This window comes from Adiantum capillus-veneris, chromosome 4, assembly GCF_014529385.1.
Source record: "Adiantum capillus-veneris isolate H3 chromosome 4, ASM1452938v2, whole genome shotgun sequence".
Lineage (NCBI taxonomy): Eukaryota > Viridiplantae > Streptophyta > Polypodiopsida > Polypodiales > Pteridaceae > Adiantum > Adiantum capillus-veneris.
Genome location: NC_140934.1, coordinates 101,740,837 through 102,029,194, shown reverse-complemented (window position 1 = coordinate 102,029,194; position 288,358 = coordinate 101,740,837). Strand labels below are relative to the sequence as shown.

Sequence of the window (288,358 nt, the reverse complement as noted above, 5' to 3'; positions counted from 1 at the left end):
ACACACAAAGAGGCCATAATATACTTTTATTTTTTTATTTATTTTTATTTTTTTTTGGCTCACCTAGCCCAGTGACTAGCTAGCTGAGGGTTTTTAAGAAGATATGGGAAAAGTCCCGTGACTCACGCACGCCTATGTACAGTGAAATGGTAGGGATAGCCCCAGTGTTTGGGTGATTTTGGTAGGGTGAGGTAACTCACTGTGGCAATTACAAGGAGCCGAAAAAACGGCTATCATTAGCCCTCCCCCTGGATGATGGTATATTCATGTACCATCATAGAGCATCTTTTCCAAAGAGAGTGCTTCAGAGTCCTTGACGAGATCTTCATTGTTCAGCCCCTCAGAATTTTGACTGGAGTTACACTCATGCTTCATGTAACAATACTTACATAAGACAGCGGCCTTTGGACAGATCTTTGGTAGATCCTTTGGTAGAAGGCGACTCAAATAGGGCTTCAAGCGATACCCGTTTACTTTCCTGGAGTGCTCTTTACCATTCAAGTCCATAAGCTGATAGTAACTTGAATTGAAAGCTTTCTTGACTATGTATGGCCCTTGCCATCTTGTTTCAAACTTGGCATCAAAACGATTGTCAAGTCGATTGTCATACCTTAGCACAAGCTCTCCTTCCTTGATGCCTTTGTCCTTCAGTTTCTTGTCGTGCGTTTCTTTCGCTTGTGTGGCTTTCCTCTTGTAGCACTCATATGCTGCTTCTCTTTTCCACTCAAGCTCCACTAACGTAAGAAGTCGATCCATCCATACCTCTTGATCATCTTGTGCTCCTTTGCCATGAAGTCGCATTGTTGGAATGTTGAGCTCGATAGGCTGCAAAGCCTCTTGACCATAGACCGAGTGAAATGGTGTGAACTCCGTGGCTTCCCTATATGTGGTTCGATATGCCCACAAGGCACCATCCAAGAAGTCATCCCATAATTTTGTCTTGTTTTGCACCATCTTTCTAATGATTCCTGCAATGACACCATTAGCCTTCTCCACCAAACCATTTGACTGTGGGTAGTATGGTGTGCTATGACGATGTAGAATGTGAAGCTCTTCACAAACTTCTGTGAGCAATCCTTTTCTAAACCCTGGACCATTATCAGAAACAATCTCCAAAGGTGTGCCAAATCTACAACAAATGTGAGTGTAGACGAATTTGCTCACTGTCTTCTCATTTACCTTTGCCACACTTTGTGCTTCCACCCACCTAGTCATATAGTCTACAGCCACTAGAATGTAGAGTTTACCATTTTTTGTCCTACGCAGAGGACCCATAGCATCAATGCCCCACTTTTCAAAGGGTCCATTTGCAAGCACTATTTGCCTCGGGCCATGCACCAACCTTCTATTTCCATTTATCTGACAAGTGTGACAGCTTTTACACCAATGTTGAACATCCACATGCAAACTTGGCCAAACATACCCCGAAAACAAAATCTTCTTTACAGTTAATTCTTGGGCAAAATGACCACCACATGCCTCTTCATGCAAACCTTTTAGAATGGCTGGAATTTCCTTGATAGTTGGTACTCGTCTGCACACTTGATCCTTTCCTCTTTGATAGAGGGAGCCTTCTAGGAAGAGATATACGCTTGCCTTCTTCATGAGTCTCCTCTTCTGAGCTTTTGTGAAGTCTGGTGGAAACTCACCCTCCAAAATGTAGCCAATGATGGGAGCCAATGACTCCAATCCCTGGTACCTCGATTGCTTCACAGCAGCCGCCACCATGATGACCTGCACTTCTTTCTTTACACATGCAACGGCTTGTTGTGCAAGTAAATCAGCATCTTCATTCTGTTTCCTAGGAATATGATATAGTTGCACTTCTTCAAATTGATTAAACAATCTACGAATGGCATGAACTTTTGTCCGTAAGCTCTCATTCTTGCATGCCCAAATGCCTAAAATCTGTTTAACAATGAGAAGTGCATCTCCCTTTACCATGAGGCGTTGTATCCCTTGGCCAATGCACATCTTCAAACCATGAAGTAGAGTGTCATATTCTGCTTCATTGTTGCTAGCTGAACTTGGTAGATTGAACTTCTCTTTCATGACCACCTCTCCACTTGGGTTGAGCAACACTAGCCCTCCCCCTGCTTTTCCTGTGGCTCGACGAAAAGCTCCATCAAAGAACAAAGTAAAAGCATTAGGAATACTTTTTGGTGGTGGCAATGGTAGGGTCTTTACTTCAGGCACCTTAATCTCCTTTTCGTGCACCCTATAAGTGAGAATCCCTGCCAATTGTGCACGCACACTATCTTCTACCTTGAAAGAGTATTGAAACTCTTGCAACTCCATAATCCACTTTGAGATCCTAGTACTAAGATTCATTTGAGATGACACCCAAGGGAACAAATTTTCTGCAGTGAGAATTACAAAAGGTTTTGGTAGCAGGTAGGATCTAAACTTTCTCACCGCAAACATGAGAGAAAGCATCATGAGTTCTGCTTCTGTGTAGTCTCTCTCCAAAGCATTCATGACCCTACTAGCAAAGTAGATGGGTCGCATCCTTGTACTGTGGGGATCTTGTTGTAGCAACACAGCACCAATTGTTTCTTTCCCAGCACTAGAGCTAACAAAGAATGTGTACTCCCAACAAGGAGGCATGAGTGTTGGTAGCTCTGACAAAATGACTTTAATGTTACAAAAGTACTCTTCAAGCTCATCAGACCATGCAAATTCTACTTGTTGTGTCAACTTTTGCAAAGGGTGAAGTAACTCCGAGGCTAAGTGAATGAAGCGTGACATATACTTCACCTTTTGAATGAATGAGATGACCTCCTTAAGACTCTTGGGTGATGGTAGCTCAATAAGAGCCTTTGCCTTCGAAGGATCCACTTCAATGCCTTTGTAAGAAACTTTATAACCAAGCAAGATTACTTCATCCTCACCTATATGGCACTTGTCGGGGTTGAGTTGACCTCCCATGTCGTAGAGCTTCTTTAAACCTTCTTCTACCCTTTGTAGATGCAATGATTTTGAGCTATAAATACAGAAATCATCAATGAACACCCTAATTGATTTTCCAAAGAATGCTTGAAACACCATATTCATGAAACGTTGGAATGTTGCAGGAGCATTTGTCAGACCAAATGGCATGACTCTAAAAGCATAACAACCCCAAGGAGTGATAAAGGTTGTTTTCAATTGATCCTCCAGTGCAATCCCTATTTGAAAGTAACCTGAGTAACCATCGCACACAGTGTACTTCTCATGACCAGCTACCTCATTTAGTATCTCATCCTGGAATGGGAGGGGAAAGTGATCTCTCTTTGTTGCCTCATTGAGGGGACGGTAATCCACACACACCCTCCACTTTTCGTTCTTCTTAGGAGTGACAACAACAGGAGAGACCCACTCTGAATTCTCCACTGGATAAATGAACCCTGCTGCTAGAAGCTTTCTTACCTCCTTGAGTAAAGCCTGCTCCTTGATGACTCCTAGCCTTCGTAGCTTCTGAGCCTTAGGTGTGGCCTCTGGCTTCAACTCAATTTTGTGTTGAACAGCATCTACTCCACGCACATCGGTGTAGTCTTTAGCAAAAAGCCTAGGAAACTTCCTTAGCACACATTTGAACTCCTCTCTTTCATCCTTTGTAAGTGTTGTTGATAGCATACCTTCCAGCATCCCTTCATCTTGATATTCACCTTCGTTCTCTTGAGGACCTACCTCCTCCAAGCCTTGACAAGAGGTCTCTTGGTTGCTTGGCTTAAACCTTACCCCCATGACTTCAATGGAAGACTCCTCTTCAGTAATGCTGCCGCTACTTTCTTCTTCTGAAGTGCTATCGGTCCAACCTTCTTCCGTCTCACTTTGAGATGATTCTTCATGGAGCTCCTCTTGGCGTTGCTCCTTCATGTCAAAGACAACCTTCTTGTGATTGTCATTCCTGCAAATTAGCTTTCCACTCTCCCAATCCTGCAAAGCTAGCATTTTCATTAGCCATGGTCTTCCTAGGATAAATGGGTAACCATTTCCCTTGGTAGACATGACATAGAAATCCACTGCCTTCTTAATGCCAAAGGCCTCCACAAAAACATTTTTACAAATGCCTACGCACCTAGCCTTGCTATTGCTTGCCATTTTCACTTTGATTTCAGGTGTCTCATGGATGTGCATGCCTAGTCTTTGCATGAGCCCTTCTGTCATGATGCAAATTTGTGCACCCCCATCCACTAGACCTTTCCTAACCAATCTTCCTTTTATGTAACAATCTAGCACAGGTGTAATATCCTCGTTCATTTCAGCATGTGCAATTTTTACAACAGGAAAACTCTCTTTTACCTTTCTCCTAGTGCTAACTGCCTTTGTTAAATCCCTCCTAACTTGTGGGCATAATGCAAGAAACTGAGGCCATGAGATATCAGGACCCTTACCTCGCATGTCTTCCAACAGGTTGTATGGAGCCATACCATGTCCAAGAGGGAAGTCTTGGAGATTGATACGACGTCGAGTTCTCTTAGCTTCCTTGGTCTCCTTTGCCTTCTTGCCTTGTCCATGGTCACTCTGTGATGTGACTCCTTCTTTCTCTTTACCTTTTCCTCGGCCACGCTTAATTCCATTGGCTTCCATGTCAACCTCATTTGAATTTGTCACCTCTACCACATGCACATTTGGATCTGGCAAAGGTGGAACTCCTTCTACCCCTTGTGGAGGTGGTCTTGGTCCATTTGGCCTTTGTAGAAGCCTTGGTTGTTGACCAGTTCCTTCACCTGCATTCATCACTGGGTAATTCAAGTTAGGCCTCCCTGGCTCCCCACGGGGCCAAGGACAATTATACATCCCATGTCCAGACTCTCCGCAATTCCAACATTGCAAGACTCTCCTAGGTCGTGGATCTCGCTCTTCAGACTTCTTTGCTTGTCCCTTTGGACCTACAGCTTGTGTAAGGTGAATTGACAGGCTGCTTAAAGATTCGTTTAACTTCTCAATTACTTCCGCCGTTACCTCAGGAATCTCCCTCGATGTTGATGCTTGTGACTTACCTTTGGGTCTAAGACCTTCTATTGGAACCTCTCCCCTTAAGCACTTGAGTTTCCTATACTTCTCAGCAGCCCTAGTTTCTGCTGCATCAAAAGTAGCAGGTGCACCCGCCTCAACTTTTACCTTAAGGTCAGGAAAGAGTCCGGCTATGAACCTCTCCTTCTTTAAAAATTCTGCACCATCACCAGGGTTAGCAACATTTCGTATCCATAGAGCCCAAAGACGTAGAAACTCTTGCTTGTACAAGTAGTAGTCATCTAAGTCTTTTTGCTTATGAGAAACAATGTCTTGCCATAGTTTCTGAGTGTTTTGGGGATCAAAGAAGTATCTCTTAAAACGATTTAAAACTTCTGTGTAATTCCCCTTAACTTCCTCAGGCAAAGAGTCAAACCAAGTACTAGCATCTTTCCTAAGGACCACCTCAAACATTTCTACACGTTCTTGATCGGTTACTATCCTCTTGATACGGCAAGACATCTTGAAATTTGCTAAAAATAATTCTGCATCCTCTCCAGGCTCTCCAAAGAAAAGAGGATATCCAGACATTTGGCGTTGGCTCTCCATTATTATGAAAGATTACAACACGAGTTACAATAAGGGATACAATAGAGATCTAGAACCACTCGCCTGCAAATGAAGAAGTGAAAAAATACCACTCTAGGTTTTCTTCTTCAGCTATCCAAGCTTCAATAAGGTCTCGATTTGTTTGATCAAAACAAAAGGGTAGACTATTGATGAGCTCTAAGAAGGGTTGAAATTCTTCAAAGCTAAGGCGATAAACAGAAATCTCTAGAACTTCATTTTCTGGATCCAAAAGAGCAACCACGTCCCAAGTGATAAATTGCACTTGCTCTACAATTCCCAATGCACAAGCGGTTTGTATAAAAACTAGATCTTCATGCTCGTCAAAGGCCGTGAGAAAGTAGCAATTGACTAGGAGCTCCTTTCCTTCGAGTTCCACACAGTCGGAGTGAGGCAACCTTCTCACAATTTCATAAAGAACATCCTCATCAAGTCCAATCAAGTTTGCAAGATTTAAAGACTCCACTTGTGCTACAAAATTCCTGGACAAAAACTCCTTAGGATTATGGTTAAATCATTCAAAAGCATAAAGAGATTTACAATGTCTCTATGAACAAAGTGTCATAGAAAGTAGAGAAGGATGAGAATTTATACAAATTTGCAATCTTCTCTATGCTCTCTTTATTAAGACAAGCTCTGAATAGCTCCCTATCTCCTTTGTTGAAAGCGAAAGGAAGACTATTAATAAGACGCAAATGAGGGAAAAATTCACCAAATGTGAGTCTATGAAGCATGAACTCTGGCCGCAAGTTTCCTGAAGAGTCTTCCTCAATGGTGAAATGCACTCGCCAAACGCCAAATTTCACTCTATTTACCAATCTTAGGGCACACACTAGTTGGATGAATGCGCGGTCTTCCTTAGTGCCCAACAACAAGAGGAAAATGGAATCCACGCGTAGGACCTTCCGTCTTAACTTCACCACCCTCTTGTTATGAGGGAGACGCCTTACTACTTGCTCCTGCAACTCAATTGGTAATAGAGCTAGATCTCTAAGGATTGAACTTTCACTGCACACACATTCCCAGTTAGAATAAATGATCGTTTTTTTGTTTCTTGTAACAACTTGGACAAAGAAAAAACAAACATACACACTACTTTGCCGGGCTGCACTTCATTTTAAAATAAAATGAACACATGTACATCAAAAGAAGTGTGGTAGTTGATGAGAGGTAGAATGACAGGGTTTGGTGATGCAAGAATTTCTCCTGCTCTTTGGGCACCAAACATGAACACCATTCGTTGTTGAAAATGGATCTTTCTACTAATTGCAACGTTTATTCTAATGTGTGGAGTAAAATGAAAGGGAAAAACCTCTATTCCTGGGCCATTATCCATGGCCTATGCATGTCCTAATGCTTAAAACAAAACAAAAATATAGACGTCCAAACTAAGGTCGTACCTAATGAGAGGCAAAATAAAAGGATTTACTGAAGCGTTTATCTCGGCCAACCTAAGAGGACCTAAAATTCTACGAATGACACGTTGAAATTGCAACTTAGTACTAACAATTATGTGTACCTTTTGCCTTGCAATGGGAATGAAGGGATTATACAAATCTTCGTGATTCATGCAAACTACTTGACTATGCTAAAGGTTGATTCTACACAAAAATACACAAGCCGTCCTCAGTGGGGGCACCAATTTGAGGCGGTCCGGGGCGGGCAACAAGAAGAGTGGCCTCTAGACACCCTTCAAGGCTCCCGTGCTGCTCAATGGGGCTGGGGCACAACACAACACAAACCAAAACAACAAACCCACCGCCAAATCCCAACTACACAAGGGGCACCACCTAGTTTAAGAGCGAACTAGGACGCAAAAGAGGAGAATCGTTAGAGCAACCCACAAACAAGCAAGGAATTACACTAACCCTAACACCAATGGAATACTCTCACACACTAAAACACGAGAGAGAAAGAGAGAGAGAGAGAGAGAGAGAGAGAGAGAGAGAGAGAGAGAGAGAGAGAGAGAGAGAGAGAGAGAGAGAGAGAGAGAGAGAGTGCTCGGGCTGCTTTGAAACGTATCGGCGATGATCAAGCAAACACAACTATATATTTAAGAAAGAGAGAGAAAGGGGGAGGGGGTGCTTGTTGCATTAATACCTTCTTACAAATCTGTCATGACAAATCAAAGTGAGATTAGTACTTGTTCAACATAGCTTGTGTAAATTTCACCACAACACATCACTAGAAAAGCCACCCCAATCACTGTTTTAAGGCCAGGGGAGTCCTCTCCACCCTGTCGCCCTCTTACAGTATGTGGGATTTATGGCTAGATTGATGACAACACCAGAGACAAGCTATCAAGAACTTAAAAAAAAACCAAGACACTTACGCATCATTGTTGTCCATTACTTCACGTTGGAAAGGGAGACAAAATATCCAAGATTAGTCCAAATCCACCCTCCTTGATTCAGCGAATGTTGGGCTTACACTAGTAGGAGAAATGATAGATTTCCTACTCTCAATTGAATGATCACTCTCTCTCTTACAATGGCATAGATTTCCCTTGCTAATCCCCTATTACAACACATGCACATGCATAAGACAATGAGCTTCCACTCAAGAGCTCCTTCTAGAGAGGTTGAGCTTGGCTTCTCAAGCTATAGCATAGTGCTCTTGCTTATGGCTTCCCCCCTTTTATGCTAGCTACACCCTCCTTTTATAGCAATTTTGAAGGCTAGGGTTACTCCTCTAACCATGGTTGGGTTAGATTTTCAGCAATTTATCTAATTTCTTTTGCTTGGAATTATCAAGAAGTTGGTGGGGAAAGAGAGAGGAGAGAAATGGAGGGGATAGGACTTTTCATAGTGGGTTAGTGTTAGTAGAGTTAGTATTAATTTACAAATGGAATTGAATATTTACAATGGGAGTATCCATGTAGGATACAAACAAGGAAGAAAAACTCTTAAGAGGTAAGAAAAGGTGGATTTCTTACAAGGTTGATGCTCCAAGTGTCTTGAGTAGGGCCAATTTTGACGCTTGTTGACGGTCCACTAGCTTTGACGGTACATTTTTTCTCCACTCTTGACCTTCCTTGAGAGACAAGGTAATTGAAGCTGAGTAATCAACCACCATGATGCTGTCTTTTAAGAGAAGAGGCTGAATTTTGTGGTTTTTTGATAGATATGGGTAATTTGGAGGAGGAAAAATGAGACTAGGTGGTCAATTTTGGAATGGAATTGTGTGTGGGAGGTATGAGTTCACCATGGTTTCTCTTATTCTTCAAGGTTGAGGAGAAGGTGAGTAGTGTGCAGAGAGGAGTGGTGAGAGAGATGGGGATGATGAGTGGAGAAGTGTGTGTGAAAGAGGAAAATGATAAAGTGGAAGAGAGAGTGTGGCTGCATAGCATGGGAAAACTGGGGTCCACTAAAAAAATCATAGCTCACAGCTGGTAGCTCCAAAAATCATGAAAAAATTTGGGGTGATTATTCAGAGCGTGGGCTACATTTTCTCTTTTGACCACCGCTCCAAATTCGGAGTGGAGATAGGTGCCAAAATTCTCACCAAAAAGCCTGTTTTTTATGCCTGCAAAAGTCTTTTAGTGGTCCCCTCCTTTGTTGAATTTGTACAATGCATCCAAGAGTGAGCCCCTCCTTTGTCATATTATAATACAAAGCATTCAAGTTGCCCTTGACCCATGCATGGAGGAGGATTATTGGTGAAATATGAAATATATACATGGTGGGACTAGTGTATGGACTATTCATGGACTTTAGCTCAATGAGCACATGGTGTTAGAATAATGAGTAAAAATAATAATAAAAATATGGAGGAGTTATGGATATGGAAAGATATTGGAATCATATGATATGGTCCCTCCTTGAATTATTTTGGGTGAAAGAGGAAAAGGTATGCAAGTAAATAATATAATAAAAGTAACCAATGAGTAGAAATCAATTTTTTGTTTTCACGAGGGTGAGGGTGAAAATGTAGGAGTGATTTGTATAAAGGAAAAATATGAGGTTAGAGTATGTACATATTGGCAAAAAATAAAATAAAATATAATTATGGTGTAAGAGGATGAAAGAAGGTGTACATAGGTTTAATAAAACACACACCTAAGTAGAAATATTTAAATAAAATACCAAAATAATTATAAAAAATCCCTATATTTAGGCCATATATACAATGAAATATTTACACACAAAGAGGCCATAATATACTTTTATTTTTTTATTTTTTTTATTTTTTTTGGCTCACCTAGCCCAGTGACTAGCTAGCTGAGGGTTTTTAAGAAGATATGGGAAAAGTCCCGTGACTCACGCACGCCTATGTACAGTGAAATGGTAGGGATAGCCACAGTGTTTGGGTGATTTTGGTAGGGTGAGGTAACTCACTGTGGCAATTACAAGGAGCCGAAAAAACGGCTATCAACGTTAATGGACGAGCAAGAGTCTTGTCATTTCCGAGGATTAGGGTGTCATTTTTGCACTATATGTTTCTAGTGCGACGCTCAAGTTGCGTTTTTGATACTCTTGCACTTACATCAACTGAGCTATACCATGGAGTCTAGAGGCAGCAAACAGTTGAGACAGCATGGTTGTTGATATGAGCTAGGCATCTCACTTATGTGGATTTCTTGCTCTCTCTATAGCACTACGAGTGTCTATGGCATCACAGTTTTGGGGTACGACCCAGCGGGTGCTTACTAAATCACCCCATACGCATTGAGGATCACAATTTGATCTTTTACACTTTCAAGGAAAGAATTCCGTAATCTACTAGGCGGTAGCGGGAAAATTCAACTTCTTAAGTTGCTTCTAATCATTCGATACACGGTTAACTAAGTTGGTTACCGTTACCTGCTCGTTGCGCAGTTCTACAAAGGGTCTTACCAAGGTGTTTGACTACGTAGCTTCTACCCAACGGGTTTGGATTGTGAAGGCAACCCCCAGGGTTTCTAGTGCAATGTTGCTTGTTTTTTTAACACATGGACGACGTGTTCTTCTGTATTTGAATACGGGTAAGAGAACATTCAATTCAATCTCCAGGTACACATCTATTGATTTGGTGTTATTCCAATTTTTAGTATGCATTGCTTGGTTCTTTCAAGTCGTTTAAATACACTTGAATATTTCAGGGCCATGCCAAGGGCATGTCAAAACAAGTATTTTGGGTCGTAGTGTCCAATGTACATAATGCTGTTATGAATCCACTTGTAGGATTCGATTTGGCACATGTTGTCACATGGGATACAACATGGTCTAGGGACTCAAGGAGTTCGGTTTAGCCAGTGTGGAGCAAGGATAATGAGGGTCCCTCTCACTCCCGTTGTAGAGTGTTTGCAATTACCTCCACGCACAAGTACATCTTGTACTTGAAGAATGTTCTTTTTAAGACATTCTTACATGAGACATATTAAAAAAGTGGAGGATATGAGTCTCTAGGAATGACACTGGTGCCCACTATTTCAAATATGTGTCATGACAAAGTCCCTAAGTGCTAGTCCAATCAGTTTTCTAGACCATTTTTAGTACAATGTATCAGGAGCAATTTCGGTGGCCAGAAATTGTCGGATACTTAGAATGACTCTTTAAGGTACAAGTACTGCTAAACAACATTACAGATGGTTGTTTATACATATAGCAAATGAAAAAGTTTCATTGTTTGTACTTAGAAGTGATCACTATATCACCTTCTATTATGGTTCAGACGTATCAGCAAAGCTTGCAAATGAAAGTATTTAGTTTCTTTTCAGAACTATTTACATTCCTGTTAATGTGTGCTAGGCGCATCACATTTGCCATAAGTATTGGCAAGAATTACCATGGATATACAGGTTCGGATCTGTTTTTTGCTAAATGCATGCACACTAGGTGTTATGAGCCCTAGTGTTTAGCAAAGACTGATTTGGAACGGCATGCATATTCCTCAAGTTGTTGCTTATGAAGATTTTGCACTCTAAGTGTAGTATCTCTATGAGATTACTTTTTAGGTATATCAATCACCAATAGATGTCATGGCTCGGTTTGGATGCTTGTAGATTTTTCAAGTTAACTACGAGGGTTATCCATTCCATTGTTGATTCTTTAGCAATGTGGTACGATATTGTTATCCCGTTTACCAGCCATCTGGAAAGTCTGGCTGTAAACCGTGGGAAAAACACACTTTAGTACTGTCAGTTATCCAAGGGGATAGGCAGATTACAAAGAGTAATCTTGTGCTGAAGGATATGCAAAGTGCGTACGTTAGCACCAAGCGATCCAATCAGTAAGCATTTATTGCTCTACTTGGAGTTTACTTACCATAAGTTAAAGCATGTTTACGACTAGGTATAGTCTCTCCATGTAAAATCAAGTTCTCAACCTTGAACACTAGTGATGGTGGGGTTGTTTACTAACTGAAATTGGAAAACAAGTCAAGGACTTAAACTTAGCTGATGAGTATGTTAGCAAGTTACTTTCATGGAAAGTGAAAAGAGGTACTCATTAGGGTACATCTTTGTGTGATAACTCGTTTTGAATACTCATGCGTGTTTTATACACAATGATCGGATAGGAATCAGTAACACAAGGTGGGTGCTAATGGACAACAGTGTCGTAAACCAAGCTGTTACTCTTGGTTTCATTGAACCTCCTGCGGAACCGTGTTTCGGTCAACCAAACAGCTGGATCCATGAAGGATGCCACTTGAGAAAACATTAGTGTTCTTAAGAAGAAGTCTCCCACTTTTGTTTTCGAGGACGAAAACTCTTCTTAAGGGGGGAGTAATGTCAGGACACCGGCAAGGCCGGACTAAACAAGGGCATGGCCGGGCTAGGCAGTGTGGAACGGGGAGTCCAACTAGGGCAAAGGGCCAGGGGCTTGCCTATTAAAAGGGTGGTTGGGTGGTGGATTCTCGAACCCTAGTTTCCCCTGCTCTTACACCTCTCATTTGATTCCCTATATGTTCATATATATCTTTTTCTCAATTTATATTTTTATACAACTGACACTATTCTAGATTCCATGAATTGTTTATATACTAACATTTTCCCCCCCATCATATCCATATATCATATTTGTGAATAATCCTAATCTATGCATATTTTCAAACCCTCAAGAACCTATTAGGTCATGCTCTCATGCAAGGAGGAGATCACTCTTGGAGGATTATGAAAATTCAACAAAATGGGAGCCACTGAAGAATTTTGTAGGAGGAAAACATGCATTTTGACGGGATTTTTGGCGTCCATATCCACTCCTAATTTGAGAAGGTAATCATAATGAAAAATTTATCTTATATGCTAAATAATCACCTCAAAATTTTTCATAATTTTTGCAGCTACCATCGATGAGATATGATTTTTTTGGTGGACCCCAATCTACCCACTTTTTCTCACAAGTCACCCTAGTCTTCTCCCACCTTCCTTCACAATTTCTCACACACACACACACACACACACACACACACACACACACACACACACACACACACACACATTTCACTCTATCCCTCCCTCAAACCTACACCTTCCATAGTTTCTCTCACCCTCTTTACCATTAACTTTCCCTCTCATATCCATAGCTTTCATATGAACTCTACATGTACATACACCATCTCTATGCCTCTCTCTGTTACCTCTAAATTACAATTCCTTCTTACCTCTTTTCTACATACATAGAATTCATCATGTAAAACCATGCTTAATCTCTCTTAATTAGGGATTCTCATCAACCAACATCGGCATTTTCATCGTGGAGATTCAACCTTGGCGATGATAATGTAAGAAGAGAAGAAGAAGAAGAGGATTGATAGTCATTTTTGAGAACCTCCATAAGTAAGTCCAATTTTTTTTCAAATTTTCACCATCAGAAGGATTCCCTCGCTTCATTTACCCATCTTCCTTCAACCATCCACCTCATTCTACCCATTGCAAATATATTATTAACATTTTAGTGATTGCTAACACTAACCACTAACCTACTAACACAAAATATCCATTGACCTAGCCTTAAAAGACACCTCACCTCAAGACATGTACATAGTAAAAACTCTCTTTCTCTCTCTCTCTCTCTCTCTCTCTCTCTCTCTCTCTCTCCTTCATTAACTCTCTAATTTTACCCTATCTACCATCAATAATTCCTTTATCTTGAGCCCACATCCACGACTCAAGCTGACAAAGAAGGGTCTCCAACCTATAAATAGGCCCCTCTCCTTCTTGTGAATCATCCCCTAGCTCTCACATATCACCCCAACACTATAGGCTTGAGAAGAGACTTAGGTATAGCAACCACTTTGTGAGCCTCACACTTGGCGTTGTCAGGCATTTTTTGGATAAGCATGAAGTCACTAAGTCATGTCAAAAATCTTGCTCACTAGCCTCGAGTACATAGATGTACATAATGCTTTGAGTTTTCAGAGTGCTCTTGTAAAAATTATGTATAAAGACTTGGTTCTGCTTAGTCATTTGCAAGATTTTTGGGTTGGTCAAACTCTTAAAAGGTGGTTTTCAATGAGTACTCTCAATCATGCTTGATAGCCGGTGAATCAGACTCGTACATCATAAGTTGCATGCATTGAAAGTGGGCGGTTCCTTAATTAGAAAGTGGATGTGGATGCATGCGAAGAAAGGCAAGTGGGCTGATTTGATGGATTTAATTAGAAAAGGTGTGGTCAAGCATTTCTGAAAATAGCCGAAGTGATCAGCTCTGAGCCAAGGCTTTACAACATCGCATTCGGTGCTCGCAGTCACCTGCCACGCCTCCATCAAGATTGCTCGATGTGGGGGACAAAACAGAAAATTCATTAGCTTAAGTGGGGAGGTGGGATGATGGTGCAAAGTGGAAATGGAGTAATCCCACATGGGGGGGAGCAAGTGGAAACTGGTGGGTATAAGGAGGGGAGTGGGTACCCCCTAAGGGTGTATCAAAGGAGCTAATGGGGCTTCCTTGCCTTGCTTGTGAGGGCTCGTGGGTGTTGGGGGAGAGAGGAGGCACCATTTTTAATCCACACCAGTTGCCTAGGTGCCTGGCCACCGTTTTGGTCCACTGGACATCCCCTTTCCCCACTTGCCTTGGTCAAAAAGTGGGCGACAACGCATTTTTCAACCAAAAAGGCCTAAATGGACCAATTAAAAGGTGATCAAAGGGGGAAATGATGTCAACTAAGAAGAGAGAGAACATACCTTTGGATAAGAGCCAAAAAACCCCTTTTAATAGTTGCAATTCCCTGCACACCCTTTTTCTTAATAGAGACTAGCTTTTTTGGAGTTTTTTAGAGATACCCCAACTTTGAAAGCTTCTAACTCTCTCGTCTAGTGTCGGAATCAAGCATATGGATACTCTATGGTGGTCTACATGACACGAGCTTCATTTTTATGGTCTTGGTTTTCATCACTTTTAATCATGGTTTGGGTTAGGGCTGTTTTCTGCTTGACTGTACAGGTGTTCGACATAGGTGTTTTCCGCAGCTTGGTGCTGTTTCTTTCCGACGGTGTGGTGTGTGCAAGGCTATAGGGGTTCTCATTTTCCTTCTTGTTTGCATGCTAACAGTGTGAGGGAATATTTTGTGATACACATAGCAATTGAGAGAGTGTGAGTTCTAAAATCTCAAAACAATATTGTATATGCTCTTTTGTTTTTAACAATTTGAGGTTTTTGTGCTTCTAAGGGATGTCTTGGTTCTAAAATCATTGTCGTCTCATTCGTGCCACATGGTTTGGTGAATGCAAGGCGACTCATATCTTTTAAGTTCCATCATTTGAGCTTTTTTGAGAAAGTGTTTAGTGTGTTTTCATTGCCAAGTTTCTTGTTCGTTGTAAGAGGGTTTTCTGATGAGAGGTTTTCCACACCCTAAGACAATGCATGTGTGCTAGCAATGTTTACCATTCACTAATTTTTGGTTTAGTTTATGCAAGGTCCGTGATAGTGTGATACCAAACCACCTTACATTGCAGGTTGTCAATCAGGTATTTGCACAACTTCCATTCCTCTCTCTCTCTCTCTCTCTCTCTTCCCTTTGCTCTGGCTCTCTCTTGCGCCATTTGGTGTGTCTTGGTGTGAGATTGTTTGTGTGTGTTGTCGCACCTCCTCTTGGTCATTAACAAAATCTCTCTTGCATCCTAGTTCGCATCTCATAACTAGATGGTGCCCCTTCACTTGTTGTCTGTGGGTTTGTTGTTGCTTTCTTTTGCTTGTGGTTGCCCCCAACCCCAATTGAGCAGGTCGGGAATCTTGAGGGGTGTTTAGAGGTCGCCTCTCTTGTTGCCTGCCTCAAACCGCCTCACTATCATGTGACACTAAGTATTCAAAGAATAGTTTGAAATGTTGCCAAAGGTAGACACAAAGTATTGAACACCATGGAGTTCAGATGCAAGCTAATTCTTAGTCATGGGAGGTGCTAGCTACCATGTGAACTTAAGGGTAAGTTCATGTGGTATACAATCAAGTTTCCCAGATTCTACCCATGTGAGTGTTAGTGTTATCCAGACAATGATGTTGCTCCTTTGTGTTGGGGTATAAAGCCCAATGTGGTCGCCCAGGTAAGTGGGCGGGCCGCCAGGTATGTACACATATTCTTTTGTAAAAACCTAATAAGAACTCACTATGCTCTACACATTACAGTAGAGCGAGTTCACCATATCGTCATGCTCTTCTTCTCGCACTCTCTCTCGCGTCGCACTTCCGCTCGTACTCCTTCAACTGGTATCAGAGCTCAGATCGAGGCTCGGGGCAGCACTGCAAGAGGCTAGAGTCACCAACTCAGATTGCAGTGAAATTCGACAGGCGAAGACACGGCCCCAAATCTCGTGGGGGCACCCGAAGGACTTGGTGTTGTCAGAATTTCATTCCGAGGTCTTCTCGGCCACCGTTCGGCTTCGACAAAGGTCTGCGCAGGCCATTTTTGACTACGTGGTCTCAGCGGGTGCAGATCTGACTCTGCAAATTTGGGGTTTTCGGCCTACGACTGCAGGTGCTGAGGATATCGACACTCCAAGAGTGTTGATTTGTGGCTGTCTACACATCAAAGGACGGCTCACAGTTCTTGGAGGCGTGACACATACGACACGGGCGCATCTACACACAGACTGTAGGCGACATCCACTAGTTCATCAGGTAGCTTGTGTTTGCTGCTTGATATTCCAGATTTCATCCTGACATTGCAAGTACTTCCACATGGGATGTATTGTCAGAGATGATGTATGTCTGTTGAGGGTTTGCTGGCTGTGAGTCACGCAGCAAACAACCGCCGCAGCGGTTACAACATACAGTGGGAAATTTGTGGATGTATGACTTTGTGGGAAGTCTATGTACTGTCAGATTTACTGCAGCCTTTGTTGAGGGTCGATTGAGGTTTTATTGAGCTGGGGGATTCTCGAATGTTGAGATCCTTTCGGTGATACAGGTCTTGGAGCGATCCCTCGAGCACCCTTAGATAGGCAGCTAGGATGTATTGACTGTGAGTTAGACAGTTGGGATTGCATCTTTGCTTTACTGCCATTGAGGCATTGTCGCAGTCTATGCTTACAGGACAGTGACAGGACAGTCAGAGACAGTACAGGTGCAGGACAGGTTTACCCACAGCTTACAGTGTCAGAGAGACAGTGTTTTTTGAGCTGTTTTTTGGTCTGTTTTTGAGTACACCAGAGCCATTTTACAAAGGAGACTCTGTCGAAATTTTTGCAGAATCTGAAGCTTTCTTGGTTCATTTGACAGGTTGATATTGGTTCAGAGGTCAGTTTACAGGGGAAACTCTGCCGAATTTTTCCCAGGAAAGTAAACCACTGTGAAGCGTAGCTATGGCTGGATCACAGGACACTGCTCTTTACAATGTCAAGAAGCTGGATGGAACCAATTTCCCATTGTGGAAGAAGCAGATTTGGCACGTGTTGGTACAAAAAGAAGCAGATAAAACCTATAAATCTCAAGGGGATAAAACCAGAAGATATGGACGAAGATGAATGGAGCGAAATGGATGAATTGGCACTTTCTACCATTATGCTGACTTTGGCAGAAAGCGTTTACTTCAATGTAGCAGACGAGATGTTGGCTGATCAAGCATGGATAAAGCTGAGTGATCTTTATGAGAAGCAGAGTGCAGCTTCACAGGTATACTGGCTTAAGAAGCTTGTTGACTTGAAGATGAAAGAAGGGACACCTATGTCCAATCATATGAATGAATTCAACACCATCTACAGTCAGTTGTCAGCTGAAGGTGTCAAGTTTGATGAACCTGTTAGAGCTATGTTCCTGTTGATCACATTGCCGGAAAGTTGGGACACTTTTCGCACAGCTTTGAGTAATTCTGCACCTCCAGATGGTTTGAACATAGCAGGTGTAGAAGGAAGTCTGCTTACTGAAGAAACCAATAGAAAGACAATGGACAAAGGCAAAGGAACAGCCTTAGTTGTCAGGTGAAGGACCAAAGAAAAGTACAAAGGTGGAAAGAGGAATCAGTCTCGTAGCAAGTCCCGCAGTGCTAAAGGCAAGAGTGACATAGAATGCTACCATTGTGGCAAGAAGGGTCACATGAAAAGAGACTGCAGAGAATGGAAAGCAGAAAAAGGCAAAGAGAAAGCTGAAGACCATGGTGAGAAGAACAAGTCCTCAGTGAAGATTCAAGAAATAAATGTGACAAACACTGTTGTAGAGGATGACAGTCTAGTATCAGGATACATCTACTTCTTGAAGAATACAATGGACTCAGCTCTTCTTACAGCATATGATGGAAATGCACTGAGTGACTGGATTATAGACTCAGGGGCATCACTTCATGTGTCTCCAAACAAAGAGTGGTTTACTTCTTATGTGACCACTAAAGATCATGTTCGGCTAGGCAATGGACAGACATGTGAGATCTTAGGTGTTGGAGATGTTCAATTGAAGTTTCAGAATGGCTCTTCTTTCACGCTGAAGAATGTGAGACATGTTCCCGCAATTACAAAGAGATTCATCAACACAGGTTTACTTGATGATGCTGGCTACGTCACCACTTTTGGACAGAACATGTGGAAGATATCCAAGGGTTCTGTGACAGTAGCACATGGAGTAAAGTCTGGAGGACTTTACATGATTTATGTATCAAATGTCTCTAAAAATGTAATCAATGTAACCGAGTAGCCGAACGTTTCTTTGTGGCATAGCCGGTTAGGACATATGTCCAAGAAGGGAATGGAAATCTTGTCTCGTTCTGGTTATTTTCCTGGCTTTTCATTTAATGATTTTGAATTCTGTGAACATTGTCTGTATGGTAAGCAAACACAGCAGCCACATAAGCATAGAAGCAGTAGAAGAGATACATAGTTGGCACTTGTTCATAATGATTTGTGTGGACCTATGCCTAACCTATCTCTAGGGGGAGCTTCTTACTTTATGACATTTATAGACGATTACTTGAGGAAAGTATGGGTTTACTTTCTCAAGCACAAGGATGAAGCGTTTAGTGTTTTCAAAACGTTTGTGACACTTGTGGAGAATCAGAGTGGCAAGAAGCTTAAATGCTTACGCACTGACAATGGTGGAGAGTATGTTTCAAAGGCCTTTCAGGACTTTTGTGAGTCAAAAGGTATAAAATGTGAACTTACTGCTCCTTACAATCCTCCTCAAAATGGTGTTGCTGAGAGGATAAATAGGACCATACAAGAGAAGGTCAGAAGTATGTTGTCTAATGCACAACTGCCAAATGGGTTTTGGGCTGAAGCTGTATCAACAGCTGTTCATCTTGTAAAGAGATCTCCTAGAAAGGTCTTGCAGAAGGATTCAATGCCAGAGATGGTATGGTCAGGCAAAATGCCCTCATACAAGCATCTCAGAGTCTTTGGCTGTGAGGCATATACTCACGTTCCAAAGGAATTTAGGAACAAACTTGGGCCAAAGAGTAGAAAGTGCATCTTTCTAGGCTATGGTAATTCTGGTGAGATGGGGTATAGACTTTGGGATCCCGAATCCAGAAAGGTTGTCCGCAGCAATGATGTTCACTTTAATGAATCCAAATATCATTCTAAACCAGAGAGGGTTGAGGAGATTAGAAGAGTTGTCTTCCAAGAAGATGGACCTGCACGTGCAAGACAAAATGTCAGGGCTCAAGAGGAGCAAGGACAGGATAGAGTGGAACCACAGGTTGTGACTGAGCCTGAGCCACCTATTGTGCATAGATCTGGACGTGTCACGCGACCTCCTGATAGGTTTGTTTCATCTATGAACTATGTCATGTTGACTGATTGCAATGAGCCTTCATGTTACAAGGAAGCAGTGCAAATGAAGGACTCCGGGAATTGGCAATTGGCCATGCAGTCAGAGATGACAACTCTGCATAAAAACCAGACATGGAAGCTAGTTAAATTACCACGGGGCAAAAAGGCTCTACCCTGTAAATGGGTTTACAGGTATAAGATCACCGCTCATGATAGTCAGCCAAAGTACAAAGCAAGGCTTGTTGCCAAGGGCTTTAGGCAAGAACAAGGCATTGACTTTGAGGAATTCTTCTCTCCGGTGGTCAAGATGACTACATTGAGATGCTTTCTTGCATTGGTTGCCATATTAGATTTGGTGTTGCACCAAATGGATGTCAAGACAACGTTCTTGCATGGTGATTTAGATGTGGAAATTTACATGCAGCAGCCAGAAGGGTTTGTTGAGAAAGGCAAGGAAGATTGGGTATGCCAGTTGTTAAAGAGTCTTTATGGCTTAAAACAATCACCGAGGGCATGGTACCATAAAGTCCACAAGTTTATGCTTTCTCAAGGCTCCAAACGTAGTGAGTTCAATCACTGTCTATATACAAAGAAGGCTAAGGATGGTAGTTGGCTAATCCTTATTTTGTATGTGGCTGACATGTTGATTGCTGGCAAGCACTTGGAAGAAATTTCATCTTTGAAGTCAAAGATGGCAAAATCGTTTGACATGAAAGACATGGGTGAGGCAAGTCATATACTTGGTATGCGCATTGAGAGAGACAGATCAAAGAAGTTGATTTGGTTATCTCAAACAGAGTATATTGACAAGGTTTTGCAACGTTTCAATATGGAGAAGGGAAAGGCACTGCGTGTTCCATTGCCACCATATGTGAAACTTAGCAAACAAGATTTTCCTATGTCTGAGGAAGAACAGGCTGAAATGGATAAGATTCCATATGCGTCTGCAGTGGGTAGTTTGATGTATGCAATGATTGCTACTCGCCCAGACATTGCATTTGTAGTCGGAGTAGTAAGTCGATACATGTCAAACCCAGACAAGAAACATTGGGAGGCAGTGAAAGGAATATTGAGATACCTGAAAGCTACAAAGAGTATGCGTATATGCTATGGGAGTCAGGAGCTAAGTGTAAAGGGTTTTATAGACTCAGATTATGCAAGTGACTTAGACAACCGAAGGTCTACGTCAGGGTATGTCTTTACATTGGCTGGTGGAGCAGTATCATGGCGTTCTAGATTACAAGATTGTGTTACTCAGTCTACTACAGAGGCTGAATATGTTGCAGCATCAGAGGCCTGCAAATAATCAATTTGGCTTAATCGACTAGTAACAGATTTGGGAATCAAAGAAGAGATGCCTGTGTTATATTGTGATAGTCAAAGTGCTATACAATTGGCTCGCAATCCAGTTTATCACTCAAAGACAAAGCATGTGGATGTGAAGTATCATTTCATCAGGGAAACGCTCGAGGATAAGAAACTTGAGCTTGTCAAAGTTCACACCACAGAAAATCCTGCTGATCTACTTACAAAAGGACTTCCCTCAGAGAGCTTTGCGCACTTTCGCAAGCAGTTAGGTGTAGGGTAGTACATCACTTCTCTACATCTCTTGTATATTAGCTTGTATAGTAGCTTCTCTCACACTTAAAGTACCACATTGGACTTTAAGTGGAAGGTTGTTGGGGTATAAAGCCCAATGTGGTCGCCCAGGTAAGTGGGCGGGCCGCCAGGTATGTACACATATTCTTTTGTAAAAACCTAATAAGAACTCACTATGCTCTACACATTACAATAGAGCGAGTTCACCATATCGTCATGCTCTTCTTCTCGCACTCTCTCTCGCGTCGCACTTCCGCTCGTACTCGTTCACTTTGTACTTAGGTAATCTATCCTATCATAGAGGGATAATAGTAAAAAAATTTAACAACTCCGTTATACTGATATGTCAAGTCCCTTATTTATATAGCAAAAGGTTTTTTTATGTCTTTGGATGGATAAAATTCTCATAATTATTTTTCTATTTTGGAACATGAACAAAAATATATCACATTTGAAACCATAAAAGAGTAATGTATAGGCAAATATCCATATTATTTGACAATTGGCCAAGCCAAAGGGCTAGACAACTTCAAAACTAGTAGGTATCTACATCCTTCATAAAACAAGTTCGTGAGTTGCATCATTGGTAGAGTCCTCAACAACCAAGGCTTTGGACCATTATAAACTCCCCAAAGGTATGATATTGTTGGTGGACTTGGCATTCCAAGCTATGAGACTATTCTATATGATGCAACATGTGTTATAGAACAATATGTGGGGTATGTATGTGGGTTTGTTTCATATCCATAATGTATAGAGTTGGCAGTCCAACAATTGTATGTTGGTGGTATATAGAGTTAATCCTCCTATGTCAATGGGGGTCCAACTAATGTAGAATGTGTGTGTGTGTGTGTGTGAGAGAGAGAGAGAGAGAGAGAGAGAGAGAGAGAGAGAGAGAGAGAGAGAGCAATGTACAAATTAAATCTTATGAAGATGGCATGAGGTGGAGCAAGTTAGGGAGAAGGCATGTAGGTGTGTCTCAGGTGTGTGCAGAAAGGGCATAGGTAGGCGAGGGAAATCATTTTGGAATAAGTAGTTGTATCTAATTTATTTAAAAATTATCTAAATCCCTACACATGCACATCCATGTGCTAACAAATTTGGCAAAGATAGTCAATTATCTCATGGGAGGGAGAGAGAAAGAAATAAAGAGATCAAATCAATAGAGGAAATAGGTTGAGGATGCTTTAGAGAACAATCCTAGTTGTGGGGTTGACCATGCCCATGGGGTGAATATATGTCTATATTAGTTTATACTCAGGGGGTGTGTGTCAAATAAGGTAGGGGAGAAATGATGCATCAAGGTATCATTGCTTACCATGAGTGAAGGATACTAAAGCTATGTGTATAGTAAAAGGCTAATGCTATTTTTTGTAATATCAATTGTAAAGTGTCCATCACACTCCCAAAGTCTCTAAGTGAGGTTAACAACAATGTGTTTGTGCATATATGTGTATGTACATAATACATCAATAGATAGTACAAGGTTTGCGTTGGTATTTGGTAGCCTAAAGTGCCTGGATGTGCAAGGGTGGGGTAGAGAGTTATAGTTGACTGAAGGTAGGAATCGACGGTCTCTTGTTTATATAAGTGTCAGATAGCGGACGTTGAGCAGAGTTCAAGGCACACTATAGCTAGAAGGCTACCAAATTCTATGATAATATGGCTACTATTTGTAATTCAGATAATTTGTGTGTGTGTGTGTGTGTAGGGGGATCCAGTGGAATGCATGTAGAGAGTATTCTCCGTGATACATCTGATCCAACTATGAGTGAATACCAACATTATGTGGTGGTGCAACAGTGTGTGTTTGTGCCAGTTCCCACCCATGTGGGATGGTGCTTAACTATTTTCTATGAATAAAAGAAATTGCACCTAAGGATATGTGCCATGTGTCAAACAAGCATTAAAATTTCCAACCTACCCGCATGTGGGTATGCATAAAGAAAGCCCATTAGCTAATAGTTATTGCAATTGAAGGTGACGAGAGAAAACAAGCCAAGATTAGACACACAAGCTTTGCTTGATTTGCTTTCAACAAGTTTTTTGAGATGTTTACCCCAAGTTGCTACCTTAGTAATATATATATATATATGTGTATGTATGTATGTATATGTATGCATGTATGTATATGTAAATATGTATATGTATATATATATGTGTGTGTGTGTGTATGTATATATATATATGTGTGTGTGTGTGTGTGTACATAATGTTTTTCCCAAGTTATACCAAAGTAATTAATATATAGTTTCTAGTACATAAACCCCCAATTGGTCATTTTTGCTTTGCAAGAGTAGTGGACAATATTCTAAGTTTGTTCCACTTCTAGTCATAAACAATGTTTCAAATAAATGCGTTCTCGATAGAAAAACCCTTCACATTCTCATTTTTGCACAGCTACCACCAAAGTACACTTTGGAGGGTCTTGTGTGTGCCCATATGTGAGTACAAAGTGTGAGCTTGCGCTTTGTGTGTGGGGGATATGTAATATAATTATTAATGGTGCAAGATCTTGACATGTTTGAGAGATTACTTATGCATGTGTATAGATATAAATAATATTAATCGATCCAACACATGATAAGTGAATCTACTTATTCGTATGAAAATCCTTCAAACAACCAAATAAGGCATATTTAGATTTAATCATGTGATAGTCTATATATTGTCAAGTGATAAATTTGGATGCAAAGATGATGCAACAGCTTATATAGAAAAAGTACAGTTTGTAGACCACTAAGCTAAAGGATGCGGGGTTTTTCCCAATGCCATATTTTGAAGGCTAACTTCAAGGTCCATTTACATATACTCGTGTGTGTGTGTGTGTGTGTGTGTGTGTGAGTGAGAGACACTTTCCCAACTCTAGGAGACTGTCTTTGTGGTGGGAGGTAGGGCCCACCATGTGGAACCCTACCCCCAACCAACTTTGAACAAATGAGAAACAAAAACTTTTGAGGAAATAATATGTACGTGTTCAAAGAGGTATTTTTAATATTAAAAAAGGTAACATTTGGTGAAGTGGTTCCCATAGGGCCCATATACAGGTATCATAACTCCATATAAGGAAGAGGATGAGGTCTAGGGGGGACCTCTTTATGTGCCATGAGATTATGGAGGTGATTAACATTTTGGCAAATAGGTGCATGCCATGTCACACCTACAGAATTAGCTTATAGCCTATCCTATGGACTATCATTTATTGTAGGTGTCAATAATATATCACATGTATGTATTACAGGTGTCAAAACTGGGTCCAATTGTTATCCATGTCACTCATGCAGAATTAACTTATAGCCTACCCTACGGACTATCATTTATTTTCACCATATACCAAAGTAAACATACATCTAATGTATCATCAAAATTAAGTAGTCTTCTTTGCAATCATTGGATAGCATCTTGTTTGTATTTTGGAGAAATTGTCAAAAAAACCACATTACTTGCCATCTCTTTGGAGACCCTCACGGAATCATCAAGGCTTTTAAACTAAATCGGAAAATTTTATAATCGTGTAGTCATTATTTTTCATATGATATAATGCCAATCATCATGTTAAAATCCTAATAGAACCCAAGGAGTAACTACTATCCCTTACCTTGGATAGTATCTATTAAAATTATGATGTAAGAACATCCTCAAGGCTTTCTTTTAAGAATAACACTTCGTCTAAACTATTCATACTCAAAGGAAGTAGCCATTTGTCCAAAACTTAATGTGACAAATGAGTTTTTCAAAAGTATCAACATGAGTTAAATAAAATATGTGGCCATAATTTTGAGTATCAAGGATCAAGCCTACAAAAATTGGAGAAATTCGAAGTCAGATTGACATTTTCCTCACAAAAAATGCATGTTAGGGATAACGATTGGCCAAAAATGCCCCTAAAAAGGTCAAAAAGTGGATCCAAATGGTGTGAAAAGGATCATCTTTGCCACATCACTCATGGTGCCATAAGAATTCAAAATGGGAGTGTGCTTGCTTAATCAAATATCAGCACTTTCACCTTTGTGTGTAAGAGAAAGCAGGGTTTGTACAGGTGGTCCTACAAATTGCCGACTTGTTCGTATCTTTTCTCAAGTGCATGGAGGAGTGAATGAGGGTTTCTTCTCTTCAATTATGCACATGGTAAATTATATGGAAGTTCTAAGGCTTCCATGATGTGTGGTGCCAAGAGTAGAGGGAAGAAGGTGCAACTTTCTACAAGCCTGATCGATGCCATTGGGGCTGAGGCTGCACCAAAGAGTCCAATTAAGTGGATTTTGGTGAAGATTTGCTATGGCTTGAGAAAGGCCTTTTGTGGCTGGAGTTTTGTGTTTATGATGGGGTTTCTTGTATCTTTTGGTTGCCATTGATGGTGATTCCAAGCCTGAAACAACTTGACTCATTTGTAGTGTCTGCGGGTATGCAGGGTTTGTAGTTCGAGACGTTTGGAGCTTGATTTGAGTGACGGGAGGGTTTGCATTGAGATCTTGAGTGGTTTTGTGTTAAGGGAGTTACTGGTGTTTTGTTAAGGTGCACGGGTGTGTGAGTGTGTGCACAATGTCTTTCACTTCATCATCTTTTGGGACCTTAATGGGGACCATGGTTTTGCCTGTTGTGCTCAGGAAATAAAGTTCAAGCTGTGACGTTTTCCAATTTTGCATGTTAAAGGGAAATCCATGATGGTGATTCCATTCAAACCATCTATTTTCATTGGTTGCAAGGATGCAGAGATGGATTGCGTCTTATGAGTTTGACTTAACATGTTTATGCTGGGCGGTTCCCATTGAGGTGCAAAAGCTTGCAAGGATCAATTTGGTGGTCAAAGGGAATGCAAGAGATTGGTTTGATGGCTTGTCCTCACAAGATGAGAGATGAAATTGGGAAAGGTTTAAGAGATGCTTTCTAAAGCGTTTCAAGAAGGTGATCCCTGACTAAGATGCATGGAAACAAGTCACTAGTATTTTTATGCAAGAACATGAGTATGTTTTATGGTTTTGGTCAAGATTTGATGATGCTTGGAGAGTGTAGAAAGATGTTATGTTACATGTAGAAGCCATGTCTAAAGAGGACTTTTATTCTACGTTCACAAATATCCAAAAAATATAGGTATTTGTAGATTCAAGTTTGTTGTGGCCGGTCCTTAAAGTGAAAGTGCAAAAGAAAGAGCCCAATTCGATGTGTGAAGTATTGAAGATAGCATTGCCAAAATAAAGAAAGCAATGTATTGCTACATGCATGGAGTACCATTTGTCTATACCCGGCATGGATAATGTGGATAACCTTAAAATGCATAAAAGAGGGTTGAAAATGCTCATGTTGGCAAGGATAATAGTTTGGAGACATTGCAAATGACCATATGCTTCAAGAAAGCGTGAATGAAGTATGTATAGCTTGCATTCTGAGTCTCTAGTCATATAGCTCCATGGTCTTCTACATTACACTACATTACCTTGTCTTAGATATTGTATGGAGACCGCTTCCAATTACATTCCCTTGCTCATGACACTATATTTGCTATAATTTTTCATTTGGGATGAAAAGAGATAACACACTCTTTCAATGATTTGTCTCATAGACCAAGTTAGGCCTCCAAAAAGATAAAGAAAATCAATACATCTCTCCTTTTTAAGCCCCATAAAATAGATCCTTTTCAAGCCCCATAAAATAGATCTGTGAGGTCTCTGGGGAGTGTTTTGATGACATTATAAACTGCTCTAATTTTTCTTCTTCTTCTCCTCTCTCTCTCTCTCTCTCTCTCTCTCTCTCACACACACACACACACACACACACACACACACACACACACACACACACAAAAAAAGAGTGATTATAATCGTGCCTTTATATTTGCGGGGGGGGGGCAACACTATCTAACACGGGGTCTTAATGACCCTAGGGCGGTGGGATCAACGATCGCGGACGGGTTGCGAAGATCTTGAGGAGAATGGAAGGAGGAAAAAAAGTTAGCGCATTGATCCACAACCCCCTGTGTTAGAGACTCAAACCCAAGACCTCCTCATTGGTAGCCCGATGCGCGAACCACGTGCCCTCGTGGGTTTTCCTATACCCAAGGTGAAGCCACTCTCTCATAAAGTGAACTCGAACAGGGGCAAAAGTAAACATGGACGACCACAAAAGTAAACATGGATGACCACAAAAGTAAACATGGCAAAAAAAAGTAAACAAGGAAAAATCACGGCATGTGTGCTTCATGGGAAATGTGCTTCACTTCAGCGCCCTAGATCCCATCGCTTATACTTCATTCAATACCCCGTGTTAGATAGTACTGAGAGGGGGGGGGGGGGGGGTAGTTTTGGTTTTCTTTGATACATATTGATTATATTATAATTGCCCTTGGTATCTTGTTTTTGTTGTAAGTGCATTTTCTTACATTTCGTGACAATGATTATAATCATTGTCCCACTGCATCTGTGCTTCATGGGAAATGTGCTTCACTTCAGCGCCCTAGATCCCATCGCTTATACTTCATTCAATACCCCGTGTTAGATAGTACTGAGAGGGGGGGGGGGGGGGGGGGGGGGGGGGGTAATTTTGGTTTGCTTTGATACATATTGATTATATTATAATTGCCCTTGGTATCTTGTTTTTGTTGTAAGTGCATTTTCTTACATTTCGTGACAATGATTATAATCATTGTCCCACTCATTTTGTGACTTGAGACCGACCCGCGTGTTGATCCACGATAGAGAAGGTGACCAAACCATTGTATGTTAAGGTGGTTCTAGGAGCCACGGGGATGCCCAAGGGCCTTTAGTCTGGTCAGACTGGAGAAGTTCCAAAAGCCGGTGATTCATAACAGAGCAAAACAATCGATAATGGGTGCGGTCATTACGACTTAGCTGGGATGAATAAAGATGAATTAAGAGGGTGTTGTCAAGAAGTGCGCAATGTAGCTAGAAAAGCGTCGGGCCTCTGACTATGAGAGTTTGCAGCAAAATCAAGTGTCATATATGAAGCAAAAGACACACATGAATAAGAAAAAATTCAACCTTGAAAGGTTCTTTGAAAAAGAACCAAGATCAACTCAAAACTCTTGTGTGTGTGAAGATTAGGTGTGGCCTTGCTCCCAATTGCACAAATGCAATGCTCTTTCGCCCTGATAAAAATCCTAATTAACGCTTCAATTCTTTGTAGACCATTTTATGGAAACTTTAGAACTTCATTAGAGAAGCCTAAGTGGTTATTTGAGGGGAACCCCTAATTGGTAGCATGACAACCTGGAACATGTAGTGGAAGCAACAGGGGATTGCACTAGGACCTTGGTTTGGAACGGTTGTATCTCTTTTGTTATATGTCCAAAAGAGCTCATTCTTGGCTCTATAAACTCCCATTAAGCTTGAAAATTGCGGCATTGTCATTGATGTGGCATTTTAAGCCCTTTTTTTGTGATACATTTGAGCTATTTTTGATCAGTTTTAGCCCTTTTTAGCCCAAAAACGCCCTTTTTGTCCGTAAAATGCTCAAACAAGCTAGGAAAATTTCCTAAATTGTGGAAAAATCTTGTTAGGCTCAAATTTCATGTTGAATATATATCTCTCTTTTCCACTTGGCAAGTAATTTGGACAGATCATTTATAGCCGCACACAAAACCTGCTATTTTTGGCTAAGATGACTCGCATATTGAACATTTTAGGCAAAACGAGCATTGAAACACTTGACATTTTTAAATTTCTAAAGCAAAATAGGCATGTTTTAATGTGATAAAACATGCAATAGTACCACGTCCGAAGCCTCCACTCCTGACAAGGTATGTATTGAGACTGTAACCGTGGCATCCGTTTTTCGCATATATCACACTATGTACACTGTAATATTTCGTCCTACACATCAAAAGCATTAATAGCGAGGTAGATATTTTTAGTTTCACATTATGCACATGCCACATAACGGCAATGTGAAGTGCTGATAGAGAAGGATATGGCTAAGATTCTAAGTGCACTTGCTTTGAACAAAGATTTGCTGGAGGAATTAGAGGCGTCTACCAACATGATGCTCCCAAGGGGGATATGACCTATCAAGATCTTAGAAAAATGCTCTTGCAAAGAGTGGAAGTTAAGGATGCACTCACAAGTGTCAGGGGATATGTGTTCGAAAGGTGAGCCGGGAAGGTGGGGCCTCTGGCTGTGAGAGGTGTGTGAGAGAGAATAGAGCAGGCGCAAACAACTTTGACAATCAATATAATCATCAGTAAACCTTCAATAAAGCCTTGAGTATAGCTTAATCAATAGCCAAGGTGGGCCATTATAACAACACCATCACTTGCATTAACTAAAAACTAAGGAGTTTAAACTCCTTGTACAAAGATTAAGCGGGTCGTTAAAGGCTCTATGAATTATAAACATGATAAAAAAAGCTTAAGTTGATGACAATGATGATTGACATTAAGTTATCTCAAAAAAAGAGCGCCAACGATGGTAGTGAGTGTGATCGCACACTCTGTTCTCCTCTGCTTCCCTTCTGTGTAGCTGGCTTTCTCATCTTCAATTGCCCTCATGAGCTCTGGAAAGCTCCTTCTCTGATTGCCAAAAAGATGCCTCCTTCAATTTCCTTCAAGAGCTCTCAAAAGCTCTCTCCTATGTTTGCTCTTGAAAGCTCTATGGTTTGCACCCCTTCTCTTCATGCCTTGCCATCTTGGACTTACTTCCTTCCTTCCTTATTAGTTGAGAGAGATCTCCCCACCATGTCTTCTTCTTTCCTACTCTCCCCACCACGAGCTCTCCTTTTCATGCCTATGGTTTGCACCCCTTCTCTTCATGCCTTGCCATCTTGGACTTACTTCCTTCCTTGCTTATTAGTTGAGAGAGATCCATGTCTGCTTATTTCCTACTCTCCCCACCACGAGCTCTCCTCTTCATGCCTTGCAAAACCACGGGCTTTCTCTTTTTCCTTGATTAGTCGAGAGATAGAGAGATAGTTCAAGCTTGCTTGCTTCCTAGATTGAGACAGAGAGAGAGAGAGAATAAGCTCTTGTTGCCTTCCTTAGTTGATAGAGAATAGTCTTGAAGCCCCCAAGATAGATAGAGAGAGAGATCTCTCTCCCTTCATGCTGAGAGAGAGTTCGTCAAGCTTCTCCCCTTTCCTCCCTCGTTGCTTCCTTCAATCCTCCTTCATACTTCATGCCTTACATCAAGAGAGATAACTCAGCTGAGTGAGATCTTGGTCAAGAGAAGGACAAGATCCTTTGCCTTGTGCTTCATCCTCCCTTTGTCCTACTTCAACCCTTCTCTCCTAATTCATCTTTTGTTTATGCCATCTGTTAAGAGAGAGAACTTAGTCAAGAGAGGCACAGAGATCTTGGTCAAGAGAGGCAAAGATATCTCCTTGGCTTGCCTTCTCCTGCTCAAACCCTCTCCTTCCGTTTCTCTCCTTAGTTCCTCCGTTCATTCAAAATAAATCCCCTTTTCCCCCGTTCATTCTACTCTTTTCTCCCCTTTATGCCCCCAAAAAACAACTTTTTTTAAAACTTTGTTTGCTTGTCACGGTAGTGTGATAAGGCTTCTGCTGATGTGGCAGGCCGGATTTGTGAGTTGCACCAAATCGCACGGCAATGGAACCAAATTAGGGCGCCATCCTCGTCCATAAAGGACATGGGGTCAAGTCGAGGGATCGACGGTGCAGCTTAAATTCACCGTTGATTAAAGATCAACGAGAATAAAAAATTAGGGTTCCCAACCGAGCGGCGTCGGGCTTTGAACCCCGGACCTCCCCCGCCACACTCCTCAGCTCTATCCAACCTGCCTATCGTGCACCACTACAAGTAAAGCAACAGCTGTAGTACATAAATCCTGCCCCCCCTGCTGCGGAGATCCGACGGCCCAAATCGCACGCCCGACCGTGAACTCACCCCTGCCGTAGATCCCGCGAGTTGGACCCTGTGTCACTTATAAACGAGGGGACGCCATGGTGAGCTGAGGGTTTTCCACTTCTTTCTCGCACTCGTTTAAAGACCTCCATAGTCCAACGAGCCTCTCTTCATCTTCTTGCACCTCTGGTTTGCTACCAGCACCATTCCTTCTGCCTTTTTCTTCTTCTTTTCCCCCTTCTGTCCACCTTGAAACCCCTTCTTTATTTTCTATGGGCAGCCTTATTGCCTACATAATACACCACATTTGGCATGCACGTCGGCCACGGCATTGCCTAGAACAATAAGTGGCTCCATTAGCATCCCAAGCCAAACCATGTCGGATTTATTCCGCATTCAGTGTAGTCCCAAACCTAATTGCATGTGAGCATCACACTAGCCATATACTTTGACTAAAGCATTGCTAAGCACAACTAATTTCTTTGATACCCTCATTAACCAAGGCATTTCCGAGCACAACCTTGTGTCAACCCAAACATTAATATCCAATGAACATATCGATCAAAGCATTATTCAACATAATTCCATTCTCCAAACTTATCACCTATGGAAATACCCAGAATAAGCTAATGCTACTTTTGTAAGAGCACCACTTTTCCCATTGCCAAGTACGACTATGCTTTTGATGCATCGTATTTGGCATGTATATCGATTAAGGCATTGCTAATCATAGTATTTGGATTGCATATTAATCAAAGCATTGCCAATCATTAGCTTCAAAACATAGTTTCTAGCCCTTTAAAGATGAATCTGACATACATTCAACATTAACACTAGAATGGTAACAGGACACTTTTGTGTCGTGTTAAGTGACCATTTTGCTTGAATTATTTGAAGAGTATGAAAATGAATTTCTAGGTGCTATATATCCACAAAGTTGCCTTACGAGCTGAAAAAAACTCAGCATTTTTTTGGAGTATCGATCTCACCATTAACCTTAGTCTTGCACAACATTTTTGAACCTAAACTGTGTGGAAAAACGGGTCCTGTTTTTGGCTTTTTTTTTTCAATTTCTGGCAACTATACCACTCTAAACTTCATTTTTGTGAGGTTTAGATAGCTAGAGGTTAGGCCTTCATAGTTCTCAACATGTTTTGATGCTTGTAGGGAGAGCTAAGTGCTAAAATTGAAAGTTATGACCAATTTACAAGAATTGCATAATCCTAATTTTTTGGCCAAAATTAGCACTTTTGTGATTTTTTTGGTGGCTTTCTTGATATCCAAATTCAATTTTGATTGTGTAAGTGTAATGTATAACATAAATCTAATCTTCCTTGAGTTTTGGGGGACCTAGTATGCTATATAGCATAGTATATGATGATGGTTGAGTTTTTTGATTGCTGAAGAATACGATACATTTTAGAGTAGCAAGTATAGCTTTCTCAATATTTCTAGTTTCTTAGGCCAATTGTGTGTATTTTGTAGGTAGTAACCATATCTAATCATAGACTAAAAACTTGGCTAGATATTGAGTAGTTTCTATGGGTTCCTAGAGGTCATAATGCTAAACCCAGTTTTTTCATGTTTGCTGTATTTAGCACTTTATCATTGCCCCCAAGGTTCCAATTGTAAGAGATCCATTATCCTTTTGACATGCTCCATGGCTCCTTATGAATCGAAAGGCCCAAAGGAAACTAAGAAAACATGTATATAGTATCTCTATAGAGCGTGACTATAGAAACTTTGATGATAGGCCCGCAGAATGACAAAAATGCAACTTTTTTGTACCTATTTTTTTTTGCCCAAAACAAAATCAGTGAGGTAAAAGCAACCATATGTTTTGGTCACCAACCCATTGAAGTTAACGGGTCATTTTATCTCATATCCTACAAAAATCCCCACTCTTATTTATATGCAATCAACCGTAAGAAATTGCTGTTTTGGGCAAAATGCACTGGTCCATCAACTTTGGAGGCTTGTACTGACCAAGGGATAGTAAAAATTACAAGTTTCTAATTTCTTCCATGTGTAGTAGTTATTGAACTATAAGCTCATGAAAGGATTTTTCAAAATGAGTGGATCTACTATGGGTTTGGAAATTTTTCCCAAAACCCTGAAAGGACACTTTTATGTCCTGTTAGGTTACCATTCTAGTGTTAAACCTGCCTGTTATCAAGCCCCGATCATTGCTCAATAAATGTATAGGCTTTAAAGAATATTAACTTCCATCCCTTTGCTCTTTTTCCCATCATGGAAGCAGAGCATCATGACATCCACCCCCTATGAACTTGCATAGACTCCGGTCTGTGCCAGCCAATCTTCAATTTTCATCTGCTATAAGCACCTTAAGCTCTTTTCCATCAAGCTTACATAGCTAGTAAGTACGTGCAAAATAGTATAAGGTTTAAACCCTATCATAAATGGTATAGCTTATTCATTTGGTATCTACCCATCACAAAAATTTGAACCATCTCCATTGTATCTCCAACACACTCAATTATAAACCCTGCCAAACTCAGGTATGCTCCATTAGCCGTGCACACGTCTTGACCATCAAGCTCAGTTCAAGGAACTCTATCAAGATCAAGTATACCTTAGCTTGTCTGTGCATGAAATGGCCACCAAGTCCTTTACTTCAAGTTTCAGCAATGGAACCAACCCAAAAGATGTGAAGATACTTCATCAATTGTCCAGAGAAGTCAAATGGAAGCTGACCATATAAGCTTATTGATCACAAAACCAAAATTTTCTCTCCACTTAGCATAAATCCAAAGACAAAACCTAGTGCCAAGTAACCTGCTACAAGAAATAACCAATTTCCTTTGATCTGCAACTTGCACTTCACTAGCCTCCCCCAAGATCAAATGGGATAAGAAGGAATTGCCCAAACATTGGAGCAACATAATATCCACATGAGCATACATTTCCTGTATCAATCAACATCAAGCATTTTTTGTGCATGTATGCTATTAAAGAGCACTGACTCACTTTTACTAGCATCCAGAACATCACCGACATAAGCATCATTAGAAATAACATCCAAGCCCAACCATAATTGGCATATTGTCCAAGGAAATGATGAACCCTGTGCACCTTTTTCAATACCCATGGTGATTTAGCATCATCATCCCCTCTAGCATCATCATACCCATGGTGATTTAGTCTCTGAACAATCTGTAGTTATAGTATTGGAGACATTTATGCTTGGGATTTTTGATTGGTTATGGAAAATGACTTTAGCCTGTAAATATTTATTTGAAAAACCCTTAGGAAAATCACCCTTCAAAGCGTCAACATGTTGCCTCCTCATGCAACCCATGCGTAAGTATAAAAATCAAAATCTCCCTGGATAAGCTGTTCATAATTAGCATGATCTAGACAATCTTCATACTCGTCAATGTCATCCTTTGCTTCCTCATCTGCATCCATGCTACTTAAAAATCCATCGTAACATTGCAAAGGTTCATCTGGCACCCCCTCTGAATAGGTACTCTCATAAAAAACGTCATCCAAACTATTCAATTCATAGGCTTCACAACCGGATAAAAAAGCATCAATAACTTCATCTTCATCTTGCCTAGAATCATCAACACCCATCAACATGTCTTCAACAACAATCAATGGCTCCTGAAACTCTTCAAACACATCATATGAAACTTGTGGACTAACTTGCACTTCGTCAAGCACGACAGATTTATATGGCATACATATGTTTTTATCTAGGCAATCATCTTCAACCAACTCGTTGCTCATAGATCCATACATACAATGCAAAGGTTGTACCAAAATCCCCTCTAATTATGCACTCCCCTCATGAGAAGCGTCAAGTTTAGGCATCTCGCATGCATCACCACACCAGAGAGAAAACTATCAAAAATGTCATCTTGCTCAAGTATTTCAACTATTGTATCTGTATCCGAGCGCTTTGGAACAAGTGCATGATCCATCATAGGCATACATACATCATGGATCATGGAGGTAGTGAAGCCCTCATCTCCAAACGCCGCATTGAATTGTTGGATGAAAGCCAAGACTTTGTCCATAGCACCAAATGTGCCATCATAGGTAAGGAAAGAGATTTTCTTTCCTCCCTCTTTGAAATTCTTGAGCTTGGACGACCTCTTCCATGCGGCATAGGATTTTCTATGGCCTCTTATTTTTGGTGGTTCAAAAGTTGCACCATCACTTTCTTTAGAGGAGGAAGAATTTGAGGAGGATGGAGAAGAGGGTGACCTCTTTCTCGCCTTTTTCTTCCCTTGGTTCTCCTTGTCTGCACCATCACTTTCTTCATAAGAGGAAGAAGATGAAGAAGATGGAGAAGAGGGTGACCTCTTTCTTCTCTTGTTTTCTGTCATCCCTCTTTGAATTATGTGTGGATAAGTGTGCAATGGTCTTCTCCATTTAGGGGGTGATGGAGAGCATTTTGCCCGCCGTCTTTGTGGGACCATCTCCGCCAAAGTGGCAGGAGACTCACTTATTTCTTGTTATTTTTGTGGGGGACTCTTGAGTTCTCCTTTGGGAAGGAGATGCGTCGTCAAGTAGTAGAATTTTGAGCCCTTCGTATGGATTCTCTTCTTCTTCCCAAATCGGAGAGAGGTCTCTTTTGGAAGTCTCACAAGGAGGCTTCCTAGGTACTCTCTATTCTTGGTGGGGAGTTTGGAGAATCCCATGAGCAGGTAGCTGCCATTGCACTTCACTTTGGAGGGATGGATTGCCCATGGCTTGTTGAAGCCTAGAAACAAGGTAGTTAACAAGCATAGGGGCATCATTAGTAGCGTGCTCATTAGCAAAATCAAAGCTATCAACATTAATTTCACTCTCTTTACTATTGTCAGCCAGTCTAACAACTTTTAGGTGTTATATTTTTAGGTGTACTTTGGCACTTTAAGCCCTAGTTGCCACTCCTCTTAACCCCTTTAGAAAAGCACTCAAGCTCCTGTACCCGTGGCTCGAATATCATTAATTGCAAGGAATAGAAGAGAGGGTCTTTCAACACCAAAATAGTACTGGCTGTTGTCAAGCTTCTAATAGCTCAATAGTGGTTAAGCTGTAGGCATGTAGGCAAGCCCTGTAGGACTCCACTATTAAGACCATAGCTCTCGATGGTGATGCCCCGTTATCTGCACAAAGCAGGCGCACTGCAAAGGCTGAAAAATCCCTATTCTACTTACTCAACTGGAATTAATAATACCAACTATTTATAGTTAGCTTGAGGACCTCCCTTCTTGAGCAAGAAAAGGGAAACCTTGTGCTCTGATACCAATGTAACATTTAATGGCCTAGTAACTTGTGTGTAGCAAAAAAGAGCATAAACATAGTGAGCATTTCATTAGAATAAATTCCTAATAAGCATAGTAAAAGTGCTTGGATGTAGAGAGCAACAAAAGCATAACACCTAGTTAGATAGGCATGAACAATACTTAAAAAAGAGAGAGAAATTAAGCTATTGACAACAGTTGAGAATTGGATTTACATGGAGCCAGCTCCCCTCCAAAAGGCTTTGTATTATAGGTTTCCCTCATCAAGGGAGACATTCTACAATACAATACTTTGTGTTCCTTCAATATCTTGCTCGTGCAATGAAGATGGAAGTTTCAAGCACCAAGCTCACACTTATTAAACACAACATCAATTCCCTCACGGTCTTAGACCGAAGACCTCACACACCTTCCAAGATGGTGAGAGCTAGCAAGGTATGAGAGTAGATTGAGAGGAAGAAGGAGCATTCTTACGAGAAAGAAGTATATCTCCTCACACAATCACTCATAAAAGCTTAGCAGAGATTATTAATTAGCATGATAGAGGAGATGAGCATGCATTGGAGCTTGGCTCTTGGTTGGATTTGCGTCACAAAGCCAAGAGTTGTTGGTGTAGGCCTCCCTTCTCACAAGCTTGGAGTAGGTGATGAGATTTCCATTAAAGCTTGAGGAGGAGAGAGAGTCTTCTTTGCTTCACACGTGAGATTGTGTGAGTGTGTGTGTTAATGCCTTGCAAAAATCAACCCCCTCTCTCTCTCTTGGTCGACCCCTCTTGCTAATTGCACCTACTGGCATCCCATTGGCCCCTGTAAAGGTTAGCCAATGACAATTAAGAAGCATAAGTGATATCCTTGTGACATGTGTCCCCCTTTCCCCTTTTGTGAGAGCTTTAGGTATTTAAATAATGCAATTAAACTCTCATTGGACCCCTTAGTCTTTTGGCCAATAGGAATCAGGAAAGCCGTTGGGTTGCTGAATGCTCATTGGACCCCTTGGGAGACTGTCCAATAGTCTTCTAGAGAGCTTAATTTCTATTGGTTCTTTTATCAAGTGTTTTTAAATGAATTGAACTAAGTTTACTCTAGCCTAATTCTCATTGGTTCTCCTCTATGGCCATCCAATAGGATTTGAATGCACCTTGGGGGCAACTGGCCTAAGGAGCTGACATGTGTCCCTTATTCCCTTTGTGTGAAGGGAGCTTGCTAGAGTGTGTGTGTGTTTCTCTCTGATCCCCTACTAAAAGGGCTCGCCCCCTCCAAGATAGGGATGTGGGAAGACTTTTGAGTCTTCCCACAAGCATCCAATTTACCTAGAGTTTGACCATTAAACATAGCCTTTGAAATTTGGAACCTTAGCATTTTGGAAGTCTTAATGGGCTGAACCTTAGGGTCTTTGAAGCCCATCGTTGCACATTTCTCTTTTTGCAGATGACCCCCCCTTTGGATCCCTATTTTCACTCCTTTGGATCCCTACTATGGCTGGTTTACCAGCTTAACCAATATTCTAGCTTTTTCTCCCTTGGTACTTCCCCATATTGAATGATTAGTTTAACATGAGAAAATAATTTAGGAGAATTAGATATTATTAGTTATTATGACATACATCAACAGCCGTACCATCGATAATGCAATGGAAACTAAAGAAAAAATTCTATCAACCAAAGTTTCCATCTCAACAAAGCTTCCAAAAGAAGCCAAAGAAATTCAACCAAGTGTTAGTATCCAAAGAGTACATCAAAATCAACAACCCTGTTTGGATACATGTAGTACAAATTCAATCTCAACAATCAAAGGTAATAGAGCGGGTAGCATCAAATGAGTCAATAATTGCTCAAGGTTACTTCCAGGGAAACACCAATGTTTGGGCCAAAAAGCCTAAAGTACTAGCTTGGACCTACTCACCTCAAGCACAGAGTTATACAAAGAGCAAGGCAAGCTATCAATGAAAGACACCCACCTCAACCATGAGAAAGAACAATCACAAGAGGCAATAGAAAAGATCATAGAAGCGAGAAATGCAACAAGTATGGGATCAAAGTCAGATTTCTAACAGCTACCCAACAAAGATAGGTGAAGCAATGGTGGATGATTCCAATCAAGCTACTTGAAGCACAAAGGATTTTATGAAGGTAACACTCAAATATGGTTGCCAGAAATAATAGCTACACCTGGAGCAATGAAGGTTAGTCATGTAGCACAAGGCTTAACCCTAAGAAAAGATATCACAACCAAGAGCCAACAGAAGCCCACAACCAAGGGTGCTATAAGCTCTAGATGGATACCTCGTCTTCAACTACAAAAGCAAGGCTTCTACAATGGAAATACCTAGGTATAGATATTGAATTCTAGTGTCCATCAATTCTCAAAGCAAATGGAGCAAATGCAAAGGAAGGTCACACAAGCAACAAGGTTGGTTGCAAAATCACTATTGGAAACTCAAACATGGAACACCCACAAACAACAACAACCGCTTCTCATGGGAGATAAAGAAAAGGATCTATCAATCCCTACTAGAACTGTAGGGCCAGTTTCTTAAAGCAGTGTTGACATATGACAAGCAAGTCAAGAAGAGTCAAAATATACCAACCTACTAGACAAAATGGTGGCATCCATCAAGCAATACAGTGAAGTAGGCTTAAATCTCTAGAACTCAGATGGAATATGGCCTTGAACAGGTACCTCTTAGTCACCATTAAAAATACATGGCATAAAAGTTAGAGTCGGGTAGCTAAGCCACTAAATGAGCGAGGCATTAGTCCCAAAGCTTCAAGTAATATTCTATGTGGTCTAAGAGTCTTAGGTATTCTAGGTACTCCTCAACTTAGAAGAGATGAGCATATTTATGTTATGTCGCTCATGCTAGTATAGGTGAGCATAAGAGTCAAAGTTGATGTATATTAAATCTGGTGAAGTGAAGGTGGAAGTCCAAAAGACACTCACACATTGAGCATAGTGAGGTATGAGTGGAGATGCTTTTGCATAGAAAACCCTTCTTGGAAATGTGGAAGCTACTGCGACGTCCTTTGATGTCACATGTGCTACATTTGTTCCTTGAAGCACCCATGAAATCCCTCTTTTGCATTGCATGCTTTTTCTCGACAAATTTCTCATATATATGCAGAGTGTCCCATAATTGGTACTTGCATTAGACACTCTTCCTTTGTTTCTCCCAAGCACTCACTTTGCATAAATATGTACTTCAAGTTCAAATGCTCAACTTCAATAAGAGTGTATACCAAAGGCACTTTTTTCCCACCAAGGTTTTTCCTTTGGTCGTCAAGGTTTTAGACCCTAATCTAGAAAGCTTCATCATCATTCTCTTGTATATATTCCTTCTATATTAGTAAGAAGGAAATGGCTACCCAAATCATTCATTAAAGAATCAGAGTAATAGCTGCAGGTCTCCACATGCTTCTCAAGAGCATCTCTTATCTTCAAGGGAAACAACAAATCTCCATCAAACAATGGCCAATTGGCAAATGAACTACAATGACAAGAAACAAGAGCTCTCAACAAAAATCATATGGAGCTCACATAATGCTTCAAAGTTGGTGACATGTTGTAGAGAACTCGCATTGCAGTGGAACTTGAGAGCAAATCCTTCATTAAGTCCACGACACACAGAACTTAGTTCCCAAAAAGGCAAGCAACACAAATTCATTTCCCAGAGTGGCAACAAAGAGAAGCAACAAGATACAAAGTTGCCTCGACAATTGAAATCCAACACATGCATCAAACAAAACACAGGAGATATGAACCCCTCAAGGAAGGGGGGAGCGTCATCAAAAAGCACTTTCAAGATAAAGACCAACTTTAAAGCCAAAGCTGAAGATAATCCTAACAACAAGCTTGCACATGGTCGTGTCAAGGGACAACATGAGCTTGGAAGGGGGGAATATTGGTCGATTGACTGAACGGGCGCTCACCTGATTGGACACCTAGCAAGACACCACATTTGTACTTTTTTTTTGAGGTAGTGTAGCTACATTATGTGTAAATACTGAGTCCAAAGTAGGAGATGAATTCCCTGAGTTGTAATTCTGCTACAATATGTGTAAAAGCCCATGTGAGCTGGCCATTGGCCATTTAGAAAGCCCTAGGTATAAAAGTCACTAATCTTAATGTGAAAGGAGGCCTATCTTTTGAAGAGAAGAAAGCTCTGCTGTACGTACGCCCAAGCAACTTCTTAGCTACAACTTGTAATCATCACAACTAAGGGTAATCCATTTTCAATTTTGAAACTTGCATTGTGTTGCTCTTTCCTTGCTCTTTCATTCAAGTGTGAGCATTGCCAATTTTATTGTATTTCTTGACTACGCGTTAGTGAGCCTAATATTTAGATCTGAATGCCTAAATCATAGTTTTTTGATGTCTCGACCATAGGAGAGTGTTCCTAGACCATAGGGTGACCTTCTACATAGTTTTGTTGCAATTTTTAGGACCTTAATCATAATGGATTGTGATTTTGGTACCTTACCAAATTGTCACCAGACTTGGTAGGATAGTGTCCCTAGATGTCTTAGACCTTCTCCTAAAGTTCCGTTGCATTCTGACTTTGTTTGAGTGTCAAAACGGCGTGGTGACCTAGAGCAACGAGAAAGGACATAGAAAGATTTTTCAATAATTGAGTGGTGGTTTGCTTGTTGAGTTGGCGTGTTTGCTTGTTAGGTTCACTTCTTGTGATTGACAACCTCAAAGAGTCTCTAAGCCCCTCCGAGTCGCTTCCCTGAGTATTGACATATTATGTTAGTGCCAGACAACTATACTATAGGCGTCCGATCGTGCCAACCTGCTACCACACAATATGCGTACATACACCTATTTCATAGTACTAGATAGTATTTGTGAACACTACAACCAAACTAAAGCTTTTTGCACCACCAAAATATAGATATGCAAAATTTTGAATCTTAGCGTTTCGGCATGCAAACACACTCTAACTCCAAACGAGGGTAAAAATGCGCATGAAATGGAAATTTCCCTGCACAATTTCAGTCCAAATGACCCCATAGAACCTTGAGATGAACAATCTGCAAAAGGAAGCACCTCAATTAGAGATCGTTTGACAATGGCTCTCAAGAATCCTGAGACTCCTTTCTCTGTTGCTCTTGGTTGCTGCTCCAAGCTCCTCGGACACAACTACTGACCCATGTGAACAAGTTCACATGTTGTTGAAGGGAGGTTGGGAGAATGCCAAAACCCACGATCGTTTATGGAAAATCGCCAAGGGAAATCAGAGGCACATACAGACAGATATGCGGCCAAGGAAATCCCTAGTGAAGCGTGTTACCATACACATGTGGTAGTGATGTGTGTGAACACACTTAGGACTCCCAAGGCATTTTTTTCCTCACTAGGAGGTTTTTCCCCCGTGCATTGTATATACACCCATCACTCTAGGGCTATCTGATCTTCCCAATGCACACTAAGTAATACACTCTCTGTTGTGTGCCTTAAGCTTCCTTCATCTTCTCCAAGTTGTGTGTTTTCCTGCAACCCTAATTCCAACAATTGGTATCAGAGAAGGTTGCATCCTCTAGGGCTTAGTCGCCAACAGCTCCAACACAAGCCTGCTAACTTTCTCCAATTTCTGCGAGCTTTAGCAAGCGTCCATGACCTTAGATTTTTGATTCGAGCTCATTTCGGTCTTCGTTTCCACTACATGCAGTATTGCGCATGCTACTCTTTCATTTTGTGCAAAAATTTTGTCAGTGCAACTTTTTGCATAATAGGTCCCTTACAATCTACTACGGCTTGTGCTATATAGCACGTATTGTTATAGTTTCCTTTCTCCTTTTTTTGGGCAGTTTTTGTATCAAGTGCAACGTTTGCCATGCTTGACAACAACACAGATGTGTTCAAGATGTTTGCTGTTGAGGATATATTGGATGGGGAAAATTACCCTATGTGGGCTTATATGATGCAACATGTCCTTGTGTCCAAGGACGTTTGGAATATTGTGCAGGACATTGATGCACTCTTGGTTTTGAGGATGTAGGCACTATGAAGATGTTGTAGGTTTTGTTGACAGGATTACTGCTGCCAGATCTGTTTTACCTACGGTTGAGCAAGCTCGTTGGGATGTAAAAGATGCGCATGCTCATGCTTTGATTGCATTGTCTCTGGAAGCGCACTATTACTCCTCATATTTTTTCAGCAAAATCTGCAAAACAGGCTTGGGATATTTTGGCTGGTCTTTATGCAAGTCGCAATGAGGCCAAAATTGCATTGCTACGTACAGAGCTGGAGTCGAAGATTATGCATGAGGAAGACGATATGGACACTTTCCTTGCTAGTGTCAAGGATATTAATGAGCAACTTATTTTTGTAGGTGAAGTCATTTTTGACAGTTCCCTTGTGCAGACTATTCTTGATGCTTTGCCAGATTCTTACTAGACTTTTGCTAGTACTTTGGATACTTAAGACCCAAGGAAATCCGTAAGTTGTCAGGTTTGATGCATTATGCACATTGCTGTTACAAGAGTCACTTTCCAAAAAAGAACAGAACTAGATAGTGTGCAATTGAACATGCCTTTATTGTTGCTCAAAGAAAAGGTGTAACAACGATGTAGCTACTTCTCATGGTTCTTCTATGAGTGGTAAATCACCGACAACAATTTGTCTAGGAATTCTGGTGATAAGGGTAAAAAGAAGATGCATTGCCATTATTATAAAGCTAATGATCACTTGATCAAGCAGTGTTCAAAATTGAAGGAAAAAGGTGTTAAGAAGAAAGAGACTGGCTCCACTACAAATGCAGCTATTGTTGAGTCTTCTGTGAAAGGAGATTGTGATGTTGATGTTGATGCAAAATGGGCTTTTAGTGCAGAGGCACTAATGATCCTTCTGACCATGATGCACATTTGTCAGTTGCTATAGATTCTCATGTGTGGTACTTTGACAGTGGTGCTACAAAGCACATTACCTCACATCGTGATTTGTTTACCTCTCTTGAGTTTGTCCCTCATGGGAATTCAATCACTTTTGACAACAAGGCCCCTCTTATTCGGTTCAGGGAGTTGGAAAGATTGTTCTTACTACTGCAAATTGCAGTTCTTTCACACTTGTTGATGCATTGTATGTACATGGGATCAATAAGAATCTTTTGTCTGTATTTGCACTTGCTAGACTTGGACTTGTAGTCAAATTTGTGGTTGATAGATGTACAATACATGATCTCAGTTTTGGTGATGAAATTGTTGCATCTGGCATTTTATGTTGTGGGTTGTATAAGGTCACTTTGTATGGTAAGTGTGAGCAAAATGTTGCAAATGCTGTTGTGAATTCAAAGGCTATTACAGATGCAAAACTTTCGCATGCACTTTGGGCATTTGATTTTTTCTAGTTTGCTGTATTTGTAGAAATCTGATATGATTGCTTCTTTGCCGTCTCTTGAAGCACCTATCAAATATGTTTGTGAAGGCTTTATTTTGGGTAAGATACAACGTTCGAAGTTTCCAAAGAATGGTTCAATTAGGGATACATGCAGGTTGCAGCTTGTACATAATGATGTTTGTGGGTCCATGCAAACTCCATCCTTGGGAAATTACCTATACTTTGTGACTTTCATTGACGATTACTCCATGCATGCATGGGTATATACTCTTAAAGCTAAGTCCGAAGTGTTTATGTGCTTCAAACAATTTTTGGCTATGGCTGAAAATGTCTCAAAATGTACTATGGGCACCCTCCGTTCTAATCAAGGGGGGAAGTATATGTCTCATGAATTTAATGCATTTTTGGCTAGTCATGAGAGGAAAAATAGGTCTCTTACGAAAATGGCACGATGTATGGTTAGAAGTCAAGCTTTACCACATTTGTTTTGGCTTGAGGCCATCATGTGTGCCACTTATGTACTTAACAGGTGTCCTACAAAAGCTTTGCAGTCTTTGACTCTTTATAAAGCATGGCACAATAGAAAGCCTTCTATTGAGTGCATGCGTCTTTTTGGCTATTTGGCATATGCTTTGGTGCCACAAACACAGTGCATAAAATTCGATGATAAGGCTATCAAATGTATTTTTGTTGGTTATAGTGCTAAAAGCAAAGGTTATAGGTTGTATCATGCGCAAACAAAGCATATTCAGGTTTCAAGAGATGTTGTGTTTGTGAAAGATTCTGCTCAACCCTTGTCGTCATGTACTAGAGATAGTAATGTAAACTCACATGACATTTATGAAACTTTGTTGCCTCTTTTTAGTGGTGGAAGTTTGAATGTAAATTCCAATGAGGCAAATGTTCAGCATATGGGAGTTTCTGAAAATGATACAGATTAGTATATTACTGATGCAGATGTACATGATATACTTGATGAGGAAAGGGCTGAGAATGAGCAGGCTAGAGGTATGCCAAAATGAGTGGTGCATACTTTGCATGACAGTAAATTGGATGTACCTTTGTCTATTTGTACTCGTTCAGGTTTTTGCCATGCATCTTATGCATCATATTGTTATGATTTGGAAGTGTCTAGTTTATGTGATGTTGAGGAACCTTTGTCTTTTGATGAAGCATAGGATTCAAAAAATTGGACGGCTGCTATGCAATCTAAATATGATGCACTTATAAAAGTTGACACATGGACTTTATGTGATTTGCCTCCTGACAAAAAGGCCATTGGTACGATATGTGTTTACAAGTTGAAATGCAAGCCGGATGGTGAGATTAAACGCTATAAGGCTCGACTTGTTGCAAAGGGTTATGCACAACAAAAAGACATAGATTATGAAGAGACCTTTTATCCCACTTGTCGTATGACTATTGTGCATTTTCTATGCGCATTGGCAACTCATTTTGGTTGGGATGTACATCAGTCAGGCATTGCTACTACTTTCTTGAATGGGGACATATTTGAGGAAGTTTATGTAACGCTGTCGTGTCGCTGCGCTTCCACGGTGGGAAATAGGGCAAAAGGATGCACAAAATTCTTATTTGCGAGATAAGCTTTGGAGTGCATTGACAACGGCCTATACTAACAGATTACACTTTGCAATGCTTTGGTGGATATGTGCTTTTTTGTTTGTCAATTGGATATTCAGGCTAGGAGATATAACTTCAATAATTGTGGTGATCGTGATGGTCGTCACCTCCTCCGGCGGAGATCTCATCGACCAAGAATCACCATTGCAGGGCTTATGTTCGATGTTGGTAGTGGAGCCTTGGTACTCGTAAGAAAAGCAAAAAAGAAAAAACCTTTGGGTTATGCTATGGCGTGTGAAGCCTCCCTCGAAGGGGCCGATCATTGGTTGCTTCTCAATGGAAAGGTACTCAAGTCCCAAGATGAAGGAGGAGTTAACATGGTGTTCAGCATGCAGAGGAGACCATCAAAACTGAAGAGGACAGAGTAGGCTAGTTTGCATGGAAAAAGGTGAACCCGTGAATGGGTTGTGTGGCCAAGAGTGGAAGGGCGAGATCTACAGGGGCTGCCAAGGGGGGGAAAGGGGTGCCAAGGGTTGGGGCCCTCCAAGAAAAAGAGAGGTGGAGATCGGTAGCAAGCTGGATAAGGGCAGTATAGAAATCTCCAAGTGTTTATCGCGCTGTTTTACTGCATTTTGTAGAGAGAAGGTGCAAATTCAAGTAGAGAAAGAAGAGAGAGGAGGGCGGGGTTTTTTTTTGCTTTTAAAATATTACCACGATAGTTTTTGTGCTTATTACCACGTTTATTACCGCTTTTATTTTCGACAAAAAAATTTAACGCTTAGACTTTCAAATTTTGGCTTAAAATATTCATCCCCCCCCCCCCCCTCCCCTCCCTTCAAATTTTTGTGTTTCCCTCCTCTTAATAAAAATTAAAGAATATTTTATAAAAAATTTAAATTTAAAAAAGAAGAGAGAGAGAGAGAGAGAGAGAGAGAGAGAGAGAGAGAGAGAGAGAGAGAGAGAGAGAGAGAGAGAGAGAGAGGAGGGGGGATAATAAGATTACACTTGGTTACAACTAAAATAATCACTTTCAATTGATTAACATAATTGAGCATATTCCCAAGTTTAGAGAGAGGAAGAGGGGGGAGAGAGAGATGAATGGATTACATGACCAAAAAACTTCATAATTACAAAATGTTTATGAATCATCTTCCAAAAGATCTCTACATGAAGCATCATCCAATTCTAAGCCCATGGCTCCTAAATCAATAAAGAGAGAAACGGAATTGTCATTTGTGGATGCATTGGCTTCATCATCTTTGAGTTCGTCATTCTCATCATCTTCATCATCATGACAATCATCCTCGCTAAAATTTGTTGCCGCCGGACTTGATTCATCGAACTTCCTCTCCTCTGTTTCCACCTCATCCAAAGTCGGAGGTGGAAGAGGGTCGAAGATGGTCTCCACTTCATTAGTGGAAAAAATGGTTCTCCCCCAAGGTGTTACGAGAATTACGAACCAATGTTTTAGTTGGTGGATTGCTGGGATATAGATGACCTATAAAATAGAAACTCAAAGTGACTAGCATTGGTATAATTAAAGCTACAAGCAAATAAGAATAAAAGGGTACATGAAACTCACCTGCTCACAAGTGCACGGTAAAACTAAATTGTAATATCTCCCTGTGTGATGCACACTAGACTCCACCATGTAGAGGCCATTTTCATGTCGTCTAGACACATTTGCAAACCACTTGCACTCAAAGATGAAGGTATGGAAGGTTCTAAAATTAAACTTTATTATCCTTTCAATAGTTCTGCAGGACCTGGCTTCATCACCGTTTGTGTCAAAGTTGCCCATGATGGCACAATCCATGGTGGTTCTACGCTCGTCAATGTGGCGTGTACAAAAGTGACGACCCTTTGACCACATAGAGTTAAAGAAAATGCACTACAAAATAGAAATTTATCAAGTACATATTAAAGATAATTTCAAGAAAAAAATTTACAATATGGTTTAGGTATATGAGTACTCTACTTTTGGTACGCAGCCTCGTGCATACTCCCATTCTTTACTAGTCATGTCTTCTTTGCACGCTTTTGCCTTGGTCATTCTCTCATGAATCCACTCTGCACTAATGAGATTTGGGAAACATGCAAGGTATCTAGGCACTGGGGTGCCCTCCTTCCTCAATGTGCTTGTTTCCATGCTTCCCTCTCTTGCAAACGCCTTGGGTTTTCCACTGTCCACAAGTCCACCCACCTGGTCATAATATTTGCATTGAGAATACAAAGTTATTGACCACTTGCGATAAATTCATATCTATGTTAAGTAGTTTCCCCTTTCCACTTGACAAGTGTGAAGTCATCCTTGCATCTTCCTCGTCTGACCACATGCGAGGCATTGAAGGATCAACTTGTGCCAAATACTCTGATATGTAAACAAATGCCTCTTGAATGATCCACCCTTCGGCCATACATGCCTCTGGTTGAGACTGTAGCCACACAAACTCTTTGAGAGTCTTTAAATACCTCTCTAAGAAGAACATCCATCGTGCGTGCACTACTCCACATATAGCAATCTCCTCCACCATGTGAACCAAGAGGTGAATTTGACTAAGAAGGATCAATCGAGGAAATACATCTTCAATGGCACACATAGTTTCTGTTGCAAGTGTTTGAGCAGCAGGGATACCATCTATTTCAATATCCTTGAAGCTCATAAATCTGCAAAAACACACACAAGGATACACGTACTAAGTGCTAGTTGAAATTATTGTGTACATAAAAAAGGTGTAGTTGAGTGGAGTCTTGTGGTGTACCTTACTAGCTCTCCTAGTCTGAAAATAGTGTCCCTGACTTTCTTGTCCCGACATATACACATACTCGTGACCGGTTGAATGAACTACAATGTAAATTAGGGAAGGGAAAGTGAGTGATAGTCATACACACAAACTATAGATAGAATAGGGAGTATGAAGATTACCTTAAGCATCTTGTGTGCCAATCATGGGACTTCAACTCATACAATTGAACGCTTCTACCCTTCTTCGCTTTTGTGAAAGCTTCCTCTAGCGACCTCATGTATCCTGTTGGTGTGCGAATAGAGGCAATGATACCCTTCACCTTGTCTAATTCTTCTTTGGATAGCATCCATGGTGTTTTAGGAAAGCTCCCTCTAGCGACCTCATGTATCCTGTTGGTGTGCGAATAGAGGCAATGATACCCTTCACCTTGTCTAATTCTTCTTTCCATTTGGGGTACGATGACATGCAGTAGTAGAGGCGGGGAGATGTTTTAAAAGACTTAAATCCTCCCTCGCACCCAAAGAGTCCTTCTTGCCAATAATGTGGTCCCATAGTGTTTGGGCTACATTCTTGAATATGTGCATGGGATCCAAGAGGTGTTTTATTTTTAAGTCCTTCCAATATGGAAGCCTTAAAAATATGGAATACCTTGACATACCTTTTGGTGGAGGACACGGAGACGGACTGTTGTTGTGGTGTTCTTCCCAAATGGCTGCCCAATTTGCCATTGTGAGCTTTAGAGGGGTCTTCCCATTTGTTGGAGCCTTGTGCTTGTTATGCCCTTGGGGTAAGAAACGATGCTTGTTTGGATAGATTACCTTGCTCAAGGAATCGGACCTCTCCGTCACTAACGATGGCCCGCAAGTAGGACATGCATTGTGCCCCGATGTGGACAACCTTACATACATATCATATGTTAGAGAGATGAGTGGACTAAAGTGAACTAAACGGAGAGAGGGAAAGATAGAGAGAGATAGAGGAAAGGGGGTTACCAAAAATCTCTCAAAGCTCAGGATAGTCGTGAATAGTCCACATAAGGATTCCCCTCACAATGGCCTCTCTCCCCCCCTTTGCAAGTGAGACATCAACAATAGGAATGCCTCTCCATAACTCCTCCAACTCCTTGATGAGGGGCTCGAGGTAGACATCAATATTTGACACTTTGTACTTCCTTGGCACAAGCAAGGAAAGAAGTATATTGCCCTTGTTGGTTGTCTCCTATGGTGGAATATTGTAGTTGAAGGTCACCACAGGCCAAGTGCTCCATGAAGTAGACTTAGTGCCGAAGGGGTTGACACAATCACTTGCTAACCCAAGCCTCAAGTGTCGGGCTCCAACCCAAACTCTAGCCATTGAGTTTCGATGTGCCTCCATGCAAGTGAATCGGCAGGAGGGACACACATCATTCCATCATTTGAGCGATGGTTGGTGTGCCACACGAGAAGCTCCACGATAGACTTGCTTTTAAACATGTGTTGGATGCGAGGAATTAATGGAAAATGTCTCAATATTTTGTAGGGTAGGTGCGTCCCGCTTACTTTGGTCTTGTATCCTGCCTCCTTGCACACGGTACATGAGGTAGCATGTGCGTACTCATTGCGGTATAGCATGCAATCGTTGACGCACGCACGGATGCGCTCATACTCCATGCCAAGTGCAGTGACATACGATCTAGGTCGTCGATGATCTGGAGGCATGTGGTGATCTTCTGGCAATATTTTGCCCATCAAATTACAACAAACATGCGTATTAGTATAATTGCTAGAAGACGGCACCATAAAGCGAGTGGAGAGTATATAAAAGCCACATTCCATACTTACAGAAGTAGTGCATCGACACTTGCATTACTCCAACCAAATTTTGCTTGCAAGTTGAGGACTTTCAACAATGCTCGGTGCACCGAGTATCATGCATTGTTGTAAAGAGGTGTTCGGGCACTCGCCATCAATCTATCCTCTGTTTCGGCAACCTGTTTAGTACAGGGCTGACAATCTTTCTTACACACGTGGCGCTCATGAGCTAGTAACTCATCACACATGTCGAACATGTGCTCATCCTCTACCTCATCCTAAAAAATAAATAATTAGAAAAGCCCTAAATTCCATTAAAAAAATTAAATGAGGTTAAGTTCAAAGAGAATAAATGACAATGAGTGCTAAATTTATTTTTAACTAAAAGAGAACTTTAAAAATGCAATTAATAAACATTTGAAAGTACTAAAAAATAAAGTATCCATGAAAAATTAAAAACCTTTATAAAAAAACTCAAAAGGTTAAAAAATGGAATAATGGATAGCTAAGGCTAGAGGGGGTGGTTTGTACCCCCCTCCCTGCAACCTTGGATTTGCATGTATCGGTTTGAAATGACCGGACACTGTAATAGACGCGGTAATGGGCGCGAGGCTCGCGCCAGACAAACTCCCACGCACTATGGCTCAGGAGGCAAGGGAGTTTGGAAGGACAAATATGTAAGATAGATTAAATTATAATGTCGATCGGTGATTATAAAGATTGTAGTTTTTGGTATTGTTATTGCTAACTTAGGAAAATATCACTCTCTCTCGACCAACCAAAGAGATGGTCAAGTATAGGCAGCAACATACAGAATTCGATACTTGGTGATGGTTGTTCAAAAACAACCACACCTCTTGCGAGAAATTTGACGCGACGGTTGGATCACTACAAGCGGTAAGTTTAAACAAGTAGTTTTGTATCAATTGTTTTGAGATGTTAATAATTGTTTAATTTGGTTTGGGTTTATATAGAGTCAAAGTGATCAAAAGTATGTGCCTCTAAACGATGACGAGATAGAGGATGATTAGATAGAAAAATATTTTGTCCAAACTTTCGTAAAGTCCCAATGTGGCACAATGTATATACAACTGTTTACTTTTTATTGCAACTTTTTAAAATAGTTGTTCTTTTGCATATTAAATTGTCAAAGTAAAGTAGATTCAATTTCAATTCTTTGGTATTTTTTATACTCTTCCAAAAAACAATTGATGTTTCATTGTTTTACGCAGGTCAAAAATAAAGGTGCTCATTTGGGCCACCCAATTTTGGGTGGCCCAAATGAGCACCTTTATTTTTGAATTGGCGTGTAGCGACAATAAGCGCGGTAATAGATGCGGCAACTATCGCGGTAATAGAAGTGGGTATATTACCGCGACTATTACCGCGCTTATTGTCGAGAAACCAAAACTGCGTCCATAGCCGCGGTTATTGCCGCTCCCATAAATTTTTCTCTCTCCTTTTTTCTTTGTTTTTTTGCGGCAATGCTGGCGGTTATAGACAACTCCTCTTATAGTGGGTGAGCAACTAGAGTGCGCAGTTGGGAGGGAGTACCGAGAGTTGCATGAGGGAGCGGTGCCATGGCCGCTACACAGGGGACCAACGAGGTAAATAGGAGGGGCTGTGAGCTTGGGACCTGCAGAGTGGGCCATGAGCATGTATTGAAGGGAAGCGCTGACCACAAAAGGAGGGCCGAGAGCTACAGATCTTTCAAGCAAGGTATTGCTGATTGTTTATAGCTGGAGAAGGGTCGAGAGGAGCTAGTGTGCCAGGACCGTAGGCTGGAGCAGGAAGGTGTTGGTTATATTTTAGCCTTCTTACCATCGTGGCAAGCAAGCACAAACCGGTCAGCCACTAGAATGAACCGGCTATTGTGAGTTTGACAAAAATGGTCAACACGTTTCACACACGGTGGTTTTGAACCTTGGACCTTCAGCTTATGGGAGATGAGTTTGTCATGGTTAATTGCAGAGCTTGCATGGCTAGTGCCTATAACAGATAAAGAGAAGGCTGGTAAAATGATCGATCATGAGCTACTATAATAAGCACTAAGTTGGTGGTGCCATCTGATGTGATCAGTCATAGAGAAGAAGGGCAACCAATATCATGGGGAGAAAGACCGTTCTATAGAAGGTGAAAGGACTTGGAGTGCTAGAGAGAAAATTGTATATCAAGTGACAAGCTGCAAGCAAAAAGAGTGGGGGCCGCATTAAGCAAAAGGGTAGTAAGACACTATCAACGGAGATGATTGCAGTTATAGCCCAGTCTATAAGGGACCAACAGGTGATTAGAGGGGGGTTTTGTGCCTTAACTGATAGGGTTTTTTTTAATAAAACACTACATTAAGGGAAGGAGTGTTGCTTCTGCTGTGCATAAGGGGAGGCAAAGGTGCCTTCAAAGGGCCGACAACCATACTGGCTTGAAGTCCAAGTGGAGAAGAAAGGAGTGTTGGGCTCCAATCCAAAGGTGTCATATGAGAGAAGAAGCTTGGCGTAACATATGGATATAGAAGACGGATATGGGATGCTAGTAGTTTGGGCAACACATGTGTAGCCGTGTCAGAAGCCACATCATTATTTGTAAACGCTTTATTAAGATTCAAGCTCATCATAGTGCAATTATCTCTCAATTAAGTCATTAAATCTAAGTATTTTCAATTAAGCCATAGTTATTACTCTATCTCTAGACTCTCTCCTCTACACGTGTGAAAATCGCATATTGGCTACTCGCTTCTTTGATTACGCCATCTCTGCCAGACACACTCTCACAGCCAAGCACCCTGTGTGTTCCCGGCTGTACGAAAAACAATGCGACATTTTTGGTGAACCCGACGTGAAGTAGTCGTAGTGAGAGATTGCAGGGATGGTAAACGTAGTGCAACGAATATATGTAGATAAGAAAGACAAAGAACTTTTGTATCTTTTGGATGATGCACTCGAGGGATTTCGAGCCCCGTATTTCTCGAGAAGTCAACAAACTGATCCAAAATATGATGCATGAAGAAGAGTTGATGCATATGCTTGATGAGTCTTTGGAGGATTTTGTGCCTATTTCGGATGGCATCCAAGATCAAAACAAGGCTATAAATGTCAGAGCACCAAATGTTCTACCTTCATATCCTTAGACCTCTTCAACTAGAGGGGGTGATGCTAAACTGTTGATATGTACATCATTGATAGAGATGCTTAGCTCTATCGTGCGCCCTTTGACCTAAGTGCGAAGAGTATTACCTACAAATGTATGCAATTATGTGTCTATCTGATAGCGATGTTATGTGGGTGGTTGGTACCATTTGATCCAGGAGGCTATCATGGTCCACCTGCCTTAAGTCGGCGGTTGCTGTATATGCCATGCAACCTTGGAGGATATTGAAATGCAGATCGAGATTGAAGGATATATAGTCATTGTTCGAGGTTGCGTGACAGTGGTATTTTATTTTTATGCTATGCGGGGAAGTTCTTCTTTTGGGTTTTGTGGTTTCTATGGTCAACATGTAGCTTACAAGACTAGCTTTCATTCCATCGCTTTGGGCAATTGAGATATCTAAACTTTTTTTGGATTGATATCACAAGAGAGGACTTGACGGCCATTCCATGTGCAAGAGAGGCTAGAGCATACTTGAGCTTGACAGAGCTTCCAGAATAAAGCTTGATGGTCAAGATGTGTGCACGATTAGCTGGAGCATACTTGAGTTTGCGGAGTTCAAGATACGGGGTTTCAATCCATTGGACATGTTGGATATGCGATAATATGGAATAAAGATTTGTGAACTGCAGCTACCAGGTGATCATGGAGCAAAGAAAAGAGCTTGGCACAGATCGGAGGCTGTGCAGGTTCAAAGGGGGAGGATGTCGTGTTGCTGCGCTTCCACGGTGGAAAATAGGGTAAAAGGATGCACAACAGGCTTATTTGTGACTATACTAATAGATGACGCTTTGCAATGCTTTCGTAAAAACTGCTAAGCTAAGCAATGCTTTGGTGGATATGTGCTTTTCTGTTTGTCAATTGGATCTTCAAGCTAGGAGATATAGCTTAAATAATTGCAGTGATCGTGGTGGTCATCACCTCCTTCGGCGGAGATCTCATCGACCAAGGGTCACCATTACAGGGCTTATGTTCGATGTTGTTAGTGGAGCCTTGGTACTTGTAAGAAAAGGAAAAAAAAAAACCTTTGGGTTATGGTATGGCATAAGCTACTCAAGTCCCAAGATGAAGGAGAAGTTAACGTGGTAATCAGTATGCAGGGGAAACCATCAGAGCCGAAGAGGAGAGAGCACACCAGTTTGCATGGAAAAAGGTGAACCCATGAGCGGGTTTGGTGGCCAGGAGTGGAAGGCCGAGATCTACGGGGCCCACCAAGGGGGAGAAAGGGGTGCCAACTTGTAGTGCTCGAAAAGAACTTTTTTCCAAAAACTTGGCAAACCTACATATGTGAAACAATATAGGTAAATTGACAATATTTGAAGGTTTTTACACCAAATTACACTAATGTTTTCAAAATTTTGATGGTTTTCTCACCTTCAAAAATAAAATTTAGAGGCAAATTTCAACATTTGTAGGTGGGATTACACTAAACCTACGTTTTTTTCGAGCATTGGTGCCAAGGATTGGGGCCCTCCAAGAAAAAGAGAGGTGGAGATCCATGAGCAGCTAGAGGGGAATGAAGGGCCGCCAGCGCCATATGAACAGGGGGACAAGCCAGGTACTGCAGCTTGGTAGTGGGCTGGATCATGTGAGCAACTAGAGTGTGCAGTTGGGAGGGAGCATCGAGAGCTGCATGAGGGAGCACCGAGACCAACGGCGTAAACAGGAGGGACACTAGGGGCTGAGGATAAATTTTGATCACTACCTCAGCGTGGCGGAGGTAGTGCCCTGTCAGCATGGCAACCAACCCACCGTGGCACGTAGCATATACTCCTCGTTGCAAAAAGGCTGCAACCAGTCTTGCATTTGCGCAGTACACAGTACACACACACACACACACACCGAGTCACGAGTGACTCACGCCTTGCCTCCGAAAAGCTGCAGCCTGCTCTTGCGCTCGTATAGCCTTACTGCCACGCTATAGCCATTTTATATTGAGCGTTCATATTGCCAAAATGCCCCCCCACAAAAAAAAAAAAAACTGGGGCCATCACGACTATCATGATGAGTTTGTCGTGGTTAATTGCAGAGCTTGCATGGCTAGTGCCTATAAGAGATAAAGAGAAGGCTGGTAAAACGATCGATCATGAGCAAATGTAAGCACTAAGTTGGTGGTGCCATCTGATAGGATCAATTGCAGAGAAGAAGGGAGGCCAGTATCATGGGAGAAAGGCCATTCTATAGAAGGTGAAGGTGAAGGGCCTTAGGGTGCTAGAGAAAATTGTATATCAAGTGACAAGCTGCAAGCAGAAAGAGCAGGGCCGCATTAAGCAAAACGGTGGTAAGACACTATCAAGGGACACAGTTGCAGCTACAGTGCAGTCTATAAGGGGCCAACAGGTGATTAGAGGAGGGTTTTGTCCCTTACATGACAGGGTTTTTATATATAAAAACACTACATTAAGGGAACGAGTGTTGCTTCTGCTGTGCATAAGGGGAGGCAAAGGTGCCATACGAGAGAAGAAGCTTGGCGTAACATACGGATGTCGAAGACGGATATGGATTGCTAGTAGTTCGGGCAACGCATGTGTAGCCGTGTCAGAAGCCGCATCATTATTTGTAAACGCTTTATTAAGATTCAAGCTCATCATAGTGCAATTATTTCTCAATTAAGCCATTAAATCGAAGCATCTTTCAATTAAGCCATAGTTATTACTCTATCTCTAGACTCTCTCCTCTTCACGTGTGAAAATCTCAGATTGGCTACTCGCTTCTCCGATTACGCCATCTTTGCCAGACACACTCTCACAACCAGGCATCCCGTGTGTTCTCGGCTACACGAAAAACAATGCAACATTTTTGGTGAACTTGACATGAAGCAGCCGAGATGAGAGATTGTACTAGGGATGGTAAACGTAGTGCAACGGCCCTATGCAGATAAGGAAGGCAAGGAACTTTTGGATCTTTTGGATGATGCACTCGAGGGATTTCAAGCCCCGTATTTCTAGAGAAGTCAACAAACTGATCCAAAACATGATGTAGATGAAGAAGAGTTGATGCATATGCTTGATGAGGCTTTGGAGGATTTTGTTCCTATTTCAGATGGCATCCAAGATCAAAACAGGGCTATAAATGTTAGAGCATCAGTCCGAGCACCAGATGTTCTACCTTCATATCCTCAGACCTCTTCAACTAGAGGGGGTGATGCTAAACTGTTGATATGTACATCATTGATAGAGATGCTTAGCTCTATCGTGCGGTCCTTTGACCTAAGTGCGATGCGTATTACCTACAAATGTATGCAATTATGTGTATACCTAATAGTGATGTTATGTGGGTGGTTGGTACCATTTGATCCAGGAGGCTATCATGGTGCACCTGCCTTAAGTTGTGTATACCTGATAGTGATGTTATGTGGGTGGTTGGTACCATTTGATCCAGGAAGCTATCATAGTGATGTTATGTGGGTGGTTGGTACCATTTGATCCAGGAGGCTATCATGGTGCACCTGCCTTAAGTTGGTTGGTGTATATTCCATGGGACCTTGGAGGATATTGAAATGCACATCAAGATTCAAGAGAATGCAGTCATTGTTTTTTTTTGTAGCAGGTTGCGTGGCACTGGTATTTTGTTTTTATGCTATGCGGAGAAGTTCTTCTCTTGGGTTTTGTGGTTTCTATGGTCAACAAGTAGCTTACAAGGCTAGATTTTATTCCATTGCTTTGGGCAATTGAGATATCTTAACTTCTTTTGGATTTATATCACAAGAGAGGACTTAACGGCCATTCCATGTGCAAGAGAGGCTAGAGCATACTTGAGCTTGACAAAGCTTCCAGAATAAAGCTTGACGGCCAAGAGTGTGCACGATTAGCTAGAGCATACTTGAGTTTGGCGGAGTTCAAGATACGCCAGTTCATGCAAGGGAAGCACCTACAGGAGCTCATGTGGGGTTAGTAAGCAACGACAACAGAGGGTCATCTTCATCGTCAGCAGCATTGGGGTGTGAAGGAGGCCACCACACAGCTGGTCGTGAGCAGGACCAGGTTTGGGAGTACTAGGATCCAAGGGCTAAGACTTGCAAGCTAAAGGTGGGGCTTCCAGAATCTGTGAAGGCCACATGTTGCATGGACCTGAGACGCAAGGAAAATAAGGGCGACAAGAGGAGGAGGTGGTCAGTATGCAGAAGGTGTTGAGATGCCGGATATAGAGAGGAGCAATGCTAGAAGAGGGTTGCAGGCTATTGCAACCAGGTTCGAGAGCGTGAGGAGGAGTGGGCAAGTGCCGTGATTGAACAATATAAGGACGCTGACTACCAAAGAAGCAGGGATTTTAATTACGCGATGACGCATTTTGTTAAATGTTAATTATTGTTGTTATTATCACTATTTTTTTCATGTTAATAACATATCTAATGTCATGACTTACGAAAACTGGTAGAAAACGTAGAACCGGCGGGGCAACCACAAACCCCGGCAGGCCCGGCGGGCAAAGCAAGAATCCCGCCGGCCTCGTCATGTACCCCCTCCATATTTGGCGGCTCTATATAACCCTGTAGTAGACATCACATCACATCACCGCTTCCTCTAAATTTGGTCATCCTTTAAAATTTAGAAGAAAAACTAAAGGTAAAAGAATGAATAGTCTTTAAAAAAAAATAAAACTTAATGAAACTCTGATCATGGATCATTAGTTCTTTTTTGGACTGAACTGATTCTTGAAAGGAGGTAGAAAGGTGAATCTTTGGGTCGGTATCTCTACATTTGGGATGGACTAATCTCATGTTTGGTTCACCGTTATATTTGCTAAATTGATTGCTATATTGATTAGAACTTCTATCATGGGTCATTAGTTCTTTTTTGGACTGAACTAATTCTTGAAAAGAGATAGAAAGGTGAATCTTTGGGTCGATATCTCTACTTTTGGGATGGAATGATCACATGTTTGATTCACCGTTGTATTTGCTTGCTATTCCGATTAGAGCTCCAATCATGGGTCATTAGTTCTTTTTTGGAATGGACTGATTCATGAAAGGAGGTAGGAAGGTGAATCTTTGGGTCGATATCTCTACTTTTGGGATGGACTGATCACATGTTTGATTCACCGCTGTATTTGCTTGCTATTTCGATTAGAGCTCCAATCATGGGTCATTAGTTCTTTTTTGGACTGGACTGATTCATGAAAGGGGTAGGAAGGTGAATCTTTGGGTCGATATCTCTACTTTTGGGATGGACTGATCACATATTTGATTCACCGTTGTATTTTCTTGCTCATGTTTGAGTAGATTGAGGTTATTCCCTTCAGGCTTCACTACTACGCTTGTGTGTGATATTGATTATAACACTAATGTTTGGTTTGAATAATACTTGAAAGAAGAGATAGCATACTGAGCTATGTTTATTGGTATTGCAGGCATCCAATAAGTATGTCTTCCACCGGGAATGTCAGCGGTGGTGTTGGTGTCCCAAGCCTGGCTTCCTTGAGGAGACCTCCTACCTCGATGCCAGGTCCTGCTTCGCAGGGCATCACTTCGTAGGGCAAGCAAAAGGCAGGTGGAAAAAGTCCAGGACTCAAGTGAAATTTTGCCACAAATTTAAATAAGTATCAAGATTGGAAATGTAACTTTTGTGGCGAAGAGAAATCTGGAGGAGCACCAAGAATAAGGGATCATTTGCTAGGTGGCAATACCAGAATTCAAGGAGGAAAGTGCAAGGGCTTAGGTGCAGAAGAAGCAGCTATGCGCTTAAAAGCTTTAATTGGTAAGCTAATTTCCACGAGCAAAAGATCAAAACTCTCTACTTTCGACCATCACACCCCCGTATCGATAAGATCAAACCAGTATGAGGGATCATTGGGTGTAACGCCCACCAATGGAAGCACTCAAAGTAGGGAACCAACTTCTCATATCGATGGAAGTATTCCTCCAAACCATGGATCTCCTAACTTTCAGGTAGGTTCATCAAAAAGTAGACAGGTTAGCTTACAGACGAGCTTCAAAACACTTGCCTTAGAAGAAGCACAACTTGCACTAGCTAAAGCCATCTATTTCATTGGGGGATCATTGGCCATTGTCACCCTTGATGCATGGAAGTCATCTTGGAAACGCATTGGGGAGTATGGTGCTGGATTTACCCCTCCAACATATCACCATATGAGAAACCAACTGTTGGATAAATGTTACACAAGCACACAACAGGATATTCAAAGGGTAATATGAAATGCAACAAAACAATATGGATCCACCATAGTTAGTGATGGTTGGTCCAACGTTCAAAGGCGGCCATTGATCAACATCATGCTTGTATGTCCTCGTGGTGAATGTTTTATCAAAGCTGTGGATAGCTCTGGTCAAATAAAGTCTGACAGTTTTATAGCTGACATCATTGGCGACGCAGTTGAGGAACTTGGAAAAGAAAATATTGTCCAAGTAATCATGGACAATGCCAAAAATTGCAGGGCTGCAGGTAGAATACTTGAACGTCGCTTCTCTCACCTATATAGTGCTGGTTGCAGTACACACAGCTTGAACTTGGTATTGCAAGATTGGTACAAGAGGGAGGACACAGAGTGGTTCAAATGGATAGTAGACAATGCTCGCTTAATAGTCAAGTTTGTTTTGAAGCGTCAGAGGGTTCTTGACATGTACCGTCAGAGGATGTCTACTATGTTAAAACTGCCGTGCGAAACTAGATTTTGCACCAACTACTATACAGTAGAATCACTAATAAAAAATAAGAATGTTGTGATGGAGACATTTGTTTGTGCCACTTTTTCAGAATGGGAGGCTGGTCAAAGGGAGAAGATAAAAAGCAAAATAGGGGTGATCAGAGATCTACTAGCTGATCGCCACTTCTGGGATGATGTGGTGGATGTGCACAATGTCATGATGCCCATTATGCTCGCATTACGCCAACTGGATTCTGCCTTGCGTAACATAGGTAAGGTGTGGATGGCTTGGTGGACTATTCAAGAAAGCCTTGCAAATCCAGAGGAGCCCCAGGAGCCAATTGTGAAGCCTTGGAAGACACCATTCACTCAAAAGAGGAGAGAAATTTTGAGAAAGTATGTGCATGGTCGATGGGTTGGAGCACATAGTCCACTACACAGCGTAGCTTTCTTATTGGATCCAGAGTATTGGGCAATGGAAATAGACAAACTTGATGAGGAGGTGCTGGAAGTCTTTTATGATGTGATAGGCAGGTTTTATGATGATCTTGATGAGCATGCATCAGTTGTTACTGATCTTACGAAGTTTAAACTCAGAGAGGGTAAGTCCGCATGGCAAGCTGAAGTGACCACACCACTCATGAAAGAATGATCTACATATGGGGCAAGGACCACCGTGCTCACCAGAAGCTAGAGGGGCCTCAATAGATGTTGGGTGCTCAATCAATGTGGCAGCATTTTGTTTTTTTATAGTCGCCTCTAACTCTTTTACGTGGCGAGATAGCACCTTCACCTCCCTTTGCAAGTCTCTATTTAGGGTTTCTTCTGCATGAGAGCCTTGTGTAGCTTGTGATGCTTGCCTGAGTTGAGTTTGAAGCTCCTCCTTAACTTGATGCACCTTCTAGTGCCAATGACATCTCTTGCTGTGTGATGGTGATTGCAGTACTGCGAATGTCCTCAACCGTCATGTGAGGTGTCCTTGAGCTAAAGTCCACTGCTTCACCCAAGACATAATGCATGTATAACATCTTGGCAAACCACAATGGACAATCCATATGATGCATAGGATGACCCATAACATCGAGATATATGTTCTCTCCATTGTCTCATATGTCTGCATTGATGCATTGTGATAGCTTGAGTCGGCCTTTCTTGATGTTGTCATCTGCAACACCTGGCCATATGGATTTCACCATTTCTCGGTCAATCCTAGTGTTCACCTCTTTTCATTGTGTACCCACCGGGTTGGCCCACTGGGAGCAAAGAGCAGCAATTCGAGCGGTGTCGTTCACTCCACCGCCTTGACACATGGATCTGAGACGCTCAAAAGCGCGCTTAGCCCTTTGATTATCATTATCCATATCCTGATTAAACACTATACTTCAGTTACGACATACAAACTTAATGATAATCAATTTCTATAAGAGTAACCACCATTTTACGACAATCAATTGCTATAATTTTAACCACCATTTTACGTCAATTAATTGATATTAGAATAACCACCATCTTACGACAATCAATTGATATAAGAGTAACCACCATTTTTTAAATCAATGAATGACAATCAGTGACTCCACGTGGCTTATTGCTTGAAACTTAAGAGAAAAAACAAAACTCATAGAAAATTTGTTGTCTATTGAGATATAACAAAGTGTTTTTATTACTCATACATCATCCATTGCGCATAAAACCCAATTTTTAAAAGTTCTTTTATAAGTCACAAGTCTCAGAAAACCCTGCTTAATAAAGTACATCATATATCCATCAAAAAAAGGCTACACTCATTTCAGAGGGAGGGCGTAAGCATCGTTCTGGCTGGGCTTCAAATCTTTCTAATTCTTCGTCCAAAAGTGCCAAGGTCTTTCTGTCTGTGGATTTCTTCCTCACCCAACCTTCCACAACAATCCTAGATATGGCTTGTACCTCCACTGAAACCTTATGTTTGAACCAATATGTGCTGTAGTAGTTAGAGAACTCTCCACAAAACTTACAAAATTGCCATATCACCCATCCTATGGCGTACACATCTGTGGCCTTGGTCCATGGGCATAAATTCTTGCCATCTAGTAACTCAGGAGCTCGCCAAGGATGAAGCTTTTGCTAGTTTTCATCGGTATTGTTGGTCTTTTGTGTCTCTAAGCCAACACGCAGAGCCAATCCCCAATCAATTATTCCAATACGGGGAGTGAGATCCTTGGTAAAGTCCAACATGATGTTCCATGGATGGAGATCATTGTGGATCACTCCCTCGTCATGTGCGAATCGCAATGCCTTCACCAAGGCATGGATCAACGAGGGAGCATGATTGCACAGGCTCTTGATACGTTTTTTCTTGTCTTCAGAGGGTTGCTCCCATTTAAAGTCTTCAGGGATCATTCCTTTCCCCTCTTGATGCGCTACAAGCGTCGTGAAAGAGCCATGTGGAAGGGGCACTGTCTCCATAAGATCACCTAAAGTCTCCCCATTGAAGTAGGGGAATATCAGAAACCATGGCAACGTTACAGAGTGGGAAATACTCCTCACAATCCCTCTATGGTTGAGATCTACTCCACTTTCTGATGCAAAGCTTTTCCAGTGATGCTTGGCCTATCCTTTGAACTCCTTGGCACAATAAGTATTCATTGCAGGAAGGAAACTGATCCCTTTGATTTGAACTTGCCACCCTGTGCCATAAGCCCCTGACCCAAGTTTCTTGATCTTTTTAATGGACTTATTTGGAATGCCCAAAGTCATACTACATTCAGAATTGTATATACTGCTCTCCAGGTGACTGGCAGAAGCAATAGCACCCGATGTTCCCTCAATGGCAGCCTCCTCAATAAACGGTTCTCCAACTTGGCTACTCCCCATAACTCTTGTGATAGCCATTCTCATTTTCTTGCTTAGTCCAAACTGTGTGTCTATGTGGGATGCTCGCCTTGACCTCTCCTTTTCAGCTCTCCATCTCGCGTTCCAATGCTCTAGCTTACCCTTGTCTACTTCTTGAGGGTTTTCCTCTTTCAAATCAGAGGCCACCTTGGGCAAATTTCCCACCCAACTGCTCAGTAATAAGATTATTGATTCGGTTGTTTTGTCTTGATATAACAACCAAATTTTGCGTGAAATCTCACTGTATAATGATTGCAATCTAGACTCATCTGCAACAATCTGCGCTATATCGTCGGGATCTAGTGCACTGACGATTGTAATCAACAATTGTCTAATTTTCTTTTTGAACTCTATCACTGAAGTAGCAGAAGGATCCATTTTGCCTGCAATGGTATTATTGCAAACAACACATTGTGAAATATAACTATGTGCCACTCCATTTGGATCTTTTCTACGTGAAAAAAAAAGTGCAGTATGCCTCACCGTACAACAACTTACAAATAGATGCTCCTGTCATTCTAGCAGCAACACACCTAGTCGCAATTGCAACCATGTGCCGAAGCATGAATGACTGGGAGCAACATAAAACATAGTCACCCTACGCTTTCGCAATGACACACCTAGCCGTAATTGCAACCATGTGCCAGTGCATCCACGCACGGTGAGTTCTTTCAAACAGATGCTCCTGTCATTCTAGCAGCAACACACCTAGTCGCAATTGCAACCATGTGCCGAAGCATGAATGATTGGGAGCAACATAAAACATAGTCACCCTACGCTTTTGCAATGACACACCTAGCCGCAATTGCAACCATGTGCCAGTGCATCCATGCACGGTGACTTCTTTCAAACAGAAGCTACCGTCAATCTAGTAGCAACACACCTAATCGCAATTGCAACCATGTGCCGAAGCATGAATGACTAGGAGCAACATAAAACATAGTCATCCTACGCTTTTGCAATGACACACCTAGTCGCAATCGCAACCATGTGCCAGTGCATCGACGCACGATGTCTTCTTTCAAGATTCAAGCATATGAAACATTATGAAATTATTTGAGCACACATTCATGCATTAGATGCTACCGTCATTCTAGCAGCAACACACCTAGTCGCAATTGCAACCATGTGCCGAAGCATGAATGACGGGAAGCAACATAAAACATAGTCATCTTGCATTTTTGCAATGACACACCTAGCCGCAATTGCAACCATGTGCCAGTGCATCCACGCACGGTGAGTTCTTTCTAACAGATGCTCCTGTCATCTAGTAGCAACACACCTAGTCGAATTTGCAACCATGTGCCGAAGCATGAATGACTGGGAGCAACATAAAACATAGTCACCCTACACTTTTGCAATGGCACACATAGCCGCAATTGCAACCATGTGCCAATGCATCCATGCACGGTGACTTCTTTCAAACAGATGCTACCGTCAATCTAGCAGCAACACACCTAGTCGCAATTGCAACCATGTGCCGAAGCATGAATGACTGGGAGCAATATAAAACATAATCATCGTACGTACGCTTTTGCAATGACACACCTAGCCGCAATTGCAACCATATGCCAGTGCATCCACGTACGATGATTTGATAAAAGAAATTTTATACCTTTGAGTTTTAACACAAAAAACTCAAAAAAACATCAATATAATAAGGAAGGGATTAAAAAATTACCGCTACACTGCTTTGAGAATGTGGAAAACTGCCAGAAAGTTTTGTGAAGAAGACTTTTCAATGTACCTCTCTTGTGAAAAAGACAAGCACCGGTGTCGTCTTTATATAGCCACGGCGGGCCCGGCGGGGAAGTGGCTTTACCCGGCGGGTTAACTACTTAGCCTGGCGGGCCTTTAGCTGGTCTCCAAGTCTCCTTGCAGGTCAAAAAAGATGAATGTCAGTTAACATAATATTTGTTATTTTGCATTTCTATTGTTATTAACCTGAAATTATAGTGTGATCACGTCATTTTGAAATCCCTGCAAAGAAGGGAAAGAGGTCATAAGGTGGTGAGCAGCCAAAAGCAAGGAGGGAGTCGACAGTGGAGCATTACCGATTAGAGACTGAATGCAGTGAAGAAGGGCCACCATCTTGTAAAGGGAGGACTAAAAGGACTCAGGACTGTAGCATGAGCATAAGGAGAGAGTCACGAAGGGGGCATCATGACTGTCATGATGAGTTTGTCGTGGTTAATTGCAAAGCTTGCATGGCTAGTGCCTATAACAGATAAAGAGAAGACTGGTAAAACGGTCGATCATGAGCTACTGTAAGCACTAAGTTGGTGGTGCCATCTGATAGGATCAATCGCGCAGAGAAGAAGGGAGTCAGTATCATGGGAGAAAGGCCATTCTATAGAAGGTGAAGGGCCTTGGGGTGCTAGAGAGAAAATTGTATATCAAGTGACAAGCTGCAAGCACAAAGACCAGGGCCACATTAAGCAAAAGGGTGGTAAGACACTATCAAGGGAGACGATTGCAGCTATAGCGCAGTCTATAAGGGGTCGACAGGTGATTAAAGGAGGGTTTTGTGCCTTAACTGAAAGGTTTTTTTTTTTGTAAACAGTACATTAAGGGAAGGAGTGTTGCTTCTGCTATGCATAAGGGGAGGAAAATTAAGGTGCCTTCAAAGGGCCTACAACCATATTGGCTTGAAGTCCGAGTGGGGAAGGTTTGAGTGTTGGGCTCCAAGCCAAAGGTGCCATACGAGAGAAGAAGCTTGGCATAACATATGGATGTCGAAGACGGATATGGGCTGCTAGTAGTTTGGGCAACGCATGTGTAGCCGTGTCAAAAGCCACATCATTATTTGTAAACGCTTTATTAAGATTTAAGCTCATCATAGTGCAATTATCTCTCAATTAAGCCATTAAATCTAAGAATCTTTCAATCAAGCCATATTTATTACTCTATCTCTAGACTCTCTCCTCTTCATGTGTGAAAATCGCATATTGGTTACTCGCTTCCCCGATTACACCATCTTTGATAAGCACACTCTCACAGCCAGGCACCCCGTGTGTTCTCGGCTACACTAAAAACAATGCGACAAAGCAGTTTTGTGGTTTTGTCATTTAAGGGTAGGAAGATAAAGTGTGCAAATGTAAGAAAGCTTTGTATGGGTTGAAGTAATCTCCACATGCTTGGTATGAGGTTGATGCTCATTTGGTCAAACGAGGCTTTCTTAACAGGACAACATAAAGCACATTGTATGTAAAGCGTGAGGGTGATGTACTTCTCATTGTGGTTCTCCATGGGAATGATTTGATGATCATTGGACCCAATGGGAGACATATTGCTGAATTTAAGGCTGATTTGAATGCTACTTTCAAGATGAAAGATTTGGGGATGTTGCATCACTACTTGGGTATACAATTTAAGCAGTGTGATGGTAGTATTGCCTCCGTCAGACAAGTTACATACAGACATTGCTATGTAAGTTTGGACTTGAGGATTTCAAACCTATTGTCACTCCCATGTAAAGTTTGAAATTGAGTCTTTATGATGCTAATGATCTTGTCGATGTCACTCTTTACCAAACTGCTATTGGCTACCATATTTATGTATGAAACACGAGGCCGGATATTAATGTATGCATATCCTAGGGTCTAGGCTGTCAAGAGGATTTTTTGCTACTTGAGTGATGCTTTATATCTTGGCTTGTTTTGTCCCACTGGGGGATCATTGTTGCCAGACTTACACGCTTTTTCAGGCTTAGATTGGGCTGGTTGTTTTGACACGCAAGTGCCCACAAGTGGTTTTTGTTTCATGCTTGATAGTTCATGTATCTCATGGTTGAGCAAGAAGCAGCCGAATGTGGCCACTTTCAGTTGTGAGGCTAAGTATAGTTCAGTCTTCACAGCTACAATTGAGTGTGTATGGCTTAGACGCCTTATGGCTGATTTGGGTGTTGGATCGGACACTGCCAACACTATCTACACTGACATTCAGAGCACATTAACGACTGTGAGGAACTCAATTTTTCATGTTCACACAAAGCACATTGAGGTGCATTACCACTATGTCAAGGAGAGGCTCTCAGCAGGAGAGATCAGCTTGGCTTATGTGAAAACACAAGACAACCTTGCAGATCTTTTCACAAAGGCATTGTCTCATGAGAAGTTTGAAGCTTTCCGCAAAGCTTTGGGCTTACTCCCCTTTGTCTACCGATCATGTCCTCAAGGCATGGCAATTCCCTATACACAATGTGTCACCTCTTGTTCGTGTTGGACTTGGAGTTACATGGAAATACACATAGCTTGGAGAAGACGAAGGAAGCTCAAGGCACACAACAGAATGTATTTTACTTAGTGTGCAATGAAAAGATAAGATAGCCCTAGAGTGATGTGCGTATATACAATGCACGGGGGAAAAAACTTCTAGTGAGGGAAAAAATACCGGCTACCACATGAGTATGGTAAAACAAAAACAACAACAACACACACACATACAATCAACCTTACAAACATCTCTAAAAACAATTGTTTTTGCAACTCTTCATACAAATATTGGTTCTCCTCAATATAAGATGATAGAACTAGGAGTTCACACAATATTGAGGGCTCTTCAGATACACAATTGCCTCTATTTGTGAGCTAAATGGTGAGTATGGAGCATTAGAGAACACTTAGTGTCACAAAGGGATCAGCACCATGACTATCATGATGAGTTTGTCGTGGTTAATTACAGAGCTTGCATAAGTAGTGCCTATAACAGATAAAGATAAGGCTGGTAAAATGATCGATCACGAGCTACTGTAAGCACTAAGTTGGTGGTGCCATCTGATAGGATAAGTCGCAGAGAAGAAGGGAGGCATGTATCATGGGAGAAAGGCCATTCTATAGAAGGTGAAGGGCCTTGGGGTGCTAGAGAGAAAATTGTATATCAAGTGACAAGTTGCAAGAAGAAAGAGCAGGGCCATATTAAGCAAAAGGGTGGTAAGACACTATCAAGGGAGACGGTTGCAGCTATAGCGTAGTCTATAAGGGGCCGACATGTGATTAGAGGAGGGTTTTGTGCCTTAACTGACAGTTTTTTTAAAAAAAACACTACATTAAGGGAAGGAGTGTTGCTTCTGCTGTGCATAAGGGGAGGCAAAGGTGCCTTCAAAGGGCCGACAACCATATTGGCTTGAAGTCCGAGTGGGGAAGGAAGGAGTGTTGGGCTCCAAGCCAAAGGTGCCATATGAGAGAGAAGAAGCTTGGCGTAACATACGGATGTCGAAGATGGATATGGACTGCTAGTAGTTCAGGAAACACATGTGTAGCCGTGTCAGAAGCCACATCATTATTTGTAAACACTTTATTAAGATTCAAGCTCATCATAGTGCAATTATCTCTCAATGAAGCCATTAAATCTAAGTATTTTCAATTACGCCATAGTTATTACTCTATCTCTAGACTCTCTCCTCTTCATGTGTGAAAATTGCATATTGGCTACTCGCTTCTCCAATCATGCCATCTTTGCCCAGACACACTCTCACAGCCAGGCACCCTGTGTGTTCCCGGCTAAACGAAAAACAATGCGACATTTTTGGTGAACCCGACGTGAAGCAACTGGGGAGAGCGATTGTAGGGATGGTAAATGTAGTGCAACGGCCCTATGCAGATAAGAAAGACAAGGAACTTTTGGATCTTTTGGATGATGCACTCGAGGGATTTCGAGCTCTGCATTTCTCGAGAAGTCAACAAACTGATCCAAAACATGATGCAGATGAAGAAGAGTTGATGCATATGCTTGATGAGCCTTTGGAGGATTTTGTGCCTATTTTGGATGGCATCCAAGATCAAAACAAGGCTATGAATGTTAGAGCACCAGTCGGAGTACAAGATGTGCTACCTTCATATCCTTAGACCTCTTCAACTAGAGGGGGTGATGCTAAAATGTTGATATGTACATCATTGATAGAGATGCTTAGCTCTATCGTGCAGTTCTTTGACCTAAGTGCAAAGCGTATTACCTATAAATGTATGTAATTATGTGTGTACCTGATAGTGATGTTATGTGGGCAGTTGATACCATTTGATCCAGGAGGCTATCACGGTGCACCTGCCTTAAGTTGGTTGGTGTATATGCCATGGGACCCTGGAGGATATTGAAATGCACATCAAGATTCAAGGAAATGCTGTCATTGTTTTTTTTTTTTTGTAGCAGGTTGCATGGCAATGGTATCTCTTTTGTATGCTATGCGGAGAAGTTCTTCTTTTGAGTTTTGTGGTTTCTATGGTTAACAGGTAGCTTACAGGGCTAGATTTTATTCCATCGCTTTGGGCAATTGAGATATCTTAACTTCTTTTGGATTGATATCACAAGAGAGGACTTGACAGCCATTCTGTGTGCAAGAGAGGCTAGGATATACTTGAGCTTGACAGAGCTTCCTGAATCAAGCTTGATGGTGAAGACGTGTGCACGATTAGTTGGAGCATACTTGAGTTTGGTGGAGTTCAAGATACGGGGTTTCAATCCATTGGACGTGTTGGATATGCGATAATATGGAATAAAGATTTGTGAAGTGCAGCTACTAGGTGATCATGGAGCAAAGAAAAGAACTTGACACAGACCGGAGGCTGTGCAGGTTCACAGGGTGTGGATGTTGTGTCGCTGTGCTTCCACGGTGGGAAATAGGGCGAAAGGATGCACAAGAGACTTATTTGCGAGATAAGCTTTGCAGCACATTGACAACAACCTATACTAAAAAAATACGCTTTGCAATGCATTCGTCGAAAATGCTAAGCTAAGCAATGCTTTGGTAGATATGTGCTTTTATGTTTGTCAATTGGATCTTCAAGCTAGGAGATAAAGCCCAAATAATTGCGGTGATCGTGGTGGTCATCACCTCCTCTGGCAGAGATCTCATCGACCAAGAATCACCATTGGAGGGCTTATGTTCGATGTTGGTAGTGGAGCCTTGGTACCCCGTAAGAAAAGAAAAGAAAAAAAAAAACCTTTGGGCTATGGTATGGCGTGTGAAGCCTCCTTCGAAGAGGCCGACCATTGGTTGCTTTTCAAGGGAAAGCTACTCAAGTCCAAAGACGGAGGAGGAGTTAACGTGGTGTTCAACATGCAGGGGAAACCATCAGAGCCGAAGAGGAGGAGCTCGCCAGTTTGCATGGAAAAAGGTGAACCCGTGAGCGGTTTGGCGGCCAGGAGTGGAAGGGCGAGATCTTCGGGGGCCGCCAAGGGGGAGAAAGGGGTGCCAAGGGTTGGGGCCCTCCAAGAAAAAGAGAGGTGGAGATCCATGAGCAGCTTGGGTAGAGGAGCCAATATAGAGACGACGAAGTTGAAGCAGGTGCTGAGGGAGCTTTCCTTCACTATTTTCAGCGAGAGAGGGGGCAGCAAGAAGCTCTCGCGTGGGCGCAGCAACAGCAAAAGACGGCACCAGCTACGACGGACTGCCGTGAAAACACGCAGCACATCTTTGAATTCGTGTGTAACAAAAATGGAGCACCAGTAGGAAGACGACCCCGGGGGTACATGGAAATGTTGATGCCAGCAGGGATTGAACCCTCCCATCCGGGTATTGGAAATCAACCTCAGCTGTGATCTAACCACTGCGCGCAGGAGAAGAGCTTGCCTTAGTTGTAGCCTTAGGTGCAACTTTGTCTTTTTTATTTGGGGTAGAGAGGGCTCGCCTTTGGGGCCCGGCCACTTACTGGCTCCTCTACCCTAGAGGGGAATGAAGGGCCGCCAGTGCCATATTAACAGGAGGACAAGCCGTGTACTGTAGCTTCGTAGTGGGCAACTAGAGTGTGCAGTTGGGAGGGAGCAGCATGAGGGAGCGGCGCAATTGCCGCTACAGGGGACCAACGGGGTAAACAGGAGGGGCTGTTAGCTTGGGGCCTGCAAAGTGGGCCGTGAGCATGTGTTGAAGGGGAGCGCTGACCACAGAAGAAGGGCCGAGCTGCAGGTCTTTTAAGCAAGGTATTGCTGACTGTTTAGAGCTGGAGAAGGGTCGACAGGAGCCAGTGTTAGGGCCGTAGGCTGAAGCACGAAAGAGGCCGGTGTTTGCCGGGGGGGGGGGGGGGGGGGGGGGGGGGGGCTGGGCTGCGCCCTTTGGGTGCTTGAAAGCAAGGCCATGGTGGGATCAGGAAGGCCGCCAGTTCATGTTAGGGCAGCACCTACAGGAGCTCATGTGGGGTTAGTAAGCAACGACAACAGAGGGTCATCTTCATCGTCAGCAGCATTGGGGTGTGAAGGAGGCCGCCAGAGAGCTGGTCGTGAGCAGGGCCAGGCTTGGGAATACTGGGATCCAAGGGCCAAGACTTGCAAGCTAAAGGTGGGGCTTCCAGAATCTGTGAAGGCCACATGTTGCATGGACCTGGGCTGCAGGCTATTGCAACCAGGTTCGAGAGCGTGAGGAGGAGTGGGCAAGTGCCGGGATTGAACAATATAAGGACGCTGGCTACAGAAGAAGAGAGAGAGGTCATAAGGTGGTGAGCAGCCGAAAGCAAGGAGGGAGTCGACAGTGAAGCATTACAGATCAGAGACTGAATGTAGTGAAGAAGGGCCGCCATCTTGTAAAGGGAGGAGTAAAAGGACTCAGGACTGTACCATGAGCATAAGTAGAGAGTCACAAAGGGGGCATCACGACTGTCATGATGAGTTTGTCGTGGTTAATTGCAGAGCTTGCATGGCTAGTGCCTATAACAGCTAAAGAGAGGCTGGTAAAACGGTCGATCATGAGCTACTGTAAGCACTAAGTTGGTGGTGGCATTTGATAGGATCAGTCGCAAAGAAGAAGGGCCGCCAGTATCAATGGAGAAAGGCCATTCTATAGAAGGTGAAGGGCCTTGGGGTGCTAGAGAGAAAATTGTCTATCAAGTGACAAGCTGCAAGCAGAAAGAGCAGGGCCACATTAAGCAAAAGGGTGGTAAGACACTATCAACGGAGACGGTTGGAGCTATAGTGCAGTCTATAAGGGGCCGACAGCTGATTAGAGGAGGGTTTTGTGCCTTACCTGACAGGGTCTTTTAATATCAAAACAATACCTCAAGGGAAGGAGTGTTGCTTCTGCTATTGTGCATAAGGGGAGGCAAAGGTGCCTTCAAAGGGCCGACAACCATATTGGCTTGAAGTCCGAGTGGGGAAGATTTGAGTGTTGGGCTCCAAGCCAAAGGTGCCATATGAGAGAAGAAGCTTGGCATAACATACGGATGTCGAAGACGGATATGGGTTGCTAGTAGTTCGGGCAACGCATGTGTAGCCGTGTTAGAAGCCACATCATTATTTGTAAACGCTTTATTAAGATTCAAGCTTATCATTGTGCAATTATCTCTCAATTAAGCCATTAAATTTAAGTATCTTTCAATTAAGCCATAGTTATTACTCTAGCTCTAGACTCTCTCCTCTTCACGTGTGAAAATCGCATATTTATTACTTGCTTCCCCGATTATGCCATCTTACACTCTCACAGCTAGGCACCCCGTGTGTTCCCCGCTAGACTAAAACAATGTGACAACGTAGCCTTTCGGTTTTGTCATTAAAAAGTAAGAAGATAAAGTGTGCAAATGTAAGAAAGCTTTGTATGGGTTGAAGTAATCTCCTCATGCTTGGTATAAAGGTTGATACTCATTTGGTCAAAGGGGGCTCTCGTAACAGTCCAACATAAAGCACATTGTATGTAAAGCGTGAGGATGATGTACTTCTCATTGTGGTTCTCCATGTGGATGATTTGATGATCATTGGACCAAATGAGGGACATATTGCTGAATTTAAAGCTGATTTGAATGCTACTTTCAAGATGAAAGATTTGGGGATGTTGCATCATTACTTGGGTATACAATTTAAGCAGTGTGATGTAGTATTGCCTTGTGCCAGACAAGTTATATAGAGACATTGCAAACCTATTTTCACTCCCATGTAAATTTTGAAATTGAGTCTTTATGATGCTGGTGATCTTGTCGATGTTACTCTTTACCAAGTTGCTATTGGCTACTTTATTTATGTATGCAACACGAGGCCAAATATTTATGTATGCATAGCCCAGGGTCCAGGCTGTCAAGAGGATTATTTGATACTTGAGTGATGCTTTATATCTTGGTTTGTTTTATCCCAATGGGGGATCATTCCCGCTAGATTTACATGCTTTTTTATACTTAAATTATGCTGGTTGTTTTGACATGCAAGTGCCGCCCATAAGTGATTTTTGTTTCATGCTTGACAGTTCATGTATCTCATGGTTGAGCAAGAAGCAGCCTAATGTGGCTACTTCTAGTTGTGAGGTTAAGTACAGTGCACTCTTCACAGCTATGATTGAGTTTGTATGGCTTAGATGTCTTATGGCTGATTTGGGTGTTGGACAGGACACTGCATTAGGAAAAGTTTGGACTAAAAAATGGGCCTTGTAAGAATTGTTGATGTGACATAGCTTTCAAAAAGTGGGGATCGGTATTTTTTTTTGCAAATAAGATCCAAACTTGTCGGAGGTTGGATATTTAGAATCTACTCTTCAAGTGCTATCTATTGATATATAACATGCATGTATCGGACATTGCCTTCATGTAGATTTAGAAAAAGGTGATTTTAGATTACCGTAACGGTAACAAAACCTAGCTGATTGAAAAAAAAAAGGCATAACTTTCATAGAAGTCATCCAAACTTTTCGGACCTTGGCTCTTTAAAATCCATTTTTCAAGAACTTTCCAATGATAGGTCATATCATGGGGTTCTAAGCAATATTTAGAGGGTCTACTGGGTTGCTTTCTTTTGTACAACTTTGATGATGTGGCACTCTTAAAAGGCCCAAAAATGAATTCAAAATTTTTCTAATGCCAACACTATCTACATTGACAGCCAGAGCCCATTGGCGATTATGAGGAACATGCTCACACAAAGCACATTGAGGTGCATTACCACTATGACAGGGAGAGACTCTCAACAGGAGAGATCAGCTTGGCTTATGTGCCAACACAACACAACCTTGCAGATATTTTCACAAATGCATTGTCTCATGAGAAGTTCGAAGCTTTTCGCAAAGATTTGGGCTTACTCCCTTTTGTAGACTATTCATGTCCTCAGGGCATGGCACTTCCCTATACACAATGTATCACCTCTCGTTCATGTTGGAATTAGGGTTGCAAGAAAACACACATAGCTTGGAGAAGATGAAGTAATCTCAAGGCACACAATAGAGAGTATTTTACTTAGTGTGTAATGAAAAGATAAAATAGCCCTAGAATGATGTGCGTATATACAATGCACGGCGAAAAAAACTTCTAGTGAGGAAAAAATACCCCGGCTACCACATGTAATATGGTAACAAATCCTCCCTAGGAGTGATGCGATGAACGAGATCTGGCACATAGAGTATAGGGAAGTGAAATGCCCTGAGGACATGATCACCAATGCACATAAAAAACACGTAGTCATACGACAAGTGGGAGAAAAAGTCTCTTCATAATCTATGCCTTTTTGTTGTGCATAACCCTTTACAACAAGTCGATCCTTATAGCGATCAATCTCACCATCCGTATCGCATTTCAACTCGTAAACCCACTTTGTACCAATGTCCTTTTTTCCAGAGGCAAATCACATAAAGTCTATGTGTCATTTTCTATAAATGCATCATATTCTGATTGCATGGCAGCCATCCAATATCTCAAATCTTGTGCTTCATCAAAAGATAGAGGTTCCTCAACATCACATAAGCTAGACATAGCCGAAACATAACAATTTGATGCATAAGATGCATGGCGAGAACCTGAATAAGTATGACTAGATAAAGGTGCATTTAATTTACTGTCATGCAAACTATGTACCAGCCATTTTGGGATACCTCTAGCCTACTCATTCTCAACCCTTTTCTCATCAGTACATCATGTACATCTACATCAATAATAGATTGATATGTAACATTTTCAGAAACCTCCATAGGATGTACATTTGCCTCGTTGGAATTTAACATAAAAATTTTCACCACTGAAAAGAGGCAACAAAGTGTCATAAATTTTCTATGAGATTGCATTACTGTCACTATGCACAAGCTGTAACCTGCATGTGGCCCTAACTGAACCATCTTTTGAAAACTTAGAACGCTGCATCTTATCCAAAGTACAACCTTCACAAACATGTTTGATAGGCGCCTTAAGAGGTGGCAAAGAAGCAATCATATCAGATTTTTACAAACACAGCAAATTGGCAAAATTTAGATGCCCAAAACATGCATGCCAAAGTTTTGCATCTGAAATCTTAGAATCCACAACTGTATTTGCAAAATTCTACCCACACTTCTCAAACAAAGTGAGCTTATACAACCCATGAAATAAAATGCCAGATGCAACAATTTCATCACCGAAACTGAGATCATGTATTGTACATCTGTCATCCACAAATTTGACTACAAGTCCAAGTCTAGCAAGTGCAAATATAGACAAAAGATTCTTCTTGATCCCATGTACATATAATGCATCAACAAGTGTGAAAGAACTGTAATTTGCAATAGTAAGCGCAATCTTTCTAACTCCCTTAACCTGATAAGAGGTGTTGTTGGTATAAGTGACTGAATTCCCATGAGGGACAGACTCAAGAGAGGGAAACAAATCACGATGTGAGGTAATGTACTTTGTAGCACCACTGTCAAAATACCACACATGTGAATCTGCAGCAACTGACATGCATGCATCATGGATAGATGGATCATAAGTATACTCTGCACTAAAAGCCCATTCTGCATCAACATCAGCATCACTCTCTCCTTTTGCAGAAGACTGAACAATAGCTGCATTTGTAGTGGAACCAACATTTGTAGTGGAACCTGCTTCTTTCTTCTTAGCCTCTTTGGCCTTCAACTTAGGACACTGCTTGATCATGTGATTATTAGCTTTACAATAATGGCAACACATCTTCCTTTTGTCCTTTTCACTAAAATTCCAAGACGAATTGCTGCCAGCTGAAGCATCAGAAACATGTGATTTATCCCTCGTAAAAGAACCATCAGAAGTGGCTACATTGTTGTTACCACCTTTTCTTTGAGCAGCAATAAAGACCTGTTCAACTGCACGTTGTCTAGTCCTTTTTTTTGGAACGTGACTCTTGCAATAGCAATGTGCATAATGCAACAAACTTGACAACTTTTGGATTTTCTTGGGTCATAAGTCTCCAAGTAGTAACAAAAGTCTCGTAAGAATATGGCAAAGCATCAAGAACAGTCTGCACAAGGGAACTGTCAGAAACGACTTTGCATGCTCATTGATATTCTTGATACCAGTAAGGAAAGTGTCCATATCATCTTTTTCATCTTTGACTCCAACTCTTTACGCAGCAATGCAATTCTTACCTCATTGCGTCGTGCATAAAGACCAACCAAAATATCTCAAGCCTGTTTTGTAAATATCGTTAAACAAATGTGAAGAGTAATAGTGCGCTTCATAAACAACACAATCAATGCATAAGCCTGCGCATCTTTTACATCCCAACGAGCTTGCTTAGCCATCGGCAGAACAACTTTGGCAACAGTAATCCTGCCACCAAAACCTGCAACATCCTCAACATCACTTACATCCTCAGAACCAGGACGTACATCAATGCTCTGCACAATATTTCAAACACCCTTTAACACGAGGACATGTTGCATCATATAAGCCCATATAGGGTAATTATCCCCCTCCAATCTGTCCTCACCAGCAAACATCTTGAACACATCTGTATTGTTGTCAGCCATGGCAAATGCCTGCACCTAATGTGAAAACTGCCTGAAAAGAGGAGAAACTAAGCGGGAACAACACATGTTATATATCCCAAACCGTAGAATACTATAAGGGACATGCTATGCAAAAACGGAACTAACAAAAATTTTGCACATAATGACGAAAGTGCTTGTGCAACATTGTCTTTAGTGGAAACGGAGGTCGAAATGAGCCCAAACCGAAATTCTGAGTAGACCAAGCTCTACGAGTATCCCCGAAGTATTTTTCGACATACTGACGCTCGCCAAAGCCCACAAAAATTGGAGAAAGTGAGCAGGCGTATGTTGGAGTTGTTGGTGACTAAGCCCGGGAGGATGTAACGTGCTCTGATACCAATTGTTGGAATTAGGGTTGCAGGAAAACACACACATTTGGAGAAGATGAAGGAAGATCAAGGCACATAGCAAAGAGTATTTTACTTAGTGTGCAATGGAAAGATAATATAGCTCTAGAGTGATTGGCATATATACAATGCACTGGGATAAAAACCGGGCATGCTCCCAAATGAATCTACTGCATCATCCATCGTGCATATGCCTCGTCAAGAAAGGAAGTATGTCTGGAGAGGCGAGCGATCAACAAGAGTAAGAGAATGCCATACTGAGAATACTTTCGAAGCGCAACAAATTACTATCCGTTTGCTGACTGCCATGCCAAGAAAGCTGCTCCATAACGGCTTTCCAAGCAAAGAGAAAATTACAGGTGATTGAGCAACCAGGAATCTAACCGACCATCTTGCCAAACACAATCTCCTAGAGAGAAGTCTGCTAGTGATCAAATGTAGGAGTGGTAGCAAGCTTACACCATAACTGTTTATGGCTGAGACTATTGTGCAAGAGTAGGAATAACATGGCCTTCCTTGCTAAAGCATGGCGGCAAAGGTCCAAAATATTCAGCCCACCAAAACGCTTGAGAGTGCAAAGTTTCTCCATTGATAAGGAACGAAGGTCTTTCTTGTGAGAGCTAGTGCGCCACAAATGAGATACAACATCAGACAAAAGCAAGGAGAGGCATGAAGGAGGCCAATGCATGATGCTTTGGACAATGTGGAGTCGCACATGTAACGGCCATGTAGACAATTTCCAATAATACAATTTGACATTGAGGTGTATGACTCAATCCACCTACTGAGTATTGTTTACCTCCCAGCCAATAGGATACCCCAAGTGTCTGACAACGACATGCGGATCAAGAATTTTGCCGAGCCACAAAAGAGGATGCCAGTCTCATGCACTAAGGGGCATGAGTTTGGATTTCCAAAAATTTACCTTAAGGTCAGCTCTCAAATCGAATGTATCCAATGCCTGCATAATCTCTTGCACATCATCTTGGTTGTTGTGGGCATAAACAACGAGTCATCAACATAAGCTTGCCCAATAAAGTCATTCCCAAAGGGTAGTTTCAACCCATGAAGACGCCCAAGTGAAAAGTGATCCAAATGCAACAACAAGGGGTGAGTGGCAATGGCATTGCAATGCGAGCGCGCACACACAATCTCTCTCTCTCTCTCTCTCTCTCTCTCTCTCTCTCTCTCTCTCTCTCTCTCTCTCTCTCTCTTTGCATCACACACACATTTCATTTCATTTCTCTCTCAACAAAGGGATATCTATTTCAAACTTTGGTCACTCGAGCATTAATGTAATGCAATAGCAGTATGTGCACCAAGCTTACGGTTGGCTAGAAGACTCTGAGCCAGCAAGCCCAAGCCATTATGATACAAAGAAAACCTTCAATTTCACATGATGTCAATAGAGAAGGGTTTTCTATGCCACCTATGTTTATGGAAGCAATGCTTCTCTTTTTGATTCCCAATCAAGGGTCAATGGTCACATCAAGAGTATTTGGGGATTGTTACTTTGGTGGGTTTCCTTGTTGCCAAATGCTCAAATCATTTTTGAGTAACAAGCTCTTCCATGGTTACGTGCTATCATGCACACCTAGCATGTCTTGAATGAGTTTAGCTAGCCCATTGGACACATGTCTCTAAGCAGGACATGCTACCTACTTCTTGTAATTTCTTTTCTTTGATTTGATTTAATCAATCAAACATTGTGACAGAGAGAGAGAGAGAGAGAGAGAGTACAATGAAGGTTGATCGCCGTTTGCAAGTTTAGGGTTTCTTCTTTCAAACCCCTATTGTTGTTTTTGAGCCCTCACTACTGTTTTCGATCCTCTATATGAAAAGAATCACACACACACACACATACACACACACATATTTTTTTAGTAATGTCAGATTGAATTACCAATGGGAAACCTCACCACAAGGAAACCCATAGAAAATATTACAATCAAAGTAGAGCTTGTAATAACCAACGGGAGCTCATCCAAGTCAGAGGCAACTTGAAGAGACTGTCGAAGGGAAGTTTTAAAGAAGGAAACATACTCCACTTGAATGTGCTGAAACATGAGGAAATTACGTGCTCTCCAAACTGTCCATAAGACCCAGAATCTAACCCAGCCGAAAAGTATACATACGACCGAAGTAATGGCGGAAGCACTCCAAAGATCCAAAAAGATCTACTGAAATGCATATCAGAAAAATGCGCGCAAAGAGCTGTAGAGATGCAATCCACAAACTGTTGTATACGAGAACAAGACCACAATAGCAGTGGATTATCCTCAATGCTTGCACCACAACGAACACATCGTGAAGAAGCCAATCTTCTCGAGCACAGAAATTTGCCAATCGAGAGAACCCCAACAACGCGTCTCCACATAAACAATTGTTCTTTCAGAGACAACTTAGCATGCCCCACTTTCATAACTTTACTCCACCACCATTTAACACTCTTAGTCATATTCCATAGCTTATTACAATGATTTTGGATCCAAGATGATGATTGCAAATGATAGTACACTTTCTTTGGATATGGAATGGATCAAAGAACCAGCATAGAGCTAATCACAAATTTCATTCTCGACAACTAGCGGTGGAACGGGAGATATCGAGTCAACCAGATCCTTAATGGTGTCCCACATGCGCCTATAGTGCATCCCAAGCCTAAAGGAAAGAGCAACCTATCCAAACGAGAGCACCTCTCTATCAATGTCTATCACATATGTTACCTTGTCAATACCTTTCCGAGAGAGAAAATAAACCTATCTAAGAGAGTGTTGAACAAGAGTTCGATTAAAAACTCGACTCCAATGCAACCTCTCCAAACGAAGTGAATTTTCACAAGCGTCATCTCTACCATGCCACAACAATTTCCGCGCGACCAATTTCCAATTAGCGACAAGATTGGATGCAATGGGGTATCCAGGTATTGTAGCTTCAAACTTACCAAAAATTGCATCTCGAAATGACGACTGCTAATGGCTAAAAGTTGGTGTAGAAACTGGTTGAGAGCACAGAAATGCGAACATTTGGATCCAAGGCTGCTTTTGCTCAACTAGTATCAACAACAAAGTAGCTTTACGTGCTATAACATGAGAACACTAGTGTAGAATATTCAGACCACCACAACGCTTTGGAATGCACAACTTATCCATTGCAAGTAATCGTAGGCCCTTTTTCTAGGAGGAAGTAGACCATAAGTATCCGAGACATGAATGTCCGAAGACGACAGGGTGGCCAATGCAACAATGGCAAGAGAAATTGCATGTATGCCACCAAGATAGGCTACACTATTCTGAGTCTTACATGTAGCGGCGAGATAGACAATTTCCAATAATGCAATTTAGACCTCAATTTATTCTTAACCCAATCCAATAATTTTGCATGGTTAAATGACCAAGGCAATGGATATCCAAGATGCCTCACAATTTGGTCAAGTCTTACTATCTCACCTGGCCACAATACAAAGTGCCAATCCATTTGATGCAACGGTAACTATTTAGATTTTGGGAAATTTAGATGCAAACTTGTAACCAATTTATAAATATGTAGTGCTTCCATGATACATCGAACATCCTCAAGTCATCTGCGAAAACATGGAGTCATCTGCATACGCTTGCACCACAAAATGATCACAAGATGACAATTCCAATCCATGTAAATGACAAGATGCCATTAAGGAGTCCAAATACAACAACAGAGAATGTGTAACAATAGAATACAACATAGCACTCAAAGGACATCCTTGTCTAGCCGATCTACCAAGATTCCATAACTGAATCAGCTCACAGTCAAGAATTCCAACAGATTGACTATGCTCATAGAGAAAATAGATGACCCGACGGATTCTTGGCCAAAATCCAAAATCCATCATGATTTGAGCAATGAAGTCCCAAAGAAGTGTCAAACGCTTTCTCTATATCAACTTGTATGATAAGTACATCTTGTTCAGAATATTTTGCATACTCAATTCCAATGAAAGCATTAGCAATATTATCCATAATTTGCCGACGAGGGATGAATCCATAGTGAGTTGGATGTATGCCAAAGAACAAATGATCATTAATGTGTAACTATCATTGGCATAAGCGTGATCGGACACCAATGTGAAGTTTTCACACACACACACACACAAGCCTAGATATGATATATGCTTTAAATTTCTTTTGGTATTATCTGCTACTAGCAAATAAATTCACTTTGTGGATAATCAAGCACTGTTATACTTGATAAATAAACCATGCAACCTAGAGAACATTAATATGGTTTCCCATCTTACTTGAATTTGATTTCACAATTGCTGAGGGCACTACACATCCACGTACACATTAAAGAGCTCAGCATTTATCCATATTAATTCATGGTGAAGCTCATGAAGGTATAGACAATGATCTACAAGACACCTATTTATTTAGTATTGAATGGGAACCAAGATACTCCTCTCCCTTGATACCTCTCAGCTTATGGAATGAATAATAATTATGAAAGCCCTTTTGCAAAAGCAAGAGGGTACTTCCTTTCGCTCCATGGTTGCTTGTCCGTTTTTTGCCCTTGTGTAGACAATTCCAAAATTTCAACCAAATTTATTTGATGGATTCATAAACAAACCTAGATGCATGAAAGGATGCTTATCACATGCCAAGGTGGTGAATGGTATTATCAAATTACGAAGTACAAACTTTTTTGAGATGCCCACTCGTACACGTGCACCACAAGGGATCATACTTCAATAGGGCAAGAATCTTCCCAAGCTCTACAATAGAGAGATGACAGACATCAAAGAGAGATTGACTTTCACATTGTCATTGATTTAGACCATTTGACACCCTCACTATGCCACCAAAGGGTGCTACCTAGATTATGCATATCATACTTGTAGACCAGACACATCTACCTCTACTTATAGAGCTCTATCCTCCTGTACATTACACTACATTACCCCATCCCAGCTATTGTATGGACACCCCTTCCAATTACAATCATTAGTTTAAGTTCTAGTTTTATCATAGGTCATTATATTTGTTCCATTGTTTTTGTTTGGGATGACAAGAGGTACCACTCTTTCATTCATTTACAAAGACATTTACAAAGAAGACCTATAGATCTTACCAACTATGCAACCTTGGAAGGACTTTTCCCTTGTTGACAATAACATGACCATCAACCAGATATGAAGTTTGTTACAAACTACAAAAGCGGAGAACCTCCTTGTATATTTTAAAAGCTAAGGTGCCTTTCATGGTTGAAGTGAAGCACAACGGATACATGTGTTCAATACTAATTCCAAGCTCAAGCAATTTATCAAAAATAAGAAATCTACCAACTTGATCCAATTGTGCTCTTTTAACCTCTTTTACATCCAATAAGGAGGTCTGAACATGAAACTCCGGGTGGATGCAACGAATGACTATTGCAAATTTGTGATATTGCCATCTCCATACTCAAAATTCTGAAAATGTTTTCATCCCTTGATTTACAAATCTTCGTTTCTAAGCAAGCATGACAACCTCTGCTATTTACGCTTTTTACATGCAAATTTGCTTGGTGTCTCAAAATCAGAGTCTTCACTAGAACTATCAACAACTTGACAAGTACGACCCCTGGGCCTTTGAAACCTTTTGGATGTCTCAATTTTGATCTCTCTCTTTACAGTTTGCTTACTAGTAGAGTAGTCTGGCTTTCTACACAATGCAGGTGCCACCCTACCATCAAGAAGATCATCAATTTCTTGCAAGCTTTGTGTGACATCAACAGCTTCCTTTGAGACTGTCTTGTGGGAATGCAACTGTCCTTGTCCAGTGATTTTGCTTATCTCAGCACCCTTCACCACAGAATTGGACTGAATTTTATAGCCAGATGAGCCCTCATGACTTGCTCTGAGGGGTGCCTTAGAATCTGAGCTTCTTCCATCTACATCTTTTGTTGATGCATCTCTATCCATACCCTCATTATTGCTGTCATAACAAGTAGTTCGTCGCATCAGTCCTGCCAGGGAACAGAAACTGACAATTAGGTGTTAAAACATTTCATTTTGCTGCTCACAATGAGTCATCTCAAAGAAGATATCTATAAAACCTTTTGGAATATCTGCCAGGAAACGAGATGGTCGCATCACGTGTTGACCTTGAAGCATAACGTATGTGACCTGTTGCAAGGGAGCTCAATGTCAGCCATATGTGCAAATCTTACTATTGCAATCCACAAACCTTCATGACTGCATTGTTCTTTTTGTGTGTGTGGGAAATGAAATGTTATATTAACGTCTTCAAAAGGCCAAAATGACGTTTGAGACCAATCTGTTACAAAATAGCGAATCCGATACCATGTCTGGGTACAAAAGTACTACTACTAGAATCCATCCTCATCTGCACTCTAGATGTCGAGAGAGTATGGCTCGAATCCTTTGCTGTAGTCTCCATTGATGTTGTGTAGCCCCTCTCCTCAATCGTGGCTCCGAAGGGCGGTGGGCGGCAACTCTCGTAGGCTTTTAAGCCACGAGCGGGGAGTTTGATGAGAACTACTCTCTCTCTCTCTCTCTCTCTCTCTCTCTCTCTCTCTCTCTCTCTCTCTCTCTCTCTCTCAGGAAGACGTGCAGATAGGGATTCAGAGAGGGTGGAGAAGGAAGGGTCGGAGCAGGCAATGGTGCAGCGAGGGAGGAGGAGGGATCGACCAGCCTTGTTTAGGTTTGCAAGGGGGGAGCATTGGGATTTCGACATGCATGCCAGGGCAGAGGCAGCTGTCGAATTGGGGGGGGGGGGGGGGGGGGGGCAGAGGCAAGGGGTTCTGTGCACGGGACCTTTCGGAAGGCGAGCCCGCAAGGAGCAAGAGTCGTGACTCACGAGGGTGGATCTCCGTAGGTCTAGTGCCCGGTCGATGAGAGTGCCGGTAGTGGTCGAATGAGTGTGGGCTGAGCTCTGCAGTGATGGCTGCTCCTCTGGCTGGTGAAAAGAAATCTGTCATCTGTCTTTGGGACCGTGTCTCTCTAGCTCTCCCCAATAAAGTGTCTCTATATCTGTGTAACTCAAGTAGATATAGCCCAAGACATCTCTGATCCTCAAAGCTCATGACCCTAGAGAAAGGACCAAAACCCTCTCTGAATAAGCAGTGGAAACAGCCCCAATCTCATAGTACATTGTGCAATGACATATGTAATGTAGCTTTGTCTCTGGCTCTAGCTGGCATATCTTGCTGTTTGCTGGTATCCCTCTGAATCTACCCGTCTCAATCTCCAGCTGATCTGAGAATGTGCGTATCTGGCCAATGGCACACCGCAAAAATGAGACATATGTGTGTCCATGTAGCTGGGTCGAATCACAAACCCATCTCCTGTCAAGTGGAGAAGATGCTCTTTATAGAAAACCATCTTCGTGCCCAACTCCTATGGCGGCTCTATCCATGTCCTCCTGGTATCCAGCTAGATCAGGTCCTGCCGAATGAGTCTAGTAATGTCCACCCGTGTAAGAGACATAGAGGGTGTCTGAAGAGAGTACTGGAAAGGGGGCAGCCTGTCCATGGTGAAGCCATGCATCTGAAAATATGATGTCACTTGTGCATACCAGCATGAAGTGTCCCCCAGAAGAGCTAACTGTCTAGAAGACTCAAGGGCCAGTCTAGCATATCTTTCTCTAGTAGTATCCCACAAGCTGTGCACAAAGGAGACTGATCTGGTAAGCGCCTTAATCTCCATAGGAGGGGCAGCTAGCTCTGCTGAATGATACTGTGGGGTACAAAGGCCTTGGCTCTGATCAGTCGAGAGATCATAGATACCAAGGGCCTCTCCGTACGTCTCCAACCATCGTGGCCTACAGAAGGTCCCCATATTTGCACCCCATACAACATAGCTGAGGCTACTAAAGTATCAAAGAGCCATAACTTTGTCCAAGGTTCTTGGAGCTGAACCTACGAACACATCCTCTCCAAGCATCCCAAGGCCATAAGCTCTATTCAATCTAGTCTTTGCTGCTCTCCCCAAAGAAAACCTCGGCCCAGTGAAGACTACCCGAGGGTAAGTGTATGCATTTGTATACTCTACAATCTCTTGACCATATGTGAAAGTCGGTGCTGATCTCCTGATCCACTGTGGTGTGGTGTTAAACACCATAACCTTGGTTTTACCAAGGTTTACATACAATCCACGATCCTCTGCAAAACTTGTGTAATGCATCCAATTGTTGCTGCATATTCTCTGGTGAGTCAGAGATCAACACAATATCATCAGCATATAACAATGGGATCCACATCCCTACCAACTAGGGACCTCTATCACCCTCTCTGTCAATGTAATCAAACACATCATCAACATGCATACCAAATAGAGTAAGAGACAATGGGAAACCCTGTTTCACCCCAATGGTGGAGTGAACTAAATCAGATATCCCCTCCAAGGTGCGTAGATGTCCCATCACTGATCTGTATAGAGCCATAATCCCCCAAATCAACACTATGGGCACCCCCATCTCCTGCAGTCTGCACATCAATCGAGCTCTTGGTACCATGTCACATGCATTGCGCAAATCCACAAAGCTACAATAAATCCGTCTCCCATGTGACATGCCCTCCTCAATGATGGCTGTGAGTGCCAGAATATGATCAAGAGTGGAGAAACCCCTCCTAAAACCAGCCTGGCCCTTTGCCCGTACACCCTCATCCTCTACCCAATTACTCAACTTCTGCTGAACAATGGATGCATACAACAGTGCCAATGTGTGCCCAACCATAATAGTGCGGTAATTCTGAGGCTCTGTAGGATCACCTGCCTTGAAGATAGGCACAATAGTAGACAACCTCCAAGTCTCAGGTAGCCCCTCACACATGGCACGATTAAACAACACTGCGAACCTCTACCACCGTATCTCTAGCATGTATAAAGTGCTAGATGTCTCTGGAGCTGGGCTCTCGTCTCTCTACACTCCTCATCATACCAACTATAGTCTATTCTTGGGCATGCTCCCAGAATGTCGCCTTCGACCCCCGGCTAAGTGTGTGGGTATGCCTCTGATGCTGCACCATGCAGTGTCTTAGTCAGTAAAGTGGTGCACTCCTCCACTGAGAGGCCAAGACCAGCTGTGCATAGACGGCTATAGCATAGTTACCCGGAACGCGGAATGGGAATGGCGACGAGCCTCCCTACAAAACAGGGGAACGCGGAACAGGAACGGCAAGGGGTCCGGAATGGGAACAACGCAGAACGGGAGGTATTAAAAACACCCAAATAATGCAATTTTTAGCGTTATGTGTGTGAATACAAGTAGCAATGCCCATACACAATAACACATGCAAGTACAAATTAGAGCTCTAGAATAATTGCAAGGAGTAGAAGAAGAGGCCATGGATTATCCGAGGAATAGAGAGAGAGCTTGATCCTTGAGGGTTTGAGAGAGAGGCTTGACTCCTTGAGAGCTTGAGAATCAAGATAGGGAGCTTGAGAGAGAGGCTTCACTTCTTGAGAACAAGGGAGAGAGAGCTTGAGAGCTTGAGAGCAAGGGAGAGAAATGAAATGAAATATTATATTAACGTCTTCAAAAGGCCAAAATGACCTATGAGACCAAACTGTTACAAAATTGTGAATCTAATACCATGTCTAGGTACAAAAAGACTAGAACAAAAATAGTACTACTACTAGAATCCATCGTGATCTGCACTCTGGATGTTGAGAGAGTATGGCTCGAATCCTCTCATGTAGTCTCCGTCGATGTTGTGTAGCCCCTCTCCTTAATCGTGGCCGTCTGGATTTCCGTAGCTCCACTGCTCACTCGATGAGAGTGCCGGTAGTGGTCGAATGAGAGTGGGCCGAGCTCTACAGTGATGGCTGCTCCTCTGGCTCTCCCATATCTAGAGAAAAGAAATATGTAATCCGTCTATGGGACTGTCTCTCTCTAGCTCTCCCGAGTAAAGTGTCTCTATATCTTTGTAACTCAAGTATATATAGCCCAAGACATCTATGATCCTCATAACTCATGACCCTAGAGAAAGGACCAAAACCCTCTCTGAATAAGCAGTGGAAACGGCCCCAAATCTCATAGTACACTGTGCAATGACATATGTAATGTAGCTCTATCTCTGGTTCTAGCTCACATAAGCGGCATATCCTGTTGTCTGCTGGTATCCCTCTAAATCTACCAGTCTCAATCTCCAGCTGATGTGAGGATGTACGTATCTGACCAATGGCACACGCAAACCATGAGACATGTGTATCCATGTAGCTAGGTCGAATCACAAACCCATCTCTTGTGACGTGGAGAAGATGCTCTCTATAGAAAGCCATCTTCGTGCCCAACTCCTGTCGCGGCTCTATCCATGATCCAACTTGATCAGGTCCTGACGAATGAGTCTAGTAATCTCCACCCGTGTAAGAGACATGGAGGGTGTCTGAAGAGAGTATTGGAAAGGGGGCAGCCTGCCCATGGTGAAGCCATGCATCTGAAACCATGATGTCATCTGTGCATACCAACATGAAGTGTCCCCTTGAAGAGCTAACTGTCTGGAAGACTCAAGGGCCAGTCTAGCATACCTGTCTCTAGTAGTATCCCACAAGCTGTGCACAAGTGAGAAAGACCCGGTAAGCGCCTCAATCTCCATAAGAGGGGCAGCTAGCTCTGCTCGAATGATAGCGTGGGGTACAAAGGCCTTCGCTCTGATCAGTTAAGAGATCATAGATACCAAGGGCCTCTCCATACGTCTCCAACCATCTTGGCCTACAGCAGGTCCCCATATCCGCACCGCATACATCATAGTTGAGGCTACTATAGTATCAAAGAGCCATAACTTTGTCCGAGGTTCCTAGAATTGATCCTGCAAACACATCCTCTTCAAGCCTCCCAAGCCCGCATAAGCTCTAGTCAGTCTAGTCTCTGCTGCTCTCCCCAAAGAAAACCGTGGCCCAGTGAAGACAACCCCAAGGTAAGTGTATGCATCTGTATACTCTACAATCTGAGTATACAATCTCCTGACCATATGTGAAAGTTGGTGCTGATCTCCTGATTCACCGTGGTGTGGTGTTAAACACCATAACCTTGGTTTTACCAAGGTTTACAGACAATCCACTATCCTCTGCAAAACTATGTAATGCATCCAATTGTCGCTGCATACCCTCTGGTGAGTCAAAGATCAACACAATATCATCAGCATATAACAACAATGGGATCCACGTCCCTGCCAGCTGGGCACCTCTATCACCCTCTCTGTCAATGTAATCAGAAACCTCATCAACATACATACCAAATAGAGTAGGAAACAATGGGCAACCCTGTTTCAACTTTCACCCCAATGGTGGAGTAAACTAAATTAGATATCCCCTCCAACGTGCGTACATGTCCCATCACTGATCTGTATAGAGCCATAATCCCCCAAATCAACACTATGGGCACCCCCATCTCCTGCAGTCTGCACATCAATCGAGCTCTTGGTACCATGTGACATGCATTGCGCAAATCCACAAAGCTACAATAAATCCGTCTCCCATGTGACATGCCCTCCTCAAGATCTGTATAGAGCCATACCCCAAATCAACACTATGGGCACCCCCATCTCCTGCAGTCTGCACATCAATCGAGCTCTTGGTACCATGTGACATGCATTGCGCAAATCCACAAAGCTACAATAAATCCGTCTCCCATGTGACATGCCCTCCTCAATGATGGCTCTGAGTGTCAGAATATGATCAAGAGTGGAGAAACCCCTCCTAAAACTGGCCTGGCCGTTTGCCCGAACACCCTCATCCTCCGCCCAATTACTCGACTGCTGCTCAAGAATGGATGCGTACAACCGTGCCAATGTGTGCCCAACCATAATAGTGCGGTAATTCAGAGGCTCTATAGGATCACCTGCCTTGAAGATAAGCACAATAGTAGACAACCTCCAAGTCTCAGGTAATCCCTCATTCATGGCACGATTGAACAACACTGCAAGAACCTCTACCAGCATATCTCTAGCATGTATAATGTGCTTTGCTACTAGACCATCATGATCATATGCCCTGCTCGTCCTCATCCTGTCAATGGCTCTCTTTACCATCTCAGTGGTAAAGAAGTGCTGGGAGGTGGGCATGGCTCTCTAGGATTTGGAAGGGGGTCTTGTCCAAGAATTGTATATAACGATGTCGCATACTGGCCCCACACATCAGGAGAAGTAATCATTGGGGGAAGGGAGTGCTCATGAAAGAATCACCATGCCTCTCCTGAGTCTGTACTCAAGAACAGTTGATACAAGTCTCGCTGCATCTGGACGAAAGAAGCTCGTTTCTTCCGTCGCACAAGGCACTGGGAAGCAATCCGAGACTATCTGTAAGGGATGACTCCTAAGAGAAGATCTCTCTGGAGCTGGGCTCTCATCTCTTTGCAGTCTTCATCATACCAACTATTTTTTTTTTCCGAGAAAAAGATCCTTCTATTATTTAATGAAAACTGCCCATAGGGCTACATCCACCTCTGCAGGAGAGGGCTACAACAAGTATGATGGGGAGACTCCTTCAATGAAAAAACAGCATATATACAATGGGACTAAATCAAGAGATGGGAGGAGGGAAGAGCCACACAGGTGACAGTAGTGCCATCTGAGCACCCCCTGGACCATGGTGTAGAAAGGAACAGGGCGCCAGAGTCGAAGGAAAGCCTCGTCGCGCTCCCGCATGCGGTCGGAGCTGCCCTGTAGTCCCTCAAGCTGTCCTCTGAGAGTATGGATCAGCTCAAGCCAAAAGTCACGAACAGTCTCTGCTGGTGGCATAGGGCGAGCCTCAAAGATGCGCAAACAGCGGGCCCGCCAGATGAACCAGAGAGCTAGGCCACTGATGAGCTCCCAACACTCCTCTCTCACTGCACCACTCCGGTGGAGTAAGATCTGTAGCAGGCTGGTGTAGGTCGCCCCCCCTGTATCACTATCATCCTGCTGGTGGAAGATAGCTCAAACTGAAGTGCGGGCCCGTGAGGGTGGACCAAGCCGCTGCCCCCCAAGTGTACTGTCGAGCCGTGGAGAGGGCAGGCATCAGCCGAAGAACTCGTAGCCACACCTGCTGGGCCGAGGGACAGTCCCAAAGACAGTGACGCTGACTCTCCACCAACTGGTCACAGGCTGTACATGCGACCGAGAGACCACTATGCACAAGCCAGCTCCCTACTGCTGTGGCTCTGTGTGCAACCAACCACTGGAACAAAGTGACTCGCCTCGACTGTCTGGAGTCCCACAGCCTCTGCCAAAAAGCTGCCAAGAACTCGACTGTGAAGCCCTCCTCCTGCCAATGACGTGCTGTGGCGGGGCGGGCCTCTCTCTGTGCTGCAAGTATATGACGTCCAAGCCGAACAGTGTACTGAAAGAAAGGGACTCCTGGGCGGTCTGAAGAAGAGAAGGGGTCCCTCCATAGCCACTCACCAGGATCCCACTGTACTCGTGCCAGTGGAAAAGCACTCCCAAGCCCATAGCCTCTAGTGTCCTGCCTCAAGAGCTGCTGGGTCAGGGTCTATGACGCAAGTCCTCCCACAGATGCCCACAACTCGGATCCTCTGGAAACAGCACTCTGCTACCTGCGGGGCCTCTACTGCAACTCACTGTAATCGTCCCCCACCCTGAAGGTCGAAGAACAGGGCTGGAACAGTCTCTGAACAAGCCCTGACTGAAATGAGAACCTCCAGACGTGTGAAGGCTCCCATCCATCGGGGTGCTACTGGCTCGAGAGGCATGAGCCACTCAACTGGAACTGACTCTGAGATGTCCTGACACATGCTCTGCACCCCTCTCATGCCCTGCAGCTGGAAACCGTGTACGTCCTTTGACAAACCTGCGAACTCTAGCCAGTCACCTAGAGAGCGCGTTGGACCTGCTGCCATGGGACCCCAGGAAACATGAGGTCGACTACCAACCAAGTGACCTCTCTGAGTGCTAACCATGGGGTTCCAAACGAGGGGCTGCCGTTCCTGACTGAGGCCACCTGGCACGAAGCCTCTGCAGCAAGAACTCCTTCCAGGGCTCCTCGCCTGGAAAAAGTCCTCTCACGACGAACTTCCCAAGAAGGGCTCTGCTGTGCTGTGCTGGATCAATGATCCCAAGCCCACCCTGAGAACAAGGAAGTGTGATGACCGACCAAGCCACCTTGGCTCGGGCAATCTGAGTGTCACGACTTGACCAAAGGAAGTTCCTGATCAGCCTCTCTACCTGGCTGATACAAGAACTCGAGAAGATCCAGCAAGAAGTGATGTACCACATAGTCGCCAACAACACCTGGTTAGCAACTACTACTCTACCAGCCAGCGAAAGTCATGCTGAGCTCCAATGTAACAGCTTTCTCCTGATGGACAGGAGAAGAGGAGCAATCTGCTGCTCGGGGGACAAATCCAAACCAACCTGACAACCCAAGTATCGAACTACAGTCCCTGGAGGAATCCACCGGAAACCCTCTCCTGGCATCCAATTTGGCACAAGAGCACTGCCAACCGAGAAAGCCACTGTCTTTCTCCAGTTGATCAGTGCGCCCGATGCACAACAGGTCTCCAAAGCCTGCCCACATCTGTGTAAATTGGCCTCCTGGCCCTCTAAGTACAAGGCCGAGTCGTCGGTAAACTCAGCGTCCAGAAGCTCATCTCCCCGAATAGGGAGTGCTAAGCCCCTCAAACCAACCTGCTGTGATACCAAAAATCTGCTCATCGCCTCCGCATAGAACAGAAAGAGAAAGGGGGCAAGAGGACAACCCTGTCTGACCAATCGTGTGAGCATGAAGCGCTCACCTCTACCTCCTGCCAAAAGCACCTGACTGTGAGCCTGTCTGTACAAAGCGGACGCCCCTCTGATCCAAGCATCTCAAAAGCCCATCCTGCGAAGCGTGCCCTCTAGAAAGTCCCAGTCAACTCTGTCGTATGCCTTCTCAAAATCAAGAAGAAGAATCACAAGGTCCTCTCCACGGAGACGTGCCAAGGCAGAAGCGTTCCACAAAGTGAAGATGTTGTCAAGGATACTGCGTTCCTTGACAAAACTTGTCTGAGTCCCATGTATAAGGCTCTCCACGAGTGGCTGAATCCTCAAACTCAGAGCCTTGGCAAGAATTTTGTAGGCTAAGTTGAGGATGGTGATGGGGCGCCACTGTCGAATCTCATCCAAGGAGCCACCCTCCTTTGGAATGAGGTAAATCAAGCCCTCACTCATGCTATCCGGCGTCACTCCTGTGTACAGAATGTACTAAAAGGCACTACAAAGATCTAGGCCAAGCAGGTCCCAGTACTCCAAGAAGAAGCTGGGAGTCAGCCCATCCTCACCTGGACAGCTACCACGAGGGAGGGCCCTAAGACCGGCGTGCAACTCCTCAAGCTGAAGAGGTATCTCTAGCCTCTGGCGCATCTCCTCTGGCGCATCTGCGCCCAAACCTGCTCCCTGCATGCATCCTGTCTCTCTGACTGGGGCTCAGCCGACAGTAGCTCACGGTAAATGTCAGTAGCAACTGCACGCATATCCTCAGGCTCACAAACAAATGACACATCGGGTCTCCTCAGCTGATTGACCTTGGCATGCGAGTGCCGAGGTCCCACTGTCGCAAAAAAAGCACCTGTCACTCTGTCACCCACCTAAGTCCACTGAGATGCCTGTCGGTGAAAGGCAAACTCATGGGTCTCTCCTCTATGCAAGCAAGCTCCTGTCGAGCCTGCTGTAACTGCTCCTCCAACCATGGATTGTCTGGATGCTGCTCCTACATCCTCTGTAGTGAAGCAATGCCTCGTCTGAGACGTTGCTCCTCCTCTCTCGCTGCAGCCCGTCGAGCTAGAGACGCCTGGAGAAAAAAGTGGCTAAGCTGAGCTAGGCCTAAGGCCACTCTGTCTGCAGGAAGAGCCTGGCTGTCCATGCCCTCTGTCCAGAGAGCCTCTACCCTCTCTCTGAGTGCTGAGTCCAACAAGACCCGCTCTGGGATGCGAAGCATCGTGCTCCCACTCCTCTACCTGTCTGCCACTGTGAGGATCACTGGTGCATGGTCCGAGAAGGATGTCCCTGCCAGGATGCCCACTGATCCCCCCAAGTCACTGAAGTGGTCACTAGTGTAGAAGCGATCTATCCGCGATAGATTCACTCCTCCCACTCTGCGGTCCGATCTAGAGAAGGCAAGACTCTCTGGAGGCCTCACAAAGCCAAAATGCTGCCATGTATCCGAGACCCTCAAAGTCATACACAACCTCTCCCAAGCTACTAACTCGACTCCATGCATAGTAGCATGGCTGCCTCCGATCCTGTCAGGGGGGTCCTCCAACATGTTGAAGTCCCCTCCTACACACCAATGGTCAACCTGTGGCAAAGACTCAACAATCTGTGACCAAAACTCTGCACGAGCACTCGCCACATTGGGCGCATAGATGTTCAGGAAGCCCACAAGGCCATCCTGAACCTGCAAAGTAATCCACTGAGCCCTGCCTGGCACAATAATCCCTCTGCCCACAATGGCCTGCTGCAATGAGTCCGCAATAGTCATACATACCCCACCCTGGATGCCTCCAGGTCCAAAAGCAGATGACCAAAAGGTATCATAACGTCCACGCAAAATCTGACCACATCGCCGAATGCGGCTCTCAGACAGATGATGCTCCTGAAGCATAAGGAGATCAGTCTCTCCTCCCACAAGGCAACGCTGAAGCTCCTGACGCAATCGGCCCCGCTGTCGCTGAAACTGGGGCCCACCTAATCCCTGCACGTTCCACGAGACGATCCTCATGGGCAACGAGAGAGAACAGATGTTGTCGCAGCAGCAAGACGGGCTATCTTCGAGGCAGGCTTGGATGGGGAGTAATTCGCATCCGAGCGTCCTCTAGATAGGCGAGCCTGTAGTGACTGCCTGGCCCAAGCCCAAGCAGAGCGAGCTGTGCGTAAAGCAAGCTCCTCTGTCCAGGAGTCCTCATGTATGTATACATAGCAAGGAAAACACTGCGTATCAGCAAAAAAGTACACCACAATGTGCCTACATCCTGCTGAGTCTGGGGGTGTCACCGCAAACTTGGCCAGTGGCCACAAAGTCTGCAGCAAATCTGTAACTCCAAGTTCTCCCATGTGGTGAGAGAACTCGAGAACCTGTGTATGCAACCATCCCACCACTGAGTCGAGGGACCACTCTGTCTCGGTCCTACCACAGAGGGGAAAGGAGAAACCAACTACTGAGTCCAAGGCCTCTGTCTCCCTAGCGGCGAGGAACAGAGCGTGGACCCTGAAGCAGGCTGCCTCGTGGTCTGCTGCGGAATCGCCGAGCAAGCGAGTGAATCCGTAATCGAAGAAATCTCAGCGGCGTCGGAGGTCAATGCTCGTCAGACCACGAGGGATAGCTGCAAGGGAAGATGTCTGAATCTGCAGAGGGGGCCGCAAGAAAGGCTGACCCTCTCTCGCTAGGCGACTCGTGGCAAAAGCGCTGCCAAGAGATCTCCTAGCCGCCGGCGAGGGACCAGTCTCCTGAGTCGACTGTGGTACTGGAGCAGGAGGAGGGGGAAAAGGAGCTGGGGGGGGACGGAGGAGAAGAGAAGCAGGGTGGGGCGACAGAGACAGGGGGGCGAGGTGGGGAGTGGGCAGGAGCAGAGGGCGGGGGAGGGGATGAGGAGGAAGAGGGGAAATCTGAAGGTGGGGTGGCTGGCGAGGGTGAAGCGAAAGTGGAGGCAGGCGTAGGGAGCTCCTCCTGCTCAAGAGGACCAAAGCAGTTCCCCATGGGAAACCACTGCAGCTGAGTAGGCACCTGAGGGCCACTCTGAGAGTGCCAGGTTGTCGCTCTGGCCCCTAGCATCGACGGCCACCCCTCCTCCGCTGGAGCCCCAGGCTCGGAGGGTGGCTCAGAATTTGTGCGTTGTGCCGCTGGCTGTGGCTACGGCCCAGCCTTGGCAGGCTGGGGCTGAGGCTGAGGTGCAGGTCGAGGTCTCCTCCGTGGACAGGCCTTCGCTAGGTGGCCCATCTGTCTGCAAATGAAGCACTGGTTTGGGAGACCCGAGTACTACACACTCTGTCTAAACCAACCCCCACTCACCCGAGGCAGAAGGATGAACTTCGGGAGCGTGTGGGTATCTCTGACCAAAACTCGAACTGAAGGGATGCCGGTCGCCTTGGCAGCTACTGATGCTGTCGTACGAGGTGTCTCCAGAACAGTCCCGATGGCGGAGCCAATCCTGGAGAGAAGTGGAAGGTACTCCCTCCCTAAACCCGGAAAGCAGACTAAGATGGGGATGTCTGCCTCCTCTACTAGCACATCCGAAGTCGGGTCAAAACCATGTCGCCACTGTAGAAAGTGGGCGCGTGATGCTCGGATAGCCAGTGGACTCATAGCTATGACCTTGGAGGCCATCTCGGAAGTCTCGAACTCGATCTGGTAGTACCCACGTCCGAGGATCTGGACATCCAAAATCTTGCCCACCTCTGTGAGAAGGCGGGCTTGGTCTCGCAGCTCTCCTCTGCTAGGACGGGTGCCGAGAACCTTGCAGAAAACAGAAGTCGCCTGCAAGCGCTCTACCTCTGCGGCAAGGCTCGCTTGCTCTGTCGACGAAAGAGCACGTCGAATGGTGGGCTCGGCGGGGTCGGGCGAGGGGGCTTCAGGCGAGTCCCTCTTAGCGGAGCTGGAGCCTCCATCTGTGTCTACTGCTGAGTCGAAGAAGCGGACGGTGAAGATCAAACTGCAACCGAGTGCGTCGAACACTTGTCCGAAGAAAAAGTGTTGCAGAGCCAGGCGCAGAAAACCTTTGGGGACAATGAGGATAGGGGGGGGGGGGGGGGGGGGGGGGGGGGGGGGGGGGGGGGGGGAGGAGGGAAGGATAAAGTGGCGAGCGAGGGTACAAAAGGCTGCGCGGGGGGGGAGGGAGATCAAGCTGTTTCGCCAAAAAACAGCCAAGGAATGGGGGCATGCTCCCAGAATGTCGCCTCCGACCTGACCGCGTGTGTGGGTATGCCTTTGACACTGCACCATGCAGTGTCTCAGTCAATAAAGTGGTGCACTCCTCCACTGATAGACCAGGACTAGCTGTGCATAGACGGCTATAGATCTCCTCTGTATAAACCGAGTCAGTCTCTGTGTAAATGTATAACGGGTATGTGACCTACCTCCTAATGTTTGGGTTGTACTATACTGAAATGAAATGGACAATGTCAAAAGAGCGTGATCCACTACTACACCCACTGGTCTGGCTCCCACTATGAAATCCTGAATACAAGGAATAAAGCTCGGATGTGCCATAACATAGTCCACTGTACTGGCCCCGTGTCTGTGTGGAAAGCATGTGAAACCGGCTGCTCTAGGAATCGTTGTAAGCCATTAAGTATGGCTAACCCATGTGTGGTTGTCATCTCCGTGAGGTATCTTCCATACTCCGTCTGCTCTCTATCATGTGAGCATCTGTCAAGCACCCAAGTCACCTACATCCAAAGACTGTATGAGAGTTGCCCGTTCGGGCATTGAAGTCCCCTAGGAGGATGATATCACCATCCCTCGAAAACTCCCATATATCATCATCTAGTATAAAGAAAGGCGACTGTCTTCTGGGTGCAGCATATAATGACGTACTGGGGGGAAGTAAGATATGGCAATGTATAGAAATCGACCTGTGTCAGCTCTCAGTCTCACCTACATGTATCTAGCATGATCATCTCTCCCTACAATATGTAGTAGTGGCTGTAACTCCTCCCTAACAGCACTGCTGCTACTCCTGAACCTCTACTCCCATGCTCATATCTCGCGATTGTCGTGTGGGCTGTCTCCCATCTGTATCCCACCACATGTGGCATAAGTTGTCCAGGGGCCTGATGAGTCTCTCAGAAGAAAACAATGTCCCTCTCTCTGAAAATGTCCACAAAGGCACCAACGTCCAACCTCATAGGTCCATTACAATTCCAAGTAGCCATCTTTAGTGTGGTCCCATAGGTCTCACACCGTCATGTAGAGTGCCGCTCTACAATCACCACCTGACCATCTCTCTAAAAGGCCGTCTTTCCCTTCTCCCTTGCCGTCGTAATCTCTGGCATTACCTCTCTCATATGCGCAAGCTATGAGAGAATGAGATCATCACCGAGGAAAATACCCGTCCTCTTGAGAGTAGGCCTCTTTTTCAAGAATTTCTTCTTCTCTTCCAAGGAGGGGAAGCGTAGTATGAGAGCTCTCTTTTTTGAAGATTCTCCCGGGCCACACTCTTCTAGCCCACTCTCCATGCCTTTGTGTGTGAAGGCTTGTCCACCCCCATCATGGATGTGAGTATTGTGACCTCTTTTTCCACATTGTTTATGTCCTTGAGGCCGATTACCCTCACATGTAGAGCCCCCCCTCCTCCTTTGTTCCTCTTTGAGGGTCATGTTAATAAGAGTGGGTGTACAAGAAGCTTCCTTACCTTTCCCTTTCTTGGTGATCCCAATCCATTTTTCGGCCTCTTCTTCTTTTGTGTTGCGGAGATGACCGCGGCCCATGACTTCTTCTGATCTTCCTTGATAACCCGTATTTCTTCTCTCATGGTATTCAATTCTTCCATCATGGATGGCCGAATTTCGCCTTCTTCGAGCCACCCACTTTTTGCTGCAAGAAGTACACCTTGGAGAGTTCGGATTGTGGCTTCTTGTGAAGCCACTTGCTCTTCGGCGCGAGAAATCCTTTCGCATAGGTTCTTCTTCTCCTCTTTCCGTTCCTCCATCTCTTTCTTTCACTCCTTCACTTCAACTTCAAGTGTTGATATTCGCTTGTTGGTAATCGAGAACTTCATGTTGAGAGGGAGGCGGGCTATAGCCACTGGAGAGGCCATGTGAAAGGGGGTCAATGGGTAGCCCAATGGAGGGAGACCATGAGAGAGAGAGAGAGAGAGAGAGAGAGAGAGAGACTAAAACAACCAAAAAAATGCAAGAAACTCTAAAAAATAGCAAGAAACGCTTGTGAAACCCTTAAAAACAGAGAAAATCACCTTCGAAACTTTAAAAAACAGCAAAACACATATTTGAAACCCTAAAAATAAAATAAAAAGTTTCAAAACCCTAAAAAACAACAAGATTAAAGTGACAAAACCCTAAAAAACAGTTTTTGAAACCCTAAAAACAACAAAAAAACAATGACGAAACCCTAAAAACAGTGAGAGAGAGAGTCCAAACCCAGGGGGGAGAGAGACATGAAATGTTATATTAACGTCTTCAAAAGGCCAAAATGACCTATGAGACCAGAGCGTTACAATGTGGTGGATCTGATACAGTGTCAGAATAACAGAAGGAAATGACAAAATGATGAGAGAGAGAGAGAGAGAGAGAGAGAGAGAGAGAGAGAGAGAGAGAGAGAGAGAAGGCTGAGAGAGAGAGCCTTGAGACTTGTTGCAATTGTGAAGGAAAGGGGTGAGGGGGGAGCATTTTATAAGGGTTTCCAAGAAACAAAACCCCCCAGAATCTACCCGATTGTGACCATTCGAGCCTCAAAAAATCTGCCCGTTTTTTGCTGTTCCACCCCGTTCCGATCCAAGTGTTCTAGTATAAGCCTGTCATCTGAAATGCCTTGCCATTCCGGGACGTTCCTTGCAACTCTGACCGACCGGAATGCCGTTCCGACCTTCCAAACCTATGTGAACTCGTTCCCTAGTAAATATGGGCTATAGATCTCCTCTGTATAAACCGAATCAGTCTCTGGTGTAAATGTATAATGGGTATGTGACCTGCCTCCTGATGTCTGGCCTGTACTATACTGAAATGAAACGGACAATGTCAAAAGAGCATGATCCATTGCTACGGCCACTGGTATCGCTCCCACTATAAAATCTTGAATACAAGGAATAAAGCTCGGCTATGCCATAACATAGTCCATTGTACAAGCCACGTGTCTGTGTTGAAAGCATGTGAAACCGTCTGCTCCGAGAAATCGTTGTAAGCCATAAGTATGGCTAACCCATGTGTGGTCGTCATCTCTGTGAGGTATCTCCCATACTCCGTCTGCTCTCTGTCATGTGAACATCTGTCAAGCCCCAAGTCACCCACATCCAGCTCTCTACGCATCTCATCTAAAGTGTCGTAGAAGAATGTTTGAGAGTTGCCCATTCGGACATTGAAGTCCCCTAGGAGGATGATATCACCATCCCTCGAAAACTCCCATATATCATCATCTAGTATAGAGAAAGGCGACTGTCCTCTGGGTGCAACATATATTGACGTACTGGGGGGAAGTAACATATGGCAATGTATAGAAATCGGCCTCTGCAGGTCTCAGCCTCACCCACATGTATCAAGCATGATCATCTCTCCGTACAATTTGTAGTAGTGGCTGTAACTCCTCCCCAAATAGCACTGCTACTCCTCCTGAACCTCTACTCCCATGCTCAGATCTCGCGTTTGTCTTGTGCTCTGTATCCCACCACATGTGGCATAAGCAGTCCACGGGCATGATGAGTCTCTGAGAAGAAAACAATGTCCCCGTCTCTAAAAGTGTCCTAAACGGCACCAACGTCCAACCTCATAGATCCATTACAATTCCAAGTAGCCATCGTCAGTGTGGTCCCATCATAGCAACAAAGGACCTAAGGACGAGGACCTTTATGGCGGGGACCAGACGCGGGGACGGGGGACGAGATGCGGGGACGAGACGTGCAAAAGTCCCTCACACGGGTGGACAAGCGGGACACATTCTAGGACGCGCGTCCCCGGTGACAGGTGCGGATGGGACGCGAGCAGGGGCACCTAGGGGGGATTTTTCAACTTTTCGACTTCAAAATTAGGACCGTTTTGTGGCCATTTCAAGGGGGGGGGGGGGGGGGGGGGGGGGGGGGGGGGAAGGGGGGGTGGTTTCTATATAAGAGGCCCAAGGAGGAGCCACTTTCAAGCTAACTTTCTAAGAGCCTAAGGCCTCATACTACATATAACATAGTACATACCCAAGCCTCAAGGGCTTCAAGGCTTCAAACTTGACTCTTGAGACTTGAGGCTTGCCACTTGAGCCTTGAGCATTGCCCTCCCCTCTCGAGTCTCTCCTTCCCCTCTCTCTTTCCCGTCCCCTGTTTTGCCACGTCCCAATCCCCAGGACCCGTCACGTCCCCGTCCCCATGTGACTATGGGTCCCATAGGTCTCACACCATCATGTAGAGTGTCTCTCTACAATCACCACCCGACTATCTCTTAAAAAGGCCGTCTTTTCCTTCTCCCTTGCCGGGTAATCTCTAGCATTACCTCTCTCATATACGTAAGCTGTGAGAGAGTGAGATCATCATCGAGGAAAATACCTGTCTTCTTGAGAGTAGGTCTCTTTTTCAAGAATTTCTTCTTCTCTTCCAAGGAGGGGACGCGTAGTATGAGAGCTCTCTTTTGAAGATTCTCCCGGGCCATCACTCTTCGTGCCCGCTCTCCATGCCTTTGTGTGTGAAGGCTTGTCCACCCCCATCATGGATGTGAAGGTTGTGACCTCTTTTTCCACATTGTTTATGTCCTTGAGCCGGCTACCCTCACATGTAGAGCCCGCATCCTCCTTTGTTCCTCTTCAAGGGTCATGTTAATAAGAGTGGGTATACAAGGAGCTTCCTTACCTTTCCCTTTCTTGGTGATCTCAATCCATTTTTCGGCCTCTTCTACTTTCTTTTGCGTTGCGGAGATGACAGCGGCCCATGACTTCTTCTCCTCATCTTCCTTGGTAACCCGTATTTCTTCTCTCATGGTATTCAATTCTTCCATCATGGATGGATGAATTTCACCTTCTTCGAGCCGCCCACATTTTGCTGAAAGAAATTAACCTTGGAGAGTTCGGATTGTGGCTTCTCGTGAAGCCGCTTGCTCTTCGACGCGAGAAATCCTTTCGCATAGGTTCTTCTTCTCCTCTTTCTATTCCTCCATCTTTTGAAGAAAGGTTGCCTCCATCTCTTTCTTTTACTCCTTCACTTCAACTTCACTTGTTGGTGATCAAGAACTTCATGGTGAGAGGCAGGCGGGCTATAGCCACCTGGGAGGCCATGTGAACGGGGTCAATGGGTAGCCCAATCAAGAGAGACCATGAGACAGAGAGACTAAAACAACCAAAAAATACAAGAAACTCTAAAAACAACAAGAAACGCTTGTGAAACCCTAAAAAACAGAGCAAATCAGCATTGAAACTTTAAAAAACACTAAAGCACATATTTCAAATCCTAAAAAATAGCAAAAAACAGTGGCGAAACCCTAAAGAAAACCCCGACAAAAAATACTTTCAAAACATTAACAAACAGCAAGAAATAGTGACGAGACCCTAGAAGACAGTAAAAAACAGTGGCAAAACCCGAAAAAACAAGAAAAAAACAGTTTGAGACCCTAAAAACAAAAAAAAAGAGTGACAAAACCCTAAAAACAACAAAAAATAGGTGACGGAACCCTAAAACAGGAGAGAGGGTCCAAACCCATGGAGAGAGATATGATATGATATGATATATTAACGTCTTCCAAAGGCCAAAATGACCTATGAGACCAGCTGATACAAAGTGGTGAAACTAGTACAATGTCTGAAGTACAAGTACAAAAAGTATTGAATGTATAATGTGAAAAATGAAAAATGAAGTGTAAAATGTGAAATGTGAAATGTAGAATAGGCCCTCAATGACACTCTGGGTGTCGTGCTAGAATGCCTTTGATCCTCTGCTGGAGTCTCCGTCGATGGAGTGTGCTCCTGTGTCTCGGTCGTGGTCGTCTCGATCTCCCGAGCTAAGTCGCCCTGTCAATGAGGGTGCCTCTGGTATGAATGTGGATACAACTCTGTGATGGTGGTTGGTCTCCTGGCTCCCTCAATCCAAAGAATCTGTGATCCGTCTCTGTGAGGACTATCGTACTCCATGTCTCCTCAGCAAACTATCTCTATGTCGATGTAGCTCAAGTAGATATAAGCCAAGGCATCTCTGATTCTGATACCTCATGACTCTATCTAGGGGTCCAAAACCCTCCCTGAATAAGCAATAGAAGCACCCTCGTATCTCATAATACACAGAGCAGTGGCATATGTAGTGTAGCTCTATCTCTGGCTCTCTATCGCATAGTTGGAATATCCTATACTCCAGTGGTATCCCTCTGAATCTACCCGTCTCAATCTCCAGCTGGTGTGAGGATGTGCGAATCTAACCAATAGCACATCGCAGACCATGAGACAAATGAGTGTCCATGTAGCTTGGACAAATCACAAACCCATCTCCTGAAAGTTGGAGAAGATGCTCTTTGTAGAAAGCCATCTTCGTGTCCAACTCCTGCATCAGCTCTACCCATGTCCTCCTGGTGTCCAACTGTATAAGATCCTGACGAATGAGTCTAGTGATCTCCGTCTGTGTGACTGGCAGTGAGGGTGCATCCAAGGAATACTGAAAAGGAGGCAGTCTATCCATGCTGAAACCATGCCTCTGAAACCATGAGGTCATCTACACATACCAACATGATGCGTCTCCCTGCATCACTAACTGTCTAGAGGACTCAAGAGCCAATCTAGTATATCTGCCTCTATGTGTATCCCATAGACTGTGCATAAAGGACACTGATCTGGTAAGAGTCTCAATCTCTATAGGGGAGAGAGAGAGAGAGAGAGAGAGAGAGAGAGAGAGAGAGAGATATGAAATGTTATATTAAATGTCTTCAAAAGGCCAAAATGACCTCTGAGACCAAACTAATACAATCTCTGGGTACAAAATAAAATTAAGTAAAATAAAAGCTAAAATGAACATCAATGTCAGAGGATGTCCGACATCGGGCACTGTTCGAGGATGTACTCGATCGGTCACTGAAGAGTATCGTCAATGTCTGTGCTGGTAAATAGTTGTACTATACGTCTCCATGCCGTGCTAGAATAGTCCTGATCCTCTGATGGAGCCTCCGTCGATATCGTGGTGGCCCTCGTAGACGTGGGCGTCTAGCTCTCCCAAACTCAATGGCTCTGTCAGTCAATGTATCTCTGGTATAGTGAGCTTTGAAGTTTGGTCATCTGACTATTGAGTCTCTGCTCTAAAGAAGTCAGTGATTTCCCTCTTTGAATGTCTCCCACTGTCTAATCTCCTCAAGAGACTCTCCCTGTGTCTGCGCAGCTCTAGCAAAAACAGCTCGAGGCATCTTTGATCTTGATATCTCATGACTTTATCCAATGGTCCAAAGCCCTCTCTGGATAGACAATAAAAGCAGCCTCCTATCTCATAGTACACTGCACAATGACATATGTGATGTAACTCTCTCTTTGGCTCTATATGAAACAACTAGCAAATCGTGACTTTTGTTGGTACTCTCCCAAATCTGTCAGTCTCAATCTCTAGCTGGTGTGATGATGCGCACATCTGACCAATAATACATCGTATCCCATGGGTAAATGAGTGTCCATATAGGGAGGTCTGATCATATATCCATCCTTTGTGAGCTGGAGAAGATGCTCTTTGTAGAAAGCCATCTTCGTGCCAAGCTCTCGTGTCGGCTCTACCCATGTCCTCCTGGTGTCAAGTTGAATCACATCCTGTCTGATGAGGCGGGTAATCTCGGTCCGTGTAATCTCGGGCAAGCTATCGAGAAGACTCCAAAGCTAGGTGAGCATATCTATCTTTGGGGAGATCCCACATACTGTGTATGAAAGAGACGGTTCTAGTAAGTGCCTCTATGACCAGTAATCACATGCGGTACAAATAATCTCATGTGGTACACACTCCGTGGCCCTAATCATCCGGGAAATCATAGAGACCAGAGGCCTCTCCATACATCTCCATCCATCAATCAATACTGGCAGCTCGGCTATGATGGTCTATTGATGGTCCCCATATCTGCACCCCATAAAGCACAGCTTTAAGTAACCAATGTGTCAAATAGCAAGAGCTTTGCTTGAGGTTCCTGAAAATGAATCTATGAACAAAATCCTCCCCAAAGCTCCATTTGACCTTGTCAGTTTGGTCTTTCTCTCTTGAAAGAGAACACTGGACCACTGAAGACCACTCTCAGGTAAATGTATGCGTTTGTATACTCAACCGTTTGCTGACCATATGTGAAAGTCGGTGCAGAACGCCTGGCCCACTGTGCTATGGTGTTGAACACCATAACTTTGGTCTTGCCAAAGGTCACTGACAAGACGCTATCGCCAACAAATGTGTGCGATGCATCCAAGTGTTGCTGCGTCCCACGGACAAACTCGAGATCGACACAATATCACCTGCATACAATAGTAATGAAATCCATGTCCCTGCTAGCTGTTCTCCTCTGTCGCCTCCCCTTTCAATGTAATCTGAAACCTCGTCTACATACAAACCAAAGAATGTAGGGGAGAGTGGGCATCTCTGTTTCACTCCAACAAAGGATGAATATGCTCAGATAACCCCTCATGAGTACAAACCTGCCGCACGATTGTCCTGTATAAAGCCATGACTCCCCAGATCAGTTCTATGGATACTCCCATCTCCTGTAGTCTTTGCATCAATCGAGCTCTGGGAACCGTGTCAAATGCTTTGCAAAAATCCACAAAGGTATTGTAAATCCTCCTACCATGTGATTCTCTTTCCTCGATGACAGCTCGGAGTGTCAATATATGATCAAGAGTAGAAAAAACCCCTCCTAAAACCTGCTTGGCCTCATGCCTGAATGCCTGCTCTCTTTGCCCATCTACTCTACTAATGCCGCTACAAATGCCAACAGTGTTTCTCTATGTCTTTGTATCTCCACTAGAAAATGGCCAAACTGGCGTTGATCTCTAGACTCCATGATCTGTCATAGGGTGGGCTATCCTGTAAAAAAAGCCACATATCTATCTCTAATACTCTCATGTGCTCTACATCTATAGACAAAGTGCTCCTCATCCTCAGTCACCCTCGCTATGCAAAGCTGGCAAAACCTCTCCCCTAGGGGGGTATGAGCAACTCTTCCGTTTCTATTTCTAGCTGGTGTGATGATACTTGGAGCTGACCAAACGCCACTCGTGAGCTATGCGAAATGTATGTGTCCATGTAGGACGGTCTCTGAATGAACCCTCATCTAGCATGGTCAAGAAGTGCTCACTGTAACACACCATCTTCGTGGGGAAGAGGCTGTCAAGGGGTGCCCCATGTCCCTCTAATGTAGAGCTGCCATAGATCCTGTCTGAGTATTGTGTTCCTCTCACTGTGTGAGAGCTCAATGAAGGGTGAGTCCGGGTCAAACCAGAAGGGTGGTAATCTATCCATTGTCTAGCCCACGTGCTCCAAACCATTCTCTCACCTACCAATATCAAGATTTCGACTTGCCTGACTCTGAAATCTGTCTAAAAGCGTTGAAGGCTCTGTGTGTGAGTCTATCTAATGGCATCTCTCTCATCCTTTGAGGCAAACTGTCTAGAGAATAGCCTCGACTAGCATGGGTGGAGTGGCTAATTTTTCTCTAATAATGTCGTGTGGTAGTGAGGGCTTGCCGACGGAACAAGTGTTGTCGTGCTGTGGCACAATTATAATGTGAAATCAAAATGTTCACCCCAAGTTTTATGCCTTTTGATATGAGGGACCAAATACCACGGATGTAGTCGAGTATATACCTTACAGGGGTGGAGGCCATGGACGTGGCACTATGGCGTATTCTATCACATTAAAACATGCCTAATTTAGTTTAGAAATGTACATATTTCAAGTGCATTCGGAAGGCACACTCCTTTCGCCTAGAAAGTTCAATGTGGGTGATCTCGGCCAAAAATAGTAGGTTTCGTACGCATCAGTAAACAATGCATCTAAAGTGCTTGCCAAGTAGCAAAATGAGGTTCAACATGTAATTTGAGCCCAAGGGGATTTTTCCACAATTTCAGGGATTTTGTTTGGACTTTCTACGAACAAAAAAGGGCATTTTTGGGCTAAAAATGCCAAAAATGGTAAAAAATAACCCAAACATGCGCAAGAATGGCTCAAAACGCCACATCACTAACAATGCCGTGCCTGTTAGAGTTGGGGGAGCTCTATTGAAGAAAAATATCAACACTTAAAATTTCTGTGTGAGGGGATACAAAGGCTGTTTCCATAGTGTGCTAGTGCAGTCCTGCACTGTTCGAACCCCATGTTTGAGCATGTGAGTGTTCCAATTAGGGTTCTCCTCTTTAAAAAGGTGTGTAAGCTTGTCTATAGAAGTCCTCAAGCTTCCATGAAATAGCCTTGACAAAGAATTGAAGGGCGAAGAAAGTGTTTTTGTTGGGGCAAACATGCATTACAACTGTGAAATTGGGATCGAGGATACACCAAATCCTCAAACACACTTTTGTATCATTATGTCGCCAAATATTGCCCGAAACTAGTTGAATACAAGCTCTTGTTACAAAAGTTTAAACCTCAAAGTCTCAATTGTTTCAATAAGTTTCGCAGAAACGTTTCGAGAGTTTCGAGGTTTCGGGGCAATGAAACCTGCGACCCAAAACAAGTTCCACGTTTCGGTCGTTTCGGACTAGTTGGGAAGAGGACTAGTTGGTGAGGGGGACTAGTTGGGGAAGAGGACTAGTTGGGAGGGGCGACGAGTTGGGGAAAAGGAATAGTTGGGAGGGGGGACTAGTTGGGGAGGGGGGAGGACGAGGGTGAGTAAGGGGACGAGGGGGAGAGAGGGAAAAATGGTGGGTAGGGCCGAGGGAGTGTGAGGGGGTGGGTAGGGTGAGGGCAAGAGAGAATTGTATAGGGTGGGGGTGTGGGGAGGTGGATAAGGGATGGGTAGGAAAGAGCAGATCAAAAGCAGATACAGATACAATGCTAACCTAGCAGATACAGCCTGAGTTATACTAGCAGCGGTCCTCCTACTGCGCTCCTTTGCGAGCTTACCTAGTGTGAATGCTTTTAGTAAAGGATCGATTGAGCAATCAACTTCTGTGACTTCTACGCTAGTTGTTGGCTTAAGTGGTTCATTCGGCTCTGCTACGGTAGGAACACAACAAAAGGGTGTGACCTCGGGCAAAAGTTGAATAGATAGTCCATAACAAGGCGTAGACTTGGTAGCTTCCAACCACTCTAGCAGATCTTCGTCTGACCCTTCAGGTGTAGTAGGTTGTTCTTGTTCGGGGTTGGTTTCCATTGACAAAGGAACATGCTGCACCACGGGATCCATACCTCCTTCTAAGAGAAAGGGTTGCATCGGGGAGCCAGAAGTATGTATCCACATGGCATCGTTTCCCCAATCATGAAGTGCTTTAGTGTGTCGCAGCCAAGCTCTTCCAATGAGCAAGGGAAATCCGCCCTCCACACGGGGAAGACGAACCACAACAAAATCCAAGTTAAGAGTAAAGTCTTGTACCTGCAGAGGCACATCGTCCACTATGCCCACTAGGTAGACTGCCCTCTGGTCGACCAATGTAACTGTGAAGGGAGCAGGGCGAGTAGACTGTAGACCTAGAGCTATCATAGTTAACTCGGGCATCAGGTTGATGCCAGATCCACCATCCACTATCGCTCCTGAGAATTGCCGACCCAAAACGGACACTGTTAGGCGAGGGCGTCTATAATCAGTGAGGGGAGCAGCGAGATTGGATATCATATACGACTCTGATGGTCGCACTGGGAGGTGCCCGCCACTAGGACTTGCTCCAGGGTAAAGTGACTGAATAACAACAAGGGTGTCACTGCTAAAACTCGCATCTAGTCACAGCATGTCATAGAGGGACACTTGTTGGAAGGTGTTCTTCAAGATTGTCTCTGCTGTAAGCTTCTCTTTTTCTACCAGTTGTTTCTCTGGTACCTTGATCTTCTGTAGATCGGAAACTACTTCCAACAAAGCTTCATCAAGATCGGAGAGCAAAGATTTGGATTCTTGCTTGCCACTAGGTGATGGCTTGTAAGCAAGGCAGGGTATCCACTGTTGGGGAGAATATGTGGGGCAGTTGAACGTGTTGGAATACTAAGACCGAGAGCAGCTCTTTGGGCCCGAGTGAGGACACCCGATGGCTCCTCTACCAACTGCAGCTTATTTTGAGGGATAACCACGTGGGTAGAAAGGGGCGGCTGAGGAACGGTGCTAACTGCTATCAGATTGAGCTTGGGAAAGGTAAACCCATTCTCCCTTTGACTTGGGTTCGAAGCCGTGGATGCACGAAGTTTAGGGCAATCCTTACTGTAGTGATCCTTCGTTTCAGGGCAATGACGACAGGGAGGGGACCCTTCGGGCAGAGGGCATTTGCTTTGGTAATGACCATATTTCCCACATCTGTAGCACAAAATGGGCCGATTCAATGGGCGAGTCGAAGGGCGAGGTGGTCCTTGCTCCTGGTGCATGGAGTTGGAGGTGGAAGCATAGAAGCTTTGAGGTGATGAGGGAGCATGGATATGATAAAAGCTCTGAGAGGGAAAAGTACTTTGCATACCTTGCATAGGAGGGGCTATCAATAAAGGTGGCATGTGGTGTGGATGGCCACATGGAGAAACCATATTGGATGCCGGTGCTGCCCCTTGTTGAAGAGTATGACCAAGACTTTGCTGTATTTGTCGCAATACCTTGAGGTAGTAGCAATCCTTGTCCTCATGACAAGACTTTTCACAGAAGTGGCAGTAAACCTGAAAGGGAACAACTGTGGAGGGTGTCCTGGAGAGCCGCATGAGCTGCACCATACCATAGCCTTAGTCTCCTATTGAGACCTAAGCTCTTCTAGCTCTCTCTTGATTTGATCCAAAGCCTCGTGATCTGGGGGCTTTTCCTGTTTAAGAGAGATTGATTTCTCCTCTTGAAGAGCGCGTTGTAGTTTTCGGGCTTCAAGTTCCCTACGTAAAGAAGTCAAAAGGGTCAAATGGACTCTCCAAGAGTACAGAGGCAGTCTCTACCTGAGAAGAGTCGGTAAACAGTTTCCTTGCCCCCTCAATCCTAGTAGCAACCGCCACAAACTCCTCCAAGGTGGCATCAGGTCGGAGATTCTCTCTCAATTTTTGCTGAGAAGTCTTTGGAAGAGCTTTCTCTACCCACTTCTTGACCATAAATTCCCCTAGTTGTTGAGGAAGCTTGGCAACCAGAGACTTGGTTTTAATCATGAGTTCTATACAAGTCTCCTCTCGCTAGAGCACCATGTTGGCCAACTCATCCAAAACCTTTTCCTAGAAGTCACTTGGCTTGAATGCTGCAGATAACTGTTGTCTTAAAGCTGCCCAAGTTGCAAAGTGATTCTCTGCAAACTGACTGTACCACTTGTCTACTAAACCATCCAAGGTCGATGGAAAGAGTACCAAGTAAGCATCTTCTCTATTAAGACCACGACCTCTACAGAGAGATACAAACTCCTTGCATGGCCGTCTACATCTTCTGAGGAGAGTCCCTTGAAAGTAGGAAACTTGATGTTTACCTTGGCCAAAAACACTAGCAACCGCCTTCATAGCCTCTTGCTCTGGAGCCTGTTGCTCAATAGCTCGCTGTAACAAAATGGGAGAGAGCTTTACTGGGGAAGGTGACCTGGATGATGTGGAACCGGATGGAGGAATGGATGATGCCATATGTGGTGGTATGGGTGATGAGGTTGGTGGACTTCTACTAGGTACCAAGGGTTGACATCTTCTGTTGTAGTACTTCAGAGGACTCAGTAGTGCGCTTTCACGCTCTAATGACCATCTTGTACGTGTCATGTAGTGACCACAAACCCAACCAAGCTTTGGGCAAGAAGACCTTTAACTGGCTCAACACAGGTCTAGACTCTACTAGACCAGGGCGAGTACTAGACCACGTGATCCACCCAGGGACGAGGAGGGACTAGACCAGGACGAGAGCTGGTTGGACCAGGGCGAGAGAGGACCACACCAGCAGGCTGACTGGGCAAGGTGAAGTAGAGGCTAGGTAAAACCCAACTAGCTCCTCGATTTACACCTCAACAAGAGTGAGACTTTAGTTGAGGTCCCACCGGGCGTGCCAAAAAAATGAGAACACCTGTAGCGCGGATAGTGTGTCGTGCTCCCTATAGTGGGTGCTCCTCAATGCAATGTGCGTGACAATCTCACTCAAAACAGACTGAAAACAAAGGAACAATAGATGACAACTGATCACACAGAGACACAACAGCAGACCAAAACATATGATTGGACTATCTGAAAGAATCGATACAGACTCTGGCGTGGCAGCACACTCAACTCCAGCCCAAAACTCGCAGATACAATGAGGTGTCGAGGCTCAGGTGTGCAGGGATAGTACAGATGTGCTGTGTGTATAGACTCACTCCTCTAGATGACGACTTGGACCATATATGAAGAAGATGACCCCAATGACCCAACAACTACTACTCATGTGTACCACCATAAAGAGCCACCGCCATCTAAGTCTATCCCCAAACTGAGTGGTGGTGGTGACCTCGCCACGATGTCCACTAGACCACCGTCCGTATCCTCCCACGTGTCACAGCCCAGCCCAGAGTGTCCGTCCAGTGTGAACCAAACCAGACCAACTGTACTAACTGTGTGTCTTGTGAAAGTGACACTGTAGCCTGCTACAAGTGGCAAAGGGAAGCTAGCCGGAGTTGCTTGTCAGTAAGAGTGAGAAAAATCGTGAGTAGAGATCAGCCCATATCCTTTTGAGTAAGATTTTCTCTTAATCCTCTTTTCATGTTAATTTTTTCAGGTGTTGTAGAGGCCAACCCCCCAATCCTTCACAATGTCAAAGTTGCCTTGAGCTTACTTTTGTGTTTTTATGGGCTATTGGGAGCTAATTGGCCCTCATGTATGTAGTGGTTTTTGGGAATGATGGATTCGACCGAGATGCCATAGAGCTTCTCAAAGGGGTTGATTTACCTTGACCCCAAGAAGGGATGGGTAGTGGATGACACTAAGTAGCGGAGACCGTTCACAATCCCCAACTAAGCCAACAAAATCTGAGCAAAGAATTTGAGTTCGAGTGTCTAGCCTTTCCTTGCGGATCTAGTTCAAGTCAACCAGACTTCATTTGTCAAGGAATGAGTATCCTTGACAACATCTTCACCAATTGGGAGGTGCTCACCTTTGATCATATATGAAAAGTGGGGTTGATGATTTTGCTTTTGGACTTCAAGAAATCTTATGGTCAAACTCGAAGAGGGGGGGGGGGGGGGGGGGGGGGGGGGGGGGGGGGCGGGTGTCTTAAAACAAGAAACACATTTAAAGAATACAGAGTAAACTTAGAAATTTAGAAGGTGTGTTTTGAAACAGCAAAAACATTTGTAGATAACAAACACAGCATTGAAATTTAGAACATGTGCTAACAAATGCATTGATTAAGAAAGAAGTTGAACATTGCCACATAAGTTGTACTGAACCAATTTGATAAAGGAAGATAATACTAGTTAAAGCATCCAGCAGAATTATTGAAGCGTTCAGTCAAGGATGACAATGACAGAGCCTTACCAGCAAGAATCTCTTGGCTCTTGTTAAAGCGACATACATAAGCCTTCTCTGCAAAATACAAACGAGATCAAAATCATGTGGATAATTCTTTGCTCTATTCTTTGGATAAAAATTATAACCCCAATATTAACCCAATAACTAGTTTCACGGATTTGACACTCCATTCACTAAAGATCTGGCCAGCATGCAGCCTCAGCCACACGACCATCTCGGACAAATGGTTACTAATTGCATGGGCTTTCCAATGTTTTGACCTTCTAATACATCAGCACTGAAAAGGCAGTTTTCATACTGTTGCAATGAGTGGTCCAGTTTCCGGAAAATCCATACAAAATCTCTCCATACCCTTGTGTCATTGTTTTTTGTGCTCCATGCTGTGAAGGGTCATGGGCCCTGAGGTGTGTGTTTGCTGCTGCAAAGAATCAGGGACCTGGCACTGGATTTTGTACAATAAAGAGGCACTAAGACGATTGATCCGTGCGAGCACATGAAACGAGAATATGAAGTTTGATATACATGAGGCTACATTGCCTTTTTTAGAAGAATGAACCCAAAACTGTGGCTTCTGCACATAAGATGTAGATACTTTGTCTGCAAGAGTCCTAGATTGTGCTATTTGAAGTGTCAGGTTAACCTCTTCATGTTTGTACACTAAGATCCAAAAAACAACCTTTTGAAAACCAGTGTTTCTCAACTCAAAAAAGGATAGCTTTTCTTGGAGTTAGGCATGTTTAGAACCGATCATTTCAGTTTTAGAGGGGCATGAGACAATGACGATGAACATTGAGAGACTAGAGCCAGATTACAAAGAGAGGTAGCAACAGGGGATACCACACACCGACATGCATAGGTTACCGTCCGATGCCTTGTAAGGCGAAAGAAGAGAGCATATTTAGCCCCGAATTCAGCGGGAGTTGAACCTACACCCAAATCACTTTTGCAGCCACATGGGGACAATATGCAACTAGTCTAAATACAGTGTTAGCTCAGCTACACAGACTTCAGCTTTCTTCATTGTTAGTAAGATACATGATGCCATTGATAGACTACGCACAGGCAAATTACATGACCATGATATGCTAGTAACTGAGCACACATATCACACCCGAGATACATTGGCACCTTTGTAGGCACACATGTTAATAAATCTATCAAGACATCTGCTATCACTAATGGGAAACAAATGTACTAGTAACACATGATGGTGCATTTCTAGTAGTAGTAGTAGAAGATCTACAATAATTCAAGGCACATGTTAAGGCAGCAATTAACAAGCCACTGCGGAGACTATCCTTAGGAACATGTTTCGACAAATTTCCCTTTATGGCATGATTCGCCTCAATTTTGCATTCAGGAGAGATACTCTTGCATTATTCAGTCTCTCACCGGCGGAGATTGCGGCAGAGGATCCACAGGATTCTAGCACGACACCCAGAATGTCGATCGGGATAGGCTTCATGCTACTGCTATATTGTATCATGGTGACACTTATCCCCACTTTGTACCTTTATAGCATGATACCATTGCTCAGCCTACCAGCCACCCATAGGAGTCGGTAGCACTCCTATCAGTTCTTTGTTTGTAGTTTTCTTGTTTGTACCCAGACTTGGTACTAGACTCATCATTGTAATCAGTTGGTCTCATAGGTCATTTTGGCCTCTTGTAGACGTTAATATATCATTTCATTTCTACCCAAGAGCAGGTCCTAGTAGCAAGCCTCTCCTTGTGCAACCATCTCATTCCTACATGATCTCTTACCCAGCTGTTCCCCTCACAGATTATAGGAGCCCGTGTCTTATAGTATCCATCTTTGAAAGGCAATTCTTTGGTGTCATTGTGGACAGCGGGTCTGGTATCAAGATTGTGCCTGGATTCACCATGCTAGCGTTGGGCCTCTAGCCTACTAGCCCAACTCCTCCCTTCACTGTCACCTTTGCTGACCAAAGGCCTGCTGTCTACCCTCTGGGCATTGTAGACAAGGTGCCTCTACAGGTACAAGATTTCACCTTCCGCCTAGATTTTGTGGTGGTGCGCATTCCACAAGTGGAAGGAGGGTTCCCTCCTTGGCTCAGACATACTAAAGCATTGCATGAGTGCAGAAATGATGCCATGCGGATCCATACCCTCGGATCTCCAATGAGACATAATAAGGCCCTTGTTGCTCACCATCGTTTTTTGTCTGTAGAGTCGGCTACCCAACCTCCACCAGATGCACTTGAGGAAACCTTTTGGAGTGATAGGCTGCTACAGAGTATATGCCTTGCTATGTGGTTTATACTCAGTCTATACCTTGAGATACTCCCAGCCTGCTGATCCTACACTTATTGCCCTAACTCTGGTGCAGGTTTACAGGCAGTAGCAACCATGCCTACTACAGTAGAGGCTCTAGGACTCGGCAAGCCTATGAAGGATCACACCACACGAGAGGAAAGATGTCACATTTGCATCAATTAGCCTCAAATGACACCTTCCCCACAGCTAAACCTTCATCCAAGGCAACATTTGTGTAAGAAAAATTACCCTTTCAGGAACTTCTCACTGACTAGCTGCAAGAACCATATGCCGACTTTCCCTTTGATCAAACACCAGCTCATGATGTTTCTATGCTCCAAACAGCTGATTCCTTTTCGTCTACAGATACCCCTCTGCAGCCACACCTCCAGACCCAATCAAGGAGGTCAACCTGGTGACACAAACAACCCTCAGCTTGTGCTCTAGGCAGCTTGGTTGTGGGACCACCCAAGGTTGTTAGATCAAGTAGCCTCTTTTATGCAATTCTTCAAAGAGGTCGTGCCTACAAGATAAATCCAAAGTTTGTAGTCATAGACTTGTAAAAAAGCAAGAATTAGACAGGATGCGGGATTGTTGTTCATGTGGATCACTCTTGAGTGGTTGTATCCTATGGTGATAGCTACCAAAAAGCAATTCAACAAAATAAACATTTGTGTTGACTTCAGGGCTCTGAACAAGGCCACTATCCAAGATGGGTTTCCAGAAAGTCTTCAAGGATGTGGCTGGGACTGTACAGTTTCATGCATTGGTTCAATGGCTACAATCAGGTGGCCATCCACTTAGACGGCCAAGTCAAGATCACATTTGTGACTCCATGGGATACGTTCATCTAAGATAGGAAGGTACTCATCGTCTGCATAGTGTAAGGCTGATGGACACCATTTTGCATGCAATTCATAAGACCTTTACCCTCTCCTAAAGCCTCTATCTGAAGATTGCGTATTTTGTACAACGGTTCGTCGCGTACATGAGGGCTCGAATAGGATGATCATGGACAGGTGCATGGGATGCCCTAATGGCTTGCTAAGTCGATGGAGAAAGGACGACAAACATTTAGCTGAGTCTCCCTATGACTAATTTTATAGTGGTTTTAAGCAATAAAAAGAATTCATATGATCTCGCATAAAGTCTAGAACGAGAAATTAAAAAAAGAACTTACCTAGTATGTTCAAAAAGTGATCATGCACGTCAATGAAAAGAAGGGAAAAATTTGTCATTGGCTAGCACTTTCGGATGGCCCTTAATACATAAGGATTTCATTGTACACTCTATCCCCTACTACTATACAATATCAACTTAAACTCACAAATCTCACTCATACATAAGAAGACCCGGCTCTTAGTTTTTAAAAGTTCAATTTCAATTAAGAGGGTTTCACATGTAATAATCGCAAATGAGATCTATTGAATCACAAAATGTCATGATTTCATTAAAGTCGGGGGTACCAACTGGCATAAATTCTGAAAAAGATGAGAATCATGCAAGATCCCTTTGGAAGGATAGGTATCAATCATTTCAAGGTTTTGTCGAAGGCTAAAAGTGCTTGTGCTACCAGGTGTGTGTAGTTGTATCGGTTTTGTCAAATATTCATCAGAGTTCATAAGTCACTATGTTTATAGGTTTGTGTAATAAGTGCCCCAGGATTTCCAGAAGTGAAGCATGTGGTCACGATTTGGGTCCTGACTTGTGGCAAGTCCTCAGTGGTTTCTTCTCCATCTGTTCCTTGGGTGCTTAGAGGCAGCACTCCAAGTGATATAGCAATGTATGATGCTATGTATCGAAATCTATTACACTACCAACACCTACTCTTCGACAAGGATGTTATGATACTTCGACAACAGGATTGCATCAGGCAGCTATGGCATCAAGTAACAAGTCTTAAAGACAAGATAGAGGCTCTTGAGCATGAGCTTAGTGATATTGTGCACGACTTTGCCCAGATACACGCAGTTGCTGATGTAGTCACACTTGGTATAGTATCTTCAGCAGCCCCTCTTAGCATTGATACACAGCATGTGGTTTCTGTGCCCATGACTACTGTGGCTGCCACTGATCGTAGGTTGCTTTCCCATCACTAGCTCCATACCCTCAGCAACCGGCTGTTAATGCCTCTCACTTTGACCACTCTCCTGGTTATCCACTTCCAGCTTCACATCCTCCAGAGGGCTGGAGTTCCTATACCGATGTACCCTCTGCCTACGGAATTTGGTGCACCATACCCATGGCCTCAGCATCTATTCCAAGTTCCAACCAGTTTACACACACCAATCTCCTCCTGACAGTCTACACTAGTAGCTATGATGTCATGCTTCATCTCATTGTATATAACATGCTTATGTTTCACATTGTGGTTCAGTTCACTCACTGGGACAGTGAGTGGTGTTGTGGTGGGCAAGGGCTACATTGTCACTTCATTGGACAATGGACAGGCAGTTATAGTTACACTTGGTCTTGGTTCACACTTGGGTGGTCACTTGGCTGATGGACAAAGGTTGTGGGACATGGAGGAGTGGTAGTTGAGTGGACACAGTGGCCAGCCTATCACTTCCCGCCACACTCCACATAGGCATAGCTGTCTCTCAGAGATATTTGTTAGTAGTTCTGGATGAAATGTATCAGTTGTATGTCTAGTCAAGATCTACTAGTCTCTGCTCAAGACCGCTATACAGGGACGTCACAGGTACATCATGCATGGCCTTGTTCATTTCCTACTTCATGGTGACACCAAGCTCAGCTGGAGCCATTGTACTAATTTACCTGCTTTATAATAGACTTAAGTACATCTACTCACTGCTGCTGCTCGCTCTCGCTTTCGATCTCCCCCTGCACACCATCTCCCCTCTCGCCTAGCTGCCTCCTCCTATGCGCACCCCCCTCATCTCTTGGCCCGCGTCTCATATCCCACCACTCGCTCAGGTGCCAGGACACTCTGCAGCTCGATCTCTTGGCAGTGCTTTTGCCACGAGCCGACCAGGTCGATAGGGACATCCCTACCTGAGATGCCACTTTTGGTGCAAGCTTCCCCCTCTGCGTCAGTCACTCAAGGGTTGACAGGTTTAGACATTTGTCGATGATGGGATCTTTTCAACTACGATCTCACACTTCCTTGGCGACCCATCTCCTGACCTAGAGGCAGCTTGCTTCAGAGTGCATGTTCTTTTCCTCGCAGCCAAATGTGTAGATCTGTTGGACATATCAGTTCGTTTCTCTTTCCCGCTGTGTAGCAAGCATCACACAGAGTGGACAATGCTGGATTGGCTCCATGTCCAAGCTCTTGAGTACTCTCACCACACGGTGATACAGCCAAATTGGTCTGCATCTAGGTGTGTCGCCAGCGGGGTGGTGAAAGATTGTAATGCTGGTAAAATGCTACAAAAAGATGCACTTTTTGCCTGTGTAGCAAGTAGGAAGCTGATATGTAGCATGCAAAATGCTAGCCCGCTGTGCTTACGGAGAGAAATCCCAAGCGGTTTCCACTCTACTAGAAATAGGAATGCTACGGCTTGTATATATGAGCTTGCACCTGGATGGTTTCCTGCTAAAGGATTTTTTTGGAATTCGCTACCGAGCATGAGAAATCTAGCCAAAAAGAGGGCCAGACAAAGTGTGTCGTGGGAAATTTCAAACTGATTAGTGAGTTTTGGTAGCAATATGACAATTTAGGCATGGTCGAGCCCGCCGAGGATATCATATGTGTGGTTATTATAATACGTTTCGGAAGCTTCTCTTTCATAGATATGCTAAAGACTCTCTTGATGAGCGAGCCCGGTGTGATTGGCAAGTCTGAGCTTGTGGGGATCCCATATTAGGGGACAGAGAATCACATGCTTAGATACTCTTTCCCGTGGGTACAGAGCATGGGGGTGAGCTGGTGGTTTATATAAGCCAAGGCTCGGAGTTCAATAATTTTTTTTTTAAATGCTTGACAGAAAGCAAGAACGGTGGCCGTTGTTGAAGAAAAAGGGAGAGCGCTGCGAGAAGAAGGATCGAGAGAGAAGAGAAGGCTACATTTTTGGCAAGTGGGAAGCCAAAAGGGGCAAATGTTTTGCTAATTGAGGGTGCACAAGACGGTGGAACGGCTCAGAAAGGGGTTGCAAAAGGGAGAGCTTGTTGGAGGAGCCGGTTGCTGCGAGGAAGACGGAGCCGGATTCGAGTTCATGTGAGAGCTCCGATTGCGGAAAAGAGGTTCGAGCAAGAGAAAGAAGTGGCCTGCATTCTTGCTTAGCTCTCGAAGTGCCTCCTCGCGTGGGCGAGTGGAGAAGGGGGAGAGCAGTTGAACAATCCGCAGGGCACTTGGGGCGTCATGCGATTGCAAGAGAGTGGAGCGAGCCTCTCTAGATTGTGTGCGCATGCTTGTGTAGCCGCGTTGCAGGGTTGTAAAGAGTTTGTGCATGATCTCGTGGAGCTCCCCAAGGTGAAGTTATTCGTTGCTCGCGGCCGGCGTCGCCGGATTTGTGGTTTAATCGAGTGTCCAGATAGAGGAAGACCTCCATAGAAGAGTTCAAAGTGGCGTCAGGTGTGGGTGCCGGAGTATGTGCATCTAGCCGGAGTAGTGGGAGTGACAGACTTGATACAAACCCTTTGGCCACTAGCCAAAGGGCTAGTGGAAGACCTCGAGAGAAGAGTTCAGAGTGGCGTCAGGTGTGGGTGCCGGAGTATGTGCATCTAGCCGGAGTAGTGAGAGTGACATACTTGATACAAACCCTTTGGCCACTAGCCAAGTTCTCTGCGACGCCACCTAATGCAACAACTTGTAGACACATTGTGGTACACTTCTTTGCAGACACTCAAAGTGTGCCTTGCTATGAATATGTACATGAGGATTCTTGGACAGAGAATGTAGTTGAGGATTATTTAAGCTTGGTATTTCAGTTTCTGCTCTTACTCAAGTCTCATATCCTAGATTTTGGTATTTCACATGTCTTGACAAGTGAATTTGTATGTATATTCAATGTATATTTATAGGTATACACATGTAAAACAAAACCTGTGTACTGCTTTCTTTGAGCTCCGAACTCCGAAACACACGAAACCCCAGAACGTTTTATGTCACACTGGTTTTTTTATATATACCTTCATAAGTTCAGAATAGTCTAAACTCACGAATTATAAGAGGGAATAAAGCACTCATAAAACTATAAAAGCAAGGGACACACGAAAAGAAAAGAAAAACAAAAACAAACAAACAAACAAACTAAATCACTTTGTTTGCTACGAAACAAAACTAGATAAAACAAAACATTATTAACTTAAAAATGTTTTTAGAAAAAGCATGTGTAAAAATAAGTTGATGCAACTTACTTGGCTTAAAACAAGTACTCAACTTTAAGCAAAAAAAGGATAAGACATCTTAAACACTGGTTTTTTTAGATGATCGGTCGTTGCCATGCACAAACCAATGTTCGCTAGTTGAGGAGACCAGATGTGATTTTTCCACAGAGCCCGATGATATGTGTGCAGTTGCTACTCAATTTTACCTTGAGTTGCTCTCAATTCAACCACAGTCAGAGTGTCAAGATGCATGCATAGAGCAGGTGTGGGCAAAGATGCCTTGTTCTAAGAAAAAAAGGATAAGACATCTTTGCCCACACCTGCTCTATGCATGCATCTTGAAGTTGAGAACCTCTTAGAGATCTTCTGGCACTCCCTGTCAGGTGAAGCGGAAGTGTTTTAAGGGTTTAGCTCGGATCGAGTACTTCGCACAAACACAAGGTTACTATACTTCACTTGAAAGAGAGAAACTGAACTGAGCACAATGAAGGAGAGAGAGGGCAGAGAGAGAGAGAGAGAGAGAGAGAGAGAGAGAGAGAGAGAGAGAGAGAGAGAAAAGAGAGAGGACACGGCATGTTGGGTCCCAACCACCCTCAAGGGCCCCCTTGCTCTGTTGCCAGAGCAAGTACTTTCTTTATTACTTGCACAAAATGCTGTTACAATGGCTAAATGTTGGAATGTTGACGGGAACTTGATGCAGATGCTTGGTACTGCTAGGATGCTGAGGGGTACTTGCGGTAGGTACTTGATACTGCGATGATGCTAGTTGACTTGGCCGAAATCGATGAAGATGGAATGCTAGAAATTAGAAAACGTTGATGCTAACGCTGGGACTAGAACTGGAATACGCTGGTGATCTGGCTGATTGCTGGAAACATTGGTGATCTGGCTGCTGAAACGCTGATGCTGTGTGCTGTGAGTAATGGGCGATGAGGCTAAAAACGGTGATCTGAATGCTAGTGATGGTGGACTGACTGGCTGTTGAAGATGAAACGCTGGAGGTAGTAGTGTTGCAGGTACTGAGTACTACTGGTACTTATGGGAAGTGACCCCCCCTAGGGCCACTTTTGTAGGCATCGAAACCTGGGTCGAGCAACGCTACAATGAACCCCCGCGACCATGCTAAATAATGCTCATTATTATTAATGACTTAAGATGTGGTTCACATGCTCACATGCCTATATGCAAAAATGTTGTATTGTGCAAGAGAGGGTATGCAACAGTTCATAGTTACCAAGAACGGGAAATCGGAACGGGGAACGGCAACAAGCATGAAATGTCATTCCCTGTTTCGGATACTAACGTTTGAAACATGGAACGGGGATCCGGAACAGGAAATTGGGATGGGAACGGGGACCTAAAAAAGGCCATTCCCTGTAACTATGATGCAACTACGACTTGACTGGGCTGTACTTCTGGTGTTGAATGCTTATGATGCTTGTGGACGCATAAACTGATAAAAACTCCTCCAAACTTGTGGATACTGCGGATGTAGGTACTGATGCGATGTAACCAACAACCATACAAGTTACTAGGTAGCCTTCCTACTGTCGCAGAATACCAACCCGAATGCTGACTCTGCCTTGCGAGAAAGTACTACCACTTGAATAGTCCTATCGTGAAAACATTGCGGGTGAAGATGAAAGGTAAGGGTGCTCGGAGATATTCCCAACGGTTGCTTGTCGACGGAGGTGAATGCACGCTATATGCGAATGCAAATGCAAATGCAGAAGAGAGTTAGGGTTGCTTTCTCCAACTCCTTCCATATTCGCATACAAGGCAAGTACATCTTCGTACTCAAGATCTAGATTTTCGTGTAACCGCCGATGTCGATCTTCATTCAAAGACATAGGGATGAGCAACGGAGTGCGCCAGATGCGCGATAGACTAAGGATGGGAGTTGCTATTAAGTCCGGAGTCGAGACGCAAAGATTCTTTGCAAAAAAAAAATGAGAGAGGTTCTTTGGGTTCTTGTTTCTGCTTGGATTCTTGGTTCTTCCCTCGAGTTCACGAACACGCACAGTGCTCTGGTACCAATGTCAGGTGCAACGGAAGTGTGGGTTTAACTCGGATCTAGTACTCCGCACAAACACAAGGTTACTGTACTTCACTTGAAAGAGAGAAACCGAACTGAACAAAATAAGGGAGAGAGACAGATAGAGAGAGAGAGAGAAAGAAAGAAAGATTTTTTAACGTCTATAAAGAGGCCGAAATCCGCCTATGAGACAAATCAAAGTACATGAGGTGGGTGTCCTCTATGTATCCATAAAGGATAAAAGGGTACAAAAGTAAAAGTAAACTATCGTATGTAATGTCTGGGGAGAGGTGATACAAAGAGGGTGGGGGTGGAGCTCCAAAAATTGGGGGAGAGATGCAATCCTATATGCTGGGGTAAATACAATCATGAGATGCTATCCTATCTCTAACTCCATCCAGTCCCATAATCAGGGTGTAATACATGATGCATGGATGGGTAGGGTGCGGACAATCTGCGTAAGATGGCGGTTGGATCTGCAAAAGCCCGAGTACGTCGCTCCTCCAAGGATCTGTAGTAGTGCTCCTGGATCTCCTGGATCTCTCTGTGTAGGCGGGGTGTCCTACGTCCATGTGTGCGGGGGCGTCTGCGAGCTCGGACCTCCTCAACCTGCTGTAGAGTCACTCCTCTCTGGGTGGTCGAAAGTGATGGTGCTGCTATGGTCCTCTGGAAAAAGTCCGTGAGCTGTGTCTGGCGCTCGTCTCTCATCCCTAGTGCTGCCTGGAGGAGGGAGTCCCGATGCTGCTGTGCCTCTATGAGGAAGCGACCGAGCTGTTGCTGGTCTCTGGACTCAAAGATCTGATGTAGAGTGGGCTGATCTGCAAACAAGGTCAGATATCTGCCTCTAATCTCCTCATATGCTCTACATCTGCATACGTAATGCTCCTCGCTCTCAACCTCTGCTGTGCAAAGTCTGCATATCCTCTCTGCTCTGGGGACATGTGCCGCTCTCCCTGCCTCAATCTCTAGCTGGTGTGATGATACTCTGAGCTGTCCGATGGCGACCCGTGCTCTATGTGGCATATAGACATCCATGTATCTCGGTCTCTGGATGAAACCATCTGCTACAATAGTGAGGAAGTTGTCTCTGTAGTACTGCCTCTTCGTGGGAAGAGGCTCTCTGGGTGTGATCCATGTCTCCCTGATGTATAGCTGCCAGAGATCCTGTCTGAGAACTCGATTCCTCTCGATGTGTGAGAGGCGTATGTGAGGGGAGTCGGGATCATACTGAAAAGGGGGCAGATCCGTGATGTCCAAGCCATGGGATGTAAACCACTCTATGACCTGTGAGTACCATGCCCTCGTGTCCCCCTTCTGATGCAGCTATATCGATGCCTCAAAAGCTCTGCGGGTGAGTCTGTCTAATGGGAGCTCTCGCACGCGCTGTATGAAACAAAATGTCTGAAAGAGAGCCTCTACTAGCATCGGTGGGGTAGCTAGCTCTGCTCTGATGATATCATGTGGTACTGAGGGTTTGCTGTGGAGCAAACGGGAGATCATGATGATATGTGGGCGCTCTATCTGTGTCCATAGGGATGCGGATAGCCCTGCAGCCCATACAGCGACTGCATACATCATGGCAGGTGTGACTAGAGTGTCAAAAAGCCACCCCTTGGTGCGGGGCTCCTGGAAGTGGGCCTGATGGCATCTGCGCTCCAAGATGGCCAGCGCTGCATATCCTCGTGTAAGCCGGTCTCGGGCTGCCTGTGCCATGGAAAATGAAACCGGCCTGTTTGATCCAAAAAGGGCGGTAGACTTTACTTTAAACCTTGATTTAGCTTTCACCCATTATTAGTCGTCTATTTTACCTGTACTTTCAAGACACAACAAAGGGGAGAGGGATACAGGCTGCTAGATTGCACCTGTATGAGTAGACGGACACCAGATTGGCCCCTAACTTAGGCGCCCCTTTCGGTATTTCTTTATTGTTCAAAAGAGGGAATAAACGCTGTGGTTCCCTACAAGCTGCCCCGCACAAACTCGGCTGAATTTCCACTGTTCCAGCCTGATTTCGGCAGCATAACTGTACTAGAACCCTTCACGGTCAGTATTCCCACGCATTGACTAACTTTCCCGACGCATACGGGCACTTTGCAAAACCTGGCGAGAATCTGCAGCACGCTGAATTCTCTGTTTTCAGCCCTGAAAATGCGCCAGATCGCCTGTACAGCGGTCCCCTTGCGTCCCCGAACCTCCTGGGGGTATTAGGGTCCGTTTAGGGCCAAAACCCTAAACCTGCAAAAATACACAGCAGGCTGTAATTCACTGTTTCGGGCTCCGTTTCGCGTGCCGGTCGCATCCCTAGCAAGTCCTCGAGCTCCCGCACCTGTAGGGCTACTTGCCCTTTGAATCGGACGAGATTTCTGGCGTGAAACCTCTCCGAATTCACCTGTACCTGCGGGGGGATTAGCCGCTAGCTAATCCAGTACCTGTGCAAGAGGCTCTTGCCTCGGCAATCGCGCATGAACCCACACAACTGTACATTGGTCAAATGAAGAGCCCACTAGAGGGGCATAACATACTGCCAAAGGGGAGAGAGAGGGCAGTGCGTAGCGTGCAGGGCATCACTCCTGGCACCGCACTGTGCATAAGAGGGAAAGCAAGCACTCCATAGCTCTTAACCTGTGACAGAGACTTGCAAAATGAGCCTCCCAGCTATAAATCACGTTTTTGCCTTCTCTATAAGTAGTAAACTGGCCTCAGAGTGCCAAGTGTCACTCATTTGTGCATTTTCCCGCTTTAGACCCTCGGGTCTAAAAATATCTCACCTGCAGCCTCTGTTGACTTGGCCACAGAGTAACAAAATGATCCCCATGTCAAACTGCACGTAATGACGCGAAGACATTTTCAGGTCCCAAAATAGCAGTTCCCTAAATTTTAGGAGATGCTGCCATTATATCTTTCTAGGTCATCCGACCCTCTTTGTACACTGTGGCCACATCCAGAACTGAAATGTAGCCTCTGTAGCAAAGGATTCCACTTTGGCTAGTCAATGACCCCACTTGGCTAACCATAGTCCTTGTCCAACCTTAGTGCTCTCTTGCCCTCAGGCCTGGACTCCCTCTGGACAGTTCCACACTAGCTATGCAATGCAGGGCAGTTAGATTTCCCGAGGGGTGTTTCCAAAAAGTGAAAGTAAATAGATAATAAGAAAGAAATCAACAAAAAGGATAGATAGTAGTCACACGCTGGTGACATACCCCCCTCTTGAAATCTCAAACGTCCTCGTTTGCATCTATGTCGTCCATGCTTACTGTCAACACTGATGTATTCAACACCTGTCGACACATATACGACACATACATGCTCATTGTCAACCCTGGTGTATTCAACACCTCGTCGACTCATGTATTGCCTGCGTGTGAACCCTGTCCCAATGACATAGTGGTAGCTTCGCACTCTGCCATTGCTTTGAGTCACGAACTTTCCAATGACAAAATGGTAGCTGCACATTTTGCCATTGTCTTATAGTACACGTTGGATCCCGTAACACTTGCGAGCATACCCAAACCGACAGTTTAAGAATGCAGTTACACATGTACTCTTTAATAGAAGCAATCACTGTATCCTTGACAGACTGACAAGAAATACTCACTTCTATAGCACTAACCAAACTTTTGGACATTCCATAAGAGCAATTGCCAAACTGACAATCTGTACAGCTCTAACATTCATGTAACAGGTATTTGATTTGAGCTCACTTTAAATACCATGTACATCATTTGTTTCAAAAGCCATTGTCACACTGACAATCCATTTAGCTTTGAAACTCAAGGGGTCAAGGTAGGTTGCAAATCGAAGGCTTCCAGGTAAAGTGATAACACAGTTGGTGACTCTGCAAGTTCACCTTCTTCCATCCACTTAGCATCCATTGGTGGATAGTTTCTGAACTTTACCAAGTAACGCCTAGCAACCTTGCCTTTCACTTTCCTTTCTTTGTGTGCCAAAATCTGTTCAGGGACCAAGATCTCGTCAAGTTCCTCGACTTCCGGCTGATCTTCAGCTGGAATAGCTTCTGGCACATCACCCACATAGGGTCTGAGAAGACTCACATGAAATGCATTGTGAATCTTCCAACTGTCAGGCAATTTCAGCCTATATGCAACATCACTGATTATGTCGCACACTTGAAAAGGCCCATAGTAACGCATGCTGAGCTTTGGAAACACTCTTTCCTTGCCCTTCATCTTCTTTAACCTTGCCTTTTCAAAGCGTAAAAGCACCCAATCACCAAGTGAATATACCACTTCACGACGGTGACGATCAGCTGCTTTCTTTTGCTTTGCCTGAGTCCTTTCTAAGGCCACTTTGACCTTCTTGTACATTTCATCCATGTCCTGAACATACTTATCTGCTTCAAATATCTTGTCCTTTGTATGCAGTATGGGAGGAACTTTCTTGCCACCTTCAACTATTTCAAAAGGTGCCTTGCTAGTTGATGAATGAACTGTATTATTGTATGCATACTCCACCAATGGCAAATATTGCTCCCATTTTCCTTTATGCTCTGACACATAGCACTTCAGCAGATCTAGGACAGTAGAATTTGCCTCTTCTGACTGCCCATCTGTTTGAGGATGAAATGACGAAGAGAATTTGAGCGTGGTGCCCATATTCTCAAACAAGCCTCTCCAGAACAAACTAGTCATGCGTGGATCACGGTCGCTAATAATCGACTGTGGCATGCCATGATACTTGAAAATATTGCTCATAAACAAGCGTGCCATCTGATCTGGCTTTATCTTCTTCCTGACAGGAATAAAATGAGCCTGTTTGCTGAATCTGCAAATAATGGTCCAAATACCATCATTTCCTGTCTGCGTTCTCGGAAGATCAAAGATAAAATCCATAGCAATACTTTCCCATGGTTTATCTGGAATAGGTAGTGGTTGCAATAACCCTGGTGCCTTTTGCCTGTCAAACTTGACCTTTTGGCATATTAGGCATTCTCGCACAAAGGCATCCACATCCCTTCTCAATGTAGGCCAATAGAAGAATGTCTCAACCGCTTTAACTGTAGCATCGATACCACGATGCCCTGCATACGGTGGGACATGACTCTCTTCCATAACTTTGCGTCGCAATGGCTTTGTGACACACAATCTGCCATGCATCATCATGAACCCATCTTTGAGAAGATAGTGTTCATGACGTTGTCGATCCATTAGCTGCTCGAAGACCCTTGCAAAATCTTCATCATTTGCATACTGTTCTCTCATATCATCAAGTTCATGATGATAAGGAATCGACACAGCTGAAATTTGTGGCTTCCTTGACAAGGCATCAGCCACAACGTTCTTCTTGCCTTCCACATGCACAATCTGAAAATGGAACATGGACAAGATATTTGCCCATCGCATATGCTTTTCAGATAACTTTGTCTGTGTCAAGAAGTATCGCAAGGTCTGATGGTCCGTTTGGACAACGAAATCTGCACCTAGCAGGTAGTGTTTCCAACTTAAGAGCGCATGAATCACAGCCAGTAACTCTTTGAACACAATGGCCAAGTGATGCCTATGCTCCTCTTCATTCTTTGAGTAGACTATCATGTCATCAAAGAATGTACCAACAAACTGGTGGTGTGGACGGAAAATTCTGTCCATCATCCTATTGAACGTAGCAGGAGCATTTGTGAGACCAAAGGGCATCACTAAAAATTCGTAAAGGCCAAACGTTGTTCTAAAAGCAGTCTTGTGCACATCCTCTGATCTAATGCGGATCTGATGATACCCACTCTTTAGATCTATCCTGCTAAACATAGCTGCTCCTTCTAATTTGTCCATAATATCATCAATTCTAGGTATAGAGAACCTATTCTTGATGGTATTCTTGTTCAGTGCACGGTAGTCGATGCACATACGCCATGAGCCATCTTTTTTCTGCACCAACAATACTGGAGAACAGAATGGAGATGAACTGGGCTGAATCAGCCCTTTTTCTAACAGCTCCTGTACTTGGCCCATTATCTCTTTCTGCTGAGCCGCACTAACCCTGTACGGAGGCTTATTTGGTGGGCTACAGCCTGGCACCAAATCTATCGCATGGTCCTCGGGTCTCTCTGGCGGTAATTGAGACGGTAATGAATCGGAAAAACAGTCACTATACTGTTGTAAAAACATTGACCTTTCTTTATCTAGCACAGATAAATTTGATTCATCACAATCTGACACTTCACGTGCAAAAATCAAGTACGCAGAAAGATGCTTTTTCATTACAGAAGTAATAGCAGAAGCTGATACAGTAGGAATAGACTCCCCTTTAAGCTTTACATCCAGAATATGAGTCTTTCCCCTGCTCTGTACAGTGATCTTTTTGTTGTAGGCATCCATGATTCCCTGTACACGAAACAACCAAGGAATACCTAACAACACATCACATCCGTCCAGTGGCATGATGTAAAATTCTTCAGCATCTACATAGGACTGGATATGTAGACGCAACTTTCCAATGATGGGTGTCACAGCCTCTGTATGGCCAGGACATGCCAAACCTGCCTCTGCTGTATACCCCATCTCTTCAGGTCTGATTCCCAACTTTGAAGCCAATTCTGGGGAAATAAAGTTGGCTTTGGCACCTGGATCAAAGAAGATAAGCACTGTTTGATCCCTAACCTTTCCCCATGCTCTGCAAAGCTCACTTGCATCTGAATTTGGCTTGTCGCCCACCATATCTGGCACTAGACCAGCCATGGGCTTCTTTCCTTTCTTGTCTTCCTTGTCTTCAGAATCAGCTGGCCTTTTCTTTGTAGGACAGTTGTAAGCAATGTGGCCAGGCTGCTCACATATAAAGCATTTGTTCTCTGTCCTCAGGACCTTCTTTTGCTCTTCTGACTTGCGAGGAAAACGTCTTTTCCATTTCTTTGCTGGTCCTTTTTCTGATTCAGCCGTAGCTTTGTCTTTCCCTGTGTTGGCCGACTCCTGAGTCCCTTTAGGAGCCTCATTGGGAACGTGCTTCTTGGCTGAATTTTTCTTGCCTGATCCTGCCTTGACGCCAGTGTTAAATTCACAATCTTCTCCCTTGAGCAAACCGTTGCCAGTGTTTGCTACCTCGATGAGCTGCGTCAAGGTAGTGACTTTGGTCTTTGTGCAGTATTTTCTCAATCCTTTGGGTAGGCCACAACAGTATTTTTCAATCTGTTCTGTCAATGGCACAAACCTATAGGAAGTTACTGGAAGTAGAGCTTTCCAAAACTTCCGATTGTAATCATCCAGATTTCTGCAAGTGGCAGCATTAAGCTGGTGCCATTCTGTCATGACATCTGCTTCGAAATCATCAGATAACCATGCTGCTGCAAAAATCTGCTTGAAGTAAATCCATGTGGACGGAGCTTGCCCTTGAAGCAATAAAGTTGTCCACCATTGTCCCGCATTCCCTGTCAAGAAAGTGGCTGCCTTGCGGACCTTTGAAGCCTCTGTAAAGTTTCCCCCTGCATAGGCCTTATCAAACTGCTGGAGGAATGAAAGAGCCTTCTTCCTGTCATCAAACCCTGTAAAGGTCGTGAATGACACACCTTTGCCACCTTCTTTGTACGGAGTTGGCCTCTCCAGCGGCGTTAAATTGTCATATGGAAGTGACTGAAACATGGGAACACTATTAGGGTTCATCTGTGTTCCTTGGCCGCTATTAACTTGACCTGGAAATGCCATATTTGGCTGCTGATTTGTAATTCCAGCCATGCCAAAATTTGCTTGTGGCATCCCAAATTGTCCCTGAGTGCTTTGAAACCCTGGTTGCATACCCATGACACTGTACATGGGGTTAGGCATCATCGTTTGAGCACCCGCAAACACTGTTCCTGGCGTATAAAACTGATTTCCAGGTGCATGACCAGCCATGCTTTGGAATACGAATCCACCTCCAAAATAGCCAGGGTATACTGAAGGTGGTGGGAAGACCTGTTGCATAGCCTGTAAGTTGCTTCCCTGCCCATTAGAACCAGCTATAGGCTGCTGAAAGGTGGCGGGCTGAATTGGTACAGCTTGAAAAACTGGCATCTCAGCCACCTGTTCTTGCACCTTAGGCACAGGTTGTGGAGACTGCATGTTCTCCGTCAAGTGTACAGGTGTTTCCATTGACTGTGCGGTATGAATCACCTGTGCTCGAGCCTTAACAGGCTTTTGAATATGATCCAGTGACCCAACTTGCTGAGACGGAACAGGAGGTTGCAGAAAGGCTAAAAACCTTGGGTTCTGCATTACTTGTGTGAACATAGCCACAGCAGTAGCCAACTGGGTCCTGAATATATCATCATCAGTCTGTGGTGGTCTTGAGGACTCACCCACTTCATGTGTCTGTTGACCCTGTGAAGAGGAAACCTCTTCAGTCACATCATCTGGTCTGTCAGCCATAATTACAATTCCCTGTGTCTCGTCTATGATCCCCTGTGTCTTCAAGCCGAAAACTGCCCAAGGCTCACTTCTATGGGAAAAAGTGATTTAATCCCGTCGATGGAACCATGAAACCGGCCTGTTTGATCCAAAAAGGGCGGTAGACTTTACTTTAAACCTTGATTTAGCTTTCACCCATTATTAGTCGTCTATTTTACCTGTACTTTCAAGACACAACAAAGGGGAGAGGGATACAGGCTGCTAGATTGCACCTGTATGAGTAGACGGACACCAGATTGGCCCCTAACTTAGGCGCCCCTTTCGGTATTTCTTTATTGTTCAAAAGAGGGAATAAACGCTGTGGTTCCCTACAAGCTGCCCCGCACAAACTCGGCTGAATTTCCACTGTTCCAGCCTGATTTCGGCAGCATAACTGTACTAGAACCCTTCACGGTCAGTATTCCCACGCATTGACTAACTTTCCCGACGCATACGGGCACTTTGCAAAACCTGGCGAGAATCTGCAGCACGCTGAATTCTCTGTTTTCAGCCCTGAAAATGCGCCAGATCGCCTGTACAGCGGTCCCCTTGCGTCCCCGAACCTCCTGGGGGTATTAGGGTCCGTTTAGGGCCAAAACCCTAAACCTGCAAAAATACACAGCAGGCTGTAATTCACTGTTTCGGGCTCCGTTTCGCGTGCCGGTCGCATCCCTAGCAAGTCCTCGAGCTCCCGCACCTGTAGGGCTACTTGCCCTTTGAATCGGACGAGATTTCTGGCGTGAAACCTCTCCGAATTCACCTGTACCTGCGGGGGGATTAGCCGCTAGCTAATCCAGTACCTGTGCAAGAGGCTCTTGCCTCGGCAATCGCGCATGAACCCACACAACTGTACATTGGTCAAATGAAGAGCCCACTAGAGGGGCATAACATACTGCCAAAGGGGAGAGAGAGGGCAGTGCGTAGCGTGCAGGGCATCACTCCTGGCACCGCACTGTGCATAAGAGGGAAAGCAAGCACTCCATAGCTCTTAACCTGTGACAGAGACTTGCAAAATGAGCCTCCCAGCTATAAATCACGTTTTTGCCTTCTCTATAAGTAGTAAACTGGCCTCAGAGTGCCAAGTGTCACTCATTTGTGCATTTTCCCGCTTTAGACCCTCGGGTCTAAAAATATCTCACCTGCAGCCTCTGTTGACTTGGCCACAGAGTAACAAAATGATCCCCATGTCAAACTGCACGTAATGACGCGAAGACATTTTCAGGTCCCAAAATAGCAGTTCCCTAAATTTTAGGAGATGCTGCCATTATATCTTTCTAGGTCATCCGACCCTCTTTGTACACTGTGGCCACATCCAGAACTGAAATGTAGCCTCTGTAGCAAAGGATTCCACTTTGGCTAGTCAATGACCCCACTTGGCTAACCATAGTCCTTGTCCAACCTTAGTGCTCTCTTGCCCTCAGGCCTGGACTCCCTCTGGATAGTTCCACACTAGCTATGCAATGCAGGGCAGTTAGATTTCCCGAGGGGTGTTTCCAAAAAGTGAAAGTAAATAGATAATAAGAAAGAAATCAACAAAAAGGATAGATAGTAGTCACACGCTGGTGACAGAAAATCTACCAGTGGTGCCAGTGAAAGTCACCCCCAGGTATACATATGAATCAACCACATCGACCTGCCCGCCTACTGCTGTGAGTACTGCTCCGCTCCACACTGTCCTGGAGGTGTGAAAGATCATGACCTTGGTCTTGCCAAGGTTCACTGTGAGCCCTCGATGTGTGCAGAAATCATCCAAGGCTCGTAGGTGGCTCTGTAGTCCCTCTTGTGTCTCAGAAACTAGGATGATAACATCAGCATAAAGCATAATATGTACTGGTATACCTGCCAAGTCTGATCCTGCCCCTCCTGCGCGTAGAATGTAATCTGATATCTCGTCGATGTAGAGACCAAATAGAGTCGGGGAGAGGGGACATCCTTGCTTCACACCAATAGTGCTAGCAATGGAATCCGATAGTCCACCTGGGCAGCGCACTCTACCAGAGACATGTGCGTATAAAGAATGAATGGCCCATATCATCTCAGATGGTATCTGTAGCTCCTGAAGGCGCTGGAAGAGTCTCTCTCTAGGGATAGTTTCAAAGGCCTTGCGGAAATCCACAAAGCAGCAGTAGAGTCTCCTCTTCCATGCTTTCGCTCCATCGATCAGGCAGCGAAGCACGAAAAGGTGGTCGCTAGTCGAGAAAGTGCGTCGAAAGCCTGCCTGTCTTGACACTCGTATCCCTGATGCCTCTACATGCGTGCTAAGCTCTCCCTCAAGAACAGCCCCATATAGTTTGGCCAGTGTGGCCAATCATGATAGTCCTGTAGTTCCCTGGATCTAGGGTGTCGCCAGACTTGTGGATAGGCACGATGGTGTGCATAGTCCACTCCTCTGGTAGTCCCTCAACCAAGGCACGGTTGAAGAGACGTGCTATCAAGGGGGAAAGAGTGTCTGCTGCATATATCAAGTGCTCACTCTGTAGTCCAGTGTGATCTGCTGATCCGGCATGCTTAAGGCGTCGGATGGCCCTCTCCACCATGCTAGATGTGAAGAAAGTGGAGGTGGTAGGTCGAGGATCAGATGGCTCTGGGATCAGTGGCTGCCCAGGTATCTGGTACAAGCGCTCGGCATAATCATGCCAAATCTGGGGGTCCTCCAAGGGGGTGGTGGGGCGTGGCTCTCTCAGAATCCTCCATGTTGTGGCGCAGTCTGTACTCATAAGAAGGTGGTATAGCTCAAGCTCCTGTGCCTCCTCGACGGCCCGCCGTTTATGGCGTGTGATGGCCTTCATCTGTCGTCTGACCTCGCTCTCAGTAATCTCCTCTAAGGCTCGTCGAGCCCGTAGCTGTCTGTATAGATCTCTGCACTCCCCGTCGTACCAACGATTCTGGGGCATCGTCCCAGAGGGGGGGGGGTCGGCCACTGGGTAGTGTGTGGAAAGCAGCTGAGGGCTGGGGTGTGTAGAACTGCTGAGAGCTGGCTAGTGAGTGTAGAGAGTGGTGTGTCTGGATCGACAGTGTAGATCCCCTCATATACATGTGACGAGTAAACGTGGGCTAGCTCATGTGTGAAGTGTATAGTGGTGTATGGTGTGGATGTAGGTGGTGTATGTGAGATGGGTGAGCCAGTGAGAGAGAGGGCGAGATATGCGTGGTCAGCCCCAATAGGCAATGGTGGGATGGTGAAGGATGTGAGTAGGTGGGCTGTCTCTCTCAAGCCAATGATGTAGTCCACTATACGACCTCCACTGGCTACTGATGGCGGTATACAAGTCAGGCCGTCGGATGATGGCCATTGTGCCATCCCGTTATAGATAACGAGACGGTGTTGTGATCCCAAGCGAAGTAGGTGCCTTCCATATGGTGTGGGTGTGGTGGTATCACTAGAGATCCTCTCTGCCCCTGTGTCCTCCATAGTGGAGAGTAGCTTTGGGTCGTCGAAGTCGTAAATATCACATTGTCTACTCTGTGTCCTGGCATTGAAATCCCCCGTGAGGAAGACTTCACCCAATCTAGAGTACTCCATGATCTCATCCCTAAGACATGCATATGGTGAGTGTGTATCATCCTCCTCCTCTCCTCCGTGTGTGTGTACCTCCTCTGTCTCCCCTCCACCTGTCTGTGCAAACCTGGAGCTGCTAGGTGCAAAGTAGAATACGGCGATGTAGAGGATGTGCTCCTCAGATAGCTCAATCTGTATCCACATGTAGCGTGCCTCTGGATCGCATGCTACTATCTGTATCCTGCTATGAAGTGAGCGGCGGTAGAGGACTGCTACTCCGCCAGATCCTCTAGAAGTGTTGTGCCGTGTACAATTCCTGTGTGTAGACTCCCATTGGTAATCGTGTACTCGGGGTAGGCCTCTCTCTGAACTCTCGTGTGTCTCTGTGAGGAGAATGATGTCTCTACCATGCATCACCTCTTCCAGTCTCCCTGGATGTGTCCACAAAGAGCCATTGCAGTTCCAAACTGCCATGTGTATCTCCTCGTATAGTGTCTCATAGGCCGCGAGTCCCTATGCTACGGCTTTGCCATCGATGATGACGCAACCGTCGCGATAGGAGGCCTGTTTTCCTTCTTTGCACGCTTGTTGTATCCGAGGCATGCATGCTCTTCTATGCTCTACTTGCATCCTTGTGAGGTCATCATCTAGGTAGATGGGGGGGGGCCGTGAGACCTCGTAAAATTACCCTCTTTCGAATGAAAAGGGTCTGTGCTTCCTCCGATGAAAATTGGAGGATAAGAGGCCTCTTCTTGATGGGGTCTTTGCCAGCTCGCCAAGCTTTGGTGAAGGGGGTTGATTCCTCTATTTTGTATCCAAGAGTGGTACATAAAGTCTTGCCATCTTTCTCGGGGGTGGAGTCCTTCACTTCTTCAATGCCGGTGACTCGTATGTTGAGGCGACGGGCATGGCACATTTTTCCCTCTTCAAGGGTGGTGTGTACAAGGAGAGCTTCTTCCTTGTGTGCATCCTCTTTTGCTTCTTTCTTGATGTTCTTCTTGACCACTTCTACCCATCCCTCTTTCGTTGCTTTGAGAGTGTCTTCCAAGCGTTCGGTGAGGGCTTTAGTGAGCTCCTCTTTAATGGCCTCTTTGGTTTCATTATTGATTTCCCCTTCTTCGGGGGTGAGGGAAGCGATGGAGGCCTTCAGGATGGCCATTTGTTCTTGCATTTCCTCCTCCTCCTTTTTCCATTCCTCTTGGGTTCCTTTCCACTTGTCGGTCTCCTTCTTGTGCTCTTGTTCTTTAGTCTCTTTCTCCTTGGTCCATTCTTCTTTTTCCTTATGCAAGGCTTCCACCTCTTTCTCAAGCTTGGAGAGGCGGTTGATGATAGTGTTGATGGTGGAGTCCACCAACTTCTTGTTCTCTTTGATTGCGGTGTGGAGTTTGTCGTCCATCTTGGCCATTTCTTCTTTGGTCACTCCTTTCGCCATGTCGGGCCCGTCTCAGTGTCGGTTTGCACAAAGCAGGTACCTGTTCTGTACTTCTGAAAAGGTTGCAAGAATTGCAAAATCTCTGTGAAAAATTGCAGAAATTGTATTTTGAAAACTTCTTTCTCACACAATTCCTGTGTGTATGGCTGGACCTCCATTCCTGGAAAAGGGCCTGCGTGTAAGGTTGGACCTGTCCAAGCTTGGTGAGAGCAGTCAAAAATGCAGCAGGTACTCAAAAATGAGCCCGCCGCTGACCAGGTAGGGGCCTGGGGAGGGTGGCGCTGGTGCGAGCTGGGGGGGGGGGGGGGGGGGGGGGGGGGGGGGGGGGAACCTGTGGGCATCCAATTGGAGTGCGCGAGCCTGTAGGACAAGGGCGCAAGCCTGTGGGGGCAGTAGTGGCAAGCCCTCACCATAGCAGCAAGTGCCCGCCATCAGAACAGCAAGTGTCCGCCATGAGAGACACACACAGAGAGAGAGAGAGAGAGAGAGAGAGAGAGAGAGAGAGAGAGAGAGAGAGAGATGACACGGCATGTTGGGTCCCAACCACCCTCAAGAGCCCCCTTGCTTTGTTGCTAGAGAAAGTACTTTCTTTATTATTTGCACAAAATGCTGATACAACGGCTAAATGCTGGAATGTTGACGAAAACTTGATGCAGATGCTTGGTACTACTAGGATGCTGATGGGTACTTCATGGAGATACTTGGAACTGCATGTTCTTTGAGGTTCAAAGGGAGGGTGTCACAAACTGCTGACGTATCAAAGCCCTAAAGAATGGAGCCAACTTACAGATGCTGGCCGAGGGGCCTAAACCCTAAGAAGAACAAGTAGCAGAAGAAGAAGAAGTCCTACCAACTTATGGGGACCCCGTCCGATGGGGCCCCAGTGACATAAAGGGATTAAAATAAAGCAGGACTCACACACACACACACACGCAAAACTGATGACGTGGCAGCTGTACAGACGCTCCGCGTTTTGCGCTAACTGATGACGTGGCAGTTGTACGGAAGTTCGCAAATCGTGCTGGCATCCTTTTGGCATTGCTTTTGGATCAGATGCTTTTGAGTTTGAAGGCTTTTCACTGTAAACTGCTTTTATGGGCCTTTAAATATGAGGCCATGGGCCCATTCTCTAGCATGCTTCCTAGAGAAGGTGCAAAGATTGGAGTTCCGGCTTGTACTGTGTTGATGCAATATAAAGAAATACTGAAAGGGGCGCCAAGGTTTGGGGCTAATACTCTCTGGGGTGGAATTCCGTCACTCCATGTCGCGTGTCGTCTCTCTCTTTCAGTTCAGTTGTTATTGAAGTGATAAGAGTCTATTCAGTCTGTTCTTTTCTATTGACACGTGGTGCCCGCCTTGTGATAGAGGGCCACCTCAATGACGTCACTATCAAGGCACCACGGGTGGCCGAGTGTTATTTTCAGCAGATTCGAGTTGTGGCCATCAATGAAAGGACTTGTGTGATAGGACTCGTGTGATAGACTTAGATGATCTGTCAACTCTTGAGTCAACTATTGAGTCAAGACACTCGCGGTTATGGGCTTGGGAGAGTTGCCCCTTGGTGCCAGTGCAGTGGGAACAAGGAGAGTGGTTCTAGCGGGATTCTTTCACTCCAACCGCTCACCCAAGGGACCCCTTTTCTCAATACACAGCACGGCTGGGGGGTCACATATTGGCACCATGGTGTCGTGCCGTGGCACATGCATAATGTGAAAATAAAATAGCTACCTTTCTTAATACTTTTTGATATGTGGGAGCAAGTGATTTAATGTAGATAGTGTGATATATGCGAAAAAGGATGCTATGGTTATTGTCATATACATACCTTACTAGGGCGCCGCAACCCTAAACGTGACATTCATGGCATGCTTTCTTCTCTAAAACATGCTTAACTTGGTTTAGGAATGTACAAAAGTCAAGTGTTTCGCAGTGGCACGCTCGTCTTACTTAGAAAGTCCACTGCGGACAATATCGTCCAAAATAAGCAAGTTTTCTGTGTAGCCATAAAAGATGTATCGAAAGTGCTTGCCAAGTGGTAGAGCCAAAAATGAGCTCATAAATGGCCATCTAATGAAGGACATACAACAACTCTTAAGTGAAGGTGCTTGTGCAGTCCTCAGCTGTTTCTACCCTGTGTTCGAAGCTATGAGACCAACAACTAGGGTTTTCTCTCTTCAAATAAGCATTTGTGTTTGTCTAATGAAGTTATGAGCTATATGGCCATCTAATGAAGGAGATACAAGAATTCTAAGTGAAGGTGCTAGTGCAGTCCTCTGTTGTTTCTACCTTGTGTTGGAAGCTACGAGCCCAACAATTAAGGTTTTCTCTCTTCAAATAAGCATTCATGTTTGTCTAATGACGTTCTTAAGCTTCCATGAGATGGTCTTAAACAAAAAATTGAAGTGTAAAATTAGGGTTTTTAAAAGGGCAAATGAGCACTATATCTACGCCAGCATGAAACCCGACCCGATTGTAACTAATTGCCTGTCTCGTGCCAGTGACACCGTAGCCCAGCTACAGGTTACGCGCCACAAGGCCACTCACCGTCTCGGTGAGAGAAACAACTGAAACTGCTAAAAGACTTTAATATTGCAACATTAAACCGCTACTGCACTGCCATGGTGAAAAGATTGGACTGCAAGCGGATGCAGTCACCCTAGAGAAAGAGTAGTCACCACAGCCACACCTGAAGTGTCAGTCTCTGAAGTTGAAGCCATCAATGCAATGGTGAGGTTCTGTGGCTGGACTAGAGGCTATTGGGTTCTGTTGTCAACAAACTGGCCGCCTGTGTAAGGAGCGGCCACCTGCAACACGGTAGATGGGAGCACCTGGCCGGTAGTGTACTGAGCACGCCAAGTGACACAACCATGGCAGTGTGCACTAGCAATGCCGTCACAACAAGGAACGCTCTGCATGTGTGTCATATGGCCCGACGACTGAGACCCGTGAGGATACGGCTAAGGATAGTATTGGAATGGAGTCTGTGTGTAGGGTCTCATAAATTGTGGAGAAGGACCTCTCGCAGTATACGCGACAGGAGGCTGGACTTGAGACACTGATCGTCCATCCATACCCCGTGCCCACAGGAGCTTGGGTAGACCTATCTCCATGCAAAAGCAGTCCTCAAAATTCTTGTACCTGAGCTTTAAGGTCGTCAATCATTTGGGACTTTATCTTCAAGGCTTGTTGCAATGCGAAAATAGTAGCATCCCGATCTGCAATGGCACTCTTAGCGACTCGCAGAGATCTCTGCATAGTTGTGTATGTGGCGGACTGATACTGGTGCGTAGCAACTACCTGCTCTGTTCCTAGCTCTATGTTGGCGATAGCATTCCTGAAATCCTGAGAAGTAGAGTCGGCCACCCCGGAAGATGCAACAGATGTATGAGGTGCTGGAGGACGTGCAGGTTACATGGGTGGTGAGCTAGTAGTGGGTACAAAGGGTGTAGCGGGTACCTCTGAGATGGTTGGTGTTGATGGGGTGTGAGATATATTCACTGCAGTAGGGGTGAATATGGGAGAAGAAGGGAGAGGATGCTGTGAGGGAGAAGCGGTCGGGTCGTCACGAAGAGTGGAAGTAGACACTGACACAGTAGAACAAGGGATAGCAATAGACAGAGAGCGTCGCGGAAGATGCATTACCCTAGTCTGCTGGCTCTCTGACATTGGCAATGAGCGTAGACACTCTACTGAGTCCTTAACCACCTTTGCTTTGATCTTCTTTTTCTTGGTTACTTTATGATCAATCTGAGTACTTGGAGATTTTCTTTTCTCGTGCGAATACACTGGTTGCGTATCCTCATCCACTTCATCAGGGGTAACCTGGATATTTATGACCCACGCCAAGAGAGGTGCTGCAAAACATTTGAAATTAACTGCACAGACTGCACCTGGGCTTGAAATCGTTTGGCCCAAGACTGTAAGGATGTGAAGAGAATTTGGTGGAATCCACAAGGTAAGGTGTGGATCAAACAGTAAAGGCCGTCCAAGTGGGAGAATGTAGTGGGCAGGTCACATTTTCCCTTATCTGCTTTGGCATCTCTCGTCAGATAGTAGTACCTAAAGATTACCAAGAGCTGTTTGTTCCTTTCGTACTCTAGGTGATCCGTACTGTGAGCATCTCTTGACATGCCTGAATTGTTGCATCCTTGGACAACTGAGAAAAGGTTCGTGTAGCCGGCTTCACAGATGGAAAGATGGTCATACCCATGTCATGGCCAAGCCGTGTAGGAGTGAGTTTGTGGCCCCTTACCTTGGAAAGTTTTTTCAAAGCTCATGGATCATCACAACAAGAACAGTGGTTGGTAGATCGCTAACAGCCAGTGCTGTGAGACCTAGAGTCTGTAGCTGAGCATTGGAAAGGACCTCGCTCAGAGATGGTCAAGGCAGCTATAGATAAAAATCCAAGGAGAATGTTCAGTGACTTTTAGATGTTGAAGGCCTCCTGATCTCATGAGTAATGACTTGATTTTTTCCTTTCCTTTGACCTCCTTTCGGATATTCCTCTCGATTGCTAGAAGAATCCGAGTCATAGTTCGCTTCAGAATCTGACACTAAGTCTGCTGGTGATGCGTTGTAACTTTCGTCGCTGGGATCACTTGAAGCGATGTCGTCGAGGCCGTTGCTACTGTTTTTTGAGTCATCATCACTCAATGACCCTGTAGCTATAGCAAGCTTTTTTTGCAAAGCTGCCCTTCACAATTGCTTGTTGGTACCTACCATATCAACCGAGAGAGAGAGGGAAAGTGCTAGGGTTAAAGGTAAGGCAAGGGGTTGGCAGGGGTGAGGCAGAAGGGCAATGGGAAAAGGGTAGGTCGTAATTGAGGCGAGGGAAAAGGGTAGGGTCGAGAGGATGTAGAGAGTAGGGGCAAATTGATGCTGGGGAGGGCGATTGGAGAGGGGCGAAAGGCGATTGGAGAGAGGCAATTAGTGAGGGTAGGGGCGAGGGGGTTAGGGTAGGGACGAGGGAGATTAGGTAGAGGCAAGGGGTTAGGGTAGGGGTGAAAGGAGATTGGAGAGAGGCGATTAGAGAGGGTAGGGGTGAAAGGAGATTGGAGAGAGGCGATTACTGAGTGTATGGGCGAGGGGGTTAGGGTAGGGGTGAGCAAGATTGGAGAGGGGCGAGGAGGTTGGGGTAGGGACGAAAGGAGAGGGTAGGGGCGAGTGGGTTGGGGTAGGGACGAGGGAGATTGGAGAGGGGCGAGGGGGTTAGGGAGGGGGGCGAGGGGGTTGGGGAAGGGGCGAGTAGGTAGGGTATGGGCGACGAGAGAGATTGAAGAGGGGCTAAGGGGTGGGGTGGGGTAGGGGCGAAATTAGGGGCGAGGGAGTAAGATTAGGGGACCAGGGAGTTAGATAGGGAGGAAGGGAAAGGGCTTTCAGTTACCACCCATACGTCCAAATGGTAGAACAACAGAAAACGAAACAATTGGTGAAGTTGAACAACTAAGTAGACCGGAAGATAGCTCTTTTTTTGGTGATTTCCCTACGATGATATTTCACTATGAGAGAGAGATGGGGTGGTACAACATTTGGCAAATGAATTAGACATTGCTATGTACACAAGGGGAGCAAACATAAACTTAATTCGCAAGTGAAGTGAAGACCACAATCTGGAAAAGAATAGTACAACAACGGCTAGGCATAATTCTTAAAAAAGGGACATCAGGGAAGGGAAGTGGTAAATCACTTTAAGATGAGAAGGCTCTATGCAAAAAAAAAAGAGAAGTACCCAATTAAACAGATAGAGACCTCAGTGCCATTGAATAAAGGTAGAATCCAGTATCAAAAAGGGAGAATGTTGCATGAGAGAACACAATGCGTCTATTAAAGAGAGCGGGAATCAATTGAAAAACTTGCAGGCATAAGACAAATGCAATCATCAGAAGAACGTTGTTGAAACAGTGGGCTTGGAGAAAAATGAGGCAAAGACAGTGATGAAGACAATAAGAGAGGTGAGGTGAATCGTTAGCAGGTTGGTAGGGAGCACACTGCTTCTAATGCTAGACTAAACGAGGAAGAAGACACGCTGCAGGTTAAGTGCTAGTGGGGAGAGAGTGTCGATGTATGGATTATGGTGAGAAATGGTAGCATCTGATCCTGGAGCTATTTACTAGTGGCAAAGAAACACTTTCCAGAGTCGCTAGATGGACCGCACCCTGTGGCAAAATTTGTTGTGCCATGTATGGTCCTTGCCATGCTGGGACTAACTTCTTTGCTTTTTTTCTGATATCTAGCTTGATACGGTAGCACGAGTGATCCTTGCACTATTTTCGGCTTGCGAAGGTGGCGATCATGCCATGCTTTCCGACAAAGCTGCTTTGCTTGCAACGCTTGAGAAGCCAGTCTACGGTTTTCTTCCAACAGGGAGAGCCGAGAGAGGTTGGCCGGGCAATCCCAACTATGACCTGGAGGTTGCCCGCCCTAAAGGATCCAGAGTTGAATTCAAAAGGAGCAATAGCTTCGAAACTAAAAGCCAGTTGAAAAGGAGTGTAGAGCGTTGTTGCTTTGTAGGAAGTGCGATACGCCCAGACAGTGCCAAGGATTGCCTGAGCCTACGAAGCCAGATGCACATGACAAGCTTTACAAAGTAGAGCAATGAGAACTTTGTTGGTGCTCTTTGCTTGGCCATTTACTCTGGGATAGTAACAACAATGGAAGATTTTGTAGGTGCCGAGCAATGTCGTGATCAAATCATTCACAAAATGACTACCAATCTCCAAGGGGCACCCAAACCTGCAAAGTACAAGAACTTTGCTACTGTTGAGCTAGTGCAATCTGTTGTTACCAGTACTTCACTAGGAGATACTTTCGATTACCTGGTTGAGCGGGCGGAGAAATTGGACCCACAAAGTCCAAACCCCATCTTTCAAATGGCAACCATGCCATAGATACCTGGAGGGGACGGTTGGAGTGCTTACTCGGTTTAGGGCACATTGCTGATATACATCACACACTTTTACATGAGCAATGGCATCCCGAAACACACATGGCTACCATAAGCCACTCTATAGAATTTTCTGAGCCGTGATGTGACCAAGATAATGGCCACCACTGGAACCACTGTGGGCGTCCTCTAAGATATGTTCCACTTCATAGGGAGAGAGACACATCTTCTCAAAACACCATCTGGTCTAGCCTTATAGAGCTGACCGCCAATCAGAGTGAAGGGGCGAGATTTGAACTGTAAACTTCTCTTCTGCAATGGACAAGCTTTTTCTGGGAACATGCCAGTGGATAACAAATACAAAACATCGCCATAGCTCGAGTGGTATCCACCTTAAAGAGACTGCTATTTGGAAAGTCGTCCTCAATACTGATAGCTGCCTCACCTGTGTGAACGCGAGAGAGATGGTTGGCCATGACGTGAGGTTTGCCAAGACAAAGTACCACTTCGAAATCAAACTCTTGGAATAGAAGGAGCCACCGCCAAACCCTGCTGCAACTTGTGGCTTATTTGGCAGATAACGCAGAGCATGATGATCAATATGACTGTAATGTGAACCCCTAATAAATAGTGCCGAAATTTTTGAAGAGCATAAACAATGGTCAAACCTTCCCTCTCGATAGTCCTGTAATTGCGCTCAGCTTTAGTGAGCAACCTGCTTGCACAATGAATGGGACGATCCAGATTGATCTCTTTACTAGGCTGAGTGAGGACAACACCCACAGCTGTCTTACTAGCATCAGTATGTACATGGAAAGTTAGACACCAATCTGGGGCTACTAAACTAGGGGATTCAATCAGGTGTTTTTTCAGGTAAGCAAAGGCTCGGGCTTCACCTGCGGACCACTAAAATGGTACAGCAGCATTGCTCAGGCGGAGCATTGCTCAGGCCACATCTGTATACATCCTAATGAATTAGCGATGATAACCTGTTGGCCTACAAAGCTTTGAGCACCTTTAGGATTGATAGGAGGAGATAACCTCGAGATGGTGACTATCTTCTCTGGGTCCGGTGCTAAACCTTTAGCAGACACCACATGGCCCAAAAGTGTACCTTCAGTGACCAAAAAATAACATTTGTTTGGATTGAGCTTCAAACGTGCCTCTCTGCATCTGACGAAGACAACAGAGAGCTGAGCAAGATGCTCCTCGAGATTCTCCACTGGATCCGAACATTAAGCACCCGAGAAGGTTGAAAAATCGTCCATGAATATGCGAAGATGATCCGTTGGCAAGGGACAAAAGATGAGGTATATTGTGCGATTCAAAGAAGGCGGAGCATTTTTGAGCCCAAAAGACATCCTGTTGTAAATGAAAATACCCCACGAAATCACAAACGCCGTTCTAATCTGATCACCCTGATGGACGCCCAATTGATTATAACCACTGAAGCCATCCATGAAACTGTACAGTACATGCCGTGCCACATCTTCAAGCACACGCTCAGTGAATGGTGTGGGGAAACCATCTGGTAGAGATACCTTGTTCAAAGCACGGTAGTCGACGCACACGCAGATTTCATTGGATTGCTTCTTAGGCGCTATAACCATGGGTGATAGCCACTCAGAGTGCTTCACTGGTACAATGATCCCTGCCTCTTGCATCTTTGCTAGCTCTTTCTTGACAGCTTCTGCATACTTAGGGTTGAGCTTGTAAGCTCGGCCTCTGACTGGTTTAGCCCCTTCAATCAGAGGGATAGTATGGACACCCATTTCTGGTGGGATTCCTTCCAAATCCTTGTAAGACCATGCAAAAACATTTTTAAAGGAGTGCATAAATGAAACTACTTGATCAAGTAGCGCTAGATGATCTCATAACCGAGAGGCTAAGAGGATGTGTTGAGGGTCTTCAGGGCCGCCCAGGTTGACTTCTTTGACTAGGTCAAGATGTGTAGTTGGTGAGGGTGCATCAGAAGATGAAGATTGTGCCGCCTCTTGGAGCGCCAAGACATCATGAGCAGGTGGCTGGTCGATGTGGAAATCAGCACTCTTCTTGCAACCATCCAAGTGGAAGCTCCTCGAAGGGTAAATCCTCAGAGACGGATACTTAAGAGTGCATTTGCGTGGTTGGGGAGTTCGACAAGGAGGAAGCTAAGGGAAGAGGGAGGACACTAGTAAACTCATGCAAAGGAGATTTCTTCCCCCTTCTATGATGTGTTATAGGTTCACCAAGGCCGATGGCTTCCATCAAAAGGGCAACAGAAGTATGGTCCTCAGTGACTGTTACATTGCCTTTGAATGATGTTGCTCCCTAGTTTCAGCTGGAAGAGCAGGAGAAGAGGGTGGATCCTCAAGCAAGGGTTGAATAAAGACCGCATAGCATGGCATAGATGTGGTAGCCTCCAACCACTCCAATAGGTCGTCGTCGGACCCATCGGGTGGGGTAGGCTGTTCCAGCTCGAGGTTGGACTCCATTGACAAAGAACTATGATGAACTACTGGATCCATACCACCTTCAGGGCGAAAGGGCTTCATTGGGGCACCTAGAGTATTTATCCACATAGCATCATTCCCCCAATCATGAAGTGCTTTAGTGTGGCGCAGCCATGGTCTACCAATGAGCAAAGGCAACCCACCCTCAACCTGGGGAAGACCAACCACAACAAAGTCCAAGTCAAAGGTGAAGTCTTGTACCTGCACAGGCACCTTGTCCACTATGCCCACTGGGTAGACTATCCTCCGATCGACCAATGTAACTGTGAAGGGAGCTGGACGGGTCAGCTACAGGCCCAAAGCCATCATAGTGAATTCAGGCATAAGATTGATGCCAGATCCCCCATCAACTATAACACCTGAAAATTTTTGCCCCCGAATAGACACAATTAGACAGGCACTCTTGTAATTAGTGAGAGGGGCAAAGGAATATAAAATCATATAAGACTTAGAAGGTTGCACTGGTACGTGCCCGCCACAGAACCCTACACCAAGGTACAAGGATTGAATGACTGTGAGAGTGTCACTTCGAAGATTTGCATCCAGCTTTAGCATATCGTACAGTGAGACTTGTTGAAAGGTGTTCTTCAGTATAGTTTCGGTTGTATGCTTCTCACTTCTAGGCGAGACTTGCTCTGGGACCTTGAGTTGCTGCAAATCAGTTATTGCTTCCAAGAAGGCCCCATCGATCTCAGATAGCATAGAGGTCGGTCGGCTAGCACCAGGGAATGGCTTGTCAGATGTTGTAGATCGACGAGGTTGTTGAGGAGGAGCTGAAAGAGTTGGACCTTTAGAAGGACTGAGGCCTAGTGCTGCTCGTTGTGCCCTAGTGAGCACACCAATGGGCTCCTCCACTTGCTACGCCTTATCCTTAGGGGTAACCACATGTGTAGCAGGTAATGGTTGAGAAATGGTGCTTACCGCAATCAGGTGGATCTCTGGAAATGTGAACTCTTGTTGGTTTAGACTCGGGTTCGACGACATGGATGCTCGTTGCTTTGGATAATCTTTGCTGTAATGATCTTTCACCTCGAGACAATGGCGGCAAGGCGGAGATCCTTCAGGAAGGGGACACTTACTTTGATAATGTCCATACTCCCCACACCTATAGCATAGAATGGGGCGATTCGACGGGCAAGGTGGGGGACGAAGTGGTCTTTGCTCTTGTTGCATAGGGTTGGCAGCTGAGGTGTAGAAGCTCTGAGGACCTGAGAGGGCACTAGCATGATAAAAACTTTGAGATGGAAAGGTGCTTTGCATACCTTGCATCACTGGCATAGGAGGGGTTGTGAGTAAGGGTGGCATTTTGTTTGGTTGACCATAAGGAGAAACCATATGGGATGCATGATCCAAGCTTTGTTGAAGCGTCGGGGCGAGGCTCTGTTGTAGGTGTCGCAGTCCCTTCAAATAGTAGCATTCCTTGTCATCATGGCCGAACTTCTCACAGAAGTGAAAGTAAGTTCCGAGCGGGCATTCTTGCGGAGGATGCCCGGAAGAACGCCAGGAGGAGAGAACGATTTCTCCTCTTGAAGAGCTCGTTGTAACTTCAGAGCTTCTAGTTCTCTGCGTAAAGAAGTAAAAGGATCAGAGGGACTTTCTAAAAAGACTGAGGTGGTCTCTACCCGAGGAGAGTCGGTGAACAGCTTCCTAGATCCTTCTATCCGAGTAGTAGCTACGACAAACTCCTCCAGAGTGGCATCAGGTCGTAGACTCTCTCGGACTTTTTACTAGGACGTTTTGGGAAGAGCTTTCTCTACCCACTTCTTAACCATGAATTCACCTAGCTGCTAGGGAAGCTTGGCGACTAGAGACTTTTCTCTGGTTATGAGCTCTGCAAAAGTAACTTTGGGCTGGAGCACCAAGTTAGCCAACTCATCTAGAACCTTCTCTTGGAAGTCCCCTGGTCTAAAAGCTTCACAAAATTGTTTTCTTATATGGCCCAAGTAGTAAAGTGGTTTTCTGCAAGGTGGATGGAAAGAATACTAAGTAGGCGTCTTCTCGGTTGAGGCCACGACCTCGGCAAAAGGAAACAAACCTCCGGGCATGGTCGTCGGCATCCTCTGTGCAGGGACCCTTGAGATCGGGAACTTAATATTCACCTTAGCTAGAACGCTTGTGAGCTCCTCCATGGCTATCTGTGCAGGAGCTTGTTGCACTAGAGCTTGTTGTAACACAGGGGATGAGAACTTTATTGATGGGGGTGACTGGGGAGGCGTAGAACTGGTTGAGGAAGAAGGTAAGGGTAATGGGCTGGTGGAATTCTGCTTGGCACGAAAGGTTGACGCTTCCTCTGGTAGTATTTCAGAGGACTTAGTAATGGGATTTGTCGCTCTTTTGACTACCTTGTATGTGTCATACAGTAACCGAGAAGCCCACCCAAGCTTGGGCATGAAGACCTGTAACTTTTTGAACACTGGTCCAGACGCCACTAGACCAATGCAAGTGATTGGACCACTGAGTGACTGGACCACTTGGCTAGACCTGGACGAGAGAGGACTAGACCAGGCCGAGAGACTACTAGACCGAGACGAGAGACTAGACCAGCGGGTCTAGAACTAAGTAGGTCAAGGTGAACTAGACTCGACCGAGCTGAAGCAGCCTCCAACCCAATCGAAACCAACAGACCAATACAGAGAGTTTAAACCCAGTAGCTTCTTGACTTGACCGTCCACGGAGTGAGACTTCACATGAGGTCCCCCCGGGTGTGCCAAAAATGACAGCACCTGTAGCGGAGATAATGTGTCGTGCTCTCTATGGTGGATGCCCCTCAGTGCAATGTGCGTGAGATCTCACTCCACAGAAGAAATGAAGAACAGAGCAACAGTAGCAAGACTCAGTAGTGAAACCTGAACAATAGGAACATCGACTAACTCAAAGAAACCAATACAGACTCTAGCATGGCAGCACACTCAGCGCCAGCCCACAACTCATGGATACAATGGGGGTGTCGAGGCTGAGCTGTGCAAGGATCGTGAAGACCTGCTGTGCGTGAACGCACGATAATAGACTCCAGACTATTGACCACACAAAGTAGATACCCTCTGATCCAAACCCACTACAGATATATACAAACATGAAGAGCCACCAAACGGCTGCAAAATATCCACTCCCACTAAGCCTATCTCTGAACTGTGGTGGTGGTGAGCTGGCCATGGTGTCGACTGGACCACCACCTGTATCCCTGCCACGTGTCACCGACCAGGCGAGAGAGTCCGTCCAGTGTGAAACCCGGCCCAACTGTAACTAATTGCATGTCCCGTGCCAGTGACATTGTAGCCCTGCTACACAAAGATAGAGAGGTTTGTTGGGAGTTCATCTGCACCCTGACACTTTGGTTCATGTGGAGAGCCCGATGTTTCCATATGTTCAAGGCTCAGCCCGTCCCACTGGTGGAGGTTGTGCGTGACATCTTGCTGGAGTTGATCCATACACTCAGGGGACAGTTTGAGAGGCTTCAAGGCAGCTCCGACCGCATGCGGGAGCACTGCAAGGCCATCTTGTGACTTTGGCGACTAGGGCCCTTCTTCACCATAGCTCATGGGGCACCTAGATGGCAGTACCGCCCACCAATGTGGTTATTTCCTCCTCCCATACCTTAGTTTAGCCATCATTATACATATCTTGTTTTCGCATTGGGAGAGTCTTCCCACATTTTGATGTAGCCCTCTCCAATAGGGGCAGTTTGTAGCCCACTGGGCACGTTTTGCAACTAATGGAAGGATCTTTTTCTTGCAAAAGAAAAAAAAAAACTGCCTTATAAAGACATCAGTAACTTCCAATATTCCTACACGTGAAACAATATGCTTCATCCCTGCGTATAAGTATAGGCATAGCTATGCTATGCATAAGCCTTTTGGACGGATGGATCTATAACTCTAAATATCCTTTAAGTATATGGTGTTCAGACCTAATACATGCATGAGCCATGTCCAATTCCTACATACTTAGCATGCTCCAATCAGGGGTTGACTTGACATGATGCCCACAATGTGTGGTATGACAAGTCCAAAGTTGGGCTGGTATCCAAATACAGCTCAAATATTGGATGAGATCTCCAGCCCGAGGCACAAAGATTAACTCATGCTTTGACTCAGGGAAGTGAAAATTTTGAGGTTGAGTAGTGTAGGGGGGTAGTTGACCTATGCTTTAGCTGCACCTCAGGTTAAGCTCCGGTGAAGCTCCAAGATCCAAGTAGCTTCACAATAATCACAGATCCCAGTACCTTTTATCCACAAAATGGATGGTTCTAGATAACAAACTGAACAAGAGAAACTGTGAGCTTAGCACGTAGTATGTGTAGACAGCAGTGATAACTTTCAGTAATTACCTCTTCCTCAATTGACTCCCATACGGAATCTCTGCACCGGTCCCCAACATTCCAGTTTGACATATCATTAAGAACAATTATGTCTCCATCAACAGAACTGTCAGTCAAGCTGCTTGTTGTGTGTCCATCCTGAATGTCTGCATTCGATACTGACTTTCCAGCAGTTACACTGATGTTGTTCAAATTGGCATGGAAACCACTGTCAAGAGCTTGAGGAATGACTCTTTCTGAAGGGGACTCAATATCCATTAAGGGCAGAATACCCTCATTTGCTCGAACAAGAATGACAGCGGTCCACTCCAAACCCTTTGCCTGAAATATGGTTCCAAAAATCTGAAAAGCCTAATGAAAATTCTCAAAAAAGCAACACAAAATCGTTTAGGAGCTTTATCATCAATAAGAGAAGTACAATGAGCAAGACAAACCTGATGCACAGTTGAAAGAACAACTGAATCCATTGGCTCAGGTTCGCATGTGTCTCCTGCATCTTTTATCAAGGGTGTGAAACAGCCATCACAATCCCCTAGCTCTCCATCATGCAGCTTCAGAGAAACGTGGTCTATAAAAGATTGCAGCCGCTTCATAGGACCACTGATGGTTTTACCAAATTGTTTCGATTCTAGCTTATAGCTTTCTCGAAGTGAGTGTCGAGCTGTTTTGTCCTGCAGGAGTCTCTTGTAGCCGCTGGATTTTACCACTCCTTCACATATTGTTTTTGTAAGTTGAAGTCCAAAGAGAAAGAGAAATACAAAAGACAAGGGATACAGTAAACGCTTGGTAACTACACCATCTAGGCTCACAAACCAAGCAATGCAACAAAACTTTTCGCATAGAGGAGTTATATCACGTGTTTAAGAAGCCAGAAACAAACTAAATATTAAAGCCATTACTAAACACGTTTCTGTTCCAGTTTCCTATGGGACATGCATTTTGTAAGTTGAAGTCCAAAGAGAAAGAGAAATACAAAAGACAAGGGATACAGTAAACGCTTGGTAACTACACCATCTAGGCTCACAAACCAAGCAATGCAACAAAACTTTTCGCATAGAGGAGTTATATCACGTGTTTAAGAAGCCAGAAACAAACTAAATATTAAAGCCATTACTAAACACGTTTCTGTTCCAGTTTCCTATGGGACATGCATTTTGAGTCGGTGTCACAGATTGCTCACGTGTCAAGCCACTTAAGAACGGAGCCAACCTTGAGATCCCGGCCGAGGGGCCTAAACCCTAAAAAGAAGCAACAGAAGAAGTAAAAGTTCCACCAACTTTTGGGACCCCGTCCGATGGGGCCCAGAGGACACAAAGGCATTAAAATAAAGCTGGACCCACACACACACACACACAAAAAAAAAGAATAGCGTAAAAACTCATGATCTGGCAGCCAATAAGGATCTCCGGATTTCGCGCTGAATGATGGCATGGCAGCTTGTACGGATTTCCGCTTTTGTGCTGGCTTGCTGACGTGGCAACTGGTACGGATTTCCGCTTTTTGCGCTGGCTTGCTGACGTGGCAACCTATACGGATTTCCGTGATTTATGCTGGCAGCTTTTGAGCACCTGCTTTTGGGCCCGTTGCTTTTGAGTTTGAAAGATCTTCATGTAGCTACTTTTTATGGCAAAGGGCCTTTAAATAAGAGCCAAGAGCTCTTTCTCTAGCATGCTTCAGTACGAAGGTGCAGAGGGTGGAGTACTGGCATTGTACTGAGTTCAAGTAATCTAAAGAAATACCGAAAGGGGCGCCAAGGTTTGGGGCCAATACTCTCTGTGGTGGAACTCCGCCACTCCCCATGTCGTCTCTCTCTTTCATTTCAATTGTTATTGAAGTGCTAAAAGTCTGTTCAATTTGTTCTTTTCCGTTGGGACGTGGTGCCCTCCTTGTGACAATGGTATCAGAGCATCAGGCATGTGCTTTTCTGAAAGCATACCGGTCCTACAAAAGAGCAAATAGAGCAAACCGGCGCTTCCAAAGGCTACTAGAATTTTATTGGAAGAATCTTCGTGTTCCGATCCCGGACTTATTAGCCACTCCCACCCTTACTTCATCGCGCATTGGGCGCGCTCCCATCTTTATCGCTATGTCTTACAGGATATAAGCCATAAAGATCATTTGCAAGAGAAGGATCCAAGATTTGTTTCGAGCTGCTGTTTTCTCAGATGCAGTGCCATGCAATGGTGGAAGTCTATAGCTACCAAGCCGCACACTCCAAGGACTTGGCAAGCTTTCAAAAAAATTTTTGCCCGAAGTTATATGGTTTCTGACATCTTCCTTTGGAGTGCAACTTCTGGTAGAGTGGGGTATCCTGAAAAGCTTGCCATGGAAACCCTAGCAGATTACAACTTGTAGTCTTTAGACGTCTCTCAGCAAGTGTCTCTTGTTGATAACCTTGGAGGTCCAGTGTGATTGCTATGTCTTGGGACTGCCATCGCCACCAAAGGAACACTGTCTGTCCAAGAGCTGATGGACCATGCTGTGGTTGGCTACGACTTTATCGAAGGAATCTAACCCTAATATTGGGTGCAAGTTTCAGGATGGAAAGTCAGTCGACTTTTCGAGCTCGGCTGATGTTGAGACTGCTTTCTAAGTTTGAATTTTGTTTGAGAACTTGTTTGGTGATCCTGTTTGGAATTTGTTTGAAATGTATGGTATTTGTTTTGAGCCTGTCTTGGTGCCAATTTGAACTATTTGACTATGGTTTGAATACTAGTTTCAATGCTTGGTGACTTACTCCCGGGTGGAGTAGTGAGAAATGGTGTTTGAGAATGCTTGCACATACTCATGGCCCGGAGCCTTGTGGTTATTTGCGGGAGGAGTATTGAATGCTTGAAAAAAATATTGTTATTGTTACTCCCGACCTAGACCTGGATGGTTATGCGAGAAGAGTATTAAGAAGTCTGAGCAGTGGTTACTCTCAACACCTCCAAATGATGCAAGTTGTGGTCTGGGGGGCGTTTGGTTGTAAAAGGCCTCTATATTTCCTAGCCCGGATCTTTTTAGGTTATGCGGAGAAGTGATGAGGGAGTCGTTGAATATCTCCCGGCCCGGACCTTGTTAGGTTATGCGGGAGGAGTGTTCATTGGCGGCTTTATGTTTTTATGTCTTGTAACATGCATATGTGAGCATTTGTGTTGCATTGTGATGTGCCAACCACTGAATATTCCTTTTTGGATGACATACTTTTGGGCAGTCAACGACCCAAGATGTTAAGAGGTCCGATCTAGAATGAGACTCCTTATTGGATGAGATTCTTCTGGGAAGCCAACGACCCGGGAAATCAGAGCTCTGATTTCGAATGATAAAACTGATTGTCCCTCTGAATATCCCTCGGAATGACCCTTGGAAATGTTTGAGCTAACTTGAGCTGTTTTGCAGATATGCTGTAATCGTGGACGATTACTTTCTTCAAGAAGGGGAGATGTCACAAATTGCTGACATATCAAGCCACTGAAGAACGGAGCCAACCTTCAGATCCCGACCGAGGGACCTAAACCCTAAAAAGAAGCAACAAAAGAAGTAAAAGTTCCACCAACTTTTGGGGCCCAAAGGACATAAAGGCATTAAATAAAGCTGGACCCACACACACACAAAAAAAAAAAGAATAGCGTAAAAACTCATGACGTGGAAGCCACTACGGATCTCCGGATTTCGCACAGATTTTTGTTTTTTGCGCTGGCTTGCTGACGTGGCAGCCGATTCTTCTAGGAAGCCAACGACTCAGGAAATCAAAAGCTTCGATTTTGAACGATAAAAATGATTGTCCCTCGGAATGTCCCTCGGAAACGTTTGAGCTAACTTGAGTTGTTTTGCATATATGCTGTAATCGTGGACGTAATCATGGACGATTACTTTCTACAAGGGGGGATGTCACAAATTGCTGACGTATCAAGTCATTGAAGAACGGAGCCAACCTTCAGATCCCGGCCAAGGGACCTAAACCCTAAAAAGAAGCAACAGAAGAAGTAAAAGTTCCACCAACTTTTGGGGTCCAAAGGACATAACGGCATTAAAATAAAGCTGGACCCACACACACAAAAAAAAAAGGATAGCGTAAAAACTCATGACGTGGAAGCCACTACGGATCTCCCGATTTTGCACTGACTAATGACATGGCAACTTGTACGTATTTCCGCTTTCACTGGCTTGCTGACATGGCAACCTGTACAAATTTTCGTTTTTTTGCGTTGGCGTGCTGACATGGCAACCTGTACAGATTTTTGTGATTTACACTGGCAGCTTTTGAGCACCTGCTTTTGGGCCAGTTGCTTTTGAGTTTGAAAGATTTTCATGTAGCTGCTTCTTATGGCCAAGGGCCTTTAAATACGCCAAGGGCTCATTCTCTGGCATGCTTCAGTATGAAGGTGCAGAGGTTGGAGTACCGGCATTGTACTGAGTTCAAGTAATATAAAGAAATACTGAAAGGGGCACCAAGGTTTGGGGCCAATACTATCTGGGGTGGAACTTCGCCACTCCCCGCGTCGTCTCTCTCTTTCAGTTCAATTGTTATTGAAGAGCTAGAAGTCTGTTTAGTCTGTTCTTTTCCGTTGGCATGTGGTGTCCGCTTTGTGACAGTCAGTATTGAACCACCTTAAGAGTTATTGCGCTGCTAAAAAATTGAACCCTGAAGCGTCATTGCCCTCCATATATAGCTCTACAACTAGCGGATATCAGGATCCGCTATTCATATTTACCTCAATAACTCAAAACTGGAGGATTGCTTGGGTCAATGCTAGAGTTAACCTCTCTCTGGAGAGCTCCTAGTGCCCCAATTTATTCTAGCGACAGACATAAAGGAGTAAGGGCTGTTTTGTGGCTATGCCCTCTTCTCCCTCTTTGCCACCTCCCCCTTCCTCCCAACCACCCACGCCAGCAACGAGAGCACACTCCAACAACGAGTGATATGAGACTTTGTCCCTCCTTGACTCCTTTCAGCCGTGCCTAGAGGACAACTCAGCTTTGATGTGGGCCGTAGGGAAGAGGGCTTAGCTTATGCTTTCATGCAGATATTCTGGCAGGGATGAAGGTGTTGCAGGCAGATTATTTATAGCATAGTAACAAGGAATGGCCGTTTTCAGGTCTCCATTCCCCGTTCCCATTCCAAGTTCTCGTTCTGAATCCCCGTTCCGTGTTTCAAACGTGAGTACCCGTAACAGGGAATGGCATTTTGTTCAGCGTTCCTGTTCCGCGTTCCCGTTCCGGTTTCCCGTTCCTGGTAACTATGATTTATAGGTTCATGTATTTTTGCCCACCAAGGAAGATGAGGCAAGGCATCTCTGAGATTAAATTTAAGCACCCCTCTCGGTCATGAGGGGGTGCATATTTGAGTTGATTCACCTTTGTTGAGCTTGAGTGGGCGAGTGCTGTAAATGCCCATGGCTGAAGGTTAGAGTTGCAAATTGGACACATTTGAGGGGAATTGCGTGCAAGTGATTGGACAGGTAAAATTTGAAATTCCAAACAGGCAAGGAAGCTTATGTATAGAGGTGACCTACTTTCACCTTTCTATGTGAGCATGTCGTGTGAAACCCCTCGGTTTTAGGTACACTTTTCAGAGAACCAGAGTTCTTATAACAGATCCACGACACTGGATCTTAGACCCAGTCCCTGATAAGGTATTTAGAGAGGGTTGGAGTCTATGTGCCTTTGAGACTAGAACCTTGGTGAGCAGCTTTGGAGCAACACACCCCCCCACACCCCCCTCCCCCCAACACACACACACACACACAATTTTTTTTTGTAAATCGTTTTGATTAATTTACTAGTAGGAAACCTCGAGGCGAGGAAGATCCACGGAAAAGATCATATACAAAGGAAAGAATACATAAGTGTCCGCGGCTGTGAAATAGGGCTAAAAGCATTTATAGGAAAGCTGATGTATCTTTGTGGTGATATCACCAACTTCCAAGGCAAAACGTGAAGATTGCCTAAGGAAAAGCTTGAAGAATGGAAAACGATCTGCGTCAAAACGGTGGAACATATAGCCATTATGTTGCTGCCACAGGGTCCAATGAGACCAATATCTGACCCACATGAAGACGACTGCAAATCGCTATAAGGAGGAGAATGCCAAAAGCCCAAAACAGTTTGCGAAAACAATAACTAGAAAGCGAAGCTGCATACAAGCTGATATGCGGTGAAGAAAATATCTAGTAATGTAGCAATCTTAGAGCAGGTGACAAACAGTCTCTTCTGATGTCAAGCAGGGGACACAACAAGAAGAGCAGATATGACATGCACTGAGAAAAGTGCCGACCAGGAGAACTCAAGCAAGCAGCACCAGAGAAACAATTGATCCTCCAAAGGCTTGAAACATTAATGAGTTCCTGTGGTGCAAAATGGCCCGCAGACTGTGGAGATTGGAGCATCCCAAAAAGTCAAAACCGTCTGTGAAAAATGCTGGAAGGAAAATGCAGCCGACACTTGCTGAATGAAGAATCTGGAGTAGCGACAACCCCGCAATAAGTGTGGCACGGTCTCCTCAGCTTCATGGCATCTGAGGCAGCGAGAAGGTGCACTATGCCGTGCATGCAATAAGCTACCAACAGGTAGAGCTCCCACTATGCAGCACCACAAGAAAATACGTTCCTTCACACGTAGATGACTCTGCCAAATGCTAGACAATGTTCGTTGCCACTATAAGGATGACTTGGAGAGTGACCACAATTGATTACCATGATGCACAATCCACACATCAAATTGCAAGACAGCATAAACATTGCCGGCTGAAATGCATTCCAGTCTGGTAGTAGCAAGATTCCATTCAAAGAAGCAGGAGTCCAGGAAAGGGTGAGCGACCACTAAGCATCCTTTGAATCTCCAACCAAAGAGGAGAATAGTGGAGTCCCAACCAACAATGGGACGCCACATCAGCGAATGAAAGGACATGACCCACGTCATCCACCACCTAATGCACCTGACATATTCCTTATTTAGAAAGACAATACGCCTGGCGAGGAGACCATTGGACCAAAGTTGAAGAGAATGCCCCCCTCCAATGAAGATTCACCTAGAGAGGATTGTTGACCATGCCATGCCAAATGCGAAGTGACAACCTTCCAATCAACAATGAGAGAAGAAGTAAAGAGACATCCTCGAATGTGTCCTTCAAGTTTCCCAAAAACGACGTCACAATATGCCGACTGCCAATGACCAAAGGATGGCTGACAATATGTGCACACAAATGTGATACCATGAATGTCTAGGGTTGTTGTTGCTCCACCAAGATTGGCAATAGCATAGCTTTCCGAGCTAGAACATGACTTTGCAAATCCAAAATATTCAGCCCTCCAAGGTGCTTGGGAGAACACAGTTTGTCTATAGATAAAAGCCGAAGACCCTTTCTACTAGCCGAGGTCCACCAAATATGCTCCAAAATACTAGACATAAGGGACTGCAAGTGCAATTAAGACAAGGATAATAGAAGTAAATAAAACTGCAAATAATCCATGAGAATGCACTGGACAATCTTGCGATGCACATGTGGCCAAGTGGACAATTTCCAATAATTTAACTTGGAATGCAGAAATTGGAGTACCAACCCAATTTTTTCCCAGTTGATACATCCCAAGCCAGTGGATAATCCAAATGATGAACTATGATGTGCGAAGAAACAATCTCCCCTCGCCACAATATCTTATGCCAATCACACTCATTCAAAAATAATAGCTTGGATTTACGAAAATTAACTTCGAGGCCTTCCGCCAATCCAAACAAGTGAAGAGTATGCATAATTTGCTCCACATCATCATAGTGATTGTGAGGCATAAATAAAGATTCATCCGCATAAACCTGTCCAATAAAGTGTTGTTCAGATGGTAATGTTAGGCCATGCAACCTACTAGTGGAGGTCAAGGAATCCAAAAGATAATAAGCAGGGGGTGTGTAGTGATTGCATAAAGCAAAGCAAAGCAAAGCCAACAAGGGAAGAAAGTGACGCCAAGTGCGAGGAAAGTCCACCATCTCAACCCAGACAGGACACTTATGACGAATAAGGCTCTGATAAACCTTGGTGAGGGCCTAGTACAAAACACGAGTCATTTGCGTATTGAACGAGAGAGGAGACATTTCAAGCAAAGAATCTCTAGCATCCATGTCTACTACTAAGACCTCATATAATCCTCTCTTGCCAAAGTAAACCCCCCCGACTGCTTGCTGCTTGACCAAGAAATCAACCCATTGGCCTACATCTTGAGCAGTAGGCATTTTGCTCGGAAAGAAGAGAATCACCGCATTCAAGGCATATTCAGCAATCGGATCCATAAGCTCCTACACAAGAATGCACACTTCCATGATAGAAGCAAGCCCTTCCCAGGCTCGACATGCATCTTCAAAATCCTCATGTAAACATTCTTTGATGAGAGTCAAGGCATCCATAGCCGAATTCTCCATGCCTTTCCGGTGCTTGTAAATGCATTGTTCTAGAAATTCATCAAAAGACGTAATCACATACCAAGTCCCATGGCTAATTCGGGAGCACCGCACACACACCACACGCTACACATAGGGGCTTTGTAAACCCTTAAGCACATTGTACACAGTCACACACACTTTTGTTTTCGGAAGTCTATGGGCACACTGCACGCACACGCACACACACACACACACACACACAAACACAACTATGCGAGCACCAAACTGTTGAGAGCAGGTCGCAGGGCCGTGCTGAAATTTGCGCGCAAAGCTGGGCAATGCGCAGAGGCACATTGTACACACGATGTACACACACACACACACACTTTTTTTGTAATGTCAGATTGAATTACAAATGGGAAACCTCAAGGCGAGGAAAACCCATAGAAAGTATTACAAATTGTAACTCAGAAACAGTCAAAGTAGAGCTAGTAACGGGTAACAGGGCGCTCGTCCAAGTCATAGGAAACTTGAAGAGACTCTCTAAGAGATATCTTGAAGAAAGAAACATAGTCCACTTGAATCTGCTGAAACGTGAGGGAATTCAGTGCTCTCCACACTATCCATAGCACCCAGAATCTAACCCAGCCGAAAAGGTGTGCATACGACCGAAGCAAAGGCGGAAGCACTCTAAAGATCCAGAAAAATTTACCAAATTGTGAGCCAGGGAAACGCGAGCGAAGAGCCGAAGAGATGGTATCCACACACTGTCACATACGAGAACAAGACCACAGCAAATGTGGAATATTCTCAATGGCTGCACCACAGCAAACGCATCGCAAAGAGGCCAAGCTCCTAGAGCACAATAATTTGCCAGTGGAGAGAACCCCAACAATACATCTCCACATGAACAAACGCTCCTTAAGAGGTAGCTTAGCATGCCACACTTTCATAACTTTACTCCGCCACCAAGTAACACTCTTATTCATATTCCATACCATGTTACAATGTTCTTGGAGCCAGGAAGATGACTGCAAATGATAGTACACTTTCTTTGCAGATATCAAACCAGTCGAAGAACCAACGTAGAGCCAATCACAAATTCGACTGTCTTCAACAAGTGGCGGGATGGGAGATATAGAGTCGACCAACTCCTTAATGTTGTCCATGCGCCTGTAGTGTAGCCTAAGTCCAAAGGTAAGAGCAACCTGTCTGAACGAGAGCACCCGTCCTTCAGCGTCTATCACATCTATTATCCTGTCAATACCTTTGCGGGAGAGAAATTAAGCCTGTCTAGGAGAGCGTTGAACAAGAACTTTACTCCAATGTAAACTCTCCAATTGAAGTGAACTCCCATCGTCATCATCTCTATCATTCCACAACAATTCCCTCGTGACCAACTTCCAATCTACCACGAAACTGGAAGTAAAGGGACATCCCAGAATTGTAGCCCAAAAACCACATCCCAATGCGACAACTGCCAATGGCCAGGTAGACAATTTCGAGTAATGCAATTTAAATCTCAATTTATTCTCAACCCATTGTAACAACTTCACATTGTTAACCGACCAAGCCAACTGATAACCAAGATGCCTCACAATTTTGATCAAGCTTCACTATTTCACCTAGCCATAACATAGCATGCCAATCCATTTGATGCAACGGCAATACTTTAGATTTTCAAAAATTCACTTGCAAACCTGCAGCCAACCCATAAACACATAGTGCTTCCATAATGCAACGAACATCCTCAGGTTGATTTCTTGGCCAAAACATGGAGTCATCCACATACGCTTGTGCCACAAAATGATCATGAGCTGGCAGTTGCAGTCCATGTAGCCCACCAAAAGCTGTTTAGGAGTCCAGATACAAGAGCAGAGGATGTGTAGCAATAGCATACAACATGGAAATTAAAGGGCATCCTTGCCTGACCAATCAACCAAGATCCCATAACCGAGTCAGCTCAATATCAAGAATTCTAGCAGATTGACTATTTTCATAAAGAAAATAGACTACTCGACACATCCTGGGCCCAAAGCCAAAAGCCGTCATGGCCTGAGCAATGAAGTCCAATGAGTAGTATCAAATGCTTTCTCTATATCAATCTGCATAATGAGCACATCTTGTCCAGTATATTTTTGCATACTCAATTCCAATAAAAGGGTTTGCAATATTATCCGTAATTTGCCGACGAGGATAAATTCATACTGAGCAGGATGTATGCCAGAAAACAAATGGTCAACAACACGTGTAGCTATCATTTCCCACAACAATTTGTAAACGACCGGCATAAGCGTTATTGGATGCCAATGTGAGAAGGATTCACACAATGCTTGCTTAGGCAACAATTTCACAAGTCCTTCTTTCCACGATTACGGCAATGATTGTGTGGTCCATGCATGATTTATCATGAAAAGGAGAGGCTGCTTGAGAGCTTCCCAAAAGCGAAGGAAAAATTCATTTGTAAGCCTGTCCCATCCAGGAGATTTCCAACAGCCAATATGTAACACACTGTCGTGCAACTCATCCTCAGTAAAACTGGCCTCAAGGGTAGCTGCATCATTCATTGTCAATATAGGATGTACATAAGACAACAATAACTGTCTGGCTTGCAAAACCTCAGTGGAGGGAGTGACAAGCTTGGCAAATACTCGTTGAAATGATCCGCCATTGAGTCCTCCAATTGACCTTTCTTGGTCATCCATTGCCCAGCCTCGTCTTTAACCCTTTTAATAGAAGCAAATGTCCTCGAATGATGCAAGTGCTTAAAGAATTGTTTCAACGAACAACCTTTATCCATAAAAGCGTCTTGCCTAGATCTAATTTTCCATTTTTCAAGTTTTCTCTTATCATTATGTATCAACGAGGTTTTAGCTGCGCACAATTCCTCTTTTTCTGAATCAGTAAGCCTTCTAGTATCTGCAAGACTTCCCAAGGCTTGACAGGTCGCCTTATCTTCCTGTACTTTATTTCTCAATTGGTACATGTACCACGAACCATAGTCCTTTGTGACTGCTTGGAAGCGCATGACAAAACGATACCATCTTACATCCACATCAATGAACATATGAGCGACAAGTGGAGGAATTACCGCTTCAATCAAAGTTTGAAATGCTCTATGTGAAAGATATGCATTATTAATATGCAACAAGCGCTACGAAGAAGCGGGAAATCTACATCCAATGCCTCAAAATAAACCCAGAGCCAAAGAGGAAAATGATCAAATAAGGTGAAAGACTGGCCAATCCTCATATCACATGCAAATATATCATATTGCGGAGTGCCCAGTATATACCAACGATCCAATCGTGCTCTATATCCAGAGTGAGCATTATGAGTAAATGTATAACCCTGCTCTGAAGAGTGCGTGTTGGCCCATAGATCCAAGACACCTGTATTACTGACCATGGCATCCCAATGCGAATGACCAGTTGTGTTGTCCGTGTTTGCAGGTGCATTATTAAAATCCCCGCACCAAAAAGCGTGTGAACGCCAGGGGTATTTGACTAACTCTTGCCAAAGATGACTTCTTTGTGCCGAGGAAATATATGCATAAATACGAGCAAATTCCATAATAATCCCTTGGACAAGACATTGAACTACCATCCAACGCCCCGCCGGATCGTTATGGGCTAAAACCGGCTGCAATTCATTACGCACCATCATCAAAACACCCGAGAAAGAATCAGTACCAGCATAAGCAATCTAGAATCCCGCATAATACGAAGATTGACCTACGAAATCATGCTGATTATGCTCCTGTAACACCACTATATCTGCTTTATTTGTATGTACATAATGCCAAATTAACTTCCACTTGTCGTGTTTGCACAGTCCGCGCACATTATACGTAAAGCATTTAAGAGGAAAATGCATATGTACAGTATTCACAAGAGAAGCATGAGGCACGATAATCAAGTAGTATTACCCATGGGCACATCCGCTTCCATACTAGCAATCAATGAAGCGGACTCCATATGTGTTCCTTGGTGAGAATTCTGATACAGCAGCAACGACACAGAGGCAAGAAATGCTTCTAAGTTCGAGGAAATCCAACTATTTCCACCCAAACTGGGCACCTTTGCCGTATCAAGCTCTAAGAATCTTTAGTAAGCACCCATGGCAATACATGTGTCATCTGCATATTGAAAAACAAGGGCGACATTTCCAATAATTGTGAGCGAGCTTCCATGTCTGCCAGTAACACCTCATAAAAACCACAAGCACCAAAACACACTCCTCGAACAGCTTGTCTTTTCAACAGGAAATCAACCCATTGACCTACATCTTGTGCCGAGGGCATCTTGCCAGAGAAGAACAAAATGACCGCATTCAATGCATATTGTGCAACCGGATCCATAAGCTGCTGAACCGGAATAACCACTTCGGCAGCTGACTCCTGGCCTTCCCAAGCATTCCAAGCATGAGCAAAATCCTCCGACAAACACTCTTTGATGATGTTTACAGCATCCATCGAGGAAAGATCCACCTGTCTCCTACGCTTACATACAGCTTCTTCTGCCATAACCAATTAAACTGCACTTTCTAGAGCACACTTTGGACTAGCACCCACTTTATATTTTGTAATTTTCAAGGTTTCTAGGAAAGACTCTGCTGAATACACCGAAAAGAACCTTCTGCTGAAAGTATATATACACAGACAAACCCACAGTCACTGACACCGACAGAAAGGCCGCGTGCAGGTGAAAACTATCTTCAACCACCGGCATGCTGGGAAGGGCTTGTGCAGTGCAGGATTTGTGCAGGGCAAAATCTCGCGACAAACAAGTGGCAGAAGGATTCACTTCACCCGAAACCAACCCTCCACACACGCGTGCGCGCGCGCACACACAGCAAGAGCTGAAAACTGGACGAGCTGTAAAGAACCTGCAGAGGACCGAGGGGCGCGCAGGAGCATAAGTGCACAACGCTGTAGACTCGTGGGTAGGAGCAGGTCCGTGCAGAAGAACACTTGCGCACAGTGGATGGACCTGCCACAAAACAAGAGAGGCGCGCAGGAGCAGCTACTTTTGCAGAGCAAATGTGACTGGGGCAACAGTTGGCGTCGTGAGCAGGCTGGCCACACACGCAGGGTAGCAGGTTGCGAAAGGGCTGCTGAACACGCAAGGCAACAAGCGCGAAGGGCTGCAGAGTCTCTCCCTTGCGCACACACACACCTCTCTCTCACACACACACACCCCACACACACTGACACGCACACACACAAAAGAAGTCCAAGACACTGCATGGCTTGGCCGTTACATATTGGGGTGATTCTGCATGTGGGAGTGCTACCCCCGTGTTGCTTCCGTCATCTCAACCTCCACCACACTTCTCAACGCTACCAAAATCAGCAGAGTTGAGACTTGAGCTTCTCTACTCCGCCCTTTGGACTTGGCAAGTAGGAAGAGACAAGGCTCTCAGCATTTTGCGTTGCAGTCCAAAATAGCTGAGCGGCCTCTTACCCCCACTCAGCTTTTGTGCGAAACTCCTCTTGATCACCACACGGGAGGCCTCATCTTTGCAACAACAACAGCAGCAAAGTGTTCGCGGGAAGCACGGCCTCTCAAAGGGCTTTTTATCAAATTGCTGGACACCTCTTTGGCCAGCCACCATCGTCGCGGTTACTCCTTTCCAAAAGTTGGTGCCTTATGAGGGAGACAATGGTCAACTTTTAGCTTGCTCACAATGGCCATGTGCACGCCAGTTTACGATCTAAGGGAGATTCGCCAAGATTATTGGTGTGATGATATTTATCCTTCCAAATATGACCAACACTCGGAAGCAACAACCTGATCAGGTCTATATTGCCCACCACTTGGTAACAAGACAGCCTAGCAATAGTCTGTGCCCTTATCAGTTCCACGTCAGAATTCTCTTTGACGACATGAACCCAAGAGAGGGTCCACGATGGGAACTGATCAGAAACCTTGCCGTCTAGTTTATCAAGAGGGCTCAATGCAACAAGACTAAACCTAGCAACAATCTGTGCCTTTGTCAGTTCCACATGTCAGATTTCTCTTTGAAGACATGAACCGAAGAGAGGGTCTACGATGGGAACTGAACATCAACCTTGCCATCTAGTTTATTAGGAGGGCTCGACGCTTCCGTATTTTCGAGAGGCCACCCATAGTAACCCTTCTAGCTCGCATAGATCCATACACTTAGACGATAGAATCGTATTAAAGGTTGCCCAGATTGGAGAGGTGGGAGCAGGCGTGACAACTTCATTAGCCTCTTACAAACAAGACCCTTCTTAACAATGGAGCAAGGCCTCCATTGGTAATATAGGACACCTGTTTGGCTCTTCCCCCCTCCCATTTTGTGATGTAGACGTGAGCTACAAACTGCCCTATGAGAGAGAGACTCACAATAAAAAAGACAAGATATGTATAATGAGGGCTAAATCAGGAAATGGAGGGAGGAAATAACCTTACTGGTGGACGGTACTTCCATCTAGGCACGCCATGAACCGTGGTGAAGAATAATGGCTCTGGGCGTCAAAGTTGCAAGAAGGCCTCTCGGCGCTCCCGCATGCCATCGGAACTACCTTGAAGTCTCTCAAACCGGCCCCTGAAGGTATGGATCAGCTCCAGCCAAATATCGTGGACAGTCTCCGCCAGAGGGATGGGTCAAGCCTCGAAGATGCGGAAGCAACAGGCTTGCCAAATGAACCACAGTGTAAGACTACAAATGAGATCCGAGCACAACTCTTTATCTCTGCTCCACTCCTGAGGAACTAGCTCTGTGGCGGCTGAGGTGTAGGCCAGCCACAGTATCACAATCATCCTGTTGTCAAAAGCCATCTCAAAACGAAGTGTTGGGCCCATGAGTGTGAACCAAGCTGCACCACCCCAAGTGTACTGGCTAGCTGTGGAAAGTGCAGGCATCAGCCGAAGAATCAAAACCTGTTGTGCCATGAGGCAGTTCCACAAACAGTAACTAATTCTCAAGCGGGTGGTCACAGGCGGCAGTAGGAGGCTGCTGTAAACCAACCAACTCCCTATTGTAGTAGCTCGATCTGCAACTAGCCACTGGAACATGGTGACATGTCCCGACTGTCTGTTGTCCCATAAGCACTCCCAAAATCCTGCCAAGAGCTAAGACGTGAGACACTCCTCCTGCCAGTGAGACGCTACAGCAAGACGAGTCTCTCTCCGTGCTGTCAGTATATGGCGACCCAGCCGAGAGCTGTGTACTAGAAGAAAGGAGTCCCCGGGGGATTGGCTGGAGTAAACGGATCGCGCCAAAACGACTCCTCAGGATCCCACTGTACTCGCCCCAAAGGGCGGCTTTCCCAAGCCCAAAGACACAAGCCCTCCCACTGATGCCCACAACTCTAATCCGCTCAAAGCAACACTGAGCCACCTCTGGTGCCTCCACAATGACTCTGTGGAGGCAACCCTCTGTCTGAACCTCGAAGAACATGCAACATCATGTGTCTGAGCAAGCCCTAACTCAGATGAGGACCAGCAATCGTGTGAAAGTCCCCATCCAGCACGGAGCTTCTGGCTCCATACGGTTGCGTCACTCTGCAGGTATAGCCTCTACAATATCCTGACACATGCTACGTACTCTTGTCATGCCACACAATTGAGTGTCTTGAATCTCTTCTAAGAGTACTGTAAACTGCATCCACTCCCCAGAAATGCAAGCTAGACCCTCTACCATAGCACCCCAAGAGACATGAGGTCTACTAACAACCATGTGGCCTCACTGCGTGTTGACCATAGGGTTCCAAACAAGTGGCTGCCTCAAACGCTCCTCAATGCATGTGGGTTGGTGCTGCTCAAGGCCACCCTGCAGCTGCTCCCAAGATCAAAGCAGGCTTGCGGCGAAGCGATTCTCCCATCTTTTGCTCAGGTGCATCTCTGTGGAAATCTAGTCGGTGGAAGGGCTCCATGGGTCGCCCGTCTGTGGAACCCTGGCCCAAATCCAATGAAGCAATAGCTCCTAGGGCTCCTTCCCTCGAAGAAGTCCTCTGACCACAAGCTTCCCAAGGGGGGCTCTACTTTGTCGTGCTAGGTCTATGACCCCTAACCCTCCCTGAGAACAAGGTAAAGTGATGACCTACTAGGAGACTTTGGCCCGATCCAGCTTTGTGTCTCACCTTGTCCACAAAAAGTTCCTGACCAGCATCTCCACCTGACTACTGCAAGAGCTCAAGAGAATCCAGCAAGACATGATGTACCACATAGTAGCGAACAGCACCTGGCTGGCCACCACAACCCTGCGGACAAGAGAAAGTCGTGTTGAGCTTCAATTAACCAATTTCCTCCTGATGGAAAGGAGGAGAGGAGGAATCTGCTGCTTTAGTGACAGATCCAAACCAACATGAGAGCCAAAGACAGAAGAAACTCGCTGCTGCTCTCGCCTCACTCGCGTTCCTAGCTCGCCATCGCCAATCCCCCTCTGCCTTGCAGCTCGCGCTGCTTCCGCCTCCTCCCTGCCCTTCGCCTGTGCTGCCCCCCCAACCCTCGCACTGCCGCCCTCAGTCCCAGCCTACCCGCCCGCTCCCCCTCTGCCTTCCCAAGCTGCTCCCGCACTGACTGTCCGCACAGCCAACCAGCCCGCCTGCAGTGCCAGCCCGTCGCCTGCACTGCACTGCCAGCTCGCACAGCCAGCCCGCCCGCCTGCAAAACCAGCCCATCGCCTCTCGCTCCCGCCCGCTGCCCACATGCACTCGCTCTTCCCTTTGCCCGCCTGCCGTTTTTTCCGTCTCTCCCCCTCGTTGCTCGCTGGTGTTTTTCCAGTGGCAGTGGCTCTTGATGCTATATGTCACCTTCGCCTTCCTCCTCGCCCGTCTTAACAGCAGCAGACACTTATGGAGGATTCTGCTCCGCCAAAGAGGGACTCCACAGCAGCCCCCTCGCCCAACCCCACGGAACCCACCATCAGACTTGCTCTTTTGTCGACAGAGCAAGCGAGTTTAGAGGCAGAGGTGGTGCGCCTCTAGGCCACCTTTGTTATTTGCAAGATTCTCGGCACCAGAACAAGCAGAGGGGAAGTGTGCGATCTCCTTCACACCCGCCTTCTTGCAGAGGTGGGCAAGATTCTCGATGTTCAGCTTCTCGGACGCCGCTACTACCAGATAGAGTTTGAGACTCCCGAGATGGCATCCAAGGTCATTGCGATGAGCCCCTTGGCCATCCGTGCAATTCAAGCACATTTTCGACAGTGGCGAGGAGGCAGACCTGCCCATCTCAGTCTACTTCCCCGACCTGAGGAGGGAGTACCTTCTGCTCCTTTCCAGGATAGGCTCAACGATTGGGATTGTCTTGGAGACACCACGGACGGCAGCCTCAGTAGCTGCCAAGGCATCCGGCATCCCCACAATTGAGTTCTCGTTCGGGACACCCACACTCTCCCGAAGGTCATCCTTTTACCTCGGGTGAGTGGTGGTTGGTTTAAACACAGCGTCGAGTATTCAGGTCTCCCGAACCACTGTTTCATTTGTCGGCAAATGGGCCATCTTGCGAAGGCCTGTCCACGGAGGAGACCCCGACCTACTCCACAGGCCCAGCCCCAACCCTTGGAGGACTGGCCAACAGCAGAGCAGGCAGAGTCACCGAATACTCAGGCAGAGCCACCCTCCGAGCCTGGGGCTCAAGCAGAGGGGGGCTAGCAGAAGGTTGGTGGTCGACGTCGGCAGGGGCCACCGCGCCAGCCTGGTACTCAAAGTGGTCCCTAGGTTCCTCCCCAACAACAGTGGGTTCCCACAGGGAACTGTTTCGACCCTCTACAGTAGGACGAGATCCCTACTCCAGCCTCCACCTCAGCCTCACCCTCGACAACCCCTCCTCTCTCCAAGTTCCCCCCATCTTCCGCCCCCCCTCCTCCTCCTCCTCCTCCCTCTGCCTCTCCATCTCGCCCCCCTACCTTTGCCGATCCCCCTCGCCCCCCTTCTCCCTCCCTTGCTACCTCACCTCCTCCCACTCTAGTCCCTCAGCCTGCTAGAAGGTCTCTTGGCAACGCCTTTTGCCAAGAATCGCTTGGTGAGAGAGGGACAACCTTTCTTGCGACCCCCTCTTTTGGTACAGACGTCTCCGTTTGCAGCTGTTCCTCGTGGTCTAACGAGCTTCGACATTCGTCGCCGTTGGGATTTCTTTGCCTACGACTTTACACGGTTTCTCGGCAACCCCCTCACCAGACCTTGAGGCAGTCTGCTTCAGAGTTCATGTATTGTTTCTTGCAGCTAGGGGGATAGAGGCCTTGGACTCAGCGGTTGGCTTCTCTTTTCCCTTTTGCGGCAGGGACCAATCACAGTGGACTATAGACATACATAGTGATGGTGTGGCTGCAGACACAGGCCCTAGAGTTCTCTCATCACATGGGAGACCTAGGGGTTACAGACTTGCTTCAGACTCTTTGGCCGCTGGCCAAGTTTTCAATGACACCTCCAGACGCAGCAGATGTAGACACATTGTGGTTCACTTCTTTGCCGACACGCAGAGCCTGCCATGTTATGTACACATACATGAGGACTCTTGGACAGAGGAGGTTGCTTTGCGCACGGCTCGGTCTACTTGGGCTTGGGCTAGACACTCTTTGCAATCACGCCTCTCTCCAAGACGCTCGCATGCGGATTACTCCCCATCCAAGCCAGCCTCGAAGATAGCACGGTTAGCTGCTGCTGCAGCATCATCTCTCTCGCTCCCCATGAGGATCGTCTCATGGAATGTACAAGGATTAGGTGGGCGCCAGTTTCAGTGTCAGAGGGGCCGACTACGTCAGGAGCTTCAGCGATGCCTTGTGGGAGGAGAGATTGACCTTCTTATCCTACAGGAGCATCATCTATGTGAGAGCCGCATTAGACGTTGTGGTCAGCTTTTGCGTGGACGATATGAGACTTTTTGGTCAACTGCATTTGGACCTGGAGGCATCTAGGGCGGAGTATGTATGACTATTGCGGATTCTTTGCAGCAGGTCATTGTGGGCAGAGGGATTATTGTGCCAGGCAAGGCTCAGTGGATCACTATGCAGGTTCAGGGCTGTCTCGTGGGCTTCCTCAACATCTATGCGCCCAATGTGGCGAGTGCACGTGCAGAGTTTTGGTCTTAGATTGTTGAGTCTCTGCCGCAGGCAGAGCAATGGTGCATAGGGGGTGAATTCAACATGTTGACGGAACCCTTTGACAGGATTGGTGGTAGCCATACTATTGTGCATGGAGTTGAGCTGGCAGCTTGGGAGAGGTTTTGCATGACTTTGCGGGTTTCAGATATGTGGCAACATTCTAGTTTTGTGAGGCCCCCAGACATCCTGGCCTTCTCTCGTTCGGACCGCAGAGTGGGAGGAGTGAATCTATCTCGGATAGATCCCTTCTACACTAGTGACCACTTCTGTGACTTGAAAGGGATAGTTGGCATTCTGGTAGGGACTTCCTTTTCCAGTGATCCTCACAAGGACTAATAGGCAGAGGAGGGGAAGCATGATGCTTCGCATCCCAAAGAGGGTCTTGTTGGACTCAGTGCTTAGAGAGCGCATGGAGGCTCTTTGGATAGAGAGCTTAGACATGCAGGATTCTCCTGCTGACAGAGTGGCCTCAAGACCTGCTCAGCTTAGTCGACTCTTTCTTCAGGAGTCTTCGGCTCGCCTGGCTGCAGCGCGAGAGGAGCAGCAGTGTCTCCGATGGGGCGTTGCTTCCTTGTAGAGGATGCCACAGCAGCACCCAGACAATCCTTGGTTGGAGGAGCAGTTATAACAGGCTCGCCAGGAGCTCGTCAGCACACTGGAGAGGCGCCGTGAATTTGCTTTCCATCGACAGGCATCTCAGTGGACCCAAGTGGGTGACAGAGTGACAGGCGCTTTCTTTGAGGCAGTGGGACCTCGGCATACGCATGCCAAGATCAGTCAGTTGAGGAGGCCCGATAGGTTAGTTGCTACAGAGCCACAAGACATGCGTGTAGTTGCTACTGACTTTTACCGTGATTTACTGTCTGCAGAGCCTCAGTCAGAGCATCAGGATGCATGCAGAGAGCAGGTGTGGGCATAGATGCCTTGTCTTGTGACTGAGGAGATGCGTCAGAGGCTTGAGCAGCCTCAACAGCTAGAGGAGCTACACACGGCTCTTAGTGCACTCCCCCGTGGTAACTGTCCACGTAAGGATGGCTTAACTCCCAACTTTTTCTTGGAGTACTGGGACTTGCTTGGCTCAGATCTCTGTAGTGCTATTCAGTACATCCTGCACACTGGAGAGATGCCTGACAGCATGAGTGAGGGCCTAATTTACCTCATTCGCAAGGAGAGTGGCTCCTTGGATGAGATTCAAACTCAGCCTACAAAATTCTTGCCAAGGCTCTGAGTTTGAGGATTCAGCCACTTCTAGAGAGTATTATATATGGGACTCAGACAGGTTTTGTCAAGGAGCGTAGTATCCTTGACAACATCTTTACTTTTTGGGAGGCTTCTGCCCTCGTGCGGCTCCGTGGTGAGGATTTGGTGATTCTTCTTCTCGATTTTGAGAAGGCCTACGACACAGTTGACTGGGACTTTTTGGAGGGCCCCTACGCAGGATCGGCTTCTCAGATGCATGGATCAGAGGGGTGTCAACTTTGTACAGACGGGCACACAGTCAGGTGCTCTTGTCAAGAGGTAGAGGTGATCGTTTCATGCTCACACGTTCGGTCAGACAGGGCTGCCCTCTTGCCCCCTTCCTCGTTCTGTTCTATGTTGAGGTGATGAGCAGCTTTTTAGTTTCACAGCAGGTTGATTTACGTGGCTTAGTGCTCCCTATTCGGGGAGATGAGCTACTGGACGCTGAGTTTGCAGACGACTCAGCCTTGTACTTGGATGGCCAAGAGGCCAACCTACACAGGTGTGAGCAATCTCTTGAGACTTTCTGTTGTGCATCTGGCGCACTGATCAACTAGAGAAAGACAGTGGCTTTCTCGGTTGGTAGTGCTCCTACGCCCGATTGGATGCCAGGTGAGGGTTTCAGGTGGATTCCCCCAAGGACTGCAGTTCAGTACTTGGGCTGTCAGGTTGGTTTGGACTTGTCTCCCGAGTAGCAGATTGCTCCCCTCCTCTTGTCTATCAGGAGGAAGTTGTTACATTGGAGCTCCGCACGACTTTCTCTGGCAGGCAGAGTTGTAGTGGCCAACCAGGTGTTGTTGGCTACTATGTGGTACATCACTTCTTGTTGGATCTTCTCGAGTTCTTGTATCAGCCAGGTAGAGAGGCTGATCAGGAACTTCCTTTGGTTAGGACGTGACACTCAGATAGCCCGGGCCATAGTGGCATGGCAAGTCATCACTCTTCCATGCTCTCGGGGAGGGTTGGGGATCATAGACACAGCACAGCAGAGCAGAGCCCTTCTTGGAAAGTTCATCGTCAGAGGACTTCTTCCAAGTGAGGAGCCTTGGAAGGAGTTCTTGCTTCAGTGGCTTAGTGCTAGGGTGCCTCAGGCTGGAGGCCCCTGGCGACCTTCAACTCGATGGATTTTCACAGAGATGCGCAGAGTTGGCTTGAGCAGGAGACTGGAGGACCGCTTCGCTGTGAGTCTGCTCCGATCTTGAGAGCAACTACGGCGAGGCCTGGAGCAGCGTCAACCTACTTGCATGGAGGAGCGCCCGAGACAGCCCCTTGTTTGGAACCCCATGGTTAGCACTCAGAGAGGCCACTTGGTTGGTAGTCGGCCTCATGTTTCCTGGGGTCCCATGGCCGAGGGTCCAGCACGCTCTCTTGGTGACTGGTTACAGTTTTCAGGCTTGTCAGAGGAGCTTCAGGTCATCCAGCTACACGGCATGAGAGGGGTGCAGAGCATGTGTCATGTGTCAAGACATCTCAGACGCAGTACCAGCTGAGTGCCTCTCACCTCTTGAGTCAGCACCGCCCAGATGGATGGGAGCCTTCAAAAGACTGGAGGTTCTCATCTCAGTTCAGGCTTGCTCAAAGACTATACCCTCCCTGTTTTTCGAGCTACAGGGTGAGGGACGTTTACACAGTTGCAGTTGGGGCTCCACAGGTGGCAGAGTGTTGTTTTCAGAGGATCCGAGTGATGGGCATCTGTGCGAGGAGTTGTGTCATAGATCCCGACCCAGCAGCTCTTTAGACTGGCCACTGGAGACTATGGGTTTGGGAGAGCTATCCACTGACACGAGTACAGTGGGATCCTGGAGACCCTTTCTCCTTAGCAGACCATCCAGGTGTCCCATTCTTTCAATACACTTCGACTGAGACGTCACATGCTGGCAGCGTAGAGAGAGACTCGTCCTACTGCAGCACCTCATTGGCAGGAGGAGGGTCTCACAACTGAGTTCTTGGCATCTTTTTGGGAGAGGTTGTGGGACTCCAGACAGCCGTGGCGAGCCACTTTGTTCTAGTGGCTGGTAGCACACCGAGCTACAGCAGTTGGGAGTTAGCTTGTACATAGTGGTGTCTCGGCCGCATGTGCAGCTTGTGACCATCCTGTGTAGAGTCAGCGTCACTGTCTTTGGGACTATCCTTTGGCACAGCAGGTGTGGCTTCGGGTTCTTCGGCTCATGCAAGCTCTTTCCACAGCTTAGCAGTACACATGGGGAGCAGCTGCTTGGTCTACTCTTATGCGCCCGACACTTCGGTTTGAGCTATCCTCCACCAGCAGGATGATAGTGTTGGAGGGGGGTCGACCTACACTCCAACCTGCTACAGAGCTCACTCCACAGGAGTGGTGCAGTGAGAGAGAGGAGTGTTGGGAGCTCATTAGCGGCCTGACACTCTTGTTCATCTGGCGGGCCCGCTGCTTCCGCATCTTCGAGGCTCGCCCTGTACCACCAGCAGAGACTATTCGGGATCTTTGGCTAGAGCTGGTCCATACTCTCAGAGGACAGTTCGAGACTCCAGGGCAGCTCTAACCGCATGCGGGAGCACAGAGAGGCGTTCCTTGGACTTTGGCATCCTGGGCCTTTCTTCACCATGGTCCAGGGTGTGCTCAGATGGCACTACCGTCCACCAGTGTGGCTCTTCCCTCCTCCCATCTCTTGATTTAGCCTCATTGTACATATGCTGTTTTTTCATTGGGAGAGTCTCCCCATCATGATTGTTGTAGCCCTCTCTTGCAGAGGTGGTTGTAGCCCTATGGGCAGTTTTCATGAACTAATAGAAGGATCTTTTTCTCAGAAAAAAAAAAAACATGAGAGCCAAAGCAGCATACTAGTGTCCCTGGAGAGATCCACCTAAAGCCCTCTCCAGCCAACCAATCAGGCATGGGAGCACTATCAACCCAGAAAGCCGTTGTCTTCCTCCAGTTGATCAGTGCTCCCGATGCACAACAAAACACCTAAAGAGACTACTCCCACCTATGCAAGTTGGCCTCCCGGCCCTCAAAGAACATGCCTGAGACATCAGAAAACTCAGCATCCAAAAGCTCCTCTCCCCGAATACGCAGCTGCACTCCATGCAAAACATGTTCGTTTCTTCATTGCATGGCAGCATCAATACAAAGATAGAGTTGACAGAACTTGATTATTACGCAAATGCAAAGAAGCTTACGATTGAGCAATGGAAGAAAAAGGTAAGAAAGCAACAGTAGGCAATAAGGAAAAGGAAGGTGCATGCACATGCCTGATAAGAACATGTTACACATGGTCATGAAGTGCAACCCCTTCCACTTAACATGCATGTGGAGAGAGCAGCATGTGGAGATTCCAAGAGGAGTTGAGCCACAAGATGTGCAAAAGTTAATTGAACAAATCAATGATTTGAATCTTGATATGCAGGCTATTCAACAATAGGCTTGAAACGACAAAGAGGAAGGCAGAAACACGCAATCAGATGGAGCATGTGCAGTGTTACAATTGTGGAGAGAGGTCATATATATCCTCAATGCCCTTTTATGCGACTAGAACAAGGTGGAATCTATCGAATTAACCCAAGATAAGGTCCTAATGTACAGAATAACAATGGAGGTCAAGCTCAACCACAAGAACAAGGCTTTTGTAGGAGTCTTGGAAGTTTTGAAGAAGCTGATAAAGATGAAGTAGACATAGTCGCTAACAAGAGGATGAGCTCAAAGATGGGAGGCAGAGGATACTTTACAAGTAGGAAGAGCAAAAGGGGTTAAGAGGGAAGACAAAGGTAAAGCTCCAATGGAAATGGGCGCGAGTAACGCAAGCAAGCAAAGGCAAGAGCACAAAGAAGGAAGATTGGAATGGAGGCTTTTTAGCTTGGTCAAGGGCAAACGGCATACAATCTTCTGGAGGGTTTGAAGAAGCAAAGGGCTGATATAACATATGCTCAGATCTTGCAATTGAACTCTAGGATTCGAAATAATTGGCATAAATCTAGAGAAAACCTTCTCTTGAACATTTCAAGAGGAGACAACTTTCTAACTGTCAACAATCTGCATTAAAAAAATTATTTACAAGTAATATTCTTGTTGGTAGCAACTTGGATGCAGGGATGATACTGGTACAGACGAGTACACGAGCAGATGGAAAACATGTAAACATCAAACGATTGGACAAACTGGAGAAAACTAAACGTCCTACCTTGATTGCACATTTTCTGCTCCTCATTCTCCCACTCCATGTCAAACTTGCTAGCCTCTTTTAGAAGTGCCTTAATCCCTGAAAATTTTAAGTTTCGACCTTCGTACTCTTGACTGACTGATTTATCCACAAAAATACCATCCAGTTTGCTCTTAGACATCTCATTATTTCTTGTTCTAAAGGGTGAAATTTGCTGTAACAAGTTCATTACAATATCTTTCATTCTAATGTTTTTTAGATCCGCTGCTGCTGTCTCCAGAATTTGCCTTAGCAAATGAAGGCCTTCGGCAACAGGCTCATCAGCTCGATGAAGTCTTTCAAAGCCACAAGATGCCAAACCTTCATGTTTCTTGAGGCCAAGAAAGTGCGAGCGAGCTGACATTAAGGCCTTGTATAAAGAAATTCCCTCTTGGCGTTGAAGGAGTTCTGCACATTTGAAAACGTTTGAGGAGGGAAAAGCTGGACATAAAGCCTCCATAACCTGCTTGCAAGAAAAGTCGTCTGACTCTGACAGTACTAGGCGTAAGGTTGCCAATATATCATGAAGCACAGCACCCATTGTATTCATAGACCTTGGACTCCTCCAAAGATTTTCACCATGGCCTCTACTACCACAAGGAATGCCTCTCGCTTGTAACATGTCTTGAAGTTCAAGACCCACGTGTTGTAACCTGTACAGAACCGCTATCTCTTGCAAAAGAATGCCCTGCTCCTTTAGAGACAGGATAAACTTCGCTACAGCAGACGCCTCACACTGTTCATTTCTGCACTCACAAACAGATAATGTTATCCCTGTGGGAGACAATGTTCGTATTGTCTTCGGTGTTCTGTTTACATTCTTGGCTATAACAGATCTTGCAGCAGCAACAATTGCACCAGTGCTTCTGAAATTCTGTTCTAACTTTGTCACTGTTGCTCCATGAAAAAGTTTTTCAAACATCATCAAATTAAGAAAGCCAGCTGCACCACGCCATGTATAAATTTGCTGGTCATCATCCCCAATAATGGTGAGGCGTTTGTGATCTCTACATAATAACCTTAGAAGCTGAAACTGATCCACATCTGTATCCTGAAACTCATCAACTTGCAAATTTGCAGTGTCAGAATAGAAGAGTTGCACAGACCTACAGCCAGTTGAGCAACAACAGAATATACAACTTGCCTCAGCACAAATGCAAATCAATAAAAGTATACTTGTGTGGGATCCATGTGGAATGAGCATCTACTAGTGTTGTTGCTGCTGAGCATGAATGCTCTAGCAGGCTAGGGGGTGGGAAAATTATGTCACGAGTTTTTTGGAGCACGGAATTGCGCATATGTACATACACATGCATGGTGCATCAAATAAAGGATTGCCCATTTTCCAAAGCCGGGAGGTTATGTGGGGCCCACATGTGTACAGGTAGGACAACATGTACATAGTGCATCGATTTTCATCGTTATCGGTAGCAGCGTGTTTTTTCTACAATAATGAGGAGTTGGTAGCGCGTAAAACTTCTCGAGGAAGCTATCCGTGGGCCGACGACATGAGGTAAGCAGGTGCGTCAGATGGCATCTAGTGGCGTCAGGAGGTCGAACGGGGTCAATACTTGCACGTGGATGAATACGGACACAACATGGGTGTTTTCTTGTGAGAGTTATGCAGAAAGGTCATCATGAGGACCACTTTTTGGGGCCACTTCACGTGGTTGCGAGACGCATTATTGAAAAGAAATGAGTGCCAGGTGTGCGCATGGATGCACTGACGAGAGCAAATGCTAATTCTGTAAGCCAGAGTGCTCCCCAAGGCCTCAAATAGCTCCTAGATTTTTGGAGCTTTTACTAAAAACATGAAACAACTTTTGAAAGTTAACTTTGGAAAAAACCGTCCAATTTTTCCTACAAAGGATAACTCTATAACCAATATATAGCAAGGAATGAGACCGTGAGTAAACTAGATCGCACCGTGGTACCCCAATATAATTATGACACTTAACGTACCATCTCGGTGTATTTATGATGAAACTTTGAAGAATAATTCTCGTAAAAGTTGTGTTCAATCTCATTTCTATATTGTATGTCCGTTTTCACCCATACAATGACTGAAAATAACATTTTTGGATTTATATAATTTTAAAAAGAAAATTGTTGTTCAAGAACACTCAAAAGCATGAAAAGCTAAACATAGCATAAAAACAAAAAAAAAACTTTTTAAAAATTGAAACACAACTTTTCCTAGCCTACTTGAACTAGAAAATGAATCCGCTTTTCATTAAAAAGTGTACAAAAGTAAAAACATAGCATGAAAAGCACTTTAAAATTGGATTCCAAATACAAGCAGGTGATAGGAAATTAGCACCAACCATACCAATTTGAGCATGCCTCTTTGGTGCTACACCGAGTGTTTAGACCAAGCAAAGGAAATATCCTAGCTGTGTAGGTCCTTCAACCCCCAATGTAGTAACCATATAGATGAGCCTAACAAAAAACCAAAAAGATCTAAGTAGCACTCCCAATCCATCAATGTCGCTAGTCAGAGATCCTTTCATCTAGCACTTAGCGATGTAGGTGATCCTAATCTTGTGTCTACACTATCATGAGAAACATAACACATGAGTCGAATGAAAATAGTATCTTTCATATGCACAAGCAATCCTTTCCAAAGAATCTAGGTCTCCATCCTTACACCTCTATCATAATCCATCAAAACCACTTCATAATCCAATCCAAAGACCATAAAGCAGAATACAATCCCATCACATGGGTGAGCACTCCACCCTACTCTGGGTGATACACATCCATTTTACAAAATCACTGAAGCATATAACATGGATGCAAAAATTTCAATAGTATTTAGCAGCACAACATACACAAACAAAATAATTGAAGATTCACATCGACTTGCACAACCAAACCATAAGGTGTCTTTAGCCCTTGACCAACGAGAGGTCCCCAACCCAAAGACTCTAAAGTCACGATGGTGTCCTTCACATGTCTCTAGGCCTAATAAAAAAATTTAGAGTCTCTAAGTAAGAAAAAACAAAGGAACAAGCCCTTACCATTGGGAAATGCTTGGGACTATAGCCCTAGAAATGACCTAGTCCTATTTGGCAAGTGGAATAAGGACAAAATCTAAAAACCCTGAAAAAAAATTGGCCCTATAACCTCTCCAAACTACATGAGTGAGAGAATACCCATTTGTGGACTCCCCTTCCACTGAAGAAGTTTACTAAACATTAATTATGGGTGTGAGCATGGAATGTTTTTTATATACTTGGTGTCCATGGACACCAAGTATGATATTATGCATGGCACCATAGCTGAGTCTTAAGTAAAACATTTTTAAAAAGTGTATTTAAAAATGATTTCCTTCACAACATCACTACTTTGAACTTTTGAGAATTAGCAAATGATCTCTCTCTCTCTCTCTCTCTCTCTCTCTCTCTCTCTCTCTCTCTCTCTCTCTCTCTCTCTCTCTCTCTTTGTGTGTGTGTGTGTGCGCGTACGCAAGACCTTTAAGGTCTCTTGGGATAGATTCCTACAACGTTGAAATTATCTTCTTCTCGGGTGTGTGTGTGTGTGTGTGTGTGTGTGTGTGTGTGTGTGTGTGTGTGTGTGTGTGTGTGTGCATGCTAATAAAAAGAGGAAAATGATATAACCTTTCTATCACCCAAGTGTGGGAGATTGATTATGCCTTTTCCCTCTTGAATAACAGGTCTTGAGTTCAACTCTCTCTCTTGGCTAGATATTTAAAGTCTCTTGGGATAGTTTCCTACCACGTTAAAACTCTCTTCTTCTCAGGTGTGTGTGTGGGTGCTAATAAAAAGGGGAAAGTTGTATAACCTTTCTATCACTCAAGTGTGGTAGATTGATTATGCCATTTCCCTCTTGAATAACAGGTCTTGAGTTCAACTCTCCTCATCGGCTAGATCTGTAAGGTCTCTTGAAATAGCTTCCTACGATGTTAAAACTCTCTTCTTCTTGGGTGTGTGTGTGTGTGTGTGTGCAAATAAAAAGAGAAAGATGGTATAACCTTTCTATCGCCCAAGTTTGGTAGATTGGTTATGCCATTTTCCTCTTGAATAACAAGTCTTGAGTTCACTTCTCCTCATCACCTAGATCTTTAACACTAGGTTGGTAACCTAACAGGACATAAAAGTGTCCTTTCAGGGTTTTGAAAAAAACCTCCAAAACCATAGTAGATCCACTCATTTTGTAAAATCCTTTCATGAGGTTATAGTTGAAGGCCTACTAAACCTGGAAAAGATAATAAACTTGTAAAATTTCTCATCTTTTGGTCACACCAAGCCTCCAAAGTTGATGGACCAGTGAATTTTCATCAAAACAGTCATTTCTTATGTTTTGTTGCATAAAAATAAGACTAGGGATTTTTGTAGGACTTGAGATAAATTCCCTAGTTAACTTCAATCGGTTGGTGATCAGAACATATGATTGCTTCTCACTCACTATTTTTTGTTTTGCCAAAATAAATAGGTACAAAAAAGTTGAATTTTTACCATTCCACAAACCTATCATCAGAGTTTCTATAGCCACGCTCAATACAAATAATATATGCATGTTTTCTTAGTTCCCTATTGTCCTTTATGTTCATAAGGAGCCATGGAGCATGTCAAAAGAATAATACATCTCTTACCAAGGGGAATCTTGGGGACAAAGATGAAGTGTTAAATACAGCAAACATGAAAAAACTGGGTTGAACATTATGAGTTGTAGAATCCCATAGAAACTTTTCAATATCTAGCCAAATTTGATTCTTATGACTAGATATGGTTACTACCTACAAAATGCATGTAGTTGTCACAAGAAACTAACAATATTGAAAAAGCTATACTTGATATACGAGAATGTTTCGTTTTCTCCCATAATTGAAAAAATCAACCATGGTTGTGTACCAAAATAGGGTATTAGGTGCCCCAAAACTCAAGGAATGTTAGCTTTATGTTACAATATGCGACATAGAAAATCAAATGAATTTGGATATCATGAAATCCACCAAAAAAATCATAGAAGAGCTAAAATTGGCTAAAAAACATGATTTGACAATTTTTGTAATTTGGTCATAACTTACAACTTTAATATTTATTTCTCCCTAGAAGCATCAGGACATGTTGAGGACTACTAAAGATAGTTCTCTAGCATTATAGACCTCACAAACATGAATTCTAGAGTCGTATAGTTGCAAAAAGTTGAAAAAAGCCAAAAACAGGACCCGTTTTTTCACACAGTTTAGGTTGTGAAATGTTGTGCAAGGACAATGTTAAAGATGGAATTGATATTCCAAAAAAATGTCGAGTTTTTTTCAGCTGATGAGACAACTTTTTAGATAGATAGCACCTCAAAATCCATTTTGAAACTCTTGACATAATTCAAGGAAAATGGTCATTTCACAGGACATAAAAGTGTCCCAAGACATAAAAGTGTCCCATTACCAACCTAGTGTTAAGGTCTCTTGGGATAGTTTCCTATGACGTTGTGAGCGGGATGAAAACACACACTGCGCCTCGATAAAGACCCGACACACACTCTTGGAATGATACACACACACACTATGGGGCACCACTCAGATTACACAACACACCTGGCCGAGACAGGGAACACACCTCTGAAGCGAGAGGAGAGAGACTATCCACTTGCCCACTCCACACAGACACACACACACATACACATCCAAAAAACTCAGCTCAAAAGAGGATAATTTCTGATGTTTAGATACAATTGAGCTTGGGCCAACACCAATGGGGCAAATAGCTCACACAATATGGGTAAAAGATACCAGATACAATCACAAATTGGAGCAGAAGCTTCGCTCATAGGAGAAACTTACACAGCCAAAACAACAGAAAAAGAGTGAATAATTTAGAAAAATGGACAGTGCCATCGCGTCCGGAATGACCCAAAACCCAAGTCTACAATGTCAAAGTGCTCAAATCCGACATCGGATGAGCAGTTAACGACAAAAACAGGCTCCAAAAACCCCAAAAACACACCTGCGGCTGTTCCTCCTCTCTTCTCCACGTTTTTTCTGGTCTTCTCTCAGTTTTTTCAGTTCCCACACTTAGCTTTATTAGTTGGGCACCCTTGGCCTTTTAGATGACCTCAAACGGACCGCGAATAGGCCAAAAATTGACCTCGCAGTGCAGAGTTGTCACCCTGCTGCTGATGGGGGCTTTTCACAAGCCAAGCTTCCATACCCCTCTTCTCTCGTCCCCACCCCATGAAAACCCCCTCTTAGGGAGGGAGTGATAAAAGGCATTGGAAAAAGTAAGAAAAAAATAAAGTATGATTATGTAAATATATAAGAAAGATAAAATAGGCCACCTCATGCCTACGGGGTAGCCCATCCCCACCTTGCCTCCTTTTTCTTCACTGTTGCCCTGCCGTGTGTCCCTTTTCCTCTCCTCCACTCAAAAGGTCAACCCCCTCTCTCTTCCCCTTGTCCTTTCTCCTTTCTCTCTCCCCTCAATCTACCCCACCTCTCACCAATAATGCATTATAACTCACCAATAATGCACCCTAACTCACATGCAACTTACCCTATCTTCCAAAATAGTATACCCCACCCCCTCTTTCTCTCTCCTATCATATCCCATGACCCAAATATCCTCCTCTCTCTCTCTAAAGGGCGCCATATCTCTTGTCTTGTAGCTAAATAACCTCCCCCACACTCACACACACTCAGTTTCACTGAAAAAGGTGCCCACAGACCCATCCCCACCTGGTGGTTACCTGATTTTTCTTGTGTTCACACATATCTGCACACAGATTCACCTCTGAGCACACTCCCCTCTCTCTCCTCTTGTAATTACTTTATTCTCCATCTCAACTCTCACTTTTTTTTCATCAACCCATCTGTCTCTCTTAGTCTCTCTCTTATGAGACTGCTGTTCTGGCACATATACACACAGCCAAGTGGGGCCCACAGTCACATGGCCTATGTAGATAATGATTTCTTCATTTCTAAATTCTATAATTCCTCCCCCTCCTCCCCTATATAATCCTCCCCTATATAAAGAGGTGTCACCATCACACTAAACACACACACACCATCAACAAAGAGTACACTATGCACTGTGTGTGCCTAGTGCACACACACACACCCACAACATCACCATCACCGCAATCACCATGCTCGTCTTAAGCATGACCTCTACACCCTTGGGCTATGGAAGATGAAGGGAAACTAAATGAAGGATGATGGCCGTAACCCTCGTGCGAGTCTTCGCCATCAACTCCCACCTTTCCGCCATGTGCTCTACCACGCTCTCCCTTCTCATTCCCCTACCCTATGCTCCCTATTTCATCGCCTTATTCTCTAAATAAAGCTTGAGGTTTTGTGAGTATGTTTTCTTGCAATTGTTTTCCCATGTGAGGTATGCGGAATCGCCACCTAGTCTTGTGTTTGGAGTGATCTTGTGTATATGTGAAGGGTGTGTGGATTCGCCATCCTTTTGTGGTACCTAAGTACTAAGCCGCTATACCCCCTCTCTCTTTCTCTCTCTCTCTCTCTCTCTCTCTCTCTCTCTCTCTCTCTCTCTCTCTCTCTCTCTCACTTGATCTCATTCCCTTTCCTCTTCATCATTGCTCCCAAGAATCCATCTCTCTTGGATGAAAACTTTGTTATGGTGGTGTACTGTTTGCGTCCTAGCCGTTGAAGCTAGGTGGTGCCCCCTGTTTGCTTTACCATGACAGGCTCGAGGCGCGCCATTCGGTCCCCGGTGTTTTAGAGGCCGTCGGGGTTCGGGGTTCGTTTTGCTCTCGTCATTTGGCGCCCCCACTGAGGATCTTTTCATGAAACCCTTCAATTTATTAGACTGAAACCCCTAAACTATTGTGAATGGATGAATGGCTAGCAGGAGTTGCTAATTGGATGACAAAAGAAGAAGAGCTCCAAGCACAATTAGAGGAACTCCGCATCTCCATCGAAGCTCGAGTGCCAGGCGTAACGGTAATCAATTTGCAGTGGGAGAGTCAACCAACACGCCAAACCCAGTGGATATACATAGGCCAAGTGCCAAGAAGAAGAAGAAGAAGGTCGAAACCATGTCCGCAACCTACAACCAACCCACAACAACAAAATGGAAGGAGCTCTACACAATAGAGAATCAACACTATTCTACTTTGAGAATCGGGTAACTCAAGTCACCGAGGTAATTATCACAGTCAGTTTTCAAGTTGCACCTGATGCTGCAGCACAGATAACGGAATTATTGGCTCACACTCTCACTAGAGAAACTAGGGATCTACTGAGTTTGTTTCAGGAAAGAACACCACCCTCTCCCACAAGCTTAGACAGTGACTAAGCACCTCTAAGCTTCACATGAATCAGTACAACCTACCTCAAGACAGATCACACATACCAACACGTGTACGCTCAATCAAGGTAATACTGGATTTGAAGGCTCACTACCAGCACGTCATTGACACCATGCTGGGTGGGGAGCGATTTTTTGAGGTCCTGGCATCAGATCAACCATTTGTCCTACCTTTGGTACAAGGCAATGTACCGTTTGAAGTTTTAATCTATGTCCTAGTATAAGAGGGTATACACGCCTCCTTGTAAAGAAGAAAAAAACTTTTGCAAGTTAAGCAGTGTGTCTTTCTAGCTCTCTCTCTGTAATCATGGAAAGTGTAGCATTTCCAACATTTAAAGGAAAGAAGGGGGAGGATTTGGTAACAGACTTCCTAGATGACTTTGAAGTAGCATGTGTAGTGAGCAACAAAGATACGGATGAATCCCGGGTTAGAATCTTTAAGCATCTCATGAAGCTAGAAGCTAGATCATGGTACAATGCACTTCCACTAGCAACCAAGGATGAATGGGAACCCTTAAAAACCGCTTTTAACAGGCGCTTTGGGAGAGGTACCACTTCAGAAAAGTTGTGGGACAAGTTGAGAGACTTGAAGCAGGAGGGTCTTTTAGAATATGCCACCTATGAGTCCAAATTTGTGGATTTGTGGGAACGGTGGATTGAGTCACTGGCAAGGGGGGAAGCTGCACCCGATTTCCTAAAAAAAGATCGGTTCACGCATGGCTTATGGCCGCTTCTCAAGGAGAAGGTGAAAGATAGATTCCCGGCTATGTACGAGTTAGCCGTTGAGATTGCTCGCCTAAAGGACAAGAAGCTGCGAATGAAAGCCAAAGAAACCGAGTCAACAGAAATAGCAACATCACGCCGACCAGCAACTACGACAACCACCATTCCACCACCACCACCGGCTCTTGGGATAAGAGATGACCAACAAGATATGTTGGCCCATATTACTGACCAACTGCAGAATTTGTCTGTCTACTTAATACAACAAGGGAAGAGTCAAGAAAGAGTTCAAGACCCTGGAAGAGCACGACGACAAAACAGGGAGTATCATTGCTACAACTGCGGAGAAGACGGTCACGGTATGTACTACTGTCCCAAACCACAACAAAACTATAATAGAGGAGGTAGGAGGAACCAATTGTCACCCCCTAGAGAAAGAACACCCCCACCCCGAGCACCAACCCCGCCAACACAAATTCTACGTCCACCCTAGACACCACTACAAGCATCCATTCCACCTCTTCCACCAGCCCCACCACTGATCGCCCTGTAAACATCATAAGGCTAGAAGAGAAAGGAAAATCCGTAGTAGTGGATCCACCCAGAGAAAAAGAGAGGGACAAGGGTAAGGATAAGGTAACATTTTTAGAACCACTTGAGGCCATGACTTTGAAAAGGGCTAGGAGGAAGAAGGCTACACAATCAGATGATGAGAGAAGCATGAGAGGAGAAACTAGCAAGAGGCCATCCAGGCCACGACGGAAATTAGGCATCACCGACTTCTAGCTAGGGAAAATCTCTAAGCCCTATGATCTAACATTGGATGTGGCAGAGCAAGGACCGAAGATTACATGGCCACAACTGCTACATCTTGCACCAAAAGTAAGGCGACAATGGTCTAAAATGGTAAGTACAAGACGCTCCAAAACAAAGGTAGCCGGAGCAATTTCGGGATGCAACATGGATGACATCCTTCCAATTGTCGACGTAAACATAAAAGGAAAGAGGGTTGGAAACACCTACATTGATGGAGGTGCACAAATCTGTGTAATGAGCGAAGCTATGATGCTTCGATTAGGGCTCAAGGTTGACAGGCCTTCTCCATGCAAGGCAAAGATGGCAAACAAAGCAAAAGTAAAGTGTGTGGGTGTGGTAAGTGCCGTGAAAATCAAAGCTTTCAACACTGAGGTAGAGGTAGATGTTTTTGTAATGCCTACTAAGGGGGAGGGCTATCCACTAATTTTGGGAAGGCCATGGTTGATGGCCATGAAGGCAAAACAGGACTGAGGTACTGGTCTTCTACGCATGACCGGTAAGAAAGGGGAGACAATCTACTATGACATGAGGATTGGCAAGCAGAAGCAAATGAATCTGGAAACATCGGCAGATGAAACCACTAGTGAATCTTCTAGTTCTGAGGAGGAGACCACATCCACCGACGAAAGTGACAATTCCATTGATGTGATGGGTATCATTATGAAGGATCCACAAAGGGTAAGCACAACTGGTGATCCATCACCAAAAGGGCAACCCAATGAAGAGGAGAGCAAATCACCTGGCCTAGGAGGAAGTAAGTTGAAGGTTATGTTGTCTACGGAATTAACACTTGAGGAGAAAGATAGTTTTTTGCAAATGTTGATGGGATTTCCTAACCTGTTCATTGACAACTGTGAAAGAATCACAGGCATTACAGTGGTGGAACATCATATTAAGCTGAAGGAAGGGGTAAAACCAGTTGTGCAAAAGCTACGACGACTGGGGGTCATACAAGAAAAGGCACTCTTGGCCGAGGTAAGGAAACTGCTGGAGGCGGGATTCATCTATCCTGTAGAAAACTCAGAATGGGTGTCACCCGTAGTGGTGACGCCTAAAAAGAATGGTAAGTGGAGGGTCTGTGTTGACTACAAACCACTAAATGCAGCTACAAAGAGAGACCACTTTCCTCTCCCTTTCTTGGATGAAATTCTAGTCAGTATCAAACATGAGTTCCAAGAGTGTGGATGTCTCTTAGTAAGTTTTCTAGTGCCTCAAGGCAAATATGATGACAATGTCATGGATTTTCAAACTCGATGACTCATCCCCCCCCCCCGAAAAAAATCCTTGTATTATTTCATCAAACTACTTAACGGGCTACCAATGAAATATGAGATATGTACAATGACGGCTAAATCAGGAGATGGGAGGAGAAAACCACACAGGTGGCCGGTAGTGCCATCTAGGAGCCCCATGGACCATGGTATAGAAACTTATTAGAAAGGCCCTGGATGCCAAAGTCGTAGGAATTCCTCACGGCGCTCCCGCATACAATCGGAGCTGCCTTGAAGCCTCTCAAACTGTCCTCAAAAATCCTAACATTTTTCCCTTGATGTTCGCAACATATCCTTGTATATCCTACAACTCCTCTATGTTTGTTATAGAGACTTCACTTTACGGAACACTTTTGTGTTCTGCCCTTTGTATCTGATCTTTCTGATGGGTTTTCCTCACTTTGAGGTTTCCCATTTCTGAATTACTCAAGAAAGATTTCCAAAAACATGTGTGTATGTGTGTGTTGTACAGAGCTCATACCAAATAGTTCTCTTTCTAAGCCTGTGTGTTTCCCGTCTGAAGGTGCATGTGTGTATTTGATGGAAAGAGTGCGTTTGTGAGTGGGTGATACATATCCAGAACTTCAGTAAATCCGTGCTTAGTTTTCAAAATTTGTCCCTTCTATGTATGACAGATTCCGCACGCCTACCACCTGCTCTTACAAACGGAGGAAAAAGATGGCCGCAGAGTCCTCAAAAATGGGGAAATCCGAGCTTGCTTATCGAAGGATTTTGAGGAACCCACCACTGAGGTGCTACTGTGGCACCAAGGGATTCTATGAGGTATTGTTGGCAAATGCCCACGCCCGCAATATGTTGCTTGAATTGTCCCCATCGTTTTTTGGTACACACATGACACATCTATTGCCTTGGGATCTTACCAAAGACTACCAAAGCCTCATTCGCCACTAGTGCCCAATATGGGTGGAAATAGTTGGCTTTCTGCTCACCTGACAACACTTCCTTCCTATGCTTGCTTCTCACCTCGGCAAGTGACATGTTCTCCCAAACTTGAAGCCAATAAAAACCCGTTTTGTGTGCTTTGGGACACGGACGGTCCCACCCCTGAAGCCATTATTGTTAACTAGGGCGACCCTTTGATTGGGAAACACCCCTTCAAGCTCAAATGGGGAAATTTGAAAATTCTGCGTTCGCTCTGGAAAATTTGGACACATGCAATGCGAATATCCTAAACCTAATTTGCAACCTCCTCCAGCTACTCCACATCTGCTTGTCTCCAATGAGAAAGAGGTCTCTAACTTCGATCAACCTCCATTGTGACCTCTACCGTGTTTGATATTCCACCTTTGAATAAAGGTAAAGTCAAATCTGCTAGTTCCCCAAACATTGTGAGCAAGGTAACGCTTGCAGTTGCACATGAGACCAAGAATAAAGGAAAGAATGTGATTCGAGGGAAGGATCTCCTAGGGTGACCCCTAAGGAGACGGTTAAAATACGTTAATAACTTTCTTCTCATGATTATGTACCTTCTCTTGTAAAATCTGTGTTGCAAATACCGCTTCCTTGTAATGATAATTGCACACTTGCGGACGTATGGAACAAGGTGGTACATTTTTACTGGGATGTTGTAATTCATGGGGCTTCACCTCCTGTAGGCTTTACACAATGCTGCAATAGCGCCACGGTCTGTTGATGCTAATGTGCCTATGGGCACATCAACTTGGTCCCCTCCTTCCTTTGCTTTTGTACATATCGCTCAAATGCATAGTTTGTTAAATGCATTTCATACAATGTGCGCCGGTTATGTAACCCTCATAAGTGGAGATTAACCTAGCATTATATACATACATGTAAGGCAGACATTGTTATTTTGCAAGAGCACAATCACCATGAATTGGTTGGGCAATGCTCATATTTTGCAAGCTATTGGATAGCATATGCTGGTTTAAGGGATTTTTCAAGTGTCTTGATGAAGGTTAGGCATGAGCTACACCCAATTCTTGCGTTCAATGATCCAACAGGTCAATGGATTATGGTTCACTGTATTATCAATGGGTGCGTATCAGGCAAAAGTTGGAGCTCTTGATAGACCTGTTTGGCATCCTCAACATTCGCGTGTAGCTGAAGCATATAGTGCTTGCCATAATTCTGAATCATACATTGCATGCGCATGATGAAACAATAACAAGCAATATCAAGATCAAGATGGATTCGAGTGACCTGCAGGGGAATGACATCATGGATCATGTCATGAAACGCCTTATGCGAAAGATAGGCATTATTGATGTGTAGCACACGTATTCTAGAGAGAGGCTGATCACAGAACACATGCCCAAAGGGCAATGTCGTTAAAATAGGGGGATGATCAGACAACAACAAGGTGCGGTCTATACTCATCTCACATACAAACTCATCATATTGTTGCATGTTGAGGACATACCACGGATCTAATCGTGCATGATACAAGGAGTGAGCATTATGCTATGCTAAAAAGTGTACTCATGCAAAAGGCTCCACAAATCCAACATCTATGTGCATGCAATAAGATTTGTCCAAGCGTGCAATTCCACCCCCAACATGTGTGAATGCCCTGTGGTGTTATCACATAAAGCAGACGCATTGTTAAAATCACCACAAAGCAAGAAATTGGAGAGCCATGCATATGCGAATTGACAACGCTCGTGTATGTGTGCAACATAATGATAAACGTTGTTGCATGCATTTTTTAACACCCCATTCTTTTGTAAAATTGTACATATGGACATGACACCCGATGTCAAAAATGTATGTGGGCTTTCTTTTTGTGAGCTTTATAGCTTGCTTTAGGAAGCACATGCACATGCAATGCAAGTCGCTAGATTAGTGCAAGATGTCGGGTTACTATAAGTGCCCATAGGTGAGTTTTTTGAGCCACAGCTTGTATATAGCTTTAACTCATGTAAAAACATAAAAAAGTTCAGTCAAATATCACAATTTTGTAGGTCATGGGTCGTTGTGTCTCCTCCATGCTTTTTGATGCAATTCTTGGCCTTTCCTATGTGTAGCCATACCATGGCAGCTTGTTGTTCGCACCAATTTTGCACATAGAGGTGCATAGATTTGAAATGTGTGTTCTTCAGAACTTTTGTTGCAGAAAATGTAGGTAATTTTCTAGGCTTGAAAGCATCCCTTTTGGAGTTGTGGTTTGGGAAATACAGTCTGTTTCCTGCAAGGTACAAGATATGGTAGCCCGTAGGCAGTTTGGCATAGGGTGAGTTGTGGAAGCTCGCTTGTTTTGTGATGTGTAGAAACTTCAAAATTGTGGTTTTGAAGAATCATTTGATGAAGGGGAAAGCTCTTCTCCTCAAATGCATTGGTCAACATGTGTTGTAATTTCATGCCACGACAGGTGCTTCCTAGTTTCCATGGTGGTCTTTTGGATGGGCGTGTGCTTCTAAATTCCCACGGGATCACTTAGTCTTTTAGTTGTGGTTCTTTTGCTGACATGTGGTGTTGATCTTGTGTCTTGAGCGCTATTAAGAGACATTGCTATAGAGGTACCTCTTGCTCTTGTTTTCCCAATAACGTAAACTAGATAAATGGTAGACTAGCGCTCGATATCAAGAGTTTATGGATAAGGGTTGTGCCTCAAAACCGTTATTTAAGCACCTACACCATTCAAGGGCCTCTCAAACCATCAAGAGGGTTATGCTCCGATCGGGCTAATGGCAACCTTCGAAACGTGAGATTGTTGATGCCATGGTTTCACACTTTGGGAATGTTTTTGTTGTTGCTCCTCCGGCTTCTACTGAAATTCATAATGTGCAACAACTTTTTTTATCTACGATGCATACAATTCTCTTGCCTCAAAATATGAACAAGCAATGGAGGTGGATTTTATTAAAAATCAATTGTACTCTAAGGTTGGATCAAAACGTACGTACTGATCCGTTCCGTACCATACGGACGTTATGTACGGATCAGTACCATACGGAACGGTCCGTACGCAGTTTTATTTTTGGGGTGTGGGAAGCCCGTACAGTGCTGATTTAAAATAAAAATCCAAATCTCTTGCAATAGTTACACAGTATATGGTTGTCTTGTAAAACGTGTCTTTGAATGTCTCTATAAGTTGTTGGCTTCTCTCTTGTTTTTTATTGGAAATGTCCTAGAAAATTTAGTACTTTGCGGTTTTTTTACAAGAGTAGGTATTTTGACGTACGTAAAAATTTTTCCTGTACGGAACAATGTACAGTACGTACATATACGCCACGTATAGTACGTTTGGTACCACCTTGTTGTACTCCGAGCCGATTGCGTTCCCCTGGTTGTGATGGCGTCACTGCAAAAAAATTTATCTTCTTCTGGGAGCCCTTAAAAGAGCCTTTACTCTACATGATAATGTTATGTGGACTAAGCAAGACTTGCCATTATCTTCGAAAGAGTGTTTGCTGAAATTATTACCCAAATGTAGCAGGGCTACAATGTCGCAGGCCACTGGACAGACAGTTAGTTGCAGATGGGTTGAGTCCACACTAGACGGACTTTTGCTTGGGCAATGACACTTACAGGTGGTGGTCTAGCGGTCGCGGGGCCAGACACCACGACCACAGTTTTGAGATACTCTTAGCTGGATTAGATATTTGTGAGCCGTTGGTGGATCTTTATGGTTATATATATCCGTAGCTTTTTGGGGCTTTGGGGATCTATCTACTTTTGTGGTCAATCCTCTAGAGTCTATCATCTTCAGTTATACACAGCACGTCTACATCATCGCTGCACAGTTGAGCCTCGACACCCAAGTGTACCTATGAGATCTGGATTGGAGCTCACTGTGCAACCATGCCAGAGTCTGTATTGGTTTCTTTGAGTTGGTCGATGTTCATGTTGTTCATGTTCGGTTCACTGTTGAGTCATACTATTGTTGCTCTGATGTTCATTGTCTTCTGTGTTTACATTCTGTGGAGTGAGATCTCAAGCACACTGCATTGAAGAGCACCCACTATAGAGGGCACGACACATTATCTCCGCTACAGGTGCTCTCAATTTTGGCACGCCCGGTGGGACCTCAACTGAAGTCTCACTTCGTCGAAAGTCGAGTCAAAAGGCTACCTGGTTTCATCTCCCTGCATCACTCAGTTTGTTTGCACAAGTCTGGGCCTGCCTTAGCTTAGCTCCATCTAGTTTTCCCTCGACCTGCTTAGTTTTAACCCTGCTTGTCTAGACCTGCTTGTCTAGTCTCTCATCCCGGTTTAGTAGTCGCTAGGCTGGGTCTAGTCCTCTCTCTAGCCAAGAGTAGGCTGGGTCTAGTCCTCTCTTGTCCAAGTCTAGCCACGAGGTCTAGTCACTCGCCGTGGTCTAGTGGAGTCTGGACCAGTGTGCAGTAAGTAAAGGTCTTCGTGCTCAAAGCTTGGGTGGGCTTTTGGTTACTGCATGAAACATACAAGGCAATCAAAAGAGTGACAAATCCCACTACTAAGTCCCTTTGAAGTACTACCACAGGAAGCGTCAACCCTTCGTGCCAAGCAGAAGTCCACCAGCCCCATTACCCCTACCTCCCTCCTCAACCAATTCTATACCTCCCAAGTCACCCCCACCATCAATAAACTTCTCATCCACTGTGTTACAACAAGCTCCAGTGCAACAAGCTCCTGCAAAGACAGCCATGGAGGAACTCACAAGCGTTCTAGCTAAGGTGAATATTAAGTTTCGACTTTCAAGGGTCTCTCGACAGAGGATGATGACGACCATGCCCAGAGGTTTGTTTCTCTCTGCAGAGGTCGTGGGCTCAACCGAGAAGATGCCTACTTAGTACTCTTCCCATCTACCTTGGATGGATTAGCAGACAAGTGGTACAATCAATTTGCAGAGAACCACTTTACTACGTGGGCTACATTAAGACAACAATTTTGTGAAGCTTTCAGACCAGGCGACTTCCAAGAAAAGGTTTTGGATGAGTTGGCCAACCTACAGCTTCAACCCAAAGAGACTTTTGCAGAACTCGTGACCAGGACAAAGTCGCCAAGCTTCCTCAGCAACCATGTGAGGAAATGGGTAGAGCAGGCTCTTCCTAAGACTTATCATCAAAAACCCAGAGAGAATCAAAAAACAGATACTTGAGTGAGGAGAAACAAAGGATTACGGCTCGCTGCTGCTACTTCGCCCCCCCCCCCCCCTCCTCCCCAGCGCTGCCCCCTGCTCCCTCCCCGCTGCCTCGCTGCCTGCCTTCCTGACACCGCAGCTTGCCCCCGCGCTGCCCTGCCGCCCTGCTGCCCCAGTCACCCCCTCCTGCTGCCGCCAACGCTCCCAGTTGCCTCAGCCCGCTGCTCCCCCCCACCCCCCCCCCCCCCCCCCGTCTGCTCGCCCGCCTGGTTTCCACCCCGACAGTCCTGCAACTCGGCCCATTCAGTTTCATTCTTGGGGCTTTCTGCGCCGGATTGCAACATCCTCCCAGCGTCATCTTCTTACGACACAGCAGTAGACACAGATGGAGGCTCCAGCTTCGCCACAGAGGGACTCGCCAGAAGCCCCCTCGCCCGACCCTGCTGAGCCCACTATTCGACTTGCTCTCTCGCCTACAGAGCAAGCGAGCCTTGCCGCCGAGGTAGAGCGATTGCAGGCGACTTCGGTCATCTTCAAGATTCTCGGCACCCGACCTAGCAGAGGAGAGTTGCGAGACCTTCTACAAGCCCGCCTTCTCACAAAGGTGGGAAAGATTTTGGATGTCCAAATTCTCGGACGGGGCTACTATCAGATCAAGTTTGAGTCCTCCGAGATGGCGTCCAAGGTCATAGCTATGAGTCCACTGGCCATCCGAGCCTCACGTGCCACTTTCGACAGTGGTGACATGGTTTTGACCCAGCTTCGGATGTTCTAGTAGAGGAGGCAGACAACCCCATCTCAGTCTGCTTTCCGGGTTTACGGAGGGAGTACCTACCACTTCTTTCCAGGATCCATTCCGCCATTGGGACTGTCCTGGAGACACCTCGCACGGCAGCATCAATAGCTGCCAAGGCGGCCGGCATTCCCTAAGTTCAAGTTTTGGTTAGAGATACCCACACACTCCCGAAGGTTATCCTTCTACCTCGGGTGAGTGGGGGTTGGTTTCGACAGAGTGGAGTACTCGGGCCTTCCGAACCAGTGCTTCATTTGCCGCCAGATGGGCCATCTAGCGAAGGCCTGTCCACGGAGGAGGCCGCGACCTGCACCACAACCTCAGCCCCAGCCTGCCAGGGCTTGCCCGCAGCCACAGCCAACGGCATAGCGTACACATGCAGAGCCACCCTCCGAGCATGGGGCTCCAGCGGAGGAGGGGTGGCAGCAGGCCAGTGGCCGCCGACGACAGGGGCCACAGCGACAGCCTGGCACTCAGAGTGGCCCTTAGGTGCCGACTCAGCAGCAGTGGGTTCCCACGGGGAACCGTTTTGGTCCTCTTGAGCAAGAGGAGATCCCTACGCCAGCCTCCACCTCCGCTTCTCCCGTGACAGCCGCACCCCCCCCCAAAGTTCCCTCCCGCCTTCTGCTCCCGTCGCCTCTCCACCCCGCCCCTCTACCTCTGTCGCCCCATCCCGCCCCTCTTCTCCTCCTCTCACCCCAGCTCCCTCTCCTCCTACTGCTCCAGTTCCTCAGTCGGCTCAGGCGGCTGGTCCCTCTCCAACGGCTAGGAGATCTCTTGGCAGCGCTTGCCACGAGTCGCCTAGCGCAACAGGGTCGGCCCTTCTTGCGGCCCCCTCTGCAGATTCAGACATCCTCCCTTGCAGCCATCCCTCGTGGGCTGACGAGCATTGACATCAGACGCCGCTGGGACTTCTTCGACTACGGATTCACTCGTTTTCTCGGCGACTCCGCAGCAGACCATGAGGCAGCCTGTTTCAGGGTCCATGTTTTGTTCCTCGCCGCTAGGGGGACAGAGGCCCTGGACTCGGCAGTCGGTTTCTCCTTCCCCCTCTGTGGTAGGACTGAGACAGAGTGGTCCCTTGACTCAGTGGTGGGATGGTTGCACACAGAGGTTTTAGAGTTCTCTCACCACATGGGAGAACTTGGAGTTACAGATATGCTGCAAACTTTGTGGCCATTGGCCAAGTTTGCGGTGACACCCCCAGACTCCGCAGGATGTAGGCACATTGTGGTGTACTTCTTTGCTGATACGCAGTCTTTGCCTTGCTATGTATACATTCATGAGGACTCCTGGACAGAGGAGGTTGCGCTGCGTACGACTCGCTCTGCTTGGGCTTGGGCTAGGCACACACTGCAGTCACGCCTATCTAGAGGCCGCTCGGATGCGGATTCCTCCCCATCCAAGCCTGCCTCGAAGATAGCCCATCTTGTTGCTGCGGCAGCATCTGTTCTCTCTCGCTCCCCATGAGGATCGTCTCATGGAACGTGCAGGGACTAGGTGGGCCCCAGTTTCAACGAAAGCGGGGCTGATTGCGTCAGGAGCTTCAGCCTTGCCTTGTGGGAGGAGAGATTGATCTCCTTATGCTTCAGAAGCACCATCTGTGTGAGAGCCGCATCCGGCGTTGTGGTCAGATTTTGCGTGGACGGTATGATACCTTTTGGTCAGCTGCTTTTGGACCTGGAGGCATCCAGGGAGGGGTATGTATCACTATTGCGGACTCATTGCAGCAGGCCATTGTAGGCAGAGGGATTATTGTGCCAGGCAGGGCTCAGTGGATTACTATGCAGGTTTAGGGTGGCCTTGTGGGCTTCCTGAACATCTATGCGCCCAATGTGGCGAGTGCTCGAGCAGAGTTTTGGTCACAGATTGTTGACTCTTTGCCGCAGGCCGATCGTTGGTGTATAGGAGGGGACTTCAACATGTTGGAGGACCCTTCTGACAGGATTGGTGGCAGCCATGCTACTGTGCATGGAGTCGAGTTGGCTGCTTGGGAGAGGTTTTGTATGACTTTGAGGGTCTCGGATACATGGCAGCACTCAGGTTTTGTGAGGCCCCCAGACAGTCTTGCCTTCTCTAGATCAGACCGCAGAGTGGGAGGAGTGAATCTATCGCGGATAGATCGCTTCTACACTAGTGACCACTTCAGTGACTTGGTGGGTTCAGTGGGCATCCTGGCAGGGACTTCCTTCTCGGACCATGCACCAGTGATCCTCACAGTGTCAGACAGGCAGAGGAGTGGGAGCACGATGCTCCGCATCCCAGAGAGGGTCTTGTTGGACTCAGCACTCAGAGAGAGGGTAGAGGCTCTCTGGACAGAGGGTATGGACAGATAGGATTCACCTACAGACAGAGTGGCCGCAGGCCTAGCTCAGCTTAGCCACTTTTTTCTTCAGGAGTCTCTGGCTCACCGGGCTGCAGCGAGAGAAGCGGAGCAGCGTCTCAAACGGGGCATTGCTTCACTGCAGAGGATGCAGGAGCAGCATCCAGACAGTCTATGGTTGGAGGAGCAGTTACAGCAGGCTCGACAGGAGCTTGCTAGCATAGAGGAGAGGCGTCATGAGTTTGCCTTCCACCGAGAGGCATCTCAGTGGACTCGGGTGGGTGACAGAGTGACTGGCGCTTTTTTTGAGACAGTGGGGCCTCGGCATTCGCATGCCAAGGTCAGTCAGTTGAGGAGGCCCGATGGGTCAGTTGCTTGTGAGCCCGAGGATATGCGTACAGTTGCTACTGACTTCTACCATGAGTTACTATCGGTTGAGCCTCAGTCAGAGCGGCAGGATGCATGCAGGGAGCAGGTTTGGGCAGAGATGCCATGTCTTGTGACAGAGGAAATGCGCCAGAGGCTAGAGATGCCTCTTCAGCTTGAGGAGCTGCACACAGCTCTGAGGGCCCTTCCTCGTGGTAGCTGTCCAGGTGACGATGGGTTGACTCCCAGCTTTTTCTTGGAGTACTGGGACCTGCTTGGCCCAGATCTTTGTAGTGCTTTTCAGTACATTTTGCACACAGGGGTGATGCCTCAGCATGAGTGAGGGCCTGATCTACCTCAATCCCAAGGAGGGTGGCTCCTTGGATGAGATTCGTCAGTGGCACCCCATCACCATCCTCAACTCAACCTACAAAATTCTTGCCAAGGCTCTGAGATTGAGGATTCAGCCACTTCTAGAGAGCCTTATACATGGGTCTCAGACAGGTTTTGTCAAGGAACGCAGTATCCTTGACAACATCTTTACTTTCTGGGAGGCTTCTACCCTCGCACGGCTCCATGGTGAGGACCTTGTGATTCTTCTTCTCGATTTTGAGAAGGCCTACGACCGAGTTGACTGGGACTTTCTAGAGGGCACTCTTCGCAGGATGGGCTTCTCAGATGCTTGGATCAGAGGGGTGTCAGCTTTGTAGAGACAGGCTCACAGTCAGGTGCTTTTGGCAAGGGGGAGAGGTGCGCGCTTCATGCTCACACGCTCGGTCAGACAGGGCTGCCCTCTTGCCCCCTTTCTCTTTCTGTTCTATGCGGAGGCGATGAGCAGATTTTTGGTGTCACAGCAGGTTGGTCTTCGGGGCTTAGCACTCCCTATTCGGGGAGAGGAGTTACTGGACATTGAGTTTGCCGATGACTCAGCCTTGTACTTAGATGGCCAAGAGGCCAATCTTCACAGATGTGAGCAGGCTTTGGAGACCTTCTGTTGTGCATCGAGCGCACTGATCAACTGGAGAAAGACAGTGGCTTTCTCGGTTGGTCGTGCTCCTATGCCAGATTGGATGCCAGGAGAGGGTTTCAGGTGGATTCCCCCAGGGACTGCAGTTCGATACTTGGGTTGTCAGGTTGGTTTGGACTTGTCTCCCGAGCAACAGATTGCTCCTCTTCTCCTGTCCATAAGGAGAAAGCTGTTACATTGGAGCTCAACATGTCTGTCGCTGGCTGGTAGAGTAGTAGTTGCAACCCAGGTGCTGTCGCGACTATGTGGTACATCACCTCCTGTTGGATCTTCTCGAGTTCTTGTATCAGCCAGGTAGAGAGGCTGATCAAGAACTTCCTTTAGTCACATGACCCTCAGATGGCCCGAGCCAAGGTGGCTTGGTTGGTCATCACGCTTCCTTGTTCTCAGGGAGGGCTTGGGATCATTGATCCAGCACAGCAAAGCAGAGCCCTTCTAGGGAAGTTCATAGTCAGAGGACTTCTTCCAGGTGAGGAGCCCTGGAAGGAGTTCTTGTTGCAGAGGCTTCGTGCCAGGGTGCCTCAGTCAGGAGGCCCTTGGCAACCTTCGACCAGATAGATCTTTACAAAGATGCGCCGAGTTGGTTTCAGCAGGAGACTGGAGGACCGTTTCTCTGAGAGTTTGCTTCGTTCTTGGGAGCTCCTACGGCGTGGCCTGGAACAGCGACAGCCGATGTGCACGGAGGAGCGCCTACGGCAGTCCCTCGTTTGGAGCCCCATGGTTAGCACTCAGAGAGACCACTTGGTTGGTAGTCGACCTCATGTTTCCTGGGGTCCCATGGCAGCAGGTCCAACACGCTCTCTAGGTGACTGGCTAGAGTTCACAGGTTTGTCAAAGGACGTACACGGTTTCCAGCTACAGGGCATGAGAGGGGTGCAGAGCATGTGTCAGGACATCTCAGATTCAGTTCCAGCTGAGTGGCTCACGCCTCTCGAGCCAGTAGCACCCCGATGGATGGGAGCCTTCACACGACTGGAGGTTCTCATTTCAGTCAGGACTTGTTCAGAGACTATCCCAGCCCTGTTCTTCGACCTTCAGGGTGGGGGACGATTACAGTGAGTTGCAGTAGAGGCCCCACAGGTAGCAGAGTGTTGTTTTCAGAGGATCCGAGTTGTGGGCATCTGTGGGAGACTTGCGTCATAGACCCTGACCCAGCAGCTCTTGAGACTGGCCACTGGAGGCTTTGGGCTTGGGAGTGTTGTCCACTGGCACGAGTACAGTGGGATCTTGGTGAGTGGCTATGGAGGGACCCCTTCTCTTCTGCAGACCACCCAGGAGTCCCCTTCTTTCAGTACATTGTTCGGCTTGGACGACACATACTAGCAGCACACAGAGAGGCCCTCCCCGCCACAGCACGTCATTGGCAGGAGGAGGGTCTCACCGTCGAGTTGTTGGCAGACTTTTGGGAGAGGTTGTGGGACTCCAGACAGCCGAGGCGAGTCACCTTGTTTCAATGGCTGGTCGCACACAGAGCCACAGCAGTAGGGAGCTGGCTAGTGCATAGTGGTCTCTCGGCCACATGTGCAGCTTGTGACCATTTGGTGGAGAGTCAGCGTCACTGTCTTTGGGACTGTCCCTCGGCCCAGCAGGTGTGGCTACGAGTTCTTCGGTTGATGTCTGCTCTCTCCACGGCTCGACAGTACACTTGGGAGGCAGAGGCTTGGTCCACCCTCATGGGCCCGGCACTTCAGTTTGAGCTATCGTCCACCAGCAGGATGATAGTGATGCAAGGGGGATGTCCTACACTCCAGCCTGCTACAGAGATTACACCACAAGAGTGGTGCAGTGAGAGAGAGGAGTGTTGGGAGCTCATCGGTGGCCTAACACTTTGGTTCATCTGGCGGGCCCGCTGTTTCCGCATCTTTGAGGCTCGCCCTGTGCCACCAGCTGAGACTGTTCGTGACTTTTGGCTAGAGCTGATCCATACTCTCAGAGGACAGCTTGACGGACTACAGGGCAGCTCCGACCGCATGCGGGAGCGCCACGAGGCTTTCCTTCGACTTTGGTGCCCTGGGCCTTTCTACACCATAGTCCAGGGGGTGCTCAGATGGCACTACTGTCCACCTGTGTGGCTCTTCCCTCCTCCCATCTCTTGATTTAGCCTCATTGTATATATGATGTTTTTTCATTGGGAGTCTCCCCATCATGCTTGTTGTAGCCCTCTCTTGCAGAGGAGGTTGTAGCCCTATGGGCAGTTTTCATTAACTAATAGAAGGATCTTTTTCCCGGGAAAAAAAAAAACTCAGAGAGAATATCCGACCTGACACCAACCTGGACGAGTTTGTTGTGATTGCTACTAGGATAGAGGGGCCAAGAAAGCTGTTTACCGACTCTTCTAGCGTAGAGACTGCATCTGTACTCTTGGAAAGTCCATCTGACCCTTTGACTTCTTTACATAGGGAACTTGAAGCCCTAAAACTATAACGCGCTCTTCAAGAGGAAAAATCAATCTCTCTTAGACACGTGAAGCCCCGCATCACAAGGCTTTGAATCACATCAATAGAAAGCTAGCAGAGCTTAGGTCTCAGCAGGAGACTAAGGCTATGGTATGCTGCTCATACCGCTCTCCAGGACACCCTCCACAAGATTGTCTTGTTCGCGCTTATTGCTACTTCTGCGAAAAGTCTGGACATGAAGACAAGGATTGCTACTATATCAAGGGATTGCGGCAAATACAACAAAGTCTCGGTCCTTCTCTCCAACAAGGGCTAGCACCACCATCCAATATGGTTTCCCCCTATGGCTATCCAAATTACATGCCACCTTTGCTCAATACCCCTATTGTCCAAGGTATGTCAAGTATTTTTCCGTCTCAATTTTATTCCCATGCTCTCTCAGCCCCTCAAAGCTTCTAGCCTCCAACTCCATGCACCAAGAGCAGAGACCACCTTGTCCCCCATTTCGTCCATCAAATCAGCCCATCTTATGCTACAGATGTGAAGAATATGGGCATTACCAGATCAAATGTCCTTTACCTGAAGGGTCTCCTCCTTGCCGTGATTGCCCGGAGTCTAAGGACCACTACAGTAAGGATTGTCCCAAGCAAAGGGCATCCTCATCTTCAGGATCAGCTCAGAACCAACAATAATTCACATTCCCGAAGATCAATATAATCGCAGTGAACACCATCCCTCAACCATCACCTGCTACTCATGCGGTTAGGCCACAACAAGTAGGGAAGCCCGGTGGCGCCCTCACTCGGGCACAAAGAGCAGCTCTTGGTCTCAGCTTGCCAACAGGTCCATCTCGTCCATCTCCACTTCCACAACCTGACCTACCTGACGAGCCCTTCATTGGTGCTAAGAGTAGGCCAACCTCTATGCTATCTGACATTGATGGAGCCTTATTGAAAGCAGAGGCTCACTTGCAATAGGTCAAACTTCCAGAGGAAGCCCAAATCGAAGGAGCTAAGCCCACAAAGGAAGCAATCTTGAAGAGCATTTTTCAGCAATTGTCACTTTACGATATGCTCCGGCTCGATGCAAACCTCAGAAGTGACACCCTCTCAGTCATTCAGTCTCTATACCCGGGTGCAGGGCCTAGTGGCAAGCACCTCCCCGTACAGCCCTTTATTAGGGGTCCACTTCACAATTATTACTGATCACCATGCCCTGCGCTATCTACTTAATAAGCCACAAGTTGCAGGTCGAGTATGGCAGTGGCTACTCTTATTTCAAGAGTTTGATTTCGAAGTGGTACTACAACCCGACAAACATCATATCATGGCTGACCACCTATCTCGCATTCAAACTGGTGAACCAGCAGGGGTTGAGGATGACTTTCCCGATAGCAGTCTCTTTAAGGTGCATACCACTCCGGAATGGTACGGCGATGACTTGCATTTGCTATCTACTGGCTTGTACCCAGCGAATGCGTCTCCACTACAGAAGAGAAGATTGTTGTTGAAGTCTAGGCCATTCACTCTGATTGGAGGCGAGCTCTACAAGTCATGACCAGATGGTGTTCTGAGGCGGTGTGTCTCCCCTCATGAAGTTCAGCATAGTCTGGAAGATGCCCACAGTGGTCCCACTGGTGGCCATTACCCTGGTCATATCACCGCCCAAAAGATTCTACAGTGGTCTATGGTGGCCCTATATTTTTCAGGATGCAAGCACCTATGTGAAAGTCTGTGATGTGTGTCAGTGTTGTGGACCTAAACCAAGCAAGCAATCCAACCGTCCTCTGCAGGTCTCTATGGCATGGCTTTCCTTTGAGAGATGGGGCATGGATTTTGTGGGTCCAATTGCTCCCCCGCCCGAACCAGGTAACCGGAAATATCCGTTGGTGGCTACAGATTATGCAACCAAGTACGCAGAGGTACTGGCGACAACTAATTACACTGGCAATATTGTAGCCAAGTTTCTGTATGAAAATATTTTGTGCAGGTTTGGATGTCCCCTGGAGATCACCACTGATAGGGGAAGTCACTTTGTTAATGGAATGATTTCAACCTTGTTCGCCAGCTACAAGATTTTCCATCGTAAGTCTTGTTCCTATTACCCTAGAGAAAATGGGCACGCTGAGAGCACCAATAAGGTTCTGATAGCCCTTCTGCGAAAAGCATGTCATCTACATCCGGCGTCTTGGGCTCAAGCTATCCACGGCACCCTTTGGGCATACCGAACTTCTTTCAAAGCCACAACCAATCACACCCCATTTTCAGTTAGTCTTCGGTTTAGAAGCCATACCCCCGTTCGGTTTCAACTCAAGATCTCCTCGAGTAGGCAATCTACGTGCTAATGGAGGTATGGAGTCTGCCCCTGTCTCTCGTCTCTCCCTATTGGAAGAAACTGGCCGTTTGGCTTCTCATGCTCTTGAAGCAGAGAGCTTCGTCACAACTCGCCGCAAGGCCCATTCATGGTACAGGAAATTTTGCCACAGGAAGCAATCCAGCTAGTAACTTTGGAAGGTGTCCCCTTGCCACTAGTAAATGGCTCCAGAATCAAATGCTATTATCCATCTGAGTAAGCCGTGTGCAACTGTTTTGCCATCTGTAGCTGTTATGCCTATCGTATAGGTTCCTGAATCTCCCTTTTCTCTTCTCACTTATCCTCCCACCAGAGCCGGTGTTATGATAATGTCCCTGCACACTCTCAGTCTCTGCTATGCCTGTAGGTGTCTCCACATTTCCTCCTTCAGTGTACTTTCTCTACCGCTATGTAACTAGGGTGCTTGTTTCGTCTTGAACTTCTTGTAATCAACTCATTCTTTTCATAAGATTGGACTACCTTGTTGTATTGCTTTGTATTGTCCGTCTTGTTTGACACTCTGGTCTCTCTAATGTAACACACTTTGGTCATTAGGAGGCTTTTCTACGCAATAATTATTTTTCCATTCTTCTTTCAAGTAGCACGAAGTTCCTTCTTCTTCTTCTTCCAATGTTTTCTAAGTGTGGATATGGGGTCACTCTATAACCATTGCTCTCTCCGTAAAATTTTTACCCACTCTCTCTGTCTGTGTAGTCTCCGGAGTTGCTCATTGCCCTACAAGTTCCTCCCTACACCTTGAACTAACAACTAACCCCCGCCCTTCCTACCTCCAGAGGCCCTATCCACTAGCCTCGCCCCTCTCTCCCCTCCCTAGCCCCTATCCACTACCCCTCGCCCCTCTCTACTTTCCCTCGCACCTACCTACTGGCACTCGTCTCTACCCAGTACCTACTGGCACTCGCCCCTCTCTACTTTTCCTCGCTCATACCTACTGGCACTCGTCCCTACACAACAAGATTCGCCCCTACCTATTGGCACTCGCCCCTACCTACTCAACTCACCCCTACCCACTAAACCTCGCCCATCTCTACTTTCCCTTGCCCCTCTCTATCTTCCCTCGCCCCTACCCAATAGCCCTAGCCCCTACCTACCTCACTCGCCCCTACACACTACCTCTCACCCTACATCGCCACCACCAACCTGTCTCGCCTTGCGCACCCCATCCTCTTCTCTGCCTGTGCCCCTATCTACCCACTGAACTCCTCACCCTATCTCCCCACTGACCCCTCTCCCTTTCCCTTTTCAATTAAGGCACTACATGAACCCTTGTCGTACTCCCTCTCCTATCAGCTATCGCAAAACCTCTCTCAGCTATCACAAAAGCTCAGCACCAGCAAGTACTGCAACTCCCGACAAATCTACTTCCTTTCAGTCTGCACAGTGGGATATATCATCTGATCTCATAATGATTTGCACGGTTATGTCTGTATGCTTCTGTGGGATTGCGCTTGGAATGTAAGCTCTTCTGGTGGTACAAAACGGTATACAGCAACAAAACAGTATATATATATAGCTTGTTGAGTGTACTTTTTCTGCGTCCATCTCTGAGTGGTTACTGAGATAATATGGCAAGTAGTACTCGGCAAAAATGACGGGAAGTTTTACCTCCACACAGGGAAAAAGAAAGTAGTTCTGCAGAGGAAGCGGAATCTGATCACAGCAGCCATGATGTTACTAAGATGACTTCCAGTGAAGCCAGTGACAAGAACTACAGAGTTCCCTCTCACATGGTGCATCCGGATTCCAGCTCAGAATCACAATCAGGACCTTCTAGCAGTCCAGAGGTGGATCCCAGAAACATAAGAAAGCGGGCACAACATGTGTTACGTCATGCAATTAGCAGACCTCCTAAGTCCAAAAGTCAGGCATCTTTCACATTAAACTTTCACCTGCAGCTACCCCATCCTTCTCTAAAGGATATCTTTTCTACAGACCAATTGCAACAACTAGGTCTGACTGCATTAGCCACTACAAAATTACCCACTAATGTGCCTGGAGATATGGTATACGAGCTTTTGAACCGTTTTCCCAAAGTGCGGGGCCACACCTTACGCTTACCAGGATTGGTCATGCACTGGGCATGACAACCTTCCCATCTTTGAAACCAGCCACACGCACATACTCCAAGCTTTCGAAAGATGCTACAGTTCAGGCGTGTCAGGAGCTCCTACACTCTGATCACCCAGACTATGTGCGGAATAAAGAGTTTTGGAATGTCTTTAAGTATTACTTTTTACTAAGAGATGCCAAAGAAACAAAAAAAAGTTTGCCCACAGTGTTTTCTCACTGTGAAGGACTCTACTGTCTGATCCATACAATACCTTGTGGATTTCACCAGATTCTTTACACATCTTTGCAGTTCTGAGTTAAGAGGTTTCGAGCCCAGGTGCAATCAGTACAGTCTAGCTTTCAGTGCTTTGCAGCTCCTATGCCTCCTCTTCAGGAACACCCCCTTCTAGAGCAGTAGGGATCAAATTGTTGCAACTGGGCTTGAACCACAATTTGCAGAGCAGGATTTGTCATAGCTTCTTAAAACCTGTGAGTTAGATACTCGATAGCCCAAATCCCATCACAAATGGCTTCATCATGAACAAAATCAATACTTCAAAAACCCATCTCTCTATTTTCCTTATCAAGCATCATGATGGTGCTTCCTTGATTTAGGGTCTCCTTTATCCTTTGGTTGTGCAACGCCTAACTATTTTCCTTGGAGAACAAAGGAAAAGCTCGTCATGATTCAACCTCTTCATATTCAATCACACAACCATCCTTTCTTCACTCATCTGGACAATTTGGTAGTCAAGAAATGCCCTAGAAGTGATTTACCACCCAAAAAAAAAATTATGTGTGTAAGTCTCGAGGGTAAGACACTTACAAGCATTTCTCTCCTCATAAGATACACCATTATAACCATTCATGTAAAAAACCTGTAGTCATGTATTGACATGCTTCTCTCACCTAAAATATACTGTGCTTGAAGTCCTGTAGCTGTAAATGCAGGTTCACAATTTTCCAGAACTTTGCAAGCAAGCCTGGATATATCAGCATAAAAAGTACTGTAAATAGCACATCAATGAGATTATGAGCTACAGCAAAAAGTGTCTCTGCAAAATACCTTGGAAACTCGCTAAAATCGATGCCGTTCATGCTTCTTAGAGCTGATTGATATCTCTCATAGACCCATTCAAAAAGATCATGATGCCTATCAAGGTCACCCTTCTTGTTGCCAAGAGAGGAACCTGACTTTTTGGAGCTTTCAAACTTCTGCAGTTGCTGATGCAATTTGATTGCCTCAGTATGAAAGCCGTTTCGCTGCATGCAGAATTTGCAGTATGAGGATGAATTTTTCCTGGTGTATTGTAATAAATTTAGGTGTAAAGCTGTACCTTTAGAGGCTCAGCTAGAGTTTTATAAATGATATGACTATTATCTTTAGAGTTTCTGCCCTCTGTTTCAGTATGCTTTTCCTCATACCAGGCTCTGACTAGATCTTCTAGTATCTGAATCTGTAAAAGAAAAAGAAAGAAAAGCTAGCCAGCTTGATGTAGAAAAGAGTATGAGTTAATTGGCTGTGGGAAAATTTGTGTCAATTGATGCCACACAGAAAAAAAAAATGTTTGTCGCAACTGTGTTGATTAACTTTACATTGAATGTCAAGTTAGACCATGCCACTACCTCCACCAATGGATTGCCTCCCAATAGGGGGATGATCAGCTTTTAAGTAGAAACCATACGCTCAAAAACCATTGATCTCACTTGCAACTTAGCATGCATGCTTCCATATTGGTTCCAGTTACACAATCTATTCTGAATATTAGCTTCAACAAACTATTATGACTCAAACCTTCAAAAGAGTCAAGGAGTATCAACTGGAAGAAGCCTATTGTGTAACATTTAATGCACTAGTAACTTGTGTGTAGCTGAAAATGATAACATAGTGAGCATTTCATTAAGAACAAGTTCCTAATGAGCATAGAGAGAGTATTAGTTTGAGAAAGCAACATAGCAATTTACACCTAGCTACTTTGGCATAGACAATACTTGAAAAGAGAGAGAAATAGAACAATTGACAACAGTTGAGGACCGGATTTGCATGGAGCTGGTCCCCCCTCCAAAAAGGCTTTGTATTATAGCTTCTCCCATCAAAGGAGACTTTTGCACAATACAATCTTTGTGTTCCTTGACAAAACTCGTTGGTGCAATGAAGATGGAAGTTTCATGCACCAAATTATGCTTGAAAAACACACCTAGTGTCCTAGCCTCAGTCCCAAGACCTCACACGCCTTCAAAAATGGTGAGGGCTAGCAAGGAATGAGGAAAGATTGAGAGGAAGAAGTTGTATCTTACGAGAAAGAAGTATTCTCCTCACATAATCACTCTAATAGCATAGCTTAGCTTAGTAATTAGCATGGTAGAGGAGATGAGCATGCCATTGAAGTTTGGCTCTTGGTTGGATTTGCATTCCATAGCCAAGAGTTGTTGGTGTAGGCCTCTACTTCTCAATGCTTGGAGAAGGAGATGGAGTTCTTGCTCAACACATGAGTTGTGTGTGTTTGTAGCAAAGTGAGTTAAACTAAAAATGCCAATTCTCTCTCTACTTGGTCGACCCCTCCCTTTTGCTCTTGCTGGCTTCCCATGGGCTCCTGTAGGGCTTAGCCAATAACAAATAGGAAGCATAATTGATAGCCTTGTGACATGTGTCCCCCTTTCCCCTTTTGTGGAAGCTTTAGGTAATTAAATAATTTATTTAAACTCTCATTGGACCTTTTAGTCTTCTGGCCAATAGGAATCAAGCAAGCCATTGGGCTGTTGGATGCTCATTGGACCCCTTGGTAGACTGTCTAATAGTCTTCTAGGGAGCTTAATTTCTATTTGTTCTTTTATCAAGCATTTTTAAGTTGATTAGACTAATTTTACTCTAGCTTAATTCTCATTGGTCCACCTCTATGGCCATCCAATAGGATTTGAGGGAAAATTGGGGGCAACTGGGCTAGGAGCCTGCCATGTGTCCATTCTTCCCTTTGGGGAGATCTTGGGAGTGTGTGTGAGTGTGTGTGTGTTTCTCTCTCTTCCCCTACCATTAGGACTCGCCCCCTCCTTCCTAAGGATGTGGGAAGACTTTTTAGTCTTCCCATAACCATCCAATTTTCCCACTTTTAGCCATTGGACTTCTTAGTTAATTTTTGGAACCTTAGCCTATGGAAGTGTTAATGGAGCTGAACCTTAGGTCTTTTAAGCTCCATTGATGCACATTGCTCTTTTGCAGACTGCCCCCTCTTTGGATCCCTATTTTTCCTCCTTTGGATCCCTGCTAAGACCTGTTTGGTAGCCTTACCAATATTCTAGCTTTTATTCCCTTGGTACTTCCCCATATTAAATGATCAATTTAACATGAGAAAATCATTTGGGAGAATTAGATATTAGTTTTAAGGAAATATTGGCTCTCTTATACATTACCAGTCTGTTGAGCCCTTGTAAGCACACCACTTGGCTCTTGCACTTCAGAGATTCTTAAGGGATTCCTGTGTAAAAGGTCATGGTTGAAGGGAAGCTTTGCTTTATATGAAGGAGAATATCTTGGTATATTGCTTTTGGACATGAGAAAGCCTATGATAGTGTTAATTGGTCTTATTGAGAGGGCCCTCTGTTGAAAATTCAGACAGGGGTTTCTTGAGCAGTAAATTGTAAAAGTTTCGGCCATGCATTAAAGCACATCCAGTGAATTGACCATCGGAAGAAGTATTGGAGATGTCTTTTTTGTAGGTAGAGACAATTAAGCGAACATACCCCCCCCCCCCCAATCTTCTTTTGCACTTTTGCAAGTATCCAAGTCCATATATATTTGGTAAGACATAGACTTAAGAGATGTATGAGGGTTTACATTGCTCATTTGGGTAGAAAAGAGCCTTGTCGATGATGAGTACAAACAAAGCAATACGGAAAAGAAAACATAAACAAACGTGGTATGGAACGGCTCCCAACTACCTGTATATGGTCTCGTACATAAATAACAGTGTAATCTGCACATTATGGCCAATTGAAGACATCAAAAAACCACATGAGATAAGGACAAGCTACTTCAGTATTTTCTATATAATTTCTAGACGTTTCCTGTCATAACGTTGTGACGTGTTTTTGAGTAATGCGGTGGACCTTCCCAAAGTCTTTAAGAAATGTTTTTTGATGCGTTTGGACTCCTTGGATGGAAATAAAGCATGCTTGTACAAAGTGTACAAAGGCGGTGTGTGCCAACTGTTTCTACGCATGGGAGCCAGTCGTGCGGGGTACATAGTTTTACTGTTTTTGTACATAGGAGTAGTGTCAAGACTTCAAATAGTGAGTAAGGGCATTAAAAATAGGAAGAAAAACAGAGTTCTTATCAGCTTGGGGTCGTAAGGGAGTGAGGAGTATTCAGCCGTGAAGAAGATATCCTGTGTTGCTGTAGCTTGCAGTGAAGAAGAGTATTCAGCTGTGAAGAAGAAACCCTGTGTTGCTGCAGCCTACGGTGAAGGGTGGGGATTTTGATGTAGGGGTGCCCCTCTTGCCTTGCGAGAGACTGGAGTGGTCAGTTGAGTGTGTCCCTCTCCTCAATGGGCTGATGAAAGTGGGTGCTTAGCTCTACATATTGACCTCTCTTCATCTTGGTTTAATGTATGGCAGCTATGGTGTGTGCAGTTCCCTATGCTGCACCTAGTATGGCAGCTATGTTGTGTGCAATTCCTTGTGGTGTAGTTCACTTAGGTTGCACTTGTGGTTCAACCTAAGTACTGGTACGATTCTCTTTTCAAACATCGGTTTACCCTCCTTATTAAATGATATTTCCTTTTTTCTTTTAGAAAGGGCCATGGTACCCCCATATTCGTGGACTTGGGCTCAATCTGAGTGGGATTAGAAGCTGTCAAGCGAGTCTTATATTCATATATTTCTGCAAATTTAATTGCTTCCTCCAAAGTTTTAGGTGCACTTCTTTTCACCTCTCGCTTCAAGTGTCTATCTAATCCCCGTATAAACCCTCTTGTTTTGTGAAAGTCATCTATTCCTTGAAGCCTAAGGATTATTTCTCAATACTTTGCAATCTAAGTAAGCAAGAGCCTACCCCATTGCATAGCTTTATCCCAATCCTCCTAGTTTCTTTCCAGTTCATTTTTAGGGAGAAATTATTTCACAAAAATGTTCTCAACTTGAGCCCAATCCCCTGGAATCTTTCCTAATGCCTTGAGACTCATCCACCATTTGTAGACTTTTGGCCCCAATGATAGACTAGCCTCAAGTAGTTGATACTCAAGTGGGGTATTTTTTACCCTATGAAGGTCTTGCCATTTCCATAGGAAAGTATAGAGCATCTTTGTTTCTATCCTTTTCTTCACCATTACATGGAGGAGATTTCATATCTTTGAGGACAAGGGTTTCTCTAGGTGTAGGCTTGGTGTCAAGGGGAGGAAAAGCAATCTCTCTATACACGGTTCCACCGTCCCTAGAAGTGCAAGGCATATTTGGATCAGATGGCACAAAATATTGTGTCATTGGTTGCTTTTCCTTCTGCGTGTATTCAGTCAATTTAGTCATTTGATTTTTAAGACCATCTACAATTGTACTTCAATGTTTTCTACCCTATGTACTATCAACTCGTGCTACTCACTTGGATGGCACATCCCACTCTTCCCCTTGTCCTCAATTCTATACATATTTTGATCTTGGTTAGTGTCGGCTTCAGGTTAAATTTTATTTTGGTCTTTTCCATTTTTGTAAGTTTTTAAAAAGCAAAACTCACTTTGAAGTTTTGAAAAAGACGAAAAAAGGTAAGCTAAGAAAGATATGCACAAATGTACACATCACTTCTTGAAATGTGCCAAGATGGCTTTGCTGGAGTGTCCTTGGCGACCAAAATGTCCCAACAAGCACACTAGATGCCCAAGTGTTACCGGTTTTGTATATCTATGTAAGGTTTCCTCTATCAGTGCTTTGCTCTTGTTTGACTAATATGAAAACTCGATCTCGAACAAATTGCCCTCTATCTGAATCTCAAACATGTTTACGGAACCCTTGCTTCCCTAGAAATTCTTGAAGGCTGATGCCGGAGACTTGATATCTTTGCCTCCTCGTAGATCATCACGAGCCTTTTTGCTTGTGATACGGCTTGCCTTCGGCCATCGAAAGATGTGCTTTGAGCTTTGAACTTGAGGTGTTTGTGTCAAAGGCACTTTCATTAGCGACGAACGTCCACGTTACAAAATCATCGAGCTCTTGTTCAGGTATTGCATCTCCCTGAATCTTAAACTCCTTAATAAGAGAATACCCTTAAAAGGGTTGGGCATCTGCCTGCATTGCGGCGTGATTGAGAGAGAGAGAGAGAGAGAGAGAGAGAGAGAGAGATTTGAAGCCGTCGCCCTGAAGTTATTGGCTACGAGGGACAAGGCGGACACACTGCGGGAAAACAATTGGATACGTTTTTGGCGAGCTAGCAGAACAGATACGAGCTTGGCTTTGGCTTAGCGAGTGACCCAAGCTTGTCTTGGTGTGTTGGCTAGTCGTACGAACCTCGCGAGCTCCTCCACCCCCTTCTCATGGCCTTGTGCAGAGCCATCAGATACAAGCTTGGCTTTGGCTTAGCAAGTGACCCAAGCTTGTCTTGGTGTGTTCGCTAGTCGTACGAACCTCGCGAGCTCCTCCACCCCCTTCTCATGGCCTTGTGCAGCGTCATCAGCTGCATGGGAGTTTTCTCCCCTTCTTGCCACTTGGCAGCCAAACACTATATCCCCTTATTTGAATCTCTAAGGGGTAGCTCACATGCGACCATGACCCCTTAGCTCGTTATGTGTGTCCGTGCATGCCCATACCCAGCTATAGGATATATCACAATCTTGCTCTAGGTATTATCAAAAGCTTTGCAAAAATCCACAAAGCAGTAAAAGTGATTGCATGTGGACCAGCCAGATAGGTGATATGATGGAGGAGCATTCTCCATCTATCAGATGAGGAAATTGCAGATGCACGTGGTGTGTCCTTGCAAAGGGCCACAATGAGAAGAGCGAAGCTTCAAGGCTCTATGAGACTTTCAGGTTCGATCAGATAAGAGACTTGGGAGATTGTATTCACACATATGGGTGCCATTCTTGGTGACTTGGGACTTGTTAAATAAGAAGGCCTTTACTTCTAGGCAGCATCACCGCATATGGCCAAAGCGTTTCATCCTCAAAACGTGGTGTTTCATCCCAAAACGTTTCAGCATAATATTAGAGCAAAGTGAAATGTAGGACTGAATCATGCATACATAGATTTAAAAAGGCCAAAGTTATGGTGCCTCCTTGTTAGTGAAGCAGCATGTGTTTAACTTGATCAGCAAAATGTTCCCCTGCCTAGACGTGCCAAAATGCATTTCATGGTGACTATGCTTCTAGGTTGAAGGTAAAATCTGTTACAGCCATGGGACCCACAGACAATGACTGCAGTTCATGCTTTAGAGGTTGGCAGTTGGTTGGCTCAGATAAGGATGCCAGGTGACTACTAAATGCAAGACTTTTAAAACTTCCAAAGTGGATTGTGAGACAGGACAGCTGGTTTAAAGAGGAGTCTGTAAAGTCTTCCAAAGAGAGGCGCCAAAGATTAGATGTATCACATGGGGAGCTCTCTACCATCTTTCACAAGGACAGGGTATGAATCTATTACTTGACATTCTTTTTATGTACGAAGTAGGTCTGGTGCATTAGAAAATGTTGACAGCATTCCATTGGCAGCTTGCATGGAGCCTAGATACCACTCAGCGTCCAGCCGTGGGACTTCAAATAGACACAGATCGCATTCATCTATCACCATGGTTTGTATGTGGAATGGATTCACGTTACTGCAGAGAAAGAAGCATTAATTTTCCATTAAACGGAATTTTATTGTCGATCTGGTCTTGTTAGGTGATACATAACTCATCCCTCTTGCTGGTGCTTCTTGAGGGTATGTACTCAAGGATTGGAATCCACCCTCATTTCACTCTGAGGACGTTTTGCGATAAACAAATGAGAGCAAAAATATCTTACCACCCAATCTGTTACGCCTAAGCTCCAAGTTGGTTGCAGACCTAGACCAGAGTATGGAGAGTACAGGCTTTTTAAGCAAGTTTTCCACTTAAAGAACAACTGAAAATTCATGTTTTAAGAAGGCATTTTACATTGTATTCCAAGGATTATATCTGTGTGTGTGTGTGTGTGCATTGCTTGCCTCTTTGTTCTAATTGAATAGAGAAGCATGTGAATGTGCATAACTAGAGCTTATGGATGCAATTCCATTACCTATAGATTGATTAGTTGATTGAGATGAGATTGAGGATTGTGTGTGTAAATAGATTTGGTTGTGTGTGCGCTTTTGAGGTAGCATAGCTATTGAGCATAAAGTCGAGGGTGGGTAGATTAGGCATTGCTAGAGCATTCTTCTGCAAGGGAAATCCTTCATGCACTAGCCGAGTTAGAGCTCTTCGGGATAATCGGGATAGTGATATCATTATGGGAATTGCCGATTAGTAGTCTTGCTACCCATCCCTACAAAGATGGGGAATATTTTGAGTTCTCCCATGCTTGGTCAATGGCATTCTTAAACCCCCAGTCCATAATTTAAGAGTCCTCACACATCAAGAAACGCAATACCAAAAAGCATTTTATAGCCTTTTAAACATCAAGAAAACAAGTCGGCGGATCACTTTACCAACGTTGTGGCAACAATTCCATCCTTACAAGAAATTTGCAATTAAATGCATTATTTGGAGTGTCTAGATGAGAAAGAGGCAACCAAGCAGTAGTAAATACATGTAAGTAGAATAAATAAACGCCCTATGATATAAGTTTTGCAAAAAAGATTAGGAGCTTGCAGAAAGAAGGGGGACACTGGAGTTCAAAGAATTCACGGGATCAAGTTAAGAGGTCATGCAGAATAACAGATACAACTACTAGAGCTGTAAGAATACTTTCAAACAGGATTTTGTAGGAGCTTTGAGGCCAGACCTTTGCCTGTAAAAGAGACTCAAAAAGGTAATATACATTAGGGTGGTCTTGAATGTGTCTCATGGACTTACAGCATCCTCTTCACTAGAAATGGTTTATACTCTTTTGATAATGCATGCATATGTGTATGCAACATATATAACAATGATCTCTCGATGCAATGTTCCAGCACAAAAGATCTCTAGATAGCATTAAACAGCATGGACATTTTTCTCAATCCAAAGTTTGCAATTACTTGTGCTATAACAAGTACAGTTGGACACGCAGAATCAAACATCTTCTAAATGTTCTACTTAATCATACCTGCATCTTGGGAGTGACAACGATGAAGTCTGATGAAAGCCCTGCTTGTGTTGGGAATGCACGAAGTATACGGAGGCAAAAAGAGTGAAAGGTGCTAACATGGATTTCCTCCAATAAGACATTACTGTCAGAAACTTCCTGAGCAGCTGCAACACACTGAAGTCTATTAAGAAGATCTTGCCCAGCTCGCCTCGAAAACTGTCAGCACAAGGAGCAAAGAACTTTGCTATTGGAACATATCAGCTCTTAGCGAACGAATCCTTAGAAATAAAAATTGTTTGATGCATGTGTGTGCGCGTGCGTGCATGCGTGTGCATGAGTTTGGTGGTGTCTATGCGTATACAGCCTCAGGACAACGAGCTACTTTGTGGCATGAGATATCTTCTTATCCATGGCTTTCCAATGCCCTGCTTTGTGGTGATTTTAACAATGCACCCGCTTCATCGGATAATACCACAAGACATTCCCACATGCTGAGCATAGAATTGCAGACCTGGAAATATCTTGTTGCATGCACAAGGATGTTCGACTTGTGGACACTCTTGCATCCTAATGTTTCAGGGTACACATTTCAACATAATGCCTTTTCTACATACTGTGCAAGATTAGATCGGTGGTATGTCCTCGGCATGCAAAAATTTGATGAGTTTGTATGCAAAATTCCCATAGACCATTCTTTGCTTTTATCTGATCATACTCCTATTGTGATGTTGTTGCGTTGTAGGCAACTACACTTTGATCAGCCTCTTTCTAAGAAACGCCTGCTGCACATCAACAAAGCTTATCTTTCGCATGAGACATTCCACGAGATGATTTATGATGTTATTCCCCCCTTGGTTGCTCAAATGTATCTTGATCCTGATGTTGCTTGGGGTCGCTTTGTTGTACGAGTGCAAAGTGTAATTCACGACTGTGGTAAGCAGTACAAGTTTCAATTACGCGACGATGTTGAGGAGGCCAAACATATGTATCAACAGCTCAAACTCTTAGCTGACGCACGTTTGTTGTCAGAAAGTGAATTGATAGCCCTTTGTCAGGCCCGAGTGAGTTTGCAGCATAATGATAAACGAAAATCGGTTAAATGGCAGACTCGTGCTCTCCATCGAGCTTTTGCGGACAAGGGATGTGCCTCGAAACAGTTTTTTAAGCACTTGCATCATTCAAGGGCTTCTCAACCTATTAAGCGGGTTATGTTCCGACCTGGAGCCTGGACAACCTCAAAGTGTGAGCTTACGGATGCCATGGTGTAACATTTTAGGAATGTCCCCCCCCCCCCCCCCCCCCCCCCCCCCCCCCCGCGGCATCTGCTGAAGTTATTAATGACGCCAACTTTTGTTATCCACAATGCATTCAATTGTCCTGCCTCATGATGCTTTGGCCTTGGAGGCGGATTTTTACAGAAAATGAATTGCACTCGACATTGCTTGCTCTTGGCAGATGGCGTTCGCCTGGTTGGGACGGGCTCACTGTGGAATTTTTTGGGAGCCTCTGAAAGAACCTTTGCTTTACATGATGAACATTGCATAGGTGAAGCAATCTTTGCCAATGTCTTGGAAAGAGGGTTTGCTTCCCCAAACAACCACTTTGTGAGCAGTTCTCACATTGGCAACCGATAACCCTTGTGCTGGTTATTTATAAAATCTTGGCTAAAATCATTGTGAACCGTATCAAGGAACCTCTTATGGCTGGTATCCATTCTGCGCAGTATGGCTTTATTCCTCGTCGCCAGATTTTGGATAATTTGGCTGATAATTTGGCTAATGTATTGATTTGAATAGAATTAGCAAAGTATACCCAGCAGGATGTACTTGTGATGCAAGTAGACATTGAAAGGCTTTTGATACAGTTCAATGGGATTTCATTGCTGCCACGATGCAGGCCCTTGGATTTGGTCCTAAGATGGTCAATGTGGTATACTTCTTGTATGCTTGCAGTACATCTTCGAGTCTCCTTGATGGGGAGCTGACAGAACCTTGGCCTCTTGGATGCTCTGTGAGACAGGGTTGCTGTAGCGTGGATAATGTGTCGTGCTCTCTACAGTGGGTGCTCCTCAGTGCAATGTGCGTGACATCTCACTCAAACAGACTGAAAACAAATAAACAATAGATAACAACTGATCACACAGAGACACAATGGCAGAGACACAACAGCATACCAAAACACAGAACTTGACTATCTCAAAGAACCGATACAGACTATGGCATGGTAGCACACTCAGCTCCAGCCCAGGACTCACAGGTACAATGGGGGTGTCGAGGCTCGGATGTACAGGGATGTCCAAACGTGTTGTGTGACTAGACTGGCTACTCTAGATGGCGACGTGAAGAAGATAAATCATGACCCAACCACTACTACTCATATGTACAACCATAAAGAGCCACCAACGGCTCATAAATGTCAACATCTAAGTCTATCTCCACTGAGTGGTGGTGGTGACCTGGCCACGATGTCCACTAGACCATCGTATCCCTGCCACGTGTCACTGCCCAGCGAGTCTATCCAGTGTGAACCAGTACAGACCAAAGACCAACTCTACCAACTGTACCATGGTGATAGCGCCTAAGAAGCAATCCAATAAAATCCGTGTGTACGTGGATTACCGCACTCTGAACAAAGTAACTATCCCAGATGGTTTCCCCACACCTTTCACTGAGCGTGTGCTAGAAGATGTAGCAGGGCATGTATTGTACAGTTTCATGGATGGGTTCAGTGGATACAATCAATTGGGCATCCATCCACGTGATCATATTAAAACGGCTTTCGTGACTCCTTGGGGTATTTTTATCTACACTAGAATGTCGTTTGGGTTGAAAAACGCTCCACCTTCCTTCAATCAAGCAGTATATCTCATCTTTTGTCCTTTACTTACGGATCATCTTCGCAACTTCATGGACGATTTTTCGACCTTCTCAGGTGCTCAATGTTCAACCCCAGTGGAAAATCTAGAGGAACACCTCGCTCAGCTCTCTGTTGTCTTCCTCAAGGCAAAGAGACACGCCTAAAGCTCAATCCTAACAAATGTCATTTTTTGGTCACTGAGGGCACACTTCTAGCCCATGTGGTGTCTGCTAAAGGTTTAGCACCTAACCTAGAGAAGATCGTGGCAATCTTGAAGTTACCACCTCCCATCAACCCAAAAGGTGTGCACAGCTTTGTAGGCCACACAAGCTATCATCGCAGGTTTATACGTATGTATGCACAGGTGGCTCAACCACTGACCCGACTCACCAGTGCTATTGTTCCCTTTCAATGGTCCAATGCAGAGGCTGAAGCTTTTGCATACCTCAAAAAACGCCTCACTGAAGCGCCTATTCTAGTGGATCCCGATTGGTCTCTTCCTTTTCATGTGCATACTGATGCCAGTCAACTGGCTGTGGGTGCTGTGCTGACTCAGCCTAGTAAGGAGTACAACCTGGATCGCCTTGTTCACTATGCAAGTCACCTACTCACCAAGGCAGAACGCAACTATAGCACTACAGAAAGGGAAGGTTTGGCTATTGTGTATGCTCTACAAAAATTTCGCCATTATTTATTAGGGGTCCACGTCATAGTTATTACGGATCACCATGCTCTGCGCTATCTGCTTAATAAGCCGCAAGTTGCAGGTCGAGTATGGCGATGGCTACTCTTATTTCAAGAGTTTGATTTCAAAGTGGTACTCAGGCCCGGCAAACATCATATCCTTGCCGACCACCTCTCTCGCATTCATACAGGTAAAGAAGCAACAGGGGGGTCGGACGACTTTCTCGATAGCAGTCTCTTTAAGGTGGATACCACTCCGGAATGGTACGGCGATGTTTAGCATTTGCTATCGATTGGCTTGTACCCAAAGAACAAGTCTCCGCTGCAGAAGAGACGACTGTTGTTGAAGTCTAGGCCATTGCCTCTTACATTTTTTCTAGCTCCGACTTGACAGCCTCAGCATACTTTGGGTTGAGCTTGTAAGCTCGGCCTCTGACAAGCTTAGCCCTTTCAACCACAAGGATAGTGTGGACACCCAACTCCAGTGGGATTCCTTCCAAATCCTTGTAGGACCAAGCAAAATAAAAGAGACTACTTGATTGAGTAACGCGGGATGCTCCCATAACCAAGCTGCTAAGAGTACGTGCTGAGGGTTGTCAGGATCTCCCAAGTTGACTTCTTTGATCGGGTCAGGAGGTGTAGCTGGAGAGGGTGCTTCAGAAGATGAAAAGTGAGCTGCCTCTTGGAGCTTCGAGACATCATGGGCTGGTGTTTGATCAATTGGAAACTCTGCATATTCCTCTTGTAGCCATCTTGGTGGAAGCTCCTCAAAGGGTAAGTCTTTAGACACAGACATAGCAGAGTGCTTTTGAGTGGGCGGGGCGTCAGACCCGGGAGATATTAGAGGAAGAGGTGGAACATTGGCAAGCTCATGCAGAGGAGATTTCTTCCCCCTTCAGTGATGTGTTATAGGTTCACCAAGGCCGACGGCTTCCATCATAGGAACACTTGAATCATGGTCATCACGGACTAACACACTTGCTTCTTTGACTAGCACACTTTCTGTTGCTGTAGGGCTTGGGACACTGGTGTCGGCCTGAGAGGCTGGGAGAGAGAGTGTTACAGGCACAGATGAGGCTTGAATAGAAACCACATAGCACGGCATCGATGTGGTAGCTTCCAACCACTGCAACAAGTCTTTGTCAGACCCGTCAGGTGGGATGGGCTGCTCGGGGTTGGGGTTGGACTGTACTGACAATGAGCTGTGATGAACCACTAGATCCATACCTCCTTCGAGTCGAATTGGTTGCATAGGGGAGCCAGGCATATGTATCCACATGGCGTCGTTTTCCCAATCATGAAGTGCCTTAGTATACCGCAACCATGGTCTATCAATAAGCAAAGGAAATCCTCCCTCCACCTGGGGAAGACTGACCACCACAAAATCCAAGTCAAATGTGAAGTCTTGTACCTTCAGAGGCACCTGATCTACTATGCCCATTGGATAGACTATCCTCTAATCCGCCAATGTAACAGTGAATGGAGCAGGGCAGGTAGGCTGCAGACCTAAAGCCAACATAGTAAACTCTGGCGTCAGATTGATCCTAGATCCACCATCCACTATGACGCCTGAGAATTGATGCCCAAGAATAGATACAGTGAGACAAGGACTTTTGTAGTCGATGAGGGGAGCAACTGCATAAGAAATCATGTAAGACTCTGAAGGCCTTACAAGGAGATGCCTGCCACTAGGCCCTGCACCCGGGTACAGAGACTCAATGACTGAGAGGGTGTCACTTCTGAGGGTTGCATCTAACCGGAGCATCTCATAAAGGGACACTTGTTGAAAGGTGTTCTTCAAGATTGTTTCCACTGTGGGCTTAGCTCCTACAATCTGGGCTCCCTTTGGAACTTTGACCTGTTGCAAGTCGGACACTGCTTCCAGGAAGGCTCCATCAATGTCTGAAAACATAGAGACTGGCCTACTCCTTTCACCAATTAAGGGTTCGTCAGTTTGGTCAGGTTGCGGAAGTGATGGACAAGATGGACCTGTTGGCAAGCTGAGACCCAGAGCTGCTCTATGTACACGAGTGAGTACACCAGCGGGCTCCGCCACTTGTTGTGGTTGAACTGTATGAGTAGCAGGTGATGGCTGAGGGGTGGTGTTCACTGTGATTAGATTGATCTTCGGGAATGTGAATTCTTGTTGGTTCTGAGTTGGGCCTGAAGATGAGGATGCCCTTTGCTTGGGACAATCCTTACTGTAGTGGTCCTTAGACTCCGAACAATGTCTGCAAGGAGGAGACCCGCTTTGGTAATGCCCATATTCACCACATTTGTAGTCTAAGATGGGCCGATTAGACGGACGAAACGGGGGATGAGGTGGTCGCTGCTCTTGTTGCTGGATGGAGTTGGAGGCTGAGGTGTAGAAGCTCTGAGGAGCTGAAGCAACATGGGTATAAAAATTTTGAGGTGGAACCGTACTTGACATACCTTGGACAGTAGGGGTATTGAGTAAAGGTGGCATGTAATTTTGATGGCCATAGGGGGAAACCATATTAGATGTTGGTGCTAGCCCTTGTTGGAGAGAAGGACCTAGACTTTGTTGTATTTGCCGCAATCCCTTGATATAGTAGCAATCCTTGTCTTCATACCCCGACTTTTCGTAGAAGTGGCATTAAGCCTGAAGGAGACAGTCCTGTGGAGGGTGTCCTGGAGAGCAACACGAGCTGCAGCATACCATAGCTTTAGTCTCCTGCTGAGACCGAAGCTCTTCTAGCTCTCTCTTGATTTGATCCAAAGCCTCGTGATGTGGGGGCTTCTCTTGTCTAAGAGAGATTGATTTCTCCTCTTGAAGAGCGCGTTGTAGTTTTAGGGATTCAAGTTCCCTACGTAGAGAAGTCAATGGATCGGGACTTTCCGAAAACACTGAGGGGGTCTCTACCTGCGGGGAGTTGGTGAATAACTTCCTCGCTCCCTCTATCCTAATAGCAGCCGCGACAAACTCCTCCAGAGTGACAAAAGAGCTCTATCTTCTCTGAGTTTAGCATAGCCTTTTCAGTCCTTAACAATTGATCATTTCAATGCTCAAATTCCCTTAGCAGTTTGGTAGGCGAAAACCCTTCTTTTGGCCGAACTACCCACTCTTAAAAAGTCCTCTTTGTTACCCTTCCGCAGTCCTCCATGAAATACTCTTCCTTCAAGGCTAATTTGAATGCTTCCCAAGTTGCCCCATGCTCATTTCTAATTCCCCTTACATGCTCTCTGATCTCGAGAACCACAACTAGTTCAAAACTTTGCACCATCTCTGCTTCGGGCACTCGATGTAGCTCCATCTCCTTTACATACCCACAAAGATACTTTGTTACATCTTTATCTTTAAATTGGTCCATTTTCTTTACTACAGATTGAAGTGATTTGATTGAGGAAAGCTCCCTCCTTTCAGCAGCTTGCTGTTGTTGCATAAACACCGCAAAGGCTTGAAACATTTGCATTGTAACTAGATCAAACCAAACCCCCTATTGCTCTTGTTGCTCCATAGCTTTCAAGCTTTGATTTGATACTTTCAATGAAGCTTTTGAACCCTCACCCTAGCCTAGTTCACGTCGGGTTCACCAAAAATGTGTCAAGAAGTGCGCAGTGCGACTAGGAAAGCGTCGAGCCTCTGACTATGAGGATTCATAGCAATATCAAGCAAGGCGTAGATGATTTGAAGCTTAAAACACACTAAAAAAGAACAAAACTCCAGCCATGAAAGCTCCACTTTGAAAAGGAACCAAGATTAACTCAAAACTCTTGTGTGTGTGAAGATTAGGTGTAGCCTCACTCCCAATTGCACAGATGCAGTGCTCATTGTCCTGTTAAAAACCCTAAATTTACGCTTCGATTCTTCGTCATGACCATTTTATGGAAGCTTCAGTACTACATTGGAGAAGCCCAAGTAGTTATTTGAGAAGCGGAAACCCTAATTGGAGGCCTCACAGCCTCAACCATGTAGTGGAAGCAGCACGGGACTGGCTTATATGCCCAAATGAGCTCATTCTTGGCTCTAAAACTTCCCTCTCTACTTAGGCAATGACGGCACCATTGTTGATGTAGTATTTTGAGCTATTTTGAGCTATGTGTAGGCTATTTTTTACCATTTTATGGCCATTTTTAGCCCAAAAATGCCTCTTTTTCTCCAAAAGAAGCCCAAACAAGCTAGGAAAAATCCCTAAATTTGTGGAAAAATCCCATTGGGCTCAAATTTCATGTTGAACCTCATTTTTCTACTTGGTAAGCACTTTGGACACGTCTTTTACGTCCGCGCACGAAACCTACTAGTTTTGGCCCGAGCGTGCCACTTCAAAACACTTGACATTTGTACATTTTTTAAGCAAATTAGGCATTCTTTAATGTGGTAAAACATGCAACGGTGCCACGTCCCTGGCCTCGCCTCCCTGGCAAGGTATGTACACGCTTGCAACCATGGCATCCGTTTTCGCATATATTACACTTTGTACATTGTAGCATTTGGTCCCACACATTAAAAACATAAAATAGTGAGGTAGATAATTTTATTTTCACATTATGCACGTGCCACGGCACGACAACACGTTATTTGAACGTTGTTCAGCTCGCTGCTGCCGTCAGTTGAAGCTTATGGCGACGGTGGTGGCCGTCGACCGTCATTAGAAGGAGGGTTTTACACCCTTGGCACCCGTTGGACGGCCCTCTTTTGTTGGTGGAGTTACTCATGCAGCTTGGCACACCTAGGTGGTGCATGGATGGATAGCAGAGTTCTAAAAGTAGAGAGAAAAACTAATTTTGGGGGCGTTTTGAGAGAGTTTGAGAACGAGCAAAGCAAAGGAAGAAAGGAAGGCTTTTTGGGGTGTTTCTATTTAAAATAGAGCTCAAGGAAGAGAGGGGAGGGGGAGGGGAGGCTTCACACGGATTCGAGCTCCCCTTTTCCTTCGACAACAAAGACAAGGGACTTTCTCTCATACCCAACAAGAAGCTTGCAAGGAGAAAAAGGAAGGTTTTTTTGAAGGAGGAGGAACCAATCCTTGTAGAGGAGATTACTCACTCGTTGTACACTCATAATTAATGTTAAAGTGCTCTATTTCATGCTCTATTGATCTTACGTGTGTGGGTGTGTGGGTGTGTGGGTGTCCCCCAGTGCGTGTTAAAGTTTTCAAGCAGTAGGATTCGTGTACAGCCAGTCTGTGTGTGTGTGTGTGTGTGTGTGTGTATCTGTGTGAATAGCAATCAAAAATCAAAAACATCAAAAAAGTGTGAGAGTGTGTGTGTGTGTGTGTGTGTGTGTGTGTGTGTGTGTGAGCTTCACATGGATTCGATTGATCAATGTATATACAAGCGCCGGAAAGCCATGGACAGTTCTGATATGGATGCTTTAAGCCTTATCGAAGAATGTTTGGATGAGGACTTCGAGGATGCACGTCAAGCCTATGAAGGATCCGCTCCCATCATGGAAGTGCGCATTCCTGTACAGGAGCTTATGGATCCTGTTGCTCAATATGCACTTAACGCGGTGATTCTTTTTTTCCCGAGTAGAATGCCTACGGCTCAGGATGTAGGCCAATGGGTTGATTTCCTACTCAAACGGCAAGCAGTCCGAGGGGTTTACTTTGGCCCACAAGCTTCTACGAAGTCTTGTTGGCCGACGTGGATGCTCGGGATGCTTTGCTTGAAATGTCTCCTCTTTTCTTCAATATGCAGATGACTCATGTATTGCCCTGGGCTCTCACCAAGGACTATCAGAGCCTCTTCGTCACAAGTGTCCTCACACTTCGTGTCACTTTCTTCCCTTGTTTGTTGCCCAGTTGGGCAAAGTCATTTACCCTCCTAAGTTGGATGCAAACACAAATCGTTTTTGAATTCTGTGGGACACAGATATCCCCAAGCCAGTAAGTACTTCGATCGATTCTAGGGATGCAATGGTTGGAAAGCGTCCATTTAAACTTAAATGGGACAGATTGGTAAATTCTTGCTTCCGTTGTGGCAAATTTGGTCATATGAATCAAATCCACAACCACCTCCTTCAGCTGTCCCTGCTCCTCAACCTCCCGAACCTCCGAAATCTTCTACTGAGGTTCAAATCAAAGGTGCTTCAACCTCCTCCCCGACAGTTGGGGAGAATAAAGGCAAAGGGAAACAACTACAATTGTCTACACTTTCTGCTTCTTCAAATATTAAAGACAAATGAAAAGAACAGGTTTCAACCTCTCAAACTTAGATAGTGTCCAAGAAAACCCCTAAAGCCGCTAAAGCTCGTATTCCGGCATCTTCTCGTAATTATGTGTCCCCTTTGAAGAATGTTGCTCAAAAAAAAACTCCCTTGTAATGACGACACTTCTTTGGCTCAACCAAGCTTGGGACAAAGTCGTTCACTCTTCAAGGAAGTTGTTATAGGAGAATCCTCTTCATTGCAAGCTGCCTTTATTTTCAATCATCCTATTCCAGGTCTTGACCCACCTCCTCAGGTACCTACAGCTGGGGAGGATGTGTCGATGGGCACTGGTACTTGAGTTTTCCCTTTTTCCCGTTTCCTCACCCACTGTATATACTATATAAAATGCATACTTCTTGAATTGTATCTCCTAGATTGTGCATGGGTTATGCAATCGCAACAAGTGGCGGCTTACCTGGCACTATGTACATACATGTAAAGCGGACATTGTGGTTCTTCAAGAGCAAACCAGCATCAATTTGCACGACAGACTTCTTACTTTGCGGGCTGCTGGATAGCTTATGCAAGATCAGCTAGCTATTCTGGAGTGCTTATGCTTGTTCGACATGAGCTCTTCCCAACCTTGGTCTTCAATGACCCCGCTGGGAGATGGATGGTCATCCGATGTATTGTTAAAGGGGAAGTTTTCGAATTTGAAGGATTATATGCATACACAGCTTCTGTAGATAGGGCACGGTTGTGGAGTGCTATCTCCTCTTATTGTTGGCATTCTAATGCATTTGTCTGTGGGGATTTTAATAATGCACCAAACCTTGCAGATAATACTATTGGGCATTCTCACATGCTTCATATGGAACGGCAATCATGGGATCAATTTATGTTGACATGTAATGGGCTTGATTTGTGGCCCTTTTTGCTTGCGGTTGATCCAAGATTCACTTTTCAACATAATGCTCAATCTATGTATCGCGCTCGGCTGGATGGATGGTTTCTTTTTCACATGCAACAGTATGATGACTTTGAATGTGAGATGAGGATTGATTATGCTATGTGTCTCACGAATCATTTCTCCGCATGTTTGAAACGTCATTTTGGCTCTTTTGATGTCAATGACTGCCTACCCACGAAGAGACTTTTGCATGTCAATAATGCTCATCTCAAACATGAGCTTTTTTGCGCTATGATTGTGGATATCATCCAGCCTTTGATCTCTCAGATGTATGTTGATATGGACATAGACTTGTTTCGCTTTGTTATGCGTGTTCAATGTGTTATCCAAGATTATGGCAGGGATTATTTGTCACAATTAAGGGAACAGGGTAAACAGACAAAGGATACTTGCAGCAGATTAATGCACTTAGCTCGAGCTCGTCAATAGGCTTTTGCAGATAAAGGATGTGCTTCTAAACGATTCTTCCGGCATTTGCATCACTCCAGGCAGTCTCAAGCTATACCGAGAGTTAAATTACCGTCAGGGGAGTGGACCTCCACTTTACGGGAGCTAGCACTAGCCCTACACTCTCATTATGGCAAGATTTTTGATGCCCCTTCTTCTCCCACGAGAGAAGCTCGCCAAGGGCATCACATGTTTCTATCGCATGTTACTCCCATTCTTTCGATGCAGCAAACTCAAGACTTAAAAGTTTTCACTGAGTCAGAATTGTATGCCAGCTTGCTTGATTTGGGCCGGTGGAGAGCTCCTGGTTGTGATGTCTCTCTGTGGAATTTTTCTTGTCTTTCTGGGATTATTTGACGTTGCCTCTGTTGTTCATGATGAATACGGCTTGGGAACAGCAAGAATTGCCCTCCTCTTGGAAAGAAGGTTTGCTCAAGTCGATACCTAAGCATGCATTATGTGAAGAATTCTCTCATTGGCGGCCTATTACACTCATGCTTGTGGTATATAAATTAATGGCGAAAATGCTTGTTAACCGACTCAAGTGCTTTCTGCATGAAGGCTTGCATCAATCTCAATACATGTTCATTCCACGATGTCAAATTACTGATAACCTCCTGAATGCCATCATTGGTATGGAATATGCAAAATACACTCGACAGGATGTCTTGGTTATGCAGGTTGACATTGAAAAGGCATTTGATACTGTTCTTTGGGATTACATTGCAAATACCATGCAATACTTGGAATTTGGGCCAAGGCTATCCCGTGTTGTGCTTTTCTTGTATGCACACAGCACTTCTGCAGGCTTGTTAGATGGATCTCTCACAGAATCTTGGCCTTTGGGACGGTCGGTAAGGCAGGGATGCCCTCTTAGTGCTTTGCTTTATGCGATCCCTACTCACCCCTTGTTTATGTATTTGGATTCCTTGACTTCCACTAGTAGATTACATGGCCTGACAGTACCTTTTGGACAGCATTTTGCTAGTCGGGCCTATGCGGACGACTCTTTGTTTATGCCTCGCAATCACTATGATGATGTACAGCAAATTATGCATACTCTTCACTTGTTTGGGTTGCTCAAAGTTAACTTTTGTAAATCCAAGCTATTGCCTTCAAAAGAGTGTGACTGGCATAAGATATTGTGGCCTGAGGAGATTGTTCCTCCGCACGGTGTGGTTCGCCATCTGGGTTATCCACAGGGTTAGAATGTATCGGCTATGCAAAAACTGGATTGGGTGCTCCAACGTCTGCATTATTCCAAGTTAGATTATTGGAAATTTGTCCACGTGGCCACTAAATATGCATCTCAAGATTGTCCAATGAATCCTTGTGGCTTATGTGCAGTTTTACTTGCCTTTGCTATCCTGGTCTCAGCTGCGCTTGCAGTCCCTCATGTCTAGTATTTTAGAGCATTTTCGGCGGACCTCGTCTAGCACGGAGGACCTTCGGCTTTTATCTATGGACAAGCTATGTTCACCCAAGCGGCTTGGAGGGTTGAATATCTTGGACTTGAGACATCATCTTCTGGCTCAGAAAGCTATGTTGTTGCCAGTTTTGCTGCAGCAACAGCAACCCTGGGCGCTCATGGTCACTCATTTGTGTAGGCACATTGTCACCCCATCTTTTGGTCATTGAAAACCGACTTATTGGGATGTTGTTTTTGGGAAGCTTGAAGGACACATTCCTTTCAAAGGGAAAGAGGCCTCAATTACTCTATTGATTGGGAGCTAAGGCTCCATGTGCAAAGCTATGTCAACAAATAATATTTGTTCATCTCCACACTCAAGCATGAAGATGTTATCCTAGGGGCACCATGGTTTGATACCATGGGTACCACTGTTTCCTGAGAGAGAGAGAGAGATCCTCTTTTCATATGGAGGCAAGGATGTTGCACTTGATGTAAATAGCACATACAACACTAACCACTTGTATAGAATCAAACTTTAGACAAAGTAGAATAAGAAAGATGCATGTGTTCCATGTCCCTTTACTTCTTCTCTAATTGTTGATTGGAAGGTTGTCACTTCGCATTTGGCATGGCATGGTGGACAATCTTCTGTGGGTAGCTCCCTTCGTTTGGCGAGTCTGCATTGGAGCACGGCCTTGCTTCAACTTTGGTTCAACGGTCTCCTCGCCAAGCGTATTTTCTTTCACAAAAAGGAATCTCTCAAGTACATCATGTGGTTGATGACTCGGGTTATGTTCTTTTGTTCGCTGATGCGGTGTCCCACTTTCAGTTGGGTCCTCACTATTCTCCTCTCTAGAGGGAAATTCAAAGGATGCTTGCTGATCACTCACCAATTCCTCCTTTGGATGTGGACTCCCGCTTCTCTGATTGGAATCTGGCTACTACCAAATTGGACTGCATCTCAGATGGCAATGTCTATGTCATCCTGCAGTCTGTTATGTATGGATTGTGCATCATGGTATTCAGTTGTGGTCGCTTTCCGAGTCATCCTTGTGGTGGCAATACACATGTCTCGCATTTGGAAGAGTCGTCTACCTTCGAAGGAACGTGTTTTCTTGTGGCGCTGTTTGGTGGGAGCTCTACATGTTGGCAGTGTATTACATGCACGGCATATTGCGCCTTCCCGTTGCCTAAGATGCCTTGAAGCTGGGAGACTATGCCACACTTATTGTGGGGTTGTCGCCACTCCAGAGCCTTCATTCGGCAAGTGTCAACTGCTCTTCAGCTACGTTTTTCTTTCAGCACTTTTCACAGACGCTTTTTGGCTTTTTGGGGTGCTCCAATCACCGCTATCTCAGTTTGCGATGTTCTTTACTTGGGTCAGATTTTGGATTCTGTGGGCCATCTTGCACCATAGGAACTCCTTGATGTTCCAAGGCACTTATGTTGACCCCTTTCCCTATTTCAAATTATCTCTTGGTCAAGCGCTGCATTTCGCTCATGATGTTGGAGACATCACTCTTGATGCCTACAAGATTTACTTTGACTGTTTCTAGCCTTCGGAGCCTCATAGTGCTCCGCTTTTTGTATCCCTTTCTTTCTGTGGGTTTTCCTCGCTTTGAGGTTTCCCACCTGTAGATTCTATCAAACAAGATTTACAACAAAAAAAAAGTGTGTGTACCCCCCATGTGGATTGTGTGTGTGCACAAGGGAGAGAGTTTGAGAGAATTTGAGAGAGCAAAGTGGAATTTTGATGGTTTGATAGTGTCGGGTTGTCTGATTGTGAGTAATTGTGCATCAAGTGAGAGGAATTGAGCAGTAGGATGTGTTTACTAGTGGATTGGAGTGCAATGTGTATCTTAGGCTCTAGAGAGGCAATTGTGTGTTCCGGGTGTGTTTCCCAATCCCCATTTCCAACGCTTGCAACCCGAGACTACCAATAGCCATTGATCAACTGCCACACTGCTAGTCGAGGATCTTAACCAAGCCTACGTCCCCCTGATCTGCTTGATGCCCTATGGAGAAACTTCACCTACCCTTGGGAAGTAGAATCCTCTGGTTCGTATAAGAGCCTTAAATTGACCGTTGTAGTTGGGTATTTTTTATGGCCCCGGCCACCTTTTGAACATCTCAAGGCATGGTGAAGGATGCATTGGCTACCTAGAGAGGTGGAGGTCAGCTCTACGGAAGCCTTAGTAAATAATTTCTACTTTTTTTTTTTTGAAGCCCTCAAAAATGTCCCTTAAAATCTTGGGGGCGGGGCAATGGCTCTGCCACAATTCATCCATCTCCCTCTTCTAGAGATCACCAAGTTTGTCCCTCGACATCAAGCTCACGTTGTTTCCCGTTCAGTTTTGTGTAGAGCTGCCCAACTTACCGATGCAATATCACCCTTTCATCAAGTCCATTGAGCAATGTGTTGGAGTGAGTCCTCACCACGAGTTCAACCCGAGATGGCAACCCGCAAGTCATCATGCAACTTGATCTCACCAAGGAACTGCACAGCAACATCTTAATTCAAAGAGATGATGGATCAACTTAACAAACCATATCCAGGAAGAATCTCCCAAATGCTTGCTTCCATTGTGGAGCAAGGCCACTTGATCAAGGATTGTCTCTCCAAGAAGGCAACCAAACCCACCAACGTATCTTTCAATCTTCCTAGCCCGCAGCAGCCTAGAGAAGAGGCTCCCAAGTAGCAAACAATAAAGAGCAGGTCACCTCCATCGCCTCCAGCTTAACCCAAGAAGACAAGCAATGGTTATGCTTTGCTCTCCTTGCTGGGAAGAAAAGATGCAAATGAGATCAATGAAATGCTTGAAGCTCAAGTGACTGCTCTTCATGAAGAGATGGAGATTCAAGTCGACTGTCCCGCAGATGAGCACATAAAGACTATGGAAGAGCAAGTGAACGCTATGGATGGAGCTGAGCTAGGCAGTCTGACCCCCCCAAGGAGTGGCCAACTCCAATGGAGACTTGGAGGCAGACAATAAGAGGAGTCTTGGTGCTTCATCTTTGAGGGAGGAGGTCCCATCAAAAACACATTTTAAGCATTATTCTAAAAAGTAGACTTTGTAATCAAGGGTCCCCCCTTCCCCTTCTTTTGTAAAGCTTCTCTTACTTAATACAACTGTCCACGCTTTTATGGGAAATAGATAGCCTTGTCACAAAGCATTAAATAGACCCCAGGTTTTACCTTTTTTCTCAATATTTTTGAGTCCTCACCTGCTTCTCTCTTCAGGCCCAGCGCAGTTGTACTTTTAATCATGAATCCAAAACTTTTCCACAAAAAAAGAGTGTGTGTGCACGCGCATGTGCAATCATGCAGATGTACGATTTTTTAGAGAGAAGGGCAGGGAAAGGGATTTATTTTATTTTTTTTGTTAAGAGGGGCAGAAAGGGGGGAGAAATGAAATGAAATGAAATGTTATATTAACGTCTTCAAAAGGCCAAAATGACCTATGAGACCAATCAGTTACAAAATAGTGAATCTAATACCATGTCTGGGTACAAAAGAACTAGAAAAGAACTAGAAGTGGAACAAAATACTACTACTACTACTACAATCTAAAACTACGTGGGTGTAGCAGCTGATACAATAGGTACCCGGTAAACTGGATGTAACAGTGTGTGAAACAAAGATGGAAGAAATGGTGAGGATCCATCCTCATCTGCACTCTGGATGTCGAGAGAGTATGGCTCGAATCTTCTGTTGTAGTCTCCGTCGATGCTGTGTAGCTCCTCTCCTCAGTCGCGGTCGTCTGTATCTCTGTAGCTCCAATGCTCGGTCGATGAGAGTGCCAGTAGTGGTCGAATGAGTGTGGGACGAGCTCTGCAGTGGTGGCTGCTCCTCTGGCTGTCCCATATCTAGTGAAAAGAAATCTGTAATGTGTCTCTGGGACTGCCTCTCTCTAGCTCTCCCCACTAAAGTGTCTCTATACCTGTGTAACTCAAGTAGATATAGTCCAAGACATCTCTGATCCTCATAACTCATGACCCTAGATAGAGGACCAAAACCCTCTCTGAATAAGCAGTGGAAACGCCCCCGTATCTCATAGAACACTGTGCAATGACATATGTAGTGCAACTCTGTCTCTGGCTCTCTCTGGCATAATCGGCATATCCTGCTGTCTGCTGGTATCCCTCTGAATCTACCAGTCTCAATCTCGAGCTGATGTGAGGATGTGCGTATCTAACCAATGGCACAACGCAAACCATGAGACATATGTGTGTCCATGTAGCTGGGTCGAATCACAAACCCATCTCCTGTGAGGTGGAGAAGATGCTCTCTATAGAAAGCCATCTTCGTGCTCAACTCCTGAGGCGGCTCTATCCATGTCCTCCTGGTGTCGAGCTGGATCAGGTCCTGACGAATGAGTCTAGTGATCTCCACCCGTGTAAGAGACAGCGAGGGTGCCTGAAGAGAATACTGGAAAGGGGGCAACCTGTCCATGGTGAAGCCATGCGTCTGAAACCATGAAGTCATCTATGCATACCAGCATGAAGTGTCGGCCTGTAGAGCTAACTGTCTGGAAGACTCAAGGGCCAGTCTAGCATATCTGTCTCTAGTAGTATCCCATAGGCTGTGCACAAAGGACACTGATCTGGTAAGCGCCTCAATCTCCATGGGGGGGGCAGCTAGCTCTGCTCGAATGATCGCGTGAGGTACGGAGGCCTTGGCTCTAATCAATCGGGAGATCATAGATACCAAGGGCCTCTCCATGCGTCTCCAACCATCCTGGCCTACAGAAGGTCCCCATACCTGTACCCCATACATCATAGCTGAGGCTACTAAAGTATCAAAGAGCCATAACTTTGTCCGAGGTTCCTGGAACTGAACCTGCGAACACATCCTCTCCAAGCCTCCCAAGGCCGCATAAGCTCTGGTCAGTCTAGTCTCTGCTGCTCTCCCCAAAGAAAACCTCGGCCCAGTGAAGACTATCCCAAGGTAAGTGTATGCATCTGTATACTCCACAATCTCTTGACCATACGTGAAGGTCGGTGCCGATCTCCTGATCCACTGCGGTGTGGTGTTAAACACCATGACCTTGGTTTTACCAAGGTTTACAGACAATCCACTATCCTCTGCAAAACTGTGTAATGCATCCAATTGTCGCTGCATACCCTCTGGTGAGTCAGAGATCAAGACAATATCATCAGCATATAACAACAATGGGATCCACGTCCCTGCCAGCTGGGCACCTCTATCACCCTCTCTGTCAATGTAATCAGACACCTCATCAACATACATACCAAATAGAGTAGGAGACAATGGGCAACCCTGTTTCACCCCAATAGTGGAGTGAACTAAGTTAGATATCCCCACTGGGGGGCGTACATGTCCCATCACTTATCTGTATAAAGCCATAATCCCCCAAATCAACACTGTGGGCACCCCCATCTCCTGCAGTCTGCGCATCAGTCGAGCTCTCGGTACCATGTCAAATGCTTTGCGGAAATCCACAAAGCTACAATAAATCCGTCTCCCATGTGACCTGCCCTCCTCAATGATAGCTCTGAGTGTCAGAATATGGTCAAGAGTGGAGAAACCCCTCCTGAAACCTGCCTGTCCCTTTGCCCGTACACCCTCACCCTCTGCCCAGTTACTCAACTGCTGCTCAATAATGGATGCATACAATCGTGCCAGTGTGTGTCCAACCAACAATAGTAGACAACCTCCAAGTCTCAGGTAATCCCTCACACATGGCACGATTGAACAACACTGCAAGAACCTCCATCAGCATATCCCTAGCATGTATAAAGTGCTCCGCTACTAGACCGTCATGATCGTAAGCCCTCCTGGTCCTCATCCTGTCAATGGCTCTCTTTACCATCTCAGTGGTAAAGAAGGTGCTCGTAGGTGGACATGGCTCTGTAGGATCTGGAAGGGGATCCTGCCCAGGAACCGTATATAACGATGTCGCATACTGGCCCCACACATCAGGAGAAGTAATCACTGGGGGAGGGGAGTGCTCATGGAAGAGTCGCCATGCCTCGCCTGAGTCTCTACTCAAGAACAACTGATACAAGTCTCGCTCCATCTGGGCCAGGTAAGCTCGTTTCTTCTTTCGCACAAGGCGCCGGAAAGCAATCCGCGACTGTCTGTAGGTGATGACTCCTAAATGAAGATCCCTCTGAAGCTGGGCTCTCATCTCTCTGCACTCCTCATCATACCAACTATTCTGGGGCATGCTCCCAGAATGTCGCCTCCGATCCGGTTGAGTGTGTGGGTATGCCTCTGATGCTGCATCATGTAGTGTCTCAGTCAGTAAAGTAGTGCACTCCTCTACTGAGAGGCCTGGAGCAACTGTGCATAGACGATCCCAGATCGCCTCTGTATAAACTCAGTCAGTCTCTGGTGTAAATGTATAACGGGTGTGTGACCTGCCTCCTGATTTCTGGGCTGTACTAAACTGAAAAGATACGGACAGTGTCAAGAGAGCATGATCCACTGCTACGCCCACTGGTCTGGCTCCCACTGTGAAATCTTGAATACAAGGAATAAAGCTCGGCTGTGTCATAACATAGTCCACTGTACTGGCCCCATGTCTGTGTGGAAAGCATGTGAAGCCTGCTGCTCCAGGAAACCGCTGTAAGCCATTAAGTATGGCTAGCCCATGTGTAGTCGTCATCTCCGTGAGGTATCTCCCATACTCAGTCTGCTCTCTGTCATGTGAGCATCTGTCAAACCCCAGCTCACCCACATCCAACTCTCTAAGCATCTCATCTGAAGTGTCGTAGAAGACTGTCTGACAGTTGCCCGTTCGAGCATTGAAGTCTCCTAGGAGGATGATATCACCATCCCTAGAAAACTCCCATATATCATCATCTAGAATTGAGAAAGGCGACTGCCCTCTGGATACAGCATATACTGACGTACTGGGGGGGGAAGTAACATATAGCAATATATAGAAATCGACCTGTGTCAGCTCTCAGCCTCACCCACATGTATCTAGCCTGATCATCTCTCCGTACAATATGTAGTAGTGGTTGTAGCTCCTCCCTAAACAACACCGCTACTCCTCCTGAACCTCTACTCCCATGCTCAGATCTCGTGACTGTTCTGTGGGCTGTCTCCCATTTGTATCCCACCACATGTGGCAACAGTTGGCCAGGGGCCTGGTGAGTCTCTGAAAAGAAAACAATGTCCTTGTCTCTGAAACTGTCCTCAAAGGCACCAACATCCAACCTCATAGACCCATTACAATTCCAAGTCGCCATCCTCAATGTGGTCCCATAGGTCTCGCACCGTCATGTAGAGCGCCGCTCTACAATCACCACCCGACCATCTCTGTAAAAGGCCATCTTCCCCTTCTCCCTTGCCGCTTGAATCTCGGGCATTACTTCTCTCATATGCGCAAGTTGTGAGAGAGTGAGGTCATCGCCTAAGAAAATACCTGTCTTCTTGAGAGTAGGTCTCTTCCTCAAGAATTCCTTCTTCTCTTCCAATGAAGGGAAGCGTAGTATGAGAGCTCTTTCCTTTGAAGATTCTCCGGGGCCCTCACTCTTCTTGCCCACTCTCCATGCCTTTGTGTGTGAAGGCTTCTCCACCCCCATCATTGATGTGAGGCTTGTGACCTCTTTTTCCACATTGTTTATGTCCTTGAGGCCGGTTACCCTCACATGTAGAGCCCGCACCCTCCTTCTTTGTTCCTCTTCGAGGGTCATGTTGATAAGAGTGGGTGTACAAGGAGCTTCCTTACCTTTCCCTTTCTTGGCAACCTCAATCCATTTTTCGGCCTCCTCTACTTTCTTTTGCGTTTCGGATATGACCGCGGCCCATGACTTCTTCTCCTCATTGATGTTGTCAATTTCTTCCCTCAAAGAGGGCTGAAATTCCCCCTCTTCAAGCCCATTTTTTGACCGTGTTTCCAACACTTCTTTGTGGAGGTCCAAAATGCTATTCTCCAACGTGGCGATCTTGTTGAGAAGATGATCCTTCTCGTCCTTCCACCTCTTCTCCTTTTCTTCATTTTCTCGGAGGAAAACGGTCTTCGCGTTCCTCCAATCTTCCATCTCTTTTCTCCATGCTTTCATTTCCAATTCAATGATGGAAATTCGTTTGGAGTGAAGCATATATTTGAGTTTGCTTGTTGCCATAGGTGAGGTTGGGGATGACATGAGAGAGAGAGAGAGAGAGAGAGAGAGAAGAGAGGATTGATGTTTCTAAAGTGCAGAAAATGCAGCAAACCCTAAAACGCAGATCTGTCCAACAACCCCCAAAAAAAAAAAAAAAAAAAAAAAAAATCGCGAACCCTAAAATACAGGTCGCGAGCCCTAAAAACAGGTCGCGAACCCTAAAATACAGCAGCGAACCCTAAACGAAAGCATGGTAAAGAGAGAGAGAGATGGCGTGATGAGAGAGAGAGAGAGAGAGAGAGAGAGAGAGATGGCGTGATGAGAGAGAGAGAGAGAGAGAGGGAGAGAGAGAGAGAGAGAGAGAGGGAGAGAGAGAGAGAGAGAAGGGCAGGGAAAGGGATTTATTTTATTTTTTTTGTTAAGAGGGGCAGAAAGGGGGGAGAGAGAGAGAGAGAGAGAGAGAGAGAGAGAGAGAGATGTTGCTTACTGTAACAGCAAGAATGTTCTTTGCAGCTACACCCTGCAACAATAGTATTTATCAACTCATGTTGAAATTTCAGAATGAAAAAACTACTCAAATTTCAAAATGAAAATGAATCAACTCATAATCAATACTATTTAGTAATTGATACTCAAATTTCAAGACATGCATTAAGCAATTACATTTTTGAGTACATGCAGATTGTTTTTCCTCGAGCAACAATGCACAATCAAACATGCTGATTTACAAATGCACACACACAATCAAATGTAGCATATAGAAAACCCTTCAAAGTCTAATAGCATTGTTCATGTTCGGCTCTATGATAATCAAGCACTTAATGCCAATTCATTGTTCTCCAACTCAAACTCTCACTGCTGCCAGGACAATGCAACCACTTTCTTGCAACAAAGAATCCCGAGAGCTTGCATGATGCCTTTGCTCTAATACAGAGAGGCTTAGTGTAGGCATGTTGACTCGGTAGACTGTTGTAACAGCAAAGTCTAATGAAGTACCAACTGCACGCACACCAATATGTAGTCATCCCTTGTAAACCATATGCGGAGAGTTGTATTTTGTGTCAGCATATGAATGAAGGGAATGTTGCTCGCTTCACCGTGCCTTGATTATGTTGAGTACATTCGTTGTCTATCATCATCTTCATGTTGTTAGTGTATCTACATTAGATGTTTGGTAGTATGATTAAGGTTGTTGGTCAAGCAATTAGTATCTAGAATGTGCACTAGATACACAGTGGCGATCCTATGAGTTTGACAACCTTGAGGCCATGTTTGTCAATGGTTGCAGACAGACCAAGTGTATATTTGTAATGCATATCAAAAGAGAGACCATCTAGATAATCTAATTATCTAGATAATCTCTTTTGATATACTTTACAAGTAGGGCACAACAGACTAGTGAACCACCAAATGTTTCCAACCCAAACCCTTTCCACTATGAAGGACGAGAGCAACCTGCAGAGCAAGCAAATGAACTAGACAATGAATCAGCAGAAGAAGAAGAACGCCAACCGCAATATACATTGGAGTCAGAAGCACTCTCCAACAATCAAGGCCCATTACAGGTATTTTATGAATTAATACATACAGCAACATTAGAGGAAGAAGTTACTCAACTACTAAGAAGGCCACTAAATTATCCACCACCATTACCACCAACAATACCAATCATTACACGATTTAACCCACTAAGCGCTACACCATTGCATAGCCCCATAGAGATGTCGGTATCTCCACAAATAATTCCACCAACATCACCCTGAGGAAGAGGACCCATACTACCTATCGGTGGGAGACCATTTTCAGCAGGTCCAGCACCAAGTCAAACGCAAACCCAAAGACTGAGAGGAGTTCAAAAAGGAGTTCTATGCTCACTTCCTTCCCCCCGACTTCGACATAGATGTGAAGAAAGAATGGGATTGGGACTCCCAAAAAGAGAATGAAGCTGTGTCCGACTACATCGACAAACTGTGGGAGGTCGTACTCAAGGCTACTCCCTTTATGAAAGTTTCTGATAAAGAGAAGATGTGCAAGTTTAAAGCTCGACTCCAGCCAGTACTTCAGAAAAGCATGAAGATGTACCCTCGAAACAATCTTCAAATTATGATGCAGACCGTCGCGGTAACTGGTAACTTGCATTCAAAAGGAACTCCCTACAAGCAGGAGTTTAGTACCTTTCATGCAAAGCAAAGGGATCTCACTATTGAGACAGAAACCTCCACACGAAAGCACCCTTCAGATCGGCCCAAAGGTCCAGAAAAGGAGCGAGAGGGAGCAAAGAAAGCAAATTCCTCACTCCCTCTCAATTGAAGGTCTACATGGAAGAGGGCAAAAGTTCCTATTGTGACAAGAAAGGCCACAGAAGCCCAATTGCCCACAACTTAAAAAACATTCTCCTCCTCTTGTAACAATACGGGCACCACATGCCAACGGAAAAGAACATACTGAACAGACTTTATATGCTTCAAAACAATTGAACTAAAAGAGATCCACGACACACGAGACGAGGAGTGGCGGAGTTCCACCCCAAGAGAGCACTAGCCCCAAACCCTAGCGCCCCTTTCGGTATTTCTTTATATGGCTTGAACAAGGTATAACTCCCATGGCTCTGCTTTGCATCTCCCGTGGGTAGATTGCCAAAGTGATAGCCCATGGGTCGTATTTAAAAGCCCTTGGCCTCTAAAAGCAATTTATATGAAAAACTTCAAAATCTAGAAGCATATGTTCCCAAAAGCTAACGCCCAAAGCTGCCAACACATTTTACGAAAATCCGTACAGATGCCACATCATCAACGTAAAACGCAAGCGTCCATACAACTGCCACATCAACATGTCAACGCAAATTACGATAGTACATACAGTGCCTGCCATGTCATTGATTGTTGATGCCACGTCTTTTTGGGTCCTGCTTAGCTTTATTATAGGCCCCATCAAACGAGGTCTCATAAGTTGGTAAAGATTTCTTTTGTTGGCGCTTCTTAGGGTTTAGGCCCCTCGGCCGAGATCTGATGGTTGGCTCCCGTCTTCAATGGCTTGACACGTCAACATACCCTCTTCTTGAAAGAAGGGTAATCATTTGCAATTACCGTGTATTTGCAAAACAGCTCATGTTAGCTCAAAAATTTCCAAGGGATGTTTCGAGGGACATTCCGAGGGACAATCACTTTTCTCATTCCAAAGGGGAGCTCTTGATATCCTAGGTCGTTGACTTCCCACGAAATCTCCTCCAATAAGGAGTATATTCTCATTCCAGATCGGGACACTTGATATTCCGGCGTAGCAAAATTAGCCATCACACCTACATCGTGCTCATCTGTAACGGGTGTCTTGATACACTAATAATTACATACCCTAGGCAATCTGTCACGTGCACATCTAACCCTATGTGCATGTGGACAAGCTACTTCATGACAAGGGTTCAGTTAGCTTAGGAAGTGTTCTGGCACCTTTGTGAGTCTGTTCGCAGGCCGTGCATATCCAGGCATATCCTCTAGTTGCACACAGCATGATCATCAACATTACCATCAGAATCCATCATGAGCATTTTACAGTGCACAAAACCTATTTTCCCTATTTTATTCATTTTTCACTTATTATTAATAAGTGACTTTGCTGGGAAACTGGCTAGGGCAACTTTGGCAAGTTAATATATAAGAAAGCTAGCGCTAGCACTTTCTAGTAGAAGAGGCAGCATGGAACCTGAAACTAGCCTATTTAATCCAAAAAGGGCGGTAGACCTTAGACTTAAACCTTATTTGCTTTCACCCATTTAATTTGTCGCCCACTTTACCTGTACTTTCAAGACACAACAAAGGGCAAAGGGATACAGGCTGCTAGAATGCACCTGTATGAGAGACCGACACCAGATTGGCCCCTAACTTAGGCACCCCTTTCGGTATTTCTTTATTGTTTAATAGAGGGAATAAACGTTGTGGTTCCCTACAAGCTGCCCCGCACAAGCTTGGCTGAATTTCAACTGTTCCGTCCCGATTTCGGCAACATAACTGTACTAGGACCCTTCACAGTCAGTATTCCCACGCATTGAATGACTTTCCCGACGCATACGGGCACTTTGCTAAACATGGCGAGAATCTCCAGCACGCTGAATTCTCTGTTTTCAGCCCCGAAAATGCGCCAGATCTCCTATACAGCGGTCCCCTTGCGTCCCCGAACTTCCTGGGGGTATTAGGGTCCGTTTAGGGCCAAAACCCTAAACCTGCAAAAATACACAGCAGGCTGTAATTTACTGTTTCGGGCTCCGTTTCGCGTGCCGGTCGCATCCGTAGCAAGTCCTCGAGCTCCCGCACCTGTAGGGCTACTTGCCCCTTCGAATCGGACGAGATTTCTGGCGTGAAACCTCTCCGAATTCACTTGTACTTGCGGGGGATTAGCAGCTAGCTCATCCAGTACCTGTGCAAGAGGCTCTTGCCTCGGCAATCGTGCATGAACCCACACAACTGTACATTGGTCAATTGAAAAGCCCACTAGAGGGGCATAACATACTGCCATAGGGGAGAGAGAGGGCAATGCGTAGCGTGCAAGGCATCATTCCTAGCACCGCACTGTACATAGGAGGGAAAGGAAGCACTCCATAGCTCTTAACCTGTGGTGACAGGAACTTGCAAAATGAGCCTCCCAGCTAGAAATTCAGCGCCACTTCTTGTTGCATGAGGAAAGTGCACAGAAATGTGCCACTTGGCGCATTTACAAGCTATTTCCTGTTTCGGGGTTGCCGCCTAAAAATCTCCCGATTGGTTGCCCGGTTGACTTCACTGCAAAGTAATAAAATGTTCCCCTTGTCATTCCGGAAGTAATGACGCGAACACATTTTCAGGTCCCAAAATAGCAATTCCCTAAATTTTAGGAGATGCTGCCATTGTATCTTTCTAGGTCATCTGACCCCCTTTGTACACTGCAACCACACCCAGAATTGAAATGTAGCCTCTGTACCAAAGGATTCCACTTTGGCTAGTCAATGACCCCACTTTGGCTAACCATAGTCCTTGTCCAACCTTAGTGCTCTCTTGCCCTCAGGCCTGGACTCCCTCTTGACAGTTCCACACTAGCTATGCAATGCAGGGCAGTTAGATTTCCCGAGGGGTGTTTCCAAAAAGTGAAAGTAAATAAATAATAAGAAAGAAATCAACAAAAAGGATAGATAGTAGTCACACGCTGGTGTCATACCCCCCTCTTGAAATCTCAAACGTCCTCGTTTGCATCTATGTAGTACATGCTCACGGTCAACACTGATGTATTCAACACCTGTCGACATATGTACAACACTGATGTATTCAACACCTGACGACATATATACGACACAGACATGCTCATTGTCAACCCTGGTGTATTCAACACCTCGTCGACACATGTATTGCCTGCGTGTGAACCCTGTCCCAATGACATAGTGGTAGCTTCGCACTCTGCCATTGCTTTGAGTCACTAACTTGCCAATGACAAAACGGTAGACACACATTGCCACTGTCTTATAGTACATGTTGGGCCCAGTAACACTTTCGAGCATACCCAAACCGACAGTTTAAGAATGCAGTTACACATGTACCCTTTAATAGAAGCACATGTACTCTTTAATAGAAGCAATTACTGTATCCTTGACAAACTGACAAGAAATACTCACTTCTATAGCACTAACCATACTTTTGGACATTCCATAAGAGCAATTGCCAAACTCACAATCTGTACAGCTCTAACATTCATGTAACAAGTATTTCATTTGAGCTCACTTTAAATACTATGTACATCATTTGTTTCAAAAGCCATTGTCACACTGACAATCCATGTAGCTTTGTTACTCAAGGGGTCAAGGTAGGTTGCAAATCGAAGGCTTCAAGGTAAAGTGATAACACAGTTGGTGACTCTGCAAGTTCACCTTCTTCCATCCACTTAGCATCCATTGGTGGATACTTTCTGAACTTTACCAAGTAACGCCTAGCAACCTTGCCTTTCACTTTTCTTTCTTTATGTGCCAAAATGTGTTCCGGGACAAGATCTCGTCAAGTTCCTCGACTTCCGGCTGATCTTCAGCTGGCATATCTTCTGGCATATCACCCACATAGGGTCTGAGAAGACTCACATGAAACGCATTGTGAATCTTCCAACTGTCAGGCAATTTCAGCCTATATGCAACATCATTGATTATGTCGCACTTGAAAAGGCCCATAGTAACGCATGCTGAGCTTTAGAAACAGTCTTTCCTTGCCCTTCATCTTCTTTAACCTTGCCTTTTCAAAGCATAGAAGCACCCAATCACCAAGTGAAAATACCACTTCACGACGGTGACGATCAGCTGCTTTCTTTTGCTCTGCCTGAGTCTTTTCTAAGGCCACTTTGACCTTCTTGTACATTTCATCCATGTCCTGAACATACTTATCTGCTTCAAATATCTTGTCCTTTGTATGCAGTATGGGAGGAACTTTCTTGCCACCTTCAACTATCTCAAAAGGTGCCTTGCCAGTTGATGAATGCACTATATTATTGTATGCATACTCCACCAATGGCAAATACTACTCCCACTTTCCTTTATGCATTGACACATAGCACTTTAGCAGATCTAGGACAGTAGAATTTGCCTCTTCTGACTACCCATCTGTTTGAGGATGAAATGACGAAGAGAATTTGAGCGTGGTGCCCATATTCTCAAACAAGCCTCTCCAGAATAAACTTGTCATGCGTGGATCACGGTCGCTAACAATCAACTGTGGCATGCCATGATACTTGAAAATATTGCTCATAAACAAGCGTGCCATCTCATCTGGCTTTATCTTCTTCTTGACAGGAATAAAATGAGCCTGCTTGCTGAATCTGCAAATGATGGTCCAAATACCATCGTTTCCTGTCTGCGTTCTCGGAAGATCAAAGATAAAAGCCATAGCAATACTTTCCCATGGTTTATCTGGAATAGGTAGTGGTTGCAATAACCCTGGTGCCTTTTGCCTGTCAAATTTGACCTTCTGGCAAATTAGGCATTCTCGCACAAAGGCATCCACATCTCTTCTCAATGTAGGCCAATAGAAGAATGTCTCAACCGCTTTAACAGTAGCATCGATCCCACGATGCCCTGCATACGGTGGGACGTGACTCTCTTCCATAACTTTGTGTCGCAATGGCTTTGTGACACACAATCTGCCATGCATCATCATGAACCCATCTCTGAGAAGATAGTGTTCATGACGTTGTCCATCCATTAGCTGCTCGAAGACCCTTGCAAAATCTTCATCATTTGCATACCGTTCCCTCATATCATCAAGTTCATGATGATAAGGAATTGACACAGCTGAAATTTGTGGCTTCCTTGACAAGGCATCAGCCACAACATTCTTCTTGCCTTCCACATGCACAATTTGAAAGTGGAACATGGACAAGATATTTGCCCATCGCATATGCTTCTCAGATAACTTTGCCTGTGTCAAGAAGTATCGCAAGGTCTAATGGTCCGTTTGGACAACAAAGTCTGCACCTAGCAGGTAGTGTTTCCAACTTAAGAGCGCATGAATCACGGCCTGCAGTTCTTTTTCATAGACTTGCATAGTCTTTTCTGGCCCTTGCAAGATTCTACTCTCATAGGCTACTACCCTGCCATCTTGCATTAGCACTGCACCAATGCTACTACCGCAAGCATCACACTGGACCACAAATGACTTCCTGAGATCTCGCAACACAATGACTGGATCTGAAGTCATCTTTAAGAGATTAAAAGCTAAAATCTCTTTTTGTGTCCATCTAAAGGTGACTGCCTTCTTTTGAAGAGCATGTAAAGGTGAAGCAATCTCAGCGAAATTTCGGATACACCTTCTGTAATAGGAGCATAGTCCCAAGAAACTTCGGACATCGTGCACCGTCTTCAAATTTGGCCATGACTTGATCGCTTCAACTTTTGCAGGATCCATTCTGACACCATCCTTTGAGACAATGTGTCCTAGAAAGTGAATCTCTTCCAGAAAAAAGTCACTTTTCTTTGCATTGATGAGCAACCTATGACTGCGTAGCTCTTTGAACACAATGGCCAAGTGATGCCTATGCTCCTCTTCATTCTTTGAGTAGACTATCATGTCATCAAAGAATGTACCAACAAACTGTTGGTGTGGACGGAAAATTCTGTCCATCATCCTATTGAACGTAGCAGGAGCATTTGTGAGACCAAAGGGCATCACTAAAAATTCGTAAAGGCCAAACGTCGTTCTAAAAGCAGTCTTGTGCACATCCTTTGATCTAATGCGGATCTGATGGTACCCACTCTTTAGATCTATTCTGCTAAACATAGCTGCTCCTCCTAATTTGTCCAGAATATCATCAATTCTAGGTATAGGAAACCTATTCTTGATGGTATTCTTGTTCAGTGCACGGTAGTCGATGCACATACACCATGAGCCATCCTTTTTCTGCACCAACAACACTGGAGAACAGAATGGGGATGAACTGGGCTGAATCAACCCCTTTTCTAACAGCTCCTGTACTTGGCCCATTATCACTTTCTGCTGAGCCGCACTAACCCTGTACGGAGGCTTATTTGGTGGGCTACTGCCTGGCACCAAATCTATCGCATGGTCCTCGGGTCTCTCTGGCGGTAATTGAGACAGTAATGAACCGGAAAAACAGCCACTATACTGTTGTAAAAACATTGACCTTTCTTTATCTAGCAGAGATAAATTTGATTCATCCCAATCTGACACTTCACGTGCAAAAACCAAGTACGCAGAAAGATGCTTTTTCATTACAGAAGTGATAGCAGAAGCTGATACAGTGGGAATAGACTCTCCTCTAAGCTTTCCATCCAGAATGTGAGTCCTTCCCCTGCTCTGTACAATGATCTTTTTGTTGTAGGCATCCATGATTCCCTGGACACGAAATAACCAAGGAATACCTAACAACACATCACATCCGTCTAGTGGCATGATGTAAAATTCTTCAGCATCTACATAGGACTGGATATGTAGATGCAACTTTCCAATGATGGGTGTCAAAGCCTCTGTATGGCCAGGACATGCCAAACCTGCCTCTGCTGTATACCCCATCTCTTCAGGTCTAATTCCCAACTTTGAAGCCAATTCTGGGGAAATGAAGTTGGCTTTGGCACCTGGATCAAAGAAGATAAGCACTGTTTGATCCCTAACCTTTCCCCATGCTCTGCAAAGCTCACTTGCATCTGAATTTGGCTTGTCGCCAACCATATCTGGCACTAGACCAGCCATGGGCTTCTTTCCTTTCTTGTCCTCCTTGTCTTCAGAATCAGCTGGCCTTTTCTTTGTAGGACAATTGTAAGCAATGTGGCCAGGCTGCTCACAGATGAAGCATTTGTTCTCTAACCTCAGGACCTTCTTTTGCTCTTCCGACTTGCGAGGAAAACGTCTTTTCCATTTCTTTGCTGGTCCCTTTTCTGATTCAGCCGTAGCTTTGCCTTTCCCTGCATTGGCTGGCTCCTGAGTCCCTTTAGGAACCTCATTGGGAAAGTGCTTCTTCGCTGAATTTTTCTTGGCTGATCCTTCCTTAACGCCAGTATTGAATTCACAATCTTCTCCCTTGAGCAAACCATTGCCAGTGTTTGCTACCTCGATGAGCTGCGTCAAAGTAGTGACTTTGGTCTTCGTGCAGTACTTTCTCAATCCTTTGGGTAGGCCACAACAATATTTTTCAATCTGTTTTGTCAATGGCACAAACCTATAGGAAGTTACTGGAAGTAGAGCTTTCCAAAACTTCGGATTGTAGTCATCGAGATTCTTGCAAGTGGCAGCATTAAGCTGGTGCCATTCTGTCATGACATCTGCTTCAAAGTCATCAGATAACCATGCTGCTGCAAAAATGTGCTTGAAGTAAATCCATGTGGACGGAGCTTGCCCTTGCAGCAATAAAGTTGTCCACCATTGTCCCGCATTCCCTGTCAAGAAAGTGGCTTCCTTGCGGACCTTTGAAGCCTCTGTAAAGTTTCCCCCTGCATAGGCCTTGTCAAACTGCTGGAGGAATGAGAGAGCCTTCTTCCTGTCCTCAAACCCTGTAAAGGTCGTGAATGTCACACCTTTGTCACCTTCTTCGTACGGAGTTGGCCTCTCCAGCGGCGTTAAGTTGTCATATGGAAGTGACTGAAACATGGGAACACTCTTAGGGTTCATTTGTGTTCCCTGACTGCAATTAAGTTGACCTGGAAATGCAATATTTGGTTGCTGATTTGTAATTCCAGCCATACCAAAATTTGCCGGTGGCATCCCAAATTGGCCCTGAGTGCTTTAAAACCCTAGTAGCATGCCCGTGACGCCATACATGGGGTTAGGCATCATCGTTTGAGCACCCCCGAACACTGTTCCTAGCGTGTAAAACTGATTTCCAGGTGCATGACCAGCCATGCTCTGGAATACCGATCCACCTCCAAAATAGCCAAGATGTACTGAAGGTGGTGGGAAGCTTGTTGCATAGCCTGTAGGTTGCTTCCCTGCCCATTAGAACCAGCTATAGGCTGCTGAAAAGTGGCTAGCTGAACTGATACAGCTTGAAAGACTGGCATCTCAGCCATCTGTTCTTGCACCTTAGGCACAGGCTGTGGAGACCACATATTCTCCGTCAAGTGTAAAGGTGTTTCCATTGACTCTACAGTATGAATCACCTGTGCTCGAGCCTTGACAGGCTTTTGAATATGATCCAGTGACCCAACTTGCTGAGACGGAAGAGAAGGTTGCAGAAAGGCTAAAAACCTCGGATTCTGCATTACTTGTGTAAACATAGCCACAGCAGTAGCCAACTGGGTTTTGAATATATCATCGTCCATCTGTGGTGGTCTTGAAGACTCACCCACTTCATGTGTCTGTTGACCCTGCGAAGAGGAAACCTCTTCAATCACATCATCTGGTCTGTCAGCCATAACTGTAATTTCCTGTGTCTGGTCTATGATCCCCTGTGTCTTCAAGCCCAAACTGACCAAGGCTCACTTCTATGGGAAAAAGTGATTTAATCCCGGCGATGGAACCATGAAACCAGCCTGTTTAATCCAAAAAACGCGATAGACCTTAGACTTTAACCTTATTTGCTTTCACCCATTTAATTTGTCGCCCACTTTACCTGTACTTTCAAGACACAACAAAGGGCAAAGGGATACAGGCTGCTAGAATGCACCTGTATGAGAGACCGACACCAGATTGGCCCCTAACTTAGGCACCCCTTTCGGTATTTCTTTATTGTTTAATAGAGGGAATAAACGTTGTGGTTCCCTACAAGCTGCCCCGCACAAGCTTGGCTGAATTTCAACTGTTCCGTCCCGATTTCGGCAACATAACTGTACTAGGACCCTTCACAGTCAGTATTCCCACGCATTGAATGACTTTCCCGACGCATACGGGCACTTTGCTAAACATGGCGAGAATCTCCAGCACGCTGAATTCTCTGTTTTCAGCCCCGAAAATGCGCCAGATCTCCTATACAGCGGTCCCCTTGCGTCCCCGAACTTCCTGGGGGTATTAGGGTCCGTTTAGGGCCAAAACCCTAAACCTGCAAAAATACACAGCAGGCTGTAATTTACTGTTTCGGGCTCCGTTTCGCGTGCCGGTCGCATCCGTAGCAAGTCCTCGAGCTCCCGCACCTGTAGGGCTACTTGCCCCTTCGAATCGGACGAGATTTCTGGCGTGAAACCTCTCCGAATTCACTTGTACTTGCGGGGGATTAGCAGCTAGCTCATCCAGTACCTGTGCAAGAGGCTCTTGCCTCGGCAATCGTGCATGAACCCACACAACTGTACATTGGTCAATTGAAAAGCCCACTAGAGGGGCATAACATACTGCCATAGGGGAGAGAGAGGGCAATGCGTAGCGTGCAAGGCATCATTCCTAGCACCGCACTGTACATAGGAGGGAAAGGAAGCACTCCATAGCTCTTAACCTGTGGTGACAGGAACTTGCAAAATGAGCCTCCCAGCTAGAAATTCAGCGCCACTTCTTGTTGCATGAGGAAAGTGCACAGAAATGTGCCACTTGGCGCATTTACAAGCTATTTCCTGTTTCGGGGTTGCCGCCTAAAAATCTCCCGATTGGTTGCCCGGTTGACTTCACTGCAAAGTAATAAAATGTTCCCCTTGTCATTCCGGAAGTAATGACGCGAACACATTTTCAGGTCCCAAAATAGCAGTTCCCTAAATTTTAGGAGATGCTGCCATTGTATCTTTCTAGGTCATCTGACCCCCTTTGTACACTGCAACCACACCCAGAATTGAAATGTAGCCTCTGTAGCAAAGGATTCCACTTTGGCTAGTCAATGACCCCACTTTGGCTAACCATAGTCCTTGTCCAACCTTAGTGCTCTCTTGCCCTCAGGCCTGGACTCCCTATGGACAGTTCCACACTAGCTATGCAATGCAAGGCAGTTAGATTTCCCGAGGGGTGTTTCCAAAAAGTGAAAGTAAATAAATAATAAGAAAGAAATCAACAAAAAGGATAGACAGTAGTCACACGCTGGTCACAGAACCCAAGTCTGGCAGTGCACCTTCTCAGCAAGACCGACACGAGGACGTAGCGTTTTTCAGCCATCAAGATCAACCTAGCGTTTTCAGCAACTGCAGATCAGCCCGAGCGTTTTGCAGGTTATAGATCAGCCTAGCGTTAGCAGATTCCCTAGCGTTTTTGCAGTAGATACCCCATCAAGCCTAGCGTTTTTGGAACAACAAATCAGCCCTAGCATTTGCAGTTTCTTGGCGACAGAACCCATTTTTGCATGAGTGTTTCTAGTTTTCAGCAATCAGGCTATTCGCAGATTTCAGCATCTGCGTTTTCAGCGCATCGTCGTCGCGTCGTTATCATCGCCGTCGTCACCGACATAGAGTCAAAATTCAGCAGATACAAGATTTGCAGATTTCAGCCCCTAGCGTTTTCAATTTTCAGTCCATCTCGTCGTCGACGACATTGAAAGGTAAGTCCATTGCATTTCGACCATTGTGCGAAGATTGTGCAATCAATAGCATAGACCTCTCTCACCATAGAGAGTGGGGCCCTTGGAGGAGGGTTTGACAACATTCTGGTGTCGTATTCTTCTCTCTCTTCCTCTCAATCTCAGCACCTTCATTCACAGTGTTTTTTCACTTTGTTTGTGATCATTTGCACTCTCTCACTAAAGAAATGGAAGGCTCTCCCTTCCGTAACTAAAAGGAACCCTTGAGCACAGTTCGGAGAACTCGTCTTGAGCAAAGTTCAACATTCACTTCCGCTGCACCTTACATTGATATCAAAGCTTTGGCAGTGTTCTGTATCATTCAAGGAAAGAGACACAAGAAATCTTTTTGCTTGTTGCGGTCACACGTAACCCAAGTCCACTTAGGCGTGTCAATTCCTAATCGTGTTTTTGAAGAGTGAAAGGAAACCCAAGAAAGAAGGGCTTGGCCAACCTCCACTTCTTCCTCTTTTCACTCATTGAGAGCAGATCGTGCACTTAGCGGCCGGCCAATCAACATGAGGTGGGAAAAAGCAACCTTGGTGTGAGCGCAAGGCCGCCAAGGGGTGCGCCCGCAGGAAAGAGAAGAGCTCAGGTAAGAGAAGATCCTTCTCTAACACAGATTGCAAGCTAAAGAAAGAACCTCAAGAACTCAAGAACCCAAGAACCACAAGAACCCAAGTTCCTGGTGAACTTAAGAACCCAAGACTTCAGTGTATGGTCATCACCCGAAGCAGAATGGATACTTCGCATGGAGGTGATGAGCATGGAAGTGGCGAAGGAGAATTTTCCCCACCAGGAGGTTTTTCCGACCCTCCCCTCTCCCCATCTACGCCAAGGGTTGCACCAAATCCTATGGAGGCTTTGACCAAGACGATGATGGACATGATGTTACAACAAGAAGCGCAACACGCTGCCTTGGAGCGCGAAGAAAGAAAGGCATCCTTGGATCGCGAACGCGAAGAAAGACAGGCATCCTTGGATCACGAGCGTGAACAAGCGCGCTTGGCGGTCGAGGAAAGAAAGGCAATCTTGGAGCGTGAGCGCGAGCAAGCGCGCTTCGCAGCCGAAGAAAAAAGGGTAGCCTTGGAGCGTGAGCAAGCACGCTTGGCAGCCAAAGAAAGAAAGGTAGCTATTGAGCTTGAGCCTAAGCAAGCACGCGAAGCCCAACGGTAGCAGCCGAAGACAGACGAACGGCCTTGGAATCAGAGCGTGAGGTACAGAGAGACCAACGCATGCAAGAGTTGGTCCTACAGGTACTCACCTCCAAACCCGAGCCGGCCAAAGATGTTGGTGGTTCCTCAAGTGGCGCAAGCCGAGATTCGGCCTCCAACAACCCCGTCACCAAGAAGTTGACATTCAGTAAGTATGACGGTAAGATGGATGCCAACGTTATTCATTCTTGGTTGCATCAATTTAATGCTTAATTTGCGACAACTAAGAAGACAGGGAATAGCAAGGTTTTAACGGCAGCCATGTACCTTGCCGGTGATGCCATTAATTGGTATCACGAATGGCAAGAGGCAGAGTTGACCGCGCACCTAGAGGAAGCCGATGAAAACATGCCCCTTTCCTTCAATTGGGCCGACTTCCAAGACAAGCTCAAGACGCGGTTTATGCCTCCTCAATACCTAGTGCAATTGAAAGAAGATTGGCGCAATCTCAATCAGAATGGTATGCCAGGCATGTCTTTTTCTAATCGTGTTTTGCAGCTCAGCACCCAATCACGCAAATCGGATGATGAGCGCAAAGAGGCTTTCCTTTTTGGATTGGACGAATATATCAAGTTTGATGTAGAAGTCTTCGACCCAGTGGATCTCAACAAGGCGGTAGCAATTGCTCTCTCCCAAGAGATGACACACAACAAGGGAAAACCTAAGGAGAACAAGTCGTCTCAAAGTACCTCTCAGACTTCTCAGAACCCACAGAATGGTAAGAACGGTAAGAATGGTAAGAAAGGTAACTCTTCTAGCCAATCTTCCTCTAATCCTTTGGAAAAGAACTCACAAAATGAATCTAAGGGTAAAGCTAAAACACCTGCTAAACCTAAGCTAACCCCTCATGAAAAAACCACAAAAGGAATTTTAGGAGGATACATAACGGCAGAAGAACAAGTCATTTATGCTAAGGAAGGTCATTGTTATCAATGTCACGTCAAGGGTCACATTAAAACGGCTTGTCCTAAGACAGCCCCACCTAAAGAACCTAAGGCACCCGCAGCAACCACAAGCACTTTAATAAACCAAACTGAATCTTCTCATGTCTCTGACACACACATTGATGAGTCTCTCATGAAGTGTTATGGTCATGTGAAGGGTCGGTGTTTTGTCATATTGTTTGATCGAGGCAATATGCATGATGTGATTAGTGTCTCTCTTGTAGAGAGAGCCCGCCTAGAGGTTAGTCAGACATCTCCTCTTGAGGTGTCTGGCTTCGCTCCCGGTATTGACTCTCTCATCACGCAAGAGTGCCTTAATGTGTTGTTTACAGTTCAACAAGCTGCCTTCCGTAGAAAATTTGTCGTGTCTCCTCTCTCAGGATGTGATATGCTTTTGGGCATTAGATGGTTTCGTGAGCATAACCCTCTCATTGATTGGAAGGACAACACTCTCATATTAAATGCCAAAAGTGACTCTGTCATGATCATTCGTGTTGAGGAGGGTCTGCATTCTTTGCCTCTCATTTCTCATGTGCAAGCAAAGCGTGAATTACGACGAGGAGCACAAGCGGCATTCATCTATGCCTCTCCAGTTACCCAGAGCATTCAGGCTCCAGACAAGTATTCAACTTTGTTTACCAAGTTTAAGCATCTCTTTTTGCAAGATGATCTTCCACCCCATCTTCCACCCGAGCGGCCGGAGGACCATCGCATCGAGCTTACGGAGGGGGCACAACCTGTCAGTAAGGCTCCCTACCGTTTGAACAAGACACAGGAAGAAGAGTTAGAGCGGAAACTCCCGAAGTTGGTGGCTAGAGAATTCATACGTCCTAGTGTAAGTCCTTTTGCGACTCCTATTTTGTTTGTCCGCAAGAAGGATGGTTCGTCTCGTTTGTGTGTTGATTATAGGACATTGAACAAGATGACCGTCAAGAACAAGTTTCCGATGCCTCGCATTGAGTATATCCTTGATAGGCTCAATGGGGCAAAGGTTTTCAATAAGGTCGATCTCAAAAGTGGATACCATCAGGTAAGGGTATTCAAAGGCGACATCTTCAAGACCGCTTTTCGCACAGAGCGAGGGCAATGGGAGTATGTGGTTATGCCTTTTGGATTGACAAGTGTCGTGGGTACATTTAACCGTCTCATGGTAGGCCGTTTTGGCGATATGGTAGGTGTATGTATATTCATCTTTCTTGATGATATTCTCATTTTTTCTGCATCGTGGGAACAACATGAAAAGGGTGTGGAAAGGGTACTAACCCGTTTGGATGAGTTTCAATTGTACATTGCAGCTAAGAAATCTGAGTTTTTTCTCACTGAAGTTACTTATTTGGGTTATATCATTTCTGCAGAAGGCGTCAAGCTAAACCCTGTGAAGGTGGAACAGGTACGTAATTGGGATTTGCCCAAAACTACATATGATGTGCGTTCTTTTCTTGGGTTATGTCAAGCATATAGTTCGCACAGAGAATTTTGCACGCATTGCTGCGACAGATCTTTTGAAAGGGATAAAGACCGTAGTCACATGGGGACGGGGACGGGGACGGGGACGGGGACGGGGCAGGTCCCGAGAACGAGGACATAGCAAAACAGGGGACGGAGGATGCGAAAGGGGGCACGCTCTAAGAAACACTACTTCTTTGCAAATTTAATACTGAGACAACATTGAACACTAAGAGCACAAGATTGCAAAGAAAAAGTGGGTTTTGCACTTATATTACATAATAACAAAATATAACAAAGGACGTGCGGCGTGCGCGAAACCGTTGGTGTGGTGATCAATCATCAATCATCCTTGCCAAAGGGCAAAACATAATGATGTACGAGAGAGAGAGAGAGAGAGAGAGAGAGAGAGAGAGAGAGAGAGAGAGAGAGATGGCCCATGTGGCATGGATGATGGCCCACCGCCCATGGGACTCGGGAGCACTTAGAAGTTAGAAGGGTAGGCTTGCCAAGGCCTTCCCTTGTGTGCCCTTAAATAGCAAACTATTGCCCCCAAAACTGGCCCAAAACGTCTCGCCCCCTGCCCGCGTCCCATGCTGCCCCGTCACTGGGGACCTGCGTCCCGGGACACGTCCCACCCATGTCCCTTGTGAGGGACATCCCTGCGTCTCAAATAGGCGTCCCGTCCCCCATTCCCACATCCCCCGTCACGTCCCGTCTGTTTAGGGCCGCGTCTCCCCATCCCCTATTTCTATGGTAAAGACTCACCGACAGCGCGTGGATTTATCCGAAGCAGCCATTGAGGCTTTCGCAGCTCTCAAGGTTGCGGTGACACAAGCGTCGTGTCTTATCCTTGCCTCTTGGAATGACCCCTTTGAGGTATGGACAGATGCGAGCAATGTCGCCTAAGGCGCTGTCCTTCAACAGCATAGTCGTCAAGTTGCTATCCTTAGTCGAAAGCTCAATAGTGCAAAAAAGAACTATTCAATTTAAGATAAAGAACTTTTGTCTATCATTCACTCTCTTAAGCAATGAAAGCATATTCTGTATGGTAGAGAGTTCACAGTTCGCACGGATCACCAAGCCCTCAAGTGGCTCCAGTCTATGCCTAGTGCACTTTGGAGTGATCGCCAAGCATGGTGGTCACAATTTTTTGAGCAATTTAGAGGTTTGATTGAGTATCTGGCTGGAAAAGCTAACCCTGTTTTGCAGATGCGTTAAGTCGCGAAGGACAAATCCTGGCTCTTGAGTCACGATCCACAGTTTCTCTGCAAGGTGTGTCTTTCAACAGCATGAAGAACCACTGTGCAGATTTCGTGTTTGGTAAGCAATGGTTGTAGGCTCTTGCTTCCCAAGGACCAAACAACTATCTCATTCATGATGGTTTGTTATTTTTTCGTCACCGTCTATGTGTGTTGCCCTCTCTCAGGACAACCAAATTGCACGATACACATGACTCTCTCACGGGTGGGCACAAGGGAATGAACACCACTCTGGAAAAAATAGAACGATTCTTTTATTGGCCTAAAATGCGAAAAGATGTGTTTCGTTATGTCACACAGTGCACTATTTGTCATAAGGTAAAAGCTCCTCGAGATAAGCAGCAAGGCCTCTTGCTTCCGCTGCCTATTCCCGATGGACCTTTTCAAGATATTTCCATGGATTTTGTGACTAACCTTCCACCTAGTTTGCATTCAAGGAACACTCAATGTTTGACAATTGTTGATCGTTTCAGCAAGTTTTGCTTGTAAGGCCACAGTCACCGCACAAGATGTAGCACGGTTGTTCATAAAGCATTGGTACCCCCTCTGTGGTTTGCCAAAATCGATTGTTTCAGATAGGGATGTTAAGTTCACGTCCAATTTTTTGCGCACACTCTTTGAAAATTTTGGCACTAAGTTGAATTTTTCATCGGCTTTTCATCCACAGTCAAATGGTCAGACAAAGATTTACAATCAGTTGGCTTTTAATGTTTTAAAGTCATATGTGCATGATCAACACTCATTGTGTTGCTAAATTGGCTTTATCTAATAATTCTAAGTGAATTATTGGATTTATAAGTGAGGGGGTTTTCTCGCTTGGAACAACAAGAAAAATAATTATAAATGAATTATTGGAATTTTAAGTGGGAGGGTTTTTCTCACTGGAGACATCCGAGTACAGAGTAATCCTAGTGCGTCATTTAAAGTAATGACGAGAGCATTGAGAACGAGAATATCTGTAAGGCCACCAAGAACAATACTTCTGATGCGTCACATCGAATGGGTGACAAGGAGCATCGAAAAGAAGTATCCGACCATCTGGGAACGGACGTCTCTAATGCGTCATAGGATGGGTGACATAAAGCATCGTGAAGGAGATTGTACCGTAAGTTCGGTAGGAAAGGACTAGGTGATGGGTATTCTTGATGCGTCACAAGGTGGGTGACGAGTGCATCAGAAAGGGGATATCCATAGTCGAGGAAATTCCGAACTATGTTGGAATTGTGCACAAGGAAAAGCAAGCACTTGAATGAAGATGGATTCAGAGGAAACTTTGAGGAAAAACAGATGCTTTCTGAGAAAGCGGGATTGCTTTTAGGAAAAGCAGATGCTTTCCTGCGAGGAAGTTTATGTCTGCATTGCAATTGTGCGTGTGATTGCATTCAGGGACGCCTGGGAAGTGTTGTGAAAGCACTGTTTTTAACTTATAAGGTTTTATTGAGTTTTTGGGCAGATTCAGACTATTTTTAAAATACGTCGGCCGCCCATTTAATAAGTGGGCAGCCATCTGACATATAAGGCAACAGATCAACCAGCGTTTTCTCTCTCTCTTTTTCTGGCAGAACAACGAAAAAAAAAAATGGCCGCGATCTCTACGCGAGCAGCTATTCGTGTCCGTGGCTAGGAGCTATAAAAGCATCACATGCCCTCACTCAGAGGGGAGGATTAGTTTTTGCAAGAAGGAGATGCTGCTGCAGAGTTCACCCGCAAAGAAGACGTTTGCCGGTGATGCCCATGACTACCCCAAATGTACCAAATGTCGCCAAGACCCAGTGCGCGAGTTCCCTCACGAAGAAGTGCCTACAAAGCGTGTTTCCATCGCGACAAGTTGCTCTTTTTCTCTGTTTTCAGCCCATAAACGTCGTAGACGGGGCTGATTTACGAGAAGGAACCCGAGAACACACCTCTTTTGTGTGTAGGATTGGAAGAGATGATTTTCTATGCAAAGATCTCTTCCGGGAAATTGCTTTTCGAGAACCAAGTTGCGTTTCGAGTGTCGATACTTTGAAGGTAACGATTTTCATGTTATGGTCTCTAAGTATTTGTTTGCAGGTGTACTTCCTCTTAGTGAGGGAGTAGGAGCAGAGGAAGGCATGAGCCTCTGCAGGAGAAAAGCACTCTGAGGAACTAGAGCCAGATCAGCCCAAGGGTTTCGTACCCAAGTTTGGGAAGCAAATCCACGGATCGAAGAGAGGTGGACTCTCGAGATGTGATCCGGAAGTTGAAATTCCCAAGGGAAGGACTTCGTGTCCAAGAAAGCGGAGTTAATCTGCATGAAGAGGACTCTAGAAACAGAGTTAGAAAAGAGTTGCAGGGATGTCATGCCCTGAGTCTGGAAGGTGAGATCCAGAGGCGAGAACCTTGATTCTGGAGGATTTGGAATAAGGAACGAAAGTTCCTTGGAATAGGGTTTTGCCCTAGGAATAGGAAGCCGAGGCTTCCAGGAACCATCAAGTCTTATTCTAGAACGAACGTGGTAATACGTTCGGTTCAAGTGCTTGTATAGACTTCTCCTCAGTAATAAAGATACTATTGCGGGGGGGGGGCAGCCCCTCTTCTGGTCCCCAGTATTGTGTCGATCTTCTCACTCTCTATCTCTCTCTCTCTCTATCTATTTCTCTCTATATCCTTTGGCTTCAGTAATAAGTGATAAATTCTATTTATCCGAATGTATTTTGTATTGTTATGCGCTGCCGTTTGTGACAGTGGTATCAGAGCATGGTCTCCTCTCTTTCTCTGTAAAGGAGAACGACTCTAGGAAGATATGGGAAGAAGCCATGACAAGCCAAGAGAGAAGTAAGCAGGGGGAAACGTAAGTCCTACAGGAAAAGCTCGCAGAGTTGGAAAAAAAAATTCTCTCTGTGCAAGAAGTCGACACAAGACTTGGGATTCTCTGAGAAGGCGACAAGCGTGATTCTCAAGAACCTAGAGAATCCAAGGAGCGGAATGCTCAAGATCCTTCAGAATCCAGAAAATATCCATGAACATCAATCCAGAACCATAGCCAAGAAATCCCGTCATTCCGGGAAGGATATGAAGAAGGTCTTTAGACCTCAGAACAATCTGGTCAAGTTTGATACTTTTGACGGAAGAGAATATGTCCCGAAAGCTACCGCTTTCATTCGACAGTATGAAGTTGCCTTTGCAAACGGCAATTTCTGAGAAGCGTCGAAGGTGAGGCATGTAACCAAACACCTCAAGGGGATTGCAAGTACTTGGTGGTATACCAAAGCTCTGCAAGGAACTTACAACAAGACTTGAATTCAATTCAAGGTTGAATTTTCTGGTAAATTTTTTTTCCTAGACGCTTTGAGGAAGGCATCCAAGATGGTTGGGATCAGTTTGCCCAATAGGAGCACGAGCGAGTCATGGATTATGTGAATGAGTATTTGTTCACTCTTTCCAAGGTGGCTCCACTCTTGAACCTCTTTGAGGAAGAAACGATAAAGAAGTTTAACGAAGGACTTTTGCCCGAATTTTGTAAACCCATCTGCAAGCTACTTTGCAGCAGATGGTGGAGTCAACAATAAAAGCTGAAAGTGTACACCTTAGTGTACATAGAATACAATCCCCGCAGTGGGACGGGAACCATTGAACACAGAAACAACGAATTTTTGTTACCTCTCCTCGAAGGATACATTGCTATCCGGAGAAAGTTTGGAGTAAGGGAATTCAATCTAACTCCTGAGTTCTTGAATAGAAGACCCTCAAACTTTAAGTGAGAGGGCAGGTCTTTGATCAAAGTTACATCTTTGAGGAAATCATAAAGTGCATGGTGCTTGTTTGCTCTTTTGCACGAGGTATGGTTATGTCTGACCAAGACTACTCACTCTCGAGTGTTTATGAGAGTAGGATCAATTTGAAACATTGTTTTCTAAGATGAATTGGTTTGCTCAACTAGCCGGAAGGTCAACTATTGATCTGGTATTTGGTAATTCTCGAATAGATTACCTGCTACTGCGGATAGGAAAATTATGAAGGAACCATTATGAGCTTTCCAGCAAAGAAAAGCTTTCATTAAGCTTGAATACTCTTCAAGCCCACACCCCCTACCCAGTCAGGGAAGACATGGTAGTGCTTTTTGCACAAGTGAATGAACACTCTATTTACGAAGGAAGGAACAAGTGACGACTACGAACTCTGCTCGAGGAATCCAAGGATTGAAATCCTAGTTTATTTGATGAGTGGGTTTTGCTCTAAGATTGAGCCAAGGGATCGTCAGGTTCAGCGTATTCGCTCTAAGGATCTTACGAAGGAAAGGTAATTTCCTAGGCTCACTGAAACTTATGTACACCTTTGGGTACATGGATAACACACGAAGATGCAGACTTATGCCAAGGAACTGGACGAGAGTTTGTTATACTCTCTTGAGCGCCTTTTTGCGTGCAAGGATATTCTGACACGAGAATCTCTATTTGAGATGTGTTCGGTAGAAGGAATTCGAGTTTCTCTACGGAGAAGAGGTTTTATGATGGCCGTTGATCATTGAGTACGCTATGTGCCTTTACCATTATAGTAGCAACTTTTGGTTGCGGTATATGTTTCTCCATGAGCAGATCAAGTAGCATTTACACGCTGCTGAAATAAATTCGAACTATTATGTTCGTAAGAATATAGTTCGCCAACCGTTTCAAAATGGTAAGAATTACATATGGGAGAACATCCTTGAGAATCAAAGAGGGTCCACTCTTTGTGAAGCAGGTTTGAACGTACGTTCAGAAAATGCTATGGCTAGAATCCTATCGGCCTGAGATTTTGCAAGGCGTCATTGATGCTCGCAAGGTGAATCAACTTTTATGATTCTGTAAGGAAGAGACTCTAATGGGTGTCTGGAAAACACTGCTGGTGGTAATAACTCGCAGGAGGAAATGATTGGAAGGAAGTGCCGCCGTGCACAAGGAATCTTCGGATTGGAACCGTCCGCCTACGTTGAGCGACGGCCCGGAACAAGAACCTTCTTTAATGTCATCGCAAACAATCTTTGTGAAAGAAAGACATCGAGCTTAATGCTCTATGACTTGGGCATTCCCTATGTGGGAGGACACGAGGTTTCATACCCTCTGGACTAACAGCGCAGGATTATGCGCAAGGACAGATACCTAGATTGATTTCTAGGAAGATTATTCCTCTCGAATTTGAGAAGACGGAATCAAGTTAACAGAGTCTCCGATAAGGAAACTTTGGATCAGAACAATTGGCCTACCCAAAGTAAAGGCTTTGGAATAAGAACTTGCTTTGGTAAGATGGCACACTTTGCCTGCCACAGGAAGATTCACATGAGCTTAATGCTTTCGACATGCCCTATGCGAAAGGACACAAGAGGTTTAATATCCTCAGGACTAATAGCACAAGGTTATGTGCAAGGGCAAAGACCTAGATTGATTTCTAGGAGGATTATTCTTCTCGGGATTAAGAAGGTGGAATTGAGTTAACAGATTCTCGGATAAGGAAAACTTCCGATCTGTTGGAAAGACGTGAATGATGAGTTCTTACATGGCTCGTAAGTTTGATGATTGGTGAAGGATATCCTCGAGGTACTAGAGGAAGGAGATGAACCAGTAAGGTAAATTCTTGAATTTTTGTTTAATTTAATTTTTAAGTTCTCTTTTGAGAAAGGACTAGCTCAACTCACCCTTGAGCAAGATTTGGAATCTTTCCGATTCTCCCCGGCAGTTCAGTTGGACCTCTACAGTTGAGGACAATTGTTTATAAGTGAGAGGGATGTTGCTAAATTGGCTTTATCTGATAATTCTAAGTGAATTATTGGATTTAGCCACATGTGCAGCTTGTGACCATTTGGTGGAGAGTCAGCGTCACTGTCTTTGGGACTGTCCCTCGGCCCAGCAGGTGTGGCTACGAGTTCTTCGGTTGATGTCTGCTCTCTCCACGGCTCGACAGTACACTTGGGAGGCAGAGGCTTGGTCCACCCTCACGACGGCCCGGCACTTCAGTTTGAGCTATCTTCCACCAGCAGGATGATAGTGATGCAGGGGGGGGGGGCGACCTACACTCCAGCCTGCTACAAAGCTTACTCCACAAGAGTGGTGCAGTGAGAGAGAGGAGTGTTGGGAGCTCATCAGTGGCCTGACACTTTGGTTCATCTGGCAGGCCCGCTGTTTCCGCATCTTTGAGGCTCGCCCTATGCCACCAGCAGAGACTGTTCGTGACTTTTGGCTAGAGCTGATCCATACTCTCAGAGGACAGCTTGAGAGACTACACGGCAGCTCCGACTGCATGCGGGAGCGCCGCGAGGCTTTCCTTCGACTCTAGGCCTTTTTACACCATAGTCCAGGGGGTGCTCAGATGGCACTACTGTCCACCTGTGTGGCTCTTCCCTCCTCCCATCTCTTGATTTAGCCTCATTGTATATATGCTGTTTTTTCATTGGGAGAGTCTCCCCATCATGCTTGTTGTAGCCCTCCCTTGCAGAGGTGGTTGTAGCCCTATGGGCAGTTTTCATTAACTAATAGAAGGATCTTTTTCTCGGGAAAAAAAAAAAGAATTATTGGATTTATAAGTGAGGGGGTTTTCTCGCTTGGAACAACAGGAAAAATAATTCTAAATGAATTATTGGAATTTTAGGTGGGAGGGTTTTCTCACTGGAGACATCCCAGTACAGAGTAATCCTAGTGCGTCATTTGAAGTAATCACGGGAGCACTGAGAACAGGAATATCTGTAAGGCCACCAGGAACGGATACTTCTGATGCGTCACATCGGATGGGTGACAGGGAGCATCAGAAAGAAGTATCCGACCATCCGGGAACGGACATCTCTGATGCGTCATAGGATGGGTGACAAAGAGCATCGTGAAGGAGATAGTACCGTAAGTTCGGTAGGAAAGGACTAGGTGATGGGTATTCTGATGCGTCACAAGGTAGGTGACGGGTACATCGGAAAGGTCTCTACACGAGCAGCTATTCGTGCCCGTGGCTAGGAGCTATAAAAGCATCACATGCCCTCACTCAGAGGGGAGGATTGGTTTTTGCAAGAAGGAGATGCTGCTGCAGAGTTCACCCGCAAAGAAGACGTTTGCCGATGATGCCCATGACTACCCCAAATGTACCAGATGTCGCCAAGACCCAGTGCGCGAGTTCCCTCACGAAGAAGTGCCTACAAAGCGTGTTTCCATCGCGACAAGTTGCTCTTTTTCTCTGTTTTCAGCCCATAAACGTCGTAGATGGGGCTGATTTACGAGAAGGAACCCGAGAACACACCTCTTTTGTGTGTAGGATTGGAAGAGAGGATTTTCTATGCAAAGATCTCTTCCGGGAAATTGCTTTTCGAGAACCGAGTTGCGTTTCGAGTGTCGAGACTTTGAAGGTAACGATTTTCATGTTATGGTCTCTAAGTATTTGTTTGCAGGTGTACTTCCTCTTAGTGAGGGAGTAGGAGCAGAGGAAAACATGAGCCTCTGCAGGAGAAAAGCACTCTGAGGAACTAGAGCCAGATCAGCCCAAGGGTTTCGTACCCAAGTTTGGGAAGCAAATCCACGGATCGAAGAGAGGTGGACTCTCGAGATGTGATCCGGAAGTTGAAATTCCCAAGGGAAGGACTTCGTGTCCAGGAAAGCGGAGTTAATCTGCACAAAGAGGACTCTGGAAACAGAGTTAGAAAAGAGTTGCAGGGATGTCATACCCTGAGTCTGGAAGGTGAGATCCAGAGGCGAGAACCTTGATTCTGGAGGATTTGGAATAAGGAACGAAAGTTCCTTGGAATAGGGTTTTGCCCTAGGAATAGGAAGCCGAGGCTTCCAAGAACCATCAAGTCTTATTCTAGAACGAACGTGGTAATACGTTCGGTTCAAGTGCTTGTATAGACTTCTCCTCAGTAATAAAGATACTATTACGGGGGGGGACCAACCCATCTTCTGGTCCCCAGTACTGTGTCGATCTTCTCACTCTCTATCTCTCTCTCTATCTATTTCTCTCTATATCCTTTGGCTTCAGTAATAAGTGATAAATTCTATTTATCCGAATGTATTTTGTATTGTTATGCGTTGTCGTTTGTGACACATTGGAAGCTCTAACTCCCATTGGTTCAGGCTATTTTGAATGACTCTTTTTCCTCTGTCATTGGTCAAACTCCGTATGAGGCAGCTTTTGGCCGTCCGTTCCAGTCACTTTTGACTCCCTCGGTCAATCAAATGCCTGATGCCAATGCTGAAAGTCGGTCGTTGGATGAGATTTCTGAGAGTGTGAAGCTTCGGCTAAGCAACGCTCAGGAGTCTTACTCACGCAAGGCTAACAAGCATCGCCAGCATGTTTCGATCAAGGAAGGGGATTGGGTTTATTTAAGAATCATGAAGCAGCATCTTAAGCAAGTTGGAAAGAAATGTCCTAAGTTGTCTTTCAGAATGTATGGTCTCATTAAAATGATAAATGAGGTTTCAATGAAATTGCTATTGCCCAACTCATGGTCAATGCACGACGTTTTCCATGTTTTTTGGTTGAAAGTGTTTCACGGAACACCTCCGAAGGACATTTCCGAAGAATAAGAACCAGAGATCATCGATGAAGCCGAAGTCATGGAGCCGGAGCAAGCGTTGTTGCATCGGTTTTGCCATGGTTCGAAGAAGCAAGTGAGACAGTACTTCTGAACTTCAAGGATCGAGGAACCCACGAGGCAGTGTGGGTCAATGAAGAGCTTTTCAAAGATTATCCCGAATTGTTGGCAGCCTACAAGGAAACCATGCAGATCGGTACCAGTACCTCACTTTAAAAAGGAGGGGATGTCACGTGCACATCTAACCCTATGTGCATGTGGACAAGCTACTTCATGACAAGGGTTCAGTTAGCTTAGGAAGTGTTCTGGCACCTTTGTGAGTGTTCGCAGGCCGTGCATGTCCAGGCACTTAGAGTAGTTGCATCTCCTCTGGTTGCACACAGCATGATCATCAGCATTACCATCAGAATCCATCATGAGCATTTCACAGTGCATAGAACCTATTTTCCCTATTTTAGCCATTTTTCACTTATTATTACTAAGTGACTTTGTTGGGAAACTGGAGAGGGCAACTTCGGCAAGTTAATATATAAGAAAGCTAGCGCTAGCACTTTCTGGCAAAAGAGGCAGCAAAGAACCCAATTCTGGCAGTGCACCTTCTCAGCAAGACCGACAGGAGGACTTAGCGTTTTTCAACCATCAAGATCAGCCTAGCGTTTTCAACAACTGCAGATCAGCCCCAACGTTTTGCAGGTTGCAGATCAGTTTGGCGTTAGCAGATTCACTAGCGTTTTTGCAGCAGATACACCCTCAAGCCTAGCGTTTTTTGAACAGTAGATGAGCCCTAGCATTTGGAGTTTCTTGACGACAGAACCCATTTTTGCATCAAGGTTTCCAGTTTTCAACAGTCAGACTCCGCACCGCAGCCCCCAAACCTTGCAAATCTCACCTTCCCGCAGCAAATCCTTGCCGCACGGTCAGATCAACCAGCGTTTGCAGATTAAGCCCGCTATTCGCAAATTTCAGCATCTGCATTTTCAGCGCATCGTCGTCGCGTCGTCATCATCGCCATCGTCACCGACATAGAATTCAGCAGATACAAGATTTGCAAATTTGAGCCCCTAGCGTTTTCAGTTTTCAGCCCGTCGTCGTCGTCATCGACATCTTCGGCAAGTCCATTGCATTTAGACCATTGTACGAGGATTGTGCAATCAATAGCATAGACCTCTCTCCAGAGTTACCGGGGAACGCCCCCTAGCCCCCGTTCCGGCGTTCCGGGGGGCAGTTCCCTTCCCGAACGTTCCGAAACGTCCCGGAACGTCTGACGTTCCAGGTGGCCAATGCAAACCCGAATGGCCGTTCCGGAACGTTCCGGAACGCCCCCGGAATGTTCCGGAATGCCCCTGGAACGGCCAACGGCTACAAACAAATTTGGCTAAAATTGGAAAAATTGAAGTAAATGTTTGGGCTTCTTTTTGAAGTGTTCAAGGCCTCAAGGACTCATAAAATGCACCCCCCTCCCCCTTTCTCTCCACAAGATAATCCTCAAGGGTCAAGCTCTCTCCCTCTCACACTCTCAAGATCTCTCCCTCTCAAGACTCACTCTCTCAAGGCTCAAGGCTTCAAGCCTTCAAGCTCTCTTCCTCTCCCTCCCACTCTCTCAAATCTCTCCCTCTCCCTCTCACTCTCTCGAGTCTCTCCCTCTCACTCTCTCAAGCTCTCTCTCTCTCATCTTCATCTAGTCATAGCAAGGTTGAATGGTCTTCAAAACGAGTTTTTTGTGAGTATTAGAGTCAAAGCACTCTAATACTCCTTGTATTTAAACACAAGGAGCTAAAAAATGCACTATTTGGGTGTTTTTTAACCTCCCGTTCCGCGCCATTCCCGTTCCGGACCCCTAGCCGTTCCCCTGTTCCGCGGGGATCCCGTCGCCGTTCCCGTTCCGCGTTCCGGGTAACTATGCCTCTCTCGCCATAGAGAGTGGAGCGGTCATGATAGTCCAATGATATAGCAATCACACTGGGTCTCCAAGGTTATCAAATCAAGAAGAGACACCTACTGAGAGATGTCGAGAAATTCCAAGTTGTAATCTACTAGGTTTTTTGTGGCAAGCGTTTTAGGGCTTGCCAAGTCCTTCGAGTGTGCGGCTTGGTAGTTATAGACATCCATCACTGCATGGAACTACTTCTGAGAAAAACGGTGGCTCAAAAAACCTTTGATCTTTCTCTTGCAAGTGGACTTTATGGCTTATGCCCCTTCAGACAGAGCGATGAAGACGGGAGCGCGCCCGATACACAATGGACTAACGGCGGGAGTGGCTAATAAGTCCAAGGTCGGGACACGAAGATTCTTTCATAAATTTCACGTAAAACTTGGAAGCGCCATCTTGCTCTGTTTGCTCTTTGGTGGGACCGGTATGCTTTCAAAACAACACACACCTGAAGCTCTGCTACCACTATATAACAGAACGGACACCACATGCCAACGGAAAAGAACGGATTGAACAGACTTCATACGCTTCAAAACAATTGAACTGAGAGAGATGCACGACACACGAGACGAAGCGCGGCGGAGTTTCACCCAAAGAGAGCACTGGCCCCCAAACCTGGCGGCCCTTTCGGTATTTCTTTATATGGCTTCAACAAGATACAACTCCCATGGCTTTGCTCTAAATGTCCCGTAGGTAGACTCTCAGAGTGAGAGCCCATGGGTCATATTTAAAGGTCCTTGGCCTCTAAAAGCAGTTTTACATGAAAAGCTTCAAAATCTAAAAGCATATGGTCCCAAAAGTTGATGCCCAAAGCTGTCAGCACGTTTCACAGAAATCTGTACACCTACCACGTCATCAACTTAAAACGTGGACGTCCGTACAGCTACCACAACAGCATGTGAGCGCGAATTGTGGCAGTCTGTATAGTGTCTACCATGTCATCAGTTGTTTACGCCAAGTCTTTTTGGATCCTACTTAGCTTTATTATAGGCCCCATCGAGCGGGGTCTCATAAGTTGGTAAAGACTTATTATGTTGCTTCTTCTTAGGGTTTAGGCCCCTTGCCAGCTGGAATCTGGTGGTTGGCTCTGGTCTTCAATGGCTTGACACGTTAGCAGTTTGTGACACCTCCTGCATCATATTCAATACCTAACGTACAAGCTAATACCAAAAAGGAGAAGGAAAAAGGCAACTCTTAAAGGGGTGGGGCAGCTTGAATGGGCAGAGAGTATTGATCTTATTTAATCCAGGCTCCACCAACAATTTCATTTCATTAAATACCTCAGAATCTCTTGGACTTACTATCAAGTGATTGGGAACTCTAATCAATTCAGGATCAGTCTCAAAAGGGTTGACTATGAATTCCACTCCTATCAAGAAAGACAATTGAATCTAAAGATCAGAAAGTACTTTGATCGAGAGTCTTTCCTAGTAGCCCCAATACAAGGATGCGCTATTATTTTGGGAATGCCTTGGCATTACAGGATTCATCCTCTACCAAATTATGTAAATAACAAACTCTCTTTTTCTTTCAAAGGGCAGCACTATGATGTAGATGCAAGTGCTAGCGATTGGCCTATACCCAAGTTCAATCACATCAAAAAAGAAGTGAAAAAGTGTTTTTTTGCTTACGGAATTTTTGTCAAAGGCAGAGAGATGAGTGGTGAAAATGTCTCGTCAAATTTAGATAAAGATCGGCTAACTTTTCTTAATCAATATCAGAATTGCTTTACTGACACACTCCCATATGAATTACCTCCTGAAAGACCAAAAGAGCATCGAATCGATCTAATTCCAGGCAGTTTACCCCCAAATCAGCCACCTTACATAGTTAGTCTCTTACAACAAGAAGAAATTCTTAAACAAGTGAACGAACTTATGGAGAAGGGTCTTGTTCGCCGTAGTACTTCTCCTTATTGTTCACCAGTATTGCTTGTTCAAAAAAAAGATGACACCTTTCAAATGTGCATCGATTATCATTCTCTAAACAAGATAACGATTAAGAATAGATTTTCGATTCCTCGAACCGATGATATCTTAGACAAGCTACAAGGGGCACGAATTTTTAGCCATACAGATCTCAAAAGCGGCTACCATCAGGTTCGTATTGCTCTAGAAGATATACATAAGACTGCATTTAAATTAGGCCCCTTTTAGATTGGTCGGCCATTGAGTTTAAAAGGTTTTTAAAATTTACACTTAGGAATGAGCGTTAAACCCGGTTTTTAGGCCAATCTACAGCATTAGTAACTCGCCCAATTTCATGTCTCTCCCAACTCAATCTGCGAGCTCACGCCAAGACATATTTCCACTTTGTCCGGCCAGCCACTTTCTTGGATGACCACCACAGAAATAGTAAATTATAGCTTTTCTGAGCGAACTGGGAACACCATCGTATTCAAGTGCTTGTTCTAAACTAAAGGGGTAGCGCTACCATTTGGGTGCTCTGCAGTAGTTTACACACACACACGGAGCCTCCTCTCTCACATATCAGTTCAGCCCACTTTCTCTCTCCTCTATGATTTCCTGTTCTGGTGTCCGTGAAGGGGACGCAGAGAGCACGAAGTGTGCAGTGAAGGTGTAGAACTGTGGACAGCCTAAAGAGCTTGTGCGTGTCCCTACGGGGAATAGACGCAACCAAGGAGTATTCAAGTGGGAACTCCCTACGCAAGCAGATAACGGTAGAAGCCTTACCCGCATAGGAAATTCCAGTACGAAGTAGACATAGCCGTATGAATCCATGCATTTTTATGCATCAGGAAAGTGAATACCATTTTGAGTTCTCCTGCTTGTAACATTTCAAAAAATAATACAAAAACCCCTTCAAGGGGTGACCAGCCCATCTTTTGGTCCCTAGTGTTGCCTTTTTTCTTGCATTCCTCTCTCTCAATTTCATGTCGTGCAAAATCCAACGTGACATAGTGAATTGGCTTTAAAGTGAGATAGTGAATTGACTTTAAAGTATTAAGTGCACGCTTCCGTCTTTGTGACAAGTGAACTAGCCCCGATAGCCCTCTGACGCACGTACAATCTATTACCATTGCAAAAAATGCCAAGATACCCCATGTAATCTCGACACCCAAATCATACAATCTATGCATAAATCTCTCTCTAAGTAATGTATCAAAAGCTTTATGAAAATCCACAGAGCAGCAATAGATATAGCATCCATGTGCTCGACCCTCCTTAATGATAGCTCGACGTGTGAGTATATGATCAAGCATAGAGAATCCTCTCCTGAATCCAGTATGTCCTCCTGCTCAGACACCCTCTCTCTCTGCCCAATGACTCAACTCAAACTCAATCACAAAAGCGTAAAGCTTGGCCAATGTGTGGCCTATCATGATGGTAGGATAGTTACTAGGGAGCATAGGATCCCAAGCCTTCAATTATCAGAACGATAGTGTTAGTGCTCTAGCTCTCAAGAAAGCCTTCACATATGCCTCTATTAAACATATGTGCCAACAAAAGTGCCAATGTATCTAAGGCATGCATAAATGCTCAGTCAGTAGACCATCATGATTCATGATCATTTGATTTGCCTGTGTGTAGTATATCAATGGTGTCCCAATGTAAAGTTTAAGAGAGAGGTAGGTCTCGGTACTCTATTGACATCGGAAACTTAAATTTTTCCGAACTTAAAGCGCTACAAGCAAGTTTACATGCAAGCAGATTTGAGAAATATGAATGTGTAAGATAAAGAAAGAAAGATTTTATTAACCTCCTCGAAAGGCTGAAGTCGGCCTATGAAACAAATCAATGTGTATGTCTGGTATATCCTGTGTCATCCCAAAAAGGAAAAGCTAAGCTGAAAATGAAAGACTATAGCTAACTGATGAGCTAATGCTAGGACTCGATCTGGAGTATACAATGAGTGGGGAGGTGGTACTGTGAGAGACAAAGAGAACAAGAAAACTACGTTATGAAACAGCATACCAAGCTCCTTTATAAAAGTTACTCATGTTTTGGCTGCTATGGTTGGGTTAAGGCCATCAAAATACACCCTAAACCTTGCCCATTCATCTCTCAATGGGCAACAATCAAATCAATTGACAGCAAAACTCACATGATAAAAGGCACAGCCGGTTGAACATGACTGAGTGAAATTTCGTTGTTACCAACCTAAGTATTGAGAAATTCACTCTTTCTTCCAACAAATGCAACCAATACCTGAGAGATAAAATGAAGAATGCGATGGCAAAGAACCAAAGTTTTTCCTGATCCCTGCATATGAACCATTCCCAAGAGCCAGCTCATCAACAATACAAGAATACTCACAAAAACCTAACCAATAATTTGTGACTTGTCAAAGAAAAACTTACAGCAGCAGCCAGAATGAGAGAGGGCTGATCCTTTTGTGCCTGTATTGCTCTTTGTTGAGCCTCCGTCAATTCATTAAACATTCTGCTTTGTGTCACCATGGGTGCTGCAAATTCAAGCTTAATCTTGCTGCAAATTCAAGCTTAATATTTTAGGAAGTGCAACTAAAAATATGAAGACTGTATGTCGAATCTAATAAAGCAAAGAAGAGAATAAAGGTAATGAGCACAAACATAATAGATGCACAAAACAAAAGTAGATGCTATGGCTAAAACTCCAAAAGGACATAAGAACAAAGTGATTTCATTTTCCATCACTACTGTACCAAAACATGAATTTGGATACACAGTCTTCAAATCCTTTAAATTTAAGACCAAAATGTCATGTCGCCGCACGGACATACTACTATTACGACCCAAACCAGCCCTTAGCCTAGGAAAGTCTAGAAGATTTTGCATCGGCACTTTTGTGAGTCTGTTTGTAGGACCCGCATGTCTAGACAGATCTTTTATACCAGATAGGATCCCTGCAGAATCCTTTTGAATTGAGCGATCAGCAGACCAAGCCATATTTTGACAGTGGTAGAATGTAGGTCAGGACTAGTTGTACACATGGTTGAAGTTTCATTCGGATCAAACACCAGGGAGCATGAGGTGAGGTCTTGGGCAGTGCCCAGAGTTTGTCCAGCCACTTCAGATTTGTGCCCAGCTATGAGGGCGCCCTATTTTTGGCTGACTCTTCATTTTTGCATATTTTCCGTACCATGGGTGGCATATGGAGTCGGCCAGCATCAGTATTCCCATATATATGGGGGAGAAGGGCATACCGTTTGGGCATCATTGTGTGCAGGCTTGTACCCTCTTGCTATCAGAGTTGCCCGTATGGCTTGTACCTCCTCTCTCTTGCATTTTTCTCTCTCCTTCCAACCTCTCTCCTCCACCCGTGCTGTGTCAGAGCCTAAGCTTGTCAATGCTTCGCTTTTGAGCGAGTGTGTAAGGTGCTGATTGAAGTGTAGATTTTCAGCCAGCAGTAGCACAACTTTTGGCTGCGTTTTTGTCACAGAGAAGTCTCTTTTTCTTGCGTTTTTGCGTCTAGCGGAGGCTCCCGGTGTTCTTCTTTGATTGTCACAAAGAGCCCTTGAGGATCTGCACTTTTCACCCAGCAGAGGTTGGAGAAATGTTGCTGCATTTTTCACCCGAGAAAAGAGACTCTTGGGTGCCTACGTTCTTGCAGCAGGTAGGGGCTCATGTGCAGCGATTTCAGCCCAGGTTTGGCAAACATTACTAGCATCAACCTTTAAGCGTTCAATGCACCTATCCTTGGTTGCACCTATGATGTACTCACATTTGCAAGTCTCAAGGTGGCTCCTTTAGCATCATCCTCGATGATAGGTCCATCCAACCTTCACCCATTGCCATCGGATTTAGGAGAATTTGGGCATGTGAAGAGGCTACAACCAGGAGAAATGAAGAGGGTACTCCAAATCGACACAAAACAGTTGCAAACCAAAACAAATCAAGTAAAACAACAGTAGCAACAGCCCAACATTTCCCTTTGTTGCGAAAAAACAGCACCTCAAATAAGCTCCAATCAATCATACAACTCTAGAGCACACCGTAGCTCTGATACCCTGTCAGAGAGGCAATGAATAAGGTGAATCCGATAATAAACAAGACAGAAACCAACAGTGACAACTCTCTCCCGAAATGGACAACCATCTGGCCTAGGAAGGTAATCTAGATCCAAATCAGCCCATAGCAACGGAAAGCCGTGCGCCGATGAAGAGGGCCTGCTAGGGATTCGTGGGCAGCCCAAAGAGACTCCATCTACGCAATGGACCTTGCTCCTACTGCATCATCGACCTGATCCCAGCCTGCAAGCACCAAAAATGCAAGGTGAAGAGAGTGCTGTAGAGTTTGCTCCCAATGTGTCTTTTTTGGCTTATGCAGGAATGTGCTAAGAAGTTTTACCACAAAACAGAGGTCAAACCGGATATTGAGTAACCAAATGAGAGAACCAACTTGTTTCAAAACTTGATAGCATCGAATACCTCCAAGGATCATATTGTGGATAGCTTGATGTTTGAATCTGCTGGTGTAGAGATCAGCTTACAATTGACCATGCCAAAGGCCTCCAGAAACTCTTGGACATACCCCTGTTGACAGAGGAACAATCTCCCATCTAACTGCTAAATCTCCACTCCAAGGAAGCAATGCAGTCAGCCAAGATCTATTATCTCAAACTCCTTTGCCAGAATCTCCATAGTCCAGTGTACATGCTCATCATTGCTAAACGAGATCATCTACATAGAGGATCACAAGCATCACCAATCTGCCTCTGAAAGGATACTGAACCATCAAAACGATGTCACAGGAAGAAGGTATCAATATTCTAGCACCAAGCTCGCAGAGACTGCATGAAGCTATAAAGAGCCTTCCACAACTTGTAAGCATTATCTCGCGATCTTGGGATTGAGAATCCTAAAGGTTGCTCCACCTACACCTCCTACAAATCACCAATGAGAAAAGTCTGATACACGGGCCATCTGTGATGAGCTGCAAGAACAAGAAATATCCGAATGGTCTCTTTCGTACAACTATTCAACAGATTTGGTCACAGTTGACATCAGACCACTGAGAAAAGACTTTGGCTACCAACCGAGCTTTGTGCTTGTCCAACGAACCGTCAACTTGTAATTGGTCTTGTACACCCACTTGAAAGTTGATGCCCATGGCCTTACACTTCTTTGGTCTCATGGTCTCATAACCAATTCCCATCCATATCTTGTAAATTTTGTGCTACTTGGGTGGTTAGGTACATTTTTTTAGTTTCAAGGTAGATTGGTGTCCTACTGGCCTTAAGGTGCTGTCCAACTGAGATATCCAGTAACTTCCATACTAGACTATACCAACGCCTTGTAGTCTGTAGAACTCCATAGCTAGCTTTAACACTAGGTAGTCTATAGTCTTGTACTATGGCTACATTACCTTTACATGTTCAAGCACTTGTAAGTACAGTTCACAATTATAATCAAACGCACTTGAACATTAAGGCGCTCCCATAAAGCCTCACCTCAAGTAAATCCGACTTCTCTTCTCGTTCGTGACAAAAAATCCGAGGTAAACATCCACATCACCACATATTGAAATTTGTATTAACCAACTAGCGATCAAGTGGGAATGAGAGGACATTGTGTATCTTCATCAGCTCATCAGTTACCTTGTGTAGCAATTGAGGATGAGTCCATTTTCTCAACACTATTCTCCACATGAACTGAAAGGGTTTGACCATAAGAAGCGGCTAAGCTTGAAAAGAATGAAGAAACTGCTCCAGATCAGCTTGAACTGTATTTGATCACACCAAAAATGGGTAAACCAGCAGCACCCAGCAAAAAACCTCGATCTTCGTGTTGCGGACAGAAGAGAGAAGAAAGAGATTTCCGTACAGAGAAAATGTTAGCAAATAGAGAGATGAGCTGATTCAAACACTGGCAAAGTTTGCCATGTCAAGATGCATACCAGGGAGTTCCTTCCATCTGGGGCTAGTCAACAGTATTCTTTTCAAAAGACCTGAGTACAAAACTTGCATGTGCACCATCACCCTCTGGTTGCTTGTGGAGAGGGTGAAGACTACAAAATCAAGCAGGACCATACGAAATGTCTAACGAGCTGAAGCCTGAAGGTGCATTGCATAAAGCAATGATGGAGGTCGATGCTCTCTATCTCTTCTTTCGGAGAACGCTGCACAGCCTACCTGGACTAGCCTGCAATCATTACCGAATGTGCGCGGGGAACGTTTATTGAATTCGCGACGCCGTATGTAACTAGATGAATGATGGGGTGACTCTGGAGATGATACAAATTCTATTACGGATTTTTGGTCTGTCCAAAGGGCAAAGGTTATAGAGATGTCTTCTCTTTTTCTTAACTAAAATAGAAAAACTAGAGTGCTTCGTTAGCCGCATAGTTCGAGGGTAAGAGAAAACAAGAAGACAAAAACGGGGCCGGGTGGGGGGGGAGAGAGAGAGAGAGAGAGAGAGAGATGTATATTTTTTATTATCTCCACATAGGTCTCAGCTATCATGGGCAAGCAGAGTCATGATGAGATTGTTAGGCAAGGGCTGTTACAAAAAGATGTCGTGCTTGGCAATGCTTTGGTTGACATGTATGCCAAGTGTGGTGTACTTTTTAAGCCCATGTTGATATTCTTTGCATTTGCTGGAAACATTGTAAATCTTTCTGGCACTTCTCTTATTGCACATATCACGCAATTAGTGAATTCCAAGAGACGACATCCCGGACAGAGCACTTTTTGTGCTTTGTCAAGCGCTCCACATTTGGCATACATATCGATCAAGGTAGTACCAAGCATGACATATCGGCATCTTGCGTACATCCACATGCCTTCAAGATGCACGCTTATGTGACTGCATTTGGAGACAGGCACTCGCTTTGCATTTGCTGAAAACACACTAGAGCTTTCTGGCCTTGCCATAGGGGGAAACCTTGCAATCAGTGCATTCCAAGAGTCCACACTGCGGACAAGAAGCTCCTCAAGCGAATATTGCGTAGAGCCACATGCCTTCAAGATGTAAGCATAGCTTGCAAGACAAAAGTATATGTGGCTGAATTTGGAGAGTAGACGTGCTTTGCATCCCGCAATCGATGCATTCCAAGAGGTGATGTTCCGGACATAGCACTTTTTGTACTTTCTCAAGCGCTCGACATTTGGCTTACATATTGAGCAAGGTAGTGCCAATGACAACATATTGGCATCTTGCGTACAACCAAATGCCTTCAAGATGCATGCTTTTGTATTGCATCTGGAGAGAGGCCGTCCCTTTGCATTTGCTGAAAACAGACTAGAGCTTTCTGGCCCTGCCATAGGGGGAAATCTTTCAATCAGTGCATTCCAACAGTCCACACTCTGGACAAGAAGCTCCTCGTGCAATTGCGTGGAGCCACATGACGTGCAATTGCGTGGAGCCATGTGCCTTCAAGATGTAAGCATAGCCTGCAAGACATAGGTGGTTGCATTTGTTGGAAATAGACTAGAGATTTCTCTTGTGGCAAATCATGCAATCAGTGCATTCCAAGAGTCGATAGTCTGGATAGGTAGTTGAAAACAACCTAGAGCTTTTTGGCCCTGCTCCTGTTGTGCATATCCCACGACGAGTGCATTCCAAGAGTCCACACCCCGGACAGGACGCTAGCTCCTTGAGCACTCGCGTAGAGCCACATGCCTTCAAGGTCTAAGCATAGCCTTCAACACGAAAGTATAGGTGATTGAATTGGGAGAGATGCACTTGCTTTGTATTTTTTGAAAATAGCCTAGAGCTTTCTTGCCCTGCTCTTGTTACGCATATCCCGCAATTAATGCATTCCAAGTGGCGACATTCCACGCACAAGAAGTCCTCAAGCACTTTTTGTGCTATTGTATAGGAAAGAGAGGCAACATGTGTGTATAGGAAGGTGCAATCCAAGAAGTAGAGCAGCATAGGAAAGGAGATCACCATCTGAATGTGGAAAAGGCGTGAGTTTGTCTCAATAAACTCCACCCACCTCTGAGCAAGCCAATGAAATGCCTTGATGAAGAGTAAAACAGTCACCATAGCCACAAAGGGCACATTGAATTCGTCTCTGAAGATGATCATGGCAAAGAGGATCTCCATAAGCTCACGCCAAAATTGTTCATTGAGTCGCTCAACTTTAGTTTCCTTGAGGCGACCAAGAAAGAGAAGATTCAAAGTCTGCCAAGCAGCACACATGAGGACGAGGGCCATGTTGGAGAGGAGAACAAGGCTGATCTCAGAGGTAGCATTCCAAAACTTCAAAGTGCCCACTCAAGCAGCTGAACCTGGCAGTGCTCCTGCCATGGCGTCACTGTTGCCCAAAGAGCCAGTCATGGCATCTTGTTGCCTTTGCATCAAAGCAACATAATATGCCTTTGCATACTCTTCCTGCCAAAAAAACCCCAAAATAAGATTTGCATTCCCGGAGCTGCGTGAAAAAATGTTGTCTGGCCACCTGTAACTTCCTTTGCTTTGCTTCCTTGTCGTCCTCAAGCACTTTTGAATCTATACTTGCTGTAGTGGTTGCCAAGCCATCTGCGAGTTTCTGGTCTTCAGACTTTGCCTCTGGCTTAACATCACCGCGTTGCTCTGCAGTTAGGTTCATTCCATCTCAAATCATCCATGGGGGCAGTACTTTCATGGGCCCCCCAGCTACATTCTCTTTGGTATCTTGCTCTTTGCTCCTGCCATGCATAGCTTTGTAGTTTTGATAAGTAATATTAAGGCTCGCTTCAGGCTGCTTGGAGCCTGGCGATTGAGCGCAAGAGACAACCTGTGGAAACGAGCCGACGAGCTGCTGTAGCGAGCGTGCCTGCGATTGAAAAAGCAAGGCTCGTTAAAAATAACGAGAGAACCGTTAGAAAATGCCGAACACGTGGGTTAATGAGAGGGCAGCATTGCAATTTTGCCCTCTACGCTAACGAAGTAAAGATTGAGTTGTATTTTCAAGCATTTTTTGATAGGTCAAAAATGCTGATTGGTTGAAACAAGATAGTGGACACTCATTTAAATGAAGAGTGTGTAGGCCTAAACCTAATGATGAACATGTCGTGAGTTTCTAAATATTATGCCAATGCTCATTGCTCATTTACAAAGGAAAGGATTTTGGGCTCATTCTAAAAGTTTGTCTAATCGATGCTCACTCCCAATTAGAGTTTTGGGCTCACGCAAAGCTTAGTAAAAACCACGTCTTGAGTTTCTGTTCCTCTTGTCGGAGCTCCTTGATGCAATTCCATTAGCTCGTGGCCTAGCATGAGGAGCTTGATCTTTTGCAACCCAACAATGTCCTCTCTCTTTCTATTGTCTTCTCCGCCTCTTTATTTAGACAAGGTCACGCACCCTATGAGATGGGGGGGGGGCAGGTGGGACTCATGTCATGAAGCTGATGCAGCCCTGTGGGGAAGCAACGGTTGTAGTTTCATTATTCAGTAAAAGCCTTCCTTGCCAGTGCAAGTCGTGAACCACAGAGTCAAGGATATTGAGGCAGTTAAAGAGATGAGAGTGAAGCTTGATGTTGAAGACTTTTTAATCAGCCCGCAAGCAAGTAAAACAAGGTACTCCTATGTGTGTGTTCGTGTTCGTGTTTGTGAGAGGGAGAGAGAGAGAGAGAGAGGAAGGCTACCATCTTCACGTAGCCTTCTTCCATCAATAGAGCTTGTTAAGAGCGTCCATTGATCGAGGTCTCCATGGATGTTGCAACCTCTCTCCACCTCGCTTGCTCCTCAAGCGCCGCGAGAGAGTCCAAGGTTCTATCCCGCCATGGTCCCTGCTTGCTAGCTCCCGCTCCTCACCGGACTTCTTCTCTCAAGTTCGTCTCCAATGGCAGCCGCGTCTCAATGAGTGCAGATGGAAAGAAAGAGATCAGCCTTGCGGTGCTGGCAGCCCTCTATGTACTTGCTGTAGCAGTCATTCCAGATATGGTTGAGGCTGTTGCTCCTGGAGTGTTACCCTCAAAGAACCTTCTGCTTAGTGTTGTTGCAGGAGGTGTTGTCCGTGTTGCCATTGGAGGCTATGAGAAGGGAGGATGCAGCTTTTGAGGTTCCAAGAAGATAGTGTCCATCTCCTCTTGCTACAGTCTCTTTGGTACCCATGTGGCTTTTGCTCCCATGCTTTGTTCTGTTGGGCATACTATAGTATTGGGCCACCAGATTGCAGATGATGCAGGTTGGGTCAGATCTAGTGGGCGCATGCCTGCCTGCCTTGCTCACAGGTTTGTGCATGGATTGTAGGAGGCTTTGAAGCTTGACAATGCCACTTACTCACAATGGGTGAGATACATCATTGACTACTGTCCAAGCTACTCATTGTCGGGGCGATGTCATGGTCATGCAAAAGCCACACCTAATGGCGCAAAATCTGATAGAGTGAGAGGAAATGGTTAAATTACACCATGATTAAGTTGAACAAGCAAAAAGTGTTGGAATTAGGGTTGCGGAGAAACGCACACAGCTTGGAGAAGACGAAGGAAGCTCAAGGCACACAATAGACAGTGTGTTACTTAGTGTGCAATGGAAAGATAGATAGTCCTAGAGTGATGGGCGTATATACAATGCTCGAGGGGAAAAATCTCCTAAAGAGGGAAAAAATGTCCCGGCGGTCCTAGTGTGTTCACACACATCACTACCACATGTATATGGTAACAAATCCCCCCTGGAGTGATGCAGTGAACGAGAGCTGGCACATGAGTAAAGGGTAGTGTCTTGCCCTCAGGACATGATCAGTCCACAAAGGGGAGTAAGCCAAAAGCTTTGCGGAAAGCTTCAAGCTTCTCACGAGATAATGCCTTTGTGAAAAGATCTGCAAGGTTGTCCTGTGTTGGCTCATAAGCCAAGTTGATCTCTCCTGCTGAGAGCCTCTCCCTGATATAATGGTAATGCACCTCAATGTGCTTTGTGCGAGCATGAAAAACTGGGTTCCTCGCAAATGCCAATGCGCTTTGACTGTCAGTGTAGATAGTGTTGGCAGTGTCCTATCCAACACCCAAATGAGCCATAAGGCGTCTGAGCCATACACACTCAACCGTAGCTGTGAAGACTGCCCTGTACTCAGCCTCACAACTCAAAGTGGCCACAGTAGGTTGCTTCTTGCTCAACCATGATATACATGAACTGCCAAGCATGAAACAAAAACCACTTGTGGACACTCGCGTGTCAAAACAACCAGCCCAATCTGAGTCCGAAAAAGTATGTAAGTCTGGCGGCAATGATCCCCCCTTGGGATAAAACAAGCCAAGATGTAAAGTGCCACTAAGGTAGTGGAAAATCCTCGTGACAGCTTGCCAATGCTTAGACCCTAGGCTATGCATAAATCTGCTGACCTGTGAGACTGCAAACTGAATATCCGGCCTCGTGTTGCATACATAAATGAGGTAGCCAACAGCAATTTGGTAAAGAGTGACATCAGCAAGATCGCCAGCATCATGTAGACTCAACTTCAAGCCCGTTTCCATGGGAGTGGCAATAGGTTTGCAATCCTCAAGTCCAAACTTACATAGCAATGTCTCTATGTAACTTTTCTGACACAAGGCAATACCACCATCACATTGCTTAAACTGTATACCCAAGTAATGATGCAACAACCCCAAATCTTTCATCTTGAAAGTAGCATTCAAATCAGCCTTAAATTCAGCAATATGTCTCTCATTTGGTCTAGTGATCAGCAAATCATCGACATAAAGAACCACAATGAGAAGTACATCACCCTCACGCTTTACATACAATGTGCTTTCTGTTAGACTGTTACGAAAGCCTCATTTCACCAAATGAGTGTCATCTTTCTCATACCAAGCACGGGGATATTGCTTCAACCCATACAAAGCCTTCTTACATCTGCACACTTTGTCCTCTTGTCCTTTTATGACAAAACCGCGAGGTTGCGTTACACAAACTTCTTCAAATATATCACCATTCAAGAAAGCAGTAACAATGTTTGATTGATGTACATCCCAACCAAAATGAGCTGCCAATGCACATAGAAAACGCACAATAGTCATATGACAAGTGGGAGCAACAGTCTCTTCATAATCTATGCCTTTTTGTTGTGCATAACCCTTTGCAACAAGTCGAGCCTTATGGCGATCGATCTCACCATCCGGCTTGCGTTTCAACTTGTAAACCCACTTCGTACCAATGGCCTTTTTCCCAGGAGGCAAATCACATAAAGTCCATGTGTCATTTTCTATAAGTGCATCATATTCTGATTACATCGCAGCCATCCAATTTTCATAATTATGTGCTTCATCAAAAGATAGAGGCTCCTCAACATCATGTAAGCTAGACATAGGCAAAGCATAACAATATGATGCATAAGATACATGGCGAGAGCCTGAACGAGTACGACTAGACAAAGGTGCATCCAATTTACTGTCACACAAAGTGTGCACCAGCCATTTTGGCATACCTCTAGCATGCTCATTTTCAGCCCTTTCCTCATCAAGTACATCATGTACATCTGCATCAGTAATAGGCTGATCTATAACATTGTCAGAAACCCCCATAGGCTGTACATGTGCCTCATTGGAACTTACATTCATATTTCCACCACTGAAAAGAGGCAACAAAGTGTCATAAATGTTCTGTGAGCTTACATTACTTTCTCTAGTACATGACAGCAAGGGCTGAACAAAATCTTCCACAAACACTACATCTCGTGAAACCAGAATACGTTTTGTTTGCGAATGATACAACTTGTAACCTTTGCTTTCAGCACTATAAGAAACAAAAATACATTTGACAGCCTTATCATCCAATTTTCTACGCTGCACTTGTGGCACCAAAGCATATGCCAAACAGCCAAAAACACGCATGTGCTCAATAGAAGGCTTTCTATCATGCCACGCTTCATATGGAGTAATAGACTGCAAAGCTTTCGTAGGACACCTATTAAGTACATAAGTGGCACACATGATGGCCTCAAGCCAAAAAGAATGCGGCAAAGCTTGACTTTTGACCATACATCGTGCCATTTCCGTCAGTGACCTATTTTTCCTCTCAACAACACCATTCTGCTGAGGTGTATAAGGCACTGTACATTGGTGTTTTATCCCACGACTAGCCAGAAATGCATTAAATTCATGAGTCATATACTCCCCCCCTCGATCGGAACGGAGGGTGCCTATAGTACATTTCGAGACATTTTCAGCCATAGCCAGAAATTGTTTGAAGCACATAAAAACTTCGGACTTCGCTTTAAGCGGAAATACCCATGCATGCCTGAAGTAATCATCAATAAAAGTCACGAAGTAAAGGTAATTGCCCAAGGACGGAGTTTGCATGGGCCCATAAACATCACTATGCACAAGCTGCAACCTGCATGTGGCCCAAACTGAACCATCCTTTGGAAACTTAGAACGCTGCATCTTACCCAAAATACACCCTTCACAAACATGTTTGACAGGTGCTTCAAGAGGCGGCAAAGAAGCGGCCATATCAGATTTCTGCAAACGCAGCAAACTGGCAAAATTCAGATGACCAAAACGTGCATGCCAAAGTTTTGCATCTGAAATAGCCCTTGAATCTGCAACAACATTTGCAAAATTTTGTCCACACTTGTCATACAAAGTGAGCTTATACAGCCCACGGCACAAAAGGCCAGATGCAACAATTTTATCACCAAAACAAAGGTCATGAACTGTACATCTGTCATCCACAATTTTTACTAGAAGTCCAAGTCCAACAAGTGCGGATACAGACAAGAGATTCTTTTTGATCCGAGATACATAAAGTGTATCAACAAGTGTGAAGGAACTGCCATTTGCAGCAGTAAGCACAATCTTTCTAACTCCCTGAACTGGATAAGAGGCATTGTTGGCACAAGTGATTGAATTCCCATGAGGGACAAACTCGAGAAAGGTAAACAATTCACGATGTGAGATAATGTGCTTTGTAGCACCATTGTCGAAATACCACACATGTGAATCTGCAGCAACTAACAAGCATGCATCATGGACAGCAGGATTGTAAGTGCACTCTGCGCTAAAAGCCCATTCTGCATCAACATCAGCAACATAGTCTCCTTTCACAGAAGACTTAACAATTGGTGCATTTGCAGTGGAACCACCCTCTTTCTTCTTAGCCTCTTTGGCCTTCAACTTAGGGCACGACTTGATCAAGTGACCATTAGCTTTACAATAATGGGAACGCATCTTCTTTTTGCCCTTATCACCAGAATTGCTAGACGAAGTGCTGCCAGCAGCAGAAGCATTAGGAACAGAAATTTTGCCACTCACAGCAAAACCATAAGAAGTGGTTGCATTGCTGTTACCACCCTTTCTTTGAGAAGCAATAAAAGCCTGTTGAATTGCACGCTGTCTAGTCCTGTTTTTTCTGGAAAGTGACTCTTGCAATAGCAATGTGCATAATGCATCAAACTTGACAACTTTTGGATTTCCTTGGGTCATAAGTCTCCAAGTACTAGCAAAAGTCTGGTAAGAATATGGTAAGGCATCAAGAACAGTCTGCACAAGGGAACTGTCTGAAATGACTTCACCTGCAGAAATAAGCTGCTCATTGATATCCTTGACACTAGCAAGGAAAGTGTCCATATCATCTTCCTCATGCATAATCTTCGACTCCAGCTCTTTACGCAGCAAAGCAATTTTAGCCTCGTTACGACTTGCATAAAGACCTGCTAGAATATCCGAAGCCTGTTTGCAGATTTTGCTGAACGGATGTGAGGAACAATGGTGCACTTCACAGACAACGCAATCAATGCATGAGCCTACGCATCCTTAACATCCCAACGAGCTTGTTCTGCTATAGGCAAAACAACTCTAACACTAGCAATCCTTGTAGCAATATCTGCAACATCCTCAACGTCGCCTACATCCTTTGAACCAGGACGTACATCAATGCCATGCACAATATTCCAAACGCCCTTTGACACAAGAACATGTTGCATCATGTAAGCCCACATAGGGTAATTGTCCCCATCGAACCTGTCCTCAACAGCAAACATCTTGAACACATTTGTGTTGTTGTTGTCAGCCATGGTAAATGCTGCACTTGATGTGAAAAGTACCCGAAAATAGGAGAAACAGAGTGGGAACAACACGTGCTATATAGCATAAACCTTAGAAGACTGTAAGGCACCTGTTACGTAGAAAATGGAACTGACAGAAATTCTGCACAAAATGATGAAATAGCTTGTGAAGTATTGCCTGTAGTGGAAACAGAGGCCGAAATGAGCCCGAATTAGAAATCTGAGCATACTAAGCTCTACGAGCTTGTCTGAAATATTTGTCGACCTGCGAACGCTTGCCAAAGCTCACTAAAATCGGAGAAAGTGAGCAGGCATGTGCTGGAGCGGCTGGCGAATAAGCTCGGGAGGACGTAACCTGCTCTGATACCAATTTTGGAATTAGGGTTGCAGAGAAATGCACACAGCTTGGAGAAGACGAAGGAAGCTCAAGGCACACAATAGAGAGTGTGTTACTTAGTGTGCAATGGAAAGATAGATAGCCCTAGAGTGATGGGCGTATATACAATGCTCGAGGAAAAAAACCTCCTAAAGAGGGAAAAAATGCCCCGGCGGTCCTAGTGTGTTCACACACATCACTACCACATGTATATGGTAACAAACAGAAGATAATATATAGCTGCAAGGTAGTTGGGGGAGAGCTCGTTCAAACCTTATGAGAAATAACCTTTTTTGTTGTAGCTCTAAAGATTGAATCTCTCTCTCTCTCTCTCTCTCTCTCTCTCTCTCTCTCTCTCTCTCTCTCTCTCTCTCTCTCTGGTGTGTTCTTCAAAGATGGATATTTTTCATGCCATCATAGGCTATTATCTACTTACACCAAGACAAAGAGGTGATCGACTGATTTTCTTTGGCCTTGCAGTATTGAGGTTTTGAAGATGCGACTGTTTGCATGTAAGTATCATTTGACTGGATGCCTTGCCTAACAGAAAGTGTGCCTTTTGTCTTAGTAAGAAAAGAGAATGGCCACATTTGCAATTGTGAGTGTCTTCTTGACATGCAATGCTAAGGCTACCAAACTTCCAAAGAGATGTAGTGCACACATGGATTATTTGCGCTCGGATCGATGACAAATTCGGACGTCAGCACACGGACAGTAGCCCGCACACCTTCATCAAGGATCGTTTGTAGAGAGGTTGATGGTGGTTGCAGCTTTTGACAGAGCACGCAGAGGACTATTGAAGGAGGGCTGCAACCACTTGGAGATTCTCCCGCCATGATGAACGTAGCCATTCAAATCGAACCATTAATAGGTAGGGCTTAGGAATTGCTCGTTGAAATCGGGAAACAATTCAAATACGTACAAAACTAAGGTGGGTGGTTGCACTTTTTGAACGCAAAGGGGAGCGAACATTGCTCATGTGCGCATTGCAAGAGACCAACATTTCTAGCTACAACATCCTGCTAAAAAATGGGATTGATCCTCATCCAACAAGTAGAAAATATTGAGTAAAACATTGAATAAGTGAGCAACAAAGTTTTACGTGGTGTGCCAACTTTAAGAATCAGCATTTTCTTAAGATCGTTGCTCGAATCTCTATTCTCCTCTATTGTATCCACATATTAGCCTCCTCTAGAGGGCAAGGCCTCAATCTATAGGTCAATGCATTTTTGAGCAACAAAGTTAGTGTGCCAACTTTAAGAATCAGCATTTTCTTAAGATTGTTGCTCTTAATCTCTATTCTCCTCTATTGTATCCACATAGTAGCCTCCTCTACAGGGCAAGGCCTCAATCTACAAGTCAATGCATTTTTTTGCTCAGGATGGTTACTTAAAAGTTATAGTAGATTTGATTTGTGAGCTTGTCTTCTTGTTCAATGATGTTTCTATTTGAGAATCTTATCAAATCGGCTTGAAGTCTCTTTTCCACACCTTCCAGCTGCACAAGTAACAAGATGCTAAGAATCGTGCTAAAATCAAGACGTATTGAAGTCACCCTTCCTCCAAACAATAGAAGGTGGTCTTATTAATTTTAAGAATGTAGGGATCTAGTGCAATTTCCTTTAGTTGACAAGAAATGTCTTACCTTTTGTTATATCTTGTTATAAGTTACTACATATTATATTTACTATAGCATATATACTTGTAGAGGCTACGAGAACAATTCATTTATTTCCAGTACTTTGTAAATTGCTTGCTTAGGATCTACAAGAAGGTATATGAAACTCATTCATGGAGCATGAGGAAATGTAATTGGCTACCTTTTTTGTGCTATTATGTAATTTGCTAGCTCCATAGGACCATGTTGTGACAAGTGAATCCAAAGAAAGAGCTAAATTTTCTCTATTTATTGAGCTCATGCATATCAAAATATCAAAGGATGGTTTGTCCTTGCAAATACTTTGGTAGTATGGAGCAATTTAAGAGTTACACATAATTGTGCACATATGGATGTATGGACCAAGAGGTTCAATGTTTTGATGACAAATTCCTAATTCATCAGCTTGACCCCTCTTGAAATGCATGGAAATTGGTACACTATCCTTGATCATAATTGGCAAATTTGCCAAGAAATTACTGAAATGGCCAAAGGAAATGTCATGCTTGTCAACATTTCTCGGGCATTATTTTTGGCAACTTTCATACTAAGATTGATTATCCCTCAATAGAAGATGATAGAACTAGGAGGGTTGATAGTAATGTGGGATCTCTAGATGAAAAAGCTTGTTGTTTGTAATCATTAAATGTAAGGATTGTTACCTTTTTTGGTCTAAACTTTAAAATATATATTTTTGTAATCAAGAGGAAAAAACTTTGTAAAAATTCATCAAATCCATCCAAAATTGAAGCATGGAAATTCTAGAATTTCAAACAAAAAAGGGGTATCTTGGTAATTTTCCTTATTCCTTGTTGGGTTGACTCTAGGTCGAGTGGAGATGATTGCATCTTCTATTTCCCTGTCTTCTATTTCCCTACCTTTTTTTGGGCTTTAATTCATGAAATTCAAACTTATATATCATTTATTTCTTCAAAACATAAGCATAATATGGCCTACAACCATTAACTCTTATGTATTGTAAAAACATGTAAAGATTGTCTTGCCATTCTATTTGTATGATAAGCACATGCACAACTTCCTATCATACTATAAACTTTCAAATTCATGGTCCATTATTATTTTTGAGTATCTTATGTCACTCTGAAATTGAGACTCTTGTTTGGTAGTGTGAAAAGCAATTAAAGTCTAAAGGATGAGTGTGCTTGTTTTTAAGTCGAATGTGATTGGATTTTGAGTGTGTTGTGGGAAAGGACCGATTGTCCTTCGAAGCTTAATGAGCAAGGCATTGTTAGCATTGTGCTAGAAAGTCTCTCTTTCTATGTGGTCTAGTTGACTCCTTATTAAGATGTAACTATGAAGTTCCAATGATACATTACAAATCACAGTAGTTTTTCCTTCCTGTTTCTTGCATTCAAAATAATTTCAAGTTTCAATGCAAGTTCTAGCCCAAGCTAAGGCAAACCATTCCTTAACACTGATCATGAGTTCACCTTATTTTCTCAATGACATTTTATTTTCTCCCAGAGTGGTTTCCTTTGGAAGTTGAAAATTTGCGAAGTGTAGTAAATCTTTTACTTGTTTTTAGAAAGGTGCATCTCATGATTGGTAAGCTTGGTGATTCCATCTCGTTACATACGAAATGTGACAGTAAAGATGATTATAATAATTTTCTTTTGTAGTTGAGGTTATGATAGATCTAGTAAATCTTTCACTACTTACTGGTCTACATGGGGCCTTGGCAAACCATGGAATGCTTGGGAGTAACTGTGGACAGTTGGATAAATCTTGCCCATTATAGCCACATGTCAAGCTATTGATGGAAAACACTTTTTTTTTTTTGTAAAGGGGCATTAACTAAGCATTGCCTTATGTACATGTACGCCATGTGCAAGATAGTTAACATTTGTTTTTCTATTTCTTATCTTCTTTTGTGCACCACTGTGATTTTCACCTTGTTATGAAGGTGTGAAATTTGCATAGGCATGGTGTGATTTTTTTGTTTAATTTTGTGGGCTATGGTGAGTTAAGCCCTATTACGTTTAGGTAAACGCTCTACTTCACATATACTTTCTCATGTTTCACATTGTATACTTCATATATATTTGCTCATCTTTTATGTTTTGTAGGCAGGCCTTCTGATTTTATCACTTGTTTTTTTTTAAAAATACCAAAATACCTACTGGCTCATAATTAAAACCCAAAAAGCAAATCGACGAATTCTCTCTCTCTCTCTCTCTCTCTCTCTCTCTCTCTCTCTCACACACACACACACACACACACACAAATTTCAATGCACGTGTGCTACTCCCATCCCCTCGCCCTCACGAGTCACAACTCTTGCTCCTTGTGGGCTCGCGTCCCGAAAGCTCCCGTGCATAGAACCCCTTGCCTCCCCCCGCCCCCCACCCACCCCACACAACTGCCTCCGTCCTGGCATGCACGTCAAATCCCAATGCTCCCCTGCTTGCACACCTAAACAAGGCTAGCTGTTCGACCCCTCCTCGTCCCTCGCTGCACCATTGCGTGCTCCGACCCTCCCTTCTCTGCCGTCTCTGAATCCCTATCTGCACGTCTTCCTGAGAGAGAGAGAGAGAGAGAGAGAGAGAGAGAGAGAGAGAGAGAGAGAGAGAGAGAGAGAGAGAGTAGTTTTCATCAAACTTATCGCTCGTCGCTTAAAAGCCTACAACAGTTGCCGCCAATCACCCTTCAGAGGCTTCGAGAGAGAGAGAGATATCTGTTGATGGGCGGTTTCGGCTCGGATGCACCACCCATCCCAAACCCTACCCTCCCACTTGCCTCCCCACCAAAGCTCTAGCCTTCGCTCCAAATGGATCATCTCCAGATTCCTTTTTTTCTTAATGATTTCTGTAAATCGTTCAGACATACCCTTGTGATTTGTGGAGATTTCCAAAATACCCTTCAGATTTAAAAAATCCCTAATTTATCGTCGTATCGTTTTGGAATGGATTTGCCTCAAGTTTTGCATATTGTAATCTTTATGACAATGGAGTTCTATCTTACAATGTTTTAGACAAAATTACTCATCAATGAGCTCACAAATAGAGGCATTTGTGTCTCAAAATGATGAACAATTTCATCTTATGTGCCCCCGATTTCATCTTTCCTTCTCCCCCATGTTTGTGGCTAACTGTACAAAGCCTTCATCTTCTTCCGCCCCCCTACCCCTATGGATACCCTAACCCTAAATACCCCTCTCGATGGTGCCCATACCTTTTCCGGCTTTGTTTCGACAGCTAGCCTGATCAACCCACCTTTGTCAACCTTAACCACCCCGGTGCAAGCCTCTACCCCCTCCATTATGCCCCTCTACCATTAACCTCGGCAAGGGCATTCCCTCTTTTTCTCCGCAACCAGGCATGACTAACTCCTCCTTCTCTAAACTTGGAGGCATCTTCTCCAATACCCTTCAAAGGGGCATCCTCACCAGTCCCTCCCTTACTTTCCCTTTTTCCTTTAGTCTCTCTCCGCGAGCTCCTCAAACTTGACCCCTTCTTCATCTCCAATGTCTCTTCCCATTTTGCCCACCATAGACAAACCTTTGGAGGTCCATAAAATTGTATCCCTCTCTTTGGAAGAGTTTAAGGCCCTCAATGTTAAGCTCAATAAAGACAAGTCTCATCTTGCCCACCTACAAAACCTTCATGCCAACCAAAGAGCTCCACATAGCCTTTGCATGAAGCCTCCGCGTCTTACCTTAGAAGACTCTCATGCACAAGCACTCTTAAGCGCTAAGCTAGAAACCCTCAATATCCAATTTCAATTAGATTGCACCAAAGTGTACATTCAAACCCAAAATTTACTTGTAAAGAACCTCCAAAAGAGATTACCACGACATCATGGAAGAGAGGCTTTTGGAACTCATAAAAAAGCTTGCACCCATCTCCTTTCCTAGAGTGCAACCATCAGCTTGGGCAAGCCAGGTACTCTTGTGGATGCAAGCCTCTCTAAATGAGTTTGATACTCTCCTACAAAATGAGATTCTTCAAACCCATTTGGCCTCTTCCTTGAACTTGGAGGCTCACAATGCTAGGAAGAGATCCCAAGTGTCTCTCCTAGAGGAGGTAGAATCTCTACCTAAGGAAGAAATGGTGGGCGAATTGGTTTACCACAAAGTCACTACCGAAATGAAAATACCTCTCTCACCACCACCCCCATAGAAGCATTTGTACAAGCCTCCCCACCATTATACCCACAAAAAACTCCCTCCCTCGTCTATGGTTGGCACTAAGACAAACTTAAAAAATTTCCCTCCCTTGTCCAAAACCTCCCATGAAGAATTCACTCGGCAACCTTTTAAAAAACCCAAAACCTCTCCCCCTTTAACCCACCCCCGCTCAACCTCCCTCTCTTGTAATTCTCCCATTTTAACCACTCCAAAAAACCCCTCTCCCTCCTCTTCTAACCCTTCCCGTCTACCCTCTCTTCTCTAAACCCCCAACTATCCTCTAATTTCTCCTTCTCCTAGCACCTCCCACGTGTCTCAATCTAAACCACTTCACCCCAAATATGGCTTGCCCAAAAATTCAAAAAACTTGCAATGGAGGAAGTTGAATTAGGAAAGGAGCACCCTACAACTTAGGTCCACTTGCTCTTTTCTCAACCTCCTCTTTTTTCTCACATTTGGACCCCTCCTCCATGTACTTTCCCTCTCCTCTCCCACCCCTCCCCTTCTCGTAAAAAACGTTGTGAGTATTGGCTTCCTCTCACCAACCCTCACCTCTTCAAAATTTTGGTCTTAAAAAATATCTCTACCTTTTCTCTTGAACACAACGTCACCAACCTCTCTTCTCACAATCTCTCGAATCGTTCCCTCTCCTCCGCTGAACAAAAACTTATTGGTTTTGGCCTCAACTATATTCCTCCCTCTCCTCCACCGCCACCAACCTTAATCCTAAAAGCTTACTCTAACCTAAAAAGATCACTTCAACTTAAACTTTTCTTTCAAAATACTTCCCCCACGTCTCCTCTTTCTTTATCTATCGCTAATCCCTCTTGGAATCCTCCCTCTCCTTCCCCTACTCTTAACCTCGCCTTCGAGCAAATTTTCATCTTCCTTAAACCCCTTCTCTTTCTTCCCCCCCCCCCCCCCCCCCCCCCCTCCCCCCTTCCACTCGAAACCTTTCTTATTTGAAACCATATCCTTCTTAAAAAATGACCTCAGTACTAGTATCAAGCCGGCCGATAAGAATCTTATACCGGTAATCCTCTCTAGGGCATGGTATAGTAATGAAGCACTTCGCCACCTATCGGACCCCCTTACCTACTCCATAGTATCTTCTCCTCCCCTACTTTTTGTATCTTTCCTCCTCGCCTCCATTGTCTCAAATTACCCCCATTCTCCCCTACGATGAACGAGTCTTTATTCTCTCTTGATAAACCCAAACCCAAACCCAAACCATGCCCTTTCTTTCTCCTACCTAAGATCCACAAACTATCCCTTGTGGGTCGCCAATTTTAGGGTCCATGCACAACTCTACCCTGTTCTCTTATCTAAAACCCAACACCTCCATGAACAACTCTACCCCGTTCTCTTATCTAAGACCCAACACCTCAAAGACTCCCACTCCCTTATCTTGGACCTAACCACCACCCCTTTTCCTCCCCACATTATTTTGTTTACTTTTAACGTGGAATCCCTCTATCCAAGCATTCCCATACAAGAAGGTCTTTTGGCCCTCAAAAACACCATCCATGACATTTTCCCCTCTCCCAAGGCCCACTTTATTCTATCCCTAGCCTCTCTTATCCTAAACCATCACTACCTATCTTTTAATGGAGAGTGTTGGCACCAAATCAAAGGAACGGCAATGGGCTCCAACTTTGCCGTTGTCTATGCATGCCTCTTTCTTTGCTCCGTAGAAGAGGACATGAAACTCCTTTCCTCTCCCTCTCTTATCTATCTTAAAAGACATTGGAATTAGGATTGCAGAGAAACGCACACAGCTTGGAGAAGACGAAGGAAGCTCAATGCACACAATAGAGAGTGTGTTTCTTAGTATGCAATGGAAAGATAGATAGCCCTAGAATGATGGGCGTATATACAATGCACGGGGGAAAAAACCTCCTAAAGAGGGAAAAAATGCCCCGGCGGTCCTCGTGTGTTCACACACATCACTACCACATGTATATGGTAACAAATCCCCCCTAGAGTGATGCCGTGAATGAGAGCTGACACATGAGTAAAGGGAAGTGCCATGCCCTAAGGACATATTCAGTCCACAAAGGGGAGTAAGCCCCAAAGCTTTGCAGAAAGCTTCAAGCTTCTCACGAGACAATGCCTTTGTGAAAAGATATGCAAGGTTGTCCTGTGTTGGCACATAAGCCAAGTTGATCTCTCCTGCTGAGAGCCTGTCCCTGACATAGTGGTAATGCACCTCAATGTGCTTTGTGCGAGCATGAAAAACAGGGTTCCTCGCAACTGCCAATGCGCTCTGACTGTCAGTGTAGATAGTGTTGGCAGTGTCCTGTCCAACACCCAAATCAACCATAAGGCGTCTGAGCCATACACACTCAACCGTAGCTGTGAAGACTGCCCTGTACTCAGCCTCACAACTCAAAGTGGCCACAGTAGGTTGCTTCTTGCTCAACCATGATATACATGAACTGCCAAGCATGAAACAAAAACCACTTGTGGACACTCTTGTGTCCAAACAACCAGCCCAATCTGAGTCAGAAAAAGCATGTAAGCCTGGTGGCAATGATCCCCCCTTGGTATAAAACAAGCCAAGATGTAAAGTGCCACTAAGGTAGCGGAAAATCCCTTGACAGCATGCCAATGCTTAGACCTTGGGCTATGCATAAATCTGCTGACCTGTGAGACTGCAAACTCAATATCTGGCCTCATGTTGCATACATAAATGAGGCAGCCAACATCATTTTGATAAAGAGTGACATGAGTAGGATCACCAGCATCATGTAGATTCATCTTCAAACCTGTTTCCATGGGAGTGGCAATAGGTTTGCAATACTCAAGTCCAAACTTACATAGCAATGTCTCTATGTAACTTTTCTGACACAAGGTAATACCACCATCACACTGCTTAAATTGTATACCCAAGTAATGATGCAACAACCCCAAATCTTTCATCTTAAAAGTAGCATTCAAATCATCCTTAAATTCATCAATATGTCTCTCATTTGGTCTAGTGATCAGCAAAACATCAACATAAAGAACCACAATGAGAAGTACATCACCCTCACTCTTTACATACAATGTGCTTTCTGTTGGACTGTTACGAAAGCCTTGTTTGACCAAATGAGTGTCAGCTTTCTCATACCAAGCATGAGGAGAGTGCTTCAACCCATACAAAGCCTTCTTACATCTGCACACTTTGTGCTCTTGTCCTTTTATGACAAAACCGCGAGGCTGCGTTACATAAACTTCCTCAAATATGTCACCGTTCAAGAAAGCAGTGCCAATGTCTTATTGATGTACATCCCAACCAAAATGAGCTACCAATGCACATAGAAAACGCACAGTAGTCATACGACAAGTGGGAGCAAAAGTCTCTTCATAATCTATGACTTTTTGCTGTGCATAACCCTTTGCAACAAGTCGAGCCTTATGGCGATCAATCTCACCATCCGGCTTGCCTTTCAACTTGTAAACCCACTTCGTACCAATGGCTTTTTTGCCAGGAGGCAAATCACATAAAGTCCATGTGTCATATTCTATGAGTGCATCATATTCTGATTGCATGAAAGCCATCCAATTTTCTGAATTCTGTGCTTCATCAAAAGACAGAGGCTCCTCAACATCATGTAAGCTAGACACAGGCAAAGCATAACAATCTGATGCATAAGATGCATTGCGAGAGCCTGAACGAGTACGACTAGACAAAGGTGCATCCAATTTACTGTCACGCAAAGTGTGCACCAACCATTTTGGCATACCTCTAGCCTGCTCATTTTCAGCCCTTTCCTCATCAAGTACATCATGTACATTTGCATCAGTAATAGGCTGATCTAAAACATTGTCAGAAACCCCCATAGGCTGTACATGTGCCTCATTGGAACTTACATTCATATTTCCACCACTGAAAAGAGGCAACAAAGTGTCATAAATGTCGTGTGAGCTTACATTACTTTCTCTAGTACATGACAGCAAGGGCTGAACAAAATCTTCCACAAACACTACATCTCGTGAAACCAGAATACGTTTTGTTTGCGGATGATACAACCTGTAACCTTTGCTTTCAGCACTATAACCAACAAAAATACATTTGACAGCCTTATCATCCAATTTTATCCACTGTGTTTGTGGCACCAAAGCATATGCCAAACAGCCAAAAACACGCATGTGCTCAATAGAAGGCTTTCTATCATGCCATGCTTCATATGGAGTAATAGCCTGCAAAGCTTTCGTAGGACACCTGTTAAGTACATAAGTGGCACACATGATGGCCTCAAGCCAAAAAGAATGCGGCAAAGCTTGATTCTTGTCCATACATCGTGCCATTTCCGTCAGTGACCTGTTTTTCCTCTAAGCAACACCATTTTGCTGAGGTGGATAAGGCACTGTACATTGGTGTTTTATCCCACGACTAGCCAGAAATGCATTAAATTCATGAGACATATACTGTCCCCCTCAATCGGAACGAAGGGCGCCCATAGTACATTTCGAGACATTTTCAGCCATAGCCAGAAATTGTTTGAAGCACATGAAAACTTCCGACTTCGCTTTAAGCGGAAATATCCATGCATGCCTGGAGTAATCATCAATGCAAGTCACGAAGTAAAGGTAATTGCCCAAGGACGGAGTCTGCATGGGCCCACAAACATCACTATGCACAAGTTGCAACCTGCATGTGGCCCGAACTGAACCATCCTTTGGAAATTTAGAACGCTGCATCTTACCCAAAATACAGCCTTCAGAAACATGTTTGACAGGTGCTTTAAGAGGCGGCAAAGAAGCAACCATATTAGATTTCTGCAAACGCAACAAACTAGCAAAATTCAGATGACCAAAACGTGCATACCAAAGTTTTGCATCTGAAATAGCCCTTGAATCTGCAACAGCATTTGCAAAATTTTGTCCACACTTGTCATACAAAGTGAGCTTATACAGCCCACGGCACAAAAGCCCAGATGCAACAATTTCATCACCAAAACTGAGATCATGAACTGTACAAGGTACATAAAGTGCATCAACAAGTGTGAAGGAACTGCCATTAGCAGTAGTGAGCACAATCTTTCCAACTCCCTGAAGTGGATAAGAGGCGTTGTTGGCACAAGTGACATAATTTCCATGAGGGACAGACTCAAGAGAGGTAAACAATTCACGATGTGAGGTAATGTGCTTTGTAGCACCACTGTCGAAATGCCACACATGTGAATCTACAGCAACTGACAAGCATGCATCATGGACAACAGGATTGTAAGTGCACTCTGCACTAAAAGCCCATTCTGCATCAACATCAGCAACACAGTCTCCTTTCACAGAAGACTCAACAATGGCTGCATTTGTAGTGGAACCAGGATTTGCAGTGGAACCACCCTCTTTCTTCTTAGCCTCTTTGGCCTTCAACTTAGGACACGACTTGATCAAGTGATCATTGGCTTTACAATAATGGCATTGCATCTTCTTTTTGCCCTTATCATCAGAATTGCCAGACGAAGTGCTGCCAGCAGAAGCATTAGGAACATAATTTTTGCCACTCGCAGCAGAACCATAAGAAGTGGATGCATTGTTGTTACCACCCTTTCTTTGAGAAGCAATAAAAGCCTGTTCAACTGCATGCTATCTAGTCCTGTTTTTTTTGGAAAGTGACTCTTGCAACAGCAATGTGCATAATGCATCAAACTTGACAACTTCATGATTTTTTGGGTCATCAATCTCCAAGTACTAGCAAAAGTCTGGTAAGAATCTGGTAAGGCATCAAGAACAGTCTCCACACGGGAAATGTCTGAAATGACTTCACCTGCAAAAATAAGTTGCTCATTGATATCCTTGACACTAGCAAGGAAAGTGTCCATATCATCTTACTGATGCATAATCTTTGACTCCAGCTCTTTACGTAGCAAAGCAATTTTAGCCTCATTGCGGATTGCATAAAGACCTGCTAGAATATCCCAAGCCTGTTTGCAGATTTTGCTGAAGGGATGTGAGGAACAATGGTGCGCTTCACAGACAACGCAATCAATGCATTAGCCTGCGCATCATTAACATCCCAACCAGCTTGTGCTGCCGTAGGCAAAACAACTCTAACACCTGCAATCCTTGCAGCAAGACCTGCAACATCCTCAACATCGCCTACATCCTCACAACCAAGACGTACATCAATGCCCTGCACATTGTTCCAGACACCTTTTGACACAAGAACATGTTGCATCATATAAGCCCATATCGGGTAGTTGTCCTTATCCAACCTGTCCTCAGCAACAAACATCTTGAACACATCTGTGTTGTTGTTGTCAGCCATGGTAAATGCTGCACATGATGTGAAAACTTCCCAAAAATAGGAGAAATGGAGCGGGAACAACCTTTGCTATATAGCACAAACCGTAGAAGAGTATAAGGCACCTGTTATGCAGAAAATGGCACTGACATAAATTTTGCGCAAAATGACAAAATAGCTTGTGCAGTACTGCATGTAGCTTGAAATGGAGGCCGAAATGAGCCCAAATCAAAAATCTAAGCAGAGGGTTGTCTAAAATAACCGCGTGTTGGAAAAAGATGAAGGAAGAGATCTTGATATGTTTTTGGAGAGGGTGCCCACAGCTTTGAAGAAGCTTGCGAAGGGCCATTCCAAATGCCAAAAGTGTCATCTATGAATCTTTTGTTACCATATACATGTGGTAGTGATGTGTGTGAACACACTAGGACCGCCGGGGCATTTTTTGCCTCTTTAGGAGGTTTTTCCCCCCAAGCATTGTATATACGCCCATCACTCTAGGGCTATCTATCTTTCCATTGCATACTAAGTAACACACTCTCTATTGTGTGCCTTGAGCTTCCTTCATCTTCTCCAAGTTGTGTGCGTTTCTCTG

General features: G+C 44.8%; 1 protein-coding gene and 1 pseudogene across 15 annotated transcripts; both read right to left on the bottom strand.

Moving 5' to 3' along the window:
- Window positions 1-81,622: 81,622 nt before the first annotated feature.
- On the bottom strand, window positions 81,623-266,682 carry LOC147459708 (uncharacterized). Of its 15 annotated transcripts, none has more exons than XM_086510908.1 (19): window positions 266,324-266,678; window positions 266,025-266,207; window positions 264,856-265,310; window positions 264,521-264,678; window positions 264,150-264,435; window positions 262,808-262,934; window positions 262,656-262,709; window positions 262,207-262,264; window positions 230,760-230,792; window positions 209,735-209,880; window positions 201,833-201,952; window positions 201,562-201,758; window positions 201,405-201,478; window positions 172,005-173,087; window positions 147,618-147,892; window positions 147,193-147,534; window positions 110,596-110,643; window positions 82,505-82,574; window positions 81,623-82,414 (listed from the first exon to the last, which is right to left on the bottom strand). In XM_086510908.1, the coding sequence occupies exons 6-19, from the start codon at window positions 262,904-262,906 to the stop codon at window positions 81,942-81,944; spliced, it is 3,072 nt and encodes a 1,023-aa protein (XP_086367034.1). In that variant the 5' UTR covers window positions 262,907-262,934; window positions 264,150-264,435; window positions 264,521-264,678; window positions 264,856-265,310; window positions 266,025-266,207; window positions 266,324-266,678; the 3' UTR covers window positions 81,623-81,941. The 15 variants fall into 15 exon arrangements, 14 of the variants coding, with proteins under 14 accessions (XP_086367034.1, XP_086367038.1, XP_086367033.1 ...); XM_086510912.1 differs by having other exon boundaries at window positions 264,380-264,435; XM_086510907.1 differs by having other exon boundaries at window positions 264,150-264,678.
- On the bottom strand, window positions 120,581-131,453 carry LOC147459709 (uncharacterized; annotated as a pseudogene).
- Window positions 266,683-288,358: the final 21,676 nt, after the last annotated feature.

What these genes read in the sequence shown, in the direction of transcription:
- LOC147459708 (XM_086510907.1), bottom strand. Translation starts at nt 262,906, where the DNA reads ATGGTGACACAAAGCAGAATGTTTAATGAATTGACGGAGGCTCAACAA. An exon ending in AGAACATTCTTGCTGTTACA is followed by an intron (nt 209,881 to 230,759) that starts GTAAGCAACATC and finishes AGTGTGTTGCAG; the next exon opens with CTGCTCAGGAAGTTTCTGAC. An exon ending in CTCTAGCTGAGCCTCTAAAG is followed by an intron (nt 201,759 to 201,832) that starts GTACAGCTTTAC and finishes TTCTGCATGCAG; the next exon opens with CGAAACGGCTTTCATACTGA.